At 37.4% G+C, this 265,000-nt stretch overlaps 2 protein-coding genes across 2 annotated transcripts; both read left to right on the top strand.

The window, feature by feature from the left end:
• The first annotated feature begins 81,742 nt into the window (after positions 1-81,742).
• Positions 81,743-124,795, top strand: ADAM8 (ADAM metallopeptidase domain 8). The gene is made up of 25 exons (XM_053692158.1): positions 81,743-81,794; positions 84,504-84,607; positions 92,357-92,433; positions 94,409-94,487; positions 98,767-98,843; positions 101,221-101,407; positions 102,904-102,969; positions 103,071-103,139; positions 104,063-104,232; positions 104,772-104,853; positions 104,955-105,103; positions 105,238-105,415; positions 105,917-106,006; positions 106,711-106,906; positions 107,143-107,245; positions 108,093-108,276; positions 108,416-108,493; positions 109,043-109,127; positions 110,429-110,546; positions 114,510-114,699; positions 115,036-115,098; positions 118,029-118,106; positions 120,119-120,166; positions 121,563-121,649; positions 122,713-124,795. Exons 1-25 carry the CDS (start codon positions 81,752-81,754, stop codon positions 122,746-122,748), a joined length of 2,637 nt encoding a protein of 878 aa, XP_053548133.1. The 5' UTR covers positions 81,743-81,751; the 3' UTR covers positions 122,749-124,795.
• Positions 124,796-133,167: 8,372 nt separating this feature from the next.
• LOC128640400 (sperm flagellar protein 1-like) lies at positions 133,168-227,594 on the top strand. The gene is made up of 7 exons (XM_053692891.1): positions 133,168-133,279; positions 134,945-135,056; positions 143,770-143,932; positions 146,028-146,070; positions 173,752-173,836; positions 223,366-223,468; positions 226,982-227,594. The coding sequence occupies exons 1-7, from the start codon at positions 133,168-133,170 to the stop codon at positions 227,072-227,074; spliced, it is 711 nt and encodes a 236-aa protein (XP_053548866.1). The 3' UTR covers positions 227,075-227,594.
• The last annotated feature ends 37,406 nt before the right edge of the window (positions 227,595-265,000 follow it).

Genomic DNA, 265,000 nt, shown 5'->3' with positions numbered 1-265,000 from the left:
AATGTATACAAAGCATCCATATCTTACATGGGGACAAATCAGTCCCGCTGTTCCGGGTTGCGCTCGTATTACAAGTTAAATTATGTGCGTAAGTGTAAATCCGACGCATGCAAAACAAATATCGCAACCTTGTTAACTTCTCCCATAGAAGTCAATGGAGAGTGAAAATTTAAAAAAAAAACCCTAACACCCATACTCACGAACTAACCCTACCGTGTGTATTCAAGAGCACTAAACCCGACATGAAATATTAATATATCATATTCCAATGTTCTTCACATAGCAGAATATGTTCTCTTTATTCATAAATACACATATACTGTATATATATATATATATATATATATATATATATATATATATATATATATATATATATATATATATATATATATATATATATACCTATCTATTCCTAGCATTAAAGGGACAGTCAAGTCCAAAAAAAACATTCATGTTTCAAATAGGGCATATAATTTTAAACAACTTTCCAATTTACTTTCATCACCAATTTTGCTTTGTTCGCTTGGTCTTCTTAGTTGAAAGCTAAACCTAGGAAGGCTCATGTGATCATTTCTAAGCCCTTGAAGGCCGCCTCTCATCACATGCTTTTTTATTTGCTTTTCACAACAGGGGAGAGCTAGTTCATGTAAACCATATAGATAACATTGTGATCATGCCCGTGGCTTGTGGCAGACACTGCACTAATTGGCTAAAGTAAAAGTCAATAGATAATAAATAAAATGTCATGTGATCAGGGGGCTGTCAGAAGATGCTTAGATACAAGGTAATCACAGAGGTAAAAAGTGTATTAATATAATAGTACTGGTTATGCAAAACTGGGGAATGGGTAATAAAGGGATTATCTATCTTTTTAAATAACAAAAATTCTGGTGTTGACTGTCCCTTTAATGCACTACTGCACATTTACATGAACACATGGCTCAAAAGCCCCCAACCTAATGGCCTACCCAACCAAAATATATTGTATATTCTGTGAGTATTTCACCATTAGAATGATCAAATACTCATCAAATGTAATATTATTAAATGGAATGTTGTACATTTCATGTTCCCTGTGTATGTGTTTGTACAACAAATATAACATTTTATTTACAAACAAATGCTACATTTCTCTACAACAAAGCTATGATTCCATTTAAACCAATATAAACATGTTAGTATTTTATTATTTTTAAATGTTGATTCCCATAGACTTGCAGTAAAGCTTATGAGACTCAAAATTTGAAAGTCAATTTAACAATTTCTAATTTATTCTTTATAAATTGAAAGTAACATAATAAAATCTAATATTCATTTGTTAAAAAAAAAGTAAATCAAACATTCAACATCCACTGATAGCATGAGTGTTGCCCAATGTTGTGTCCATAAAATATATAGGATCTACTATTATCTTGATTTATGCTCTCTTGCCATCAATGTTTAGAATGTTACTAACCCCAAAGACTTGTGAAACAAAAGCTTGTGTGCAGAAGTTTTCATAGCAGGATCAGAATTCAGTCCCATTTAAAGATAAAAAAAACAAATAACATCTTTCTTATCAGGTAGACTGATTACTTACTGATGAGAGAAAAACAGATCTTCAGTGAATCAGCCCAGTCAGGCTACTTTGAATTAACCTGATAAGTATAAACAATGTCACATAGAGATTATAGGAAGAAGCCATTAGAGTTGTATAATCAACAAAGATGCTCTAATACACTAAACAGGCTTTTGTAGAGCGTGTTCAAATCAATGGTCCCCAAACATGATGCATTTCAAAGTTACATAGTAGATGAGGTTAAAAGGAAACAGAGGACCATTTAGTTCAACCTACACAGATCCTACCTGATTTACCATTTGTTTGGGGGGCTACCTTCTTGGAGGAATGGAGGAGTGGATTTGAAGTGTCCCCTATTCTCCCAGAAGGTAGCCCCCCCAAACAAGTGGTATCCCTAGATGCCTCATCAAATTGTAGACAACATACTAAAAGGGCGATTTGATCCCCTGGGCCCTACTTGATCAACACCCCTTTTAAGAAGTGGCGCTAAGTTCCAGGAGCCCAGATAAGTCGGCAAGGTTTTGCCGGCCCTCCAGCATTTACCTAATTTCCTTGACAAAATATGCACAATAAGGTAAAAGGTGCAGTTTTGTATTTTAATTGATTTGATTAAATCAGTAAATCAGAATGTTTGAATCAATTTAAATGTGGCACATGTTGTTTTGTTTTACAGCAGACAAAAAGTCCCAGTTTTTTACTACACTTTTCAACTTAAAGGGACATGAAACCCAAAATATTCTTTCATAATTCAGATTGAAATGAAAAAAAAAAGTTTCCAATTGACTTATATGTAGGCTGACCATATTGCCACTTTAAAAAGGGACACATATGAAAAATACATATGTCAGGGCTGTTTAAAGAAATTATTTGGGATAATGTTCCATTATGAGAACCCTGACTTATGTATTTTTCATATTTGTCCCTTTTTAAAGCGGCTATATGGTCAGCCTACTTATATGACCAAATTTGCTTTGTTCTCATGTTATTCTTTGACAAAGCGATACCGAGATCGGTAGCGTGCACATGACGGGAAATAGTGCTGCCATCTAGTGCTCTTGCTAATGTATAACATTGTTGCAAAACTGCTGCCATATAGTGCTGCAGACACGTGCACGCTCCTGAACTTACTTTCCTGCTTTTCAACAAAGGATAACAATAAAATAAAGAAAATTTGATAATAGAAGTAAATTGGAAAGTTGTTTAAATTGTATGTTCTATCTGATTAATGGAAAAAAAATACTTTGGGTTGCACGTCTCTTTAACCCCTTAACCCAAATGGATGTATAAATACGTCATGTGGTACGAAGCTCATTGTATCGCATAACATAAATATATATACACATCCGTGCTGAAGGAAGCTTCAGGCACCTGCCGGCATATGGAACTGGAGCATGATTGGTGCTCCAGTTTCATATTGGGGCGGATGCCAGATCGTTACGGTGGTGATACTGTGTGTGTCCCTGTCTGTAACGATCATCTGCTGGTGCCGGCGGCGGGAGGTGTGGGAGGCAGATGGGTAGTCCAGTAGCGGAAGAGGGGGGAAGGAGGTAGAGGGAGTGCGATGGGCTCTACACTAAAAATATTAAAAAAATAAAAATAAAGAGAGAGGGAGGAATGGAGAGCCACAACACAGAAAAAAATGTGGAGTGGGGGCCCTAGCTAACGATCACCAGAGGGGGAGGTGGGAGGACAACTACACTACAGAAAAAATAAAATATATATATATATGTATTAATAGGTACTGGCAGACAACTTAGTGGGATGAGGAGGGTTAGAGAGCAATTGGGGGATCAGGGAGGTGGGAGATTTCTACACTGCACAAAAAAAATATATATATATAAGAAGAAGAGAAAAAAAAAACTAGACTACATACTGGCAGACACAGGGGTTGGGAGGGTTCGCTCCCACTCCCTGATCCCTACAGCTAAAATTAACCTTACAAGCTACCTGATTCTAATGACCAAAAAACAATGTCAAAGCCATACATGTCTCCTATTTCTGAACAAAGGGGATCCCAGAGAAACTTTTACAATAATTTGTGTCATGAGGCACAAGCGGTATGAAAATAATTTCAGTGAGAAACCCAAAGTTTGTGATAAGTTAACTTTTTTTTTTTTATATGACCGCATTTGGAGGTAAAATGGTGGCATGAAATATACCAAAATGGGCCTAGATTAGGGTTGTCACCTCAGCCATGTTTACCTGGACACTTATGAGTTACACATGCTGCGGGGTGTTCAGGGAGGAACATGTATTGTGCTGTTCATCAGCACTATTCATGTGATGTCCAGAGGCACAATACATGCCCCCCCCTGCTTACCCTGCAGCATGTGTAACTCATACGTGTCCAGGAAAAGATGGCTGAGGTGGCCACCCTAGCCTAGATCAATACCTTGGGTTGTCTACTTAAAACAAAATGTATATATAGTTTTGACAGGTAAATAAAAAAAACAAGGCTCTATTTAAATGGAGTGATAGCAAAAATACTTAAATCTCTCTGTTTTTTGGGCAAGTTCTTTTCTGAAATTTCCAGTAGGGAAGGGGTTAACTGCAAGAGGTTATTGCTGGAGCTGACGCACAGATGCATATTGTATTTTTATTTTATTTTAATTACAAACTGCTGTGTTACAGGATTTTGAGAAGAGTGGACGGCAGATCAGTTCAGGGAATTTGAAAAAGGGTGATTGATGTTTGTACTGAAATAACCCACGGCATGTGTCACAGCTCTCTCCTTTAGTGAATCAGAGCTGATAATGGTTTATTTAATTAGTAGAGACTAGATACTGACAAATAGGAATTTAATACAATTAGAAAGGTTCTGACCCAAGATATAACTAGTTTCACATCTGACCAATTTATTTTTACAGCAATGTTTAACTAAATGATAACTATATGAAATGGATTCTGTTGTACTCATTATAAACACACAGAATAACACAGAATAGAGTAATTAAAGGGACATTCCAGCCCAAATTGTAATCCACATGAAGCATTTCAGTTTTGAATAGAAGCATTTTTTGTAATATAAATGCATTAGCTAAAATGCTTCTAATAAAAGCTTTAGCTGTTTCAAAAGTGTATTTAAGTATGCACCGTGCACCAGCATTTTAAAACAGCACTTGCTCAGAGAGCCTAAAGTGTTTTTGTTCCATCTGGTAATGACTCAGTTTGTTAATTGCTGACATGATACAAGTCCACTGGCGCTCTAAGCAGCTGCTGTATTTAAAATGCTGAGAATATCTAGCTATGCTGAGAATATCTAGCTATGCTTCATATGCGCATGCAGACGGAAAATGTTAACACTAAAACAGTGATAACTTTTACTAGAAGCATTTTAGCCAGTATATGTATATTGTAAAGATGTTTCTATTCAAAGATGTAATTCATCTATGTGCATTTACATTTTGACCAATGAATTTCTAATGGCCTGTTTAAATAGGCTTATCTTCCAGGGAGAGCAGACCTTGTCTTATCTCTCTCTAAATACACAGCTATTTATCTTATTTCTTTCAGCATACACTAAGCTCAATATTTAGAGATTGCAATTGAAAATAGACATTTTTAGTGTCTATCTCTCCCATCCCCAATGGGAGTGTGGGTTCTCCTTCTGTCTTTTGTATACATATATTTTCTATAGTTAGTACAACAGTATTATCATTTCCAGTACAAGTGGCAGTTTTAAAAGGCAAAATCTTTTATTTTCAATGGCAAAATAAAGATAAATAAGCTATTTGTAAAAATGTAATACATAACCTTAAAGGGACACTCAAGTCAAAATTAAACTTTCATGATTCAGATAGAGCATGTGATTTTAAACAACTTTCCAATTTACTTCCATTAACAAAATGTGCACAGTCTTTTAATATTTACACTTTTTGAGTCCACAGTTCCTACTGAGCATGTGCAAGAATTTACAGAATATACATGTATGCATTTGTGATTGGCTGATGGCTGTCACATGATACAGGAGGAGTGGAAATAGACATAACTGAAAAATTTCAGAAAAAAATCTACTGCTCATTTGAAGTTCATACTAAGTGCTTTTGCATTGTTTTGTTATCATGCATCTGTTGATTATGCAAATCTACTGTATTTATACAAACTTATAAAATGGATCTTTTTTGAACACATTAACGAGTAGAAAATTTTACAGAACACTGTCCCTTTAACTTACCTCCATGTGCCACAACTCCGGTATTGCCCCTGGTACGTAGATTGCCCAACTGCCCTCTTGTGCAGCTCACTAGCTCCAACCTATGTATGTATGTATCTATTCACATTTGTATGCATGTATGTATGTATCTATTCACGTATGTGTGTGTATGTATGTATGCCTGCATGTACGTATGTGTTTGTGAATGTATGAATGCATGCATTTATGTATTATATATGTATGCATGTATGTACGTATTATGTAGGTATGTGTGTAGGCATGTATCAGTATGTGTGTGTGTATGTATGTATGCATGTATGTGTGTATGTATGCATGTATGTATTATGTATGTATTATGTATACATGTATGGATTATGTATGTATGTATTATGTATGCATGTATGTATCAGTGTGTGCGTGTGAATGTATGCATGTATGTATTATGTATGCATGTATGTATGCATGTATGTATTATGTATGCATGTATGTATGCATGTATGCATGTATGTATGCATGTATTATGTATGTATGCATGTATGTATTATGTATACATGTATGCATGTATGTATGCATTATGTATGTATATATGTTTGTATGTATTATGTATGTATTATGTATGCATGTATCAGTGTGTGTATGTATGTATTATGTATGCATGTATGTATGTATTATGTATGCATGTATGTATGTATTATGTATGTATTATGTATGCATGTATGTATGTATTATGTATGCATGTATATATGTTTGTATGTATTATGTATGTATTATGTATGCATGTATCAGTGTGTGTATGTATGTATTATGTATGCATGTATGTATGTATTATGTATGCATGTATGTATGTATGCATGTATGTATGTATTATGCATGTATGTATGTATTATGTATGCATGTATGTATGTATGTATGTATTATGTATGCATGTATGTATGTATTATGTATGTATGTATTATGTATGCATGTATGTATGTATGTATGTATTATGTATGCATGTATGTATGTATTATGTATGTATGTATGTATTATGTATGCATGTATGTATGTATTATGTATGTATGTATTATGTATGTATGTATGTATGTATTATGTATGCATGTATGTATGTATTATGTATGCATGTATGTATGTATTATGTATGCATGTATGTATGTATTATGTATGCATGTATGTATGTATTATGTATGTATGTATTATGTATGTATGTATTATGTATGCATGTATGTATGTATGTATGTATTATGTATGCATGTATGTATGTATTATGTATGCATGTATGTATGTATGTATTATGTATGTATGTATGTATGTATTATGTATGCATGTATGTATGTATTATGTATGCATGTATGTATGTATGCATGTATGTATGTATTATGTATGCATGTATGTATGTATTATGTATGTATGTATTATGTATGCATGTATGTATGTATGTATGTATTATGTATGCATGTATGTATGTATTATGTATGCATGTATGGATGTATTATGTATGCATGTATCAGTGTGTGTATGTATGCATGTATGCATTATGTATATATGTAGGTATATGCAATGAACTATCTGCATGGCTCCTATGCTGGCACGGGTGTAAAGACTGCCCACCTGCCCTCTTGTGCCACTCGCCATTCCAATCTATGTATTTACTAACTTGCTTTTTATACGTAATACTACTTATACCACAGTGTGCCAGGGGCTCCAGTGCTGCCTTTGATGTCTATACTGCCCTCGCGCCCACTGGCGCTGCTCGCTGTTCACTATATTTTTTTTATAATGTTTTTATTGAGGAAAAAGGATGCATAAATATTATATAGTAAATTCAATACAGCAAATAATCATGTCACATCTGATTATAGTTGTACAATAGTATTAAAAGTCCTCCTTTTTCAGTCCCCTAAAACAGTAATACAGGTCTCTCTTGTTCCAGTGCTTAAATAAGATCAAGGGGGTTAATATTCACAACATAACAAACAGCATCATGTGTAAAGAAAATAATATGAAACTACTCGTTTCTAGAAAGTTGAAATAGATGCATGTGTCAGAACTGGTTACTATGCCTACACACATCTCACAGAAGCAAACAGTTATTATCTATAATCATGTAAAAAAAATGTATAGCTAGGTAAAACAAAGACATAATTATTTCCCTGGTCATATTAACTATGTTGGATGTCCTAAATGACTATAATTGTACCCTCTTAACAAGTTGTTATACATCATACTCTGGTTAGGAATATATGGTACATACCCTGATGTACAGAATATGTAACACACTATTTAAAACCTTCATTTAAGGCTTAGTTCTTGTTATCACCTTTATATGGTTGATACTTGGCTCCCCAGCCCCAGCCCCGCCCGTAGACCACTGAGGCGGAAACAACATTACTAACACTTTTCTTTCAAGAACTGAAGCTACATGCTAAGTATAAATCCCTTTTTCAAGTGTAAAATGATGTCACCCTAGGGGCCACCCACTAAACCCCAAAACATGCAAAATTATAAAAGGGCATTAATTCAGTTACTGAGCCTATTTTAAGCTATTAGTATGTATATAATTCTAGAACCTATTTGTACTTTATATAATGTTACAACAGGAGTGCTTGAAGCCAAGTGGTACAAAATTTAGAAAAGTAGGGAGGTGCTGATATATAAAATGACACTAGTATCGTTTAAACACACAGGCTCTTTATAAGAAAAGCGCGTAATAGAAAAACAATTAAGCTAAATTAAGCGTTAAGGTGTCTCAACAATGTTCCATTTTATACTGTATATCAGGGCTCCATTTATCTGGGTAAAGAGATATGTCCAGCTGCAATTGCAAAGTCTCAAATGTTATATATGGGGTGATATCTGTAAGCATAATGAGCCGGCAGTCCCCTTTACTCTCCTGGATGGGCCTTTTCTCCAAACCGAGCCTTTCAAGCATTGATGCAATGAGGGTTGAAGTATTGAGCTTCATAGCATATTTCATAGAATATTTTGGAGCTATTGCGTGGCTTGTTCTGTCGACTTGCTTGTGCTTAGACAGCAAATCAACATGCTGAATCAAGTTGGCATTTTGATGCATTTCGATCGTTGGTGGACTGATCTTCATCCGAGGCAACTTCATTCGAGGTGAGACCCGTGAAGGTGTTGCCGTGCCAGTATTGATCTCTTTGCTCGCCAGCAGGGAGGGAACCGCGGGAGCGCCCTTTGCCATGGCTCCGTCCTCCATAGATATCGCCTTTGCATCTTCTAGTTTGCTCCCTGAGTTGGGCTGTTGAATTTGCAGCTTCATTGGAAAGTCCCATGGGGCCCTCTGTATTAGGTTGTTAAAGCGATGTTCTATCTTTACCAAGATGTCGTCCAAGCGGGATAGATAGCTAGATTCTTTCTCAGCAGCCATATTTGTTGCGCAGTGGAAAATATCTTAGTATCCTTAGATTTTCTATATCAAAAAGAGCCTGCTTACTTTGTAGATCTGTGAGATTGTGGGAAAAAAACCTTTCTGTTCTGATGTGTCCAGTCCGGACAGGTAAACTCGGAAGACCGAGGGGGGAAGCACTGCCTGTCTTGAGCTGCAACTCCAGGCCTTTACTGCCCAATCTTGTGTTCCAGCTTCAAAAATACAGCGACTGGCTTAGATTGTATTATTCTATCTGTAAGTCCAGTAGTACTGGTCACTTTATATGCTCGTTCACTGTGCTAGTTATCCTACACCAGCGGATTGCTGGATATTCAGCAGGAGCACTAAGAAGATGCGACCATTCACAGTCGCTGCTCGGACACGCCCCCCCATTTGTACATTTTTTATATACATATTACTGTATAACTGTATTTTCTCTGCACCCAAGTTAATATATAACTGTCTGAGGAAGGGGTGTTTAACTCAGAAACATCACAATAAAGGTGTGATTATAATAAAATCCAGACTTTAATTTGCACCAGTGCAGCATATTTTTGTATTTTTACACAATTTGAGTTAACTGGGAGGACCATGCTGACTTGGTGATGTTCTTGTTTTATGGAATATGTTTGCTGTCAAAAAGACAAGTGTGTGTGATTCTTTATCATTATATCAGGGTTCCATTTATCTGGGTAAAGAGATATGTCCAGCTGCAACTGCAAAGTCTCAAATGTTATATATGGGGTGATATCTGTAAGCATAATGACCCGGGATTCCCCTTTGCTCTCCTGGATGGGCCTTTCCTCCAAATCGAGACTTTCAAGCATCGATGCAACAAGGGTTGAATTATTGAGCTTCATAGAATATTTTGGAGCTATTGCGTGGCTTGTTCTGTCGACTTGCTTGTGCTTAGACAGCAAATCAACATGCTGAATCAAGTTGGCATTTTGATGCATTTCGATCGTTGGTGGACTGATCTTCATCCGAGGCAACTTCATTCGAGGTGAGACCTGTGAAGGTGTTGCCGTGCCAGTATTGATCTCTTTGCTGCCCAGCAGGGAGGGAACCACAGGACCTCCCTTTGCCACGGCTCCGTCCTCCATAGATATCGCTTTTGCATCTGGTTTGCTCCCTGTGTTGGGCTGTTGAATTGGCAGCTTCATTGGAAAGTCCCATGGGGCCCTCTGTATTAGGTTGTTAAAGCGATATTCTATCTTTTCCAAGATGTTGTCCAAGCGGGATAGATAGCTAGATTCTTTCTCGGCAGCCATATTTGTTGCGCAGTGGAAAATATCTTAGTATCCTTAGATTTTCTATATTAAAAAGAGCCTGCTTACTTTGTAGATCTGTGAGATTGTAAAAAAAAAAACTTTCTGTCCTGATGTGTCCAGTCCTGACAGGTAAACTCGGGAGACCGAGGGGGGAAGCGCTGCCTGTCTTGAGCTGCAACTCCAGGCCTTTACTGCCCAATCTTGTGTTCCGGCTTCAAAAATACAGCGACTAATCTTTTTTTGGAAACACAATACAATTTTTTTCTTTCGGAAGTACAATTTTTTTTTTAAATGGAATTACACTTCCAGCATGTGTCAAAACACTGTCAAACATAAATCCTAGTTCCCATTTTGCTAAAGGACTTGTGATGTCGCAACAGTCTGTTTTGCTTTCAATTCCACGTCGGGAAATCGCTGACAAAATCAATATTTCTTAGTATATTATTGTAAAACATAAAATATGTTATATACATTATTGAATGTTCATGTAATAAATTCTATATAGGAGAATCTACTAGAACTCTTAGAGAAAGGATCAGATAACATCTTTCCTGTATAGATAGAGGCAATTTAGATACTGTCCTATATACCCATTTTAGGGAAATGTATGCCAATAATGTAAACGATTTGAAATTTTGGGGAGTGATGAAATTAATACGATGAGCGGATCTATATTGAAGATAAGAAGGCGCCTTCTTATCTTCAATATAGATCCGCTCATCGTACCCCAAACATTTGGAAGAGCTGCCGTTTATTGGACTCCATTGGACTTTTTATCCGATATTTGCTTCCGTGAGCGCACCTTTACAGGGAGTCCATCAAACCCTGAAACCTATGAAATTAATACCTAATTGGAGAGGAGGGGATAAGGAACAATATTTACTAAAAATGGAGGCAGAACTCATATATCAAATGGATACTCTTTACGCTTCGGGATTAAATTCAGAACTGGACATTACACCATTTCTGTAGGTAAAAGGATTATCTGACAGGAAGGCTACATCCAAATAAGCATCCAATTATTAATGTAGACTATATAACTCTAGATCAGGATTACCTCTTAAGTTTTAGTAGCTAGCAAGGTATAAGATATATTTGTCGCTTTAGACTTCCACACCTAATATAATATATACTCCTTCTGAGTAGTAATTTAAGAAGGTTTATTGGAATAACTTGATACATAATAGAGATTTATTATTTCTGTTAATAAACATATAGTTGTTTAGGGCTAAAGGTTTAACAAATTGTTATATGTTCTAAAATAGTGCTGTAGATATATATCTTACAGATGATATAATATTTTGATTGTTGCATTCTTATTTTTATTTTATATTTGTATATAAAACTAAAAAATATGTTAATGCGTCATATATATATTGCACCTATGAACATCATCTAATGATATCAGCTATACTGTGAAGTAGGATATTTGAGAGCTTTGTGTATAATATTGTATCGAAAGACAATGAGGCATTACCAACTTTATAAAACATTTTAACAAAAAAATCCACCTTAAAAGCAAATTATAACCACCAATCAAAATAAAGAGAGGGCTATTTAAAACTGTCTTCTGAATATGGCGGAATACAAGTCTTGATAAAGCCCAGTCCAGGGCGAAATGCGTAGACTCTTTTTACTGAGCAGGCATCCCCCTGCCATTATTCTCAAGATCTTCTGCACCGTACCACAATTTTAAACTGTAGCGCTACAGTAATTGTTTCACCAGATTGACAGAACTGTCAAAAGTGACGGAATCTAAGTCACGTGAAGGACACGCTGAAAACCGAAGTCAGGTGATACTTACGCAGCACACAGACACCTCAGGTATCCTGTTATAGGAAGCCTCTCCAAAGAGAAGTAAGGGGAAAGGTATTAAGTCTTATTATAATATCCTTAGAGGGTAGACCTACGTATCCCTATATAGGTAGTGCCTGATACCCAAGTATTGTTTATTCAGGAAAATAAGGAGAGAACACAGAAGGTTTTTGTGGCATACTTAGCATAATAGACTTAATTTATCAAATGAGGAATGGATAGGGAGGACTGATATAACAAATAAAAAATAATAAATAAAATATAACTTTTATTGGTCAAATTTAATATATAAAATAGAACAAACAAATGCATATATTACACAGAGAGATGATATGGAGATGCCAAAAAACCTATATTATAAATATCAGTGTGATATAATTTCGCTAATTGTCTGTGGTGGGATGTAAGTAGTATATGATTTGCCTATAGATGTATATGCAAGATTCGAAAATCAGGCAGTCTGTTGTTTATCAAATTCCTGGGTACAATATTTTTTTTAATTTTTTTTATATCTTTTATTTTAAGGTCAGAAATGAAAAACAAAATACGAGCTTACAGGCAATATACAAAATAAAAAAGCAAGGTTATATATATCTTGACAATAACAATAGTAGTAAGCATCTAAATATTTGTCAATTCTTAAGGCATTGCTGACACATTTTCTCTACATTAAATCCTAAAATACACCAAAAAAAGGGGAGAAAAAAAAAAAAGGGAATAGGGGTGTCCCCTCCACTCCATCGTCCGAATGTCCTATACACATCTCCGTCTCCTCCCCCAGCCTCCGTTCCACCCTCTACGATAAATTATTAATACCATGCTACTGGAAATATATCACGTAAAATTAAACCTTCGAAGTATGCAGACTTCTGGAATGACTTAGTAAGTATATATTGTGTAGAAAGGGGGTAAGTCTTTATGATTTTTAACCATTTGTTAAAAAAAATCTTGTATTTGCTTATCGCGTGTACTGCATACATTATATTGCTCAAACATAATCTGTGCTTTAACCGCTTGTAGGAATAAACTAAAAGGGGGAGATTTGTTACTTTTCCAGTTTTTCAAAATCAAATTCCTTACTATTAAAATAATAGTATTAACTAAATTATGAGATACTGCATCCGATACCAAAAACACTATGGTCTTTGGATCGAAAAATAAGTACTCCTTTGTATTCTTATTTAACCAATGATTTACTTTACGCCATAATTGGTTTATTTTCGGGCAAAACTAAAAGCAATGGAGTAAGTTCGCTGCAGGGAATTGACATTTATAGCACTGGCCTTGCGGTTCTGAGGACCAACAGGCGAGTCTTTTAGGTGAAATATATGCATTATTAAGAAATTTTAAATGAGATTCCTTCCAGGAGGAGGGAAGGAGAGCATCGCTCACCCACTTAATACTTTTACTGATTGTTTCACCATCCATTTCATCAAAGTGTTTAGTCCAATATGATAGACACTGTTCCATAATTAACTGACCTTGTTTTGCAAGCAAGATTTTGTAAAGTAACGAAATTGAATGATTCCCCTGACTGTATAGGTTAATATAATCGCAGAGTCTGTCATATTTCCCCGACCAGGGCCCCAACTTCCTGGGTACAATATTAATGTTATAAAATATAACAGGACCCCACCATAGTGATATTCAAATTCCAACTCTATATATAAAAAGAAAAATTATTAAATTTATCTGACTAGCGGTCAGATTCCAAAATATCTCATGTGTATTAAAAAAAATGATGAATGGTAACCTCAGGTATCCTCCTAGACGCGGACAGAGCCGCTGAGAGGAACCGCAGATACGAGTAACACGCTGTATACGCCACCAGCTGTCCTCCTGGATGTGGATAATACCGGTGAAAGGCACAGAAAAAACTGATTACGGAACAAACAGCCTTACCCATTCGGTCAGAGGAATAAAGGTACCTTGCCAATATTGGCTGATGTTTGAAGTTATATGAACTCAGTATTGGGACATTAACTCCATTTTTTCCTATGAAACATATTGCCTCATCTGGTCCGCAAATACTAACTGGGACTTTATTATTCACCAGTTACATTTATTTATCCTTATTTCTATACTGCACTAGTTGAGAAATTGTATTGAAATTTCAATATTTATATCCTATAATCTCCAAGAGATTTTATAAAGCTGGGTTTTATACTGACATTGTTGATCATTGTTTTATTTTTCATAACAGGAGACGTCCTGATTTTTTAAGATTTTTCAGACTGATCATATTATACATTTTTGTAATTTTGCCACTATATGGAACATATGTATTAAATTATATCCGTGCATTTAGCACTCCTCTTTTTTCTTTATTAGAGCTATGCACTTTAGACACTGCACAAAATAACATTGGGTTTTAAACAGTCTAAATAGTTCTATTTTTTCATACACGTAAAGTGTATATCAGCAATTAAAGGGACAGTAAAGTCAAAATTAAACTTTCGCAATTCAGAAAGAGCATGCAATTTGAAACAAGTCTCCAATGTATTTCTTTTATCAAATGTTCTTTGTTCTCTTGGTATCCTTTGCTGAAATGCATACCTATGCAGGCTCGGAAGCAGCAATGCATTACAGAGGGCTAGTTGGTGATTGGTGCTGTCAGGAGCACAGATCTATTATATTAAAATCAATTATATACCAAAAACTATCAGCCTAACCTGCAAACAATTTACTGTAATATGTTCTTTGCTAGAATGTTATCCTTTTTGTTAGAGTCCCATAGATTAAATAATCCAGATGTAAATATAGCAGGGCTGTTTAAAGAAATGTTTTGAATCAGTTCCATTAAAAGAGCCCTGAGATATGTATTTTTCATATGTGTCCCTTTTTAAAGCCGCAATATGGTCATCCTACCCATAAGTCCTGCAATGAACTGACTAAGCCCAGACAAAAATAAACGTTATTAGTTCAGATAGATAAAGCATGCAATTTTAAGACACTTTTTAAATTTATTTTAACAAATTTACTTCATTCTCTTTGTATCTGCTGTTGAAAAGCATATGTAGCTAGGCTCAGGAGCAGCAATGCTCTACAGGGAGCTAGCTGCTGAATGGTGTCTGCACACATGTGTCTCTTGTCATTGGCTCATCTGATATGTTCAGCTAGATTCCAGTAGTGTATTGTGGCTCTGGTGTTGACTTTATGTGTTTAACTCCTTTGCATGGTTATATATAGTGCAATAATACAATGTTCTAATACATTAGATTTTCTTTCTTTTTTTCCCACAACTCAGAATTTATTACATTAAAACATAATTAAAATAGGAAGGTTAAACAGAGTATTCTGCCAAGCAATTATTTGTATTACTTTATTCTGTGATATTTTTAAATCATATTATGTAACATTGTTTTTATATACATATATATGTGTGTATATATACTGTATATATATATAAATATATATATATATGTCTTTATTTGGTTATATACAAGAGTTAGGCAACATTAAATACATTAACAACTTAAAACCAAAAGAAATCTGCTCAGGTTCAACCTAAATAAAAGATCTCAACAAATTCTCTATCTCTGTTCTTTTAAAGTAAACGTAGGGGTATTACTATTCTTCCTTTTCTGTTCATGACCATCTTGCAAAACAGAGGTTAATTAATCTCAACATTCTGCTTCAGGGAATAAACTATAGAGGGTGCAAGGACTATTCAAGCAGAAAGATTGGGATAAAGGGAAAGACAGATAAGAGAGAAATGGATTCCATCCGGTTATCCATGCTCCCAGAGATATGGTTATTAGTTATGGTGATTATATGGCCCACGGAGGTGATCTCGGATCAGGGATATCCACTTGTGAGGATTTGAATTGGTTCCAGTAAAATTGTGCACTATGGAAATAATCCATCTTTTATCTCTTAAAAAACAACATGTACTCTGCAACGTCAGCTGCTTCAGAGCTCTTGCGGGGAAGGGTTGCACATGCAAATTTTCTTTCCGCTATTTAACTACAATCTTTGCCACCTCTGATTTAGTGGAAAGAAATCACCCCAAACTCACTCGCTCACGGTGATTGACAGGCCCTTCTCCAATTCTTCTTCAACCAATCGCACGAGGGATGTGGGTGGCCTTAGACACTCACTTGTACATGTAATGGTACCTATAGGAAGAGGACAAACAGGGTCCACTGCCCGTATGCTGCAAGGCCGTGTGGACAAGTTCTCAAGTTGAGCACCTTGTCTGCACGCACATTAATACATGCGCCCCAAGGATAATGCAGCTAAAAGATATTTTATTACATCGTATTGTAAATGAAACTCTGGCGTTCGTTATTTTGCTCATGTTAATTATCACAAATCTTGTTGTTTTTTTTTTAAAGAGAGCAAATTACTCTCTTTAGAGACCTAAATAATGCTTCATCTGAGAATTATAACCAAAATGAATGTAATAATAGGGAGCTGATCACCTTGCTAATCTATTCCATAGGGCAGATTAATAAAAGGGTGAATGCCCCTGTTGTCTGCAGGCCTCCCTCGTGTGTGTCTGCAGTTGATAAACCTGTGGGCTGATCTGACCAGGGTGACTGACAAGCCCTTTCCTCATGTTATTGTTTGCACGACAGCAGGGGGCAGCATTTCACAAGCAAATGATAAGTATGGACAGCAAATGCCATCCAGGGAATCATAAATCTGCCCTGTAGTATAGCACATGAATTATAGATATTTGTTGTGCTAGAGCAGGGGTAGGGAACCTATGACACATAACAAATGTACTGCCACTCTACAGCTTGTTGTCACTGGCTAAAATTGTAGTGCTTACTAAATTAGTTTTCTTAATAATAGTTACTATATATCAACATTTAAAACATTATTTTATTATTCATATACAGAATACAATTTAAAAATTTTAAAAATTGGAAAGTTGTTGAAAATTGTGTGGTCTATCTGAATCATGAAAGGAAACAAAATGGGTTGCTTGTCTCTTTAATTTCCCTTTACAATTTAAAGGACCAATCAACACAGTAGATTTGCATAATTAACAAATGCAAGATAACAAGACAATGCAATAGCACTTAGTCTGAACTTCAAATGAGTAGTAGATTTTTTTTCTGACAATTTTAAAAGTTTTGTCTATTTCCACTCCCCCTGTACCATGTGACAGCCATCAGCCAATCACAAATGCATATACGTATATTCTGTGAATTCTTACACATGCTCAGTAGGAGCTGGTGACTCAAAAAGTGTAAATATAAAAAGACTGTGCACTTTTTTTTAATGGAAGTAAATTGGAAAGTTGTTTAAAATTGCATGCTCTATCTGAATAATGAAAGTTTGATTTTGACTTGAGTGTCCCTATAAAAGGATAGCATTGAATTTTCCAAAATGCAGAAAAAGGGTTGATAAGTGTAGACCTTAAGGAAAATGTGGTTAAGACAATATACAGATGGTATTTAACACCCACAAGAACAGCTCATATGAACAAACAAGGAAGCACCTTATGTTACAGAGGATGCGGTGAAATAGGTACATATAGGCACATGTGGTGGGACTGCAAGGAAGTGGCAGGGATATGGAAGCAACTCTCTTCTTTCCTTAGTCGACTCTTAAATGAAGATATAGATCTTACAATCCAACATGCTCTCCTACATATTCATATGGGTAGACTCAACAAACATATCAATACATTTATAAGAATACTGTGTACAATTACGAGGATCTGCATAGCCAGACACTGGAAGATAGGTAGCCCAACCTGGACAGAAATTTACAATAAAATCCAATATACATACAATATGTACGAATTAGCAGCACATACCCTAGATAACAGAGAGGTAGTCCAAATGGTATGGTACTATTGGATAACTAAATCAGAATAGGAGACATAAGACTAGTATGAGGAACAGGCTTAGATGGCTTACATAGAGATAAATCTTTTATTAACTTTATACACATACAACATAGCTTAAAGTATGATGTGTCGTCACACCCCCCCCTGTCCCCCCCCCCTACCCCCACCCCACCCCTTGTTAATTGTTATACCTTACCCTTTCATTGATGTGAGGTAACTACAACTGAAATCAAACAGTAACTTGGAAAATGGATAGAACTCCATTGTACGTTTTAACTTAGTGCATCAAAAGACTTTATGAGAAATAATCAAAAGCAAACACTTTTTATTTATAGTCGTTGTTTGATATGCAAGAAGATTTATAGATAATACATCATCATAGTTTACGGACTGCGGAGTAATGGTTCGAGCATGCCTCTGTTATGTTAACCAAATTATCAAGTGTATGTAATTAAGGTTTTGTAAGCCTGATCCCCGTAGATCCTGAAGATAGTGATGAATACGGTGGAAGGTATGTCTATCAATGTTTATGTTATTTTTTCCACTTCTTTTTGCAAAATAATAAAAAATATTCAAACATAAAAGGATAGCATTAGAATTCAAAATAATTTTTTAGTAGATTGCCCATCAAGTTGGACACACACTTGACACTATGGGGCATATGTATCAAGCTCCGAATGGAGCTTGATGCCCCGTGTTTCTGGCGAGCCTGCAGACTCGCCAGAAACAGCAGTTATGAAGTAGCGGTCACAAAGACCGCTGCTCCATAACCTGTCCGCCTGCTCTGAGCAGGCGGACACACATCGCCACAATACAACCCGATCGAGTACGATCGGGTTGATTGACACCCCCTGCTGGCGGCCCATTGGCCGCGAGTCTGCAGGGGGCGGTGTTGCATCAGCAGCTCTTGTGAGCTGCTGGTGCAATGCTGAATACGGCGAGCGTATTGCTCACCGTATTCAGCGAGGTCTGGCGGACCTGTTCCGCACTGTCGGATCAGGTCCGCCAGACCTTGATAACTAGAGGCCTATAAGTATAACATTGTTTCAGACATTGATGCAAGAACTGTCACTGCTGCTATATAATGTTTAAGACACTCCTGAGACTACCACAGTATGCTCTGATGGAATAGAACTAAGTTTTTGCAAAGGATACAAAAAGAAAGAGCCCCATTTGATAGTGGAAATAAATTAGATATTTTTATTTATTGTACACTCTATTTGAATCATGAAAATGTTTACTTCCATGTCACTTTAAATTACATATTCATCATTTTAAGATATTGATTGGATAGAAATCCTACGCTGTGAACTATTTATGTGTCTATTTCTTGTGGTTTGTTTGTTTTTTTTTGCTCCAGAGTGTGATACTTTTAGTTTAACAGCTTCATTTACCGCCATCTTCATTTATTTAGCCTCTCAGCCAAATTGTCCTTTAAAAACACAGCAAGTAGTCTGAGCCTACACTGCAGGGTGACAGTCAGAGTAAATAATGACCCACGCATCAAACTGTAGCTTACTATACTGCATTTTTATGTATCAGTCATGGTGATAAAAAATGTTAATTGGAGCTATGAGGTTAATTACAATAATGGAGATTACAAAAACCATCTCCTGCAGGTAACACCGTAGCATTGATTCCACTAAATTGTAATCCGTTACTTCCTGATCAGACAGAAAGTCAATCCCTTGTCACCGTGCAGGGTTCTTATCTATTAATTTGCATGTGGCAGACAACTTACTGATGTAGCATTGAAAAAATGTATTATTAAATTACATTTACTCTGGGGATCATGTAAGTTTTACTCAAGTAATGCTTTAAAAGAATCTATCTAACAAAGATACACTTTCCTAAAGTGAGGGTAAACTCTCCCCTTTTTAAAAACAGATCCAGAATGTTAGTGATATTTTAGATGGCGTTTAATTCATCAGTTGTAATGAAGTTGCGCTGTAACTTACTTTTTAATATATCAATGAAATTCTGATTCCCTGCGCTCCGCCGCCGACTTCTAAAGTCACATTTTCTGTGATTTAAGAATTTGAATGGTTCTCCAATCAGTGCTCTCCCCACATGGCACTGTTTGTTGCAGCTAGAGTGCTGATTGGAGAACATCTCAAACCTTTAGCTTACAGAAAAATGTACTTTTGAAGTGGGCGGCGGAGCACGGGGTATTTGAATTTTATATCTATATTTAAAAAGTAAGTTAAAACTCAACTTCATTACAACCAATGAATAAAACACAATCTAAAATATTACTAATATTTTGGATCTGATTTTAAAAGGGGGAGAGTATGTATGTATGTATGTATGTGTATATATATATATATATATATCCACACAATTTTGAAGATCAATAAAAAGCATATTTAAAAGGACAGTAAAGTCAAAATTAAACTTTCATGATTCCGTCAGAATATGTAATTTTAACCAACTATCTAACTTGCTTCTATTATCAAATTTGCTTTGTTCTCTTGGAATCCTACGTGGCTGCACATTTATTCCTTTCATTACTGGATCACCAAATGTGTTCAGCTACCTCCCAGTACTGCATTGTTGCTCTAGAGTAGTGATGGTGAACTGTGACACTCCAGAGGTTTCAGAACTACATTTCCCATGATGCTTAGACACTCTGAAGTCCAGTCGATCATCATGGGAAATGTAGTTCTGAAACATCTGGAGAGCCAAGGATCGACATCACTGCTCTAGAGCAACAATGCAGTACATGGAGGTAGCTGAACACATTTGGTGCGGCTCAACAAAGGATACTAAAGGAAATTTGATAATAAAGGTCAATTGAAAATTTGTTTAAAACTACCTGTTCTATCTGGATCATGAAAGTTTAAAGGATGTTAAATACAGAAGAAATGCTACAGAAAAAGTTCGGAAGGGTGAGGGAGGGATGGGACACTGCACTACAGAAAAATGGGGAATCAGTGCACTACAGAAAATAAATAAATAAAAAATATACAACCGCAAACTGGGTACTGGCAGACAGTTGCCAGTATCTAAGATGGCGGACATCACTGGGAGGGATGAGGGTTGTAGAGTTGTTGGGGGGGGGGGCAGGGAGGTGGGAGGGTGAGGGGGAATCATACACCACAGAAAATACATAAATAAAATTAATTTATAAAAATAAAAAAAATAAAACAACCCTAGAATGCCTGCCAGTACCTAAGATCTTGGTGAATGAGTGTGGTTGGAGGGATCAGAGAGGTAGGTATTATCACATGGGAGTGTAATCTTTACACTAGAATACTACAACCTTGGCCAGCTAACTAATTACCCCTTCACTGTCAGGAATTTCAGAAGTGTGATGCCCAGCTGCAATTAACAAACTTCTAATAAGCAAAAATCAATGGCAAAGCCACGCATGTCTGCTATTTCTAAACAAAGGGGATCCCAGAGAAGATTTTACATCCATTTGTGTTCTAACTGCACAAGCAGTATGTAAATCATTTCAGTGAGAAACACAAAGTTTGTGAAAAAGTTAACGTTTTTTTTTATATGATCGCATTTGGCGGCTAAACAGTGGCATGAAATACATAAAAAAGGGGTCTAGATCAATACCGAGGGTTGTCTACTAAATATATATAGAGAGAGTTTTGATAGGTAAATAAAAAAAAAACAAGTCTCTAATTCTGTCACTGGTATTTTGGGGTTTTCTCTGAATTTCCCGGCAGTGAAGAGGTTAATTGTAGGGCATGTATGTATCTGGGTGTATGAGTGTAAAATGTCTCATTTTACAATGTAAGTGTAATTTTTAACCCCCAGTGGCTACTTAAATTACTAACCTCCTACAGCTGCCTATAGCCAAGGGCAGTTTTTCTTGAATGGGGTCGTGGGCCGTACAGCCATATTGTCCATCTAATTGCAGAGAGCAGAGCATGCTCTTTCCTAGTGTAGGAGTTTCATAGAGAGAATCATGAGTGAGAGCACAAATTATTTCTCAGTTATATGATTTATACAAAAGTTTCAAATCTTGACCACACATATATAAGGACAGATAAATACTACATATAAAGTAAGTGTTTAACCACTTTGTAAATTGATAGAAGTGAGTTTTTTTTTTTTTTAATCTATTTTAAACGTTAAAGGGACATTAAAAGTTTGAGATTGTGATATACAATATTTAAATACATGGGGGGGATACAAACGTTGCTATATACTTTGTCCCTTTTTCCTGCAATTAACTCTGAAATCGGTGCTTTTTTTCAATGCTACTGAGTTTCTATAAAGTAATAAAAGAGTGTGCAAACTAGGTTGTGTGGAAACCCTGATAGATAGTTACTTTAACAATCGTATATTCCACAGCCCTGTTTGCATACTCTCTTTTATTGCAGGTTTTATTTTTGTCCCTAACTGTCCTCAGCAGAAGAGAGAAATAAGGAAGAAAACCTAGATAACAACTTGTGGTGCCCATTAGAAACTAAACTGTTACACTTATATTTTTAATATTTAAACATCAAATATTTTTTATCTAAAAAAAATATATATGTACTTACTTTTCTCAGGCTAATATTTTGCTTTGGATACATAAGACACACACACACATAGCAATTAGTTATTTATTATTTCCCTTTAAATCTCCTAACCAGTAAACTATATTTTTCCAACCCCATATACATACATATGAGCTTGCGCACACATATTCACCCACATACACACATACATACATATGCACACGCACACACATGCATATACACACACACACTTGTACATATGCACAAATACACATACATGCATACATATACACATACATACACATACTCATACACATGCTCACAAACACACATACATATGCACACACTTATACATATGCACAAATACACATACATGCATACATATACACATACATACACATACTCACACAGATGCTCACAAAAACACATAAATATACACATACATACACATACTCACACACATGCTCACAAACACACATACATACACATACTCACACACATACTCACACACATACATATGCACATGTACACACACACACACACACATATGCACACGCACACACATGCATATACACACACACACTTAAACATATGCACAAATACACATACACGGATACATATACACATACATACACATACTTACACACATGCTCACAAACACACATACATATGAAAACATACACAGACACACAGACATATACATACACTTGCACACACACACATACACACACATGCACTCACATTACGCACACATACACACACACACATATAGACACACATACTCACACATACACATACTCACACATACAAACGCTCACACTCACACACATATATGTACACATACATTGTAATAACAGGTTGTGCACTATTCTAAACTCAGGACCACAATATGGTTAGTGCACCTTGTGCTATTAATAGCGCTCTGCTTGTAAAAGTGAATTATAGTGCTATAAATAAAATTAAATTAAATATATAACAATTTAAGGAAAACAAGCAAAATGTAAAGCCTAGTGAACGTTAAATAACGCAAAGGGGATACAAATACAAATAAATAACTAAATAAACAAATACATAACAAGGGAAAGCAAATAAGTAATTAAAATATAACATTATTAAAAAAAAAAAATACAAATTAAACATGTGTGTTGTAACATATTAATTACAAATTAAAGGGACATTCCTTCTTGAAATAAATATTAGTAGAGTGTCTGAGTGATATATTTCCAGCAGGCTGCAGCTGCCCTTAAATGAAAGATGCCTTACACAGGTGAATATAAAAATGTCTAATTGTCACATAGAAAATGACATGTATTTACATAAAAAATATCCACAAATGTGCCTGTCATCTGCTGTAAGATCAAAGCAACTGTTTCCTGTCACTATAATATCACAATGTGATTATTAACTATATATGTATATTGATATACTGTAGATATATATGGTAAATTCATAATATATAAATATTAAAACAGTGATCAAGATAAAATAAAAAAATAAAAAAACACTAAGGGGCCGATTTATCAATGTCTGTCCAACATGATAGCTGTAGCGTATCGTGTCCGACAGACATCGCTGAATGCCGACAGCAAATGCTGTCTGCATTTAACATTGCACAAGCAGTTATGGTGGACTGCTTGTGCAATGCCGCCCCCTGCAGATTCGCGGCCAATCGTATAAGATCGGGCGGATTGATGTCCGCAGCCATTCGGCCCTTGATAAATCGTCCCCTAAGTGTTAAAGTAAACGAATTATTTAAATAAAGAGATAAGAAACCCAAAACATTTTGTGAGTCAGACAGAGCATTCACTTTTTAAAAAGATTCCAATTGACTTCTATTATCACATTTGCTTTGTTCCCTTGATATTCAGTGTTGAGGAGATACCTGGAGCACTACAGAAAATAGTGCCAAAATATAGTGCTCCAGAAATGGGCTGGCTCCTGCTTTTCAACAAAAGATACAAAGCGAACAAAGAAAACTGACAATAGAAGTAAATTAGAAAGTTGTTTAAAATGGCAAACTCTATCTGAATTACCAAAGAAAGATTTTGAGTTTCATATCTCTTAAAGTAGTACAACATAAAATTCTACTACTTTACTATGTAGAATTAGCACATTATGGGCTAGATTACAAGTGGAGCGCTAAATATCGCTTGCATGCAAGTGATATATTGCTTGTGAAATATCGTTTGCCTCGTTCTGATACCGTCAGAGACGGCATCAGAACCTCGCACAGCAAAGAGGGGAAGTAGCGCAGCGATGGCCAGCATTTTTAAATATATTTGTATATACATATATATGTATGTGTTAATATGTGTATTAACACAGTTCCCATAGACCGCAATGTAAAGGCTCTTTTCAGTGCCGTTTTTTTTCTAACACCCCACTCCCACCAACTTTAAAGCCCCAAAACTTCCTGAGTGCAGTTTTTTTAATTAAAAACATAATAATAATAATAATGGTACCTTTTTTTAAATAAAAATGATAATGCCCTCTATTTTGAGGGCATTTTGGGCACTTTTAGAACATTGACCCGAGATAGGATCTGTGGTTAATTTTCAGATGTTGTAATGGCTGGTTAATTATCGCGCTCCTGCAAACGGGGACATTTGCCTGTTTTTTTGCACGATAAATTAGTGCTCCACTTGTAATCTAGCCCTATATTTCTATGAGAATTCTGGCAAGTTGCAAGCTGACTTCCATAGAAAGTAATGAATCTTTCTGCAATTCAGATCATCACTGGGAAGAGCGAATATGACAGGGAACCCCTAACACAAAAAAGAAATATACAAATAAAATGACACTGCTTTCCTTGCATTTGCTTCTAGTTTTGCAGGCATGATATGGTTAAATAATTTGATGACAACCTGAAGAAAACTTCTTATGCGTTCAGTCCACTCGAAAGACTCATTGTACCTTAGAAAAACCCTTGAATATTAATACCCTGATTACGATTTCAAAAACTACATTGTTCATTTTATACAATTTTTTTACTGTTTACATTAAATATGTTGTTTTTTTTTTCTGTGAATGTTAAAAAGGAATTTTACAATTTAATGTTAATTTGCATTTTGCTGTAATCTTTGAAAACAAATTTCTATGTGTACTAATAATACAATTTTTTATGTGGAATTCTACTACAATTTTTACTACGTATATTCAATATTCTTTTAAAATACTTATTTTTATTGAGGAGTATACTTTATGTAGGTCTCTTTCCTCATAAAGAAATGTGGGTTTAAAGCCCTTTGCGAGATACACAGCTATCAAGGTAAAATTCGCCTTTAGAGAGTTGTATGAAGAACCTTATAAAGCTAACGGATCGTTTTAGAAAATCGCGCCTAAACACCAACTTTTAGCTAATCAGCCCTAAGTATAGAGAAAAATAAATACATATATAAAAATGTAAAGTACACATAGTGGTATTCTTAGTATGTATGAGTTATTCTTCCTTGCACAGCAACACTTTACATATTTTTAAAATAATCCCTATAGGATGTATTATGTTCATCTGTTGGAATCCATCAATAGTTGTAAGATTCTAGCTACCAACATTTCTCTAGGTCTTGTGTTCCAGTGTATATGTTGTAACAGTTCTTATAGTATCAATATTTTTACTTTATAGTCTATAATATCTTAAACAAGATTTAAGGGAATGTGTCATCCATTTCACTATCAAGGCTTGACACATGATTGCTCCAAGCTTTTCCAACTAGCTTTACCTCTTAAACTCAACATTACTGATATATGAGTCAGCTATAAGTAGAAAGAAAACTATTTTTCTGAGTTGGGGATTTATATCTTGCTTTCCTAATGATAGAATGTATGTTGTTACAAACTAAATATAGACATATGAGAAACAGATCAAAAGATCTGTCCTAAAATATATTAACTCAGCCATAATCATTATAGTTTATACATTTGAAATGTGTCTGCAGAACTTTTTAGTACAGTTTGAGCTGTAAATTTTGGTTTTCGGCGTTCGATTTTTAAAAAATGTTTGTAGGTCACTTTATTTACAGATTAACTCTGTGTGTGGAACATAGCATTCATCACTAGACTTTACAGTGGGAAAATGATGGATTCATATTTGATGTGCTTTGCTAGAAGACTTTGGAATGCTTTTCTAATATCCTTTAAAGGGACATTAAACACTAAATACATGCTAGATAGAATGATGCATTCAAAGGAAAGATTAGTCCATGACTAACATGTAGATGTATCTTTAAAGTTTCATTAGTTGTTTAAAAAGTGACAAAATAAATGTAAAGTTTTAGTGTCTATAAAACACTGGGAGCTGCCATGTTGTAACTTGTGTTACCTTCTCTGCTGTGGCCAATTAGGGTCAGTTATAAATAGGTCACTAGAGTGTGCAGCCAATGGCTGTGTGGAATGTAACAGTGTTCTGCACTTCCATTTCTAACAGGAACTGAAAAGCTCACAATTTCAGAATGGAATTACAGGCAAAGAGGACAAAATAAATAATGAAAGTATATTGCAGAGTTGTTTTATTATATACAATGTATCCTTTTATATTACCATCTCAAAGTGTTTAATGTCCCTTTAATATACAATATTTTTTTGGGGGACACATTGATTTAAGATATTTCTTTTGATTATGGAAACTATTGTTATATGGTAATAACCAAGTGTGATAACTGCACCATGAGATGTATGCACCAATATTGAGTCATCTTTCTACAGCATTGTACTCGAAAAAGGTAATATACAATTTTAAACAACTTTCCAATTTACTTCTATTATTTAATTTACTCCATGATGTTAGTATCCTTTGTTGGAGGAGCATAAAATGGACTGCTGGGAGCTAGCTGAAACTCAATAACAAGAGACATATATGTGCAGCCACCAATCAGCACATACAATAAAGAAATAAATTGGAAAGTTATTTAAAATTGCATGCTCTATCTGAAGCATGAAAAAAATATTTTGGGTTTCATGTCCCTTTAACTGTAGTTCACTTTTCTCAATATAGCCTCTTTATTATATTTCATTTATAAATATCTGACTGTAACACTGTACAAAACTGTATACTTATCATGTAAACAGTATAATAATATACATTATATTCAATATATCACACCCCCCAATAGCTTCCTGCGAGCCCTAGGGACTGAGCAAGGACACATTTAAAAGCTTATTTGGAAAACAGAAGATTTTTAAGTGGTCATCACAGGTCATCATTGTAGTTAGAAAACATTTGCAAAGTAGTAGGTGAAGACAAATATTGTGGTGTTAGGAGTATTTAGGACCAATCTCCCTCTGAGACTTGCTCACTGCTTTTCTGCCTGTTGGGCTAAGTGAGAAGCAAGAGGCTACAAGTGTATCAGGTGACTAATTGTAACAGAGAAGGACAAAACTCCGAAGATCCATCGACACCTCCTATGCAATCTCCTCATAGTTTATGCTGCATTACGGTTGCAGACAGGAATTAGACTACAAAGAAACCTGATTTGACCTCAACATGAGTTAGCATCTCTGTTTATTTTTGTTTGTTCTTTCATTCTGTAAAATTAGAACCTTGCTGACTTTTTCTAAACAACTGAAGAAAGCTGAATTGACAGATTAGTGGTACAAATTTTGTTTCTGATGAGGTTAATCACAGTGCCAACTTTGTGTGACCTTAGATTCCAAACACTCTATGCTTCATTTTTATTAATTTATTTATTTATGTATGCATGCATGCATGTATGTATGTGTGTATGTATTTATGTATGCATGCATGGATGTGTGTATGTATTTATTTATTTATGCATGGATGTGTGTATGTATTTATTTATTTATGCATGCATGGATTTGTGTATGTATTTATGCATGCATGGATGTGTGTATGTATTTATTTATGCATGCATGGATGTGTGTATGTATTTATTTATGCATGCATGGATGGGTGTATGTATTTATTTATGTATGCATGTATGTATGTATGTGTGTATGTATTTATTTATGCATGCATGGATGTGTGTATGTATTTATTTATGCATGCATGGATGTGTGTATGTATTTATTTATTTATGCATGCATGGATTTGTGTATGTATTTATGCATGCATGGATGTGTGTATGTATTTATTTATGCATGCATGGATGTGTGTATGTATTTATTTATGCATGCATGGATGTGTGTATGTATTTATTTATGTATGCATGTATGTATGTGTGTATGTATTTATTTATGCATGCATGGATGTGTGTATGTATTTATATATGTATGCATGTATGTGTGTATGTATTTATTTATGATAAAATATGTCCTGAAAGACAAAAAGAAAAAAGAGGCGCTCTTGGTGCAGCAAGTTCCAATATATGACAACCAAACGTTCGTGATCTAGATGATATACTCACAAACAAATGTGCACATGCAGTGCAATAGTAGGCGGACCGAAACTTCAGAGACGTTCAGCTGACTCCTCAATGGTGACTCTGCCAAACGATGCTGACACTCAGATAGTGGTAGCAATGATCCGGTTCACTGTGAAGCCTCCGTGGTAAGCTGCAGTGATCAGCTAGGGTGGAAATCCACAAACTGCTATGGATAGTCACAAATTCACAAGAGCAAGGAAGAGTAGTAAAAAGTTCTGTTTATTAAAAACACTTAAAAGTTGCCGAACGGCTCTGAAGTTTCGGTCCGCCTACTATTGCACTGCATATGCACATTTGTTTGTGAGTATATCATCTAGATCACGAACGTTTGGTTGTCATATATTGGAACTTGCTGCACCAAGAGCGCCTCTTTTTTCTTTTTGTCTTTCAGGACATATTCTATCTATTGCATACAACTTGGAGAGAGCTGCTCACCATCGGATTGATGAACTTTTCATTTCTAATGCCTATATTGGTTTGAACACCTACTAGAGGGACTTTATCTATGTTTTTAAGTTCACCCATTTCCTCCTTGGAAAATATATGATTATATGATAATTATATATACTTTATCTATAATATAATACTGAGTATATTAAGATTGAAATCAGTATCTCTATATTAACATCTTTATTTGCGATTGGTTATTTGGCGCACCTCTGTTATTTTTGGTTAACACAGCAGTTGTACTGTGATCAAACCACACCTGTATTTATTTATGCATGCATGGATGTGTGTATGTATTTATGTATGTATGTGTGTATGTATTTATTTATGCATGCATGGATGTGTGTATGTATTTATTTATGTATGCATGTATGTATGTGTGTATGTATTTATTTATGCATGCATGGATGTGTGTATGTATTTATTTATGTATGCATGTATGTATGTGTGTATGTATTTATTTATTTATGCATGCATGGATGTGTGTATGTATTTATTTATGTATGCATGTATCTATGTGTGTATGTATTTATTTATTTATGCATGGATGTGTGTATGTATTTATTTATGTATGCATGTATGTATGTGTGTATGTATTTATTTATGTATGCATGTATTTATGTGTGTATGTATTTATTTATGCATGCATGGATGTGTGTATGTATTTATTTATGCATGCATGGATGTGTGTATGTATTTATTTATGCATGCATGGATGTGTGTATGTATTTATTTATGCATGCATGCATGTGTGTATGTATTTATTTATTCATGCATGGATGTGAGTATGTATTTATTTATGTAAGCATGTATGTATTTATTTCTGCATGTGTGTATGTGTTTATGTATGTGTGTATTTCTTTATTTATGCATGCATTTATTTATGTATGTATTATGTATTTATTTATGTATTCATTCATACAGGACTTACAGGACTTCTCCAGACTGGCTCCCATCTTGTGGAACTCTCTGCCTCGCTCCACAAGACTCTCTTCTAGTTTTAAAAGCTTCAAGTGCTCCCTAAAGACTCTACTGTTCAGGGATGCATACAACCTACGCTAACCCTTCCTAATACCAGTTCCTCTCCTCCACTGCAATCCCCTGAACCCTCTTAGCATGTAAGCCTAAAAGTCCAGCTGTTTGTAGATCACCTTCTTAAGAGCTGACTACAACAGTGCAACTCTTGGCAGGGCCCTCTACCCTATAATTGTTTTGTTGTACTCCCCCTTTGTTTATAGCGCTGCGGAATCTGTTGGCGCTCTACAAATAACCGATAATAATAATAATAATGTATGCATCTATTTATTTATTTTTTTGAAAATAATTTTTTTATTGAAGTTTAAGCATATAACATCTAAACAAACACTCGCCTTAAGGCAAAAGTTACAACAGAGAGAATAATACATTGTCTATAGAAAGGCATTATTGGGAAAGCAATATGCACATACAGCAAGATAAAATACATTTCAAGTCTGGTTATGAAGATAGACAATATCTTAGGCGAGATAAGATAGAACTTCTTTTTATATTACAACGTATGAACTCCACATTCTAGTAAAATATTACCTAAAACCAAAATATCAGCCTGTGGAGGGTTAACATAAATACCAGCCACTCTTGGGCCGTGATATATAGGGGGGAGGGGGATATTCAGCGGGTAAGCACCGCTATATGCATAGGAAAAGGGGTGGGGGGGGCGGAGCCATATATAAGTGTAAGATTGTGAGAGTCATATATAAATACTCCGTCGATGTATGCCACAATTAAAAGCACTCATATGAGTATGTTATCTTTGCTTCAGCATAGAGTGTTTTTGGACCTGTTTATAAACTAGCTAAATTGTCAAACACCCGGTCATTTGGAGTCTAAGACATAAAAATGAACATATCACGTATATAGTATAACCTATACACTCCTCAACTGGGGTAGTTAGGGTTATAACGATTGGACATTTAAACTAGATTGTTTAACACCTAGACATCTAAAGTAGTAAGCAGCTTAGTCATATATCTTCAATAATGTGATATAGCCGGTATACTAAAAATAACTAATAACAGGGAGGGTTAATATTAAACCAAACTGCCTGCTGATCTAGTAAGGAAAGAAAAGTCACCCATATAGCAGAGCATTATAACAAACTAAAACCTCAGTCTGAAGTATTCAAACGTATGGGCCCTCATTAGGTTATAGTAGGTCAGATTGAGCAAAAATGGGGGACAGTATCCTAGTAATAGCCAGGCATTAGTAAAAGATCAGTATTGTAAAGCTTCAAGTATTTGTGGGTATTGCAGATATATATATTAGTAAAAATACAGACAGTCACACCAAGTCTAGGGAGTCCCCTTGCACAAATAACAATGTATAAAAATAATATAAGTAAATGTATGAGCATGTTATTTCTGCTTCAGCACGGGGTGTCTATAAACCTGAATATAAACATATAAACTAGTTAGATTGTCAAGGACGTGGTCACGACTAAGACATGCATATGAGTACATCACTTATATAAAGAGCATAGTGAGTAGTAATTTGTAACAAAAGCTAAGGGTAGCCTTTAAAAGAGCATATGTATGTAGATCAAGTGCCAAGGGCATCTAAAGGGCTATTATAAACATCTATGCTAAAAATATAAATTTTTCAATGTAGGCGGAATGGAATATAGAATAATTACTTTTAAACCAAGGGGAGCCTAATTTGATATATCTTAGATGTATAGTTAGATAGTATACATAGTAAATGGAGTCTTGTGCTCAGCAATTTGGGAGCGAAGTACCACCTATAGGCATACTCCAGAACAGCAAGACACATAGCTTATGGCCAGAGAAAACCACTGGGATAGAAGTTAGCTAAACTTAAAACACAAAACAGATTAACTTACATGTAAAGGGGAACAGAAGTTTGTCCCAATGTGAGAATATGCAATAAAACAGTGTAAGAGGATAGCAGTCCTTCAGGCTCAATACATTTTCTAGGGTTTTTTAGACACTACCTGAGTTGTATAGAACAAGTCAATAAAAGCTAGCAATGTAGGCTAACTACAGGGAATCATAAATATCAGCCTCAATAGTTTTACAGACCTTATATCTTTTTTTGTATGTAATGTAACAGGTAATTATCTAAGTGCCTATTAGTTCTAGAAGGGGATCATTAAATAAAGTATTCACATGTTTTTTTAATTAGTAATAAAATAGTAATATTGTCTCAGATACAACATATGAGACAAAAGGATAAGATGCAATACTCTATTATCTATAAGTTGGACACCATTCAGTATTATATACTTAAGAAGACTACTATGCCTATGTGATTATGTTGTTTTCTATATTCTCACATACATAAGATGACTTGAAGGGTTTAGTGTCTAAGCGCAAATTTTCCAGCTCGCACTGGAATAGTGCAACATATCAAGGAGAAGTGTCTCTGCAATAATATTTATAAGAATTGTCTCTATGTAGATAGGAGATCTTAACAAGCCTTGGAACAGGGAGAAGTGCATAATCACCATGAGGGTATACTTAGAAAAGTCCTATAGGGCAGTACAGACCTTCCTCGCATGAAGGGTATTAACCTGAGTCTATCCAATGCCCATTCTGTGGGAGCCGATGTTTAAAAGGATAGCACACGAGCCTGACAGCTGCTCAGAGGGGTCAGCGTTGTTAGGGAGAGGGTTAACGAAGTAGCCTGATCTCCGTTGAGCTGGAATGAGGTGATTGATGTAGGAGCCAAATCGCGTTTCAGAACCACCTTGCGCAGCTTTTCTCCGCTCAGCTCCCGGTTCAGCTGAGAGCTGCACTGGATCAATGGGCTTTGTGAGATCGGCAAGGTACAGATCATGTGGCTCCATATCGTGAGTGTCCCCATTTACCAGTGTCATCCTTTTTCTCAATTGCCAAGTAGCAGCGGGGTATATACTTGTAGGGGATAGTGTCCCCCCATTTAACTCAAACACCTTTGGCAATAATGATGTCTGTTGTGTACGTGCGGTGCGGCAGTACTGCTCTGATAGAATCTCCCATACCTTATGATCGGCCGCATGATTGTTCACCTCCACACCTCTGGCTTCTGCTGCTCTCAGTGTTCTCAGCTGAGGAGGTGTTCGTTCGCCGCATGGGCTGCCAGAAAAAGCGCTCCCCTCTGTCAGAATGTAGATCACTGCAGGTGGCCTGCATTTCGTCGCCATATGGTGAGGCCGTGAGCGGCTCGTAGTTTGCTGCACATTTAGTTTACTTCTCTGATGGGTCTCAGATTTTTCAGACAGCTTTGTCCGGGTGAGGAGAGGGAGCTGACTTTGGGATCTAGCGGGCATTAACGAGGGTTTTGGTCCATCTATGGAGAGTCCTGGTATTGTACCGCCATCTTGCATGCCATGTGAGGTGGAGACAGTGTTGGATAATTGCGCCAGAAGTAAGCTCAGTTCTGAGTAGTGGTCTTCCAAAAGCTCACAGATGGTCTCTTCAAAGTGGTGCAGAGCGGCATCCATGGCCATGTCGCAGTTATTGTAGGGAATATGCTTTGTAGTAGCAATATGGAGTCGAGATCATATAATCACAGCAGGCGTTATAGGCCAAAACAATTAAGGTTGCTTAAAAAGCTTCAAAATCAGAAAATAGTGGGTTTTTGCTCCGGAGGATATTCCAAAATATAGTTATCTCCTATCACTAGAGTTTTCAGCGTGTAGCTTACTATAAAGTTAGTTAAATACCCATTATTGAAAAGTTTAAACTAGAGAGCTCCCAGCACACACGTCTGTTCCCTTTGCTGGCAAGCTCCGCCCCCCGCATCTATTTATTTTATCATTTTGATAATATAAAGCAAATTGTTCACGTGCCTTTGTTTTGTTTTTTTAATATGTAAAACGGCAAACAATCCATCCACAACTATATGAAAATGAAAACATTTTTGTAAGCTACTTAAGACTATAGCCAATTTAACAACTTCTGTGTTTAGCTTCTGCTCCTGTATTTGCATGATAGATTTTTTTATTCTAGCTTAACACAGTTTATGCTAAATAATATTTTTGCAATCAATCTTACAAATAAATAACAGCTTCAAATGAATGTCATGATACCCTTGTTGAAAACCACTGGTTTAAAAATGTCAAATAAGCTGCATCTATGTGTGCATATGTATGTATGAGCACATAATCACGTATTTATGCATTGGCACAAGAGATATGTGCTAAGAAAATACGTTTTTTGGGGGGGTGATAAATGTTGATCTATTAGGGACTTAAAGGGACATAAAACCCAAAATTTTCTTTCATGATTCAGATAGAGAATACAATTTTAAACAACTTTCCAATTTATTTATATTATTTAATTTGCTTCCTTCTCTTGTTATCCTTTGCTGAAAGGTTTATCTAGACAAGATCAGGACAGCAGAGAACCTAGGTTCTAGCTGTTGATTGGGTGGCTGCATATTATATTGATTGTGATTGGCTCACCCATGTGTTCAGTTAGAAACCATTAGTGCATTGCTACTCCTTCAACAAATGATACCAAGAGAATGAAACAAATTAGATAATAGAAGTAAATTAGAAAGTTGTTTAAAATTGTATTCTCTATCTGAATCATGAAATAAAAAAATTGTGTTTTATGACCCTTTAACAGTACAGACTTTGCTTCCTTCATGTACTCCTCAATACATTGTTTCCTCTGACTGTACAATGGATGTCTAAGCTGGCAGAGGGGAATTAAAGGGACACTCAAGTCTAAATTAAACTTCAATGATTCAGATAGAGCAGCAATTTTAAACAATTTTCCAAATGACTTCCATTAACAAAATGTGCACAGTCTTTTTATATTTGCACATGCTCCTACTGAGCATGTGCGAGAATTCACAGAATATATGTATATGCATTTGTGATTGGCTGATAACTGTCACATGATACAGTAGGAGTGGAAATAGACATAACTTTGAAATTAGTCAGAAAAAAATCTACTTCTCATTTGAAATTCAGACTAAGTGCTATTGCATTGTCTTTTGGTGATTATGCAAATGTACTGTATTTACTGTATTATTCTTGGCATTATGGGTAATAGCATAAGTAACACCATTTACCTCCACCCAGATCCTTTCCCGGACAGAAGAGAACAAGCAAAAGTGCATTTGATACAAATGTAGGTATCCCAACCAACGTAAGTAGTGATCAACAGAAGCCTGATCTCAAAGTGAGTAATAGTATTTGTGAGTATCTGGTTGAAATGGTGTAAACCTCTGCTCTGCGTGTGTTTCTGAGGCAGTTGGGTTAAACTCATTACTTGTTAATGCCAATATTGGGGTCGATCCGATAAAAATCGTCGCCCGCAAAAGCTGGTTTGGTATCCTATATACGGCGTAACCTAGAAGTTACGCATGTATATTTCTGCCGTCGCCCGTAGTTTTTTGGGCCATAGGCAGGTATACCAAACCCACGCAGTTTGGTATCCATTATACAGCGTAAGGACTTACGTGGCGAAAATGGAGAAATCTTACTCCATTTTCACCTCGCCACAAAAAGCAGCCGTAAGAAGCCTTACGCTGACTATTGGAGCCCCGTAACTCCCTAAACTGGCTGCTAAATAAACCTAACATCTAATGCATGCGCAATGTCTATCTACCTGTCAACCGCGATCTGCTAAATAAAACCTAACGCATGCGCAATGTCTATCTCCCTGTCAACCGCGATCTGCTAAATAAAACCTAACACCTAACGCATGCGCAATGTCTATCTCCCTGTCAACCGCGATCCCCCGCCGCAATCCCTAATAAAGTATTTAACCCCTAAATCGCCGCCATCTACATAAACTAACCCCCTACTGTGAGCCCCTAAAACCGCCACCATCTAACTGATCTATCCCCTACTGTGAACCCCTAAAACCGCCACCATCTAACTGATCTATCCCCTATTGTGAACCCCTAAAACCGCCACCATCTAACTGATCTATCCCCTACTGTGAACCCCTAAAACCGCCACCATCTAACTGATCTATCCCCTAATGTGAACCCCTTACACCGCCGCCATCTACCTTATCTATCCCCTAATCTGACCCCTTACACCGCCGCCACCTATATAAAAATGATTAACCCCATAATCTAACCCCCCTATACCGCCACCAGCTATATTAAAATTATTAACCCCTAATTTAATCTACCTACCCCACCGCCAGCTATATTATCTATATTAACCCTAAGTATATTATAGTTAATATAGTTATTACATTATATATATTAACTATATTAACCCTAATTATATTAGGGTTAATATAGTTAATATAGTTACTATAGTATTTATATTAACTCTATCTAACCCTAACACCCCTAACTAAATTCTTATTAAATAAATCTAATTCATATTATAAACTAAAATATTCCTATTTAAATCTAAATACTTACCTATAAAATAAACCCTAAGATAGCTACAATATAATAATAATTACATTGTAGCTATGTTAGGGTTTATATTTATTTTACAGGTAAATTGTTAATTACTTATTATTATGAACTATTTAATAGCTACCTAGTTAAAATAATTACCCAATTACCTGTAAAATAAATTCTAACCTAAGTTACAAATACACCTACACTATCAATAAATTAAATAAACTACAAATATCTATCTAAAAATACAATTAAATAAACTAAACTAAATTACAAAAAAAAAACACTAAATTACAAAAAATAAAAAAAAGATTACAAGATTTTTAAGCTAATTACACCTGTTCTAAGCCCCCTAATAAAATAATAAAGCCCCCCAAAATAAAAAAAAATCCCTACCCTATTCTAAATTAAAAAAAAGTTCAAAGCTCTTTTACCTTACCAGCCCTTAAAAGGGCCTTTTGTGGGGGCATGCCCCAAAGAAAACTGCTCTTTTGCCTGAAAAAAAAAAACACAATACCACCCCCCAACATTACAACCCACCACCCACATACCCCTAATCTAACCCAAACCCCCCTTAAATAAACCTAACACTACCCCCCTGAAGATTTCCCTACCTTATCTTCACCACGCCAGGCCGAACTCCTCATCCGATCCGGGCGATGTCTATCCAAGCGGCAAAGAAGAGGTCTTCATCCCAGCGATGTCTTTATCCAAGCGGCAGCAAAGTCTTCTTCCATCGGGCAGCATCTTCCATCAAGCGGCATCTTGAATCTTCTCTCCAGATTGAGCTTGTGTTCTATTGGCTGTTCCGATCAGCCAATAAAATGCGAGCTCAATCTGATTGGCTGATTGGTTCAGCCAATCGGATTGAACTTGAATCTGATTGGCTGATTCAATCAGCCAATCAGATTTTTCTACCTTAATTCTGATTGGCTGATAGAATCCTATCAGCCAATCGGAATTCGACGGACGCCATCTTGGATGACGTCATTTAAAGGTACCTCATTCGTCGTTCAGTCGTCGGCCGGGATGGATGCTCCGCGTCGGTGGAGAGAAGATTCAAGATGCCGCTTGATGGAAGATGCTGCCCGATGGAAGAAGACTTTGCTGCCGCTTGGATAAAGACATCGCTGGGATGAAGACCTCTTCTTTGCCACTTGGATAGACATCGCCCGGATTGGATGAGGAGTTCGGCCTGGCGTGGTGAAGATAAGGTAGGGAGATCTTCAGGAGGGTAGTGTTAGGTTTATTTAAGGGGGGTTTGGGTTAGATTAGGGGTATGTGGGTGGTGGGTTGTAATGTTGGGGGGTGGTATTGGGGGCTTAGAATAGGTGTAATTAGCTTAAAAATCTTGTAATCTTTTTTTTATTTTTTGTAATTTAGTGTTTGTTTGTTTTTGTAATTTAGTTTAGTTTATTTAATTGTATTTTTAGATAGATATTTGTAGTTTATATAATTTATTGATAGTGTAGGTGTATTTGTAACTTAGGTTAGGATTTATTTTACAGGTAATTGGGTAATTATTTTAACTAGGTAGCTATTAAATAGTTAATAACTATTTAATAGCTATTATACCTAGTTAAAATAATTAACAATTTACCTGTAAAATAAATATAAACCCTAACATAGCTACAATGTAATTATTATTATATTGTAGCTATCTTAGGGTTTATTTTATAGGTAAGTATTTAGATTTAAATAGGAATATTTTAATTAATAATATTAATATTAGATTTATCTTAATAAGAGTTTAGTTAGGATGTTAGAGTTAGATAGGGTTATTATACTTAATATATATATATATTATAATAACGATATTAACTATATTAACCCTAATATAATTAGGGTTAATATAGTTAATATATATAATATAATAACTATATTAACTATATTAACCCTAATATAATTAGGGTTAATATAGTTAATATAGCTGGCGGCGGTGTAGGGGGATTAGATTAGGGGTTAATACATTTATTATAGGTGGCCGCGGTGTAGGGGGATGTAGATTGTAGGCAAAAGAGCAGTTTACTTTGTGACAAAGCCCCGCCAAAAGCCCTTTTAAGGGCTGGCAAAAGAGCTGAATTATTTGGGGCATGCCCCGCAAAAAGCCCTTTTAAGGACTGGCAAAAGAGCTGTTACTTTGGGACAATGCCACGCAAAAAGCCCTTTTCAGGGCTATTTGTAGGGTTAGACTTAGGTTTAGTGGTAGGGATAGTTTAGTATTTTAGGGGTTAAATAATTTAATATAGATGGCGGCAGGGTAGGGGGATTAGATTAGGGGTTAATAATTTTAAAATAGATAGCGGCGGGGTAGGGGCTCACTTTAGGGGGTTATAGATTTAATATAGCTGGCGGCGGTTTAGGGGTTAATAACTTTATTAGGTAGCGGCGGGCTCCGGGAGCAGCGGTTTAGGGGTTAATACATATTTTATTGTTAGGATAGTGAGGGGGGATAGCGGATAGAGGGTGCGGGTGATTTAGACTTTAGTCAGGTTTTGTAGGCGCCGGCAGTTTCTAACGTGCCGTAAGTCACTGGCGACACCAGAAATTTGTACTTGCGTAGATTTCTGGACATCGCTGGTTTCTCCGACTTACGGCACGTTAGCATCTGACGGCGCCGTATATGGGATAGCTCGAGTTGCGAGCTGAAACTGCGGGCGACGCGGGTTCCCTCGCTTGCGCCGCAAACTACGCCGTTTATCGGATCGCGCCCATTGAGATCAAATCCATGCTGTGTGTGTTACTGGTAATAAGGGTATTCATTCCCTGCAGTGTGTGTTACTGGCAATCAGGGTGTTAATTCCCTGCAGTGTGTGTTACTGGCAATAAGGGTGTAAATTCCCTGCAGTGTGTGTTACTGGCAATAAGGGTGTTAATTCCCTGCAGTGTGTGTTACTGGCAATAAGGGTGTTAATTCCCTGCAGTGTGTGTTACTGGCAATCAGGGTGTTAATTCCCTGCAGTGTGTGTTACTGGCAATAAGGGTGTAAATTCCCTGCAGTGTGTTACTGGCAATAAGGGTGTTAATTCCCTGCAGTGTGTGTTACTGGCAATAAGGGTGTTAATTCCCTGCAGTGTGTGTTACTGGCAATAAGGGTGTTAATTCCCTGCAGTGTGTGTTACTGGCAATAAGAAGCTAAGAAAGCTCTGAATCAGTTACTGGAGATATGGAGGTTATTAAGGGGCAAGTGAGGTAGTGAAATAACTATAAGCAGGGTCGGCTCAACAATAGGACCTAGGCAGCTCTTAAAGGGACAGTCTACACCTTAGTCATCTTAAAGTCTTACTTTAGATTAAGCTATAAATAGCCTCCTGCACCCTTTCTATATCATGCATCAGTAACAGAAAAAACCTATTTCATTGACGAAAGGGACAGTGAACACATTGAGATTCTGATATAAAATGCTTAAATGCGCATATTGAAACAGCTTTGCAATTTCACATTCATTATTTATTTTGCGCTCTTTTCTTGTAATTTAAAAAGAAAGTCTTGTTAAAATTAAAGGATTCAGATAGGGCATGCAATTTTAAACAGCAAGTTGTGGGTAGAATATGAAAAACTATTGCAGTAAACAAGGTGTTAATATTTGCAAGTGATGTTTAGACTTGAATCTTCTGGAAGACTGAAAAAAAAATATCTATAAAATATTTACTTTCCTTTGTCATTTTAACACCAACTAAAAAAGAGAAGGAAACAAGATTAAGTTATTACAAAAAATTCTGAAGAACTCAAAATGCTAATGTAAATTATGTATAATAGGAACAAATATATTACCGCAAATGTTTTTTTTTAATTATTATTATTATTATTTCTTTCATGTAATTGGCAAGAGTCCATGAGCTAGTGACGTATGGGATATACAATCCTACCAGGAGGGGCAAAGTTTCCCAAACCTCAAAATGCCTATAAATACACCTCTCACCACACCCACAATTCAGTTTTACAAACGTTGCCTCCTATGGAGGTGGTGAAGTAGGTTTGTGCTAGATTTCTATGTTGATATGCACTTCTCAGCATGTTGAAGCCCGGTTCCTCTCAGAGTACAGTGAATGTCAGAGGGATGTGAAGGGAGTATCAGCTATTGAATACAATGGTCTTCCTAATGGGGATCTATTTCATAGGTTCTCTGTTATCGATCGTAGAGATTCATCTCCTACCTCTCTTTTCAGATCGACGATATACTCTTATATACCATTACCTCTACTGATTCTCGTTTCAGTACTGGTTTGGCTATCTGCTATATGTGGATGGGTGTCTTTTGGTAAGTATGTTTCATTTACTTAAGACACTCTCAGCTATGGTTTGGCACTTTATATATAAAGTTCTAAATATATGTTTGTACTTATATTTGCCATGATTCAAGTTTATCAGTATATTTCCTTTTTGCAGACTGTCAGTTTCATATCTGGGAAATGTTGTTTTTTTAAAAAAAAAAAAATCTTACCTGAGGTTTTCAAATTGACTCTTTCTAAATTACGGCTGTATTAGGCTCGCGAGAGCGCAAAATGCTATAATTTATTGCGTCATTCTTGGTGCGAAATATTACGTTAGTTGGCGCAAATTCATAATTTCTGTTGTCTTAGTTGGCACCGAGTCTTTTCACAAGGTTGCGTCATCTATGACGCTCGAGTTTCGTTCCGGAAGTTTTTGGCGCCAAAAAATGTTTTTCAGTGTGTGGTGCGTCATACTTGGCGCTAAACATTTTTTCATTATTTAAGACCTCATTCCTTTTGCCTCTGGTCTTTTTTTCTATGTCAGAGGCTTATTCTGTTTGCATTTTTTCCCATTCCTGAAACTGTCATATAAGGAAATTGATAATTTTGCTTTATATGTTGTTTTTTCTTTTACATACTGCAAGATGTCTCAATCTGATCCTGTCTCAGAATCTACTACTGGAATCCTGCTGCCTGATATTGGTTCCACCAAAGCTAAGTGAATTTGTTGTAAACTTGTGGTAACTGTTCCTCCAGCTGTAGTTTGTAATAGTTGTCATGATAAACTTTTACATGCAGAGAATGTTTCCATCAGTAGTAGTTCATTACATGTTGCTGGTCCATCAACATTTAATGCTCAGGATATTCCTGTAAATTTAAGAGAATTTATTTCTGATTCCATTCAGAAGGCTTTGTCTGCCATTCCGCCTTCTAATAAACGTAAAAGGTCTTTTAAAACTTCTCATAGAGTTGATGAATTTTTTAATGACCGACAACATACTGATTTATCTATCTCTGATGAGGATCTGTCTGATTCAGAGGATCCTGCCTCAGATATTGACACTGACAAATCCTCTTATTTATTTAAAATAGAGTATATTCATTCTTTATTAAAAGAACTGTTGATTGCATTAGATATGGAGGAGACTAGCCCTCTTGATACTAAAATTAGTAAACGTTTAAATTCGATTTATAAACCTCATGTAGTTATTCCAGAGGTTTTTCCAGTTCCTGATGCTATTTCAGATATGATTTCTAAGGAATGGAATAAACTGGGTACTTCTTTTACTCCTTCTTCAAGGTTTAAAAAATTGTATCCTTTGCCTACTGATAGATTGGAGTTTTGGGAAAAGATCCCCAAAGTTGATGGGGCCATCTCTACTCTTGCTAAACGTACAACTATTCATACGGAAGATAGTACTTCATTTAAGGATCCTTTAGATCAGTGATTTTCAACCTTTTTTTTGCCGTGGCACACTTTTTTACGTAAAAAAATCCTGCGGCACACCACCATCCCTAAATTTTACAAAATCACACATTGTAGCCTAATACAGTATATATATATATATATATATATATATATATATATATATATATATATAAGTTTGTAGGAATAAGCACTCACTGGTCTTCTGCCATCCGTGATATAAATTCTTTATTAAACTGTGACATTTCGGGACTAACAGCGTCCCTTCCTCTGTTAGTCCCGAAACGTCACTGTTTAATAAAGAATTTATATTACGGATGGCAGAAGACCAGTGAGTGCTTATGCCTACAAACTTATATTCCTTACACAATAGCACCCTGGCAGTTTTTGGTCGTTGGTGTGAGTGCACACACCCTACTTGGCATATATATATATATATATATATATATATACACACACACACACACACTGTACTGTGCTGTCATGCCATGCCTCCTACAAACTATACATCACATATTGACATTCATTCACAAACAATCATAATGATTGGATGCCTGATGAGCCTGTCACATACCTCCCAATATTTCAAAATTTGAAAGAGGGACACCCCCGCACTGTTGTCAGTCTGCTGAGGCACACCTGAGGATCTCTCACAGCACTCTAGTGTGCCACGGCACACTGGTTGAAAAACACTGCTTTAGATAGGAAGCTTGAATCTTATCTAAGAAAAGCTTATTTATGTTCAGGCCATCTTCTTAGGCCGGATATTTCTTTGACTGATGTTGCAGTTGCTTCAACTTTTTGGTTGGAAACTTTAGCGCAACAAGTATCAGATCATAATGTATATAGCATTGTTAAATTAATTCAACATGCTAATAATTTAATTTGTGATGCCATTTTTGATGTCATCAGAACTGATGTTAGATAATTTCAACTGTTACTGGGGGGAAGGGAGCTTTTTTGCCTCAGGATAAAAAAAGGGTAAATTTAAAGATTCTAACCATTTTCGTTCCTTTCGACAGAATAAGGAACAGAAACCTAGTCCTTCCCCTAAGGAATCTGTCTCCAATTGGAAGCCTTCCTCAATCTGGAATAAATCCAAGCCTTTTAAGAGATCTAAACCAGCCCCCAAGTCCGCATGAAGGTGCGGCCCTCATTCCAGCTCAGCTGGTAGGGGGCAAGATTAAAATTTTTCAAGGATGTTTGGATAAATTCAGTCCAAAATCATTGGATTCAGAACATTGTCTCTCAGGGGTACAGAATAGGTTTCAGAGTAAGACCGCCTGTGAGAAGTTTCTTTCTCTCACGCATTCCAGTGAACCCAGAGAAAGCGTAGGCTTTCCTGAAAGGTGTTTCAGACCTAAAGTTATCTGGGGTAATCGTGCCAGTTCCTTTTCAGGAACAGGGTCTGGGGTTATATTCAAATCTGTTCATTGTTCCAAAGAAAGAAAATTCATTCAGACCAGTTCTGGATCTAAAAGTTTTGAATCGTTATGTAAGAGTACAAAAATTCAAGATGGTGACTATAAGGACTATTCTGCCTTTTGTTCAGCAAGGGCATTATATGTCCACAACAGACTTACAGGATGCATATCTTCATATTCCGATTCATCCAGATCACTATCAGTTCCTGAGATTCTCCTTTCTAGACAAGCATTACCAATTTGTTGCTCTTCCTTTTGGCCTAGCGACAGCTCCAAGGATCTTTTCAAAGGTTCTCGGTGCCCTACTCTCTGTAATCAGAGAGCTGGGTATTGCGGTGTTTCTTTATTTGGACAATATCTTGGTACTTGCTCAGTCTTTACGTTCTGCAGAATCTCACACAAATCAACTAGTGTTGTTTCTTCAAAGACATGGTTGGAGGATTGGGGTTTGGAAATCTCAAGAGGCGAGATTACCAATCAATATTTTGGCGCTCCGTGCGATTCTCAGAGCTCTTCAGTTTTGGCCTCTATTGAAGAGAGAGCCGTTTATTTGTTTTCAGACAGACAATGTCACAACTGTGGCGTATGTCAATCATCAGGGTGGGACTCACAGTCCTCAAGCTATGAAAGAAGTATCCCGGATACTTGTGTGGGCAGAATCCAGCTCCTGTCTAATTTCTGCGGTCCATATCCCAGGTATAGACAATTGGGAAGTGGATTATCTCAATCGTCAAGCTTTACATACGGGAGAGTGGTCTCTTCACCCAGATGTGTTTTTTTCAAATTGTTCAGATGTGGGGGCTTCCAGAAATAGATCTGATGGCATCTCATCTAAACAAGAAACTTCCCAGGTACCTGTCCAGGTCCAGGGATCCTCAGGCGGAAGCAGTGGATGCATTGACACTTCCTTGGAGTTATCAACCTGCCTATATTTTTCCGCCTCTAGTTCTTCTTCCAAGAGTGATTTCCAAGATCATTATGGAGCAATCATGTGTACTGCTGGTAGCTTCAGCATGGGCTCACAGGTTCTAGTATGCGGATCTTGTTCGGATGTCCAGTTGCCAACCCTGGCCACTTACACTAAGGCCAGACCTTCTATCTCAAGTTCCGTTTTTCCATCAGGATCTCAAATCATTAAATTTGAAGGTATGGAAATTGAACGCTTAGTGCTTAGTCATAGAGGTTTCTCTGACTCAGTGATTAATACTATGTTGCAGGCTCGTAAATCTGTTTCTAGAAAGATTTATTATCACGTTTGGAAGACTTACATTTCATGGTGTTCTTCTCATAAATTCTCTTGGCATTCTTTTAGAATTCCTAGAATTTTACAGTTTCTTCAGGATGGTTTAGATAAGGGTTTGTCTGCGAGTTCCTTGAAAGGACAAATCTCTGCTCTTTCTGTTTTATTTCACAGAAAAATTGCTAAACTCCCTGATATTCATTGTTTTGTACAGGCTTTGGTTTGTATCAAGCCTGTCATTAAATCAATCTCTCCTCCTTGGAGTCTTAATTTGGTTTTGAAGGCTTTACAGGCTCCTCCGTTTGAGCCTATGCATTCTTTGGACATTAAATTGCTTTCTTGGAAAGTGTTGTTTCTTTTGGCCATCTCTTCTGCTAGAAGAGTTTCTGAATTATCTGCTCTTTCTTGTGAGTCTCCTTTTCTGATTTTTCATCAGGATAAGGCAGTTTTGCAGACTTCATTTAAATTCTTACCTAAGGTTGTGAATTCCAACAACATTAGTAGGGAAATTGTTGTCCCTTCTTTGTGTCCACATCCTAAGAATTCTTTGGAAAGATCTTTACATTCTTTGGATGTGGTGAGAGCTTTGAAATATTATGTTGAAGCTACTAAAGATTTCAGGAAAACTTCTAGTCTATTTGTTATCTTTTCTGGTTCTAGGAAAGGTCAGAAGGCTTCTGCCATTTCTTTGGCATCTTGGTTAAAGCTTTTGATTTATCATGCTTATTTGGAGTCAGGTAAATCCCCGCCTCAGAGGATTACAGCTCATTCTACTAGGTCTGGGCTTTTAAGAATGAAGCTTCAGTTGATCAGATTTGCAAAGCAGCAACTTGGACTTCTTTGCATACATTTACTAAGTTCTACCATTTTTATGTTTTTTCTTCTTCAGAAGCAGTTTTTGGTAGAAAAGTTATTCAGGCAGCTGTTTCAGTTTGATTCTTCTGCTTATAATTTCAGTTTTTTTCTTTTCCTTTATAAGATTAAAATTTATAATTTGGGTTGTGGAATAATTCTTTCAGCGGAATTGGCTGTCTTTTTATTTTTTATCCCTCCCTCTCTAGTGACTCTTGCGTGGAGTTCCACATCTTGGGTATTGCTATCCCATACGTCACTAGCTCATGGACTCTTGCCAATTACATGAAAGAAAACATAATTTATGTAAGAATTTACCTGATAAATTAATTTCTTTCATATTGGCAAGAGTCCATGAGGCCCACCCTTTTTGTGGTGGTTATGAATTTTTTGTATAAAGCACAATTATTCCAATTCCTTTGTTTATGTATTTGCTCCTTTCATATCACCCCACTTCTTGGCTATTCGTTAAACTGAATTGTGGGTGTGATGAGGGGTGTATTTATAGGCATTTTGAGGTTTGGGAAACTTTGCCCCTCCTGGTAGGAATGTATATCCCATACGTCACTAGCTCATGGACTCTTGCCAATATGAAAGAAATGAATTTATCAGGTAAGTTCTTAAATAAATTTTGTTTTTTACCCTCTCTTTTTATACTTTTTTAAAAAAAATATTTTGTTGAAACACATAACATAAGAAAATAGACAATTGAATTAAAGAATATATGCAAAAATCATTAAAGGGATACAAAGGTCAAAATTTAATGTGTATAAATTAATTTCAATTTGAAATAGAAGCATTTTTGCAATATTCTTCCGTTGGCAAATGTTTCTAGTAAAAGTTATTAGTGTTTTTCTGTGGCATACGCGCATATGCTGTGAGGGCCCGTGCACAAGTATTCAAGCACAGAGAGCTGAAGATGGTGTGTATTGTTTCTGTGAAGACATCATTTGTGTCCTACAAGCCCCCACTGACTCTCTAAGAAGGTAGGTGTTTGAATACTTGTGTGGGAGGGATATGTGCTTATGCCCCAGAAACACAATAATAACTTTTACTAGAAGCATTTTTTCTAAATGATGCATATTGTAAAAACGCTTCTATTTCACATTGAAAATGCATCTATGCACATTTAAATTTTGTCCTTTCTATCCCTTTAAAGGGACAGTAAACCTAGCAAATAATGTTATATAATTCTGCACATAGTGCAGAATTATATAACATTAGCTTAGCGCCAGCTTTCTCAAGCAAAGGGTTAGAGAGATATTTTACTACGAAAACAGAAAGCCGCTCCTGGCTCTACTGAGTGGGTCTGTTTCTTTCTCCTAAGCGCATCGCGGGCACGCTGTCTAATCACAGCGCGCCCGATCGCGCTATTAAACTCAATGTAGCTCGCTCCCGCTACCAGACCATTTTAACAAAGCCGCTTATAACATAAATTCCAGCAGCTGTACGTGCAACAACAAATCAAAGCATCAAGTCATATTCCATATATATACAGTATATACTTACAATAAATTATACCCTGTAACCAGATATTATTTCAATAAATCATAATAAAAGTACTAATCCATACTCTGAGTGTAATTACGCTGACTTTAGGATTGCTATGTCCTGTCAAAAAACGATCCCCTTATTAGTCCCTAAATAGCAACCACGCCTTCAGAACCAATTAATACCCCTTTCTGAGTCCATCCCGTCCTCCAGCCTGAGCCTCTTTCCTCCTGTCCCTCCTTGCCTCTTCCCCTTGCTAAATAAATAATGTAAGGTACAAAAAAAGAGAAAAAAAACCCCACTCTCTCTCCCCCTTCTTCCTCTTTACTCCCCGACCCCAACTTTATTTCCAGCTATACCATATCCTATACACATATTTTAAGCCAGCCAATACTCAGGAAATTCTCCTGTTAGTACTGACAAAAAAAAATCTGTTCTTTTGAATGAGGCAGTTATTTGTATTTGGATATTTTCTGGATATGTCAATATTACCTTAAGCCATATTGAAAAAAATCTTTTAACTGCTGTCTTATATATCGGGCAAGATTACATATGTGGCGTCACCGGCGACGCAAGTTTTTACGAGGTTTTGGTATCACATATAGGGCAGGATTACATATGCGGTTTTTATGCGGTTTTGGTATCACATATACAGCGCTGCATATAAATGCGGCACGTATATTTCACCCGTCGCCCGCAATTTTTACTCTCATAAGCTAACATAGAACCGCATCGCAAATCGGTATCACATATTCGGCGAAAGGACTTACATGATTCAGATAGGGCATGCAATTTTAAACAACTTTCCAATTTACTTCTATTATCTAATTTGCTCAATTCTTTAGATATTCTGTGTTGAAGAAATAGCAATGCACATGTGTGAGCCAATCACACAAGGCCTCTATGTGTAGCAACCAATCAGCAGCTACTGAGCATATCTAGATATTCTTTTCAGCAAGTGATATCAAGAGAATGAAGCAAATTAGATAAAAGAAGTAAATTAGAAAGTTGTTTAAAATGACATGCTCTTTCTAAATCACGAAAGCAAAAAAATTGGGTTTCATGTCCCTTTAAGTTAAGGTTCTCAAATACTCAGCGCAAGTCTTGCTGCACCTGCCCATGTGTGGAGAGGTGAAAATGTAGTAAAATGTTTCCATTTTCGCCAGGTAAGTCCTTGCGCCGAATATGTGATACCAATTTGCGACGCGGTTCTATGTTAGCTTATGAGAGTAAAAATTGCGTGTTAACCCCCTGAAAATAGTAACTAACATCTAACGCATGCATAATATTTATCTACCTGTGAACTGTCATCCCCCCACCACAATAACTAATACACTATTTGAATCCCTAATCCGCCAACCCCACATCGCAAAACATCTAATTAACCTATTAACCCCTAATCCGCCAACCCCCCATAACGCTATATACCTATTAAAGTGATTAACCCCTAAACCGCCATCAACCCACAATGCAATATACCTTAATAAACTATTAACCCCTAATCCGCCATTCACCCATATCGCAAAGTACCTATTACAACTATTAACCCCTAAACCGCCATCCCCCACCAACGCAATAAACTTAATTAGCCTATTAACCCCTAATCCCCCATTAACCCACATCGCAACAAACCTAATTAATCTATTAACCCTAATCCGCCAAACCCCCACAATGAAAATAACTAATTAAATTACTAAGCCCCCTAACCTAACACCCCCTAAATTAACTTCAATTACCTAAATAAAAAAAAATAAGTTACAATTAAAATAAAAAAGCTACTACTACTTAAAAACAAAACAAAACTAAGATTAAATTAAGATTACAAAAATAAAAAAGTCTAACATTACATAAAATAATAAACCAAATTATCAAAAATAAAAAAGTTAAACCTAATCCCTATGAAAATAAAAAAGCCCCCCCAAAATAAAAACACCCCCTAATCTAATGCTAAACTACCAATAGCCCTTAAAAGGGCCTTTTGTAGGGCATTGCCCTAGGTTAAACAGCTTTTTACTTAAAAAAATACTAAGCCCCCCTCTAACAGTAAAACCTCCCACCCTCCAAACCCCCCAAAATAAAAAAACTAACACAAAAAATCCTAAACTACCCATTGCCCCTATTATTATTATTATTATCGGTTATTTGTAGAGCGCCAACAGATTCCGCAGCGCTATAAACAAAGGGGGAGTACAACAAAACAATTATAGGGTAGAGGGCACTGCCAAGAGTTGCACTGTTGTACTCAGCTCTTAAGAAGGTGATCTACAAACAGCTGGACTCTTAGGCTTACATGCTAAGAGGGTTCAGGGGATTGCAGTGGAGGAGAGGAACTGGTAATAGGAAAGGTCAGCGTAGGTTGTATGCGTCCCTGAACAGTAGAGTCTTTAGGGAGCACTTGAAGCTTTTAAAACTAGAAGAGAGTCTTGTGGAGCGAGGCAGAGAGTTCCACAAGATGGAAGCCAGTCTGGAGAAGTCCTGTAAACGGGAGTGTGATGAGGTGACAAGAGAGGAGGAGAGTAGGAGGTCATGAGCAGAGCGAAGGGGACGGGAGGGAGAGTATCTGGAGACAAGGTCTGAGATGTAGGGGGGAGCAGTGCAGTTGAGGGCTTTGTATGTAAGAGTGAGAGTTTTGTGTTTGATCCTAGAGGCAAGAGGAAGCCAGTGAAGGGATTGGCAGAGAGGCGCAGCAGATGAAGAGCGACGTGTAAGGAAGATGAGTCTGGCAGAGGCATTCATTATGGATTGTAAAGGAGCTAGGCGGCAGGTGGGGAGACCAGAGAGGACAGAGTTGCAGTAATCAAGGCGGGAAAGAATGAGAGAGTGGATTAAAATCTTAGTTGTGTCTTGTGTAAGGAAGGGTCTAATTTTAGAGATGTTTTTAAGGTGGCAGTGGCAGGCTGTAGCCAAGGACTGAATGTGAGGAGTGAAGGAAAGATCTGAGTCAAATGTGACCCCGAGACATCGGGCATGCGGGGTAGGGGTGATGATGGAGTTGTCGACAGTTATAGAGATATTGGGGGTGGAGATTTTGGAAGAAGGGGGGAAAATGAGGAGCTCAGTTTTGGAGAGATTTAGCTTGAGGTAGTGAGAGGACATCCAGGAAGAGATGTGAGAAAGACAGTTAGTGACACGGGTTAGCAAGGAAGGAGATAGTTCTGGTGCAGAGAAGTAGATTTGGGTGTCATCGGCATACAAATTATATTGGAAACCGTGGGACTTAATAAGGGAACCTAGTGATGACGTATAGATTGAGAAGAGAAGGGGACCGAGGACAGAGCCTTGCGGTACTCCAACAGAAAGTGGTGACGGGGCAGAGGAGGCCCCAGAGAAGGCTACACTGAAGGTACGGTTTGACAGGTAGGAAGAGAGCCACGAAAGGGCTGTGTCACAGATGCCGAAGGATTGGAGGGTTTGGAGCAAAAGAGGGTGGTCGACAGTGTCAAAGGCTGCGGACAGATCAAGGAGGATAAGCAGAGAGAAGTGGCCTTTTGATTTAGCTGTAAGTAGGTCGTTGGTGACCTTAACAATAGCTGTCTCTGTGGAGTGATAGGGACGAAATCCAGATTGCAGCGGGTCAAGAAGGGAGTTTAACGTAAGGAAATGGGATAGGCGTGCATATACTAGTTTTTCGAGAAGCTTTGAAGCAAGAGGGAGGAGGGAAATTGGGCGGTAGTTGTATGGGGAGGTAGGATCAAGGGAAGGTTTTTTGAAGATAGGTGTGACCAGTGCATGTTTCATTGATGAGGGAAATGTACCAGTGCTGAGGGAGAGGTTGAAAATGTGTGTTAGTATAGGGGTAAGGGTAGCAGAGAGAGAGGGGAGCAGCTGTGAGGGGATAGGGTCAAGGGGACAGGTAGTGAGGCGAGAGCGCAGTATAAGTGCTGAAACTTCGTCCTCAGTAACAGGGGAGAATGAACTAAGTTTCAGGTTATGAGGGTTGTGGTTGAGTGAGAGTATTTGAGGGGGGGAGAGAATTGAATTGTGTTGAGAGCTGATTTCATGTCTGATGGAATCAATTTTGTTAATGAAGTGACTGGCAAAGTCTTGAGCTGACAGAGAAGTTGTATTAGGAAGTGGGGGAGGGCGGAGGAGAGTATTGAAAGTGGAGAACAGACTTTTGGGTTTGAAGAAAGATTAGAGATAAGAGTAGAGAAGTAGTGTTGCTTGTGGAGATTAAGGGCAGAGTAGTAGGAGTTCAAGATGAATTTGTAATGAAGAAAATCAGCTGAACTCCGTGATTTTCTCCAATGTCGTTCAGCAGTACGGGAACATCTGCGTAGGTACCGTGTCAGAGGAGTATGCCAGGGCTGGGGATGAGTGTGTGATTTCCTAGCAGTGGTAAGAGGGGCGAGATTGTCAAGGACGGATATAAGGGTGGAATTATAGTGGCAGATAGATTGTTCAGGGCAGGAAAAGGAAGAGAAGGATGAGAGGAGCTGTTGAAGGGAATTAGCAAGTTGTTGCTGATCTAAAGACCTAATGCTTCTGTGAAGTTTGGTGTGAGGAGTAGAAGGTGGGAGAGTTGTAGGAAGGGATGATATGTTGCAGGTAAGGAGATGGTGGTCAGAAAGAGGAAAAGGGGAGTTTGAGAAGTTTGAGAGAGTGCATCGATAGCTAAAGATCAGGTCAAGGGGGTGACCGTCTTTGTGAGTGGGAGAATCAGTCCATTGTGACAGACCGAAAGAGGAAGTGAGTTGCAGAAGTTGTTTAGCAGATGAGGCAGTGGGATTGTTAAGGGGGATGTTGAAGTCGCCAAGAATGAGGGCAGGGGTGTCTGAGGAAAGGAAATAAGGAAGCCAGGCAGCAAAGTGATCTAAAAATTGAGTTGGGGAGCCAGGGGGGCGGTATATGACTGCAACACGTATAGAGAGGGGAGAGAATAACCGAATCATGTGTGCTTCAAATGAAGAAAATGTGAGTGAAGAGAAGGGCTGAATTTGTTGGAAGGTGCACCGAGAGGAAAGTAAAATACCGACACCACCTCCTTGTCTATTGCCAGACCTAGGAGTGTGGCTGAAATGGAGACCCCCATGTGACAGTGCAGCAGTGGATGCTGTGTCTGAAGTAGAGTGCCAGGTTTCTGTAAGAGCCAGAAGGTTAAGAGAGTGGGAGATAAAGAGATCATGGATAGAAGTTAACTTGTTGCAAACAGAGCGAGAGTTCCAGAGTGCACAAGTGAAGGGGGAGGGGTTTTTAGATGTAAGAGGAATGCGATTAAGGTTACCAGAGTTTAGTTTATGAAGTCTATTGAAAGGCACACAAGGATGTGAAAGGTTAGGAGGTTGTGAGGGACCAGGATTAGGGGAGATGTCGCCAGCAGCTAGTATGAGCAAGAGGGAGAGTGACATGAGATGAGAAGCAGATTTGCAGTAATGAGACTGTTGTTTAACTGAATGGGCATTGGCCTTAAAAGGGCATTCAGCTCTTTTACTGCCCTTAAAAGGGCATTCAGCTCTTTTTCAAATGCCCATTAAAACCCTAATCTAAAAAAAAATTTTTTTTAAATAAGCCTAAATCTAACCCCCAGATAGGTACTCACGGTTCCTGAAGTCCGGTGGTGAGGTCTTCTTCCATGCAGCGATAGCTTCTATCTTCTTCCAGGTAGAGGCCAGCGTGGAGCGGAGCGCGGAACTGAAGACCAGCAACGGCAGAAATGAAGACCGGCGATCGCGCCGCATATGAAGCTTGCGCCGCATATGTAATCTCGCCCATCATGTTCGGCTCATATTGTTCTAAATTAATCTGAAATAAAACTTTCTTTTTAAATTCTAGGGGCGAGATTACATATGCGGCGCAAGCTTCAGCTCAACTGCCGAAACCAGTGCTGCACGTAATTTCACCTCGCACATCGGGGTATCACATACGGCGCCGGCAGTTCATAAAGTGCCTTAAGTCGGATAAACTAGCGATGTCCAGAAATGTGTGTAAATACAAATTTCTGGAGTCCCCAGTGACTTACGGGACTTTAGAAACTGCAGGTGCCTAAGAAAATTTTAAAAAAAGTAAAATCTTCCGTAAAAGTCTAACCTGCCGTCCAAAAATAAACCTGACACATAAAACCCCTATATCCGCCATCAAACCCACATCGGAACTAATAATAAAAGTATTAACCTCTAAACCGACAACCCCCCACAACGCAATATGCCTAATTAAAATATTAACCCCTAATCCGCCATTCACCCATTTGCTATATAAGTCCTTGCGCTGAATATGTGATACCGATTTGTGATGCAGTTCTATGTTAGCTTATGGGAGTAAAAATTGCTGGCGACACATTTATATGCGGCGCTGTATATGTGATAGCAAAACCGCATAAACACAGCATATGTAATCTTGTCCTCTGTTTTTATAATTTTACTCAGCAGAAAGATGATTGTAAATAAATGGATCTCTAAAAGAACCCCTTAATCACAACATTTATAAAAGAAACATTTAATCATATGTTAATGGGGAAAATGAATAACTTCAAGGTCTTTAGATGTACTAAAAACATAATGTACCCGTTTTGTCATTCTAACTATAAAATGAGTGCTGTATTAAGGGTATAATTTCCTAACTTTGATTAATTGGTTGGAATCAGATGATGTTCAGCTATGACAAAGGGAAGACATTTTAGGGTTTTTTTTAGTTTAGATTTTTTTTATGTAAATTCATGTAAGCTGGTTATTTGACTATTTGTTAAAGGGACAGTCAACACCGAAATTGTTATTGTTTAAAAAGATAGATAACACCTTTACTACTCATTACCCAGTTTTGCACAACCAACATTGATATATTAATATACTTTATAATATTTAAACCTCTAAATTTCTGTCTGTTTTTAAGCCACTACAGACAGCCTCTTATCACATGCTTTTTTATTAGCTTTTCACAACAAGAGACTGCTAATACAAGTAGGCAATATAGATAACATTGTGCTCTCTCCCGTGGAGTTGTGGCTGACAATGCACTAATTGGCTAAAATACAAGTCAATAGATAATAAATAAATGTCATGTGATCAGGGGGCTATCAAAAGTGCCTTAAATACAAGGTAATCACATAGGTATAAAGTTTTAATATAACCATGTTGGTTATGCAAAACTGGAGAATGGGTAATAAAGGGATTATCTATCTTTTTAAATAATAAACATTTTGGAGTTGACTGTACCTTTAATTTAGTTTTTTGCAATTGTTAATTATTATTTTTTTGTTTTATTTTTTGTAATGTTGAAAGTTTGAAAATTAATAAAAAAGTAAAATGGAAAAAATAAAAATAAATAAGTAGTGTCTCTGCTTGTTATTACCACTAAATTACCACTATAAACGGAAGCCTCCTCACTCTAGTAGTAAATGTAACATAATATTAAAGCTATTTATATATCAAAAACAAGGAAATACACAGTCCATAACCTCAGAGTGTAAATCTTCTTACAGTTATATGGATTGCCCATTAGTATAAAATAACCTTAAATATGTGAACAGTTTCTATTTATGGGAGTCTTGGGTCCTGGTTCAGCAGAAAACAGTCCAAAATGTACATTAAACTTAAAGGGACACTGAACCCAAATTTTTTCTTTCATGATTCCGATAGAGCATGAGATTTTAAGCAACTTTCTAATTTACTCCTATTGTCAATTATTCTTTGTTCTCTTGCTATCTTTATTTTAAAAGCAGGAATGTAAATCTTAGCAGCCAGCCCATTTTAGGTTCAGCCCCATGGATAGCCCTTGCTTATTGAAGGCTTACATTTACCCACCAATAAGCAAGCATAACCCAGGTTCTCAACCAAAAATGGGCCGGCTCCTATGCATCACATTCCTGTTTTTAAATATAGCAAGAGAACGAAGAAAATTTGATAATAGGAGTAAATTAGAAAGTTACTTAAAATTGCATACTCTGGCCCATATTTATCAAGCTCCGTATGGAGCTTGCAGGGCCGTGTTTCTGGCGAGTCTTCAGACTCGCCAGAAACACAAGTTATGAAGCAGCGGTCTTTTGAGCTGCTGGTGCAATGTTAAATGCGGAGAGCGTATTGCTCTCCGCATTTAGCGAGGTCTTGCGGACCTGATCCTCACTGTCGGATCAGGTCCGCAAGACCTTTGATAAATAGAGGCCTCTATATGAATCATGAAAGAAACAATTTTGGTTTAGTGTCCCTTTAACTATATAAAATGTTCAGCCACCAATCGGCACCCAGGTGCTAAGCCTAGCTAGCTATTCTTTTTTAACAAAGGATACCTAAATAATGAAGCAAATTAGATAATATAAGTAAATTGGAATGTTGTTTAAAATGTATGCTTTGTCTGAATCACGAAGAAAAAAAAGGGTTTCCTGTCCCTTTAACATTTAAAATAAATTAATATCTTTCATGTAATTGGCAAGAGTCTATGAGCTAGTGATGTATGGGATATACAATCCTACCAGGAGGGGAAAGTTTCCAAAACCTCAAAATGCCTATAAATACACCCCTCACCACACCCACAATTCAGTTTTACAAACTTTGCCTCCTATGGAGGAGGTGAAGTAAGTTTGTGCTAAGATTTCTACGTTGATATGTGCTTCTCAGCATTTTGAAGCCTGATTCCTCTCAGAGTACAGTGAATGTCACAGGGATGTGAAGGGAGTATCACCTATTGAATGCAATGGTTTTTCTCACGGGGGATCTATTTTTATAGGTTCTCTGTTATCGGTCGTAGAGATTCATCTCCTACCTCCCTTTTCAGATCGACAATATACTCTCATATTCCATTACCTCTACTGATAACCGTTTCAGTACGGGTTTGGCTATCTGCTATAGGTGGGTGGGTGTCTTTTGGTAAGTATGTTTTCATTACTTAAGACACTCTCAGCTATAGTTTGGCACTTTATGTATTGTACTTATATTTGCCATGATTCAGGTTTCAGTATATTTCCTTTTGCAGACGGTTTCATATCTGGGAAATGCATTTTTTAGGAAAATGTATTTCTTACCTGGGGTATAGTCTTTTTTCAATTGACTGTCATTTTAAATTCGCAAGCAGAATTAGGCTTGCGAGGGCGCAAAATGCCAAACTATATTGCGTCATTTTTGACGCAAGATTTTTTTGGCGCGGTTACGTTCGATGACGCAAATTAGTCATTTCCGATGTCTTTGCTGATGCCGAGTCCTTTCACAAGGTTGCATCTACAATGACGCGAGTGTGTCATTTCCGGATGTTGTTAGCGCCGAAAAATTTCTTTGTTTGTTTGTGCGTCATACTTGGCGCCAAATATTTTCATTATTTTAAATCCCATTCCTATATGCCTCTTGCCTTTTTTCTCTATCAGAGGGCTATGCTGTTTGCATTTTTTTCCCATTCCGGAAACTGCGATATAAGGAAATTGATAATTTTGCTTTATATGTTGTTTTTTTCTCTTACATTTGCAAGATGTCTCAATCTGATCCTGTCTCAGAAATCACTGTTGGAATCCTGCTGCTTGATAACAGTTCTACCAAAGTACATTTGTTGTAATCTTGTAGAGATTATATCTCCAGCTGTGGTTTGTAATAAATTGTCATGATAAACTTTTACATGCAGAGAATTAGTCTATCAGTAATAATACATTGCCTGTTGTTGTTCCTTCAACATCTAATGTACAAGATATACCTGTGAATTTATAAGAATTTATTGCTGATTCTATTCAGAAGGCTTTGTCTGCCATCCCGCCTTCATCACAAAGTTGATGAAATTTCAAATGACCGACAACATACTGAATTATCCTCCTCTGATGAGGATCTATATGATTCAGAAGATCCTTCCTCAGATATTGACACTGACAAATCTACTTATTTATTTTAAATGGAGTACATTTGTTCTTTGTTGAAGAAGTGTTGATTATATTGGATATTGAGGAGACTAGTCCTCTTGATATTAAAACTAGTAAACATTTAAATTCTGTTTATAACCCTCCTGTGGTTATTCCAGAGGTTTTTCCAGTTCCTGATGCTATTTCTGATATGATTTCTAAGGAATGGAATAGGCCTGGTACTTATTTTATTCCTTCTTTAAAGGGCCACTAAACCCAAAATCTTTCTTTCATGATTCAGATAGAGAATAGAAATTTAAACAACATTACAATTTACTTCCATAATTTATTTTGCTTTATTTTTTAAATATCCTTATTTGAAGAAAAAGCAATGCACATGGTGAGCCAATCACATGATGCTTCTATGTGCAGCAACCAATCAGCAGCTAGTGAGCATATCTAGATATGCTTTTCATCAAAGATTATCAAGAGAATAAAACAAATTAGATAATATAAGTAAATTAGAAAGATGTTTAAAATTGCATTCTCTTTCGAAATCATAAAAGAAAAAATGTGGCTGGAATGTCCCTTTAAGGTTTAAAAAATTGTATCCTTTGCCAGCAGTTAGATTGGAGTTTTGGGAAAAGATCCCCAAAGTTGATGGGGCTATCTCTACTCTTGCTAAACGTACTACTATTCCTACGGAAGATAGTACTTCTTTTAAAAATCCTTTAGATAGGAAACTTGAATCTTATCTAAGGAAAGCTTATTTATTTGCAGGTCTTCTTCTTAGGCCTGCAATTCATTTGGCTGATGTTGCAGTTGCTTCAACTTTTTGGTTGGAAACTTTAGCGCAACAAGTATCGGATCATGATTTGTCTAGCATTGTTAGCTTGATTCAACATGCTAATAATTTCATTTGTGATGCCATTTTTTTATATCATCAAAATGTATGTTTTATCTATGACTTTGTGGCTTAAATCTTGGAATGCTGATATGACTTCTAAGTCCAGATTGCTATCTCTTTCTTTCCAAGGTAATAAATTATTTGGTTCACAGTTGGATTCAATAATTTCAACTGTCACTGGGGGGAAGGGAGTTTTTTGCCTCAGGATAAAGATCTAAGGGTAAATCTAAAGCTTCTAACCATTTTTCTTCTTAAATAAGGAACAGAAACCTAATTCTTCCCCCAAGGAATCTGTTTCCAATTGGAAGCCTTCTTCAAATTGGAATAAATTCAAGCCATTGTCCACATGAAGTCAGCCCCCAAGTCCACATGAAGATGCAGCCCTTATTCCATCTTAGCTGGTAGGGGGCAGATTAAGATTTTTCAAAGATGTTTGGATCAATTCGGTCCAAAATCATTTGATTCAGAATATTGTCTCTCAGGGGTACAGAATAGAATTCAGAGTAAGACCGCCTGTAAGAAGATTTTTTTCTCTCATGCATTCCAGCAAACCCAGTAAAGACTCAGGCTTTCCTGAAGTGTGTTTCAGACCTGGAGTTTTCTGGGGTAATCATGCCAGTTCCGTTTCAGGAACAGGGTCTGGGGTTTTATTCAACTCTATTCATTGTCCCAAAGAAAGAAAATTCAATCAGACCAGTTTTGGATCTAAAAATTTTGAATCGATATGTAAGAGTACCAACTTTCAAAATGGTGACTATAAGGTCTATTCTGCCTTTTGTTCAGCAAGGGCATTATATGCCCACAATAGACTTACAGGATGCATATCTTCATATTCTGATTCATCTAGATCGCTATCATTTCCTGAGATTCTCTTTTCTAGACAAGCATTACCAATTTGTTGCTCTTCCTTTTTGGCCTAGTGACAGCTCTAAGAATCTTTTCAAAGGTTCTCGGTGTCCTACTCGCTGTTATCAGAGAGCGGGGTGTTGCAGTGTTTCCTTATTTGGACAATATCTTGGTACTTGTTCAGTCTTTATGTTCTGCAGAATCTCACACAAATCAACTACTGTTGTTTCTTCGAAGACATGGTTGGAGGATCAATTTACCAAAAAGTTCTTTGATTCCTCAGACAAGGGTAACCTTTTTTAGGTTTCCAGATAGATTCAGTGTCCATGACTTTATCTCTAACAGGCAAGAGACTTTGAAATTGGTTGCAGCCTGTCGGATCCTTCAGTCTCAGTCATTCCCTTCAGTAGCTATGTGCATGGAAGTTTTAGGTCTCATGACTGCAGCATCGGACGTGATCCCCTTTGCTCGTTTTCATATGAGACCTCTCCAGCTTTGTATGCTGAACCAATGGTGTAGGGATTATACAAGGATATCACAATTAAAATCCTTAACGGGACAGTCAAGTATAAATTAAACTTTCATTATTCAGATAGGACTTTTAATTTTAATCAACTTTCCAATTTACTTTTATCAACAAATTTGCTTTTTTCTCTTGGTATTCTGAATTTAAACTAAGCATAGGTAGGCTCATATGCTAATTTCTAAGCCTTTGAGGGCTGCCTCTTATCACAGGCTTTTTAAATCTCTTTTCAACACAAAGAGACAGAAAGTACACGTGGGCTATATAGATAACACTGTGTTCAGGCACAGAAAGTTATTTAAGATCTAGCACAATACAATGCTAAATTTAAGACAATAGATAATAAACAGTCACAGTCATGTGATCAGGGGGCTGAAAGAAGGTTCCTAGATACAAGGTAATCACAAAGGTAAAAAGTACATTAATATAACTGTGTTGGTTATGCAAAACTGGGGAATGAGTAATAAAGGGATTATCTATCTTTTAAAACAATAACAATTCTATGGTTGACTGTCCCTTTAAATCCCAATGTTTGACTTTCTCTGACTTGGTGGTTAGATCACCATCGTATAATTCTAAGGGCCTCTTTTTTGTTCATCCAACCTGGACTGTGATCAGAACAGATGCGAGTCTTTCAGGTTGGGGAGCTGTTTGGGGATCGAAAGAGAGAGAACAGCACTCTTTTCTCTGTGAAGGGGCATAGTGTGCAAAAAGAACTGGCACCCTGAGGAATTCAATAAAAATGAACATCCATGGAAGTTATTCCAGCTTCTGTTCTATCTCATAGAGTGCTGTTCTCTCTCTTTCAATTTTTATGCAAATTACTCTTGGGTCACCCTAAGAGTAATGGGGAAACAAGACGTGGACTCCATGCACACTTGCCGTTAGAGAGATACAACTGCACCTCACTGATGAGGCCCAAATGATTGTCTGGGGTTGTTGCTTCCCTTGTTCAGAGAAGAATTGCCTGGTATTTCGGCGCTAGACTGTCATTGGGCAGGGTCAGACTGATATGCTTCAGGTTATTTTTTCTCTGTGAAGGGGCATAGTGTGCAAAAAGAACTGGCACCCTGAGGAATTCAATAAAAATTAACATGCATGGAAGTTATTCCAGCTTCTGTTCTATCTCATGGAGTGCTGTTCTCTCTCTTTCGATTTTTATGCAAATTACTCTTGGGTCACCCTATGTGGTATTCTGAGCTTCGTATTTAAGTAAACAAGTATTTGCACATTGGTTATAAAGGTTAGCTCTAAAATTAGAGCTTGTTGCTCTTTTTTGTAGTAATCAGAAAACAACTTCTATGTAGCCTGATTAAACAATATGAGACATTTAATATATGATGAATTTGTATATTAACAACTGACTTAAGTGTTAATAAATATAAGGAATATTTAATATAATATATATCTTATGTTCAAGATATATATATATAACCGGAGGCCACAGATGAAAAAGAAATACTGACAAGCTCAGAATCTGAATTGGTAGAAACAAATGATTCTTCTTACTTCACGCAATCACACACAGCCTAAAATATTTACAAGTTCAGACATTCCACAGACATACAATGTTTGTTCATATTGGATGTTGCAGGTAATAGGAGATGCCCAATAATTCAGTATGGTAACAAAAACAAGCAGGTAAGAAGTTTAAAGGCTTTAGCATTGTTCGTATACGTTACCACCTTGAGGACCGTGATATTTCTGTTACCGCATTGGAAGATCCGTGTTTGGAGAGGCAGCGTGTGTGAATGCGGCTTACTTCCGGGTAGCGGTGAAAAAGTAGATCCGGCCGTTGAATGATCCAAAGTCGGTAATGACAAAGTAACGATTTGAGCATAAGAGATTCAAGACGCAGCTAGAGTAAACAAAGTAAACCACCTTGCACAGGATACAAGCAATAGGAGACCTGAGATAAGGAAAGCTACACCAGAGTAGCTAAGACTTCAATAATCAGGCAGTAAATGAGTGTTACAGGTAGTCCTTATATAGGGTGGAGACCAAATAGGAGGGGTTATAGTTAAAGGTATACCACATCTCCCCCCCTTCAAGGAAGCACCCCAGGGGTTTCCAAACTAGGTTTCTCAGGATAGCGGCGATGAAAATTTCGTAGAAGACGGGGAGTGCGAAGATCAGAATGAAGCTGCCAAGAGTTATCCTCCGAACCATAACCTTTCCATTTCACAAGATACTCTAACCTCTTCCTATGGATCCTAGAATCCAATACAGCTTCAACTTCATACTCCTCTCGATCATCAACGAGTATTGGAGGTGGTCGAGACAAGGAGAGAGACTGAGGTGCAGGAAGATATGGCTTTAACAGAGAGACATGAAAAGAGGGGTGAATCTTAAAATCCTGGGGAAGCTCTAATCTCACAGCATTGAGGTTGATTATTTTAGAAATCTTAAAAGGACCCAAATATTGATTTGCTAACTTTTTGCTAGGAACTGACAGTTTGAGATTCTTTGTCGAGAGTAGTACCAAATCTCCAATCTGATAAGCCGGGCTAGCAGTGTGATGGGTATCATATAACCTTTTTTGATAATCTTTAGCTTCCGAAAGATGTTTTTTCAGGATGTTAAGTCTTTCTTGTAGGGTAGTTGCGAAATCCAATGCTGAGGGAGAGTTCACTTGTTGAGAGGACAATGAAATAGTAGTAGGATGATATCCATAAGTAACGAAGAATGGGGATAGTTTAGTAGATGTAGAAGTAGTATTGTTATAACAGAATTCAGCCAAAGGTAAATAGGATGACCAGTCATCCTGCAGATGAGATATATAACAACGAAGATATTGCTCAAGGGTTTGGTTGAGTCGTTCTGTAAGGCCATTTGTCTGAGGGTGAAAAGCAGTCGAGTATCTAGAATCAATTTTGATTAACTTACATAGGGATCTCCAAAAATTAGAGGTAAACTGTGTACCACGATCAGTTATTATAACTTTGGGCAGTCCATGTAAACGAACTATGTTGTCTAGGAAAACGTGAGCTGTAGTGAAAGCTGTAGGGAGACCTTTTAGGGGAATGTAATGAGCCAGTCTTGTTAAATGATCAATGACAACTAAAATAGTATTGTAATGGTGGGATTCAGGTAACTCGACAATAAAGTCCATTGATATGGTACTCCAGGGTTTGTCAGGAATAGGCAGAGGAGATAAAAGACCTGATGGTCTTTTGTGTGTTAACTTGTTTCTGGCACAGGTATCACAATGTTTTACATAGTTTGTAATATAGGTATCCATGAGTGGCCACCAATAATTTCTCCTGGTTAGGTCTATAGTTTTAGAAATACCTGGATGGCCTGCTAGTGTCCCGTCATGGGTTTGTTTAAGAATAGAAGATCTAATTTGTTTGGGGATATATAGTTTAGAATTATGATAGAAAAGACCAGTCTTGGAATCTTTTTGACAGTCTATTCCATGTGGTGGTTCATGTTTTAATTCTTTTAAGATCTCCTCTTCTAAAGGTGTTAATAAACCTATAATTTTTTCTTTTGGAATGATTTGGTAAATTTGATTATGAGTGTCTTGTTCATGTAATCTAGAGAGGGCATCGGCTTTGGTATTTAAATGTCCTGGTCTGTAGGTTAAGAGAAAATCGAAACGATCAAAAAATATAGACCATCTTGCTTGTCTTGCAGACAAGGTCTTACTTGTTTTTAGAAATTCAAGATTTTTATGGTCAGTATAAATCTTAAAAGGTAGCTTAGAACCTTCTAATAAATGTCTCCAATGATCTAGAGCACGTTTTATAGCTAGAAGTTCTTTATCTCCTATGCTATAGTTTTTCTCAGCACTAGTTAACATTTTTGAATAGAAAGCAATAGGATGAATCTCAGTCTTGTTTTTATCTTGTTGTGATAAAACTGCACCGATACCTGAGTCGGATGCATCTACTTCAAGGATAAATTCTGAATCAAAATCTGGCATAACTAGAATGGGAGCTGTAGTAAAATTTTCTTTCAATTTATTAAAGGCAAGACTAGCGGATTCGGTCCACTTAAATCTTTGTTTTTCACTAGTGAGTGTTGTTAATGGTTTAACGATTGAAGAGAAATTTTTTATAAACTTCCTATAAAAATTCGCAAAACCAATGAATCGTTGTACAGATTTTGTGGAAGTAGGAGTAGGCCAATTTAGAATTGCTGATACCTTCTCCGGATCCATTTGAATTTTGTTGGGACTGATGATGTAACCCAAGAATTTTATTTCTGTGACATGAAAGGAACATTTTTCCAGTTTAGCATATAGTTTGTGTTCTTTTAAACGAGTTAATACCCAGCGTACATGTTTTTCATGCTCTTGAGGTGTTCTAGAATAAATTAATATGTCGTCAAGGTATATTATGACACAAACGTCTATCAGGTCACGAAAGATCTCATTTATAAAAAACTGAAAAGTTGCCGGAGCATTACTCAGACCAAAAGGCATTACATTATATTGGAAAAGGCCATATCTGGTCCTGAATGCCGTTTTCCATTCGTGACCTTCTTTAATTCTAATCAAATTATAAGCTCCCTTTAAATCTAATTTGGTGTAAATAGTTGCACCAGTTAGACGTTCCAAAAGTTCAGGTATTAAAGGTAACGGGTATCTGTTTTTTATTGTGATGTTATTTAAAGCTCTATAATCAATAATAGGTCTTATGGTACCATCCTTGTTTCTTACTAGAAACATACCTGCAGCTGCAGGGGATGTGGAGTGTGAAATAAATCCCTTACGTAAATTTTCGTCTAAGTAGTTTCTTATATACTGGAGTTCCTCTTGAGAGAGGGGATAGATCTTACCATGAGGGATTTTGGAACCAGGTATTATATCGATAGGACAGTCAAACTCCCTATGAGGTGGAAGGTTTTCTGCCTCTTTTAAATTAAATACATCTGCCAAATCCTGATAACACGAGGGTAAACCAATATCAAGTGACGCTATGGTTTGATGTGGATAACAAGTTTGGGAACAAAAAGCAGAATCTAATGTTACCTTATTTGAAACCCAATTTATGTGAGGGTTGTGTTTCTTCAACCAAGGATAGCCTAGGATGAGAGTATGCTGATGAATGGTTATGAGATCAAAAGATAAATATTCAGTGTGTCCCTGCAATGATGTTACAAGCAGGGGAATAGTATGATGTGTAATAGGTCCTTGTTCTATTAATGAACCATCTATCAGCTTAATAGATACAGGATTTTGTTTACAAATAGTAGGTATTCGATTTTTATTTACATAAGTGGAATCAATGTAATTTCCGGATGCTCCTGAATCAATTAATGCCTTGGTTTGGATATTTTTCTGGTCCCACTGTAAAGAAATAGACAAAGTCATGTGTGTATCATTAGCTATGCTGTAAATAAAGTCACTGGTTTTTTTCTTACCATTCTTTTGTTTTTTCAACAAAGGACAAGTAGATACTACATGTTCTTTTTGAGCACAATATAAACAGAGATTTTCCAACCTCCTTCTAATTTTTTCCTCTGGTGGCAGAGGTCCTCTAAGTACACCAATCTCCATAGGGGTAGCACTGCCATGAGCTTTGTCATGACTTGTTGTGACTTGGTAAGGTCTTCTATATGAGGTATCATTAGAGGCCTTTTCTGCCCTCCTTTCTCTCAAACGACGATCTAAAGATGTACTTAATTTAATAAGACCATCAAGGGTATCTGGGATCTCAAGACGTGAAAGTTCATCTTTGAGTGTTTCAGATAAACCTAAACGATATTGATTTTTCAAACTGATTTCATTCCACTGAGAGTCCTCTGCCCACATCTGAAACTCAGTGGTATAATCCTCCACATTTCTCTTACCTTGTTTTAAAGACCTCAATCTCATTTCAGCATTTATTTGAGAATTTGAGTCTTGATATAGACTAGTTAAAGCAGAAAAAAAATCTTGTAATGAATCCAGGATATTGTTATTGTTTTCAAAAAACCTATTAGCCCAAGTCCTGGGTTCACCTTGTAGGAAAGATATTGTGGTACAAACTTTAATCCGCTCAGTATGATAAGTCTTAGGTCTAAGAGAAAATAATAAATTACAGGCATTCTTAAATTCCCTGAACTCAGAACGTTTCCCTGAAAAAGGTTGTGGATAATTAATATGAGGTTCAGGTGGGTCATGATGCTTTTGTGTAACAAAATCTTTAACTATAGTTTTCAGTGCAGCATTTTCAGTCTGCACTTCTGTCACAGCTCTTGCTAAATAATCAAGTTTAAGGTAAACATTATTAAACTCCTTTTTTATTTCATTAGGATCCATAATGTTTAATTAATTCAAAATTCGGTTTTTTTTTTTGGGCCTGATTATTATGTGGTATTCTGAGCTTCGTATTTAAGTAAACAAGTATTTGCACATTGGTTATAAAGGTTAGCTCTAAAATTAGAGCTTGTTGCTCTTTTTTGTAGTAATCAGAAAACAACTTCTATGTAGCCTGATTAAACAATATGAGACATTTAATATATGATGAATTTGTATATTAACAACTGACTTAAGTGTTAATAAATATAAGGAATATTTAATATAATATATATCTTATGTTCAAGATATATATATATAACCGGAGGCCACAGATGAAAAAGAAATACTGACAAGCTCAGAATCTGAATTGGTAGAAACAAATGATTCTTCTTACTTCACGCAATCACACACAGCCTAAAATATTTACAAGTTCAGACATTCCACAGACATACAATGTTTGTTCATATTGGATGTTGCAGGTAATAGGAGATGCCCAATAATTCAGTATGGTAACAAAAACAAGCAGGTAAGAAGTTTAAAGGCTTTAGCATTGTTCGTATACGTTACCACCTTGAGGACCGTGATATTTCTGTTACCGCATTGGAAGATCCGTGTTTGGAGAGGCAGCGTGTGTGAATGCGGCTTACTTCCGGGTAGCGGTGAAAAAGTAGATCCGGCCGTTGAATGATCCAAAGTCGGTAATGACAAAGTAACGATTTGAGCATAAGAGATTCAAGACGCAGCTAGAGTAAACAAAGTAAACCACCTTGCACAGGATACAAGCAATAGGAGACCTGAGATAAGGAAAGCTACACCAGAGTAGCTAAGACTTCAATAATCAGGCAGTAAATGAGTGTTACAGGTAGTCCTTATATAGGGTGGAGACCAAATAGGAGGGGTTATAGTTAAAGGTATACCACACCCTAAGAGTAATGGGGAAACCAGACGTGGACTCCATGCACACTTGCCCTTAGAGAGATACAACTGCACCTCACTGACGAGGCCCATAGGAGGCCGAAACGATCGTCTGGGGTTGTTGCTTCCCTTGTTCAGAGAAGAATTACCTGGTATTTTGGCGCTGGACTGTCATTGGACAGGGTCAGACTGATATGCTTCAGGATATTTTTTCTCTGTGAAGGGGCATAGTGTGCAAAAAGAACTGGCACCCTGAGGAATTCAATAAAAATGAATATGCATGGAAGTTATTCCAGCTTCTGTTCTATCTCATGGAGTGCTGTTCTCTCTCTTTCGAGCTGTTTGGGGATCTCTGACAGCATAAGGGGTTGGAAATCTCAAGATCCAGGTCCAGGGATCCTCAGACAGAAGCAGTGGATGCGTTGACACTTCCTTGGTGTTATCAACCGGCTTATATTTTCCCGCCTCTGGTTCTTCTTCTAAGAGTGATCCTAAAAATCATCATGGAGCAATTGTTTGTGCTGCTGGTGGCTCCAGCATGGCCTCACAGGTTTTGGTATGCGGATCTTGTTTGGATGTCCAGTTGCCAACCTTGGCTACTTCCATTAAGGCCAGACCTTCTAGCTCAAGGTCCGTTTTTTTTCCATCAGGATCTCAAATCATTAAATTTAAAGGTATGGAAATTGAACGCTTAGTGCTTAGTCATAGAGGTTTTTCTGACTCCATGATTAATACTATGTTGCAGGCTCGTAAATCTGTTTATAGAAAGATTTATTATTGAGTTTGGAAGACTTACATTTCATGGTGTTCTTCTCATAAATTCTCTTGGCATTCTTTTAGAATTCCTAGAATTTTACAGTTTCTTCAGGATGGTTTGGATAAAGGTTTGTCTGCAAGTTATTTGAAAGGACAAATCTCTACTCTTTCTGTTTTATTTCCCAGAAAGATTGCTAAACTTCCTGATATTCATTGTTTTATGCAGTCTTTGGTTCGTATAAAGCCTGTCATTAAATCAATCTCTCCTCCTTGGAGTCTTAATTTGGTTTTGAATGCTTTACAGGCTCCGTTTAAACTACTTTCTTGGAAAGTGTTGTTTCTTTTGGCCATCTCTTCTGCTAGAAGAGTTTCTGAATTATCCGCTCTCTCTTGTGATTCTCCTTTTCTAATTGTTTAATCAGGATAAGGCAGTTTTGCGGATTTCATCTAAATTCTTACCTAAGGTTGTGAATTCTAACAACATTAATAGAGAAATTGTTGTTCCTTCCTTGTGTCCTAATCCTAAGAATTCTTTGGAGAGATCTTTACATTCTTTGGATGTGGTGAGAGCTCTGAAATATTATGTTGAAGCTACTAAAGATTTCAGGAAGACTTCTATTCTATGTGTTATCTTTTCTGGTTCTAGGAAAGGTCAGAAGGTTTCTGCCGTTTCTTTGGTTTCGTGGTTAAAGCTTTTGATTCATCAAGCCTATTTTGGAGTCGGGTCAAGCCCCGCCTCAGAGAATTACAGCTCATTCTACTAGATCAGTTTCCACTTCCTGGGCTTTTACGAATGAAGCTTCAGTTGATCATATTTACAAAGCTGCTACTTGGTCTTCTTTGCATTCCTTTTTTTAAATTCTACCATTTTTATGTATTTGCTTCTTCGGAAGCAGTTTTTGGTAGAAAAGTTCTTCAGGCAGCTGTTTCAGTTTGATTCTTCTGCTTTTGATTTAAGTTTTTTCCTTTCATTTATGAGAATAAACTTATATTTTGGGTTGTGGATTAATTTTTTTCAGTGGAAAATGGCTGTTTTTATTTTTATCCCTCCCTCTCTAGTGACTCTTGCATGGAGTTCCACATCTTGGGTATTGCTATCCCATACGTCACTTTCTCATGGACTCTTGCCAATTACATGAAAGAAAACATAATTTATGTAAGAACTTACCTGATAAATTCATTTCTTTCATATTGGCAAGAGTCCATGAGGCCCACCCTTTTTTTATGGTGGTTATGATTTTTTTGTATAAAGCACAATTATTTCCAAATTCCTTTGTTAATGCTTTATTACTCCTTTCTTTATCAACCCCACTACTTGGCTATTTGTTAAACTGAATTGTGGGTGTGGTGAGCGGTGTATTTATAAGCATTTTGAGGTTTGGGAAACTTTGCCCCTCCTGGTAGGATTGTATATCCCATACGTCACTAGCTCATGGACTCTTGCCAATATGAAAGAAATGAATTTATCAGGTAAGTATATATTATGTTTTTTAACTCCTTAATTGTTTACTTTTAGAATTGTATGTACTTTTTTCTTTTGCTTTCTCTGATAACATCTAGATCATCTGTGCTAAATTGGTGTGTGATAGAGTTGAGACAGATATATCAGATGCAGGAAGGTGGTATCATAAATAATGGGGGTAGTTTACAATCTTGCTGCTAATTCAGTCTGAAAATATCTCTACCTGTGGCTGTGCATCAACAGTTGCCCAGTAAATATAACAGTCATCTACTATTACCAAAGTCTTTTAATTTATTCACACCTTTGATATATATCAGAAATCTTTTCATAGTATCTAGATCTTCTATGCTATGAGTTAGAAAAGGAAAGGTGTGTTCCGGGCAATATCCCAATACAAACCCACAGCACTAAAATAAAGGATGCAGTGGTTAAATATGCAGGCTTTTGTCATACTGACACCACTATTAACTCCTAGACTGACAGCAATCCTGAAGAACCCTTGATTTCCCAAGGTTCCAAAAGTATAGTAACATAAATTTTTCTTTAGTGATTCATATAGTGTATGAAAATGTTAAAAAAATACAATGTATTTTTATATTCAATATCTTTTGTTTAATGCAAGTAGGTAGGCTCAGGAGCATATGCATGTGTATGAAGCACTATATGACAGAAGTTTGCAATAATGCTTTTTCACAGTGCTAGATCACAGCAGTGTTTGTACAAACTGCTGCCATATAGTCAACCTGCAGCCATATGCACTCTAACTACATAGGTATGCTCTTCAACAAAAAATGTTTAAAAGGCTACAATGAGGCTGTTGTCTCTACAGGATGTCAAATATAGCTTGATGTCATAAATCATCTAGAGTAATATGAGCTGGTTCACTATTCAGTGAATAGATCAACAGGGAGTAAGGTTTGCCCATGCTCAGGAAAGGAAGAATGCAACTTAAGTTACTAACATGTCTGCTATCTCCTTGAGGGCAGTGACTACACTGAGAATTTCTAAGTGTTAATTTTTTAAGAAATCTGACAAGCTGTTTTTCTTTGTTGTTGTTTTACACAATCTGTTTCTTTTTATGTTTCTTTTGATTTAACATTTTTGTTTTTACTAAAGCAGTACTGTTTCATATCCCTTTAAGACTATCTAGCCTCCAACACTATCCTTCCCTAAGCCCCCCCTGCAAACAGTATTTCCCTAGAGTTTCCCCACCTACAACCCTGCCCCCCCCCCCCACACCAAATTATAATATGTATGACATATAGTACTAATGGGTGGGTTCAATGCACAAGATCATCAATACATCAGGGAAAATATCTCTTCTTGGATCTGTACTCCCCCATACATTACTTTCTAACCCATGACAATTACATTTATTAGAGATTTCCATGCATGACTTTTTCGCCTGCACACACATTTCATCTCTAACCCATACCTAACTCATTTAATACACTAGAATATTATAGTACTTTAAGGAAATATTGTCATGTGCGTGTATAAATGTTATGTTACAAGCACTGGGCATATGCCTAATATATTCATTTGATACAGTTTAATCCTTTCACATTTTTCACCTTCCTTTTCTAGCTAATGTCATTTAAGAAAGCCAATGGAATACATGCAAATTGGGTCAGTTGCTTTTAATAGAAATATTAATTGATGGTAGGCTCCAATCAGATTTCCCAAGCAACATCCCCCTCCTTTACCTTTTCAGTACCAGGAAGAGCAAATGGCAGATGCTGAACCTTCCTGGCAAAACTAGAGTTAAGTGGTAGTTAATCCTGTCACAGTATTTGGGTCTTAACCAGTTTATGGAGTGTCATTATATAGAACAATAGGCAGGCAGTGGCCAATTGACACCAATTGATGGCAGCGTGGCAGTGTGGTTTTGTGTAGGATGAATTAGATCAAAGACATTGTGAGCAGAGTGTCAATTACAGATCTGTTATCTAAGTGGGGTAGAGCGCACATCAGAACACTCTGTAACTGTCTCATGCTAGGCCATGTGTAGCCCACAGGCAGTAAGCTGGAGGACAGAAGAAGGGAGTCTAAGACTTCCCCCATCATTCATCTAACACATGCTGTGCCAGTGATAGACAGAATATAGACAAGGAGATCTCATTAGTGTGTTGTCAGTCAATAATTATTTAACAATTAAATCAGTGCAATGTATTCATATGTATCCTTAGAAAGGTATAACATGATTACACATATACAAAAAGGTTTGCCTCATTGTGCCTTCCATTAAGAGATCTCCTATTTGATTAATTTTTTTCTTCTAAAGGGACATTGAAAATAGTGAGATTGTAATATAATATATTTAATTATATGTAGCAAAAAACTTATGCAATATATATATATTATTTATTTTGTCCCCTTTTATTGTGTAAAAGTAAAGACTCTAGGGCCGGCTCAACACTGCTATATTCTACACAGTCATTGGTTGCACTCTCTAGTGTCCGATTTATAACGGTCTCTAATTGACCTCAGCAGAAAATGAAACCTAGGTTAAAACATGGCAGCACTGATTGCTTTAAAGTTATTTAAAATTGCATACTCTATCTGAACCATGGATTTCATGACCTTTTCAAGTGATTTTGATACTAATAGGCAATGTATGTTTGTGCATAACTCATCCCTATGGACAGCTGTTTGGGCTAAAAGGTGAAAGTTGTCATTTTTTAATTTGTGGAATAAATATTCCATTTGAAATTCTTACTGCCATTTTTCAAACATTAACATTTGAATATCAAACAACAATATAATATAGAACATTAATATTCACATCTTAAATTTGAATAATAACACTGAAGCCTGTGAAAGTCATTATTTGATATAGGAATATTAAAATGTTACATCTGTGAATGGGATATTACATTTAATATTTGAGTATTGTTTAATAATCAAATGTTACAACAGATGTTATGCTTCTTAAAAAAAAACAAAGAAACATGTTTGATTCTTGTCCATATTTTATGATCAGAATGTGCAGGTATTTCCAATTATGTTGAGACAAAAATATTTTTCTGAAAAACAAAAGTTTAAGTGAAATGATACAAACAGAAAATGTATACTACATGGACACCTACATGAATTGTATGCACCTGTTAGCAATGGGTATGGCTGAAACACCTGAATTTAAAAGATATCAGGTGTTTCAGCCATATCCATTGCTAACGGGTGCTTAAAATTCAGCACATACCCATGAAATCTCCATAGACAAACATTGGAAGTACTTATATCATACTGAAGAGCTCAGTGATTTTAAATGTGGCACTGTCACATGATGCCACCCTTGCCACAAGTCAATTTGTGAAATGTATGCCCTATACTAGATCTGCCCTGGACTGGTCAACTGTATGTGCTGTTATTGTGAAGCTGAACTGTCCAGAAGCAACAACAGCCCAGTCACAAAGTGATAGACCGCAGACTCACAGAGCGAGGCCGCTGAGTGCAGCAGTGCAGAGCCCGTAAATAAATCAACTATCTTGTGTTACATCACTCACTACAAAGTTCCATACTGCTTCTGGAAGAAACTTCAGCACAGAAACTGTGTGCCAGGAGCTTCATGAATTGCGTTTCCATGGCTGAGCTCTCAAAAGCTTCACAGAAACATGCGCAATGCCAATCATCAGATGGAGTGATGTAAAAACACGCCACAACTGGACTCTGCGGCCGTGGAAGCGTGTTCTCTGGGGCGATGAATCACAATTCCCTATCTGGCAGTCTGATGGAAGAATCTGGGTGTGGCAAATACCAGGAAAATGCTACCTATTGGAAGGAATTGTAACTAAAGATTGGTGCAGGAGGGATAATGGTCTGGTGTTAGGGTTTGGACTAGACACCTTAGTTTTAGTGAAGGGTCATCTTAATGCTACAGCATACAAAAACTGTTTAGATAATTGGATGTTTCAACATTGTGGCAACAGTTTGGGGAAGGCCTTTTCCTGTTCCAGCATGACTGTGCACCTGTACACAAAATGGGTTCATGAAGACATGGTTTGATGAGTTTGGTGTGTAGAAACTCAAGTGCTCTGCACAGGGCCCTGACCTCAACCTCACTGAACACAATTACAACGCAAAGTGCAAGTCAATGCATGACCTCACAAATGTTCTTTTGGTTGAATGGGATCAAATGTATGCAGACACACTCCAAAATCTTGTGGAAAGCCTTTTCAGAAGAGTGTTATAGCTGCAATATGGGGGGCGGGGTGCAACTCCATATTAATGCCCATGGTTAGGGAATGGAATACCCAACAAGCTCATAAAGTGTGATGGTTAGGAATCCTACATTTACCGCACTATTGGAGGGGAATGACACACCTAAATGCAAAAGAAGATATTTTGTTGAGAAATATCAATTAGGGAGAAAAAAAACTGTTAGATGCATCACAGAAAATGATTTTAATGTCCCTTTAATGGATGGACTGGACTGACAAGTTTGCACCACATACAATGTAAGTCACTTAGGAACTAATGACAAATAAACCCTTAATTCAGGTGTTTATCTTTTGATAGCACGCAGTATGTTCATACCTCCCAGTGTTACACTGTCACAGTCCAGGTAAAATTAAGGACAGTTGTGGGTTTGGTTTAGAAAGACTGAAACACAGTATATAGTGTAAAAATAAAGAGATTTAGTAAAGCTGAGGCTGAGAATTTTTTTTTTTACAAAAAAGAGAATCACCAGAGCAAGGGGTTATGGTCTTTAAAAAGTGACAAAGTCAAAACTAAACTTTAATGATTCAGACAGAGCATGAATTGTAAGGCCTTTTTTAAATTCACTTATATAATCATTTTTTATTTAGTTGTCTTTGTATTTTTTGTTAAAAAGATAAGTATATGTGCATCTCCTCTGCAGCAGAAAGGCTGTACTGGAAGCTAACTGGTGATTGGTGGCTACACACAAATGTCTCTTGTCATTTGTTCAGCTAGCTCCCAGTAGTGCCTTGCTGCTTTGGTCCCTTGCAAGTCTTGATGGTTCCATGCATATATTACAAAAATGCACAATAAAATTCTAATTCTAAAAATCTTACCTAACGATTAATTGAACCGTTCACACAAAACACAAAAATACTTTGGAAAAAAATGTAGTGTTAAAGTGCATCAAAAATCATGACAAATCTGTCTACCAAAATCGTATTTTATCAAAAACGTAAAATTTGTATGTAATTTACACAGGAATAAATCATATTAAACATGCACAGCGTAAATCGTGATTTAAGTACACTGGATGTGCAAAAATAACTTATAAGTACAAAATACAAAGCGTAATTGTTGTTTTTTTGTAAAATGAGCTGAACATGGTTGCTCCATTTATGTATATGAAATTGTCTCTCAAATGCCAGCGTAAATCTGTAAAGATTTTCGCACTACAGATCTCCTTGCAAACTAAAAAATGGCAAGCTTTTATCAAAACACTCAAAATACTAATAGAAAAATGCACGCATATGAAAATATAGGCGACTGTAAGATGCTATGCGCAGAAAGCAGCGTAATGTGATTTATACTGGCTGCAGGGTTTAGTTTTTAAAGCGTGCCCCCTGCTCACTGCTAGCTTCTCTCCACGGAGTGAACTGTCCCTTCCCAGCGAGCTTCATTACTGTCAATAGGAGACATTTTGCCCCTTTTTTACAAAAATTCCACCAGGGCAGCCCTTGCGATGGTCTGTGAGAGAAACCACGCCTGATCTGGCGAAGTTTAGCTCATCGTGCCCCAAAAGAGCAAAGCTAATTTAATAACAAATGTTAATTGGAAAATGATTTATAATTGCATGCTCTGTCTATGTCATGAAAGTTTGAATTTGATTTGACTGTTTAATGAGATACTCAGTTCTCATGGTAAAAATTGCCATTAAAACAATCTCTGTGGGGCCTTCTAATACTGACAAGGTATCTCCCTGAATCGCACCAGCTCAGAGAGCTATAGAGAATTGGGCCAAGGGTGAGACTAAGCTTTGGTGAGGACAACACAAGAAAGGCGATATAGAAAAGCAGAACTCTCAGGAACCAACATTTTCTTAGCAACACTGGCTAATTGTTTGGAAAAATCAACATACAAAGGTCATAAAATTATTTTTAAAGGGACAGTAAATTATAGATCATTTAAAAAGGACATAATATGCAGGGCACATATAGCACCTATAGGTGTTTTTATTTTAACAGCTAATACTTACCTCCTTCCATAGAGGGGACGGTACAGCTACGTAAGTGAACAAAAAAAAAAACACATTTGAAGACAGGTTACCATCTACTTGGAACAAGGCATTCTATGGTATAACAGAATATAGTATAAACAAATGTTATCACTTCCCTTCAGGTGTTCGCTGCCAGCCCCGGATTTACCAAGCCTTTAAATGGAAATGTATGTAGCAAACTGTACCACTTTAAGGGACATGCAACTGTCCACATCCTCTGCAGATAAGATTCTCCAAATTTTGATCACCTCAAAAACAACATTTCTGAAGCTGCACCTGATGACGTCCTGTGGATTTTAAATAAAGGCTGATTTTTTACCTCCATCTTGTGAGTATACCCTGAATTTGCGACACCAAATTCTCTGGAAAGTGCTGTACCATTGTGAGCTTTTGTTTTTGAGGTTATGAAAATTTGGAGAATCTTATCTGCAGAGGACGTGGACAGTTGCAAGTCCCTTTAAGTGGTACAGCACCGCCAAAGTTTGCTACATACATAGAACAAGGCATTAGCTGCTAAAAATAAAAACATTTGTTTTCAAAATCGTCTTTTACAGGTACTTTCTGTGAACTGCATTTGTTCATATATGGTGCTTATCTAAACTTTACTGTACCTCTAATTAATGGGACATTAGACAATATTGGCAAGTGTGGAGCTGTGTGAATGGTTTGCCCTGGGTGCCCAACAAGAGGGTGCATCAAGAGTGGACTAACAGGTGTCTGGTTAGGGGGTTCTCAGGCCCAACCCAATAATATGGGAGCCACTGCCTGCAATAGAAACATTAGTTTCTCATTCAGATCTTACAGTGAATATCCAAACATGGTCACCAATGTTGTTCCGTTACAATTACACAAATTCACATTGGCACAGGTAACTGGCGGCCGTCATTTTTACCAGTACTATCGATTCCAGGTGTCAAATGACCCAGGTGGTTCTCCAATGTTAAATAAAGATACTAGCCCAGAGGGAAAAGTTACTAGTCCACTCAATGTTAAAGATAGGGAAAACAAAGTCTCCCGCTGCAATTTCTAAATCGTCCAGGAGCACACTAAATGAACGCTAGATACAATGATGCATTCAAAGAAAAGTTTAGTCTGAGAATAACCTGTAGAAATATTTTTTAAAGTTTCAAAAAATATGGGAGCTGCCATGTTGTAACTTAGGTCTCCTCTGTTGTGGCCAATTAGAGACAGTTATATAAATAGGTTCCCAGAGTGTACAGCCAATGGCTGTGGGGAATATAACAGTGTTCTGCACTTTAATTTCTAACAGGAACTGTCTGAAATGCTCACAATTTCAGAATGGAATTACAGAAAAAGGGGACAAAATAAATAATAAAAATATATTGTAGAGTATATATATATATATATATATATATATATATATATATATATATATATATATATATATATATATATATATATATATATATATATATATATATATATCATCTCAAATGCCTTCCAAATGACTTGTATTTCAGAGTATTAAATGTATAGGAAATAGTTTATTGGTGTTTATTTTTGTACTTGAAATAGTTGTTTTTGCTCATTAAACCCATCGTCTATTGTTTTCAAGGACATGCCCATGAATGGGCTGAGCATGCAGGTAAAGTAGACCTGCTCATGTAATGTCTGTCTAAACACACAGCCTAATAGGTATTAAAATGCTAATTATGGCTGGGAGTCCAAAGAGCACACCCAGCTTTTTTTCATACAAAATCTCTCTTTCTCATTACCCCAAGGGAAATTAATCGTGTTGTTAAGGTCTATTTACTTAGAGAGAATTTATATGTATTCATATTTTCAGTGCAGGTAGTGGTTTTAAAGGGCAAAAGTAGGTATATCAAATAACAAAATAAAGGCAAATTAGTTATTTGAAAACAAAAGCTATTTGCAACAATTAAATACACTCCAGTGAGTAAAATTTATCATTCTGGCCCTAATTAAAGGGGAGGAAATTTTAGAATACAATGTCACTTTAGTCTGTAAAATATAAACTCAGCAGTCTAATATTTGGCTAAAAGAGATCTGTTAATAAATAGTGACACACACACACACACAAGAACAAACTTTAAACACCCTTATTAAGAAGCAGCCATCTTATATTGCTTGAATGTCCCTTGAAAACAAAGTTATTTATTTAGTTCTGACACATAATAAAACCATTTACAGTATATTACTAAAAGGGATCATAATGGTATATTTTACGTTCCAAACCTTAATTACAAGAATTGCATTACTCCTCCTCAGTTGTTATTTTTGTGAAATAGATAAAAATCAGTCTATTCTTGTTTTTTATTACACACCCTTTGCATTGTGCATTGAGTCAGCAATGCCTAATTGTTTTATTCATGTATATAATGTCACTAAGACCAAATACTAAAACTTAAACCCCCACTTCAAAAGTAGCAACAACAGTTTATTCTTAGTAACAAAAATACGTAAGTTTTGTTTGAGAAGTGCAGCTGGTCAAGAAAAAATAGGCTTAGTAATCTAATATAGTTTGTGAGGGGAAATTAAATGTCTTCCTAATGGAATTGGGAGGCTGTAGAGTTACCAGACTCCCCCCAGGCGGGTGAGTCACTGTAGCTTTCCTGTACAATATTCATCTGCCTACATTGTATTGCCAATGACTTTCTCTTATTTCCCTTTGCTTATTTATTTATTTTCTTCTATTTATTTCACTCTCTCATTACTATCTTTTTTGGCACTTTTTCATTTGTGATGGATTCTCTGCCAGTTACGTATCTAGGGTAGAGATGCTACCTTTAACTCATGCCAAACCCGAACACTCTTGCGCTGTGCACACTATGTATACGAGCTCACTCTAACACACTAGCACACAGTCACACACACACACATACTTTCACTCACACTCTTTCTCTCTCTCACACACTAGCACACATTCACACGCATACTCTCATGCACACTGTTTCTCTCACACAGACTCTAACACACTAGCACACAGTAACACATACTCTCATGCACACTCTTTCTCTCTCTCGCACACACTCTAACACACTAGCACACACTCACACACACAAACTCTCACACACAATTTAACACAATAGTACACACATACTCTCTCTCACACACACTCTTTCTCTCTGTCACACACACACTCTAATGCACTAGAACACACACACACCGGGTTTTTACTTCAGGTAATTCACGCCAGGAAAAGGGGAAGCCGTGAAGACGGGGGTAAGTGGCTAAGAATGAGCACCGCTAAGTATTCGTATTAACATTGATGTATCATTGAGAGGTTTTCTGTTCCTCTAGGAACTTTTCTGTGTTTAACACACACACATACTCTCTCACACACACACTTTCTCTCTCTCACACACACACACTCTAACACACTAGCACACACAAACACACACACTCTCTCACACAATCTCTCTCTCAGACACATTCACACACACACAAAGGCACTAACACTCTCACACACTAACACACACACACTCTCACACACACACAAATACACTCCCTCTTACACCAACAGACTCACACACACACAGATAGACATAAACACTGACACACACACTCTCACACACATAGACACACTCCCACACATAGGCACACACAATCTCACACACAAAGACACACTCTCACACAAAAACACACACGCAAGAAAGAAATAACTGTAGGCATTTGCAATATGCTGCAAACAAACAATGTCACCTTTTTTGGCTGTGGCTGTTTCCCACCAAACACAGACATTTGGATGTCCGGGTCTGACTCAGCTTCAAACCCGAATACATAAATGAAAACCCGAAATGTCCGGGTCATTCCCAGACAGGTGACAACCCTAATCTAGGGTAAAGGGTGTTACAAGTAAGGGGGCATTGTATACGGAATCTTCCTGTTGATTTGAATCCTACACCCCTATTTACCTTTGTCCATAGTTGAGAGGATGACGTAATGTAAAACATTTGCAAATTCAAAGGGACAGAAATCTGTGATGGGAATATGCTATAATGTGTTAATTAGAACACTAGAACACACTCACACACACACATACTCTCTCACACACACACTTTCTCTCTCTCACACACACACACTCTAACACACTAGCACACACGAACACACACACTCTCTCACACAATCTCTCTCTCAGACACATTCACACACACACACAACGGCACTAACACTCTCACACACACTCTCACACACTAACACACACACACTCTCACACACACACAAATACACTCCCTCTTACACCAACAGACTCACACACACACACACAGAAAGACATAAACACTGACACACACACTCTCACACACATAGACACACTCCCACACATAGGCACACACTATGCATATATCTATGTGTTTAACCCCCACAAAGTGGTTAAAAACAAAGCTGAATACAGCTACAAAATGGCAATGCCTTAGTGGTCTAAAGATAAACACTGCTGGTGGGCCAATCAGGAGTGACATTTAGGGGTCGATTTATCAAGCTGCAGTGGACAGGGGCACACATACGAGCCCCTGTATTCTGCAGCTCGCCTCTGGTGGGCTCGATTCCACTGCCGGAATTTAGCATTGCACACGAGCGCTATTTTGCACTTGTGTGCAATCCCGCCCCCTGCCCACGCACAGCCAATCACACGCGGGCAGGAGCTGTCAATCTCCCTGATCGGACGAGACCGGGGACATTGAAATTGAAAGGTTAGGCAAGCAGCGGTCTGATGACCGCTGCTTCATTAATACGGACTGTAGGTTCTCTTGTGAGGTGAAGGGGTTGATAAATCGACCCCATAGTGTAACTGGCAATCAGTGGCTGTGTTCAGCTCTGGAACAGAAGAAGATATTGCTGCTCTTCGCCTGTTTTTTCTTTTCCTTTGAGAACTGTTATGCTTCAGTTATTATTGAGGTACAAAGTACCCCTAAATGCCCTAGCAATGACATCTAGTATCCCCAAATCTGTGTGCAGCTGCATATAAGACTATACCTTAGTCAGTTTTCATATATAGCAACCTGTAGTTTTACTGACTTGTTTCCTGAATAAGCAAATGCAACAAGTTAGCTATGTGCAGACAACATCTCATTCCACGTTTCTGTTTAGTTGACAGTTTCATAAAATATTTTGCTGTGTGTCAAAGTTTATGATATATTAATGCCATGATAAACAGATCTCTTCTGTGCTGATTAAACGCAGAAGTCCTCAAAAATGTTTAATTATGCTTATTAATAGAAAAACCTTGAAATGTACTCATTTATTTTTACAGCCTTTCCTGTACATTAAAGGGATATGAAACCCCAAAATGTTCTTTAGTGATACAGACAGAGCATACCAATTTTTATTAAATTTGCTTCGTTTCCATGATAGTCTGTTGTTGAAGAGATACCTAGGTAGGCATCTGGAGCACTACATGTCAGGAAACAGTGCTGCCCTCTAGTGCTCTTGGAAATTAATATTATTATTGCAAAAGTGCAATATATTATACCTTAACTCTGCAACATTTTACACAGTGATTGATTGATCAATGCATGAACCCATTTCTACACCTGACTGGTCACAGCAAAGGAGATAACATGACCTTTCAAAGAAAAAAAATTAATTGCATCAGTTCTAAAACATTTATTTCAAATGCAGCTATTTAGCAATGCAGTTTATAATTGCTGATATATAACGAGTTTATATAAAAATATAACTTTAAAGGAACGTAAAACGTTCAAAAAGAAAATGCTATAATTTATGAATATTGTATTATTGCACTATTGCCTGCAAAATTTTAAACACATAGTTAAAGTTGGGTCCAGTGCAGCAATGCTCAAACTAGGACCTACCTGAACACATATGGTGAGCCAATAACAAGAACTACATATATATATATATATATATATATATATATATATATATATATATATATATATATACATATATACGTAGCCACCAATCACCATCTAGATCATAGCAGTCCATTGCTGTTTTTTAGCCTACCTAAGCAGTAAATTTGATAACAGAAGTACACTGAAAAGGCTCTTAAAAATCTTAAAATCTAAATTATGAAAGTTTATTTTAGCTTTCATGTGCCTTTAATTGCCCTTTTAGAATGGATCTGTATCACCATATAATATGATGGTTGCATTTGACTACTGTATTATTGGTTGTTATGAGATCACCTGAAAGATGCCAGTAATTTGTTTTACAAGCTGAAGTAATTGAAGTATGTAATCCATATTCAGTAAATAGTTCATGTAGCTGGTAAATGGTAAAGTTACAGTTGGCAAATGACTTTATCCCTACTACATCTCTCCAATCTCAGAATTTTAATGATGGTCCCTCCCTAGGAAATGGTTTATTAGACACTCACTATATTGTGTCACGTGATGCCAGCACTTCTGTCAACCCATATCAAATATACAGAAATAAAAAATCATATAGACAAAAAAATAAAAAATAAAGTAGTATTTGTGTAATCCTGGAAAATCATGTAGAATGTAAGGTGACCCATATATGTCATTTAACAAACTAAATGTTTATTACACTGTTAAAAACAGTACAATAGTTTAGTTAACCCCATCTCATCAATTCCCAGTCTGTTTTTTGTTTTTTTTCTCTCCTCATCCTGTTACCTCACCCCCACACCCCTGTTGCCCCATTCATCTTGCACACACAAGCCCCTTACTGAAACTGCACATGCAACACACATGATGAATCAGCTCTCAGCAGAGAGGAACTAAGGTTGCAGATTTCTCATTTCCTCACCAAAAAAAAGAAGAATGAATCAAAGGGAAGGAGGCGGGGCCATGATGACGTAGCCCTCCTAGATCCAGTTACAGTGCTGTCATTAGCATAACTTATAATATGTAAATGAGGCTGGGATATAGCCTGAGAGTGGAGGGGGACTGTGTGGGATAAGCAGAACAATTTGGCAGCATGTTGTGTATCATCTCTCTCCTGGCTCTGCTGCCTGTACTTGGTAAGTTCCGAGACCGTCTAACTATTTGCAGCAGAGAACATATGGGATTTTTTATTTATTAATAAATTGTAATATATATATATACACACACACAAATTCATATATATATTCTTCCAAGCATTATTATATATTCCAATACATTTTAAAATGATATCAGTGGTACTTAGTTATAAAACATCAGTGGGACAATGGCAGCTTTAGTGTGAAGATTCTTATTTTTTGTTGTGATTTTGCATATAATTGCTTATTGTATAGGGTTTTTAGTAATGTTGTATGTATTATTAGTAACATATAATTACTTATTTTATAGGGGTTTTAGTAATGTTGTATGCATTATTAGTTACATATAATTACTTATTGTATAGGGTTTTTAGTAATGTTGTATGCATTATTAGTTACATATAATTACTTATTGTATACTGTTTTTAGTAATGTATGCATTATTAGTTACATATAATTACTTATTGTATAGGGTTTTTAGTAATGTTGTATGCATTATTAGTTACATATAATTACTTATTGTATAGGGTTTTTAGTAATGTATGCATTATTAGTTACATATAATTACTTGTTGTATAGGGTTTTAATAATGTTGTATGCATTATTAGTTACATATAATTACTTATGGTATAGGATTTTTAGTAATGTATGCATTATTAGTTACATATAATTACTTGTTGTATAGGGTTTTTAGTAATGTTGTATGCATTATTAGTTACATAGTATCTGGATAGATAATAATCGTGTTTGCAGCAAACTATCGTTTTACTTTTCTACTGTACAAAACTATGCACTGTTATTATTGCACATTTATATTAATGTTTGTATTATAATTATTAATAATAAAGCAATAATACATTATAGAGAGGCTTCATTACCCTTTGTGCAGATTATTAATTGCTTTATTATTAAATGCATTGCTCTTATTGCACATTGATATTAAGGTTATTATTAATAATAAGGCATTATAGAGTATTAGGCTGTATTACCTTTTGTGCAGATTATTAATTGCTTTATTATTAAATGCACTGTTCTTATTGCACATTGATAATAAGGTTATTATTAATAATAATGCATTATATAGAGTTAGGCTTGATTACCTTTTGTGCAGATTATTAATTGCTTTATTATTAAATGCACTGTTCTTATTGCACATTGATAATAAGGTTATTATTAATAATAATGCATTATATAGAGTTAGGCTGTATTACCTTTTGTGCAGATTATTAATTGCTTTATTATTAAATGCACTGTTATTATTGCACATTGATATTAAGGTTATTATTAATAATAATGCATTATATAGAGTTAGGCTGGATTACCTTTTGTGCATCTTATTAATTGCTTTGTTATTGTTGTGGTTACATTTATCAGTAATTATTGAACAAGCTATATGTTCTGCATCTCTGTATAGCAATAATAACAGACTAGCAGTGACAAAATGATGCACAAGACTGTGAGGCTCTGCTAGTGAGAGTACAATTATAGGGTTAATAAGACATAATAGAGCTGATAATAGTGGGGATGTGAGGGGCTGCTTCCTGTATGAATTACAAGCATATGTTTTGTATTTGGACTCATTTGACACTTACAGCATTACGGTGGGAAAATATAAACTGTGGGATATGTGAATATGCAGCATTGGGTGAGATCACAGAAATGCACTGAATTAGCTGTAAATGAGTGAAATAGCACTTTACAGTCTTTTCTATTCTGATTCTATTATCTGTTTTGTTTGTTTTCCAGTATCATTTTTGTTCTCACTCATTTTCTTCTGTCTACCTTTGTTTCATTGTCTTCCTTGCTATTCATTTATAATGTTATCCCTTTTTGCCATTCCCAATTAATTATTGTTGTGTCAAGGTGACTTGTAATTTAAATAGTGTTTAAATAAACACAACCGCTGAGCACCACTCCCTCAGGGGTTAATTAAAGACACATTTCCGGGAGCTGAATAGTGTATAGAAAAGGACTGACAGCAGAATGTTACTGGTAAAATAAAGTGAAGCAAATCTTCCCAGAAATTAAGATTTTAAACTGTAATAACACTCTAAATTATGTTAACACTCAGTAATGGTCCAGTTTATATATATATATATATATATATATATATATATATATATATATATATATATATATGTGTGTGTGTGTGTATATATATATATTTAAATGTATGTGTGTATATATATATATATATATATATATATATATATATATATATATATATATATATATATATATATATATATATATATATATACTGTATATATATACAGAGTATATGTATCTGTGCATACATTATTGTTTTAACCATTGGTAGAATAATGATCAAGGAAGGTTTATTTCTGCTACCCACTTACTCGGATGCTATTGTATCCTGCATAAAATAAATCTGATACATTGAATGGTCTACTAGATAATAGTATAATTATTATTACCCCATGACTGAAAGTTACAAGGTCTTCTGTGGACACAATCTTTAGATGAGATTGCAGCTGGTTGGCATTTCATTTAGAATAAAAAGCATCTGGAAAAGTATTGTCTTTAGTCCTGTGATTTAATTTACTGTGTGTATTTAAAAAGGTGTGTGGTGCTTTAAGATGACAGTTGTTCCAGACTTTTGTAAATAATTGTCTTTTAAACAGACTCTGCTCACACTCCTTGTAAGGTGCTTAGACTCATGATAGGCTGTATTTTTGCTTCCAACAGAGTGTTCAGAAGTGGCAAATCTTGCCCATGTGGAGAAATATGAGACAGTGTTTCCCCGCAGACTGCATTCAGACATATCTAAGAGGGACCTGCATTTACCAAAGGTAATTATCATCTTCATTAACCCTCTAAATGCCAGAAACGATGGCAGGGCATTGTATACCACTCTGGTAGACAAGAAGTTAAAAGCAGTAATAACCAGTCTGCTTCTCATACACACATGCCTCTTGTGTATAAAAGTACAATATATTGTAATGTGTTTGGATTCAATGGACATTAAAGGGACAACATACTATAAAATGTTCTCTTTAAAGGGGCATGGAACCCAATTTTCTTCTTTCTTGGTTTAAAAAGAGCATGCAATTTTAAACAACTTTCCAATTTACTTCTATTATCTATTTTGCGTCATTCTCTTGATAGCCTTATTTGAAAAGCATATCTAAATAGGATCAGTAGCAGCTGATTGGTGGCTCCATGTAGATGCCTTGTGTGATTGGCTCACCCATGTGCATTGCTATTTCTTCAAGCAAATGAGATAATATAAGTAAATTGAAATGTTGTTTAAAATTGTATTCTCTATCTGAATCATTAGAGAAAAAAATTGGGTTTCTTGTCCCTTAAATGTTTTCCCAGTGATCTATTTTACCAAATAGCTTCTTTAGCTTTATTTTTTCATTTGAAATAACTGATTTTGCCTGTTGTATCCCCACATATACTTAACATTTCAATACTTAAGTATTGGCTATGAACTGCATTGCAAAATAGATGCATATTTAAAACTGTAACTTTACATTGTTTTGCCCACCAGTGGCACAACAATTAAATGCCTTTTGAGTACATCTTATATCTTCTGTTGTAGCCAGTTAGGAGCATATATAAATTATCCACAGTACTGTAAGCAATCACTGTATAGCATTTTGTAGTGTCAAGGTTCTAAATAATGCAGCATGCACTCTGTCCTCTCTGGGGCATTGGGAAAAAACACAATATTCAGAAGTACACTACTGGAAAAGCAGGCAAACTTAAAGGGACAGTACACCAATTTTACTATTCTGCATGTAACAGACACTACTATAAAGTAGAATATGCACATATACTGATCTAAAAATCCAGTATAAAACCTTTAAAAAAACTTACTTAGAAGCTCCCAGTTTAGCACTGTTGATTAGGTTAGGCTGGGACACCGGCTGAAAGGGTCTGAGAGCAGATACACCCCTTTTCTGCAAATGAAAAGACCCATTATACAATCAGGAGCAAGCTGGAGTCTGTATACATCAGTACACATCTAAAACTATGGGGCTTGGTTAGGAGTCTGAAAATCAGCACAATGTTATTTAAAAATAAGCAAAACTATACATTGTTACAAAACACTCCCAGATGGGCTATAAAAAAGGGTCAAATACAAAACATTCATGCAAAGAAAAACACAAAACATTATTATTTATTATTCCAGTGACGTTGTTGTATTTTGTAGTCTACAGTAGGTTTTAATTGTGTTACAGTAATGTCAAATTTAAACTTTCATGGTTCTGATAGAGCATTTTTCAATTTACTTCAATTATTAAAGGGACACTAAAGTCAAACTGAAGATTTCATGATTCAGATAGAACATGTAGTTTTAACAGATTTTCCAATTTATTTCCATTACCTAATCGTGCACAGTGTTTTTATATGCATACTTTCTGAGTCTCCTCTCCAGCTCCTACAGTGTACATATATGAGTCTGTAATTTGCTGATGACTGTCACATGATACTGGGGAAGGGTGGGCACATTTAAATAAATGTTGAATTTGCCAGAAAAATTGTCATATTTCTTCTAAGTGCAGTGGAATATAATTATAAACAAATGATAATTAAATTCAGTCCTAGAAACTTCAGTTCCTAATTTAAGATGTATAATGGTTTATGCAAATTTATACTAATGAGCATGACAAGTATTTTTCCCCAAAAAGGTGGTAGCCCTAGTTCTATCTAAACCCTGAAAGTTTAAATTTTTTTTTACTTTCATGTCCCTTTAAACTTAAAATGTAAATTCCTAGAAAAGGTCCCTTTAAACATAAGCATCTTCAACTTAGTCTTTTTTTTCAGGTAAATAAGGGCTCTTTCATACAAATTATTTGAGATGAAAGTCCTTTTACATTATGTAATCAATTCAATATTGTTTACTTTGGACATCTATACTGCGCAGCATAAAATGCTCATGTCTCATTTTCCCCCATAAGTGTCAGAGCTATTTTTTTCAATATTGTGTCATATATAGATTTACTTGCGTAATCTAGCAATGCTGTGCAGTTCTGTATAATGATGTCATTATATTAGCGCTGCGGAATCTGTTGGCGCTCTACAAATAACCGATAATAATAATAATAAATAATGTCAGACACTATAGAACAGATCTTAATTTATTTGTAACCTCTGACCTATTTTTAGAACATAAAGCAAAGTCAATTTATTATCATTAATGTGGTTACATTGATCTATGAAGACACTTTGGTGCTGAGACAACATCTAAAATGTGCAGGGCCTGGGAGATATCTGACTCCAGCAATAACAGTGAAAATTAAAGATGCCTGACCCCTGTAACAGAACCTATAAACTATTCTCAGAAGCCAAAGTGCAACCACTCTTCATTCTCAGCCCGCTCTCACCACCCTCTCTCATATATGAAGCTGTTTTTCATGTCAGATGAAAGTTTCCTGATAAGCTGTGTTCCCTGGGACCCTGACTCAAGCAGGGGAGTGGGGGTACAGAGTATATATCTGTGTGTGGGACAGGCAGAGATAATATAAACAGTCTGGTCACTAAATGCACTTACTCATTCCTAAAACAGCTATACAATTTTTTCTTTTTTATGAAATCACCTATAATGTTTTAACTAGTCATTAATTAGTGTTGTAAAATGTGAGAACCTTGGATTATCTTTTTCTATACATAAAACCCAATTAAAAGAGAACAGCAATTCCTAATTTTCCTTCCCAATTTATTGTATCCATTTTTGAATTTAAAAGGTTAGAATAAATGTTGACTATCTAGCAATCGTAGCTTCTGGTTCTATTCGATTTGAAGATCACATTATGTAACTCACAAAGGGGTTCAACATAGGTAAAGGGCCATTATAGTGAGAGAGAAAAAATGGATGTTCTAATTTATTAAACACATAGTTAAAGTACCATGCAGGAGCTACAGAGAAATGCTTGTCCAGAGCAGAAACTGCTGCTGAGCCAATCAGCATCACTAGTCGCACAATCCAGCGGTGCAACTAGATCTGCTGATTGGGCCAGCAGCAGTTTTTGACTGGGAGCATCAGTTCTCTGCAGGTGTTAAAGGGACATGCCACCCACATTTTTTCTTTTATGATTTAGAAAGAGAATGCAATTTTAAACATCTTTCTAATTTACTTATATTATCTAATTTGTTTTATTCTCTTGATATTCTTTGATGAAAAGCATATCTAGATATGCTCAGTAGCTGCTGATTGGTTGCTGCACATAGAAGCTTCGTGTGATTGGCTCACCATGTGCATTACTTTTTCTTCAACTAAGGATATTTAAAAAATGAAGCAAAATAAATAATAGAAGTAAATTGTAATGTTGTTTAAATTTCTATTCTCTATCTGAATCATGAAAGAAAGATTTTGGGTTTAGTGTCCCTTTAAATATATTCAGTTGTGTAGTTGATAGTAAAAAATTAATTATATTGGTTTTCATGATAATAAACTTAACTACGGAACTACACTATACAGCTAAACATGGCTGGTGATTAGTAAGTATGCACATACTACGCCACCCCTGAATGGCTTATTAGTTGTGTTTAGCTCCAAACTAGCAGGGCAGAAGCATTGCCTTTGCAGAGCAGACTTAAAGGGACACTGAACCCAATTTTTTTCTTTCGTGATTCAGATAGAGCATGACATTTTAAGCAACTTTCTAATTTACTCCTATTATCAAATTTTCTTTATTCTCTTGGTATCTGTATTTGAAATGCAAGAATGTAAGTTTAGATGCCGGCCCATTTTTGGTGAACAACCTAGGTTGTCCTTGCTGATTGGTGGATAAATTCATCCACCAATCAAAAAGTGCTGTCCAGAGTCTGAACCAAGAAAAAAGCTTAGAAGCCTTCTTTTTCAAATAGGGATAGCAAGAGAACGAAGAAAAATTGATAATAAGAGTAAATTAGAAAGTTGCTTAAAATTGCATGCTCTATCTGAATCATGAAAGAAAAAAAAAATGGGTTCACTGTCCCTTTAACTATTCGTTTAACTGCTTCAGAGGGGTTAAATCCATAGTTTTCTTCAAGCAGTACAGAAATTAGAGCATTTAAAGGGCTATTATATGAAAAAACAGTAGTGGAGGGTCAATAGTCATACAATTATATGTTCTATAGAATTAGAGCATGTCATTTTTCACCTATTATGGCCATTTTAAAGATAAAGAGGCTGTGTCTACATTTTTTACCATATGTTTTGTAAATGGTAATATATACATTTTATTTTGTATTTAGTATTTTTAACATGGACTAAATTATAATTATTATTTGTTTAAAAAAAGTCTGGTTTTATAGGTTATACAATATTGCGGCATGACAATATATATCTGTGGATTTGTGCATAAACACAAAATTAGAATGTGGGTGAGATGTGCAGTCCTGGATTATTTAGTCTGCTGTGGTCTATTTGTCTCATCTCCTGTGGTCCAGCGCTTTTTCCTGATGGTAATTCTCATGTCATTGATCAAAACCAGTCCTGCTAACCCACACTAGGGAGGGACAGTCTGCTGAAGAGCTGGGTTTCAGGAATAAAAGTTACCTCTGCATAATTTCTCAGTGTGTGACCTGATCTAAGTTTTTTTTTTTTTTTTTGTGGCAAGAAAGTGATGACAAAACCCACTTTGAAGTAATAAAGCAATTTACCAGCTGTAGGAATTCACTTCTGTCCTTGAGCCACTTAACCACTTGTCTGCCAAAGTGATGCAGTTGGATTTATCAGTCAAATGGTTAAAGGGAGTTTAACACCTAAACTTTTTTTTTTTCAATTTGATCTTCTGCATTTGGGACACAAAACATTATCTCCCACCCAGAAGAGATTGGGTGGAACATAAACAGTGCAGATGTTAGGAGTGAACAGAAGTGTACTATTGGATTAGTAATTCCTATCCTTTTAACAGCATAGCATGGTTATTTCAGAAGTTAAAGGGTCATTGACGTAATTTTTATGCATGCATTTACCAGCAATTAAAGGGACAGTCAACTCCAGAATTTGTATTGTTTAAAAAGATAGATAATCCCTTTATAACCTATTCACCAGTTTTGCACAGCCAACACTGTTATATTAATACACTTTTTACATCTGTGATTACCTTGTATCTAAGACTCTGCAGACTGCCGCATTATTACAGTTCTTTTGACAGATTTGCATTTTAGCCAATCAGTGCTGACTCATAATTAAATCCACAGGAGTGAGCACAATGTTATCTATATGACACACATGAACTAGTTCTATCCAATTGAAAAACTGGCAAAATGAGGGCTTACAAATTAGCATATGAGATTACCTAGGTTTAGCTTTCAATGAAGAATACCAAGAGAACAAAGCAAATTTGATGATAAAAGTAAATTGGAAAGTTGTTTAAAATTGCATGCCCTATCTGAATCATGAAAGTTCATTTTGACTAGACTGTTAAAAAAGTATGTGTTCTTGGGGTATGAAACAAAAGTGTTGTGTTAATATCCTGGATTTTTTCCAGAAACACACACCATGATCTCATTGCTTAATTCCTCAAAAATATAGCACATTATTAAAATATTTCTTTGCAGTCTTCCAATTAATTAAAAAAACAGAGTCTGAGTTATATTAGAACAGATACATATCTTTATTGCTGCAATTGTTTTTGAATGGTTAAACTCCAATCTTCACTTTCCTTATTTTGAGGAGCCTAGAGATAACAGGCACCCACTGTCATTAACTTAAAAAGTTAAAAAATATCCATTGTTTGGCAACAATAAAAATGATAAGATAATACACTGCAAAATAGAGGCATTAAATGTAGCAGGGTTAGGCTTGCAAAGCCTTGTCACCTGCTCTTTCAGTTTTCAGGACTGGAAAAATCCACAATGTTCAGACTTAAAGGGATAGTAAAGTAATTAAATGATTCAGATAGAGCATGCAGTTTTTAGAAACTTTCCAATTTAAATGATCAAATTGCGCACAGTATTTTTGTTTGCACACTTTCTGAATACCAGCTACTAAAGAGCATGTGCAAGAGTTTGCAGTGTATACTTATATGAGTCTGTGATTGGCTGATGGCTGTCACCTGACACTAGGGGCTGGCAAATTGAAGTACTTTTTGAAGTTTGTCAGAAAAAAGCTGCTGCTCATTTAAAATGCAGAGTCTTTTTAGTATGCACTTTTTGATTATGTAATTCAACTGTATTTATTGCTCCTTTAAATAACAGGAAAATTGGTTAAAATAAAGAATAAAAGTATACTGCAAAACTGTTTTACTGTTTATGCATTTTATATTACTGCCCCTTTAAGCAAGTAAATATACTTTGTGACTTTATGTTAGAGGGCTGATTAACCTCATAGCAGCCAGGGAGGGAAGGGATACAACAAGGTCCTTCTTGCAGACCAGAGGTTTAAAGGGATATGAAACCCAAATAAAAAAAATTGTTATTCAGATAGAGTACGTGATTTTAAACAGCTTTCTAATTTATGTCTATTATCAATATTTTTTGTTCTCTTGGTATTGTTTGTTAAAAGCAGGGGCATACGCTTAGGTGCTGGCCCATTTCTGGAGTGCTATATGGCTGCAGTTTTGCAAGAATAATATTTATTTGGAAGAGCACTAGAGGGCAGCACTATTTCCTGCCATGTAGTGCACCGGATACCTACCTGGGTATCTCTTCAACACAGAAAATTATGGGAATGAAGCAAATGTGATAATAGAAGTAAATTGGAAACTTTCTCAAAATGGTATAATCTGTCTAATTCACTAATGAAAAATGTTGGGTTTCATATCCTTTTAGGGTTGTATTACAGCCAGAGGACACACTGTAATGTTATGTATGGGCCACACATTATCCTACACATTATCCTACCAATCAATAATCAAGGGATGGTCTTCATGCACCAACATTTAGAGATTTGCCCCACACCAATGGCCAGCCAGGCCCTGACAATGCTCAGAATGATTTCTCTTCCTTGTTTGCCCTCCTGGGGTGCTTGGGTTGAACAACATTCCATTAAACTGAGCCATCCTCTCTAAATAGTTTATTGATCCTCCCAGCAATTTTAGTCCAATCTGGGGAATATTGTTAGGAGTAAATTGAAAGGAAATGGTTTAATTTACTTTACTGTGTCCCTATTTATTTTACCTGCTTTTACTTAAATTTACCTTTGATTTTTTTTTGCACTCCAGTCCAGAAAGGCTGGGGTTCTTTCAGTATACTTCATAACCTGACCCTACAGCATATACTGTATATATATGTTCCTATTCCTAACTGTGCACAATAAAAGAGATAAAATAAAAAGCCCTCAATATGTTTTATTTTAAGGGTTGTGCCTCTGAACAGCAAAAATAGGCAAGATTTGCTAACAAATGGAAATTTTAAATGCTTGTAAAACATCCATTTCATATGCAAATTGTCTGCAACGCAGTGCTTAGTTGCTGATTTATATTATGCATAGATATAATGACTTTAATGTCTCTGAGTAAAGTAGTTTAAGGCGTCAAATTGCCTTTAAATAATGCAGGAGGTTAATCTAGATATTGCTTTAGCTGCACTTTTCTCTAATATGCTTACTTCTAAAGTTCTGAGAAAACTGGAAAATAAATACATTGTTTTTGTCTCTACAGAATCTATATCCAGAAAGGGTCCATTATGCACTTAGTATTGGAGGCAAGAATTACACACTTCAGCTGCTAAAAAACAGGTAATATGCCTTTAAGGCAAGGAAGGTGGCTCACCAGAGTGGAGAGCTTTAGATCAATGGGTCCGTATAGAGAACAATTGAAAATTAACATTTTAATGCCACTGGGAGAATGATTACAACTGATGCCTAAGTAGAAATTTTGATGTGCAAAAGCAACTATTTCAAATGACAAAAGAAAGGTAAATTAACTATTCCTTAAAGGGACACTGAGCCCAAAATTTTTCTTTTGTGATTCAGATAGAGCATGTAATTTTAAGCAACTTTCTAATTTACTCCTATTATCAAATTATCTTAATTCTCTTGGTATCTTTATTTGAAATGCAAAAATGATGCCGGCCCATTTTTGGTGAACACACTGGGTTGTTGTTGCTGATTGGTGGATAAATTCATCCACCAATAAACAAATGCTTTCCATGGTTCTGAACCAAAAAATAGCCTAGATGCCTTCTTTTTCAAATAAAGAAAGCAAGAGAACGAAGAAAAAGTGATAATAGGGATAAATTAGAAAGTTGCTTAAATTTGCATGCTCTATCTGAATCACAAAATAAAAAAATTGGGTTCAGTGTCCCTTTAACCATGTAATATACTTTAGCAAGTAAAATGGAGCATTCAGAACACATTAAAGTGGAGAAAATATTACAGTTTGTTGCCCCTTTAAGAACAGTAATGCAAACATTACATGCACCAGTAGATGGGGTGGGTGGTGGCAAATATATGTGATTCTTCTCACTACTTGATATGTATTTTGTATAATGGGCTAGCGTGGGTTACTTTATGTAACATAGTTACAGACAGTAGATTGGTAATACAGGATGTATTTACAGTTTTACAGCTGGTTATCTTCCAGTAACTACTTCTATATAATAGTTTTTATAGCAGTTTATGCACACTATTAACTCCCCCCTCAGGAATTTTGCTTTTTCTCTAAACTTTAAGGGACTAATTGAGAATGGGTTAATTAACAGACACTTCTCTTTAATGGGATGAGGTGTCTGCTGGGGATTTTCTGTGTGGATAATTAATCACTGATCATGTGACTCTCCTTTAACCTTTCTACTGGTTGGATTTGCAATGTATAAATCATAGACTATCAATGCATTGTGTACTCTCTGCAATGCAGTGTAAATTAGGCACTCCCTGACCTGGAGGGAATAACATTTTGAAGAATTACTCAGGGAGCAAAATCTATTCCTCTTTATTCTACTGTGCTGAGCCAGCTCCCATTTATTCATGAATATATTTAAAAGAACATAAAATCCATTGCTATTTCTTCAACAAAGGATACCATAAGAATGAAGCAAATGAAATAATAAAAGTAAAGTTGTTTAAAATTGTATTGTCTACATGAAAGAAAAATTGGGTTTTATGTCCCTTTAATTATTTTTTCTCACTTTCCCTTTCCCTGGAATTTATTTCTGAAAATTGTTTTTGTTTCAGATAGGTTAATAGTGAATTCTGCAGGATTTAGAACTAGGATCCTGAAACCTGCTGCAGTGCACAGGGATTGCTGTATCTTTGCTAAAGCTCATTTATATATGTCCCCTATTGACCACATCAAGGGAGATATAATAATCAAAAAGTCTTCCAAAGGGTATATCCCTGGACTGCAAAACAATGCAAATTTCACTAACAAAGAGACAGTTTTAAATGTTAAATGTTTTAAAACATTTAATTTGTATGCAAATCTTTTGAATTGCAGTATCATATATTTAAAAATGACCAAACTTTAAAGTTTTTAATATTAGCTCCATACAACTGTATCAGAGTTGCCTTCATTGTCATTACATTTAAAAAAAAAAAATTAAAAAAAAAAAGGATAAAATAATTTGTAGCTATCTTGATTCTCCTCTTACAATGTTGCATTTTTTTCCAATAGTGATTACATTCTGTCCATATTAGTCTACATTGCTTGTAAAACAGAACAACAAACTCTCAATAGAAGAAATTAGGCATTAATACACTATTCTTCTTTCAGACAGCTGCTGGTTAAGAATTACACAGTCACATATTATCTGGAGAATGGGAAAGAGGTGACAGAAACTCCAGATGTGCAGGTAAGTGACTGTTAAACTCTTGTGATGCTGAGACAAATTCTATAGCACTGTACACCACCCACATATATCAGGCTTCTGATTCATCCTGAAATTACCAGTATGGCAAATACAGTTTATATACCAGTGTCACTGAACTGTTCTTCTAAATATCTTGTAAACATGTTTTATTAAGGATCAGGGCTTGACAAATCTTATGACCCAGAGATTGATGGCTCTAAGATAGGTTCCATTCTTCAAACAAAATGCCCTATTTTTTAGAGGGTTTTTTTTTTTTTTTTTTTCACGTTCTTTCTTTTACAATTTGTTTAAACCCTGGAGAAGGGGGTTCATATATAGTGAAAGTTGAGTATCTATGCCACTACAGAAAAAGTTGGTGGTCAAACAGGGATACACGTGTATGCTCCAATCATTGGCCCGAATGGGCGTGTTCCTGGGAAAGCAGATTTAGAGGATTTGAGGAATTGTAGTTTTCCACTCCCTCTAGAGGAGCTGTAGTTAATTTCATGGAATGCAAAACACTGACCCCCCTACATTTTGCACAGTGATAGGTTGATATGTACAGGAACTAATTTTTATCTAATTCTAATTGGCTACAGCAAAGGAGATAAGATGAACAACATCCAAGAGGCTTTATAAGGGTTTGTCCTGGGACTGCAAAACAAGGGGACATTTTGCTTTTAAAAAAACCTTATTTTGTATACAGATCTTTTACAATGCAAAGAATCATTTATGCTGCATAAATAAAGTGTTTTAAGAAAATACTGTATTTCCTTTTTATACTAGAATGTACCATTCTCCACGCTATGCAGAAAATGTTATCTCTAGTATCCGTTACAGAAGCGTAACGTTAGAATTTAATCCCATGTGTCTGTGTTTGGAGCAGCTGGAGCAAAATGTAATTCTTTCTGTGGTTAATCGATTAGTGAAGCACAGTTTTTCTACAAACTTCATTATTTTCAGTTTCTAACCATGTAAGAATATTTTTTTTTAGATTCTTATCACCTTATATACTCCCAAGTCAGAAGACACAGTAAAAAATCCCACAATTTTCCTGTTCGTCTTAATTTTATTTTCACTGTCTGATATCTAGTGACATTGCACTGCATCCTCCCCCTTAGCACAAATAGTGTTGCCAGGTGTCCAGTATTCAACCGGACGGTCCAGTATTTTAACAGGTTGTCCAGTAATATCTTCGCAAAAATGCTGGACACATAAATGCCCAGTTCAGTTGTTTTTTGTTTCTGAGTGTTGGTTAAATGTAAAACACCTCCTATGCCTCAAAGCATTACAAATATGGAGCCGAAAGGTTTGACAGGCCGTCAAGGGGATCAAATCACTATTGTTTATGTGTGTGTTACTGGCAGCCAAAGATGTAAAATTATTGATTTGTATGTTACTCACAGCCAAGGAGTGCAATGACTGCACCGTTGTGAAGGATATACATATTAGGATTATGAGTGATAGCTAAGGTACAGCTTTGGAGGGGGAGGATTGTATAATCCCATTTACCATAGTGCCCAGTAACCTACACATTATTTGTATGGAAGACAGCTGTCAACCCTATGCATAATGGCTGCTCCCCTTTACTTTTTCCACCACCACTCAGTCAATGGCTTCCCCAGCTCCACCCAATCCTGTGACATGCCTTGTAACGCCTACTGCAAACTTGGTCCCACCCCGCACATAGCTCTCCCACTCAGAAAACGCTGGAAAACCTCCATAGTCCCCCACCCCCAAAATTACCAACTGCTGGTAACCATTTGAATAAAAATATTTCATCCTTCTGTAAATTCACACTTGAGAAATTCCAATGTGCCCACCCATCAAATGTTTAAGCAAAGTGATGGTAAATCCTAGCGTTTCTGAAACGCTAGGATTTACCATTGGAACAAATAAAGGAGACTTTTATTCATGAAGTATAAAATACTTTATGCTGAAAGCTCCTTTATTTATTTCAAGCGATCGCCTTCACTGAGCTGCTAAGGCAGCCCACTGGCAGAACGCTATTTTCGCTATCTGTCATATTGCGGCGCCAAGCTGGATTTCCCGCAATGCTATGCTATTTCCAGAAAAATGTCACCTCTTTGCCAGATAGCGAAAATAGTGTTCCTCCGGTGGGCAGCCTTAGCAGCTCAGTGAAGGCAATCGCTTGAAACAAATAACCGAGCTTTCAGGATGAAGTATTTTATACTTCATGACTGAAAGTTCCAGTGGTAAATCCTAGCATTTCAAAAACGCTAGGATTTACCATCACTTTTTAAAGTACAGTAAAACAAATATAACAATGCACTATTACGTATATTTTTTGCCTGTTTTTACTGTAATTTACCTATGAAAATTGAGTTTGTTTCTTTCTCCCCAATATAGAAGCTGGGATATTAAACACCTTTTACTTTTGTGTACAAATTGGGCTTTGTCTCACGCTCCCTAGAGAGCTAAAAAGCAAAATCTGTAACCCAGGGTTCAAAAATGCTATTTGATTTGCAGCATTTGCAGTTTAAAGAATTTCCTTTTTTTTGGCTTCTTTAGGGAGCGTGGGACAAGCACAATTTTTTACACAAGAGCAAAAGATGTTTAATCTCCTTTTTAAATATGTTGCAGTTTTCCTGAGCCAACAAGATGCAGGAGCTTATTTAAATCTGCATGTGAGGGTTTCCTCAGGGTATGTCTGGTCTTCTCTAAATGACAAAACCCTGCAAATATGACAATAATAACTGTTCATACAACATGTACTTTATGCATATCTTTGTGCAGTACTTAAAGGGATATGAAACCCAAAATTTTTCTTTCATGATTTGGACAGAATATACAATTTTAAACAACTTTCCAATTTACTTATATTACAATATTTGCTTCATGCTCTCGTTATCCTTTGCTGAAGGAACAGCATTGCACTACTAGCAGCTAGCTGAACACATCTAGTTAGCCAATCACAAGAGACAAATGTGTGCAGGCACCAATAAGCAGCTAGCTCCCACTAGTGTATGATATGTGCATATTCTTCTTCAACAAGGGATACCTAGAGAACGAAGCACATTTGAAAAAATAAGTTAATTTAAAAGTGTCTTATAATTACATGCTCTGCCTGAATCGTGCAAGTTTAGTTTTGACGTTCCTATCACTTTAAGTGATTTGCCTTATGCATTCTTAATGTTTGCTGGCACCTTGTCACGATCTTGACAGTATTTTCTTTCATTTTGCAGCACTGAGCATCCTTCTGCTGTTTTCTCCTCAATCTGTCTCCTGGAAGGCAGGGAGAGGCCTCTATGGCTCAGTTCTCACAACTCGTGGCTCAGTAGAAATGTTTTTGTCTCAGAAGAACCAGCTGTCCTTAAAATGTTATGTTTTCCATCTGTTCTGCACAACACTCTCTATATCCACCTTGTGCTACAAAAGGAACAATATACAGAGCTGTCTTAGAAACAATAAATATATTTACCTGCATTAACTGAACATAATCTGAGCTGAACACTTAAAGGGACATGAAACCCAAAATGTTTCTTCCATTATTGAGAAAGGTTTCCAATTTACTTTTATTATCAAATTTTCTTCGTTCTCATGTTATTCTTTGTTGAAGAGATACGTGACAGGAAATAGTGTTTCTATTTAGTGCTCTTGCTAATGTATAACATTGTTGTACAGCTGCTGCCATAAAGTGCTGCGGACATGTGCACTCTCCTGAGCTTATACATCCCTTCTTTTCAACAAAGGATAACAAGAAATTGAATACAATTTGATAGTAGAAGTAAATTAGAAAGTTGTTTAAGATTGTATGCTCTATCTGAATCATGAAATAAATATTTAGGGTTTTATGTCCCTTTAAGAAACAGGGATGTAAAAATGATATCAAGACAATCAACCACCATAAAATTACTGTGCTCATTAACGGATGTAATATTACTTAATCTATACCCAAATATTCTGAGATATGTTTCCATCTCATGCATCCCCAAATAATAATTATGCAGTTCCTGCTAATTCTCTGACTTAATTCCTTCTGATGTTCATTGAGTTTTACCAGGAAGTACCTATCAACCAATGAGAATTAGTAGGCGGTGCACAACGGATACAGCTGTATTAGTTTCAATTTAAATTGAAACAGCTAATACTTCACATTTTTAATTAAAACAATAAAGAGATATTGCAGGTATAGATGCTGCTTTTTATATGGATGACATATGTTTTTTTAGTACAGTGTCCCTTTAAAGGAATTTAAACCATAACTATTTCTGTTTTTATGTCAAAATGTTTCAGCGTTTGGTTTCTTTTTTATTGCCAGGATCACTGCTTTTATCATGGACACTTAGAAGCTATCAGAAACTCCTCAGCCAGCATCAGCACTTGCAAAGGAATAAGGTATGCGCATCTGTTTGATTGTAATAGTACTGGACCTTTACTTAAAGGGACAGTATACACCAATTTTCATATAACTGCATGTAATAGACACTACTATAAAGAATAATATGCATAGATACTGATATAAAAATCCAGTATAAAACCGTTTAAAAACTTACTTAGAAGCTCCCAGTTTAGTTCTGTTGAAAAGGTTAGCTGGAACACCCACTGAAAGTGGTTGTATAGCAAAAAAGCAGACACTCCCCCTCTCCCTTCCTCTGCATATGAAAAGACTCTTTACACAAACAACCTAGAGTAGGTATACATCAGTATACTTTAAAACTTCGGGGCTTAGTTAGGAGTCTGAAAATCAGTGCAATGTTATTTAAAAATAAGCAAAACTATACTTTTGTTTTTAAAAAACTAAACTGTATACGCTATATAAATAAATCATCTACAAAACATTTATGCAAAGAAAAATCTAGTGTATAATGTCCCTTTATAGTCTTTATCAATTCTCTACTAAGCTGTTTTGTTTGAAAATGTCTAAATACAATTAAATCTCCTATGGTTTGCTTGTTATTGTTTTGTTTTGCATTATTTGTGTTAATGGAGTGTTTAGAGTTGAACATTATTTCTGATGCGTTGCTTGTTCTTGCAAATATGTTAACTGTCCCCATTCATCAGGGATTGTCTAAAATAAATACATTTTGTATCCTTTTTTTAACATTCTGTTTAGATCTATGAAAGTATTTTATAAAAATCTGGAACAAAAAAAAAATCAATGTATAAAAAGCTAGTGTGTGATTCAAGAGATTAAATCTCTAGGAGATACTAAATGATTAACCAAAATGTCTTCTTTAAATGTTGTGTGTGATCTCATTCTTTAAAATTAACTTATGTAGCAATTTTTTAATAACTAGTTGAGCAATATATATCTATTGATCATATCAGTGTCAGTTTGACCACATCAGATAATATCAGGTGTAATGTGTTGCTAGGCAATTTGTATACACTAAGAGGAAGTCACATCCTTTTTTCTAGTTATTAACTCTTATTCTGGAAACTTAATAATAACATCCAGGAAATGAGTTGACGGATGTAATTTCTCATATTGTGCATTTCCTTCCCTGAGTCTCTCCCCCCTCCCCAGCCTGCACACAGTCATTGTTAGATAAAGATCTAGATTTATAAAAAGTCAAGCATAGATCTTCAAATACTGATACTAATGCTATAATATAGTTACTTACGTACATATAAAATGTCTATTGCCTGCAGCAATTTCACAAAAACGTTTAGACCTAAATATATTGAAATCTGGAATACAAAAAGTATTAGTTTACTATAAGGCTTTAAACCAATTTTAATAGTGAGTAAATTAAAGGGATATGAAACCCCAAAAAATATTTTGTGACTCAGAATGAGTATACTATTTTTAAAAAGTTTCCAACTTCTATTATCAAATTTGCTTTGTTCCAATTATATTATGTGTTGAAGAGATACCTAGGTAGGCATCTGGTGCACTACATAGCAAGAAATAGTGCTGCCCTCTAGTGTTCTTGCAAATGAATGACATTCTAACAAAACTGCTGCCATATAGTACTTCAGAAATGGTCCGGCTCCTAAGCATACGTTCCTGCTTTTCAACAAAAGATACCAAGAGAACAAAGAAAAAATGATAATAGAAGGAACTTAGAAAGTTGTTTAAAATTGCAGGCTCTATCTGAATCATGAAAGGAAAAAAAATGGGTTTCATTATATTTTGTGTGGAATATTTACCTTTCTATTTAGCTAGCTGCCTCAATATACAAAACAAATATACATATACAGAGCACTTATAGGGTTAAATATATGCATTTTTAATATTTAAACACGTGAACTAATATTTTAGGCTTTCTCAAAAAATGGAAAAACAGTGAGATTAGAAATGTACAAAATTGCTCAAATATTTTACATTCAAACCTAAAAGGACAGTAAAGTCAAAATTAAACTTTGATGATTCAGATAGAACATACAATTTTAAATAACTTTCCAATTTACTTCTAGTATCTAATTTACTTTGTTCTATTGTATCCTTTGTTGAAAATCATACCTAGGTAGGAGCAGCAATGCACTACTGGGAGCTAGCTGCTGGTTGGTGGCTGCACATATATGCTTCTTGTCACTGGAGCACCTGACGTGTTCAGCTAGCTCCCAGTAGTGCATTGCTGTCCTTCAACAAAGGATACCAAGAGAATAAATCAAAGAAGTAAATTTAAAAGTTGTTTAAAAGGGTTTGCTCTATCAGAATCATGAAAAGAATTGTGTTTCACATCCCTTTAAGTATAGAGATAAAAGAAAAAAGGATAAGAATGTTTTTCCCAGGATGCAAAATAATGAGAACATATCCTCTTTCAAGTGGCTTTCTGCAGATTGATGGACAGATGTATTTGATAGAACCTCTGCCAGGAGCGAGTGAGGAGGAGGCACATGCTGTGTATAGGCACGAGCACCTCAGGATGAAGAGAGGAACCTGTCAGGATAACAGCAGCACAGTATATGACTATGGACCTAAGATGGCAGCAGTGATGAACCCACAGCCTTGGGTGAGCAGATGAGATTTTGTCAAATTACTAATGAGTGACTATAAAATGTCTCACAATAATACATTAGAGCTGATGAGAAATCAGTCCATAAGGCCAAGTTCTATACAGACTTCCTGTTAGCTTCACCATCAAAAAAACTGTTTTAACCCCTAGACGCCGTTAGGACGTTCCATGCCCCCCTACAGCATTGGGCTTTAAAGGAACAGTAAAAAGTTTCATGATTCAGATAGGGCTTGTAATTTAAACAACTTTCCAATTTACTTTTATCATCAAATTTGCTTTGCTGTCTTGGCATTCTTAGTTAAAAGCTGAACCTAGGTTTGCTTATATGCTAATTTCTAAGCCCATAAAGTTTGCCTCTTATCTGAATGCATTTGACAGTTTTTCACAGCTAGAGGGCGTTAGTTCACGTGTTCCATATAGATAATAAGTCAGTACTTATTGCCTGAAAGGCAAGTCTGTCAAAAGATCTGAAATAAGGGTGCAGTTTGCAGAAGCTTAGGTACAAGGTAATCACAGAGGTAAAAGGTGTATTAATATAACAGTATTGATTATGCAAAAGACTGTTTACTGTCCCTTTAACGCTGTTAGGAATGCATGGAACATCCTACCTTTTTTGGCGTCCTACTGCCTCCTCCTTTAACGCTACAACAAAACGTATTGGGGGTGTGCCTACCATCGTAGGCCATCCCCTATGATCTGATCCCAGCCTTGAAATCCCGTGATCCCAACAACGATCGCGTGATTTTGGTTTTCAAGCAAGATTTTACATCAGAACGTCGTTCCAATGTCAAACACTTGGCCCCGGCATGAAGGGGTTAACGGGACTCATGGTTCAGATTGAGCATGTCATGGAGACTTTACAATGTACTTCTATTATCAAGTTTACTTTATTCTCTTGGTTTCCTTTGTTGAAAATTATATCTAGGTAAGCTCGGGAGCAGCAATGCACTACTATGAGCTAGCTGCTGTTTTGTGGCTACACACATATGCCTCTTGTCATTAGCTCACTAGATATGTTCAGCTGACTCTCATTAGTGCATTGCTGCTCTGGAGCTGACTTTACATATGTGTTTAACACCTTTGCAGGGTTTAAAAACATAGTTATATGCGAGCAACAGTACTATAATAAACTGTTATAATACATTTTCTTTTTGCACATTTATTTAGCTTTAACACAACTTGTTAGATTTTTATAAATGTTTATAAGGTGCTCTTTCATATGTATGATTTATATTTTTAAAGTTTACTGTTCACTTAAAGGGATATTAAAACTAAACATTTTCTTTTGTGATTCAGAGCATAACATTTAAAAAACAAATCCACTTTTGCTAATATTTTGTCACATTTTTTTATATAATGTAGATTTTATGATTGTCCCCAAGTAGCAAATTTAACATAACACAAAATTACATATTCCCATAAATAAAGGCTTCAACTGTTCCTTTATATTTATCTGAATTTACCTTTTCACATCAAATGTGTATCTCCTACAGAAATCTGCTCCCTTGAAGAAGGGTGCTAAATATGTGGAACTGTTCCTGGTAGTGGATAACACAGAGGTAAGTGAGTCACTCTACTGACCCCCCTCCCCCCCCCCCCCCCCCCACCAAGACATCATGATGAGCAGTTTGTGACATAATTTGTTCTCATATCTCTGCAGTACCGTAAATACAAAGATATGGCGACAGTCCAACATCGGATGAAAGAGATTGTCAATCATGTGGACAAGGTGAGGAAGTCATATCATATCATGTCAGGGTTATAGGAAGCATTAGTGAAGGGTGTCAGGTTACAGAAGATGAAACTGTTATTTTCTGAGCGCTGACATAAGGGTGAATCAGTCTGAGAGAAGAAAGCTTAGTTACAAAGATATGATAAATCTATGATGTATACAGTATTAAAGGGATATTAATATTAAAGGGACATAACACCCACATTTTTTCTTTCATGATTTAGAAAGAGAATGCGATTTTAAACATCTTTCTAATTTACTTATATTATCTAATTTGTTTTATTGTCTTGATATTCTTTGCTGAAAAGCATATCTAGATATGCTCAGCAGCTGCTGATTGGTTGCTGCACATAGAAGCCTTGTGTGATTGGCTCACCATGTGCATTGCTTTTTCTTCAACTAAGGATATCTAAAAAATTAAGCAAAATAAATAATAGAAGTAAATTGTAATGTTGTTTAAATTTCTATTCTCTATCTGAATCACGAAAGAAAGATTTTGGGTTTAGTGGCCCTTTAATGAAGCAACATTGTAATATACATTCATTATTTATTTTGCTTGCAATGGAATATACAAGTTATTTATTTTGGTTGCTTTTGCTGTAAGCTACTATGTTTTGCTTTAAAAATTGTGCTTCTTCTACGCTTCATAGAGAGGCGAGAAGTCAAATTTGGTATGCAATAAAACTAGCTACATACAGCTTATGGATTGCTTTGAGCAGTGCTCAAATACACTTACAACTAGCTCTACTTGGCCACAATCATTGTTAAGATACATGAATAATATATTTGTTATTAATTGTAAGGTGATTACATTATGTAAGTTAGAAAATAAGTTTCTTAATGTTTAATTTCTGGTTAATTATTTGAGTTCTGGACATGTTCAACGCAGCATCACTGATTCTCACTCTTCTTAACAATAGCTCTACCGTTCTCTAAATTTCCGTATTGCTCTGATTGGCATGGAAGTCTGGACCTACCGTGACAAAATCATTGTTAGTCCCAATGCAGGAATCACCCTTGACAACTTTCTAAACTGGCGCAAGAACGATTTACTGCGACAGCGTCGTCACGATAACGCTCAACTCATTACGTAAGTGAAGAGTTCTGCAGTGATGTTCTTACTACAAATGTAAAATGCAACAGTATAAATCAATCCTGATTCTCTGTAAGATATTTATTTTGAAAGCAAAATTATTTAGATCTGTTAAAGGGATACTAAACCCAATTTTTTCTTTCGTGATTCTTTCTAATTTGCTCCTATTATCAATTTTTCTTCGTTCTCTTGCTATCTTTATTTTTTTTAAAAAGCAGGAATGTAAAGCTTAGGAGCTGGACCATTTTAGGTTCAGCGCCCTAGATGGCCCTTGCTTATTGGTGGCTACATTTAGCCACCAATAATCAAGCATAAGCCAGGTTCTGAGCCAAAAATGGGCCGGCTCCTAGTCCTAAGCTTTACATTGCTACTTTTTTAAATACAGATAGCAAGAGAACAAAGGCAAAGTGATAACAGGAGTAAATTAGAAAGTTGCTTAAAATTGCCCACTTTATCTGAATCATTAAAGAAAAAAATAGGTTTAGTATCCCTTTAATTATTCTGACCGTAACCTTAAGGCTTTCTTATTTCCATAGTGGAGTGGACTTTGAAGGCACTACAGTGGGATTGGCCACAAAACTGGCAATGTGTACGGGCGATTCTGGTGCTGTGAACCAGGTGAGTGTGACCATAACCATAAACCATTACATTGCCGAAGCAGACAAATTGGTTTTAAAAACAAATTAAGTTATTATATTTGTGGGGTTTTTGTTATCTAGGATCACAGTATTAACCCTATGGGTGCTGCCTCCACCATGGCACATGAGATGGGACACAACCTTGGCATGTCACATGATGAGGATGTAGTAGGGTGCACCTGTGATGAAAGTCGTGAAAGGGGGGGCTGCGTCATGTCAAAGAGTGTGGGGTGAGTATGGAGAGGAATTTCAATATAATACACATTATACATGATTACAACTGGATATACATTTTTTAAAATGGCCTCTGTGTCTGTAAATATACATTCTTACAAAAAGTATGTTTGTGTCACTCACTTTGCAGCATGGTCTACCCTAAAATCTTCAGCAGCTGTAGCCAGAAGGACTTACAAACCTTCCTCAGTGAGGCAAGTCCAAGTTGTTTGCTCAACACCCCAGATAGTGACCAGCTCTTTGGAGGACCTGTGTGTGGAAATCAGTTTGTGGAAAGTGGAGAAGAATGCGACTGTGGGACACCTGAGGTAACATTTACGCACAGTACTTGCAGACACACGCACGCACAATCGCACATATACTTGTGTTCATTTGTTCGTTTACATGGGAAACTGATATATGCTGCTGTCTAGTATGTGAACAACCATACTTTGAGACGTATACCACAGAATGTCTGTATTTCCAAATGATTTATTTGTTGTTATTATTATATAGTTATCTAGCTATAACTTAGCAACAGAAGGTGGATATAAGTTAATAAAATATATAAACGTATATAAATATACCAAGAGGACTAGCAAGAAGTTAGGATTCTCCCTGTATTAAACATTTAGTGGACTACTGGACTAGTAACTTTTTCTGATATATTAATAGTTTTTCAGGAGAGGGCCATAAGATTTTAAGTCTTTGGACTGCTAAAAGTCTGCTCATGTACTAAATAAATCGGTCACAGTAACATATCTATAGATACCAGTTCACATAGATCTGTACAACAGGTATCCTTACAGTGTATTTTTATCTTTATACAGGAATGCAATAATCCGTGCTGTAATGCTACTTCCTGTCAGCTGAAAGAGGGTGCAGAGTGTGCGCAGGGAGAGTGCTGTCAGCAATGCAAGGTACAGTGTGAATTGTGAGATATTGGAAGATAAAAGGACTTCTAAATACAGTAGAATTGAATAACTGACAAATATATAATAATTAGACAATAGAAGCGGTAGAATATTTTCTGGCAAATTGCAAAGTTAATCTAATCTTCCACTCCCTGTGTCATGTGACAGCCATCAGCCAATCACAAAATACATTTAAGTACACATTTACACATGCTCAGTAGGAGCCGAAGCATCAGAAAGTGTGCATATACAAAGAATGTGCACTTTGGTACTATAGAAATATATTGGAAAGTTTTTTAAATTTAATTTTTTTTCATGTAAATGGCAAGAGTCCATGAGCTAGTGACTTATGGGATATACATTCCTACCAGGAGGGGGCAAAGTTTCCCAAACCGCAAATACCTATAAATACACCTCCCACCACACATATACTTCCTATGGAGGTGGTGAAGTAAGTTTGTTCTTGATTTTTATGATTTCTTCTATGATAAGCACTTCTAAGCATTCTGAAGCCCAATCCTCTCAGAGTACAGTGTTTTTCAGAGGGACGTGAAAAGAGTATTTTTTATCTGAATCATGAAACTTTAATTTTGACATTAGTGGCTGTTTAATAGCACTTTCATTGACTAACATATAATGTGTTATTACCAAGTAACCTGGGGCTGTCAGTCAGTCAAGACAATTAACACCCTGATATCTCTCATTGCTAGATCCGTCCTGTGGGAGAGATGTGTCGTAAGCAGAAAGGAGACTGTGACCTACCAGAGTATTGTACTGGGACTTTGGCACAATGCCCCGAGGATGCCTTCCAAGAGAATGGCGCTTCCTGTGGATCTGGCAGAGGCTACTGTTATAATGGGGAATGCCCATCCCTTAATCAGCAGTGCAAGACACTCTGGGGCTCAGGTAAAGCTATTCCTGTCTATATTTAAACCCTAAAGAACCATCAGAGGTGATGTAATATTGTTCAGACGTTTTTATAAAAATGACAAATCCAACCAATAAAGTATCTCTTGTTATTATATAGTTCCTTTTTTTCTGTATGTACAGTAAGCTGCACCTTGTGTAAGTGTTTAGATCATAGATGTGAGTTGTAAGCTAAATACTAAATGCCTAACGCCAAATCATGTCTCTACTTTCAGATGCCCAGGTTGGTCCAGATATCTGCTTTGACAGCAATGTTCAAGGCAATGAGCATCTTCACTGTAAAAAGACAAATCGTGTTTACAAAGGCTGCAGAAGCAAGTATGTTACTGGATTAGAAAAGTCTAGATCATCCCATATGTCTGACCATTTGCAGTATAATAAATAAATTCAATACCCAATCAATTATCTCCAGGCATATCTATCTAACGTAGAGTTTCAGATTATGAATAAAATAACAATACTTATAGCGAAATCATATAGCTTATTCACAAGAAATTATAAACAAAATTTAAAAAATGTGTTCAGTTTTAGATGTTTAATTTTTAACATATAATTATTTAATTTAGACTGTAATTGCTGAGTTAAAGAGACACTTAGATAAAGTAATTTTTTGGGAGATGCAATACTTGCTGCTTGTTGGCAGGATACGACCTGTCAGCCAATCAGGAGTCGCACATCCTTATCAATCACCAGTGTTGTCCTTTGTGGCGATTAAACACAATTAGTTATCTCAGTTCAGTACTGTAAAAATGACACACTCTAAATAATTAGTGCATGTAACGTTTGCATCAAAATATCCTTTTAAATAATGTACTCATAGTTCAATTGTATAGGTTTATAGCTCAATACAGTAGAATTACATAATTAACAAGTTCATAATAAAAAGACAATGCAATAGCACTTAGTAAAAAAAAAAAAAAATTCTGACCAATTTATTTTTTCTCCCATTTTCTGGCCTCCTGTATCAAGTGACAGTCATCAGCCAATCACAGACTAGTATATGTATAATCTGTGAGCTTCTTCACATGCTCACTAGGATCTTGTTCCCCAGAAAGTGTGCATATAAAAAGACTGTGCAAAATTTGATAATGGAAGTAAGTTTGATTTCTGCGCTTATTCCACAGCCATAGACAGATAACTGATGTCCTCTATATATTTTTGAAAGGGATGTGAAGTGTGGGACTTTACACTGCGTTAAGGGAAAAGATTTTCCAATCACCCGTAAGAAATATGTCATTATGTTGAACAAGGGACTGGAGTGTAAAGTGGCAGAACTGGCAGAGGAGGAAAGTGGAATGTCCGATAATCCTGGGATAGTTGCAGCTGGTACCAAATGTGGAAAGGGCATGGTAAATAATTGCTATCAAATAGTAATACAACTGGTGCCTTAAAATGTCGCAGTAATTACAATGATACAATAAATCTTTTTTATTTTGCCTTTTTGTAATATTTTCATTCACCAATTACAACTCATGTTTTATCTTTTAGGTCTGTTTTGATGGAGAATGCCAGGACTTGTCTGTATATGGTGAAAAGAATTGTTCAGCAAAATGCAATAACAGAGGGGTAAGTTATTTTTACTTATGATTTTATGCTTTAGAATTACAATATCTTAAAAAGTAACTACATTTATGGGGGTGGATTAATGTTTGTAGCATAATCTATTTATTTTATATTGTGATCTTATGAAAGTATCTGTTATATAAAGAGAATGCCAGTCAGCCTATGCTGTGCACTGCTCAACCAGTAAGAGATTTTACTGTGTGGCTAGCGCTGCTGATTGGATAAGAAGCCGTTTCTACTTAGGACCTGTAGTGCACTGCGGGTCCCAAGCAATACTTTTACTATGTGTTTAAACACAAAGTATTAAAGGGGTCACTAGTCTTAAAATAACATACTCTAGCAAATTACAGCATGCCATTTTTTTTTTACTATAATGGCTCTCTATGGCACCAGTGTTTGCAAAAATGTATAACATTGCTAAAAAAAAAAAAAAAAAAAAAAAAAAACAACATTGTTGCCACAGATTACCAAAGGTGTTTGGCAATTTGTTTTTGACAGTAGGATGATGTAAAATTCTTGGAAATTCTGATTGCATTCTGTTGACTCCTGTAGGTCTGCAACCACAAACGTCAGTGCCATTGTGATCCTGGGTGGGCTCCACCATATTGTAACCGAAAATTCACAGAAATTTCTGCAGGTGAATATATATATTATGGCAAGATACTAATTAACTAATACTAATTAACAAGATGCTAATTAACCCCTTCTTGTCCAGCCTTCCCTTACCCTGTTTATCTTACTATTTTTAAGGGTTAGCACCACGGATTATCATATCCCTTATTCCTATATATAAATTATCACAGTGCCAAGACTCCCCTTTTTCTTTGTACAAGATACTCACTTCAGTCTCCATGATATGTAGCACCATTCTTGCCTCATCTTTGCAATATTCAGTGCTGGTTCATTATATGTGGGTTTGGTTCTACTTTTTCTCTATGGAGCATTCAGCCATTATAGTGTAACTTAAAGGGACAGTAAACATCTTGCCATTTTTATATAAAATCTTTAGTTATGCATAGTATAATAACTTTGCAGTATATTTTCAATAATTATTTTGCCCTCCTTTTTCATGTACTTTAGCTCAGAAACTAAAGGCTAACTCTGCTACATATTGCTCACTAATTCACTCAGATAGCAACTGCAAAACAATGCATGTTATACTAACTTTATGACAGGCAATCTCTGAGCGTGTAAAATACATGTGTATGCATGTTTAATAAATATTGTGTTTTTATTCAACTACATGCTCAGAGATTGACTTTCTGTAACATTGTGGAGATTGAGTGGTCTTAAAAATAAATACAGTAAAAAGGATGTTCATTTAAAAATGTTTAGACCTGGCTGATATGTAATTCTATAGCAACAAAACAGAAATGTGTTGTAATTAAAAGGTGTTTTTAAAAGCTTATTTATGTCACAAACTGTTCAGAGAAAATTATGCACTTTCAGACTGCAGTATAAAAATGTATAAATATATATATTCAAAAGCTTTGCATATACTTCCATTACCTATTTTGTTCTGTTTTCCTGTGGTTTAAGAAAATTGTGGTCTTTCTTTCCAGTTCCTGTATGTATTCCACAAAGGCATTGGGTGCACGCTCTAATAATCCATTCATATCTGTTCCTAACTGGCCACAGCAGAGAAGGAAACTGAGATTAAAACATAGCTGCAACAATTGCTATATGAACACTAAAACATATATTTTTTGAATATTTAAACTAATATAATAATATTAATAATAATAATAAAAGATCTTCAGATTTAATTCTCAGGCTTATCGTTTGATTTGAATACATCAGTCTAACTAGCATTCATTTAGTGTTTAATGTCCAATTTATGGCTAAATGTCTTTTTAAACGTATTGCTATATTTGTTTTTGTTTTAAACTTTTTAATAAAATAAGTGGTTAACAACTGAACCTATGTCTTATTCTACAGGTGAAAACAAAGGCGTTCTTATTGTTGGGGTGTTGGTGGCAGTTTCTCTGTTTGCAGTTTTGGTTGTTGGGGGAATACTTCTCTACAAATGGCGACAGAGGAAATATCCACAGAAGAGGTGAGTAAGCCCTTGACTAGAACACTACATGGCAGCAAACACTGCTGCCATCTCGTGCTCATGAAAATGTATAACATTCTTGCAAAACATACATGCTCCTGAACCTACCTACCTGGAAAGTTTTTTTTTGTTTGTTTGTTTTTTAAATTGTATGCTCTATATAAATCACAAAATAATGCTTTTGGGTTTCATGTCCCAAAAGGGACAATATACAACAAATTTAATATAACTGCATGTGATAGACACTACTATAAAGAAGAATATGCACAGATACTGATATAAACATCCAGTATAAAAACTTAGAAGCTCCCAGTTTAGCACTGTTGATGAGGTTAGTCTGGGACACCCACTGGAAGGGGCTGGGAAAACATGAAGAGCAGATACTTCCCCCTTTCCGCCTCCCTGCATTGGAAAAGACAGATAACATAAACAGGAGCTGGCAGGAGTCTGTAAACATATGTATACATCTGACACTGTGTGGGCTTGGTTAGGAGCCTGAAAATCAGCACTATGTTGCTAAAAAATAAGCAAAACTATATTTTTTTTACAAAACCACTATCAGATGGGCTATATAAATGGATCATCTACAAAACATTTATGCAAATGTACAATGTCGCTTTAAATAAACTACCTGGGTAGAGATTCTCATACAGGTTCCTAGAAAAATAATTTCCTATTGATGGTGATGTCTTTGACTTTCTATTTTCTGGCATTGGGGGTCCCATGTAATAACCTTGGGGCTCTATTATTATTATTTTTTTTCAATGCATTAAAAATGTGGAATTCACAAGCACCAAAAGGGAGACGCTTGATCCAAACAGCTCACAGCTTTCATGCTATTTACCTGTAAGGTTCTCATCATTTTTGTGTATCATATTACAAGCATCAGTTTCCTACTACTGATTATTGATTGGATCTGTTAGAACAATAAGTAGATCATTACTGGCCTTACTCATCAGATCAAGTTGGCTGAGTCATTTCATTTCCTTAGCTGCTCCTTTCTCAGTTTTGTGCTAAAACATTCTTGGAAGCTGATACATTATATATCTCAAGAAGCCAGCGGTACTTTGGTTGCCTTCCAAGCTGAGAACAGCGTCTATCTGTGTCTAGAAAGTTTATGAGTGTATTATTCATCGGTTCTTATGTAGACTGAAAAATATGACTTGTGAAATCACATTGGATATAGTGTGATTACAAAACCATACTTTTGTTTTAATTCCTTTGAAATACGACTGCAGACAGAATACTGATACTGTGCATTTTTTTCTAATTAGGGGCAGTAAAGTATTTTTGTTGTTGCTGCAATTAAAAGAAGCATTTTATAAATGTAGTATAATTATAAAAGCTGCTTAGCTTATTTAAAAAAAAAAATGCCTTAAAGGGACAGTCTACACCAGAATTTGTATTGTTTAAAAAGATAGATAATCCCTTTATTACCCATTCCCCAGTTTTGCATAACCAACACGTTTTAAATTAATATACTTTTTACCTCTGTGATTACCTTGTATCTGAGTCTCTGCAGACTGCCCCTTTATCGCAGTGCTTTTGACAGACTTGCAGATTAGCCAACCAGTGCAGACCCCTAAATAACTCAACGGGAGTGAGCACAATGTTATCTATATGACACACACGAACTAGTACTGTCTAACTTTGAAAAACTTTCAAAATGCTCTGAGCTAGGAGGCGGTTTTCATCGGTTTAGAAATCAGTTTGTGGCTACCTAGGTTTAGCTTTTCAAAAATACAAACAAGGGGACAAAGCAAATTTGATGATAAAAGTAAATTAGAAAGTTGTTTACAATTGCAGATACTATCTGAATCATGAAAGTTTAATTTTGACTAGACTGTCCCTTTAAAGGATAATGTTTACATAATGTCTATAGTATTTTTGTTTGGGTGGGGAAAGGAAAAACTTCTGAAACCAAACATAAGAATGGGTTCATCACTTGAAACTTTCATTCATGCATATGAAAGAGCAATATTTAATTATATTCACACATTTATTTGCAGGAAAAGGGTTAAGTTAAAGCTGTTTAACAATGGTTTTAAAATTAATAGGAAGTGCATGTTTTTTGTTAAAGGGACATTATACACCAATTTTCATATAACTGCATGTAATAGACACTACTATAAAGAATAATAAGCACAGATACTGATCTAAAAATCCAGTATAAAACCTTTTAAAATCTTACTTAGAAGCTCTCAATTTAGCACTGTTGATGAGGTTAGGCTGGGACACCCACTGAAAGGGGCTAGGAAAGTAGGAAGAGCAGACCCCCCCCTCCCTTGCATATGAAATGACAGATTATACCGAGAGGAGCTAGCAAGAGTCTGTAGACATCAGTATACATCTAAAACGTTGGGGCTTGGTTAGCAGTATGAAAATCAGCACAATGTTATTTAACAATAAGCAAAACTACATTTAAAAAAAAAAAAAAAAAAAAAAAACCCAGATGGGCTATATCAATGGATAATCTACTAAACATTTATGCAAAGAAAAATCTAGTGTACAATGTCCCTTTAAACTTCATTCCTAAGAACACCTCTCTAATGGCTGATAAGGACAGCTCGCACAACTATATTGATGGACAATGTTTTCAATACACCCTGTATTTTTTATTGTTAAAAAAAATGGATACATTTTAAAATAACCTATTTTAGATTCAACAAATTGTAATTTAATTACCCTTTAAGTGGTGCATAAAAAATATAGAGCACGGTCAGTTTGCTGACAAGAGGCATTTGCAGTGCATTCACCATCACATAATTTTATTACATTTGCATTTCTTCAGAAAGCAGAACCACTGATTATATTAGCATTAGCTAAACTAAAGAATATTAATAGCATAACATCCCTTTTTCTTTGCAACTGTTACTTCCTGCAGATGTGCAAGACCATTTCCTGCTGAATAGACAGTGGGTTTAATGGTTTTGATGCAGCTGTGTGTATTGTATTATTGATTTATCACTGATTTTAGTCATAGAGAAATGGGAACTTCTTATGCTAAAAAGAGTGACTCATTCTGTTCTGTACATTTCAAATCAAGCTCACATCTCTAAATACTTTTAGTGTGCATTTAAAGGGACATCAAAGTTGAAATATTGCATTCTCTAATTCATTTAAGCATCTAATGTTTAATACTATTGACCCTTTACTAGTGAGTTTAACGCCTGAAAAGTCAGTGGTGCAACTAGCGAAGCTGATTGCATCAGTGGAGGTTTCTATTCCGGACCAGCAGTGCTCTGCGAGTCACGGGTGGCACTTATACATAAAATAATGGTATAGTAGTTTAAATCTGCTGGGTTTGCTTAAAAAAACCCCGTTATGTGTGGGTTTTTCACTGAAAACTAGCCTACAGCGGGGCTTTAATAATGTGAGAAGCATCTAAAAATTCAAAAACAGCTCAGCAGTTAAGGGGTTTAACACTTTTGCTTTGTGTAAAAATTGTGTTTTTCCCACCCTCCTTTGAAAGGCCTAAAATCAGTCTGGGTTTTCAAAATGCTGCAAATTGCTTCAATCAGCTATTGATTTGCAGCATCTGTAGGCTTTAGAATATGCTTTTTGACCTCTTTAGGGAGCATGGGACAAGCTCAGTTTTACACAAAAACAATGTATGTTTTGTAATGTTCTGTTAATCAATGCATTGAATATGGTCTGGATACATTATATTTTAAGCATTTTGTTAGCAAAATTTGCATTGTATTGCAGTCCATGGACATACCCCTTGAAAAGGTTTTAGATATTTTTGGCAAAACTCTCATTCGTGTTTGTAAGATTTTTAAAAACCTTTTTTTTTTTTTTTAACATTGAAAACTTGTTACATTCATTGCATGTCCCTTATAAGGATCATTAGGTAAAATGACAGCCAATTACTTTCATTTGCTATATTGCTGTTAATACAGTTTGCTGTAGAGCCTTACTTTGCCTCTGTGTTGTGACCGATGTAACTGTTTACATTTCCAGGACTGTTACTCAGAACAACGGCTCTGGGTTGTCAAATCCTCTATTCCAAGACAGTATGAACAAACCATTCATCAAAAAAGATTCCCAGAACCACTTAATTGGGCGTCCCCAGCTAATCGCAAGCACCACCAACCTCCAGGACTCCAGGTCTGCTTTCATCACTATAATCCCCAGTGAGGAGACGGAACAGGTGAGATGTCTAGGGATGGCAGAGTCACTCTACAGAGACTGGCTGTGCAGTACACTGTCATGCTGCATTTATGTCCCTCTAAAGATACATTGTACTTATGTTTTATTTGTTAATAAATAAAAAAGACAGCATCAAAAACAGCTGTGCAACCAGAACAGTACGTTACCTTTGGGGGGGGGGGGGATAAGCACATAGCATTGACAGGTCAATAGTGATAAAATAACAAACCCAAATACATCTTTCATTTTAGGGAATTGCAGATACTGTATAGATTGTATGAACCTAGCTCATTATTGCATTGCTTGCTTAAATTAACAGTTTTCTCTTCTCCTGTAGGTTCCCTCCTTCTTTGCAAACCCGCCCCAGAAGTCCCCTATAACCATTCCCAGATCGCCACAGGTACCTTGTCCTCATTAGCGTACATTTTAAGTCATAAACATATAAGAGCAGTTTAAGTAGGGTTCTAAGGCACTACTATAAAGAAGAATATGCACAGATACTGATCTAAAAATTCAGTATAAAACATTTTAAAACCGTACTTAAAAGCTCCCAGTTTAGCACTGTTGATGATGTTAGGCTGGGACACCCAGTGAAAGGGGCTGGGAAAGCAGAAAGTGCAGACACTCCCCCCTTCCTTGCATATGAAAAAGACAGATTACACAAACAATAGCAGCAAAAATCTATATCTGATACTTTGGAGCTTGGTTAGGAGTCTGAAAATCAGCACAGTGTTATTAAAAAATAGGCAAAACTATACATTGTTAGAAAAACACTTCCAGATAGCCTATAGAATCGCATCATCTACAAAACATTTATACAAAGAAAATCTAGTATATAATGTCCCTTTTTATGGTTTCTTTTCTCTTAGTAGAGAGTATATAGTTTTGTGTTTGCAATATAAAATGCTGCAATATACACTGCTTAATTATTTTATCCCCATTTTATGTAGTTTTAACTTTGAAAATTGTGAGTTTTCCAACTCCTTTTAGCAGTGGACGTGTAGACTCCAGACCTGTTAAAGTGTATTTAATTGTTTATAAAGAGCTACTTTACCTATATTTCAGCATTTGAATTAGCTGATTTTACCTGTGGTATCCCTGCCTATACTGAAAGCTTCTATACTTAAGTATTGGCTATAGAAAAGCTATGTAAACGTAGACAGCAGAAGAAATTACACTCCCAGGGGGAGGTAGGAGAGATATGTAATACAATGTTAATTTTCAATTGTTCTCTCTAAGTATTGGGATTTGGTATACAGAAAGAGACAATATAAATAAGGATGTTTGTGTGAACAAAAAGTGATAATATAAGGAGATCTGATTTCCGGTTTCAAAAAACAAAAACGGCTATTTCATATAAAAAATAAACCTAAAAAACTATTTCTCATACATTATATACTCTGCAGCTGGTTTGACAAACACATTAAGGGAAAAACAAATTTACAGTACACTGTCCCTTTAAAACTGCTATATTCCACACAGCCATTGGTCGCACACTTATGTGACCCATTTATAACTGTCCTTGACTGGTATCAGCTGAGAAGGAAATCTAGGTTACAACATGGCAGTGCCCATTGCTATACAGATACTAAAACTTTACACTTATTGTTTCAATATTAAAACAACTATATTTAAAAATATATATACATCTGCATATTTTTCTTAGGCTACTCTTTATTTTGATCATTTTCTCTAGCATTTATTTAGTGTTTATTGTCCCTTTTAAGTTTTCTTTAAGATATATGAACAGTATATTCATCATTTTTGTTTTTAAAATGTGAATTGTTTTTCAGCAAAGGCATGCACCCCCCCCTTAACCCCTTCACTACGGACACTACCTGGACTTTCAGAGAAGAATTTGTCCAAAATAGCAGAGAATTTTTAGCATTTTTGCTATCAATCCATTTAAACAGAAATAGAGCCTGTTTATTTTTTATTTTTTTTATTTACCTGTCAAAACTATATATATATTTTTTAAGTAGACAATCCAATATATTGATCTTGGCCCATTTTGGTATATTTCATGCCATCATTTCACTGCCATCGCATAAACAAAATCCCTATCTGATCGCTCCCAAACAGCTCTCTTCCTTCCCTCCCCCACTGGTCACCACCATCTTAGGTACTGGCAGACAGTCTGCCAAGGTTAAGTTTTATGGAAAAAAAAAAAAGTCTTTCTATTTTCTGTAGTGCAGTGGTCCCCTCACCTCCAGTGATCGTTGGTTAGTGACCCCCTACCCCACATTTGTATCTGTAGTGTAGCTCTCCATCCCTCCCTCCTTCTCCCGTTATTTTGTTTCTGTAGTGTAGGGCCATCCCACTCCCTCCCTCCACTGCTGGACATATATATATACGTTGTGCGGTAGAATAAGCAAAGTATCGCACAACGTATATATATATATATATATATACACGTCGCATTGGCTAAAGGGGTTGAAAAAGCCTATTAAATTATGTTTATTTCATCTCTTATAAATGAGCCCCTGCATTGATCAACCAATCACAGTGTTGCAGGTTTAAAATACTGAATCCTTCATAAACATTTCATGGGGTTTACATTTTAAAGGACCAGTCAACACAGTAGATTTGCATAATCAACAAATACAAGATAACAAGACAATGCAATAGCACTTAGTCTGAACTTCAAATGAATAGTAGATTTTTTTCTGACAATTTTAAAAGTTATGTCTATTTCCACTCCCCCTGTACCATGTTACAGTCATCAGCCAATCACAAATGCATAAACGTACCATGTGACAGCCATCAGCCAATCACAAATGCATATATGCTTATTCTTGCACATGCTCAGTAGGAGCTGGTGACAAAGTTTAAATCTAAAAAGAATGTGCACTTTTTTTTAATGGAAGGTAATTGGAAAGTTGTTTAAAATTGCATGCTCTATCTGAAAAATGAAAGTTTAATTTTGACTTGAGTGTCCCTTTAAGTTTAGTGCTCCTTTAATACTTGTTTGTTTGTATATTGGAATAGGACCAGGTTACAATGAATAGCAAGTGTCTGCGGAAATAAATTAGCACTTATTAAAGAATCCTTTGAAATGCAAAACCATAAACTAACACTCACTGAAGAGGAATGTGATGCGGTTAACCCACTCTATTGGTGTTCAGGGACATGGTGCATATGTGTAAAACAACTAAAACTCCCCCCCCCCCCTTGTACAGGAACATAAAGAAGAAACAAAAATACAATTAATAATAAAGAACAAAAAATGATTTAATGTCCCTTTAATCCATATATTCAAGTGCAGCTTTAAAATGAAAGATGCGCATAAATAGGTGTCCTAACCCCTCGGCTTTCATTGCTGTTTTGTAGGTGACAAAACCAAGAGTTGTACCACCAGGACCTCCAGTCATGTCGTCACCATCACATGCCAGATCAGGATACCCACAGGTAAGTTAAAGGTGTATTATTGAGTTTAGTTATAGGTAGATTTGTACATTGGGATACTTTGTTAGTATCTGAATGCGGAAGAAGGCGGCTGCTTGCGGCATTAGGCTCTTTTCAAAGATGGATTTCTCATTGTGAAAGTGCCACACGCTAAAATCTGGATACAGTGTTGCACATTGACAAGAAGAAATCCGGCTCTGAAAAGAGATGAATGTCGCGAGCAGCTGCCGCCTTCCGTATTTGGATACTAACAAAGTATCCCAATGTATATATCTAGTTATAGGTTGGGCTAAAATTAAATTAAAGGGCTGGGGGAAAAAATGGTATATCAAAACATCACATTATTTTCTAGCAAACTGTCTCATACCTTCTTTTTCATTTTAAAGGACAAGTTAATACAGTACATTTGCATAATCAACACATAGACGACAAACAGACAATGCAATACCACTTTGTCTGAACTTCAAATTAGTAGTAGATTTTTTTTTCTGACACATTTCAAAGTTATATCTGTTTCCACTCCATTTGTATCATGTGACAGCTATCAGCCAATCACAAATGCATATATTCTGTGAATCCTGCACATGCTCAGTAGGAGCTGGTGATTTAAAAATTGTAAATATAAAAAGACTGTGCACATTTTGTTAATGGAAGTAAATTTGAAAATAGTTTAAAATTGCTGCTCTATCTGAATCATGAACGTTTTTAATTTTGACTTGAGTGTCCTTAAGTTTTAAAAGAATCAATTTACCATCCCTATAGCAGCTCTATAGCATCTGTTAGTAGCTTGTCGCTTTATGCACACTGGTCATAAACAGTAGAGCTATATGGCAGAAGGTAAAGGTTATTTTTATTTTATTATTATTATTTAAACAGTCAGTAAGAAATTAAAGGGATGCGAAGGTCAAATTAAACTTTCATTGCAGTTTTAAAGGACTTTTCAATTTACTCTACTGAAATTTACTTTGTTTTCTTGGTATCCTTTATTGAAAGGCATAACTAGTTAGGCTCAGGAGCAGCCTGAACTACTGGGAGCTAGCTGCTTATTGGTGATTATGCACATATGCCTCATGTCATTGACTCACCAGATGTGTTTAGCTAGCTCCCAGTAATAAATTTCTGTTCTGGAGCTGAGATTATCTCTATTTAACCCCTTTGCTGGAGTTACATATTTATATGCAAGCATTAGCACAATAATAAAAAGAGTATTTTCGTTTTGCACTGTTATCTTTTTAAGGTGCTTTACTGATATACAGTAAATCATTTTAGTTTTACTTCATAAAGAAACATTAAAGTCAAAATTAAACTATCATTATTTAGATAGAGCATGCCGTTTTTAACAACTTGTCAATTCACTTCCATTGTGAAAATGTGCACAATCCTTTTATATGCAAACTTTCTAAGGCTCCTGCTTCCACTGAGCATGTGCAAAAATTCAAATGATATACATATTTAGCATTTTGTAATTGGCTGATGGTTGTCACATGATGCAGACTTAAAGTAAAGTGAACAAACTTTGAAATTTGTCAGAAACAAATCTACTACTAATTTAAAATTCAGACTTAGGGCTAGATTTATTATAGCTGAGGCGTACTGTACGCCTCAGCTTGCCTGTGGCGGGGCGAAATTACCCGCAGGTATTTGGCATTGCACACAAGCGCAATTTTGCGCTTGCGTGCAATCCCGCCCCCTGCCCGCGGATAGCCAGTCACGCGCGGGGAGGAGCTGTCAATCTCCTCGGTCGGACTCGACCGAGGAGATTGAATTTCGCCAGTTTAGAGGTGGCGAACAGCTTAGGGAAGCAGCAGTCTTGTGACCGCTGCTTGATAAATCACGGCGAGCAAGTTCTAGTGAGAACTTGCTGCCGTAGGGGCTTCATAAATCTAGCCCTTAGTGCTTTTACATTTATTTATAATGCATTATTGATTGTAATTCTACAGTATTTAATATTATATCATATATTTTTTTACATTTCTTCTGTTTGGTGATATTTCTGTTTTACTTTTCATTTTCAGAAACCAAGTCCTCCGAGCAAACCACTGCCAGCACTGAAAGCTAAGCCGGTAATGAGTTGTGTTTTTTTTTTTTTTTTTTTTTTTTAATCAAACACAACCTACACAAAACAATATTCATAAGTCACAGATACTTCCTGCATTCTCTTAAAGGGACACCAAACACAAAAAATGTCTTTCATGATTCAGGTAGAGAATACAATTTTAAATAACATTCCAATATATTTCTTTTATCTAATTTGCTCCGTTCTTTAGATATCCTTTGTTGAAGAAATAGCAATGCACATGGGTGAGCCAATCACATGAGGCACCTATGTGCATCTACCAATCAGCAGCTACTGAGCATATCTAGATATGCTTTTCAGCAAAGAATATCAAGAAAATGAAGCAAATTACATACTAGAAGTAAATTAGAAAGTCTTTTAAAATTACAGGCTCTTCCTAAACCATGAAAGAAAAAAATTGTGTTTCATGTCCTTTTAATATATATATTATCTATATATTTTAATTCCAAGTATTCAAAATGTAGAAGCACATGTGGCATGCCTAATACACAGTATTGCCTAATATACAGTATTGCCTAATACACACAGTGTTGCCTAATACACAGTATTGCCTAATACACAGAAAAAGGCAAAGTCTTTAGCAGTTTGTTGATTTCATCTCCTAATACACAAATGTAAAAGACAGACACTTCCCACATCCTTTAATGGGAGACTCCAAAGAAAGGTCTGTTATTTAATTTACACTTCTTGTTTCCTTCTCTTAAACAGTCCTAAGACTAGGGATGGGCAGATGCTTTTGGTTTATTTTTTGTTAATTAAAAAACTTTATTCAAAGTAACATTAAAACCAAAATGTTCTTTCCTTATTCAGATAGAGCAAAAACGTTCTTTATTCTCTTGGTATCATTTGTTGAAAACCATACATAGGTAGGCTCAGAAGCAGCAGTGCACTACTGACAGCAAGCTGCTGATTGGTAGCTGCAAATATATTCTTCTTGTCATTGGGCCACTTGATGTTTTCAGCTAGCTAACAGTTGTGCATGATTGTTGTGCATGATTGTTTCTTCAACAAAGGATACCAAGAGAATGAATCACATTTGATTTTTTAAAAAAAAGTAAATTTGTTTAAAAAATGATGCTGTATCTGAATTATGAAAAGAGAAAAATGTTGGGTTTAATTTCCCTTTATTGTAACAGATATAAAAACTGAATATTCTATTGAAATTGAATATTCTATATTTAAATCCTCATTCAAATTTGGTACTCTAATGTCAGAACAAACTCAGCCTACAACTCAGATGTTTTGACATCCATTTTTCATCTGCCTAACACATCAGTTACACACATATACTGGGGCACTCAAATATTTCTGTACATTACTTCCATACACACACATTCAAAATGTTACTGTTAATAAAGTTTTTCTTTTTTTTTTGGTTACAGGAAATAAAACAGAAACCAAGTACATTAGCTCCTCCTACACCACCCATAAAACCATCAGGGTTTAGAAAGAACCCTGTTCCTATACAGGTAAGCAAATCCTTGGGGTAAAAAAACTAAAAGAGACAGACTTTTTTTTTCTTCTTAATATGGATTCTCAGTTTTCAAAGCAAAGGCTTTAAAGGGATAATGTACTGCAAAAATGGTTTCCCCTTAATGTATTTACAATTACTTGTTATACCAGCAGCAAAGAATACAATGTATGAGAATGTTCTTTTAGGTTAATTTTTATATATGAAATAGATTTGTTCTTTTACACCACAGCCCATTAAAATCAATTGAGCTTACAGGGAAATCATGTCTTATTGTATCATTTTATATACACACAAATACTTCATTACCTCTCTCATACCTCCCACTTGAAGTGTAATTTATTGTCTGCTGTGTTTACAGAGCTTTATGGATACTAAAGGCAAAAACAGCTATTTCAAATAACAAAATAATGGTAAATTAGCTATTTGTAAACAATTTAATACACTTCAGCAGGTAAAAGGGATAATTGGGAACACATTAAAGGGTAGAATTTTTTACAGTACACTTTCCCTTTAAAGTGACACACTAGTACAAATGGCACAACATTGGTTACAATATTTTAACAAGAGTGGTACCATCTACATGCCCATCTCAAGGGAATACAAAGCCACTGATTGGTGCATACACCACACTTACCGATCAGCTGAATATATAATTTGTAATCAACTTTAGACAGTGCTAAGTTTTTAAAGTTTATATTTTGCATCCCCTGTGTGCCTCTAATCACGTTTTGTAATCTATGCTGTGGATTTAAAATACAACTGTGATGTTCCTTTTAATGATACTATTTTTGATCTGTGGATGTTAGTGTAGTGCAGATTTTCCCACCTTTAATCCTCACGACCCACAAAAAGGACAGATTTTTAGTATAACCTTGAATGAGAAAATATATGATAAATCAATTACTGAAGAGATCATTAAATGTCCTGTGCATTAAACTTGCATTATAAAAATCTAGACTGTTGGACTATAGTGTATCTTATATTTTTTAATTCATTCATTGCTCTTGAGAAATTAAATAATTCTACTAACTCCTAACTTGAAATCTTCCTCTTTTTAGAAGGTTGCCTTGAGGCCGCCTGTCCTGCAGAGATGACCTTTGCCACACAGTATGGCCTGCCTTTGACAACCCAAAAATTGAGATGACCTGCACAATACTTCTCACTATCTGGGTGCTTATTGTTGTGCCATCTTCTCTGCTGCTGTTGCACGGGAGGTGCCTTATTGCAGATGATAGAGAGCTCTTCAAGGATAAATCAAACTTAAAGATCATCTTGGTTGAAAGGACAATGTTCCGATGATGGAATACCAGTGTACTAAAGTACTGCGGAAGAGGAGAAAATGACTGAAAAATGTATTCTTTATTTCCTACAATTTAATACATTCCAAAAAGTTACGTGATCACAAAGCAGTTTTCAACCCAGTATCTCTAGAAGTGTTTGGATAGTTTTATTCTGAGTGTGACCTGATAACTAAAGAAACCAGGATTAAGCATCATCAAAAAAGGAGAATACTGAGGATGGGGGGGAAAAAAATGGGCTGAGTTTAACACAATACTAACTCTCCTGTGTGTTTTTCTGGTACCTAAAAGACCCCAGAATTAAGCATAGTTTGGGGTACAGTGTCATCGAAAAGGAGCATACTGGGAATGGAAAAAAGATTTGGAGTTAAACTTGATACTAAACCTCCTGTGTGTCCATATAATATTTTATTTCAGAGTATTGTGGTTTTATGATCTTGCACTACTAAATTAAGGTCAATAAGCGATAAGGATTCGAAATCTGTGTTTGTGCTGTTTTTGTATAAGAAAAGTATTTTACACTCTTTTATTTGCACTGCGATAAATGACTCAACCTCATATCCTAGAAAAAAAAAAAGGGATTACATGTGTAGTTTTTATCAAAACTAGTTTACTTTTATCTGCACATTTTATATTAATAATTTGTTGTAAAAGAACTGGACAGAAACAAGTTACTGGACTAATCTACAAAGCTTTGGAAACCTAAAGCATTTTTACACAAATAACAAATTGTTAATAATTTGCTAATGAAAAAAAAGATACAATAACGATACAAACTGTTCTGTATGATATAACTTTGCATTTTAGCATAAGCATGCCCACAATTTCAGTTAGACTGGTTGCTTTATCAACAGGATTACTTCTCCATATGTTGTATTATTATTTTATGCTATATTATTTCAGGTACAATTTTAATGCATATTGATGTTTACTGCACTGATAGAGGTTTATATTTATGTACAATAAGTGGGAACTGTTTTACTTCTAAAGTACAATTCCAAATTCAGTATAATTTATATACTTCTAGCTGTTACTAAGCCTGTAGTTTATTCAGTCAAATATTCTCATGTTTTCAGGGAAGAGATAGACATCTCAAAAATAATTGCTGGCTCTTCGGATGACTGGAAATTTTTTTTTACTGACTTAAGATTACAGCGTGAAAGAGACGTCTTATAATTAATTTCACATGCTAGGCCTTAAAAATATATAATTATTTGCACAAAACTACCATGCTAAATAAAGTCATAAGACCACTTCTGACTCACAAGCAGTATCATAGCTTTGGATTTTAACCCAGCCACTGCAAGAGGAGAGTTCTAGCACATTTCTCTCAAACTGAGAACTAGTTAACTCCTTGGTTACTGGAGATGACTTTGTTGCATTGCTATGCAATGTATCACAACCCTTTTTGGAACAAAGAAGGGTTAACAATCCAACCTAAACAAAGAGGTGCTTATTTTTTTTTCTATGATATCACAGTTTCCAGTTTCTTCTCCCCCAGTAACTATGAAGTTTTGTGTCAATACCCATCACTGAAAGGGTTAACTTATTAACATGCACACATACCCTTTTCAGCTGGGGTGGAGACACATTTTTTATTTTTCTGTACATGCTGCATTTATGTATATTTATATAACTGAACCATTTCTGGTATGAGAGATCCCTCACTGCATTGAAGAGCAGTGAATTGCAGGGATTCTTTACAGACGGAAAAGCTTAAATTATGTGAACTCATTGTCTAAGTAATAGACTGTTGCGTGTCTTTCAGGAAGCCACGTATATCAGTTTTTTTATTGTAATTATGTGATCTTTTATAATAAAATGTATTATTACTTTTGCTAAATATTCTGTGTTTATTTATACATGTACATGTGAATATATAGTTATCCTCTGTAAACTGAAGTTATAAAACAAAACATTTGAGCTTCCTGGATAGGTTATTCATGGTGGGCTAAGAGATAATTAAAGGGACAGTCTTACACCAGAATTGTTTTTGTTTAAAAAGATAGATATTTCCTTTATTACCCATTCCCCAGTTTTGCACAACCAACACAGTTACATTAATACACTTTTTACCTCAGTGATTACCTTGTATCTAAGCCTCTGTAGACTGCCCCCTTATTTTAGATCTTTTGACAGACTTGCATTTTAGCCAATCAGTGCTGACTCCTAGGTAACGCCATGTGTGTGAGCACAGTGTTGTTTATATGGCCCACATGAACTAGCAGTCTCTTGTTGTAAAAAGCTAATAAAAAAGCATGTGATAAGAGGCTGTCTCTAGTGGCTTGGAACCAGGCAGAAATTTAGAGATTTCAATGTTAAAAAATATATTAATATAACAATGTTGGTTGCGGAAAGCTGGGGAATGGGTAATAAAGGCGTCATCTATCTTTTTAAACAATAACAATTTCAGTGTATAATGTCTCCTTAAAGTAAATAAGGACAATTTTTACCTTAGCTCTCTTTAAATGGACATGAAACCCAATTATATTTTTCTTTTGTGATTTAAAAGGACAGTCAACACCAGAATTGTTTTTGTTTTAAAAGATAGATAATCCCTTTATTACCCATTCCCCAGTTTTGCATAACCAACACTGTTATATTAATATACTTTTTACCTCTGTGATTACCTTGTATCTAAGCATCTTCTGACAGCCCCCTGGTTACATGACATTTTATTTTTTATCTATTGACTTTCATTTTAGCCAATTAGTGCAGTGTCTGCCACAATCCACGGGCGTGATCACAATGTTATCTTTATGGCTTACATGAACTAGCTCTCCCTGTTGTGAAAAGCAAATAAAAAAGCATGTGATCAGAGGCGATCTTCAAGGGCTTAGAAATTATCATATGAGCCTTCCTAGGTTTAGCTTTCCACTAAGAGAACAAAGCAAAATTGGTGCTAAAAGTAAATTGGAAAGTTGTTTAAAATGAAATGCCCTATTTGAAACATGAAAGTTTCTTTGGGACTTGACTATCCCTTTAAATAGAGCATACCATTTTAAGCAACATTCCAATTTACTTCTGTTATCAAATTTAATTTATTATCTGGGTATTCTTTGCTGAAAGCACTACTGGAAGCTAGTTGAAAATATCTGGTGAGCCAATAACAAGAGGCATATATGTGCATCCACCAATCAGCAGCTAGCTCCCAGTAATGCATTGCTGCTCCTGAGCCGGCCTAGGTATGCTTTTCAACCAAGGATACACAGAGAACGAAGCAAATTAGACAAGAAAATTAACTGGAAAGATGTTTATAATTGTATACTCTATCTGAATAATGAAAGACAAGTTTTGGGCTTGATGTCCCTTTAAATCATGTAACATTTACTGTTACTTTAAACAACCCAGTGAAAATTACTTGTTCTTAGTCAGAAATAAAATAAACCTCAAGCTTGTTGACCATAATCTAAGAACTAAAATATATTAATATTAAAGGGACCTATTGTTCAGAATTCTGTTTCAAATTATTTAAGGTTGTGAATATATGGGTCTTCTAGCTCATTGGCTGATACTGACAACTCCCACATAAAAGTTTTTTCTTTGTGTGTGTGTTTTTTTAAAATAAACAAAGAACTGTAATGTATTTGAAAACATTTTATTTTATATGGAGCAGAAAAACATATTTTCTGCCTAAACCACAAACTTTTCCAAAGCTGTCAAGTCACTATAGTAAGTTGTAACACTATTTGAACACTCTTTGTCATGAGATGCAGGACATATGCAGGACACAGCAATGATGGTACAACTCTATTTTATTACAGAGCATAGCAATACACATCCAGACAGGTTGATTGTACTAAACTAACTGCGACACAGACACCGGACCTAAGCCCCGCCCACCAGCTAGTGACATCACATCCTGCTATCATCACATCTTCCCCTTTTTCAAAGGCAAAGCATACATTCACATATATTAAACAACAAGGTACACCAACAGGGTATACACAACATTTTGTTTTAGAACATTATAAAAAACAGATAGATTAGAAAACATGAACAAACAAATTACATCCTGACTTGGACATCGGGGTAGACTACCCTAGTCCACAGTGACCATGGGATTATTCTGCCCATACTTCCGGTCACTGTTCTAGCTAAAGTCAGTCCCTGTATCGGGCCGGAAGCCTCACCACTCTTCCGCTTGATGTAACTTTGCATGAATTGTCCTCTGATACAGAAGATGGTGAACAAGAGTCTGCTGGAGGCAAAGATATATCCCCGCTATGATCTTGCTGAGGGGAAGGCACCTCTCTTAGAACAGGAGATCCCACCGGCGGTGGTACTGAGGTATCCGGTTCCAGACTCTCAGGTACAGGCTGAAGATGTCTTCGGTTACGGCGTGTAACCGTCCCTCCCTCTGTAAGGACTGTGTAAGACCTTGGTTCTGGAGAGCGGCCCACTACCGTAGCAGGCGTCTTCCATTTCTTCTCATCATCCAGTTTAATTCTGACACTTTGGCCCGCTTTCAGTTCCTGTAAAGGCCTGACAGAATGTCTCCTGTCGTAGAAGAAACGATAACCCTTTTTGGCCTCTTCATCCCTCCTAAGGACTTCGTCCCGAGGAACAGGGCCAGGCGGCTTGAAGACACCCACTGAGGGTAAAGTGGTGCGAATCTGGCGTCCTAGCATCAGCTGTGCCGGGCTAAACCCGGTAGCTTGAATGGGCGTCGCCCTGTATGACAAGAGGGCTAGGTACGGTTCAGATTGCTTTAGGATGAATTTTGTTGTTTGAACTGCCCTTTCAGCCATTCCGTTGGCCTGCGGATAATGTGGACTTGACGTGGAATGTACAAAATCATATTCTCTGCTGAAGGCACTGAACTCTGTAGAAGCGAACTGCATGCCATTATCACTCACCAGCTCCATTGGAATGCCCCAGCGGGCGAACAAGCTCTTCAGGCGAATGATAACGGCCTGACTTGTGATATCATTCAGGGGTGCTATTTCCAAATACCTGGAATAGTAGTCGATAACAACAAGAAACTTTTTCCCGTGCATTTCGCACAAATCAGCAGCTATTTTCTGCCACGGCCCCGCAGGCAGCGGAGTAGACATTAAGGGCTCCCTTCTCTGAGTAGGCCGGCGTTCCCGGCAAAAGGCACATTTAGACACGTGATTTGCAATGTCGGAGCTGATCCCAGGCCACCACACAGCTGTAGCTGCTCTTTCTCTGCACTTTGTAATGCCTAAGTGGCCATCATGAATCCTGTTTAACATCTCCTTCCTCATGCTGACAGGAATTACAATACGGTCTTGGAACAGCACCAACCCCTCCAGCTCCGTGAGCTGCGACCTCTCTGGCTGGTAAGCATTTAAAGACATCCAGGCTGCCCGGCTCTCGGGCCAGCCATCTCTTATGTACCTTATAACTTCTTGCAGATCTGTGTCCAAATATGTCTCTTTCTTTATCTCTTCCAGTTTCCTTGAAGAAATGGACTTAGAGGCCAGAACTGAATCAACATACACTTTTACATCCGATTCTGTAGAGGATTCTTCAGCAGCAGCCAGCGGGAGCCTGGACAGTGTATCTGCCACAACCAGCTGCTTCCCCGGCACATGCACTGCCTGAACATTGAACCTGAGCAGTCTCATTAAAAGTCTCTGGCATCTCAAGGGTGTTTTGTCGATGTCATAAGAATTGATAAGAGGGACTAGCGGTTTGTGGTCAGTTTCCAGACTAAATTTCTCCAAACCCACTAGATAACGCTGAAAGCGCTCACAGGCCCAAACTGCAGCCAGGCACTCCTTCTCAATTTGAGCGTATTTTGACTCCGCAGCCGTCAGTGTGCGGGAACAGTAGGCGATGGGCTGTAGTTTGTTGTCATTCAGCTGCAGGAGTGCAGCCCCCAACCCATAACTGCTTGCATCAGCACTAACCACAGTCTTTTTTGAAGGGTCGTAGAACCCCAGCACTGGGGCAGACCCCAGCAGGGACTTAGCATGCAGGAACGCTTTTTCTTGTGAGGGTCCCCAGACCCAGGCAACATCTTTCTTAAGCAACTCTGTGATAGGGTGCAAAACTGTAGATAAATCTGGAAGAAACTTGCCCACGTAATTTACTAGGCCCAATATCTGTCTCAGCTCATGTACATCAGAAGGGCTTTTCATCTGTTCGATAGCCCGAATTTTCTCGGGGTCCGGCTTGATGCCATCCCCGTTGATGATATGCCCAAAGTAGCATAATTCAGTTTTCCTAAAATGACATTTTTCTTTATTCAGCTTCAGCCCAGACTCTTTGATAGCCTGCAGCACACAACTCAAACGCTGATCATGCTCCTCCACTGTAGACCCATACACTAGAATGTCGTCCATGACGACTGCTGTGCCCACGTGGCCACTCAGGAGAGAACTCATTTCCCTCTGAAAGATCTCAGGAGCGGAGGATATCCCAAAGGGAAGTCTGCAGAAACAGAACCGACCTACCGGAGTGATAAAGGTAGTCAGTTTGCGGCACTTTGGATCCAGGGGGATCTGCCAAAAGCCGCTAGAAGCGTCTAATGTGGAAAAGAACTTCGCCCCAGCCAACTTCGGGGCTATATCTTCCAGTGTCGGCAGCACAAATCTCTCCCTCTTCACTGCCTCATTCAACCTTTTCAGGTCCACACAGATGCGCACCTTTCCGTTTTTCTTTGCAACTGGAACAATGGGGGCACACCAATCAGTTGCTTCAACAACCTCTTCAATAACCCCCATAGACTTCATGCGCATGAGCTCTTTCTCCACTTGAGGCATGAGCGGGAACGGAATTCTACGAGGAGTAGAAATACTGTACGGGACTGCGTCACTTTTAAGTGCTATACGGACAGGTTTGCAGCTCAGTAGGCCCAACTCGCCAAACATATCTTCAGAGATCTCATTCACTCTGGCCACGAGGCCCAAGTCACAGGCTGCTTTTCTGCTCAATAAACTGTTAACACACTGACCTCGGATCACATGCACCCACATGGTGAACTTCCTTTGTTTGTACTCACAGCTGGCAAGAAATTTCCCCACACAATCAATGCGGCCACCAGGACTATGAACATTTGTAGTAACCTTCGCCAGCTGGGGCTGTCGAGGCAGTCTCATAAATTCAGCAAAAGAAATTACAGTGATATCTGCTCCTGTGTCAATCTTAAAATCAACATTGGCTCCCATTACAGTAAAGGTAACTTTCCAATCTTCCTCTGAGCTTGTCCGTTCCACAACAGACCCCACAAAAGACACTTCCTGACCCTCCTGGTCACTGTCCACCTGCATCTCCTTAATGTATTCAGTTTTACACACCACTTCAAAATGGCCTATTCTGTTACATTTTCTGCATCTTTTATCTCTGGCCGGGCATATAGCACTCTGATCATGAGCCCGGTAGCACCGTGTGCATCGGCCATGTTGCGCCCATCCACTTCTAGGCCTTTCCAGTACTTTAGATCTACCGCTCACACTGTGCCTTTCACTAGCAATTTTCCTAGACTGTTGTACTTCATCCACAATACTCTCAGACCTCAGATCAGCACTTTGCTTTTTCACCAGTTCACTCTGGCGGGCCATCCTAATAGCCCCGTCTAATGTTAAATCAGGCTCTAACTGCAGCTTCAGGGAGACTTCAGCATCTGCAATTCCAATAACTATTCTGTCTCTGATTTGCTCTTCTTTAGCAACACCAAACTCACAGAATTCAGCTAATTCATACAGGCTGCGCAAAAATGACTCCACAGATTCTCCCACACGCTGATTACGTTTGTGAAAACAAGCTCTCTCATGAATCACATTTCTTTTGGGCACAAAGTGGGCACTGAGTTTATCCATAACTATATCAAAGTTAACTTCTTCCCCTTCTTGGAAAGTAAAAGCATTGAACACTGGCTCTACATCTTTCCCCATAGAGTATAAAAGAGAATTAACTTGTACTTCACCACTCTCCTTGTTCAGTTTGGATGCAATCCTGAAGCGCTGAAACCGCTGACGCCATGTGGGCCAAGCTGCAGGCTGAGAAAAGTCAAAAGGCTCAGGTGGGGTAAACTTTGACATCGTCATCAGAAACAGAAGCGTAGTCCAGAACTTCTGACACCATGTCATGAGATGCAGGACATATGCAGGACACAGCAATGATGGTACAACTCTATTTTATTACAGAGCATAGCAATACACATCCAGACAGGTTGATTGTACTAAACTAACTGCGACACAGACACCGGACCTAAGCCCCGCCCACCAGCTAGTGACATCACATCCTGCTATCATCACACTCTTCTTTAGATTATACCGTGAGGAAGCATTCTCACACTAACAAAAAGGAAAGGAGATAAATCTAGACACTAAGCTAAATGAGATCACAGTGACAGGCAACCAGTATCATCCAAAGAGCCTTTTATGAAGACCACAAACACTATATGGGCTGCACTGTATTTTAACCCTTATATAGTGCCCACACCAAAAGTTAATATATATGTAAGGTGGGTTAGGGTAAACTGTGTACTGGTGTTTCATGTGGTAAAATACGAAATATATGTTGTGAAACAAAAGAAGGACCAGGGGTCAATTCCAGCGGGAACGCATGGGAACAGAGTTCCTGCACTATTTTTGCAAGAGGAATTAAGTTCCCTCTGGACAGAGAACAGAAACACTTCAGTAAACACTGCTCCTGCTGGTGGGAGGAGCTGGAGCACAGTCTGGTTAGAGGGATAGTGATATCCTCTAGTAATGGGCAGTAACACTTCCTATAATACACTAAATGGAAGCCTGTCAGCGGTCCTGCTGCGTGATCACCCCGCACTGTGTGGAGCACATGGTGATTATATTTCTGTGTGGCTTGCTCTTGCGTCATTTAGCTCCCCTCAGCAGAAATAGGACTATTGCACCATTAGTGGGTGTCCGAGGAGGCGTCTCATGCCCAAAGGCAACCATTCAACCCTTAATTGGATTTAATTTGCTTTCATTAACCAAAGTGTATAGATTATAAACATACAAATACAGTGTGTGTGTAGTTATAAAACAAAATTAATTGTGAGTGGGAGGGGGTAGAAGTCTTGGGGAGTTCCCACACTTTTTTTTTTTGTAGGACTTGACCCCTGAGTAGGACAATGGGCATTAATTTCTGCTATGTAAGGAGGGGTCTGAAATCTCAAAATTTGACAATTGTATTCTTATTTTAAAACAATTGGCAATTACTGCTTAAATTTCAGTAAAAAAACTGCAGCAGGATGAAAACAAATATCTTTAAAGTGTATAAAACCCCAATTTTTTCTTTTATGATTCAGATAGCACAGACAATTTTAAGCAACTTTACAATTTACTCATATTATCAATGTTTCCTCTTTCCCTTGGTATCTTTATTTGAAAAAAGCAGGAATGTAAGCTTAGGAGCAGGCCCATTTTTTTATTCAGCACCCTGGATAGCGCTTGCTGTTTGGTGGCTACATAAGCAAGCACTACCCAGGTGCTGAGCAAAAAATGGACTGTCTCCTAAGCTTACATTCCTGCTTTTTCAAATAAAGATACCAAGAGAATTAAGAACATTTGATAATATGAGTAAATTAGAAAGTTGCTGAAAATTGCTGCTCTATATGAATCATAAAAAAAAAGTTTGGGTTTCATATCCCTTTAAGTAAAAATAATATTCTACTAAGGCTAAAATATGAATGAAAGGAATGCTGAAGCTTTTGAGCTATTGCATCATCAGATTTGCAAAGCAGCACAGCCTATAAAATATATATAAAAGATATTGAACAGGGTGCACATTTATTTACAATAGTACAATAAATAAAATAGATGTCTGGTTGCCAGGTCCTGCCTTGGGGTGGTCACATTTTCTCACACTATTAGCTTGTAGCATTATTGTGAGCTTTTGCAGTTGCTCGAATAAAAGTAATAACATCACTGAAAGAAAAACTGTTCCTTGTTATATTGTTTGTTCAAAACTTTCAACTTAGTTATACGACAAAAAACAGTTTTTTCTGTACAATAAATCACATATTGCAGTCGCAGATAAAACAGCCAATACTGTTAAAGTCCACAAATATAAAGTGTCAGCCTCACATCATTAAAAAGCAGAAAAACGCAAGTGAAGCATGTTTGTCCCTTGGTGCCACCTGTAGTTGAGGTTATTGGTGGTAGTCACTAGGTAACGGGCGATCTCTATAGCAACGGCGAACAACAGCATCAATAGACTGAGGACTGATTTTTTTTAAAAATGGAGATTTAATAAAAAACAATTAATAGACAAATTAATAGGATGGACGCACAACAATTGAACGAAGAACAGCTGCAAGAGTTGTATGCTTGGATAGACCAGGTGCCTTTAAGTCGGCCTAAAAAGAATATCACTCGGGACTTCAGTGATGGAGGTAGTGGGGAGTTACATTATGGGGGTGATCAGATCTTTTATATGAAAAATACAGATTGCAAGGTTCCAAGCTTCCTTGGTGTGAACGTTCCTTTCGAAAGCAGCCCTGTATCATGTATTTATTATAAGAACTACCTTAAAGGAGAACTGTCCCAGTGGATGCACAGTTGAATAGTTGCTTAAAGATTAATAAGATTCTAGTTAAATATTTGACTTTGTATATTGCTGTGGTATTTTACATTCTGGAATGTAATAATTAAAATAATTTAAAATCAATTCATTTTGAGAGTGGATGTATTTAATAAAAATAAGACATAATTTATAGACCAAGAAAAAAAACATGTCCACACTCCTCAGAGAATACTACACTATAGATTAGTAAAGTCATGTTATTAAAAAAAATACAAAAATCAGATTTAACCAATGCATATTTAAAGGTCTGCAGCAGTTCTGTGCTGGACACATCTGATGATAAGTAGCTACCTGCATATGCCACTCCTGATTAGCTCTTTGGCCATATCCTGTTCAGTAGCGTAAATGCTTTTAGTCTAGTAAAACCTAAAATTTTTCTTTCATGATTCAGATACAGCAAACAGTTTTAAACAGCCTTTCATTTTGCTTCCATTACCTAATTTTATTCATTCTCTAGGTATTCTTTGTTGAAAAGCATACATAGGTAGGCTCAGAAACAGCATACTACTACTGGGAGCTATCTGCTGATTGGTGGCTGCCCATACATGACTCGACATTGGCTCACTGGATGTGTTCAGCTAGCTCCCAGCAGTGCAATCCTGCGCCTTCATCCAAGGATAACAAAATCATTTAAAAAAATTGATAATAGAAGAAATGTGAAATTTGTTTAAAATTGTATGCTTTATCTAAATCATGAAAGAAAAAAAAATGTTGTATATCCTATGAATTACAGTAATTATAAGAATCTCTTGTTAAGTGAAGAGGTGGAGACAAAAGTCGGTGGTTCTGCCTGCTTCAAGTAGTTCCCCACTGTCATAATAAGAATGTTGTGAGAATGTTAGTGTCGTTGTATATGCATTTAATTATTTTTTATATGTACACTAGTCCTAAAGCCCGTTCACACGGGCCGTGTCTCTCTCTCTCTCTCTCTCTCTCTCTCTCTCTCTCTCTCTCTCTCTCTCTTTCTCTCTCTCTCTCTCTCTCTCTCTCTCTCGCCGGTCCTCGCGCTGCTTTGTTTCACCCCTGCGATCAGCTGTGCTGCCGGGTCCTCGTGCTGCTGTCGGGTGGGTGCGCGTGCGATCAGCTGCAAGAGTTTGTCTGAACTGCGCATGACGGCTTCAGACAAACTCTTGTCTTTTATAATATAGGATTGTTAAAAAAATATATAAATGTTTTCAAACAGCAGAAGCACAGGTTGTACTTTGTACTTTTTGTTCACATGTTTAGGTTTATACACATATGATAAGGGCTAAATCATTTCAAACCAATTGAATAGATGCACACTTCCGCCAGAATGATACTATATTGATTGTGATCAAGCCATATATTTCAGATTTATACAATACTCACAGCACTCCACCAAACATCAGTTAGCAAAAGTAACTTAGTTTCCAGCATCATATTGTATTGTTGTTACTGACTTTCATTTTGCTGCCCCAGTTACACTATTCTAATGTATTTGCTACCTTTTTAGTACTTGTCGCAGAGGTTGTAAAGCACTACATCCCCAAGATTGTGGAAATCCACAACTACATCCCAGCTAATTCAACCCAACAGAAGATCAGCAACTGGGGAACACTAAACAGGTAAACTCTTTGGCCAAGATCATATGGTGTGGGCAGAGGTGTAACTAGAAACCACAGGGCCCAGGTGCAAGAATCTAAGAAGGGCCCCCCCCCCCTCCAAAAAAGGTGAATTTAATCCTTTTTTTTTTTTTTTTTTTTTAACATTTAACACAGAAAAAAAAAAATGTGAATCAGATTACATGTCTGCAAAAGGAGGTACCCTGTGCCCACAGTCTGTGAGATGGTCTGACCCCCTATTACTGTATATAGTGACACTGTTTAACCCACCAGTACTGTATATAGTGAGTTAGTGACACAGTCTGTAATCTGCCGGTGAGATGGCTGGCCTGACCCTACCCGCCCAGTACTTTATAAAGTGACCACAGTAGTCAGTGACATGGTCCAGCCCCCCTTACTGTATATAGTGGTACTGTATAGTGACACTGTTTACCCCCTGCCCCCCTATGCTGTAGTAACAAGGTCTGTAATTTGCTGGTTCCACAAACATATACAAACACACACATACATGCATAAATACACACACAGTCACATACATACATACACACACACACACATAAACACCAATGGGTAAAACAGAAACACTAACCCCTCTAGTCATGTGACACTCACATGATATCAGTGCAGGCAGTGGTAGGTTAACGTTTTTTTTTTAAGCTGGGCCCCCACCCTCAGGGGCCCAGTCGCACCTGCGACCTCTGCACCCCCTGTAGTTTCGCCCCTGGGTGTGGGTATGATGTTAGCTGGTTCTTTAATTATCTTTAATAAAAAACATAGGATTGATGTGCATCACAAGCCATTTTCATTATGTGCATCGAGGTCTGTGTGTTCATGGTGAGCCGTTTTTGCCATAGAGGAGGATCACTAAATAGAAATCGTTTTCAGTGATCTCCTTCACTACAGGCTGGGGATCATTAGCTGCTTGGTAGGCAGTGATTTCTGCACAAAACCCCTCAATCTCAGCTCCCTTAGCAGCTACAGGCAAACAAGAGCCCTCATTTGAAAGAGAAATGCACCAAGCCCCTGCCCCGCCCCCCAAATAAAAAAAAAATGTTTAAAAACACCCAAAATGGGGTTTTACCAGGCAGGGGAACTTTAGAAACACATTACTTATTTTTTTTTTTATAGAACCCCAGTAAAATATATTTTATAGAGTACAAGGGGTCGATTTACTATGCCCCGAATGGGGCCAACTCGCCCTATTTCTGCACGGAAACAGGAGTTAAGAAGCAGCAGTCTTAAGACCGCTGCTCCTTTACTGGATCCGCCTCCTCTGAGCGGCATAGAGCAATCAACCCGATCAAATACGATCGGTTGATTGACACCCCCTGCTAGCGGCAGATTGGCCGCAAATCTGCAGGGGGCGGCATTGCACAAGCAGTTCACTTGAATTGCTTGTGCAATGCTGAATGCCCACAGCGTATGCTGTCTGCATTCAGCCATGTCTGGCGGGCATGATACGCTACAGTTTATCATGTCCGCCAGACTTTGATAATTCGGCCCCTATGTCTCTTTATTAAAAAAAAAAATGTACTTTTTGTCTGAATGGCTAGGTGATCTCTGGTAACAGGTATCACCTAGGAGAAAAAAAAATGTGCTTTTATTTCTACTCTGGGACATAGGGGGGCCTCTAGTTTTATTACAACCCCCAAAAGCCTGTATGGGCCCCTCTTTCAAATTTGTATACCCTTAAATAACAGTTTATTAAGCTGACCACAGTAGTGACTGATGTCTCCTGGCTATTTGCAATATTACTTACTACAATCTTTACAAAATATACTTTTTAACATCTTTACTTGCAGGCTTCTCACATGTAACAAAATATAAATGTAATAATGACATCATCTAAACCTGCTGGACCTGCTGACAAAAAAACAACATATATCTTGTGTAGGTCTCTCACTGAAATATGACTTACACAATTGTTGAAATTTAAGCAGCAAAAAAAGTGTAAAATCAGCTTCACACTGGGGTGTAAAAAATGCTTAGTAGTGACAGGTTTAAGCTATATGTAAACACCACCATGATATTAATAAATAATTTTGCACATATATAGGCAATGTTGCTTAAAGGGACATGAAACTCAAAATTTTTCTTTCATGATTCAGATAGAACAGCGATTTTAAACAACTTTCTAATTTACTTCAATTTTTTTTCATTCTCTTGGTATCTTTGTTAAAAAGCAGGGGCATACGCTTAGGAGCGGGCCCATTTCTGGAGCACTATATGACAGCAGTTTTGCAAGAATGTTATCCATTTGCAAGAGCACTAGATGGCAGCGCTATTTCCTGCCATATAGTGCTCCAAATGCCTACCTAGGCGCTCTACAAATAACCAATATTAATAATAATAATAATAATAATAATAATAATAGGTATCTCTGAATCAAAGAATATCAGTGGAACAAAGCAAAATTTATAACAGAAGTAAACTTTTTTAAAATGATAGGCTCTGTCTGAATCACAAAATACGTTTTTGGGTTTCATATCCCTTTAAAGAGACATTATACGCATATGCTAAATCACTTGAAACTGATGCAGTATAACTGTAAAAAGCTGACAGGAAAATATCACCTGAGCATCTCTATGTAAAAAAGGAAGATATTTTACTTCAACATTTCCTAAGCTCACCAGAGTAAGTGTTCTGTAAAAAGTTATCTTTCCGTTACTGCCCAACTGCAGATTTAAAAAAAAAAAAAGGAAGAAAAGAACAACAGTCAATCAGCATCAGCAGTGCTGAGGTCATGCACTGTTTTACTGTGATCTCATTAGATTTTATAGTAAACTTCCTTAAACTGAATAGGGAAATAACATGAGGCACGCTCCCTTGCAGGTCCCAGGACAGGCATACTGATTGGCAGCCCAAAGTCCTTTACAATGGGATGTGAATACTTAGGACATTTTGAGGTAAAATATCTTTCTTTTTTACATAGCGAGCTGATATTTTCTAGTCAGCTTTTTACAGCTATGCTGCATCACATTCAAGCGTTTCAACATTTGGGTATCATGTCCCTTTAATACACAGGGGGGTTTCAGCACCACTGCCGAGACTACATGTGAACAAGATATCTAGGCTACAGTCCATGATTTTTCCTTAACAATGTCCTCAAGAAGGAGACAGTTTCCAGTACAGTTACAATTTTTACAATTTTCCATAAGAGAATGTTTTATGAAATTTATTTCAAGTGCCTCATATGAGACATTGAGCTAGATGTTGAGTATTAATGAATCCTAACCTCATCACTGCATTACATTTCAATAATAACAAATACATCATTTCTTCTATAAAACTGGTAACTATTGGGTTACATTTAATATATATCTGAGTTATTCATATATTTCAAATGACTGTTATTATACTGCTGCATCACATATACAAGGGGGAAACGGAGAATAAATGAGGGTTATAATGTCTGCATTAAACTAATTCACCCACAGAAGTACCTGCTTCTACAAAACATAACACTATAGCTTGTCACAATAAGTTATTGTTCTCAATATTAACAATTAATGATAAACATAGTATTATTTATAGATTAATGAAACCAGAAATACCAATATTGCATGGATGATATTCTTAGAATAAAAAATAGACCAAAAAAATACGTATTTCTCATTGAGCAGTAGGAGGGAAGACATGAGGGAAATTGGCTTCTAGTGTGGGGTTTGCGTATAGGGGCATGACAGGTAGCTGGAGGGAAAAAAAAGCAGATATAACAAGTCCAGGATAAGGATATATCATGGAGAGGGACAGACAATGACTGATTAACCTCATCTGTTGGCATAATGTGATGTAGTCTGTAGATTTGGTTCCATGCTTGAAGTTGGGATCTCAGTATTGGTGCTGGAGGCCCTCTGAGCTTAAGAACACGCCACCTTTTTTCCCTTTAGGCTGTGAGCCTCCATTTGGATTTAGTGATGGAGGGCAACATGTCCGAATGACTTCTGTCTACTACACAGCTCTCTCATCATCTGCTTCTGCACTTAGAGACTTCAATGGGTGAATCTGTTCATAGCAGACATTTCAGTCTTCATTTCTTCTCTTTTTCTAATTAGTCCTTGTGGTGCAGCCTGTAGGGGTCTTCTTTAGAGATATTGGTGAGAGTGGAGTTGGAGGCCTAAACTGCAGGGGGGCCTTGAGGCGCAGCTGCTGGTGAGGTGGTTTGGGGGGAAGCAGGTCTGAAACAAAGGTTCTTCACCCAGAGGGAGCAAAGCATAACCACTACTGGATAATAGGGGATACATTGTGCACTGATTGAGGGACAGGTAGCCAATCCTGCAGTCCTCTTCCAGGAGTGACAAAAATAATCCCTCATGGGAGGGCCAATTAAAGAAAATGTTCCTCCCCTTTCATGCTCCTCGTGTAGGGCCTCTTAGTCATGCTCTTCCTCTTGTGATGCTGTAGGAAACATTTTAAGAAAATAAAATGAAGTAATAAGCATACAATACAATGACATCAAAGAAACATAAACACCAGAAACAAGTAACATGTTTACATTTATCACAATGCCAGATATCAATGGGATTTTAATGAAATTGCACAATGTCTATTTAAAGGGACACTGAACTTAAATTTTTTCTTTCGGGATTCAGATAGAGCATGCAATTTTAAGCAACTTTCTAATTTACTGCTATTATCAAATCTTCTTAATTCTCTTGGTATCTTTATTTGAAATGCAAGAATGTAAGTTTAAATGCCGGCCCATTTTTGGTGAACAAGCTGGGTTGTTCTTGCTGATTGGTGGATAAATTCATCCACCAATGAACAAGTGCTTTCCAGGGTTCTGAACTAAACAAATAGCTTTAATGCCTTCTATTTCAAATAAAGATAGCAAGAGAACGAAGAAAAAATGATAATAGGAGTAAATTAGAAAGTTGCTTAAAATTGCATGCTCTATCTGAATCATGATAGAAAAATTTGGGTTCAGTGTCACCTTTTAACTAATAAACCATGTTTTTTAAAATAAAAAGGTTGGACACTGCCAGTTATTAGCTGGGGATGCAGCAAAGCTTTTTTCATTCAGAATTTCTAACGTCATGACGTGTTTTGTCTGAACATGATCTGTTTATGCTAATTAAATTCCAGCAAATCCATTTCTACATAATCACAGCTTTCCACAATGTAATCCGATTGCTGTTTCTTAGCAATATATGTGCATCCATTTTATTCCTATTCCAAATGTATTAGTTGCCAGACGCCATGCAGCGAAGAAGCAAATAATTCATTTTGTCAGTGCTTGACTCATGCTTGCTAACATAAGTTGATTAATTTGGGAATGTGACATGTAATGGATGTCTGGTAAATGGGAAGTGTATTGAATCTTCCTTATCATCCATAATAATGCAAACTCATTAAATTTACGTTTTTTGTTTTCTTTTGCATTTACTAAGCTCGCAATAACTACCTTCAAACATTATGGGCTAGTTTACAAGTGGAGAGCTAAATTATTGCGCTCTAGTAAACGGGCAAATTTGCCAGTTTGCGGGTGCGAGATAATTAACCAGCCATTACAAGTGGCTAGTTATTGCTACCACGAGCTTGTGGTAGCAATTAGTGCTCAGAAAATTAGTCAGAAATCCGATCTCTCGTTAATTTTCTAAAAGTGCCTTAAATGCCAGCAAAATAGAGGGCGTTATAGTTTTTTTTTTTTTTTTTTTTTAAAGCTTTTTCTTTTAAATACAAAAACAACTAGGCAGTTTTTGGGGTCTAAAGTTGGTGGGTGTGGGGTGTTAGAAGAAAAAAAACTGGCACTGAAAAGTGCCTTTACTTTGCAGTCTATAACTGTGTGTTTCCAGTAAAAATATATGTATGTGACTATATACATATATATTTATGTGTTAATATGTGTATATACACATATTAACACATAAATATATATGTATATAAGCATATACACATATTAACACATAAATATATATGTATATAAGCATATACACATAGTAACACATAAATATATATGTATATAAGCATATACACATAGTAACACATAAATATATATGTATATAAGCATATACACATATTAACACATAAATATATATGTATATAAGCATATACACATATTAACACATAAATATATATGTATATAAGCATATACACATAGTAACACATAAATATATATGTATATAAGCATATACACATAGTAACACATAAATATATATGTATATAAGCATATACACATAGTAACACATAAATATATAGGTATATAAGCATATACACATATTAACACATAAATATATATGTATATAAGCATATACACATAGTAACATAAATATATATGTATATAAGCATATACACATAGTAACACATAAATATATATGTATATAAGCATATACACATAGTAACACATAAATATATATGTATATAAGCATATACACATAGTAACACATAAATATATATGTATATAAGCATATACACATATTGACACATAAATATATATGTATATAAGCATATACACATATTGACACATAAATATATATGTATATAAGCATATACATATATATTTTAAAATGCTGCAATCGCTGTGCTACTTACCCTGTTCGCTGCGCTTAAGTTCTGATGCATATTTGCAATATACTTGTATAAGCATAAATTCTACTAGCAAAAGCTCTTACTGTCTCAGAGGCATACTTATATATGCTATAGTGCCCAGTGCACCTCCAAATAAATCTGATGAGAGAGACGGTGGTTGCTGGTATGTTATTGAGTCTTCCCTTACATGAAAACACACAAGTGATGTCTCTCTGAGCAAAACAGGTCCCATTAAAATTCATGGTTAGAAAGATCAAAAACTTACCTGTAATGTCCTGTACAAACTGAAAAGTAACGTTAATGCATTATTTTATCAAATAAAAGTCCCTCTGCCCTTACTTACCTTACTTATCCTCTTACCTCTTGGCCACTGGTATTTCTATACTTATAGATGCAGAGAGCTACAGCCAATCAGAAGCTATAACTCTCTGCCAATTGAGATTGAAGGCGCATGCTTACGCCGCCTTCTCTCCCTTTCATCCTCTGCAAGACCCACCTGAAAACAGTCACTATCGCTTCACACTCACTATTTTCAGCAATAGCAGAAGGCATTAGTTGTGAGAATCGCACATAATGAATAATGAAGATTTTGCAGATTATGTTTTCATTGTAGAAAAAAAAGTTTAAAAAATCTATTATAAGTGAATTATTCATGATGTTTTTATTATTCAATAGGGATGATTCTCGCAACTGATGCCTTCTGTAATTATGGAAACGAGTCTGATGCGGTAGTGACTCGCTGTTTTCAGCAGGATGGTATATCTTGCAGATCTCCTGAGACCTTATATTTGAGAAAAGGACGAGGAAAGCATGTGTGAGTCAGTACCTGTGTGAGGGTTATAGCAGTCTGTGCCTCCAAAGAAGCTGAAGTGGACCCTGCTACAGAGTGATTACCTGATTTTTGTCTGTTCCTAATTGGTCACAACAAAGTAGATAAGATAAATATACAGAAGCAAGTGCAGCAGTAGCAATTTTGCTTTTATGGGACGGGTGGTACGTAATCTAATTGGATGTATCGTCTGCCCACTATTCGAGAGGGTAGCCAGGCAGTTTTGATCCGTTGTTGTATTTAGGTTTTATGCTGCCCTAGGCAATGAAAAATCTGCTGACCCCCTGACCCCCTTGAACAATTTGAGCTCAATTTCATTTGCTTCATATACTTATAGCAACCAAAGTCCATGGAGGGGTCATGCAAACGCACAAGATATTTACAGACTATTCATTTGTAATAAAATGAATGAACAAAACATTTGGAATGGAAGCCATTATGGCTCAGAATAACACATCAACATGCCCTCTCTCCTTAAAGGGATAGTAAACTCAAAATTAAACTTTCATGATTCAGAGAGGGCATACAATTTTAAACAACTTTCAAATTTACTTTTATCATCAAATTTGCTTTGTTCTCTTGTCATTCTTAGTTGAAAGCTAAACCTAGGTAGGCTCATATGCTAATTTCTAAACCCTTGAAGATCACCTCTCATCTGAATGCAGATGACAGGTTTTTCACAGCTAGAGGGCATAAGTTCATGTGTTTCATATAGATAACGTGCTCATGCACGTGAAGTTATTTCAGCACTAATTGCTTGAAATGCAAATCTATCAAAAGATCTGAGATAAGGAGGCAGTCTGCAGAGGCTTAGATACAAGGTAATTACAGAGGTAAAAAGTATATTAAAGGACCAGTCAACACATTAGATTTGCATAATCAACAAATGCAAGATAACAAGACAATGCAATAGCACTTAGTCTGAACTTCAAATGAGTAGTAGATTTTTTTATAACAAATTTCAAAGTTATGTATATTTCCACTCCCCTTGTACCATGTGATAGCAATCAGCCAATCACAAATGCATATACGTATAGTCTGTGAATTCTTGCACATGCTCAGTAGGATCTGGTGACTCAAAAATTGTAAATATAAAAGACTGTGCACTTTTTTTTAATTGAAGTAAATTGGAAAGTTGTTTAAAATGTCTGCTCTATCTGAATCATGAAAATTTAATAAAACCTGAGTGTCCCTTTAATATAACAGTGTTGGTTATGCAAAACTGGGGAATGGTAAATAAAGGGATTTATATTTTTAAACATTAACATTTTTGGTATTTACTATCCCTTTAACTCTAGCTGTCAAAGACACAGTTGCTCTAAACCAAAATACAGACTGACTCTTCTCATTAAATTATAGAAAAGTATTTTCGAAGTTGAATTTCCACATCTCAGATGACATTGTCCGCAAGGCTATTTCCAATACCCCTGGAGTGATTGAGCCTGTTCTTTACACTCTGCGGCAGAAGATCGTTGGAAAGCTGCAAGATAACCCTCAGGAGAGAGTCACACAGCAAGCCAAGGTTTGCCTATGTACTTACACGAATGACTGAAATTCATGTGGGATTTGTATCAATGTTTAAAGGGACACTGAACCCAAATTTTTTCTTTCGGGATTCAGATAGAGCATGACATTTTAAGCAACTTTCTAATTTACTCCTATTATCAAATTTTGTTTATTCTCTTGGTATCTTTATTTGAAATGCAAGAATGTAAGTTTAGATGCCGGCCCATTTTTGGTGAACAACCTGGGTTTTCCTTGCTGATTGGTGGATAAATTCATCCACCAATAAAAAAGTGCTGTCCAGAGTTCTGAACAAAAAAAAAAAACCTTAGATACCTTCTTTTTCAAATAAAGATAGCAAGTGAACGAAGAAAAAATGATAATAGGAGTAAATTAGAAAGTTGCTTAAAATTGCTTCTCTATCTGAGTCACAAAAGAAAAAAATTGGGTTCAGTGTCCCTTTAATGTGTCAATCAATATGGGATCAGTGTTCTTATGTATTGGTTATTGTATTCTTAGTAAACCCATGTATTATAACTGAATCATGTGATTCTGATAGAGGCTTAAAGGGACAGTGAACACAAAGAGATTGTAATATCACATGTTAAATTATGTGTAGTAAAACTTTGCATTATACTTTCATTGTTTATTTTCACCCCTTTTCCTGTAATTTAAAAGGACAGTAAAAAAAGGACAATACAGTCAAAATTAAACATAAATGGATAGGACATACCAATTCCAACAACTTTCCAGTTTAATTTTATTATACATTTTGCTTAGTTCTCTTGCTATCCTTTGTTAAAGAGTAATCTTAGGTGAGCCCAGGAGCGTGCACGTATATTTAGCCATATGGCAGCAGTGTTTGTATCATTATTTACAGATGTAAAATATATAGTAGCAATCACTGCTGCCATTGAATATTAATGACACATGCACGCTCCTAAGCTCCTATCAGCCTATCTGCATTTACAAAGGATACCAAGAGAATAAAGCAAATACCATAATAGAAGTAAATTGGAAAGTTGTGTAAATTTGCATGCTCTATTTGAATCATGTGCATTTCATTTTGACTTTTTTGGTCCCTTTAACTATGAAAATTAAGATATTTTAAATTCTGAGAACTGGAAGTGCACATGGCAGTCCTAACCCTGCTACATATCTGTTCCTAATTAGCTTCAGCAAAAACAATAAGATAGGAAACTGCAATACATAGGGTATTTTGCTAACAAAATAATATTGGCTAAACGTGTCTATTCCAGTAACAGTCTGGATTGGCTCTTCCATGTAAATTACAGTGAGTGATGGGTGGAGCTTGGATGTTGAAAAACAATTGCAGCAAATAAGTTGATAATGCCAGTATGGTTATTGCAAAACTTCAGATAATATTGTTATTATATAGGCCTAGATTACAAGTGGAGTGCTATTAATAGCGCAGGGTGTGTACAATCTGGTAATACAAGTTCATGCAAAAACAGAATTACCAGAGAATGTTTAGTGCGGCCAACATCTCCTTAGTGCACCCTATACTTTCAATCGATAGCTCGCTTGCACTAAACACCGCTCAAATGTGAGTCTGTGTGATCTATGGGCAGGGCTAAGGGAAATTCTGCAAATAGGGACAGTAGGACAGAGCTCATATTTAGGGACAGTCCCTCTCAAATAGGGACAATTAGGTCTGCATATCTTTAGCACAGTATGTGTGACTTTGTTACAAACCTTAGGGTCAATCACAATCATTTAAAAAGTTTATCTAATGATTTTTCTATAAAACTCACCGTTAAAGTATATAGAGATTTTTGTAGATACATCATTTGATAAGTTTTTATACATTACAGTGATTGACCCTATTGTTGCAGACACCTCTGCTGTGTAGTGCACTCCTAAGCCTACTTCTATAGGCCTTCACAGAAAGAAGATGCACTTCAACAAAGGATACCAACACAAAGAGAAACATTTAATAACAGAAACAAATTGGATTTATTTTTTATTGTGCAATGGGTCTGAATCATGAAAATTTAATTTTGACTTCCAAATCTCTTTAATTAATTCATATTATAATAACTGCTTTCCTTTTATCAGTAAATCCTAATGCACAAATGTTTTTTCCTTTGTAGGAGTCTGAATATTACAGCACTAAAACTGCTCAACCAATTTATGGTAAGAATAATTCAAGTAGCCAAAACTCCTTGTTCCAGAAATGAATACATATGTTTGCTTATCTGAATGTTTAGATGAAGTGCTATGATGCAGGGACATGTTTATCGTTCTGCTGACTAAGCCGCTTCTGGTTCCGTATATACATTTGCCAGTAAATGCTGTTAACCCTCCCTTTTCCCACTTAGCTTTCATATTTGAAATACCTCATAGATGTAGTCACTAACGTTAGAGTGAGTGTGATAAGATGCATAGTAACGTGAAGAGATACTGTGCACGATAAAGATATGTGAAATGTTTATTCTACTAATCATACAAGGAGAACAGTTATATCCACTTACAATTAATGGATTTATTGGATTTGGATCAATTTCAAAGGGATGGTCAATTCAAAATGAACCCCTTAACGACCACGACATACCTTGTACGTTTCTGATCATTAAAGGGACATTGTAGACTTCTTTGCATAAATGTTTTGTAGATGATCCATTTCTATAGCCCATCTGGAGTGTTTTTGTAACAATGTATAGTTTTGCTTATTTTTTAATAACATTGTGCTGATTTTCAGACTCCTAACCAAGCCCCACAGTGTCAGATGTATACATGCGTTTACAGACTACTGATGGCTCCTGTTTATGTTATCTGTCTTTTCATATTCGGGAAGGAGACAGGGGAGAGTGTCTGCTCTTATTATTTTCCCAGCATTTTCACTGTTTGTCCCAGACTAACCTCATCAACAGAGCTAAACTGGGAGCTTTTATGTACATTTTTAAACAGTTCTATAATGGATTTTTAGATCAGTATCTGTGCATATTCTTCTTTATAGTAGTATAGAAGTGTCAGCTACAAGCAGTTGTATGAACATTGGTGTATACTGTCCCTTTAAGGTTTTTTTTGGCTATAATTGTGCTGGTCTTGCTGCCAGTTTTTTAAATGCACACTTTCTGAGGCACCAGCTCCTACTAAGCATGTGTAAGTATCACAGGATACATATATGCAATATGTGATTGGCTGATGGTTGTCACATGATGCAATAGGAAGCAAAATGTAAGTAACTTGTACATTTGTCAGAAAAAAAAATCTACTACTCTTTTGATATTTAAACTAAGTGCTTTTGCATTGTCATTTTATTATACATCTATTGATTATGCAATTCTGCTGTGTTTTATGGTCCTTTAATAAGATCTTATGTTAAAATAAGGGTGTAAGATTAATGAAGGAGCACAATGCTTTGCAAATAACAAGGTGCAGGGGTAGAGTTGCCAGGTGTTATGTCCAGTATTTCAGCTGTCCTGTGAAAACTGGATACTTTATTGATGAAATGGTTATTCTAGTATAAAAAAGAGTGATCTATGTTTTTATAAAATTTTATTTATAAACAAATTCCTTTATTTTACTATGCACCCATCCTGCTCATGCTGAGGATATGGCCAGTGATTGGTGCAAACGCACGTATTCCTGCCTCTCATTTGCTCATCATCTGCTTCTATAGCTATTGCTGGAGTTGCACACGAGCACACGAGTTTAAAAAAAAAACAAACCAAAATGCTCTAATGAAATACAGGTGAAAAACCCTTTATCCAAACTGCATTGGACCGGAAAAGGTTTGGATTTTGGAATATTTGTATCTGTAAAATGGGGCAGTTGTGAGAGGGGATGTGACCAACTGTAAACCGCAATATCTTATGTCATTTAGACCTGGGGTCGCCAACCTTTCGGACCTCAGGGACCACTAAACTCACAATTTTGAATCCCGTGGACCACTAACATGATTTTTTTTAAAAGGTACAAACCTCTATCATGTGTGTGTGTGTGTATATATGTACACACACACATAGTACATAACTAGTATAACCATAGCTAAGTATACATTATATATATATATATATATATATACACACACACATAGTACATAACTAGTATAATCATAGCTAAGTATACATTATATATATATATACACACACACACACACACACACTGTACATAACTAGTATAACCATAGCTAAGTTTACATTATGTATATATTTACACATTTTGAAGAATTATTTTTTGCAATTAACTAATTGAATGACAGAACTGAGAGAATACTTCTAAATGACAGATGAAGGGTGAGTGCCAACTTTTGAGCTGGAAATAGAGAGGCAGAAAGTGGGGAAAAAATAATAAAGTTTAAAAGGACCACAAGACTTCCAAGTTACCTCCCCAGTTAGGAATTATTCAAAACTACTTATGGTCATGGACAGACATTGGAGTCATAAATTAAGTTTATATCAGAAAGCTCTCAAAATGGATGTGAGCTAACCACAACTGATATTTCTGGCAATTACAATAATACTGGTGGGATATGGCTGATCTGCTGGATGGCAATTACTGGAATTCAGGTGGAAGAAAATTATTAGAATGAAAAATAATTAATATTTAATAAAAAAAAAAGAATATGGAGGGGAGGAAGACAAACAGTGATGTAAGTCCATCTGAAAGAATTAGGAAAACTACTACAAAGAGACAGGTAAAGGGAAGAAAATAAATTAAATTTAGGATTTTTTTTTTAAGATTTTCTTTTTTTATATACTTTAATTCCACTATTTCAAGCCAAGACTATACCAACCTCTGCTGGCTTTAGAGTGGAAGCATTTTGCTCTGAGCAGCGCGCCGGGCAAGAGGAGTTAAAAATACAATCCAGCTGCGCAAGTTGCGCAGTACTACGCAACGTGAGTAGGGAGATAGTAGTTTAACTCCTCCTCCATCTGTTTCCCTGATGTCCAGCCAGACCCTGTAGGGAGATGGAGATGAATTCCTGCTTGATGGTGTCAAGGACCACCAACATCTTCTTGTGGACCACCAGTGGTCCACGGACCACTGGTTGGCGACCGCTGATTTAGACAATATTTACATCTCATAATACAGCTTATACATGTAACCTAAAGGTAGTTTTATATTATTTTTAATAACTTTGTATACATAGTACTCTCAAAAAGATAGTACAGTACTGGTAATATTTGTTGTTTTAAATAAATATAGACTATTATTTGCATTTTAGATCACAATAACCAAACCAAAGACACAGCAGAGAAGATTGTGACTTAAAGGTGTCAAAAAAGTAAATTTTAATTATTTTATTTAAAAAAAATATTAATTAAAAAGTTTGGATTTCAGAATAAGTTTAGATTTTGGAATTCTGTATTTGGAGATTTGTACCTGTAAAACATTTTATTTATATAATACAACACATTGATGATAAAGGCTTCAGGAACATGGGTCTAAAGGAGATCTCAAGTAGGCATACATCTCAAAGGGTTTGATCTGAGGACCATTGAGGGCATACATAATATCTAACAGGGGGTGCAGACAATCTGATCTTATCTGAGGTCCAGTTGTGGGCACATGGCTATAGGACCTGCACAATCTCACCAACCACTTTACCTCATAATCAACAGGTTTTCCAGTATTTTTGTGGCGTACAAAAGACAACCGCGGGTACTGGAGAGTGTTTTCAAGTGAAGTTAGCAGTGTATATTAATAGATCGTACAATAAAACTATTGTGATCATTTTGCAGTTATTATAAATCTGAAAGATTTAATTGTGTGGTTGACTTTAAATTACATAAAAATGGTAAACTAGATGAAGCGAGTACTTAGTATAATGTGTTGTTTTATAAATTAAATACATTTTAAATATAACTTACATTGAGTAATAGGCTTGATGCTAATCAGAAGACTTTTAAAGGGCCAGTAAAACCACAAAATAATGTTATATAATTCTGCACATAGTGCAGAATTATATAACATCATCTTAGCGCCATCTTTCTACCTTAAAGAATTTCAGTGAAAAATTGCTACGAAAGTTACTTTTACAGTACGCCGCTCCTGGCTCTACTGAGGGGGTCTGTTTGTTTTCCCTAAGCGCATCGGGCACGCTGTCTATTCACAGCCGGCCCGATCGCGTAATTAAACTCAATGTAACCCTCTCTGGTCTGGTAGCAGAAGCGAGTCACATTGAGTTTAATGGCGCGATCGGGCTGGCTGTGAATAGACAGCGTGCCCGATGCGCTTAGGGAAAACATACAGACCCCCTCAGTAGAGCCAGGAGCGGCGTACTGTAAAAGTAACTTTCGTATTAATTTTTCACTGAAGGTAGAAAGATGGTGCTAAGCTGATGTTATATAATTCTGCACTATGTGTAGAATTATATAACATTATTTTGTGGTTTTACTGGCCCTTTAAGTCAATATAAATGTTCTAACATTTAGTGGAAATTAATATCTGAATACAAATACACTGTCCTTGTTTGACTGACAATAACACAATACGTTTATTATTAAACACTTGCCAGTGAAAATAGATCTAAATATTTTGTAGATTAGAGGGTGTCCGGTCTTTTTAAATAGGGGACGACTGCAATTTATTATCACTTGCCAGGCTGGTGGACAAATTTTAGAAGTATTATTAACATCAGTACATTTAAAAAAAGCTTCCGTCTTGTTGATATGAAATATTAAATAAAGGATTAAAATTCAGTAGTCGCTGTTTTACCACATTGCAATTCATTTATTTGTCTTTGTGTCTTAAACCATTTCTGATTAGATTTTCTAATTTTAAACAACTTTCTAATTTACTTCTATTATCAAATTTTCTTCGTTCTCTTGGTACCTTCTGTTGAAAAGCACTGACTTAAGCTTAGGAGACTGACTATTTCTCGAGCACTATATGGCATTAGTTTTGCTAGAATGTTATCCATTTGCTAGAACACTAGATGGCAACACTATTTCCTGCCATGTAGTGCTACAGATGCCTACCTAGGTATCTCTTCAACAAAGAATTTCATGAAAACAAAGCAAATTTGCTAATAGAAGTAAATTGAAAATATTAAATTCCATCCCCCACCCTGGTGACCATTGAGGGGTGGGGGAGGGAAGGGAGCTGTTTAAGAGGTATCAGGAAGGAATCAGGGGTTGGAAAGTGTCAGGTGGGAGGGTAATCTCTACACTGAAGCTAAAATTAACCCTACAAGCTACCTAATTAACCCCTTCACTGCTGGGTGTGGTGTGGTGCACAGCTGCATTTAGCGGCCTTCTAATTACCAAAAAGCAATGCCAAAGCCATATATGTCTGCTATTTCTGAACAAAGGGGACCCCAGAGAAGCATTTACAACCATTTGTGCCATAATTGCACAAGTTGTTTGTAAATAATTTCAGTGAGAAACCTAAAGTTAACAATTTTTTTTTATTTGATCGCATTTGGTGGTGAAATGGTGGCATGAAATATACCAAAATGGGCCTAGATCAATACTTTGGCTTGTCTACTAAAAATATATATATATGTGAAGGGTTATTAAGGGATTCCTGACAGATATCATTATTCAATGTAACTTTCGCAAATTTTTTGGGGAAAAAATGGTTTGGAAATAGCAAAGAACATGTAAACATTATCCTCCTTGACCTGTCTGCAGCCTTTGACACTGTTGACCACCCTCTTCTGCTCCAAACCCTCCAATTCTTCGGCATCTGTGACACAGCTCTCTTGTGGTTCTCTTCCTATCTGACTAACCGTACATTTAGTGTAGCCTTCTCCGGAGCATCCTCTGCCCCGTTACCACTTTCTGTTGGGGTACCTCAATCCTCTCTCCTTGGTCCCCTTCTCTTTTCAATCTACACGTCGTCACTAGGTTCCTTAATAAAGTCCCATGGGTTTCAATACCATTTGTATGCCGATGACACCCAAATCTACCTCTCTGCACCAGACCTACCTCCTTCCTTACTAACCCGTGTCACTAACTGTCTTTCTCACATCTCATCTTGGATGTCCTCTCACTACCTTAAGCTAAATCTCTCCAAAACTGAACTCCTTATTTTTCCCCCTTCTTCCAATGTCTACACCCCCAAAATTTCTATAACTGTTGATAATTCCATCATTACCCCTACCCCGCACACCCAATGTCTTGGGGTCACACTTGACTCAGATCTTTTCTTCACTCCTCACATTCAGTCCTTGGCAAAAGCCTGCCGCTTCCACCTTAAAAACATTGCTAAAATTAGACATTTCCTTACGTAAGATACAACCAAGATTTTAATCCACTCTCTCATCCTTTCCCGCCTCGACTACTGCAATTCCGTCCTCTCTGGTCTACCTAGCTGCCGCATAGCTCCTTTACAATCCATTATGAATGCCTCTGCCAGGCTCATCTTCCTTACTCGTCGCTCTTCATCTGCTGCACCTCTCTGCCAATCCCTTCACTGGCTTCCTCTTGCCTCTAGGATTAAACATAAAATCCTCACCCTGACATATAAATCTCTCAACTGCACTGCTCCCCCCTACATCTCAGAACTTGTCTCTAGATACTCTCCCTCCCGTCCCCTTCGATCAGCTCAGGATCTCCTCCTCTCCTCCTCTCTTGTTACTTCCTCACATTCCCGTTTACAGGACTTCTCCAGACTGGCCCCCATCTTGTGGAATTCCCTGCCTCGCTCCATAAGACTCTCCCCTAGTTTTAACAGCTTCAAGCACTCCCTAAAAACTTTACTATTCAGGGATGCATACAACCAATACTAACCTTTCCTAACGCCATTGCTTTCCCCTTGAACCCCTTAGATTGTAAGCCTATGGGCCCAGCTGTTTACTGATCGCTTCATAAGAGCCAACTACAACAGTGAAACTCTCGGCAGGGCCCTCTACCCACTTGACCCCTACAAAAGCTATCCTATACACCGACTATGTTTACAGGGCTGCGGAATCTGTTGGCGCTCTACAAATACCTGATAATAATAATAATAATGTAAACATTGAGTATTTCTAAACTCAGGGCTAAATTTAGAAACGATTTAGCATGGGAGCTTTTTGGTGGTTGTAGATGCATAAGAGATTTTGGGGGTCAAAGTTAGAAAAACTTCATCTTATTTTATCATTTTTTTATAGTAAATTATATGATATGGTGAAAATAATGGTATCTTTAGAAAGTCCATTTAATGGCGAGAAAAACAGAAACACTGCAGAAATGTAAAAAAAAGCCCTGGTCCTTAACGGTAATAAAATTTAAAAATGGTCTGGTCATTAAGGACTTAAGACACTTTTAAATTCACTTTTATTTTCAAATGTGCTTTGTTTTCTTTGTATCCCTTGTTGTAAAAGAATATACACATATCCTTAGCTAGTGGGAGCTAGCTGCTGATTGGTGCCTGCACACATTTGTCTATTGTGATTGGCTAACTAGATGTGTTCAGCTAACTGCCAGTAGTGCAATGCTGTTCCTTCAGCAAAGGATAACAAGAGAATAAAGCAAACTTGATAATAGAAGCAAATTGGAAAGTTGTTTAAAATTGTATGTTCTATCCAAATCATTAAAGAAAATGTTGGGGTTTCCTGTCCGTTTAATATGCTTATTTTGTTATATTTTAAAATTTTACTCCATATTTTATATTTTACAGTCAATTAATAGGATATATCCAGTAAATCTACAGATCAACAATTAAACCCTTTCTACTATTAACAGTTATTCAATTGCGTGTAATCGCTCTAGTAATTAGTGGTTCCAGAAACCTTATTATGAGGTTAAACACTCCTGGGTGGAGTCTCAGGTATTTCATGTGTAAGAGGAGATGTAGCTACAGATGTTCCATGGGCAGAACCAGGGAAGGGGGAGATGTAGCTACAGATATTCCATGGGCAGAACCAGGGCAGGGGGAGATGTAGCTACAGATGTTCCATGGGTAGAACCAGGGCAGGGGGAGATGCAGCTACAGGTGTTCCATGGGCAGAACCAGGGTAGGGGGAGATGCAGCTACTGATGTTCCATGGGTAGAACCAGGGCAGGGGGAGATGCAGCTACAGGTGTTCCATGGGCAGAACCAGGGTAGGGGGAGATGTAGCTACAGATGTTCCATGGGTAGAACCAGGGCAGGGGGAGGTGCAGCTACAGGTGTTCCATGGGCAGAACCAGGGCAGGGGGAGATGCAGCTACAGATGTTCCATGGGTAGAACCAGGGTAGGGGGAGATGTAGCTACAGATGTTCCATGGGCAGAACCAGGGCAGGGGGAGATGTAGCTACAGATGTTCTATGGGCAGAACCAGGGTAGGGGGAGATGTATCTACAGATGTTCCATGGGCAGAACCGGGGCAGGGGGAGATGTATCTACAGGTTTTCCATGGGCAGAACCAGGGCAGGGGGAGATGCAGCTACAGGTGTTCCATGGGCAGAACCAGGGCAGGGGGAGATGTAGCTACAGGTGTTCCATGGGCAGAACCGGGGCAGGGGGAGATGTAGCTACAGGTGTTCCATGGGCAGAACCGGGGCAGGGGGAGATGTAGCTACAGGTGTTCCATGGGCAGAACCGGGGCAGGGGGAGATGCAGCTACAGGTGTTCTATGGGCAGAACCAGGGCAGGGGGAGATGCAGCTACAGGTGTTCCATGGGTAGAACCAGGGTAGGGGGAGATGTAGCTACAGATGTTCCATGAGCAGAACCAGGGCAGGGGAGATGTAGCTACAGGTGTTCCATGGGCAGAACCAGGGCAGGGGAAGATGTAGCTACAGGTGTTCTGAGGGCAGAACCAGGGCAGGGGGAGATGTAGCTACAGATGTTCCATGGGTAGAACCAGGGTAGGGGGAGATGTAGCTACAGGTGTTCCATGGGCAGAACCAGGGCAGGGGGAGATGTATCTACAGATGTTCCATGGGCAGAACCAGGGCAGGGGGAGATGCAGCTACAGGTGTTTTATGGGCAGAACCAGGGCAGGGGGAGATGTAGCTACAGGTGTTTCATGGGTAGAACCAGGGCAGGGGGAAATGCAGCTACAAGTGTTCTATGGGCAGAACCAGGGCAGGTGGAAATGTAACTACAGGTGTTCCATGGGTAGAACCAGGGCAGGGGAAGATGCAGCTACAGGTGTTAAATGGGCAGAACCAGGGCAGGGGGAGATGTAGCTACAGATGTTCCATGGGCAGAACCAGGGCAGGGGGAGATGTAAATACAGATGTTCCATGGGCAGAACCAGGGCAGGGGGAGATATAGCTACAGGTGTTCCATGGGTAGAACCAGGGCAGGGGGAGATGCAGCTACAGGTGTTCCATTGGTAGAACCAGGGTAGGGGGAGATGTAGCTACAGATGTTCCATGGGCAGAACCAGGGCAGGGGGAGATGTAGCTACAGATGTTCCATGGACCATGGGTAGAACCAGGGTAGGGGGAGATGCAGCTACAGGTGTTCCATGGGTAGAACCAGGTTAGGGGGAGATGTAGCTACAGGTGTTCCATGGGCAGAACCAGGGCAGGGGGAGATGTAGCTACAGGTGTTCCATGGGTAGAACCAGGGCAGGGGGAGATGCAGCTACATATGTTCCATGGGTAGAACCAGGGCAGGGGGAGATGCAGCTACAGATGCTCCATGGGTAGAACCAGGGCAGGGGGAGATGCAGCTATAGGTGTTCCATGGGTAGAACCAGGGCAGGGGAAGATGCAGCTATAGGTGTTCCATGGGCAGAACCAGGGCAGGGGGAGATGTAGCTACAGATGTTCCATGGGCAGAACCAGGGCAGGGGGAGATGTAAATACAGATGTTCCATGGGCATAACCAGGGCAGGGGGAGATATAGCTACAGGTGTTCCATGGGTAGAACCAGGGCAGGGGGAGATGCAGCTACAGGTGTTCCATGGGTAGAACCAGGGCAGGGGGAGATGCAGCTACAGGTGTTCCATGGGTAGAACCAGGGTAGGGGGAGATGTAGCTACAGATGTTCCATGGGCAGAACCAGGGCAGGGGGAGATGTAGCTACAGATGTTCCATGGGTAGAACTAGGGTAGGGGGAGATGCAGCTACAGGTGTTCCATGGGTAGAACCAGGTTAGGGGGAGAGGTAGCTACAGGTGTTCCATGGGCAGAACCAGGGCAGGGGGAGATGTAGCTACAGGTGTTCCATGGGTAGAACCAGGGCAGGGGGAGATGCAGCTACATATGTTCATGGGTAGAACCAGGGCAGGGGGAGATGCAGCTACAGATGTTCCATGGGTAGAACCAGGGCAGGGGGAGATGCAGCTATAGGTGTTCTATGGGTAGAACCAGGGCAGGGGGATATGTAGCTACAGATGTTCCATGGGCAGAACCAGGGCAGGGGGAGATGTAGCTACAGGTGTTCCATGGGCAGAGCCAGGGCAGGGGGAGATGTAACTACAGGTGTTCCATGGGCAGAACCAGGGCAGGGGGAGATGCAGCTACAGGTGTTCCATGGGTAGAACCAGGGCAGCGGGAGATGCAGCTACAGGTGTTCCATGGGTAGAACCAGAGCAGGGGGAGATGTAGCTACAGATGTTCCATGGGCAGGACCAGGGCAGGGGGGAGATACAGCTACAGGTGTTCCATGGGTAGAACCAGGGCAGCGGGAGATGCAGCTACAGGTGTTCCATGGGCAGAACCAGGGCAGGGGCAGATGTAGCTACAGATGTTCCATGGGCAGAACCAGGGCAGGGGGAGATGTAGCTACAGATGTTCCATGGACAGAACCAGGGCAGGGGGAGATGTAGCTGCAGGTGTTCTGAGGGCAGATTAGGTGGTTATGCAGACTGTGGTTAAGCAGTTCTGGGGCATGGCCTGTCTAAAAGGGTAGGGGCAGAAAGTATACATTTTAGCTTTTTGACCTCCTACTCAACCCAAGTAGGCGTGAACAATAGAATATTGGTGGTGCCTTGCATCTCTTCCCCCTAGAACCCCCTAGTGCAGCAGAGTTGCCCCCCGACATGACCCCCATATCCCCTTATTCTTGGTCAGCTATGATAATCTTTAGTGCACCAGAGCTGATCCCAGAGCAGATCCATACCCTCCTTATTTTATGACAGCTCAAATAACACCAGTGCTGCAGAGCATACCCCATATCTTTTTAACACTCATCTTATTTGTTACAAGCTATAGATAACCCTAGTACAGCAGTGAGGACCTCAGACTAGACTCTCGTCTATCCATTCATTTATTTTGCCAGAAGTAATGTCCTCACGGAAGTAACTCAAACCTTATCTATATACCATTATAGCGACATAAAAAAAAGGGCTCTAAAATATTAAGAGCATTTTATTATTGCGTTACTGCAATGGGGGTTAAACATATAGTCAGCTCCAGAACAGCAATGCACTACTGGGAGCTAGCTGAGCACATCGGGGGAGCCATTGACAAGAGGCATATGTGTAAAGCCACCAATCAGCAGCTAGTTAGTATATTAGTGCTCCTGAGCCTACCTAGGCATGCTTTTCAACAAAGGATACCTAGAGAATGAAATCAATTTGATAAATAGAAGTAAATTGAAAGGCCTCTTAAAATGTCATGCTTAATCTGAATCATGAAAGTTACATTTTGACTTTCATAACCGTTTAATACATTTTTCTATCAACAGCAGTGCAGCACTACAAACAATATACATTTTGTGCCCTTTAATGACCTTGTGCAGCTGAGCAGACCACAGAACAGTACTGTGACGCCATGTATTTATTTATTTATTTCCCAGCTCTTATGATTCACTACACAAAGCAGACTGCAGCTCAGACCCATGTTTGCTTCACTGCTGCCAACTATAATGACTCCCACTACAGTAGATCAGATCCCAGACTATACCCACTCGCTCTAACATCCTAACTCCAGCAGGTAACAGTTAGTTGCAGCCATTCAAAGAAGCAAGGTAATAGTTCTCTTAGGTGTACACAGTGCAGCATGCAGTTTTTATCTAGTTGTCCCTTGTTATTATGTGATCTAGTTGTCCCTTGTTATTACGTGATCTAGCTGTCCCTTGTTATTACATGATCTAGTTGTCCCTTGTTATTATATGATCTAGTTGTCCCTTGTTATTATGTGATCTAGTTGTCCCTTGTTATTACGTGATCTAGTTGTCCCTTGTTATTACGTGATCTAGTTGTCCCTTGTTATTATGTGATCTAGTTGTCCCTTGTTATTACGTGATCTAGTTGTCCCTTGTTATTATTTGATCTAGTTGTCCCTTGTTATTATGTGATCTAGTTGTCCCTTGTTATAACGTGATCTAGCTGTCCCTTGTTATTACGTGATCTAGTTGTCCCTTGTTATTACGTGATCTAGTTGTCCCTTGTTATTACGTGATCTAGTTGTCCCTTGTTATTATTTGATCTAGTTGTCCCTTGTTATTTTGTGATCTAGTTGTCCCTTGTTATTTTATGATCTAGTTGTCCCTTGTTATTATGCGATCTAGTTGTCCCTTGTTATTATATGATCTAGTTGTCCCTTGTTATTATGTGATCTAGTTGTCCCTTGTTATTATGTGATCTAGTTGTCCCTTGTTATTATGTGATCTATATGTCCCTTGTTATTATGTGATCTAGTTGTCCCTTGTTATTATATGATCTAGTTGTCCCTTGTTATTATGTGATCTAGTTGTCCCTTGTTATTATGTGATCTAGTTGTCCCTTGTTATTTTGTGATCTAGTTGTCCCTTGTTATTATGTGATCTAGTTGTCCCTTGTTATTTTGTGATCTAGTTGTCCCTTGTTATTATGTGATTTAGTTGTCCCTTGTTATTATGTGATCTAGTTGTCCCTTGTTATTATGTGATTTAGTTGTCCCTTGTTATTATGTGATCTATATGTCCCTTGTTATTATGTGATCTAGTTGTCCCTTGTTATTATGTGATCTAGTTGTCCCTTGTTATTATATGATCTAGTTGTCCCTTGTTATTATGTGATCTAGTTGTCCCTTGTTATTATGTGATCTAGTTGTCCCTTGTTATTTTGTGATCTAGTTTTCCCTTGTTATTATGTGATCTAGTTGTCCCTTGTTATTATGTGATCTAGTTGTCCCTTGTTATTATGTGATCTAGTTGTCCCTTGTTATTATATGATCTAGTTGTCCCTTGTTATTACGTGATCTAGTTGTCCCTTGTTATTACGTGATCTAGTTGTCCCTTGTTATTACGTGATCTAGTTGTCCCTTGTTATTACGTGATCTAGTTGTACCTTGTTATTACATGATCTAGTTGTCCCTTGTTATTATGTGATCTAGTTGTCCCTTGTTATTATGTGATCTAGTTGTCCCTTGCTATTTTGTGATCTTGTTGTCCCTTGTTATTATATGATCTAGTTGTCTCTTGTTATTATGTGATCTAGTTGTCTCTTGTTATTATGTGATCTAGTTGTCCCTTGTTATTATGTGATCTAGTTGTCCCTTGTTATTATATGATCAGGTCAGAAAGGTCAGCAAATGCAATAGGGTGCAGAATTGGGTTTTTTTTTGTTTTTTTTTAAATATTTTTATTGAGGAAAAAGTAAATGCATATACAAGACAAATTGAGGTTAACATAACAAATACTTAAAGGGACATGAAACCCACATTTTTTCTTTCATGATTTAGGAAGAGAACGCAATTTTAAACATCTTTCTAATTTACTTCTATTATCTAATTTGTTTTATTCTCTTGATATGCTGTAGCTGCTGATTGGTTGCTGCACATAGAAGCCTCGTGTGATTGGCTCACCCATGTGCATTGCTTTTTCTTCGACTAAGGATATCTAAAAAATTAAGCAAAATAAATAATAGACGTAAATTGTAATGTTGTTTAAATTTGTATTCTCTATATGAATCATGAAAGAAATATTTTGGGTTTAGTGGCCCTTTAAGGCATATCTGAATAGGTTTGTACATTTGTGTGGACAGTCCTCAATTTTAAAAATAAAAGATGAGCATTATGTTTCAAAAAGAAACTTGACATATGCTTTTAAGGAATACATCAAGGAGCAATATGAACAAGAAAAAGAAAAACAAGGATACACTCATAGACAAAAAGCATGGTAAGCAATAGCCATAAGGCAGCGAAACAAGCTTTATTATGTATGAATAATATGATGAAATATGCAAGTATGGCTTATTGGGTTTAAAACTTTAAACTCAACTTGTAGGTGACGCTGATCAGTCTTGCTGAGCTAGGTAGGGAAGATAAGGTCACCACTATGATAAAATGTAAGTGTTACGAATAAAAGAATAGTAAGGGTTGCGGTATAGGCGAGATAAATCGCGTAGGTATTCCTCCTAATCTAGGAGGCTTATTATGTGGTGGGGGGGAGGTGATTATTTAGGTGTGGTGGGTAGCGACATATTATATCCATGTATAAAGTCTCATGGGCATATGAGTTACCAGGGGAAAAGTAGAGATAAGCTGATTGCACATTAGACTGATATTACACCTGGTACAGTGAAGCTGTAAGTTCTGTGCTCTCAGAGGCGACACGGTTTATGTAGCTCCTTTAAGATGTTGTGAGTAATTAGACCATAAATAATAACAGTAGTGCAGGACCAGCCTGCGCTAGAAGCATATCAATGTCTGTGAAGTAAAGCTATGCATCACAGTATACCGATGGTACACCATATCACACACACAAAAAACACAGAACAACAACCAGAATAAACCTTAAAGGGACACTGAACCCAATTTTTTTATTTTGTGATTCAGATAGAGCATGTAATTTTAAGCAACTTTCTAATGGCTCTCAGTAAAATACATCTGAACTAAACCAAAAATAGCATATAACTTTGCAGGAAAAAGTAAGTGTACTACATTTTGTTTAACATATTTTGCTATACAACATATCTCTCATTACATACTTGTGAACTGAACCAAAAAATAGCACAGGGTCCATATAACTCTACAGAAAAAAAGTAAATGTACTACACTTTGTTTTAGCCTATGCCAGATCTAACCCGTTTTTGTGTGGGCTCTAGTGACAACAGTGTTCCTCTAACATTATGCAGTGTAAAACAATTTGATTTCCTTACTATCCTTTGGACCAACTTTTTGACAGAGTATGGAACACCATCAAGAAGAGACTGTCCGTTCTCTATGGGTCTGCTGAGGTGAAGCGGTAGCACACTATAAGCGGAGAAGACTATAGGCAAAAGAGGTAAAGCACTATCCATCTCCACTAAGTCCGACTGCTGTTTCTTCAATTCGTGTGAGCGCTCAAAAGTATGGTCCTCCAGACTGACCCCCGGGCACTACGGTGCGGCTGAGGGAGAGGTGCTCACCTGCTTACTTTCTGAGGTAAAACTCTTTTATATTTACAATATAAAACGTTTGCTGGCATGTTTAAACGTTTTTATATATACTTTGGTGACAAAACTTTATTGGGGCCTAGTTTTTTTCCACATGGCTGGCTTAAATTTGCCTAGAAACAGTTCCCTGAGGCTTTCCACTGTGTTACTATGAGTGGGAGGGGCCTAGTTTAGTGCTTTTTTGTGCATTAACTATTACAGACTGAGACATCCAGGAGTTCCCTGAATGCTACAGGACATCTCTAAAGGGCTTTTAGGCTTCCAAAATCGTTTGTTGGGGAAGGTAAGCCCACAGCAAGGCTGTGGCAGTTTGGTGTGACTGTTAAAAAACGTCAATATCGTTTTTTGATCCGGTTTTTGAACTAAGGGGTTAATCATCCATTTGCAAGTGGGTGCAATGCTCTGTTAGCTTATTATACACACTGTAAAATTTTTGTTTGATTTACTGCCTTTTTTCACTGTTTTTCAAATTCTGACAAAATTTGTTTCTCTTAAAGGCACAGTACCGTTTTTTATATTTGCTTGTTAACTTGATTTAAAGTGTTTTCCAAGCTTGCTAGTCTCATTGCTAGTCTGTATAAACATGTCTGACATAGAGGAAACTCCTTGTTCATTATGTTTAAAAGCCATGGCGGAACCCCCCTCTTAGAATGTGTACCAAATGTACTGATTTCACTTTAAAGGGACATTAAACCTATATTTTTTCTTTCATGACTCAGATAGAGTATACAATTTTAAACAACTTTCTAATTTACTTCTATTATCTAATTTGCTTCATTCTCTTGATATTCTTTCCCGAAAAGCATATCTAGATAGGCTCAGTAGCTTCTGATTGGTGGCTGCACATAGATGCCTCATGTGATTGGCTCACCAATGTCCACTGCTATTTCTTTAACAAAGGATTTCTAAAGATTTCAGCAAATTAGATAATAGAAGTAAATTGGAATGTTGTTTAAAATTGTATTCTCTATCTGAATCATTAAAGAAACATTTTGGGTTTAATGGCCCTTTAAGCAATAAAGATCATATTCTGTCTTTAAAAATTTTATCACCAGAGGAATCTGTTGAGGGGGAAGTTATGCCGACTAACTCTCCCCACGTGTCAGATCCTTTAACTCCCGCTCAAGGGACTCACGCTCAAATGGCGCCAAGTACATCCAGGGCGCCCATAGCGTTTACTTTACAAGACATGGCGGCAGTCATGGATAATACACTGTCAGCGGTATTAGCCAGACTACCTGTAGTTAGAGGAAAGCGAGATAGCTCTGGAGTTAGACGAAATACAGAGCATACTGACGCTTTAAGAACTATGTCTGATACTGCCTCACAATAGGCAGAAGCTGAAGAAGGAGAGCTTCTTTCTGTGGGTGATATTTCTGACTCAGGGAAGATGATGCAACCTGATTCTGATATTTCTACATTTAAATTTAAGCTTGAACACCTCCGCGTGTTACTCAGGGAGGTTTTAGCTGCTCTGAATGACTGTGATACAATTGCAGTGCCAGAGAAATTGTGTAGACTGGATAAATACTATGAAGTGCCGGTGTGTACTGATGTTTTTCCAATACCTAAAAGGTTTACAGAAATTATTACTAAGGAATGGGATAGACCAGGTGTGCCGTTCTCTCCCCCTCCTGTTTTTAGAAAAATGTTTCCAATAGACGCCACCACACGGGACTTATGGCAGACAGTTCCTAAGGTGGAGGGAGCAGTTTCTACTCTAGCAAAGCGTACTACTATCCCTGTCGAGGACAGTTGTGCTTTCTTAGATCCAATGGATAAAAAGTTAGAGGGTTACCTTAAGAAAATGTTTATTCAACAAGGTTTTATCCTACAGCCCCTTGCATGCATTGCGCCTGTTACTGCTGGTGCGGCGTTCTGGTTTGAGTCTCTGGAAGAGACTTTACAGGTAGCGACTCCATTGGATGAAATACTTGACAAGCTTAGAGCACTTAAGCTATCCAATTCTTTTGTTTCTGATGCCATTGTTCATTTGACTAAACTAACGGCTAAGAATTCTGGGTTTGCTATCCAGGCGCACAGAGCGCTATGGCTTAAATCATGGTCAGCTGACGTTACTTCAAAATCGAAGCTGCTTAACATTCCCTTCAAGGGGCAGACCCTATTCGGGCCTGGTTTGAAGGAGATTATTGCTGATATCACTGGAGGAAAGGGTCATGCCCTTCCTCAGGATAGGTCCAAACCAAAAAGGCTTCGGCAACCTCTCTTTCTTTTGGCTAAGAAGCATAATCCGCTTAGCCTATGAGACTGCTGGCCAGCAGCCTCCAGAAAGGATTACAGCTCATTCTACTAGAGCTGTGGCTTCCACATGGGCCTTTAAAAATGAGGCTTCTGTTGAACAGATTTGCAAGGCGGCGACTTGGTCTTCGCTTCATACTTTTTCAAAATTCTACAAATTTGATACTTTTGCTTCTTCGGAGGCTATTTTTGGGAGAAAGGTTTTACAGGCAGTGGTACCTTCCGTTTAAGTACCTGCCTTGTCCCTCCCTTCATCCGTGTACTTTAGCTTTGGTATTGGTATCCCACAAGTAATGGATGATCCGTGGACTGGATACACCTTACAAGAGAAAACATAATTTATGCTTACCTGATAAATTTATTTCTCTTGTGGTGTATCCAGTTCACGGCCCGCCCTGTCATTTTAAGGCAGGTATTTTTTAATTTTAAACTACAGTCACCACTGCACCCTATGGTTTCTCCTTTCTCTGCTTGTTTTCGGTCGAATGACTGGATATGGTAGTGAGGGGAGGAGCTGTATAGACAGCTCTGCTGTGGGTGTCCTATTGCAACTTCCTGTTGGGAATGAGAATATCCCACAAGTAATGGATGATCCGTGGACTGGATACACCACAAGAGAAATAAATTTATCAGGTAAGCATAAATTATGTTTTTGCCACACAAGGCTGTTAAGTAAAAGCATGTAAGTTAAAGGGTAACATTTTAGTTTAAACCCAGTATCAGTTGTGTACTTTTGGTCAGTGTTCATTAGTTTAAAGGGACATGATAGACACATGTTGAATTAATTCAAAATGATGCAGCATATCTGTAAAAAGCTGAGTAGAATATATTGCATGAAAATCTGTATGTACAAAAGGAAGATATTTTACCTCAAAATTTCCTCAGTAGCCAAATCCCATTGTAAAGGAACTTTAAACATCCAATCAGGAAGCTTGTCCTGGGACTTGCAAGGGAGCGTACATTTAGTTTGTGCAGACTCAGTCACTTTATCTCCCTCCTCAGTAAAGGAGATTGTGAACTCAGCACTGATTAAACTGATTAGCTTTTGGGGTTTTTCACCATGCAGATTACATTGAAAAGAGTAGCTTTGGATCACAGAGTAATTACTCTAGTGAGCTGAAGACATTTTGAAGTAAAATATCTTTTTTTTTTTTTTACATAGAGATGTTAATGTGATATTTACTTGCCAGCTTTTTACAGTTATGTTGAGTCACTTTCAAGTGATTTAGCATATAGGTATCATCATCATTTAATAGTGCATCCTACTAATGTTTAATGAGCATTAACAGGTACTACCTATCAGCCAATGAGCACAAAGCTCATTGGCTGATAGGTAGGTAGGTCTCCTCTACTACCCTTTTAATCTAACCCTATCAATTATGGTCTCCAAGCTAAGGCCCAGGCAATATCTGACCCTTCCCCTCAATTAGATCATTTTTGTATCTGGACTATAGTGGTATTTTGCAGCCCTTTCACTGGATCTGCAGAAAAAAAGGTAAACATGCCCTAAGAAAATAATCTGACTCTAACAGCAATCACTTCACTAGTTTATCTGACTTGTTTTGTTATTAATGGCATCCAGATTATTGCATTTGCATCATGTCTAGCCAGCCATAAAAACAAATTTATTGTAAAATAGCTGATAACAACGAGAGAGCAACAAAAGCACCTAGAAAATAAATCTGTATAAGTAATACACTTACAGAACTTTAAAGGGATATGAAACTCACTTTTTTTCATTCATGATTCAGATAGAGCAAGCAATTTTAAGCAACTTTATTTTTACTCCTATTATCATTTTTTCTTTGTTCTCTTGTATGCTTAAGAGTCAGCCCATTTTTGGTTCAGCTCCTAGGTAGCGCTTGCTGATTAGTGGCTACTTTTAGCCAGGGTGCTGGGGGGTAAGATAGAGCTTTTGGGGAGTATTGTTTGACTCCACCTACCATTGTGCCAAGTCACTTACATGCTGTCCAGTATTATTATGGCGGAAAGCTGGCAACCCTAGGTAGCGGGGTCCAGTGATATCATGTGTCATGTCCCACGCCGTCATTAGTGCTCCACTTGTAATCTAGTCTATAATTGGGAACACATTAAGTCGAGAACAATTTACAGTACAATATTGCTTCAGTTAGTTCAACTGTACACAAAAAGATTTTGCCTGGATTGACCAACTATACACAAGGTTTGGTTATCTATAAACAATTTATTTTTTCATATAACTAATACTGAATATGTAATTCCTACAAATTACATTGCAGATTAAAAAGTAACCACTACTGACATAGAAGGGGCACTATTATATTTCTCATAGCAGCTGTGTTCTCTGTATAACCTAGTTTCCTGCTGACGTTCCCACACAAGACTTCCTGAGCAAATAACATGCCCATAAATCTTCATCTGCCCACTGGACACCTAGAAGCTTAACCTCTTTCCTTCGATGTCTCGAAACCATTTATCTCAAACTTCCTCCTCCCGGTCTTTTCAGAGATAAGCAGCTGACCCTACAATTATTTGTTACTGGCCATTTAATAACTCACTAATGGTTAGAAAAACAATTAAATTAGCTGTAAATAGCCAACACCTTATTTTATTGGAAAACGATTTTATCCTCAAGACAAATCCTAATTATTATCCAGCTATGCTGACAAAGAACCAAAGTGTCACAGTTGTGAACAGTCACAGTTTCCTGTGACAAAGCCCCAAGCTATAAACCATTTTCTCCCTCTTGCTGTGGCTTCTTAAAGGGACATAAAAATTCAAAAAGAAAAAGCTGATGTGTTAGTGCATTTTATTCTTACATTGCTGATTGTATATAACTATGGCCTCAAAGGTTGATATCTTTTCGGCTCTTTATTAGGCCGAAAAGGCAACTTTTTGATTTGACTCAATCACAATAGAGAATTTTAAAAGGGCATTTTGGACATCTTTGCAACAATTTTGAGGCTATTTTCAAACAGTCTATATTACCTTACTCATGTGCAAAACACTCTGAAGATGTTATAAATATTGTAAAAAAAAACAATACTTGTCAAAGAATTAACTCCTTGCGCCAACTGGACGTAGGTACTACGTCATACAGAACTTTGCCCAGCGTACTGTGTTGATGTAGTACCTACGTCCAGCATAGAAGAGCATGTTGTGGTCGCCGTTTTCAACTTAGACAGCGCAAAATGCAGCTGGGGGCAGAAGGCATCAGTGTTCCTTTACCATATGAAGTCATACCATATGAAGCCAGATGGCTGATCATTACAGAGAGTGACAATGTCTGTGTCACTCTCTGTAGCAATCCTCCGCTGGTGCCTATGGGAGGCGTCGGAGGGAAGGAGGGAGGCAGGTGGGCAGCTGCCAGTAACAAATATGGCGGTGAGCATTGAGAGGGGGGCTAGAGGGGGGGATCAGGGAGGTGGGAGGGATCTACACTACAGAAATGTAAAACAATCTATATGTATATTTAAAAATGTAAAATAAAAGCCCTATACTGCATACTAACAGACTGTCTGCCACTACCTAAGATGGCGGTGACCAGTGGGAGGGATCAGGGGGTGGGAGGTGTCAGTTGGAAGGGTAATCCCTACAATATATTAACTTTACAAGCTAGCTGATTAACCTCTTCACTGCCGGGAATTTCAGAAGTGTGGAGCGCAGCTGCAATTAACGGCCTTCTAAATGCCAAAAACCAATGGCAAAGACATGCATGTATTTCTGAACAAAGGGGATCCCAGAGAAGCTTTTACAACCATTTTGTCTTAAGACTGCAGTAGTTGTGTGTAAATAATTTCAGCGAGAAACCCAAAGTTTGTGAAAAAAGTAAAAATGTTTTTATTTGATCGTATTTGGCGTTCAAATAGTGGCATCAAATACAAACCTCATGTTGTGTACTTTAAAAATATTTATAATTTTCATAGGTAAATCTAAAAAACAAACACCTAGTTTACGAGTTTTGCGTTAGAAGCTGTGCGGTGCTAATGAGCAGTTTTTGCTCACCGCTCACTTACAGACAGCGCTGGTATTATGGGTTTTTACAAACCCGGCGTTAACTGCAAAAAAGTTATCGTAGAGCAAAATTTTGCTCCACATCCCACCTCAATACCAGCGCTGCTTACGTTAGCGGTGAGCTGGCTAAACGTGCTGGAAAAAACCCTAACACCTGCAAAAAAGCAGCGTAAAGCTCGTAACGCAGCCCCATTGATTCCTATGGGGAAAATACATTTATGTCTACACCTAACACCCTAACATGAACCCCGAGTCTAAACACCCCTAATCTTACACTTATTAACCCCTAATCTGCCGCCCCCGACATCGCTGACACCTACATTATATTATTAACCCCTAATCTGCCGCACCGGACACCGCCGCCACCTACATTATACTTATGAACCCCTAATCTGCTGCCCCCAACACCGCCGCCACCTACATTATACTTATGAACCCCTAATCTGCCACCCCCAATGTCGCCGCAACCTAACTATATTTATTAACCCCTAATCTCTAGCCCCCAACGTCGCCACCACTATAATAAAGTTATTAACCCCTAAACCTAAGTCTAACCCTAACCCTAACCCCCTAACGTAAATATAATTTAAATAAATCTAAATAAAATTACGACAATTAACTAAATCATTCCTATTTAAAACTAAATACTTACCTATAAAATAAACCCTAAGATAGCTACAATATAACTAATAGTTACATTGTAGCTAGCTTAGGGTTTATTTTTATTTTACAGGCAACTTTGTATTTATTTTAACTAGGTACAATAGTTATTAAATAGTTATTAACTATTTAATAACTACCTGGTTAAAATAAAGACAAATTTATCTGTAAAATAAAACCTAACCTAAGTTACAGTTTTACCTAACACTACACTACAATTAAATTAATTACCTAAATTAAATACAATTCATTACAATTCATTACAATTAAGTAAAATTATCTAAAGTACAAAAAAACAACAACACTAAATTACAGAAAATAATAAACAAATTACAAGATTTTTAAACTAATTACACCTAATCTAATCCCCCTAACAAAATAAAAAAAGCCCCCCCAAAATAAAAAAAGCCCTACCCTACACTTAATTACAAATAGCCCTTAAAAGGGCCTTTTGCGGGGCATTGCCCCAAAGTAATCAGCCCCTTTACCTGAAAAAAAAAAATTACAATTCCCCCCCAACATTAAAACCCACCACCCACACAACCAACCCTACTCTAAAACCCACCCAATCCCCCCTTAAAAAAACCTAACACTAACCCCCTGAAGATCACCTTACCGGGAGACGTCTTCACCCAACCGGGCCGAAGTCCTCAACGAAGCCGGGAGAAGTCTTCATCCAAGCCGAGTGAAGTGGTCCTCTAGACGGGCAGAAGTCTTCATCCAGACGGCATCTTCTATCTTCATCCATCCGGCGCGGAGCGGGTCCATCTTCAAGACATCCAACGCAGAGCATCCTCTTCTGACGACGGCTAAACACAGAATTAAAGTTCCTTTAAATGACGTCATCCAAGATGGCGTCCCTTCAATTTCGATTTGCTGATAGAATTCTCTCAGCCAATCGGAATTAAGGTAGAAAAAATCCTATTGGCTGATGCAATCAGCCAATAGGATTGAACTGGCATTCTATTGGCTGATTGGAACATCTTCAAGACATCCGACGCGGAGTATCCTCTTCTGACGGTGGCTAAACACAGAATGAAGGTTCCTTTAAATGACGTCATCCAAGATGGCGTCCCTTCAATTTCGATTGGCTGATAGAATTCTCTCAGCAAATCGGAATTAAGGTAGAAAAAATCCTATTGGCTGATGCAATCAGCCAATAGGATTGAACTGGCATTCTATTGGCTGATTGGAACAGCCAATAGAATACCAGCTCAATCCTATTGGCTGATTGGATCAGCCAATAGGATTGAACTTCAATCCTATTGGCTGATTGCATCAGCCAATAGGATTTTTTCTACCTTAATTTCAATTGGCTGATATTCTATACTGAATTCTATCTTCCAATCGGAATTGAAGGGACGCCATCTTGGCTGACGTCATTTAAACGAACCTTCATTCTGTGTTTAGCCATCGGAAGAAGAGGATGCTCCGCGTCGGATGTCTTGAAGATGGACCCGCTCCGCGCCGGATGGATGAAGATAGAAGATGCCGTCTGGATGAAGACTTCTCCCGGCTTCGTTGAGGACTTCGGCCCGGTTGGGTGAAGACGTCTCTCGGTAAGGTGATCTTCAGGGGGTTAGTGTTAGGTTTTTTTTTAAGGGGGATTGGGTGGGTTTTAGAGTAGGGTTGGTTGTGTGGGTGGTGGGTTTTAATGTTGGGGGGGGGATTGTAATTTATTTTTTTTCAGGTAAAAAAGCTAAATACTTTGGGGCAATGCCCCGCAAAAGGCCCTTTTAAGGGCTATTTGTAATTTAGTGTAGGGTAGGGCTTTTTTTTATTTTGGGGGGGCTTTTTTATTTTTTTAGGGGGATTAGATTAGGTGTAATTAGTTTAAAAATCTTGTAATTTCTTTATTATTTTCTGTAATTTAGTGTTTGTTTTTTTGTACTTTAGATAATTTTATTTAATTGTAATTATTTGTATTTAATTTTGGTACTTAATTTAATTGTAGTGTAGTGTTAGGTGTAATTGTAACTTAGGTTAGGTTTTATTGTACAGGTAAATTTGTCTTTATTTTAACTAGGTAGTTATTAAATAGTTAATAACTATTTAATAACTATTGTACCTAGTTAAAATAAATACAAAGTTGCCTGTAAAATAAAAATAAACCCTAAGCTAGCTACAATGTAACTATTAGTTATATTGTAGCTAGCTTAGGGTTTATTTTATAGGTAAGTATTTAGTTTTAAATAGGAATTATTTAGTTAATTGTAGTAATTTTATTTAGATTTATTTAAATTATATTTAAGTTAGGGGGGGTTAGGGTTAGGGTTAGACTTAGGTTTAGAGGTTAATAACTTTATTATAGTGGCGGCGACGTTGGGGGCGGCAGATTAGGGGTTAATAAATGTAGGTAAGTGGCGGCGATGTTAGGGCCGGCAGATTAGGGGTTAATAATATTTAAATAGTGTTTGTGATGCGGGAGTGCGGCGGTTTAGGGGTTAATATATTTATTATAGTAGCGGCGATGTCCGGTTCGGCAGATTAGGGGTTAAAAATTTATTTTAGTGTTTGCGATGCGGGAGGGCCTCGGTTTAGGGGTTAATAGGTAGTTTACATAGAAACATAGATATTGACGGCAGATAAGAGCCATAGGCCCAGCAAGTCTGCCCGACCTTACCTAACAGTATAAACTTATCTAGTTCGTAGGATAGCCTTATGCTTGTCCCATGCATTTTTAAAGTCCCCCACAGTGTTTGTTGCTACTCCCTCTTGAGGAAGTTACCTCTTGATTTATGGGTGTTAGTGTACTTTTTAGCACTTTAGTTAAGAGTTTTATGCTACGGCGTTGTAGTGTAAAACTCTTAACTACTGACTTTTAAATGCGGTACCAGGCTTGACAGGAGAGGGTGTACCGCTTACTTTTGGTCAGACTCGTAATACCGCCGCTATGCAAGTCCCATTGAAAATATAGGATACGCAATTGAAGTAAGTGGATTTGCGGTATTTCCGAGTCTGCCGAAAAAAGTGAGCGGTACACTTGTACCTTCAAGACTCGTAATACCAGCGGGCGTTAAAAAGCAGCGTTGGGACCGGCCAACGCTGCTTTTTAAGCCTAACGCAAGACTCGTAATCTAGCCGAAAGGCTCTATTTCTGTTTAAACTGAGTGATATCAAAAATGCTAAAAACCCTGGTTATGAAGACACCAGTACTGTTAGTGATAAATAATATACAATAGTGCAAGTAAAATAAAATCAAACCCTAAAATAAAAATTAAAAACACATTTGTAGATAATGGGGTCCTAAAGTGACTATTGAAGTATGTCCATCATGCCAAAATACATATGGCATTCATATGGTTAATCAGTGGTGAGGATGGATTCTTATTACAATAGGTTAATGTCACACATGTAAATGAGTATTTCCTTTACACAGTAAACAAAGGGTTCACTTGAATAGATCTTTACTGTAACCTTAAGGGGTGTAAATGGACTATTGTATCTGTCAGTTTCTAGTGACTGCCCAGTCTCTCTTTAGAAAACAGGTACTTAAAGGGACGGTGTACTGTACTTGTTATACCAGCAGCAGAAAATAAAATGTATGAGCTGCCTTTGAGCTTTGAAACCACAACCCATTAAAATGGATTGAGCTTGCAAGGAAATCAGATTTCCTTATTTTATCACTTTCTGTATGCACACATACTTCTTTATATTATCTCTGCCTGAATATTAAATCCTAATACTCAGAGAGAACAGTTAATAACATTTTATTACTTATTTTTCCTATCTCCCACTGGGAGTGTAATTTCTTTTGTTGGCTTTGCTTGCACAGATTTTCTTTAGCCTATACTTAAAGGGACAGTCTAGTGAAAATTAAACTTTCATGATTCAGATAGGACATGTAATTTTAAACAACTTTCCAATTCACTTTTATCATCAAATTTGATTTGTTCTCTTTGTATTCTTTGTTGAAAGCTAAACCTAGGTAGGCTCATATGCTAATTTCTAAGACCTTGAAGGCCGCTCCTTATTTCAATGCATTTGGCAGTTTTCACAGCTAGAGGGCGTTAGTTCATGTGTGCCATACAGATAACATTGTGACCACGCCCTTGGAGTTATGACTGAGAGGGCACTGATTGGCTAAATGCAAGTCTGTCAAAAGAACTGAAATTAGGGGCAGTCTGCAGAGGCTTAGATACAAGGTAATCACAGAGGTAAAAAGTATATTTACTGTGTTGGTTATGCAAAACTGGGGAATGGGTAATAACAGGATTATCTATCTTTTTAAACAATAAAAATTCTGGAGTAGACTGTCCCTTTAAGCATAGGAACATTCAGTATAGGTAGGGAAATCACAGACAAAAAGCATCTATTTAAAATACCAAAATAAAGGTAAATTTGCTATTTCTAAATAATTGAATACACTCCAGCAGGTAAAATGAATCATTGGGAACAAATTAAAGGAGAGAACAACTTTTCAGAAGTTTTTATGTTGAAATCATTGTGATCACCCGACAAACTTGACGACTAATTCAGGTGGAAAGCAAAAAGCCATTTTAGGAACAAATCGCTGATAGATTGTGATCGACGTCTTAGTGTGTAAATGGACAATAAACAGATTGTAATTACAAGACATTTATGTTGTGTTGCTATAGAACAGTTGGCTAACCTTGGCACCCCAGACATTTTGAAACTATGTTTCCCATGATGCTTAGGCACTCTGCAGTCTAGTTGAGCATCATGGGAAATGTAGTTTTGAAACATCAGGGGTGACAAGGTTAGCCATCACTGCTATAGAATAACATATCAGCAAAGTTTAAACATTTTTACAACAAATTAACATCTAGTTTACTGCAATTGTTTTTTAATAGCCAAACTCCACCCACCACTTCCCTAATTTGAAGGAGAAAATCCGAGCTTGAGTCACAGTCAAATTATTGAATTGTTTTGAAATTGTTACAGGAAACATATCTGGCAGGGTTTGCAGTGTGCATTTTGAAATCAAATAATTAGAAAATCCACAGTTCTCTTAGGTAAATTACATAAAAGGGGCAAAATAAATAATGACATTTTATTGGAGAGTTGTTTCATTATAACTAAACATTTTATAGAAAAATCTCAAGGTATTTATTGTCCCTTTTACCTCTGCAAAGGGGTAAAACACATAGTTAAATTCAGGTCCAGAGGAGCAATTCATTACTGGAAGCTAGCTGGTGAGGTAATGACAAGAGGCATAGGTGTGTACCAACCAATCAGCAGCTAGCTTTCAGTAGTTCATTAATACGTTTGACCCTACCTAGGTATGTTTGGCAATTAAGAATACCAAGATAACTAAGTCAATTTGATAAGTGTCTTATTTTTTTATTTTAAATGTAAATGTATCAGCTGTGTACTCCTTACTATCCTCATAGGCTAATAGGCACTGTCTACTAATGTAGCATCTATCATTGTTCAAAATAAATGTTATTATTCTTCTGTTCAGTTAAATAGAATCTATAATACATTTTTCTGTTTTATTCTTGAGGGGTGATCATGTATTTTAACATTTTTCAAGAAATTGTTCTGAAGTTTAGGCTGTCACAGTCTAATTTCATATATTAACAGAAATAAAGGCAGCATTGCTACTATACAAATGATCTGCCACTCCTGACTAGTGCACTCAAGGGCTTAGCGACAAGGGATGGCAGCCAACCATTTAACCCCTTCTGTTCCTTAATGATATTAGTGCCATCTGTAATGTAATTACCCATTTATACTTTCAATTTGATGACAGATGCTCTTTTCCAGGCTCTGCTGCAGCTCTTCCTCCTACACAAGTGAAGGCAAATTATCATCCAGATTCCACTGGAATGACCCAGACTCACACCCGAAGGTATTATTAAAACAGCAGATTAATTATTATACTGCCAGTGATGTTTACTACATATCTATCGATCAATCAGTCTATCTATCTATCTATCTATCTATCTATCTGTTATGTATCTCGTACTATCTATCTATCTATCTATCTATCTATCTATCTATCTATCTAGCTATCTATCTGTTATGTATCTCCTTCTATCTATCTATCTATCTATCTATCTATCTATCTATCTATCTATCTATCTATCTGTTATGTATCTCGTTCTATCTATCTATCTATCTATCTATCTATCTAGCTATCTATCTGTTATGTATCTCCTATCTATCTATCTATCTATCTATCTATCTGTTATGTATCTCTTTCTATTTAATTGTCTATCTATCATCTGATATATATCTATCATCTTTCTATCTCTCTGTCTGTCTGTCTGTCTGTCTGTCTGTCTGTCTGTCTGTCTGCCTGTCTCTATCTATCTATCTATCTATCTGTTATGTATCTCTTTCTATTTAATTATCTATCTATCATCTGATATATATCTATCTATCATCTATCTATCTCTCTGTCTGTCTGCCTGTCTCTATCTATCTATCTATCTATCTATCTATCTATCTGTTATGTATCTCTTTCTATTTAATTGTCTATCTATCATCTGATTTATATCTATCTATCATCTATCTATCTCTCTGTCTGTTTGCCTGTCTCTATCTATCTATCATCTATCTAACTGCCATATATATTTATCTGTCTGTCTGTCTATCTATCTATCTATCTATCTATCTATCTATCTGTTATGTATCTTTATCTATATATCTATCTATTTGTCTATCTCTCTCTATATATATCTGTTATCTATCGATCTAACATCTATCTATCTAACATCTGACCATTATAATTTGTAACATTAGCGCTGCTGATTGGATCAGCAGCAGTTTCCTCTCGGTACTTTAACTGTGGGTTTAAGCCCTTTGCAGGGGTTAAGCACAGCTTTGCTGTGTCACTAGTGATACAATTACTTGCTCTTACACTTTAGAGAGTTTTTATTTTATCACTTTAATAGCCCTTTAATTTCTCTACACCAGTGAGGGCCATCTTCCTAACACCTAGGGGCGCCAGATCAATAGTTTAGAAGCCTTAAGGGACGCATATTAATTCATGGATACTGAACATATAAATAATATATTTCCTAAAAATGTCTAGGGTTGCTGCAGGGTACCCTGTTTCTCCTGTTCTCCCCTTGAGGACTCATTTGAGTTTGCCCATTGACCACAAGTCCCCAAAGCTTATATATTTAGTTCCATTTATTCCTGGGACCAGAAAAACTATGGCACACAGTTCTACCTTTTCCCTGGGGCCACAACAACTAGTGAAAATGGGTAACCCTGGTCTACATATTTAATTACTATAATATAAAAGGCAACAAAACATTTTTTTGAACCAACCTTGCCAGCTTTGAAATTGTGAGCTTAATACATAAGTCTTTTTCTCTCTAAAACCTTAAGCATTGCCAGAGAACACATTGTTCCACCTCCTTACTAGTACTGTGAGATATTTTACATAAGAAAGGCTACATGTATAATTCAACTATTTAAATTTATTTTCCTACCCACTGTATTTGCAAATAAAATATAAAGGGCCAGATTACAAGTGAAGTACAAACGTTTGCGTGCAAGCGATATCTGGGTTTTGAGATTATTTGCGCGCAGGTTAAATTGCACTTGTATTACGAGTTGAAAGTGAACGCAATCGCGTGAGTGCAATTGCAATTTACGCTAGAATGTTTACTGTGACCTCAGAGCTCTGTTTAACTGTTTTGCAAAACAAAAAAGTGTCACAAAACACATCAAAAATATATTACAAGAAATTAGCTCTCTATCCTGATGATTTGACGCTCTTCATCACAGACCCAGAAGATTCTCTTACCGCATTGTTTGACCTCCTGGACAGGTTCGGAAACATTTCCTATTACAAGCTAAATCTTGGTAAAACAGAAGCCTACCCCCTAAACTTATCCGAATCATCTCTACACTCCCTCAGGAGAAAATATAAATTCCAATGGTCTATATTTGGCCTAAAGCACCTAGGAGTGTTCCTTTCCCATGATATTGGAACAGTTTTATCTAAAAACTTTAATGCCCTACTATCGCAACTCCAAGGGGACCTGTGCTCCAGACTTCTTTGCTGCAACGACCAATCCTCGCTGGAGGACTAGGCCTCCCGAACATAAGGCTTTACTATGAAGCCGCCCTTTTATCCCACATCTCAGAGTGGAATGTAAAATGAGATGGTCCTCCCTGGACAGAACTTGAGCAGGCGTCTTTGCCGGCTCATATGGCCTTATTGGACCTTATCTGGATTCCATCCCATTGTGCCTCGAATATTCCGATCAACAACAAGATCGTCTTGCACTGCAGGAACTCCTGGTTGTGTCTCCAGCATAATGTCATGGTCTTACCGCACCCTTCACCATGTCATTCTATATCAGGCCTTTTGTATGGCCTCCCATTAGCGGGTCCCGCAGTACGGCAGGCTTTTTCTCCACTCAGAGTGGCCGACCTTTTCTCAGGGGGGAATCCAGTGTCAACCAGTGACCTGGCTAATACCCATGCCATCCAGCCCAGATTCAGATTTGACCTGTTAAGACTACTTTCTATACTAAAATCTTGGGGATTTCTGGAATCCCCACCTAGACCATTGACGCCATGGGAGTCCCGACTATCCGCAGGTACCCAACATATCTCCCCCTTGTCCTCCCATTACCAGATCCTTCTTAATGCTTCGAAGCTGTCCAAAACTAGACAGATGACGGAGTGGGAAAGAGACTGGAGCGTAGACTTAACCGCAGAGGACTGGACGGATGGAATCTTACATACCAAAATGTCGATTCACTGCATGACACTGTACAAATTATTCTACAAACTCTTGACCAGGTGGCATTATGTGCCTTCAAAGTTACATAAAACGTGTCCGGACTGCTCCCCCCTCTGCTGGAGAGGATGTCAGATGGTGGGCGATCCTCACCATATCTGGTGGGCCTGTCCTGCCATTGCACCCCTGTGGAATAGATTGAGGGCCCTGTGCTACCGACTAGGGCTGGAGGTGTCCTTGCCCCTGGAGACAGCTCTGATCCATGCTGGCCTCCGGTCCCTCTCTGTGCCCAGGCGCTTACTGCTGATAACGATTCTAATGGCGGAAAAATTACTGATTGCACGAAATTGGAAGAAACCTAACCCTCCCAGTTGGCAAGCCTTAATCCAACTTATCTCCTACTTCAGATCCATGGAGAGTTATGTATATAATTCACGCCAACAAACAGATCTGTACGCCTTGCTATGGGAGCCATGGGACTCACTTGGAGAGGGCAAAATTATTTCTCTGTAGAGTATCCCTGATTTAGGCTGATGACAATATTGACAGGGAGGGGACTGTACAATATCCCCCCTCCTTGCGGCTGACGCGCTCGGAGTCCCCACCAGCCCCCCCCCTTTTTTTTTCCTCTTATTTCTCACCTCCCTTCCCCCTCTTCCTCCTAATCCTACTACCCCACAGGATTTCCCAATGGAACAACCAATATACAGACTCTTAATTACCCCCAGGGCCTTCTGGGCTCATTTGGGACTTATGCACAATATATTAAGCTTACTGATTGAGTCTCTGTGCCTAGACTTTTTCACAAAAACTATATTTCTAACAGACGTTAGCTAAAATGTAAAACTAGAGGTTTACAACTTCTTAAGATGTACTGTTTTTGTTCTGACTCTTGCTCATTGTAAAAATTGTTTTGAATCTTGAAGGACAAATGTTTTTCTTCTCTTGTATTCATACATCTTTAGAAATACCATATGTATGTTGTACTTAGAATTTCACCTCAATAAAAATTATTTGGGAAAAAAAATATATATTACAAAGTACAGTTACACTCATTATAACACCATCTTATAACAATTATATAAAGAAATATTGCACAAAAAAGTTATAAGGGCTCAAAGATGTGAGGTCTCAGGTGCTAGAAAAAAAAATACTTCAAAGAGCTTTAACATAGTGATACATACATATACATGTCTAAAGATGTAGATGTATGTACAGTATATATATATATATATATATATATATATATATATATATGTGTGTGTACATATGTATTTGTGTATTTATGTATTTACAGATATATATACACATAAATACATATGTGCACACACACACATATATGTAAATATACAGTATATATATATATATATATATATATATATATATATGTGTGTGTCTGCAATGGAGCCCTTTGCAGTTAGGTAGATGAAAATATATGTCAGCCTTACGCATATTAGTATATGCGATTGGGTATGCACATATTAGAATATGCGATCGGGTATGCGCATATGAGAACATGCGATCAGGTTTGCACACAAGTAGGGTGTTAGTTTTTCCCCCCACTTTTTTTCTTCATTGTCTTGTACAGGGGAAGAGGTTATCGTTTGCGCGATAGTCTAATTGCGCTAGAAGTAAGCTGTTTGCGCTCAACATGTTAGCGCAAGAGCGAAAACTTTTTACTTTCAACTCATAAAACCAGCGCAACCTGACGGGCGCAAAAGTTTACTTCTAGCACAATTAGCGCTAAATAGTGCTCCACTTGTAATCTGGCCCAAAGTAAATTAACATTGCCTTTCATTAATTAGAAAAAAATTTGCAATGAAAATATGAATTTTATTCAATTTATAATAAGATATATATATTTTTAGTTTGTGAATACTGTAGGAAGGAAACACAATTTTATATAGTGCCTTGGTGAGGTTAAATAAAAAAAGTTTTTTTAAAAAGTAAGATATTGTTCACTTCTTCTAGAAATATGGTGAACAGCGTATTTCTTCCCCTCAAACTTCGGTTTGGGGCTTTGGGGCTTTTCGATTTGGGGCTTTATTACAAGTAAATCGGTAGTTTAAGCATATGAATAGCTATTTTAAAGAAAAGAACATATTCCCCTATGTGAAATATTTACAGTAAATAAAAGGGCTCCAATGCACACACACACACACATATATATATATATATATATATATATATATATATATATACAGTATATATATATGTATATAGGTGTGTACACATGTATTTATATGTGTATATATATATATATACAGTATATATATATATATGTATATAGGTGTGTACACATGTATTTATATGTGTATATATGTCAGTAAATACATAAATACCCATATAAATGCATAAATACATATGTACACACATATAAACACACACATATATATATATATATATACATACATACAGTATATATATATGTATATAGGTGTGTACACATGTATTTATATGTGTATATATGTCAGTAAATACATAAATACCCATATAAATGCATAAATACATATGTACACACATATAAACACACACACATATATATACAGTATATATATATGTATATAGGTGTGTACACATGTATTTATATGTGTGTATATATATATATATATATATATATATATACAGTATATATATATGTATATAGGTGTGTACACATGTATTTATATGTGTATATATGTCAGTAAATACATAAATACCCATATAAATGCATAAATACATATGTACACACATATAAACACACACATATATATATATATATACAGTATATATATATATATGTATATAGGTGTGTACACATGTATTTATATGTGTATATATGTCAGTAAATACATAAATACCCATATAAATGCATAAATACATATGTACACACATATAAACACACACACACATACATATATATATATACAGTACATACATACATATTTAGACATTGATATGTATGTTTCTCTTTGATAAAGCCCTTTGCAGACCTTTTTTTTTCTGAGACCTCATATCTTTGAGCCCTTATAAGTTTTTTTTTAATCATTTTTATTAGATAGTGTTATTATGAGTGTAAATGACTTTTAAATGTATTTTTAATGTGTTTTGTGACACTTTTTTGACTCACGTAACAGTTAACCAGAGCTCTGAAGTAGCAGTAATCATTCTGGCGAAAATCACTATTGCCTTCGCACGTTTGCATTTATTTTTAACTTGTAATACGGCCGCATTTAACTTGTGTGCAAACAGCCTCGAAAACCCGATATTGCTTGCGCTCCAAAGATAGCGCTCCACTCTTGAGCTAGCCCTTGGTGAAGCTGCTTTCTTTTATGCAAGCTTTTTTTAATCTGCCTTGTTGTCAATCCCTTTAATATTATAAAGGGTCTTTTGGTATAGAGGGAAATATTACTCAAATACGGTAGATTACGAGTTTTGCGTTAACAGGGGTGCGGTGCTAACTAGCAGTTTATGCTCACCGCTCACTTACAGACAGCGCTGGTATTACGGGTTTTTACAAACCCGGGGTTAACCGCAAAAAAGTGAGCGTAGAGCAAAATTTTGCTCCACATCTCACCTCAATACCAGCGCTGCTTACGTTAGCGGTGAGCTGGCTGAACGTGCTCGTGCATGATTTCCCCATAGGAATCAATGGGGGAGAGCCGGCTGAAAAAAAAACTAACACCTGCAAAAAAGCAGCGTAAAGCTCGTAACGCAGCCCCATTGATTCCCATGGGGAAAGAAAATTTATGTCTACACCTAACACCCTAACATGAACCACGAGTCTAAACACCCCTAATCTTACACTTATTAACCCCTAATCTGCTGCCCCCGACATCGCCGACACCTACATTATATTATTAACCCCTAATCTGCTGCTCCGGACACCGCCGCCACTATAATAAATATATTAACCCCTAAACCGCCGCACTCCCGCAACGCAAACACTAGTTAAATATTATTAACCCCTAATCTTCCGTCCCTAACATCTCCGACACCTACCTACATTTATTAACCCCTAATCTGCCGCACCAATGTCGCCGTAACTATAATAAACATATTAACCCCTAAATCTAAGTCTAACCCTAACACCCCGTAACTTTAATATAATTTAAATAAATCGAAATAAAATTACAATTATTACCTAAATTATTCCTATTTAAAACGAAATACTTACCTGTAAAATAAACCCTAAGCTAGCTACAATATAACTAATAGTTACATTGTATCTATCTTAGGGTTTATTTTATTTTACAGGCAAGTTTGTATTCATTTTAGCTAGGTAGAATAGTTACTAAATAGTTATTAACTATTTAATAACTACCTAGTTAAAATAAATACAAAAGTACCTGTAAAATAAAACCTAACCTAAGTTACAATTACACCTAACACTACACTATAATTAAATAAATTAAATACAATTAAATAAAATTATCTAAAGTACAAAAACAAACAAACACTAAATTACAGAAAATAATAAACAAATTACAAGAATTTTAAACTAATTACACCCAATCTAATCCCCCTAACAAAATAAAAAAGCCCCCCAAAATAAAAAATAGACCTACCCTACACTAAATTACAAATAGCCCTTAAAAGGGCCTTTTGCGTGGCATTGCCCCAAAGTAATCAGCTCTTTTACCTGTAAAAAAAATTACAAATCCCCCCCCAACATTAAAACCCACCACCCACACAACCAACCCTACTCTAAAACCCACCCAATCCCCCCTTAAAAAAAACTAACACTAACCCCTTGAAGATCACCTTACCGGGAGACGTCTTCACCCAACCGGGCCGAAGTCCTCAACGAACCCGGGAGAAGTCTTCATCCAAGCCGGGCGAAGTGGTCCTCCAGACAGGCAGAAGTCTTCATCCAGACAGCATCTTCTATCTTCATCCATCCGGCGTGGAGCTGGTCCATCTTCAAGACATCCGACGCGGAGCATCCTCTTCCTTCCGACGGCTAACACTGAATGAAGGTTCCTTTAAATGACGTCATCCAAGATGGCGTCCCTTCAATTCCGATTGGCTGATAGAATTCTCTCAGCCAATCGGAATTAAGGTAGAAAAAATCCTATTGGCTGATGCAATCAGCCAATAGGATTGAAGTTCAATCCTATTGGCTGATCCAATCAGCCAAGAGGATTGAGCTGGCATTCTATTGGCTGTTCCAATTACAGCGCTGCGGAATCTGTTGGCGCTCTACAAATACCTGATAATAATAATACAATGTAACTATTAGTTATATTATAGCTTGCTTAGGGTTTATTTTATAGGTAAGTATTTAGTTTTAAATAGGAATTATTTAGGTAATAATAGTAATTTTATTTCGATTCATTTAAATTATATTAAAGTTACGGGGTGTTAGGGTTAGACTTAGATTTAGGGGTTAATAAATTTAATATAGTGGCGGCGACGTTGGGGGCGGCAGATTAGGGGTTAATAAATGTAGGTAGGTTGCGGCGATGTTAGGAACGGCAGATTAGAGGTTAATAAAATTTAACTAATGTTTGCAAGGCGGGAGTGCGGCGGTTTAGGGGTTAATATATTTATTATAGTGGCGGCGATGTCTGGTTCGGCAGATTAGGGGTTAAAAATTTTATTTTAGTGTTTGCGATGTGGGGGGGGGGTCTCGGTTTAAGGGTTAATAGGTAGTTTATGGGTGTTAGTGTACTTTTTAGCACTTTAGTTTTATGCTACGGCGTTGTAGTGTAAAACTCTTAACTACTGACTTTAAAATGCGGTATCAGTCTTGACAGGAGAGGGTGTACCGCTCACTTTTTGTCAGACTCGTAATACCGGCGGTATGCAAGTCCCATTGAAAAAATAGGATACGCAATTGATGTAAGTGGATTTGCGGTATTTCCAAGTCTGGCCAAAAAAGTGAGCGGTACACCTTTACCTGCAAGACTCGTAACACCAGCGGGCGTTAAAAAGCAGCATTAGGACCGGCCAACGCTGCTTTTTAACCCTAACGCAAAACTCGTAATCTAGCCGATAGTTTCTATTACCCAGATATTTTGTATCTTGTAAATAAAAGAGCAGCAGTTAAAAATTTTAAATATTTATTTTTTTATGCATGAAAAATCTGTTTAAATTTAAAGTGAAACAAAAAGAAAGTTAATGCTTTTGTACAACTGAGTCGTAGGACTGGCTGAAAAAGTTGCTTTCTCCAACATAGGTGTGTCCGGTCCACGGCGTCATCCTTACTTGTGGGATATTCTCTTCCCCAACAGGAAATGGCAAAGAGCCCAGCAAAGCTGGTCACATGATCCCTCCTAGGCTCCGCCTACCCCAGTCATTCTCTTTGCCGTTGCACAGGCAACATCTCCACGGAGATGGTTAAGAGTTTTTTGGTGTTTAAATGTAGTTTTTATTCTTCAATCAAGAGTTTGTTATTTTAAAATAGTGCTGGTATGTACTATTTACTCTGAAACAGAAAAGAGATGAAGATTTCTGTTTGTAAGAGGAAAATGATTTTAGCAACCGTTACTAAAATCGATGGCTGTTTCCACACAGGACTGTTGAGATGAATTAACTTCAGTTGGGGGAAACAGTGGGCAGACTTTGCTGCTTGAGGTATGACACATTTCTAACAAGACTTGGTAATGCTGGAAGCTGTCATTTTCCCTATGGGAACCGGTAAGCCATTTTCTTAGTTTAGTATAAGAATAAAGGGCTTCACAAGGGCTTTAAAGACTGGTAGACATTTTTCTGGGCTAAAACGATTACTTTATAAGTATATTTAGTGGATTATAACTATAAATAGTTCTTTTAATCTTGGGGATGTATTAAAAAAACGGCAGGCACTGTATTGGACACCTTTTTCACTGGGGGCCTTTTCTAGTCATAGGCAGAGCCTCATTTTCGCGCCACTAATGCGCAGTTGTTTTTGGAAAGCAAGGCATGCAGATGCATGTGTGAGGAGCTAAGAACCACTGAAAAAGCTTATTGAAGGCGTCATTTGGTATCGTATTCCCCTCTGGGCTTGGTTGGGTCTCAGCAAAGCAGATACCAGGGACTGTATAGGGGTTAAATGTAAAAACGGCTCCGGTTCCGTTATTTTAAGAGTTAAAGCTTTCAAATTTGGTGTGCAATACTTTTATTGCTCTGTTTTAGATACTGAAGAGCATGAGGACGCTGATGATAATGGTTCTGACATACCCTCACACCAATCTGAAGGGGCCAGGAGGGAGGTTTTGTCTGAGGGAGAAATTTCAGATTCAGGGAAAATTTCTCAACAAGCTGAACCTGATGTTATTACTTTTAAATTTAAATTAGAACATCTCCGCGCTCTGCTTAAGGAGGTGTTATCTACTCTGGATGATTGTGACAATTTGGTCATTCCAGAGAAATTATGTAAGATGGACAAGTTCCTAGAGGTCCCGGTGCCCCCCGATGCTTTTCCTATACCCAAGCGGGTGGCGGACATTGTAAATAAGGAATGGGAAAGGCCCGGCATACCTTTTGTTCCTCCCCCTATATTTAAGAAATTATTTCCTATGGTCGACCCCAGAAAGGACTTATGGCAGACAGTCCCCAAGGTCGAGGGGGCGGTTTCTACTCTAAACAAACGCACTACTATCCCTATAGAAGATAGTTGTGCTTTCAAAGATCCTATGGATAAAAAATTAGAGGGTTTGCTTAAAAAGATGTTTGTTCAGCAAGGTTACCTTCTACAACCAATTTCATGCATTGTTCCTGTCACTACAGCAGCGTGTTTCTGGTTCGAAGAACTAGAAAAGTCGCTCAATAAAGAATCTTCGTATGAGGAGGTTATGGACAGAGTTCAAGCACTTAAATTGGCTAACTCTTTTATCTTAGACGCCACTTTGCAATTAGCTAGATTAGCGGCGAAAAATTCAGGTTTTGCTATTGTGGCGTGCAGAGCGCTTTGGCTAAAGTCTTGGTCAGCGGATGTGTCCTCCAAGAACAAATTGCTTAACATCCCTTTCAAGGGTAAAACGCTGTTTGGCCCTGACTTGAAAGAGATTATTTCAGACATCACTGGGGGAAAGGGCCACGCCCTTCCTCAGGATAGGTCTTTTAAGGCTAAAAATAAGCCAAATTTTCGTCCCTTTCGCAGAAACGGACCAGCCTCAAATTCTACATCCTCTAAGCAAGAGGGTAATAGTTCTCAAACCAAACCAGCCTGGAGACCGATGCAAGGCTGGAACAAGGGTAAGCAGGCCAAGAAACCTGCCACTGCTACTAAAACAGCATGAAGTGTTGGCCCCCGATCCGGGACCGGATCTGGTGGGGGGCAGACTCTCTCTCTTTGCTCAGGCTTGGGCAAGAGATGTTCAGGATCCTTGGGCGCTAGAAATAGTTTATCAAGGTTATCTCCTGGAATTCAAGGAACTACCCCCAAGTGGGAGGTTCCACAGGTCTCAATTGTCTTCAAACCAAATAAAAAGACAGGCATTCTTACATTGTGTAGAAGACCTGTTAAGAATGGGAGTGATTCATCCTGTTCCATTAGGAGAACAAGGGATGGGGTTTTACTCCAATCTGTTCATAGTTCCCAAAAAAGAAGGAACATTCAGACCAATTTTAGATCTCAAGATTCTAAACAAATTTCTCAGGGTTCCATCGTTCAAAATGGAAACCATTCGAACAATTCTTCCTACCATCCAGGAAGGTCAATTCATGACCACGGTGGATTTAAAGGATGCGTATCTACATATTCCTATCCACAAGGAACATCATCGGTTCCTAAGGTTCGCCTTTCTGGACAAGCATTACCAGTTTGTGGCACTTCCATTCGGATTAGCCACTGCTCCAAGGATTTTCACAAAGGTACTAGGGTCCCTTCTAGCGGTGCTAAGACCAAGGGGCATTGCAGTAGTACCTTACTTGGACGACATACTGATTCAAGCGTCGTCTCTGTCAAAAGCAAAGGCTCATACGGACATTGTCCTAGCCTTTCTCAGATCTCACGGGTGGAAAGTGAACATAGAAAAAAGTTCTCTGTCCCCGTCAACAGGAGTTCCCTTCTTGGGAACAATAATAGACTCCTTAGAAATGAAGATTTTTCTGACAGAGGCCAGAAAATCAAAACTTCTAAGCTCTTGTCAAGTACTTCATTCTGTTCTTCTTCCTTCCATAGCGCAGTGCATGGAAGTAATAGGTTTGATGGTTGCGGCAATGGACATAGTTCCTTTTGCATGAATTTATCTAAGACCATTACAACTGTGCATGCTCAGACAGTGGAATGGGGATTATACAGACTTGTCTCCGACGATCCAAGTAGATCAAAGAACCAGAGATTCACTCCGTTGGTGGCTGAACCTGGACAACCTGTCACAGGGAATGAGCTTCCGCAGACCAGAGTGGGTCATTGTCACGACCGACGCCAGTCTGGTGGGCTGGGGCGCGGTCTGGGAACCCCTGAAAGCTCAGGGTCTATGGTCTCGGGAAGAATCTCTTCTCCCGATAAACATTCTGGAACTGCGAGCGATATTCAATGCTCTCAGAGCTTGGCCTCAACTAGCAAAGGCCAAATTCATAAGGTTTCAATCAGACAACATGACGACTGTTGCATATATCAACCATCAGGGGGGAACAAGGAGTTCCCTGGCGATGGAGGAAGTGACCAAAATAATTCAATGGGCGGAGAATCACTCCTGCCACTTGTCTGCAATCCACATCCCAGGAGTGGAAAATTGGGAAGCGGATTTTCTGAGTCGTCAGACATTCCATCCGGGGGAGTGGGAACTCCATCCGGAAATCTTTGCCCAAATAACTCAATTATGGGGCATTCCAGACATGGACCTGATGGCGTCTCGTCAGAACTTCAAGGTTCCTTGCTACGGGTCCAGATCCAGGGATCCCAAGGCGACTCTAGTAGATGCACTGATAGCGCCTTGGACCTTCAACCTAGCTTATGTATTCCCACCGTTTCCTCTCATCCCCAGGCTGGTAGCCAGGATCAATCAGGAGAGGGCTTCTGTGATCTTGATAGCTCCTGCGTGGCCACGCAGAACTTGGTATGCAGACCTGGTGAATATGTCATCGGCTCCACCATGGAAGCTACCTTTGAGACAGGACCTTCTTGTTCAAGGTCCATTCGAACATCCGAATCTGGCTTCACTCCAACTGACTGCTTGGAGATTGAACGCTTGATTTTATCAAAGCGTGGGTTTTCAGATTCTGTCATTGATACTCTTGTCCAGGCTAGAAAGCCTGTAACTAGGAAAATTTACCATAAAATATGGAAAAAATATATCTGTTGGTGTGAATCTAAAGGATTCCCATGGAACAAGATAAAAATTCCTAAGATTCTATCCTTTCTACAAGAGGGTTTGGAGAAAGGATTATCTGCAAGTTCTTTGAAGGGACAGATTTCTGCTTTATCTGTTTTACTTCACAAAAAACTGGCGGCTGTGCCAGATGTTCAAGCTTTTGTTCAGGCTCTGGTTAGAATCAAGCCTGTTTACAAACCTTTGACTCCTCCTTGGAGTCTCAATTTAGTTCTTTCAGTTCTTCAAGGGGTTCCGTTTGAACCCTTACATTCCGTAGATATTAAGTTACTATCTTGGAAAGTTTTGTTTTTGGTTGCAATTTCTTCTGCTAGAAGAGTTTCAGAGTTATCTGCTCTGCAGTGTTCTCCTCCTTATCTGGTGTTCCATGCAGATAAGGTGGTTTTGCGTACTAAACCTGGTTTTCTTCCGAAAGTTGTTTCTAACAGAAACATTAACCAGGAGATAGTTGTGCCTTCTTTGTGTCCGAATCCAGTTTCAAAGAAGGAACGTTTGTTACACAATTTGGATGTAGTTCGTGCTCTAAAATTCTATTTAGAGGCTACAAAGGATTTCAGACAAACATCTTCTTTGTTTGTTGTTTATTCTGGTAAAAGGAGAGGTCAAAAAGCAACTTCTACCTCTCTCTCTTTTTGGCTTAAAAGCATCATCCGATTGGCTTATGAGACTGCCGGACGGCAGCCTCCTGAAAGAATCACAGCTCACTCCACTAGGGCTGTGGCTTCCACATGGGCCTTCAAGAACGAGGCTTCACTTGGTCTTCACTGCACACTTTTACCAAATTTTCCAAATTTGATACTTTTGCTTCTTCTGAGGCTATTTTTGGGAGAAAGGTTTTGCAAGCCGTGGTGCCTTCCATCTAGGTGACCTGATTTGCTCCCTCCCATCATCCGTGTCCTAAAGCTTTGGTATTGGTTCCCACAAGTAAGGATGACGCCGTGGACCGGACACACCTATGTTGGAGAAAACAGAATTTATGCTTACCTGATAAATTACTTTCTCCAACGGTGTGTCCGGTCCACGGCCCGCCCTGGTTTTTTTAATCAGGTCTGATGAATTATTTTCTCTAACTACAGTCACCACGGTATCATATGATTTCTCCTATGCATATTCCTCCTTTACGTCGGTCGAATGACTGGGGTAGGCGGAGCCTAGGAGGGATCATGTGACCAGCTTTGTTGGGCTCTTTGCCATTTCCTGTGGGGAAGAGAATATCCCACAAGTAAGGATGACGCCGTGGACCGGACACACCGTTGGAGAAAGTAATTTATCAGGTAAGCATAAATTCTGTTTTATTCATTAGAAGAACATCCAATACAAATAAAATAAAAGCACTTTAATGTAATTCTGAAAAAAAATTCTTTTAGATAATGCAGAGAATTTTTTTGATTTTTATGGGCCAAATTCTATAAAGCTTTTCTGGGTTTTTGAGATTTTATAAGAAAAATTGTAACAAAATTGTTCTGCACAAGTCATATTATATGAAAAACATCGGTATTGAAATTGTGCAGAAAAGAAACGATTTAAGGTGCCTGGTAGAAATTATAATACTACACTGCGCATGCATAATACGAAACTGAAAGCTTATTATTTTTCTTAGTGTAATAATTAGTTTCCATAAATAAAAAGAGAGAAGCGCTCAACCTGGGTACGAACAATAGCATAATAGCTTGTTCTATCACTAGTTACCACCCAAGGAGCAGCCTCTTTCTATTCAACATGTGCCTTTCACAGAGAAGAACTTTCCTTTAGTATATCAGTCTGATCCTGACTAAACAGTGCAGTTTAGAAATACCAGGTAATCCCTCTCTGAACGTGAGAAACGGCAAAACCTGAGACATATGTTTTGGCCTCGTCAGTGAGGTGCAGCCATATCCCTTTAGGCACACTGAGCAATGAGTCCATGTCTAGCTACCCGTATCACCCTTAGGGAGACTTCCCTCAGGGTCGTAATTTGCATAAATAAAAAGAGAGAAGCGATCAACCTGGTACCGAGCAATAACATAATAGCTTGTTCTATGGCTAGTTACCATCCAAGGAGCAGCCTCTTTTTCCTTAACATGTGCCTTTCAATGAGAAGAACTTTACTGTAGTAAATCAGTCTGATCCTGACTAAACAGTGCAGTCCAGTCCCGAAATACCAGGCAATCCCTCTACCTAAGTAAAATAAAGGTGCAAGACTCCTTGCTCAGTGTGCTTAGAGGAATATGACTACACCTCACTGATGAGGCCCAATGAAGGCTGAAACAATTGACTGTAATAGGCGGGATCAGACTGATATACTACAGGAAAGCTCTACTCTGTGAAAAGCATAACTTGACTAAAAAGAAGCACAAATACCAAAATATGGGCTAGATTACGAGTGAAGCAGTAGTTTGCACTCACGTTCAAGCATTAAAGCTGCTATAAGTAATTTTTGCTCTCAGAGTTTCATGCTCGTATTACGCTCTCTCATGTTCGTAACATTACTGTAAAAAATACACTTTGAGAAGTTGTGAATGCAAAATTGCATTGCCCCATAGACTTCAATGGAGCTGAAAAAGTAAAAAAATACCTAGCACCCACAAGTCGCACAAACAGGATTGCGGTTATTTAAAAGCGTAACATAAGAAGATAATATTGCATCTCTCATAATCTAATGTTCTGTGCATAGCAGAATATGTTTTATTTATTTTTAAAGATATATTTAAAGTGAAGGTAAACTTTGATGAATGAAAGCCCTTTTTAAAAAAAAAAATACTATTAAAAACAGGGGCACTTTCATTCATCAAAGTTTAGAAAGCAGCCGTTTTGTTTAAAAACTTACCTTTCTTCTTTTCACAGCCGGAGCAGCTTCCCCCACCCGAAGATCCTTTCTTCACACGTCAGCAATGACTAATCCGGCTTCCTCCAATCATGGCTTTCCCTCCAGGGGAGTCATTGCCTGAGGCCATGGCCTCTATTTATTAAAGGTCTGTCGTACCTAATTCGACTGTGCGGATCAGGTCCGCCAGACCTCGCTGAATAGAGAGAGCGATACGCTCTCCATATTCAGCATTGCACCAGCAGCTCACAAGAGCTGCTGGTGCATCGCCGCCCCCTGCTGACTCGCGGCCAATTGGCCGCCAGCAGGGGGGTGTCAATCAACCTGATCATACTCGATCGGGTTGAATTGCGGCGATGTCTGTCCGCCTGCTCAGAGCAGGCGGACAGGTTATGGAGCAGCGGTCTTTAGACCACTGCTTCATAACTGGTGTTTCTGGCGAGTCTGAAGACTCGCCAGAAACACGGGCCGTCAAGCTTCGAAAGGTAGGCCCCACGCCTTGATTGGAGAAAACTGGATTAGTCATTGCTGACGTGTGAAGAGAGGATCTCTGGGTGGGGGAAGCTGCTCGCGACTGTGAAAAGAAGAAAGGTAAGTTTTTAAACAAAACGGCTGCTTTCTAAACTTTCTAAACTAAACTAGACCTATTTAAGGCTTGGTTCTTAAAGAGACATACATATGATAAATACCTGTAGGAAAAGATGAATGCAAAAAACATGTATAGACTTTACAAATCTCACAAATCTTTTGTTTAAAAAATGTATTTCTTTCCTAAAATTCACAGTGCTGCTTTTGTAGGCTTATTGGGAATTTTGTCTTATTTATTATTACAGAATCATATGCAGATATAAAATAGGCATTGTCATACATATAATTGTACATGCCATTTACATTATGTAAATAATTTCTAAATAAAAGTCTTGTTTTGAAGATTTAAGTTAAATCTTCATGACTTGATAATATATGAAAGATTTGTAAAGTCTATACATGTATTTTTTGCATTCGTCTTTTCCTTCAGGTATTTATCATATGTATGTCTTTTTTTTTTTTTTTTACATTTAATATTTTTATTGAACGTAAAGAAGTTTACAGGCATAAATTGCATGGTACAGTCATCAATACAAATATTTATAACATATCTGAAAGTATGTAATGCACCAAAAGCAAAAAATAAATAAAAATAAAATGACTTTCCCCTTCAGTTTCTCCGCTCTTCATGTCGTGTTAGATCACTCTTGGATCTTAGATTTGTAAATAATATTATGTAGGAGTTTAACAAAAAGCAGTAACATAAAATACACCGAAAAATGGCATCTCTAAAGATAACAATGCTGAATAGGTTTTACATTTTAAAGGTAGAAGATGCAAAGGTCCTAACCGGGCACTCACTCGTTAAGTATAAACATTAACACAAAAACAATTAAGCATGAACCATAGGGTTTTAAGAAGAGAGATGTCAACCCTTAATTGGTAATAAGACTTAAGCTGCTTAGTATGAGAAAGTTTAGGCAGTGTTTCAATACAGCTATGAATGTTCAGATTTACTTTTATAACATCTCCAAAAGGGTAGTATGCGACAATTTAAGGCTAAGAGAACAGTTTGGGTAGCAATGTTCCATCACTGATGTGTTCTATAATTTATTTATTGGATGGGTGTTGCAAATAACTATGTGTTTGGGAACTTTCAGAGGTTTGTTAGGGAAAGGAAATTAGTTATTCTAGCGCTCTGAGGGAGATATGTCCGCCATGCATATGGAGACAACGGTACTTCATTTTTAGGGACCCTTATTTTGTCTTTATGCTATAGGATGTCTCCCTAGGGCCCCCCCCCCCCCCCACTAAACCCCACAGAAAACATGCAAATATATTTAAGGGCACTATGAAAGTAGTAGTTTCTACCAAGCAAGATTGAGAAAAAATTAAATCTACAAGGCGCTATTTAGGGTGTAGTGGTACGGTGAGTTGAGAAAAAAAAACATAGTATAGTGTAAGCAAGGACAGAGGTTTGATTAACATAGATTTCACCAGACTGAACATATTTAGTCAGTAGGCCATTTTAGTAATAAGACATTAAAGGATCCTCTGTATCAAACTAAAAGTATTATTAGTAGTGTGGACTCATAGTTTACCCTTAAAATTATGACATTGTGAGATATAAAATAGAAACAAGCATTTTGTAACTATAGGTGTGTCGTGAGTGAGCTCGTCTCAGGTGCAGTAATAAAGAGGTCCAGACCAGATATTTATCAAACAAGGGCTCACCTCAGAAGAGGTAATCTTTATTACACTGTTGCAACAGTGTCCCAGCACAAAAAACAGCAACGCAAGACTAACACATTTTCATATACATGCATTTTTATACTATTACAGTTCCTTACAAAGCAGAGAGCTAATTGGCTGATAATGATTGGCCAATAAATCTTACATGATTAGTGGTTACTAGGAAAGGGGGAAAAAAAACAGGTCCTCTATGTTAAAATTTGGGAGATATGTTTTCTTGGAATGTGACCAGAGGCTAGCTGGCTAATTGGATTGAGAAGTTGATACTGCACAGAGAAGCCTTGGATTTTACCTTGAGTTTCAGATATTTAGAAAACTTTGTATGGGAGAAGCCATAACTTTAAGATGTACTGATATATACTTTTTAGGCTAAAAGTAAGTTGTTAAAGATACATCATTTATTAGGTCAGGAGTGAATTGCTGGAAAATACAGAAGTAATATATCTGCAGTTTCAGAGAAGAGTTCAGTAAAAGAAAAGGAAAAGTTTGGTTAAACATATAAAATAATGAAAATAGAATAAGCAGCTCATAACATTTCCCCCCTTTGATCGCAAACGTCAAAGTGCCGCGATCACAAAAAGTAAATGTGACTCATGGCGGTTTGACAATCACAATGCTATTAGTACATGGGTGCTCGCATCCAAGATGGTTCACAGGACTACAAGAGGGTAAGCAAAAACAAGGTAGGAGTGAAGTTATTAGGTAGTAGGCAATTCCGCTATTACCGGACGCTAGTCGCCATCGGGTGGAGTAGACAACTACCTAAACATTCCTATGCTGTAAATGTGTGTGTGGCATGACATATGTGTGTGGCGTGACATAGTGCAGAAACATCCCCTCCCAGATTTATTAACAACAATTAACAATCCCCATCATTCTTGCAGAGTTGATGGCGAATAGTGGGTTGTCAGGCAGTATCATGGCATGTTTGGGAGGTGAAGGAATTCTGCACCTGTGAAGGAAATATAGAGAGTGTAAGTATAAGGTAATGCAATATGAAAGCAAAATAAAACAATACAGAAAGACAATGAAGAAATAGAAACCACCAGGGAGGGAAAAAGGAGTGGGTTATGGGTATACAGGCTACGACCGGGGTGGCCATCAAGGTAGATGATGGTCCATGGTCTCTCCGTGGCCAGTTTCCCAATGTAGGAAAGTTCTAGACGATCCCAGGGACGTAGTGCATCCTGCATAGGGATAAGACAGGGAATTTTAGGGCACAGCTGGTGGGTAGGCAATAACATTGTAAGATCAAGAGGTCAAAAGAGACATAGAGTAGGAGAGAAGTAGGTGAACTCAGAAGAAATCAGGGTCAAGAGAGATCTCAACATGGTGGGGAGATTCAAAACGGATAGAGGGAAACAAGTATTTGGGAGAAGAATGAGACACAGTGAAAACATTCTTGCATGTAGAGATTAAACCAGGTACACATTGTATACATCAACACATCAGGATAAGGCATACTATAATAACAATGTCATACAGAAAAAGGTAGCGTAACCATCCCAAATTAGGTAGCCAATCAAAGAGATGGTCAAAAATACCTCCAAGGCCAAATTTGTCATCAATCACATCTTGGACATCCTGGGATAGGGACCTAATAACTGTGAGATGGTGACTCAAATTAAGTGATTGATCAGTAACATAGGTACAACATTCTTTTCTCACAAGACTACACCCCCCCCCTCCCCTCCCCTCCTTGGGAAGCCAGGAGGTAATCAAGGGCCATCCTATTCTGCAATGCTAGTTGTCTAAGCTGCTTCAACTCTTGGGCCACACTCTGAACAACTCCTGCACTCTCATTCATGAAGGTCTGTAGTGTCACAGATAACATGATGATGTCCTGATGATTCAGGTAGACACCAATGGCCGGGAGGATAGCTCGACCAGTTGAATCTCCAGCATACTGTTGGACAAGGAAGGCAGCAAGCTTCCAGATTCACGTTTATTGCGAATTGGGCCCAAGGGCAGCGTGGGGACAACACGGATGGCTGGGGTTACCACACCCAGGAAGCAGATGGCTGTATAGTTACCAGGGAGGACTGACACCGCTGTCTGTCCACATATCCAATACAACCCAGGGGGTGGTCTGCTGAGGAAAGATTGTACAAGGGATGGGGAAACAAAAGTACAATTGGGGCCCTGGAGGAAACAAAAAAGTGCAGTGAGATTATGATTCACAGTTAGGATCATACCAGAGGAATTTACCAGCCGGAAATGAGTGCCATTACTGGAGATTACATACTCACATAGGGAGGCACCCAACCGCACCATACCTTGGCCAATTTCCCTGCAGATAGTACCATATGAGGTGCCTCCCAAAGAGATAAAATTACCTGATAGGTTGAACAATGGTGTACCTGGAGGAATTAAAGTAGACAAATCAAAGGTAAACAAATCAACATTAATACCCATAAGAGGAATGCCCCCCTTATGATGAGTGGCAATGTGAGCACAAATATAACAATTGCCCTCTGTGTGATTGGCTATAGTTTGGAGTAGGACAACATGTGAGTTTAGTCCCCATTCACCTAAAGAATAGTTCTCTGTGGACAATTGGGCATTAGGTAAATTATCATTATGGGGGAAAGAATCATGGGGGTAAATAGGGGTTGTGGCAATTGTAGTTACAGGGGAACGTCAAGCAAGAAGGGGTCACTTTCATTTCTCAGCTACCCACTTCATAATTTTCAAACCACATTCACTAGTGGGGCTATGCAAATAGACTTGTTAACAAACCCCTTAGGACCTTTAAATACGAACTTTGAGTATAATTACTTGTTGAGGGCAGCTAGTAGTAGGAGGAAAAACTGCCACAGATACAAGGTTACCAGAACAAGAGTATTTAGTAAAGGGGTTAGGACAAGCACACTGACCAGAAGACACATATTGGGAAATAGAGTAAGAGAGCATGGTCAAAAGTGTGACACAAAACAAAGGAGACATATTGAGGGGTGTTACTCAAGATATCAACAGAGGAGTGAGACAATGAAAATAAGAGTTAGAAAGACAGATCTTTCAGTTTCACTCATTCAGCTAGTGAGATTTCACTATTTCTGGTTAGTCTGAGTTTCAAACCCAGAAGGGTCTGAATTATCCAATCGTCGTCAGGGGTCTTGGTTACCCCTTCTTCAGAGGCCTTGGCTGCCCCAGCTTCTTCTTTCTTTGGCTTGTTGCAGACTGCTTCTTTGTCTGGGCTGTATCTTTTACACCTGGAGTAGTGGATCCAAGAGTCGACCTCAGCAACTTTGATAGCTTTTGGAGTAGTCGGCAAAACCAGGAAGGGACCTTTCCAGAGAGGCTGCAGTGGCTTTTTTTGATAGGTCTGGACTAAAATGAAGTCACCTGACTGGAAGGGATGTGCAGTCATGTCCAATGGCAAAGACTGAGAGAGAGAGACATGTCTGTGGAGAGAATGTCTGCAGTTGCAAAAGATAAGCAGTTAGTTATACATCACCTACTGCAAGGTCAGGCAGGTGTAAAGTGTTGGCACTATACAAAGGAGGTGGCCTACCAAACAATAGTTCATATGGTGAGAGCTTGAGGGTCCCCCTATGGTTTGTGTGAGTCCCATACAGTGCTAGGGGCAAAGCATCTACCCATTTAAGGCTTGCTTGAGAACAAATTTTAGCAATAGTTTGTTTTAGGGTCTGGTTCTTTCTTTCCACTTGGCCTGATCTTTCTGGATGCCAAGGGGTATGGAGATGCCAAGTAAAGCCTAAGGCTAATGTCAGTTGCTGAATAATATTACTTGTGAAATGTGTTCCTCTGTTAGATTCAATTAATCTGGGAGGCCAAACCTGGGTATGAGTTCTTTTAGCATTCACTTGGCAACTTCTTGGACTTTCACAGTTCTTGTAGGAAAGGCCTCGACCCATCCAGTAAGTTGGTCCACTATCACAAGTAAATGTTTGAAACCCCTACAGGGAGGTATGTCAGAAAAGTCAATTTGTAAACGTTCAAAAGGTTGAAATGCCCATGGGCGTCCACCTGGTGGGCCTTTAGGTTCCCCCCTTGGATTGAATTGAGCACGTCTCACAATTCAATACAACCCATTTTGCAGCTTGATGGGGGGGGGGGGGGCAAACCACTGTCTGATAAGGGTTTCAGCAAGTTGTGCGGTACCTCAGTGTGTTTGGTTATGCAGAAAGGATAGCATAAGAGAGAGGTGTGGTTGAGGTAGAGCAGGGCATCCATCTGGAGTGGACCAGATACCAAAAGTCACAGGTAACACCAAGAATAGTCCAGAGGTGAACAGTTTGTTCAGGAAGAGAAGTGTAAAGAGAGACAATGTAGTGTAAATGGCAGAGAAGCTGCATGCTAAGCAATTTGATCAGCATAACTATTACAAAGTGAAATGGGTTCCTGTGAGTGGGTGTGTGCTTTGCAATGCATGACAGAGATGGAAGTGGGTAAATGGATTGAGTCAAGGAATGCAGAAACTTGTGGTGCATTGGAAATTTGGGTACCAGCAGAAGTTATAAAACCCCTTAATTTCCATAATTGACCAGTGGCGTGTACAATCCCAAAGGCATATTTACTATCAGTGTAAATGTTTACTGACCTGTCCTTTGAGGGCTGACAAGCAAGTGTGAGTGCATGTAGCTCAGCCGCTTGGGCACTGTAGTGAGATGGGAGGGGCTCGGCCTCTATAACAGAATCTGTCATGACTACAGCAGAAACATTCACCATCCTCAAACTTCCATCACAGAACAGTGTCCAATCCAGGCTAGGTAGAGGCACATCAGAGAGGCTATCCCTTAGTTTGGAGGAAAAGAGAGATACAGATAAACAGTCATAGTGTGGGGTACTATCATCAGGCAGAGGTAACAAAGTTGCTGGGTTGAGAGAGGTACAGTGGATGCTAGTGATATTAGAAGGTACAAGAAGCAATGTCTCATACCCAGTGAGACGTTGGCTTTAAAAAAAAAATGTTGTGTATTTGTCTGACTGAGTAAGAGGTGTACTGCGTGTGGCACATAAATGTGTAAAGAATGTCCCTGTACAAGCTCCTTTCCTCTATTTTGGCATTTGAAATAGCTGATTACTATAGGTATACCCACCTATAGTAAAAGTTTTATACTGGAGTCTCATCTATCAATCAGCCTAAGTAAACAAGCCAGTAATAAGAAACCACACTCACAGGGGTGCAGGATAGTTAAAGGGACAGTTTACCCAAATTAAGAATAATTTTCAATTGAAACTGCTTGACATAGTTAAATATACTAGTGCTGAGCATACAATAAACCTTATTTTCTTTCGCTGTAAATGTTTTTTTTTTTTAAATCTCAGATTTTATATCAGTTTGCCTATACCCCTTTAAATATTTTTTTTCCCTGCCTTCTGTGCATAGCACTTGCTCCACCCCCTGACTCGGTGTTGAGCAGTGAGCAGTTTTTTTTTAGAGCTTGAGTACATTCAGGTCAGTGATATCTCTCAGTTTGCAACTTATTTGAAGAGGAAAAAAAAACCGTTTGCAACATGCAATTCCACTCCTGTATTAGAACAGACTTTTACACAGACCTGTATGTATTCAACTCAGAAGTCAAATCCACATCGGCATGAAGCCTCAATCAGCTGGAAAGAAAATGTAACTCTTTTTTTTCACTGCTAGTCTCACGGATTTTATATTATACTGAATATATATACAAGGAAAGGTCTGCACAAGGTGATTATGTAAGCAAACTATTGTAAAACAAACTAAAGTAAAAATATAGAAAATCATCTAGGTCTTATGCAATTATTATGCTCCCAGAGACAGGACCAGTAAACACAGCAGATTTGCATAATCAACAAATGCAAGATAACAAGACAATACAATAGCATTTAGTCTGAATTTCAAATGAGTAGTAGATTATTTTCTAACACATTTCTAAGTTATGTATATTTCCACTCCCCCTGAACTATGTGATAGCAATCAGCCAATCACAAATGCATATACGTATAGTCTGAGTTCTTGCACATGCTCAGTAGGAGCTGGTGACTAAAAAAAAAGTGTAAATATAAAAGACTGTGCACATTATTTTTAATGGAAGTAAATTGGAAAGTTGTTTAAAATTGCATGCTGTATCTGAATCATGAAAATTTTTATAAAACCTGAGTGTCCCTTTAAATGTAAAGTGTGGGGAGTGATATTTAAATTTATATTGTTAGCTGCCGATTATTTTTTATACTATGCAGCTTGTATAACAAGTCATTGAAAATACATTAATATAAAAACAATTTTACAGTGTACTGTCCCCATAAGGGCTGACCATTTATCATATTACATATTCAACCTTATTGTCTTATTTACCATCAAAACTCCACCTCCCCACTGCATCACAACCTGCATATACTTAAATATTTATTGCAAAAGAAACAGACCCAAATACATACATCTAATGACACACAGTCCATAATACAGCAAAGAAGCAAACTCCAATGGCAAACAAGACAAGTTTTTTTTACCTTATTATCTTTTCCACAAACATACTTAACCCATTAATCATATACAAGAAAAACTCTCATATTTACTAGAGCGTGACAAAAATGACACACACAATCGCACTTTCCTTAGTTACTTCACTTGCATATATTTTATATGCCTCAAACAGATGGAAACACATTAAATCTCTTATCAGCCCATACATAAAACAAATATCACTTAAAACTAAAAAAAAATGCTATTATTGGCGCACAAAATTAAGAGCATACATATGACTTTAAAACCAAGTTACAGCAATTACAAGCAAATCATTACGTCATCAAATTTCTTAGCTAAGAATTCCTGATACATACACACACACAGCTCCAGCCTGCATCAAACATCAAGGCCAGCTTTCTTTTGCAGCAATCGTACACAGAATTCATATGAACTCGCATACCTCAAATATTTCACTCCCAGCATTTATTCTAAAGCAATGTTAACATACATGAAACTTTTAGTAATACAGAAAACACATTTTCATTTGGGTTTTGACGTCAGCAACCCTACTATTCTCAAACAGATAATAGTAGTCCATCTGGTCAGGGCATATATCAACCAGAAGATTGCAGAGGGCAATTAATTTAGGGAGCTCAAAGGACCCAAATCTCGGCCACCTTAATTCAGGATCAAGGCTGAGAGTATAGGAAACTCAGAGCTCTGTGCACAAAGTATAGTCTATTTTTTTTTATAACCAAGCAGTACTGAGTTTTCCCTAATTTGCATATACTTTAACAAGGGGAGAGTCTTTGTCTACTTTAGACAACCGGGATCCCATTATTATATCCCTGTTCCTTAAAGTGAATGTAAATTTTGATGACAAAGTGCCCAGTCTACAAAAATTAGACCAAAAACAGGGGCACTTTAACTCCTCAAAATCCACACCTCACTTTAATCCCTAATCAAGTCCCTGCAGTTACCGGACGGACACTTCCTCAACGTCCCTGCCTAGCGGGAGAGATTAGCACTATAGTCAATCAAGTCCCTGCAGTTACCGGACGGACACTACCTCAACGTCCCTGCTTAGCGGGAGAGATTAGCACTATAGTCTCAAATCACAATATGTCTTGGATCACTATTTCTGCCTCTGTAAAATCCCTACCACCTGAAACTTTATTTTATAGTGGGCTGGCACCCTAATGGTGTTTAACTGCCAGACAGATGTCCCACTGAATTTAATAGTGATCCAGTATATAAAACAAAAACAGGGTAAAAGACCCACAACATATATTACACGTACATGAACACAAAAGACAAGAAGACACTCACAGACTGGTCCAAGGGGTAGATTGTGTCCGTTGTTTGTGGTCTGTTCCTCAGGACGTACTCCCTTATCGCCCCCCCGGGACTCCCTGGCCAACAAGACAAAACCTCCCACAGGTAAGCTATAGACCTGAATCAGATGGGTGCGCGCAGATGTTGGTTCCCAGCCAGGGAGGCACGGAAAGGTCGACCTGAAGCACGTCCCACCAGAGTCGCCAAGTTACTGTCGTGAGTGAGCTCGTCTCAGGTGCAGTAATAAAGAGGTCCAGACCAGATATTTATCAAACAAGGGCTCACCTCAGAAGAGGTAATCTTTATTACACTGTTGCAACAGTGTCCCAGCACAAAAAACAGCAACGCAAGAGTAACACATTTTCATATACATGCATTTTTATACTATTACAGTTCCTTACAAAGCAGAGAGCTAATTGGCTGATAATGATTGGCCAATAAATCTTACATGATTTGTGGTTACTAGGAAAGGGGGAAAAAAAACAGGTCCTCTATGTTAAAATTTGGGAGATATGTTTTCTTGGAATGTGACCAGAGGCTAGCTGGCTAATTGGATTGAGAAGTTGATACTGCACAGAGAAGCCTTGGATTTTACCTTGAGTTTCAGATATTTAGAAAACTTTGTATGGGAGAAGCCATAACTTTAAGATGTACTGATATATACTTTTTAGGCTAAAAGTAAGTTGTTAAAGATACATCATTTATTAGGTCAGGAGTGAATTGCTGGAAAATACAGAAGTAATATATCTGAAGTTTCAGAGAAGAGTTCAGTAAAAGAAAAGGAAAAGTTTGGTTAAACATATAAAATAATGAAAATAGAATAAGCAGCTCATAACAGGTGAAACATGGCCAAACAACCCAAAATATCTTTATATCTCTCCCTCGGTGACTAATAAGCCCTATGTGCTAAGGGAGAGCTTACACTAAACTTCTGGTTCCAGGCATAAACTGCAGGAGTGTGAACATCGTCCCAATGTCCCAGTTTTGGCCACCAATGCCTTGAAAGTGGTGCCTAGGTAGTGATGTTAAAGTTCTTGTACAACCTTCCACTATCAGCTTTTCAGATCGGAGCGTATCAGCAGGATCCAGCCAGGATAATTGCCCAGGTATATGTGGTTTATGAAAGCCAGATGGACTGAAACTCTTTTTGTTGTTTAGAGCAGCACGGCAGTCCCCCCCAAGCTCCCGCCCTGGTACTAATTTGATTGTGATACCTTCTGGTGACGGTAAATCCTGTGCTTTATTGGTTGTAGTCAGCTCTGCTTCAGCGACGTTGGGGTTCAAGTCAGATTCAGACAGCTTCTTGGCCTTTATATCAGCAGCATCACCACAGCAAAAGCCGCCCACCTTCTTGAGTCCTGCCGTGCAGTTAGTCGATTGCAAAGTAAATGGCAAAAGCCTCACTGTGCGTGAAGGCGCCGCTGCAAGGTTGAAAACCCCTGGTAAGTCCGGCATTGTGTCTACTTTGTTGGCTGCAGTGGAATGGTGAAGCTTTTGCCGCTTTTGATAAATATGTATGAGAAAATCCCATGGGGCTCTGGCAATCAAGCTCTGGAAACAGCGATCCAGTTTTTCCATGCTGCTGTCACAACCAGCGTGCAGGCCTATTTCCTGTTCAGCATCCATTTTACGGGGTAGCAATGAAAGGATTTTAAATAATATCTTCTTTTATTCAAGCGCTGAGAAGTTAATATGGTTCGGCAGAAGAGTGTATATTTCGGGCTGAAGTAGTGAGTACCCAATTAGGGCAAGTACCCTCGATTTCTCAAGGGGGGTGGCATTGCCTATGTATGAGCCGCCGCTCTAGGCCTCCTGCATCAGATGCCGGGCTCAAACTTCACAAATACAGCACAAATTTCTTTAAATTTCAAGTGCTGTTAGGTAGTCTGCCCTCATAAACAGATAGGTATAATTTTGTGCTGTAGGATCTCTCCTGTCCCCGGCGCATTTCAAGTGAAAAGAGCTCAGAGAAAATGCGACCATGTAAGATCGCGGTTCGGACACGCCCCCCATATGTATGTCTTTTTAAGAACCAAACCTTAAATAGGTCTATGGACAGGTTCACAGATAAGCAGTGAACAAGTGCGCAACCGCACGAAACGCGTCTGAGTGTGAGCCTGTCTATACTACCTGTTGGATTTTAGATGTGCTGATCGTCTGGCTGATCGTGTTGTTTTTAATTGCCATAATAAAGTTGTTAGATTTTATCAGCTTTTATGTGGTTTGTCCATCTGCCCATGCACAGTGTGCTACTTCAATGGACTTTTGCTATAAAATATAGCCTTGAGACGCTATACAACACCATGGATGGCTAGACCATTATGGCACTGACAAATGAGGCTAGTATGCAACTTGGGAAATGGAGGCCTGCATTGAAATAAGCATGGACATAACTGCTAGGGGTTTTTGGGTGATCCAGTTGCTGCTATCATTAACAGATATTCTTTGTGTCTTCATATATAAATAAACAAACATATTTATTGCAGATATGTGCAGAACATCTGACCATTTAATAGTTTTAGGTTAAACACGACCGCTTCAGGGGACTTCTGTGTTATTTTAACTAGCTCTCTACTTGTTGACGATTATATTTTTTAATTCAGTATTTGACACTTTCTCAATTTATTTACGCTACCGCATTCCTGGCATCTAGCCAGGGCGGCAGTTAGGATTAACCTGTAGGGCTTATACTTTATTACAGAACCTGTTCGGATTTGACTTATAGGGCGAACTTCAGCACTAATAGTTAATACTCTCTATACTATAGTTTACGAGTGCATCTTAATTCGCGTCTAAGTATTCTAAATATATTGGGACATTATTGTTGGTAGTACCCAAACAGTGTGTGCTACGACACATTACCTTTTTACTTTTAACCCTGTACTTTGGTTTTTATTCAAAACGCCATTATACTTAGCATCTAATACAAATTAGATACATTGTAGATGTTCAATTTATGTTATTCGACACATTAGGTTGAGGCGATCCACACCATAACGGTTCTACTTTATCTACCTATCAGTGTATAAACTGCTTCTGTCAAAAAGTATCTCTCTATACCGACTTTATTCATGCAACTAGTATTGTAGTATTTTTATCTCCATTTTTAACTCCATTTAGGGCAGCAAACCCCAATTTCAGTGCTGTCTGTTTTAATAGTAGAATCAATAAAATTTACATTTTATAAGTCTACATATATCATTTATTTGAATTCCATTTTGTTCTTGTGCCTATAGACATTTCCTTTTACCTATTCTCGTGGGTTATTTTATTTTCTGCTTACATACAAACCCAGAACAAAAAGAGTGGTGTCTTACAGAGGAATAATATATTGTAATACTACAAATGTAAAGTGTTTTTTCACTATAGGCAAGTTGTTTCGCCCTAGTTGGGGCTCTTCAGTATGATGTAGGTGCTATGTTATTAGACTCAAGCATTGATTTTAGGTTTATGGCTATATGCCAGTTTTGCTGATGATAACATTAATTTTTGTAAACACACTTACAAAGCGTTAAATTAATGCTTGAGCAGAACAGCAGCACCAACCATAGACAGCCTGTTTGGCCCGTTTGGGGCTCATCCCTCCATTGTATTAATCTTAGCAAGAAACAAATATACTTATCTGTGCAGAATTGCAACACTTATAATTCAAAATCCATTTCAATATAATGGGCAGCCCTATAGCAAAAGGTGGAATACTCGAGGACATCAGCATCAACCATAATGACTTGAGTGAGAAAGAGTCCCAAAGTAGCGAAACAGGCTGCCTATGGTTGATGCTGTGTTATTTAAGCCTCATGTATTTCACAGTTTGCTACACTACTGATTTAAATGGACAGGAGCATAAGGGGTGCCATATTAAAAATGCATTTTTAATTAGTAATACACTCTGTGGGATAATTTGTATATTCTATCCATTGTATATATATTTCTTGCTGAACTAATTAAATGGAGGTTTTATCTCACTCTATTGATAATAATACATTTATTTGGTACAATGGGAGTCCCTGCTTTAAAGGATTTCCATGGGTGTAAGTGCATAACCTGTTCCAAGGAGCTTACAATCTAGTGTTTCAGTGATTTGCTCAAATAGCTTACAATATTGTATTTAAGGAGAACTTACCTCTGGGTACTTACAGTGTAGAAAAATAAAAGAAATCCCTGATGTAAGACTGCATTCAGCATGTGACATTACACTAGTCCCTCTGAAATCTTCAATCTTCCTGTCACTGCCATAGAGTATTCTAGTCTTCGTTATACTGCTTGCCAGATATGAATCAGTCTATGTACATTTTGTAAGGATTTTTTCATCCAATGCAAGAAGATAGGTGCATCACACACTGTACCTTATAATACAGTATTTTTTTTCTGTTTCTAATCTGAGGTATAAAATACAGGACGATCCCATGATGTATCAAATCTTGTGCTTTACTAGGACTCTCTGCTTAAAAAATACATCAGTAGTTCTTGTCCCACGGTGACTGCAGACATTCAAGTTTAATGTCACAAACATGGTAGTCCTTGTTCCAGGGTGCTGCAGTTCTCAGATAAAATTGTAAACCAGCTGCAAGGTGCTTATAACCTAGTAGTATTATTGGTGTCCCTATGTCAAGGCATTGCATTGAGGATATAAGCGCAAACATATTAATCATATCATTGTATTTACTTCGCCAAGATCCTTAACATTATTACCTTATACAGATGTGTGCAGTGAAAGTGGAATTAAGCCATTCAATTTGATTTAATATCAGTTTATTAAAGTTATAGCAGTGTAAGTGTAATTATGCTTTATTATTCACAGAGATGTTCTAGTGTCACAGAGATTATTTGTGTATCTTATATCAATATGCATTGAAAAGTACAGAAAGCTTTAAACATACAGAACCAAATTAAAGCTAAAGATGTTTATGAAATGGGAAAGTAAAGTAAAAGAATGAAAGAAATGTGAGAAATTATCTGACCTCACTGCACATTTCTGTAGGCTCTTGGAGCAGGATCTGTATTTACAATCTAGTGTGGTAATGAGATGTCTTGCTCAAAGAGCTTACAGACTTGTTAATCTAATAAAATCTTACCTTAAATACTTACAGTTTAGTAATCTAAAGATCCTTGAAGGACATCTGCCAACGCGTATACTGCAGGCCAGATGCACATCAGTCTGATCTGAATTTATTTCACATCGCCAATTGTCTCTTCTTCATCCAGGTCAAGCAAAAAAACAGCTGCATCAAATGCTGCACCTTACTGTACAGTGTTTATTGAGGGTCCCAGTTGCAGCGTGAGGACATCTGCCATCAACACGTATACTGCTGGCCAGATGCGCATCAGTCTGATCTGAATTTATTTCAGATCGCCAGTTGTCTTTTCTTCATCTGGGTCAAGCATAGCAAACAGCTGCATTAGATGCTGCACCTTACAGTACAGTGTTTAATGAGGGTCCCAGTTGCAGCTTGAGGACATCTGCCATCAACGCATATACTGCTGGCCAGATGCACATCACTCTGATCTGAATATGTTTCAGATCGTCAGTTGTCTTTTCTTCATCCGTGTCAAGCAGAACAAACAGCTGCATCAGATGCTGCACCTTACAGTACAATATTTAATGAGGGTCCCAGCATCAGTGAGTTTGCAGCATGAGGACATCTGCCATCAGCGCGTATACTGCTGGCCAGATGCGCATCAATCTGATCTGAATTTATTTCAGATCGCCAGTTGCCTTTTCTTCATCCAGGTCAAGCAGAACAAACAGCTGCATCAGATGCTGCACCTTACAGCACCAGTGAGTTTGCAACATATAAATTGCAGACCCATGCCGTGGGGTTTATATTCTAGGACTGTACTAGAAGTCCTTGCTTTAGAGCATTTGCAGACTAATGATGCATTAATTCTTACCATCATTAAAGCTGGTTTAATGCATTTACTGCCAGCTGCAAGTCTTATAAAGATATGTAGAGGAAACAAAGAAAGGCATCATTGTGTCCTGCAGTTATGGCTATAATACTTATAATACTATAATATATTTAAAATAATTATTTTAAAAATTAAAATATTTATTCAATTATATATATTTTTAAATAAAGGTGTGTAGATAATATTGATTATTATTATTTATTGCCCATAGGAAGCTACAAAGTTTAAGCTATTACTTCTGTCATTTATCTGTATTATTTTACAATGTATATAAAGAAGACTTAGTATTATTCAGTTACTGAGTTGGGGTGATCATGGTAACACTACCTGTAGTAATTGGTGTTCATACCTGCAGCTCCCACCGGATGCCATTTGCATTGTGTTGGAGGTAGTCACTGTTCTTCATACCAGCACATATTCAGAGCTATGGTTGTAAAGCACTAGCTTTACTGTAATGTGCTAGCTGTTAAATAAAAATATTAGATAACTAATATTTATATGTCAGTGATTACTATAGCTCAGCAGAATCAGTCTGGCAACTCTAGTAAAGTGAGCAGCAGTTATGAGGATGATGGCTTTGTGTTGTCAGTTGGTTTTGTGACATAACTGCTGCATCACATAAACCACTTCCTTAAGACTGTCACCATAACAACCAGGCATCACATTATACCATGACTTTCAGTTTAGACATAAGTTATGTTATTAGTGTAGCTTTAACATAAGATTTTTAATTATGCATAATAAAACAACTTTGTAATATATTCATTATATGTTTGCCCCTTTTCATGTAATTTAGCTCAGAAAATGGTACATTGAGTTGGAACTGCATCCTGCTGACTTTTCAGAGCTAATTCTGCATCAAATATACTTTTCTAATTGACTTTAATAAATAACAACTGCAAAACAATTCACTTTATACTAACTTAATGGCAATGAGTCACTTTGTTGTCTGCCGACTGCAACTTATTTGGCTCCTCCAAATAATTTGAGTGTTGGGTGCAGTTTTTCTATTGAAAACCAATTTCAGTAAACAGGATTTTATTTTGTTAAACAAATGTTTACACTTGGCTGATATGTTATTCTATAGGACAGTAACATAAATGTCTTGTAATTACAAGGTGTTTACTGTCCCTTTAAGTTCTAACACAACTCCTATTATAAATCATGAGTTTCCAGTGCTTTTATTTTGGGAATAGATTATTAAAATGACATGAACTGCTTTGGTCTGGTAATATCTACAGAGCTATGGCTGAGCCTCAGGATCATGTCATGTGATTACCTCTGGGGTTACCAGCCATACTAATTAGCATATGTAATTGTGCAGTGTAGCTAAGAAACTACAGGTGCTAGGTCTGTCATTATTTAATAGTAGAGTCCCCACATTCAGAAGCCTTTATGTCTGTATCAATTTTATATTAATTATAGTTGATCTCAACCATACAAATAGGGTGTCCAGTATTTTAGCAGGCTGTCCAGTACAATCTGTACAAAACGTAAAGACCCCTGTCAGATAACTGTAAAGAGCCTTCTAGGCCTTTATGCATTAGAAATATGTGCACAGTGCATTTTCTATTATATGTGTTACAGGCAACCATGGAGGTGTTCAATCATTGCTGGGTGTTTACTTCTGGCAGCGAAGGGGCTTACATCACTACTACGTACATGTGTTACTGGCAACCAAGGAGTGAAAAATATATGTGGTGGGATCAAGGGTGGGGCCTAAGGTTGAGCTTTTGTGGGGACATTGTGTGCACCCAGCTACGTCCCGTGTCTGGTATTTTTATGGAGCACAGCTGGCAACTCTAGCTGCACACAGGTGGTAAATCACCATAAAACTGGCTAACAATGTTATTGAGCTGGTTGTTCGTTCCTGTGAGTGCGTTTCTCTCTGTATGTATTAAATCTCCCTAAGGGAAAAAAAGAGGCCACTAGACTGTGTTCCTTTTTCAGAGAGGAATTGCCTGGTATTTTGGCGCTGAACGGACTGTAATAGGTGGAATCAGACAGATATACTACTCTGTGAAAAGCATTACTGGGCTAAAAAGAAGCTACACCCAGGTGGTAAATTGCCATAAAACAGGCTTACAATGTTATTGAGCTGGTTGTTTGTTCCTATGAGTGTGCTTCTCTCTGTGTATAATATTTAGTTTCCTGGGCTGAGCAGGGCATACCTTAAAGGGGCAGTGTACACCAATTTTTATATACCTGCATGTAATAGACAATACTATAAAGAAGAATATGCACAGATACTGATGTAAAAATCCAGTGTAAAACCATTTAAAAACGTACTTAGAAGCTCCCAGTTTAGCACTGTTGATGAGGTTAGGTTGGGACACCCAGTGAAAGGGGCTGGGAAAACAAGAACAGCAGACGCCCCCCCCCCCCCCGCTGGAAAAACAAGAACAGCAGGCGCCCCCCCTTCCCTGCATATGAAAAGACAGATAACATAAAAACGAGCCAACAGGAGTCTGAAAAAAACGCGTGTATACATCTGACCCTGTGGGGCTTGGTTATGAGTCTGAAAATCATCACAATGTTATTAAAAACTAAACATTGTTACAAAAACACTACCAAATAGGCTATATAAATGGATCATCTACAAAACATTTATGCAAAGAAAAATCAAGTGTACAATGTCCATTTAAATTTGTCTCCCAGGTGTCCTATAACCAGATCTTGCTGTTTTTTTCTTGCAAAGTAAAAGGTAGTGAGATTGTGTCAAAATACGCATTACCCTAATGGAAAAATATCTACCAAAATAGAGACCATTGCAATATACTAGATCCTGCCAGCAGAGTTATCTGATTTGTATTGGCTTCAGCTCTTTGATCCATGCTAACATTACTCTCTCCTTTCCAGCAAACTCCATTACATTCTGTTGGAGATATTTTGCTACTCACAGGGACAACCCCCTATTTTTATAGAATTATCGCAGCCCTTGCAAGTGTTTGGGGTTTTTTTCACGGCTGACCCAGAAAAGTTTTTAGAATTGCCCCCATGATTAAACAGTCTAGTGAAAATTAAACTTTCCAATTTACTTTTATCATTAAATTTGCTATATTCTCTTATATTCTTTGTTGAAAGCCAAACCTAGGTAGGATCATATGCTAATTTCTAAGCCCCATTATTAAAGGGACAGTCTAATCCAAATTAAACTTTCATGATTCAGATAGGGCATGCAATTTTAAACAACTTTCCAATTTACGTTTATCATTAAATTTGCTTTGTTCCCTTGGTTTTCTTTGTTGAAAGCTAAACCTAGGTAGGCTCATATGCTAATTTCTAAGCCCTAGAAGGCCACCTCTTATCTCAGTGCAGTATGACAGTTTTTCACAGCTAGACAGCACTAGTTCATGTGTGTCATCTAGACAACATTGTGCCTATTCCCGTGGAATTACCTAGGAGTCAGAACTGATTGACTAAAATGCAAGTCTGTCAAAGAAACTGAAATAAGAGGGCTGTCTGCAGAGGCTTAGATACAAGGTAATGATAGAGTCAAAAAGTGTATTAATATAACATTGTTGATTATGCTGAACTGTGGAATGGGTAATAAAGGGATTAGCTATCTTTTTAAGCAATAACAAAGTTGTAATGTGTGTGTTTTCTTTGTGTGATTATGAGACCATTGGAACACGGGGTGGATGCACCAAGTGTTATTCTGTACTCCCTGTTTTTTCTGATGCTAGTGGTTTGTAGATTCTAAAGGGCATAGCCTGCGCTTCCATTCCCAGTGCTTCTTCACAAGACTTGGTTATAAGGGACAGGATGTAAGGTCAGGATTAACTTGTTTTCTTATACTGAGTTTTCCCAAGCATTTCTCCCTAGTGTTCTTCATAAAATTTTGCTATAGACTTAGTCTAAAAATAGCAAATTTTAAATTATGCACAAACAGAATATTTTTTTTTCTAGTGAACATTTTTATAATAATATTAAAGCTGGTTAGATTATTAATTTAATCTTTTCCACAGAGAACACTTAAACATTAAAGGAAGGCTATACAGAAGTATATATTCAAAGCAAAGCCTGAGAATTATATGCACATGACAAAAACTGGTCCTCATGCAGATCACAACTTACCTTTTTACTTCAGCCTGCTTTTAGGCAGACAAGCAAGTCTTCTGACTTGTCTAGATTTGTAAATGAACTACACAATGGGGCCTATTTATGATGGTGCAAACGGACATGATCCGATATAGCGGATCATGTCCGCTGCACATCGATAAATGCCGACAGCATACGCTCTTGGCATTTATAATTGCACCAGCAGTTCTTATGACCTGCTGGTTCAATACCACCCCCTGCAGATTCGCGGGTGCTAGCAGGGCTGTCAATCAACCCGATCGTATTCAATTGGGTTGATTTCTGTTGATTTCTGTTTGCCGCCTCAGAGCAGGCGGACAGGTTGTGGAGCAGCAGTCTTTAAATAAATATGCCCCAATGAGTTATTTTCTCTACATTTTGTGCTTAGTGGAGGATTTTAAACTAACTTTTCAAATCCCCATAATTTTAATTATTGTTGTATATATATATAAAAAATGCCTGTATAGTAAGGCGATCACTGTGGCAACACTGATTACCTTGCAAGAAAAAAGTACTATTATTTATATACTGTAACAAAGGGGCCTGTCTAGTCTATATTACAACCCCCAAATGGTATGTGGGTGTGCCTGGTGGTATGTGGGTGTGTCTGGTGGTAAGTGGGTGGGTCTGCTGGTATGTGGATGTGCCTGGTGGTATGTGGGTGTGTCTTCTGGTATGTGTGTGTGCCTGGTGGTATGTGGGTGTGCCTGGTGGTATATGGGTGTGTCTGCTGGTATTGTTGGTTTGTCTGGTGGTATGTTGGTGTATCTGGTAGTATGTGGGTGTGTTTGCTGGTATGTAGGTGTGCCTGGTGGTATGTGGTTGTGTCTTCTGGTATGTGAGTGTGTCTTCTGGTATGTGAGTGTGCCTGGTGGTATGTGGGTGTGTCTGGTGGTATGTGGGTGTGTCTGCTGGTATGTGGGTGTGTCTGCTGGTATTGTTGGTTTGTCTGGTGGTATGTTGGTGTATCTGGTAGTATGTGGGTGTGTTTGCTGGTATGTAGGTGTGCCTGGTGGTATGTGGTTGTGTCTTCTGGTATGTGAGTGTGTCTTCTGGTATGTGAGTGTGCCTGGTGGTATGTGGGTGTGTCTGGTGGTATGTGGGTGTGTCTGCTGGTATGTGGGTGTGTCTGCTGGTATTGTTGGTTTGTCTGGTGGTATGTAGGTGTGCCTGGTGGTATGTGGTTGTGTCTTCTGGTATGTGAGTGTGTCTTCTGGTATGTGAGTGTGCCTGGTGGTATGTGGGTGTGTTTGCTGGTATATGGGAGTACCTGGTGGTATGTGGGTGTGCCTGGTGGTATGTGGGAGTGCCTGGTGGTATGTGGGTGTGTCTGGTGGTATGTGGGTGTGCCTGATAGTATGTGGGTATGTCTGCTGGTATGTGGGTGTGCCTGGTGGTATGTGGGCATGTCCGGGGGTATTTAGGCATGTTCGGTGGTATGTTGGTGTGTCTGGACAGTTTATGGGCAGGGGCTTAGTGAAATTCTGCAAATAGGAAGAACATATAGCTGTCTTAGATAGCTTAAAATAAAAAGAAACCGCCCCTCTCAGATAGGGACAATAAATAGCAAAACTATTTATTTGCTGTAATTAGCAAAGTTGTATTTCTCTTGTTAAGTGTAGTCAGTCCACGGGTCATCCATTACTTATGGAATATATCTCTTCCTAACAGGAAGCTGCAAGAGGATCACCCAAGCAGAGCTGCTATATAGCTCCTCCCCTCACATGTCATATTCAGTCATTCTCTTGCAGCCTAACTAAAGATAGGTGGCTGTGAGAGGTCTGTGGTGTTTTTTAACTTAGTTTATTTCTTCAATCAAAAGTTTGTTATTTTAAATGGCACCGGAGTGTGCTGTTTATTCTCAGGCAGCATTAGAAGAAGAATCTGCCTGCGTTTTCTATGATCTTAGCAGCTGTAACTAAGATCCACTGGCTGTTCTCATCTGAGGAGTGAGGTAACTTCAGAGAAGGGGAATAGCATGCAGGGCCCCCCTGCAAATGAGGTATGTGCAGTAATTATTTTTCTGAGGAATGGAATTGACTGAGAAAATACTGCTGATACCAATGTAAAGTAAGTTCAGCCTTAAATGCAGTGATAGCGACTGGTATTAGGCTGATGAGTGTGTGTACACTGAATGTATTTTTCTAAGGAATGGAATTGACTCTGAAAATACTGTTAATACTGAAATAATGTATGAGCCTTAACTGCAGTAAAAGCGACTGGTAGCAGGCTTATTAATAACAATTCATAACTTTTCAAATGTATGTTTAAAACGTTTACTGTCATGTTAATCGTTTTTTGTGAGGTACTTGGTGATAAAACTTATTGGGGCATGATTTTTACCACATGGCCATCTTTGTTTTCTGCATAGAAACAGTTTTCTGAGCTTCCCCACTGTTGTAATATGAGTGGGAGGGGCCTATTTTAGCGCTTTTTTGCGCAGTAAAAATTCAGTCACAATCTGTCTACTTCATCCTCCATGATCCAGATCGTCTCTAGAGAGCTCAGGGGTCTTCAAAATTCATTTTGAGGGAGGTAATCAGTCACAGCAGACCTGTGACAGTGTGTTTTGACTGTGAGAAAAACGTTAATTATTAAATTGTTATCCGTTTTTGGGTATTAAGGGGTTAATCATCCATTTGCTGGTGGGTGCAATCCTTTGCTAACTTAATACATTTACTGTGAAAAATTGGTTGCTATAACTATTTTGGTTCATTGTTATTTCAACTGTGACAGCTTTTTGTGCTTCTTAAAGGCACAGTAGCGTTTTTTATATTGCTTGTAAATTTATTTAGAAAAGTATTTCCAAGCTTGCTAGTCTCATTGCTAGTCTGTTTAAACATGTCTGACACAGATGAATCTCTTTGTTCACTATGTTTAAAGGCCAATGTGGAGCCCAATAGAAATTTGTGTACTAATTGCATTGATGCTACTTTAAATAAAAGTCAATCTTTACATGTAAAGAAATTATCACCAGACAACGAGGGGGAAGTTATGCCGACTAACTCTCCTCACGTGTCAGTACCTTCGCCTCCCGCTCAGGAGGTGCGTGATTTTGTGGCGCCAAGTACATCAGGGAGGCCCTTACAAATCACTTTGCAAGACATGGCTACTGTTATGACAGAAGTATTATCTAAATTGCCAGAATTAAGAGGCAAGCGCGATAGCTCTGGGTTAAGGACAGAGCGCGCGGATGAGGTGAGAGCCATGTCAGATACTGCGTCACAGTTTGCAGAACGTGAAGACGGAGAGCTTCATTCTGTGGGTGACGGATCTGATCCAGGGAGACTGGATTCAGAGATTTCTAATTTTAAATTTAAGCTTGAGAACCTCCGCATATTGCTAGGGGAGGTATTAGCGGCTCTGAATGATTGTAACACGGTTGCAATTCCAGAAAAATTATGTAGGTTGGATAGATACTATGCGGTACCGGTGTGTACTGACGTGTTTCCTATACCTAAAAGGCTTACAGAGATTATTAGCAAGGAGTGGGATAGACCTGGTGTGCCTTTTTCCCCTCCTCCCATATTTAGGAAAATGTTTCCTATAGACGCCACCACACGAGACTTATGGCAGACGGTCCCTAAGGTGGAGGGAGCAGTTTCTACTTTAGCTAAGCGTACCACTATCCCGGTGGAGGATAGTTGTGCCTTTTCAGATCCAATGGATAAGAAATTAGAGGGTTACCTTAAGAAAATGTTTGTTCAACAAGGTTTTATCTTACAGCCCCTTGCATGCATTGCGCCTGTCACTGCTGCGGCGGCATTCTGGTTTGAGTCTCTGGAAGAGGCCATTCGCACAGCTCCATTGGATGAAATTATGAACAAGCTTAAAGCACTTAAGTTAGCTAACGCATTTGTTTCTGATGCCGTCGTACATTTAACCAAACTTACGGCTAAGAACTCCGGATTCGCCATCCAAGCGCGCAGAGCGCTATGGCTTAAATCCTGGTCAGCTGACGTGACTTCTAAATCTAAATTGCTTAATATTCCTTTCAAAGGGCAGACCTTATTAGGGCCCGGCTTGAAAGAAATTATAGCTGACATTACGGGAGGTAAGGGCCATGCTCTACCTCAGGACAGGGCCAAATCAAAGGCCAAACAGTCTAATTTTCGTGCCTTTCGTAACTTCAAGGCAGGAGCAGCATCAACTTCCTCCGCTCCAAAACAGGAAGGAGCTGTTGCTCGTTACAGGCAGGGCTGGAAAGTTAACCAGTCCTGGAACAAGGGCAAGCAGGCCAAGAAACCTGCTGCTGCCCCCAAGACAGCATGAAGAGAAGGCCCCCTATCCGGAAACGGATCTAGTGGGGGGCAGACTTTCTCTCTTCGCCCAGACTTGGGCAAGAGATGTCCAGGATCCCTGGGCGTTGGAGATCATATCTCAGGGATATCTCCTGGACTTCAAAACTTCTCCTCCACGAGGGAGATTTCATCTTTCAAGGTTATCGGCAAACCAAATAAAGAAAGAGGTGTTTCTACGCTGTGTACAAGACCTCTTACTAATGGGGGTGATCCACCCAGTTCCGCGGACGGAACACGGGCAGGGATTCTATTCAAATCTATTTGTGGTTCCCAAGAAAGAGGGAACCTTCAGACCAATCTTGGACTTAAAAATCCTAAACAAATTTCTAAGAGTTCCATCATTCAAAATGGAAACTATTCAAACCATCCTTCCCATGATCCAAGAGGGTCAGTACATGACCACAGTGGACTTAAAGGATGCCTACCTTCACATACCGATTCACAAGGATCATTATCGGTACCTAAGATTTGCTTTCCTAGACAGGCATTACCAGTTTGTAGCTCTTCCCTTCGGATTAGCTACGGCTCCAAGAATCTTTACAAAAGTTCTGGGCTCACTTCTGGCGGTACTAAGACCGCGAGGCATAGCGGTGACTCCGTACCTAGACGACATTCTGATACAAGCGTCAAGTTTTCAAACTGCCAAGTCTCATACAGAGAGAGTTCTGGCATTTCTGAGGTCGCATGGGTGGAAGGTGAACGTGGAAAAGAGTTCTCTATTACCACTTACAAGAGTTCCCTTCCTAGGGACTCTTATAGATTCTGTAGAGATGAAAATTTACCTGACAGAGGCCAGGTTATTAAAACTTCTAAATGCTTGCCGTGTCCTTCATTCTATTCCACACCCGTCAGTAGCTCAGTGCATGAAAGTAATCGGCTTAATGGTAGCAGCAATGGACATAGTACCATTTGCGCGCCTGCATCTCAGACCACTGCAATTGTGCATGCTAAGTCAGTGGAACGGGGATTACTCAGATTTGTCCCCCCTACTAAATCTGGATCAAGAGACCAGAGATTCTCTTCTATGGTGGCTTTCTCGGCCACATCTGTCCAAGGGGATGACCTTTCGCAGGCCAGATTGGATGATTGTAACAACAGACGCCAGCCTTCTAGGCTGGGGCGCAGTCTGGAACTCCCTGAAAGCTCAGGGATTATGGACTCAGGAGGAGAAACTCCTCCCAATAAATATTCTGGAATTAAGAGCAATATTCAATGCTCTCCTAGCTTGGCCTCAGTTAGCAACTCTGAGGTTCATCAGATTTCAGTCGGACCACATCACGACTGTGGCTTACATCAACCATCAAGGGGGAACCAGAAGTTCCCTAGCGATGTTGGAAGTCTCAAAGATAATTCGCTGGGCAGAGTCTCACTCTTGCCACCTGTCAGCGATTTACATCCCAGGTGTGGAGAACTGGGAGGCGGATTTTCTAAGTCACCAGACTTTTCATCCGGGGGAGTGGGAACTTCATCCGGAGGTCTTTGCTCAACTGATTCATCGTTGGGGCAAACCAGATCTGGATCTCATGGCGTCTCGTCAGAACGCCAAGCTTCCTCGTTACGGATCCAGGTCCAGGGACCCGGGAGCGGTGCTGATAGATGCTCTGACAGCCCCTTGGGTCTTCAACATGGCTTATGTGTTTCCACCATTCCCGATGCTTCCTCGTTTGATTGCCAAGATCAAACAGGAGAGAGCTTCGGTGATTCTGATAGCGCCTGCGTAGCCACGCAGGACCTGGTATGCAGACCTAGTGGACATGTCGTCCTGTCCACCGTGGTCTCTGCCTCTGAGACAGGACCTTCTAATTCAGGGTCCTTTCAACCATCCAAATCTAATTTCTCTGAGGCTGACTGCATGGAGATTGAACGCTTGATTCTATCAAAGCGTGGCTTCTCGGAGTCGGTTATTGATACCTTAATACAGGCTAGGAAGCCTGTTACCAGAAAAATTTACCATAAGATATGGCGTAAATATTTATATTGGTGCGAATCCAAGAGTTACTCATGGAGTAAGGTTAGGATTCCTAGGATATTGTCCTTTCTACAAGAGGGTTTAGAAAAGGGCTTATCTGCTAGTTCATTAAAGGGACAGATTTCTGCTCTGTCTATTCTTCTACACAAACGTCTGGCTGAAGTTCCAGACGTTCAGGCTTTTTGTCAGGCTTTAACTAGGATTAAGCCTGTGTTTAAGACTGTTGCTCCGCCGTGGAGCTTAAACTTAGTTCTTAATGTTCTTCAAGGCGTTCCATTTGAACCCCTTCATTCCACTGATATCAAGCTGTTTTCCTGGAAGGTTTTGTTTTTGATGGCTATTTCCTCGGCTCGAAGAGTCTCTGAGTTATCTGCCTTACATTGTGATTCTCCTTATCTGATTTTTCATTCAGACAAGGTAGTTCTGCGTACTAAACCTGGGTTCTTACCTAAGGTAGTTACTAACAGGAATATCAATCAAGAGATTGTTGTTCCATCACTGTGTCCTAACCCTTCTTCAAAGAAGGAACGACTTTTGCATAATCTGGACGTAGTCCGTGCCCTGAAATTCTATTTGCAGGCAACTAAAGATTTTCGTCAAACTTCTTCCCTGTTTGTCGTTTACTCTGGACAGAGAAGAGGTCAAAAGGCTTCGGCTACCTCTCTCTCTTTTTGGCTTCGTAGCATAATACGTTTAGCCTATGAGACTGCTGGACAGCAGCCTCCTGTAAGGATTACAGCTCATTCTACTAGAGCTGTGGCTTCCACCTGGGCCTTTAAAAATGAGGCCTCTGTTGAACAGATTTGCAAGGCTGCGACTTGGTCTTCGCTTCACACCTTTTCAAAATTTTACAAATTTGACACTTTTGCTTCTTCGGAGGCTATTTTTGGGAGAAAGGTACTTCAGGCAGTGGTTCCTTCCGTTTAATGTTCCTGCCTTGTCCCTCCCTTCATCCGTGTACTTTAGCTTTGGTATTGGTATTCCATAAGTAATGGATGACCCGTGGACTGACTACACTTAACAAGAGAAAACATAATTTATGCTTACCTGATAAATTTATTTCTCTTGTAGTGTATTCAGTCCACGGCCCGCCCTGTCTTTAAGGCAGATCTAAATTTTAATTAAACTCCAGTCACCACTGCACCCTATGGTTTCTCCTTTCTCGTCTGCTTTGGTCGAATGACTGAATATGACATGTGAGGGGAGGAGCTATATAGCAGCTCTGCTGTGTGATCCTCTTGCAGCTTCCTGTTAGGAAGAGATATATTCCATAAGTAATGGATGACCCGTGGACTGACTACACTACAAGAGAAATAAATTTATCAGGTAAGCATAAATTATGTTTTTTAGGTTTATTACAGATCTAACAAATCTTAGTTTATTTGTATAACTTCCTTTGTCTATATATTGTACCCTCCGTACAGCACCATGGAATCTACTGACACATTAAAAATAAAGATAATATAAATATGTTAGACGTGACATTTTTGTACAAACATTGAATTCTAAGTATAGCTTGTCTAGGTTTACAGCAAATATACTATCTTTCAGTTATAGTGTATTACTTTATTATTGGAAAGTTCTGAATATCTGCTGGTGGCAATTTGTATTTTTTACAACTCACTGTTTGTATTCAGTATCTTGTGCAGTCGTAGACTGAACATTTACTGGCAGCTGGTCATGCTCTCATGTCATCCGCAGGCAGTTTGTTTGCTTACTTTCACCTCCCCACTACAGACCACTGGGTAACTTCAGGCTACATTCTCACCATGAGCCAGAGCAATAGATTAAAGGGACATAAAACACAACTTTTTTTTTTTGTGATTCAGATAGAGGCCTCTAGTTATGAAAGTCTGGCGGACCTGATCCGCCAGTGCGGATCAAGTCCGCCAGACTTCGCTGAATACGGCGAGCAATATGCTCGCCGTATTCATAATTGCAACAGCAGCTCACAAGAGCTGCTGGTGCAACGCCGCCCCCTGCAGACTCGCGGCCAATAGACCGCCAGCAGGGGGGTGTCAATCAACCCGATCGTACTCGATCGGGTTGTATTGTTGCGATGTCTGTCCGCCTGCTCAGAGCAGGCGGACAGGTTATGGAGCAGCGGCCTTTGTGACCGCTGCTTCATAACTGCTCGCCAGAAACACGGGGCATCAAGCTCCATACGGAGCTTGATACATATGCCCCATTGAATACAATTTTAAACAACTTTCCAATTTCCTTCATTCGTTAGATATCCTTTGTTGATGAAATAACAATGCACATGGTAGAGCCAATCACACAAGGCATCTATGTGCAGCCACCAATAAGCAGCTACTGGGCCAATTTAGATATTCTTTTCAACAAAGTGTATTAAGAGAATAAATCAAATTAGATAATAGAAGTAAATTGGAAAGTTGCTTAAAATTGTATGTTCTTTCTAAATCATGAATGACAAAATTTGAGTTTCATGTCCCTTTAATGCAAAGGTATTTCTTACTATTGGTTCAATGTGGTATCCATATGTCCAAAAAGGCAAGAAAAACACTACTATTACCACTACTACATCAACATTTTACAAGCAGTGCAGGATATATGTATATATATATATATATATATATATATATATATATGTATGTATATGTATGTATGTATGTATGTATGTATGTTTGTTTGTTTGTTTGTCACATGATTACTCGCCGTTTCCAAAAACATTCAAAGGTGGCAAAGATTTCCCTTTTTACTGTGTATTTCATATCTTTGATATGTGTTTAACTAAAGGGATCATATTTAAAGGGACATTAAACGGCTGTGCACAACTACAAAAGAATAATAACTACTCACAATGTTATCGCATTTTGTGCTATTCCTGCAGCTCTTTTCAAATCAGTTTTAATAGCTAAAAAATGCCAGATACTGAAGCTCCGCATCTTTATACACGTACGCATTCTCACAGCCTGTTGTTCCCTTTTTACAGCTGAATTATTTTATTGGAGTTTGTGACACATCAACAATAATATAGAGCAATGCAGCCACTTAGTTAAGAACTAAGTATAGGTCCAAAATGTTGTTTGTTACAAGCCTGGGGACCAGAGGCGTAACTAGAAACCACAGGGCCCAGGTGCAAGAATCTAAGAAGGGCCCCCACCCCCCCAAAAAAAGTGAATTTGATACATATCTTTTTTTGTTTTTTTACATTTAACACAGAAAAAAAATGTGAATCAGATTACGTCTACAAAAGGAGGTACCCTGTGCCCACAGTCTGTGAGATGGTCTGACCCCCTAGTACTGTATATAGTGACACTGTTTAACCCACCAGTACTGTATATAGTGAGTTAGTGACACAATCTGTCGGTGAGATGGCTGGCCTGACCCTACCTGCCCCCGTACTTTATAAAGTGACCACAGTAGTCTGTGACATGGTCCAGCCCCCCCATACTGTATATAGTGGTACTGTATAGTGACACTGTTTACCTGCTGGTTCCACAAACATACACACACACACATGCATGCATAAATACACACACAGTCACATACATACACACACACACATACATGTATAAATACACACACAGTCACATACATACACACATACACACACATACATGCATAAATACACACACAGTCACATACATACACACACACACACACATACATGCATAAATACACACACAGTCACATACATACACACACACACATACATGCATAAATACACACACAGTCACATACATACACACACACACATACATGCATAAATACACACACAGTCACATACATACACACACACACATACATGCATAAATACACACACAGTCACATACATACACACACACACATACATGCATAAATACACACACAGTCACATACATACACACACACATACATGCATAAATACACACACACATACATGCATAAATACACACATACATGCATAAATACACACACAGTCACATACATACATACACACATACATACACATACACATAAACACCAATGGGTAAAACAGAAACACACACCCCTGTAGTCAGAGACACTAGTGAAGCATCATGTCACACTCACATGATATCAGTGCAGGCAGTGGCAGGTCAACGTTTTTTATTGTAAAAAAAATATATTATTTTTTACACTGGGCCCCCACCCTTGGGGGCCCAGTCGCAATTGCGACCTCTGCACCCCCTGTAGTTTCGCCACTGCTGGTGACCCTGATGATGAATAAAGGTCCTTTTCTCTTGTTAGGTGTATCCAGTCCACGGATCATCCATTACTTGTGGGATATTCTCCTTCCCAACAGGAAGTTGCAAGAGGATCACCCACAGCAAAGCTGCTATATAGCTCCTCCCCTAACTGCCATATCCAGTCATTCTCTTGCAAGCTCTCAACATAGCTGGAGGTAGTTAGAGGAAAGTGGTAAAAAATATTTGATACTTTTGCTTCTTCGGAGGCTATTTTTGGGAGAAAGGTTCTACAGGCAGTGGTCCCTTTCCGTTTAAGTACCTGCCTTGTCCCTCCCTTCATCCGTGTACTTTAGCTTTGGTATTGGTATCCCACAAGTAATGGATGATCCGTGGACTGGATACACCTAACAAGAGAAAACATAATTTATGCTTACCTGATAAATTTATTTCTCTTGTGGTGTATCCAGTCCACGGTCTGCCCTGTCCTTTTAAGGCAGGTCTAAATTTTAAACTACAGTCACCACTGCACCCTATGGTTTCTCCTTTCTCTGCTAGTTTCGGTCGAATGACTGGATATGGCAGTTAGGGGAGGAGCTATATAGCAGCTTTGCTGTGGGTGATCCTCTTGCAACTTCCTGTTGGGAAGGAGAATATCCCACAAGTAATGGATGATCCGTGGACTGGATACACCACAAGAGAAATAAATTTATCAGGTAAGCATAAATTATGTTTTTAAGAAAGAAGGTGGTACGAGCAGTATTTCTTTGATATAAATACAACCCTAGCATGTGCACAATACCAGCATGTGCTCACTTATATCTGTGATTTTTTTTAAATATAAGATTGCCAGGAACCCTGCAAGGGATAATTTCAGTGTGGCCCCTCCTTTTGAAAGTTTTAACACCCATATTTTAAATTATGTGAATTATGGAGAAAAACTTTCAGTTTATTAATAATAATTACTAGAGGAGACAGAACAAAACATTCACTGAAAAATAGAAAAGTTACGGCTAGATTACGAGTTGTGCATTAGGGTAAAAAAGCAGCGTTAAGAGGTCCTAACGCTGCTTTTTTACGCCCGTATGGTATTACGAGTCTTGAAGGTTTAGGGTCACCGCACACTTCTTTGGCCTTACCGCAAAACGACTTACGTAAACTTCGTAAAGTCTTTTTTCTATGGGACTTCCATAGCGCCGGTATTACGAGTCTGTCCTGGGAGGCCAAAAAGTGAGCGGTACACCCTACCCCGTCAAGAGTCCTAACGCATTTAAAAGTCAGTAGTTAAGAGTTTTATGGTACAACGCCGTAACATAAAACTCATAACTAAAGTGCTAAAAAGTACACTAACAACCATAAACTACCTATTAACCCCTAAACCGAGGCCACCCGCATCACAAACACTAAAATAAAATTTTAGTTAATAACTATTTAATAACTATTCTACCTAGTTAAAATAAATACAAACTTGCCTGTAAAATAAAAATAAACCCTAAGCTAGATACAATGCAACTATTAGTTACATTGTAGCTAGCTTAGGGTTTATTTTATAGGTAAGTATTTAGTTTTAAATAGGAATTATTTAGTTAATGATAGTAATTTTATTTAGATTTATTTTAATTATATTTAAGTTAGGGGGTGTTAGGGTTAGGGTTAGACTTAGATTTAGGGGTTAATACATTTAGTATAGTGGCGGCGACATTGGGGGCAGCAGATTAGGGGTTAATAAGTGTAGGTAGGTTGCGGCAACATTGGGGGCAGCAGATTAGGGGTTAATAAATATAATGTAGGTGTCGGCGATGTTGGGGGCAGCAGATTAGGGGTTCATAACTATAATGTAGGTGGCGGCGGTGTCCGGAGCGGCAGATTAAGGGTTAATAAATATAATGTAGGTGGCGACAATGTCGGGGGTGTTAGATTAGGGGTTAATAAGTGTAAGATTAGGGGTGTTTAGACTCGGGGTTCATGTTAGGGTGTTAGGTGTAAACATACATTTTATTTCCCCATAGGAATCAATGGGGCTGCATTAGGGAGTTTTACTCTGCTTTTTTGCAGGTGTTAGACTTTTTCTCAGCTGGCTCTCCCCGTTGATTCCTATGGGGAAATCGTGCACGAGCACGTACGACCAGCTCACCGCTGATTTAAGCAGCGCTGGTATTGGAGTACGGTAAGGAGCAAAATTTTGCTCAACGCTCACTTCTTGCCTTTTAATGACGGGTTTGTAAAAACTCGTAATACCAACGCTGCAGGTAAGTGAGCGGTGAGGGAAAACTGCTCGTTAGCACCGCATAGCCTCTAACGCACAACTCGTAATCTAGCCGTTAATTTGTAGATTGTAAGCTCTTCAGAGCAGGACCCTCTCCCTCCTCCATTCTTTTGTTTTGTTTAATGAATCCATATTTCTGTATTTCTATTCTTACAATGACTCAGTGTCATTACATAGACATATATCCAGTACTACAAATAAATTATAATAATATTAAAGGGATATGAAACACCAAAAAAATATTTTGTGATTCAAACAGGGCATACAATTTAAAAAAAAGTTTCCAATTAACTTCCATTAACAAATGTGCTTTGTTCTCATGTTTTCCTTTGTTGAAGAGATACGTAAGTGTCAGGAGCACTACATGGCAGGAAATAGTGCTGCCATCTAGTGCTCTTGCAAAAGGATAACATTGTTGCAAAACTGCTGCCATATAGTGATTAGGACACGTGCACATTCCTGAGCTTACCTCCCTTTTCAACAAAAGATGCAAAGAGAACAAAGAACTTTTGATAATAGAAGTAAATTGGAAAGTTGTTTAAAACGTCATGCTCTATCTAAATCATGAAAGATAAAAATGCGGGTTTCGTGTCCCTTTAATGATAAAAATCACATTCTTTAAAAAAAATCTTTTGAATAAACCGCAGCCAGTCTAATTCTGTAGAAACACAGAAAAAACACCAGCCATGTTTTTTTCTTGACCTTGATTGCTCCTCAGCATTCTACACATCGTTTTGTTTAGTCAGCAAAGCATCTGCCTCAGAGGTCAAACCAAAGTACTGGATGAGATCTGTAGCAGCGGAGCACTGGTGAGAGGTCACAGCACGGCCCTGATGATTTGTATAAACCATCTGTGTTTTTATCATCGTTGTGTCCATTTAAAGTAGGAAGCAGCTCTGATAATACAACATTATGTGACATTGTCTTACAGGCTGGACAGCAACTCGCAGCCGTTTGCACATCTGGACCCCAGGGTGCGCTTACTGTTGGAGGAAAAAGAGCAAGCATTGTTGGCGCTCCAGGAAACTGTTCAAGTGAGTGAAAGCACGATTGGGAACGCTCTGAGAAACATTTTGCCTGAAGTAGAAGAATGTAATCTAAACTCCCAGTGCGGCTCTGCAATCCTTTTTGCTTTCATGACAAGAGAAAGAAGAGGACAGTAACACATTTGTATATATACTTTCAGTATAGTTCATCAGTTAAGGGACATAAAACAAGTTGGGATCGAGACAAAATATAATAATACTTTAATTACTTTACCTGCAAATTTATACTGCAGGAAAATCAAATTGTGAGCTAAAAGTGGCATTAAAGTGATGGTGAACGCTCCTCTTTATAAAATCAGACCCGGAATGTTAGTGATATTTTAGATGGAGTTTAATTCAACAGTTGTAACAAAGTTGCGCTATAGCTTACATTTTAATATAGATATAAAATTCAAATTCCCTGTGCTCCGCCGCCCACTTCAAAAATAAATTTGTTTTCTGTGAGTTAAAAGTTTGAATTGTTGTCCAATCAGCCCTCTCCCCATATGGCACTTTTGTTGTAGCTAGAGTGCTGACTGGAGAACAATTCAAACCTTTAGCTCACAGAAAAATTGACTTTTGAAGTGGGCAGCGGAACGCGTGGTATTATCATTTGAAATCTATATTAAAAAGTAAGTTATAGCACATCTTTACAACTGATTAATTAAACTTCATCTAAAATATCACTAATATTCCTGGATCTGATTTAAAGATAGTTTTTTTATTTATGCATTATACATTATTCACTGTTGCAACAGATCTGCTTACAAAATAAATTTTTAAAGGACAGACTGAAAGAGATTTTTTTTTTTTTTTAAAGAGCACTGTACTAAAATGTTTTATACATTGTAATATACCCCATAGGCACCCTGAGGGCTGGGCAGCTGTATATGCCAGAAACAAATCTTGGTCATCTATGTTTCTTTTTTGTAGCTCTGATTACCTATTAGGGAGTGCATGATCAGATAAAGGCATATTATTTTTAATCTCCATAGAAACAAATTAGCACCTCAAATTAAATTTAGATTTTCTGCTGTACCAAATCAAGGCTATAAATCAGTGGAAAGAACAATGTATAACTAGTTTAATAATCCCTTTAACCAACCGCTAAATACCGCTAAATTTAAATATCGCTACCCTGTTTATGTTCACATTCGCTTTTATGGGGCAGTTCCCTTCTTAACGCAGCACATAAGCAGATGGTGCAGGAAGCGAGTCGGCACTTTGTAAAATTTGATGTGGAATGTGATTTGTAGCCACAACAGGAAAACAAGTAGAAATCTGTCAGTTACATCCAGTGATTCATATCCTATTAAATGCATCTGAAGTTAAATATAAGCAAATTTAACTGTAGACATATTCCTGCGGCAACAGTTCCTCTGTAGGGCACCCACCAGCTCCAAAAGAATCTTACTCCATGTAAAATATAATGTTCGTAAGTGCGATTTATACTCCCGCTAGAGTACGAGTGGAGCGCAATATTGTGCATAAGAAAGCGTGATATTTGCCTTCCACTCTGTAATACTAGTACACGTAAATGTGCGCTGGTATTACAAGTGAGGCGCAATTGCCCAGAAGCCTTGCACTCACAAGAGCGTGCTTCCATAGGCTTCAATGAGAGCCTTGTTCTTTTGCTGATAGAGATGGCGAACCACCTAGCGCACCGTAGGGGGCAATTTGCGCAGCATTGGGTAGCAATAAATAAATATATATTTATAGGAATATATACATTTATATTTATGTGTTTTTATATGTGAATATAGACATATTAACACCTAAATATGTAGGTATATAAGCATATACATATATATTTATAGTGAAAACACAGTCCCCTATTGACTTCAATGTAAAGGCACTTCCAGTGCCATTTTTTTTTCTAACACCCCACATACCCTCACTTGAACCTCTAATAACTGCTTCATGCATTTTTTTAAAAATACATAAAAATAAAGATGCTCATATGTTTATTTCATGATACTCTACTGTCCTCTTTATTAAGGTGGCAATTGGGGCAATTTTTTTTCATTAACCAGAGATCTGATCACCGGTTAATGAATTTGAGAGCAAAGTGAAACCGCGAGCTTGCGAGAGCATTAACCAGCCACTTGTAATGGCTGGTTATTTAACATGCGCCCGTAAACAGGCACACGTTAAGATAGCGCTCCACTCGTAAACTGGCCCTATATGCGCACAGCTTTTTTTTTTTTTATCACCCACATTACTTAGCTCTGGTAGACTCCTTACACATTTATTGAACACATAGGTAGGCGCAATTTTAAATTTTTCACCCAACTGTTCAGATTCTGTCAATTGTCCTTTGTACACTTTTCATATCAGCATCGCTAAGTTCACACTTTGCTTTATAATGAATTTGTGGGATTCTACCATAAACTTGCTAGATTTCACCATTATCTTCTAAGGTTTCTTAGTAAACTTAATTGTACTAAGCAGGAAAAGAGAGTGACTGTGCATGCACATGCCAGATGCACGCTCCCTTGCAATTTCCAGGACAGTCATCCCAACTAGTTGCTTAAACCCCCTTTACAACAGGATGTGGTTACTATTGAAATGCAGTAATACAGTATTTTAGAATTAATGGTTATTCATAGCTAGATGTCTAATGTTCTGCTTCGGAGAGTGATAGTTTAGATTATTAGTATCTGCTAATTACAGTAGATGTCTTCAGCAGACATGCACCCACACAAGCACCTAGGAGATAAGTTCTGCACAAAATAAAACAAGACCCGTTGTTGCTGTACAGCTTTTATGGTGGGGGCAGGGTAGGATGTATGTTTATGCTTATTTTCAGATAAGACTTTGCTGATTTGATCTTTAATGCAAGTGATCTGCAATGTTTAACAGACACCTTGTGGCAGCAGAATTAACCTTGGATAGAATCTAAACATAAATGATTCTACATAAAGAAAGAAAAGGGAACAAAACAGATGTTTCTCATCTATCCTCCCTTCATCGCTCTGATAGTTTGTGAAAAACAACCACTAAATTGCAATATTGTTAACATGTAACTACAACATCAAGGTAACAATAAGCTACAACTCCCAGAGTCCAAAGCTCAGCACGGCTAACCACAAAAGAGAAAGCAGACTGGCTAGGTTTAAATATACAACACATCCATATGATTAGAAGAAAGTTGTACTTAGAACATGATTTTTTTTTTTCTCATAGTATTTGGCACTGTAGACGACTCAGCTGCCACACATGGTTATATTTTTGCTTTGTGGCAAGACAAATAATGTTTGTGCATAAAAAAACATAATTCCAGCTCTTTGTTTAAAAATGTGGTTCAATCCTAAAGCATTGGCCTGATTTTTCTCACCGATACCATGTGGAAATGGTTAAGTGTGCCAGAGACAGATGTCTTGACAGCGAAAATTACTGCTGAGATTGTTATTTAGAATCATGTATACAATAGGCAATTTGCTGTGATATAGTCCCTGTAACATATTAGCATAATTCCATATAGTGACTGGATTTTATAGGGTTTCTTTTTTCCCATGGCAGATACTACAGATGAAGGTTCAACGTCTGGAGCATTTGGTTCAGCTTAAGGACTTGAGAATTGAAGATTTAACAAGGCACTTAAGAAAAAAATGACAGATGATAATATACACCAAAAATAGGCATAAAAAGACACTATTCTAAAAGACTTACCAGGATAATACCAAAAAAACAAGACACAAGTATTTTGTTTGGGAGAAGTTCATTGGATTTATGAGCTGGAAAAACTAATTGGAGCCCATATCCAATGCTGCCACTGACACATAAGACCTTTGTTCAATCCAGCCAAATAATTTACTGTTGTAGGACTGTCTGGTAGATGATTGTCTTCAGCATTCTGAGAGAGCTGGGGACACTTGTTCCATATAGAGTTTTAGGATGGATGTTACACTACATACATTAATTTACTCTTATGTTAGGCAATAAGGGTCTAAAAAAATCTGGTTATGGGTATAAGCACTGTGAGTAGTAAATGAAACTAATTATACTAGAGTAGCTGCAGAACAAGATTTGTAGAATGAAAAAGCAATAAACCATAAGGTATATACTTACTAAAAAAAAAGCAGAAAAACTGAGCACGGGTGAAAACAAAGCAAGCAAAACATTTATTAAGACAATCAGGCCCATTTATCAAAGGGGTTGCGGACCTGATCCAACACTGCGGATCAGGTCCGCAAGACCTCGCTAAATGCGGAGAGCAATACGCTCTCCGCATTTAACATTACACCAGCAGCTCACAAGAGCTGCTGGTACAACGCCGCCCCCTGCTGACTCGCGGCCAATCGGCCTCCAGCAGGGAGGTGTCAATCAACCCGATCGTACTCGATCAGGTTGATTTCCGGCGATGTCTGTCCGCCTGCTCAGAGCAGGCGGACAGGGTTATGGAGCAGCGGTCTTTAGACCGCTGCTTCATAAGTTGTGTTTCTGGCGAGTCTGAAGACTCGCCAGAAACACGGCCCTTCAAGCTCCGTACGGAGCTTGATAAATGGGCCTGATGGATTTGATACAATACAAAAATAGTAAAACTACATGCAGAAAATTAGGTGGTTAGACGTTTTTCAGCTCACGCCTTCATCTGTGACCTGTACTATATTTACTAAAACCTTAAAAAGGAAAAAACAATGTGAAAGCCACATTTGTTTCTTCTAGTGAGATCTATGTGGAGTTTTATAGAAAAAAGATTGAAAACAAAAAATAAAATAAAGACTTATTAACATTCCCTATCTCATGCTCCATATGTATTATAGCTAGTGGTTCCTATGCTGGAGAAAACCAAGGCAGGGATAAAAAAAACACAATTTCTGCTCCTCACATGCCCTTTAAACATAATTTGTGCTCCTCACATGCCTTTTAAATATGATTTGTGCTCCTCACATTCCCTTCAAACCCAATTAGTGCTCCTCACATACTCTTCAAACATGATTTATGCTCCTCACATGCTGTCTAAACTTGATTTGTGTTACTCACATGCTGTTTAAACTCGATTTGTGTTCCTCACTTGCCCTACAAACACGATTTGTGCTCCTCACATGCCCTTCAAATATGATTTGTGCTCCTCACATACCCTTCAAACACGATTTGTGTTTCTCACATGCCCTTCAAATATAATTTGTACTCCTCACATGCCATTCAAACAGAATTTGTGCTCCTTACATGCCATTCAAACACAATTTGTGCTCCTTATACATGCCCTTCACACACGATTTGTGCTCCTTACAGGCCATTCAAACACGATTTATTCTCCTCACATACCCTACAAACACAATTTGTGCTCCTCAAATGCCCTTCAAACACAATTTGTGCTCCTCAAATGCCCTTCAAACACAATTTGTGCTCCTCAAATGCCCTTCAAACACAATTTGTGCTCCTCAAATACCCTTCAAACACGATTTGTGCTCCTCACATGCCCTTCAAACACGATTTGTGCTCTTCACATGCCCTTAAAACACGATTTGTGCTCTTCACATCCCCTTCAAACACAATTTTTGCTCCTCACATGCCTTTTAAACTCAATTTGTGCTTCTCACATGCTCTTCTAAAATGATTTGTGCCCCTCACATGCCCTTTACACTTGATCTGTGCTCTTTACATGCCCTTTACACTTGATCTGAGCTCTTTACATACCCTACAGAGTCTCCATTTAGTAAGAGATCCTTGTTACTTTTATTACTAATTTGTTACATAACATTTTATGTTTAGATGTGTAGGTATGTCTTGTGTTCCATTTGAATATAAGCACACACATTTCTTTGAAATTTTGAATCCAAATGTTTATTTGTATATTTGTTTATTTATTTTATGCTTATATATCATTTGTTTGTGTTACATTATTTTTGTTGTTTCCTGTTACCAAACACTGAAAGCTCAGTTGTGAACATTCCTTTATCAGAGAAACAGAACCAATGCCAACTTCATGCCAAAATTTAATTGGTAAAACTCCCCTCTCCTTCCTGCCACAGCCCACTACTTGTGTCTTCTTATCTTATACACATCCTGAAGCCTTTATCAAGTGTGTTTAACCCAATTGGTAAAGTTCTCACCAGCTTCGAGCCTTGTAGCTCCCAAGCAGGATATGGCTAATGATTCCCTGGGTGTGTGACTGATGCTGTGTCCTGTTTGAATTAGAACATGCCATTTCTTCCATTGCAATGTCCCCTTTAATGCGCACAGCAATGTCAGATTGTTTTTTACATTTCTTGTTGTATATACTCTAGCATACACTAGCAGATGTTTCCACTTTCCTTTTACTGTGAATTCAAAGTAATAAACAAGTACAAATATGGAAAGGAGAGTGTATAAATTAAATACTGTAATATGTACATTATCCATATAATATTTAACCACACCAAAAATAATAAAGCTCTTATCATCTCGTAAAAGAGCAATATCCTTCTATAACTTCACACTTTAAAAAAATATTTATCTTATAGACCAAAAAAAATTGTAAAAACGATCTGTTTTTGTACGTCTACATCTTGACTTTTTATAAATAATTAATTATATTACATTATTATAATACGCAATAGCATAATCTATGCTATTGCGTATCATGGGCTAGATTACGAGTGGTTTTTGCGGCCGTTTGCGCCCAAGTTAAATTCTGCCTGTATTGCAAAAAGTAAATGCGAACGCGTGACAGCAATCATGATTTACACTAGAATGATTACCGTGACTTCAGAGCTCTAGTTAACTGTTACGCAAGTCAAAAAAGTGTCCTAAAACTCATAAAAATACATTACAAAGTACAGTTACACTCATAATAACACTATCTAATAAAAATGATTTTAAAAAAAATGCATAAAAGATATAAGGGGGCCTATTTATCATTGCTTCAATCTTGGTGCATTCGTTGGTGTCAATACACTCTCCAGACATCGACAGACATCACTGACGCGAATCTACATACGACGGCCATATTTATGAAAAAGTCTGTCAAAAAGCTGTGCGTTAAGTACGGCGCGATGAACATCAACATCAACATCATCAATGTCGCGGTTATTCTGTTTTTTCCCAACTTTATTTATACCATTTCATTACCGTCCATGAACAAGCACATTTCTCTAAATAAAATATTTTATTTTCCTTCAGTTAATGTCCAAGAAATAGCTTGATTTATACCTCAACAAACAATATCTCATAGAAAGTTATTTTTATGTTTATTAGTTATACAAAAAAATCTGTTATATGATATTTTCACATAAATGAATGTGTATTTTTATTTCTAGAAATCATGATATGCCTATCTCATTTATGTTTTGTTTTTAAATCAGTAATAATGCTATAATTTGTACATATATCTTTGCACATACTTGTGTATGTATATATATAGATAGATAGATAGATAGATAGATAGATACTGTATATATGTTATGTCTGAAATCTTTTGCAAACATATTTACATGTCCCTAAATTCCTTTTTTGGTTCTAAACAATGTTGTCTTTCATATCTGTAATCAGGGTATCATTTGTATTTATTTTCAATCAATGGTTATTTTAAGAGCAGGCCCCAGTTTTCTCTCTGTACCTTTGTAACCCTTCTTGATAGCAGTCTAGTTTTAAACACCACCTCTACACAGGTGTTAATAAAATGGGCTGGCATATACGATGACATTTCTTAATGAAAATAAAAATCAAGAGAAGGAAGAAAAACACTGAAAATAGCATGACAGTAAGTAATGAGCTGATTTTATTTTCTGCTGTATCTGATTCATAACAGTTTGTTAGGTTGACTATCCCTTTGAGCTATCAAACATCATTCGATTATTAAAATCATTGTTATAAATATTAAACTGTGTGGCCTAATGTCATCATCAATGTTTATCTTTAATACTAATGACTCAAGTATAAAGCAATTTGATTCGTTAGTGATAGTATAAAATGTATATTTCAATCAGATTGGCTGATGTCAATAATCATGTGATTATGCATTTACCAATATGTTGTGGAAAACTCTACTATTTTGTGACTTCTTTATGAGTTTAATTATTGCATCAAATATGACGCAATAAGGAAACCTCTGAACAACTAAGTTGCAACATATTTGGTGCGAAGTAGAGAGTGAAGTATTCAAATTATTTTTATTATTGTACATACATACTTTTGTAAATATGTATTTATGTGTATATATATATATATATATATATATATATATATATATACTGTATGTATATGTATGTAAATATATATATATATATGTATCTTTATACATGTAAATATTTATGTATCTATGTGTATATATATATATATATATATATATATATATATGTGTAAATATATATGTATATATATGTGTGTAAATATATACTGTATGTATATATATATATATATTATTCTTTTCATATATTTTTTAAAAAAATATGTTATTTCTGATCTTAAAGGGACATTAAACTCATATCAGAAATATTATTATGAAGATTTAGAAGACCATCTCAAGCAACATTACAACCTTTGTACTTTTATTATTCCTCAGATATCCTTTTTAGTAGAAATAGCAATGCACATGTGCAATCCAATCATATGAGTCATCTATGTGCAGTCATCAATCAGCAGCTACATAGTTTATCTGCATTAGAAAGTAGATTAAAATTTCATGCTCTACCATGAAATAAAATATGTGGGTTCAGTGTCATTGAAATATACATAATTTATAAGTATAATACACAATATAATAAATGATACTTACAGGCCCTAATGAGCGATTGTAGCGCCCTGTAGTGCTCCTTTTCGCACCGTCTAAGGTCCTAAAAACCTCCGGAGACTATGATGATGCGACCTTCTCACACCCGAGATGCGATACATTTGTCTCAACATTCCATAGACGATCTTGTCACGATCGTCATGTGCGACTCCACATACTCCTCCAATTCTCTTCGGGAGGTACTTGTCCATCCCGTATATGAGACAGACAAGTTCTCCCTCAGAGAATGGAGGTGGGCACACCATGATCGTCTATGAAATGTTGTGGGGGAAAAAATGTTATCTGCGACACTAATGACACCATTTTTTAGCAATCTGATTGGTTATAGTGATTAAAAAAAGTATTGTAATTTTTGATTTGCTGATTATTGTGAGTAAAAAAAGCATTGTAAGTTTTGATTTGATGTTTTCATTGATCATGTGATAATGTCCTTAATGTCAAACATGGAAAATAATCTAATAATATCTGTGTCATATATCCTAGTATAAAGCAATGTCAATGCTTGAGTAAAATATTTTTAGATTTTTATCTCTTTATCTACTAGTGCACCAAATATGGAGCAATAATATTGCCCCCATGCTTTGTAATGAGAGACAAAGTTGTAACAATCCATAAGTAATAATGTATTGTTCATTTTTATACCTATATCTACTAGTGCACCAAATGTGGAGCAATAATATTGTTTGATTTAGAAAAAGTATACAATTATAATAGTTTCTCATTTACTTTTTTATGTAATATGCTTCATTTGCTTGCAGCATCGAACATAAGCTTTCTGTGTTTTCAGACTCCCATTGATTTCTAGACATGTGTGATTCGATTCGGTCCGAATCGAAATTCGGACAAATTTGTCAAATTCGGAGATTCGAATCGATTTGAATTTCCGAATTGCGGTAGTGCCGAATCTACCGAATAAATCTGAATCGATTAAAATTTATTCGGTATACAGTACATAATACTAGTGTAATACATAGCACATCCCACCTAACACTTACCGAAATTCAGAATTTCCGAATCGAACCGGATCGAACCGAATCCAGCCGAATTTTTTCGAATCTGAAAGAATCTGAATGAATCCGAAACAAATTCATTTGATTTTTTCCGAATTCGAATCGATCCGAACCGAAATTCGAATCGATCCGAACCGAAACAAATTTTCGAAGCTGCACAAGTCTATGATTTCTATGGCATCCTCAAGGGTGACGGTTTGAAAACTAGGTACGCTGCGTCGGAATAGACACGCGTGTACCTGTTAAATGTTTGATAAATTGAGAAAAGCGTCAAATAGAGTCGAATGTGAATTTGAAACATCTGTAATGACGCAAGCATTGATCTGTGTCAGATTGAGATCGCGGGAGCGTATATTTCATCACACATTTCAACATTTGACAATCTTGGTGCTTTGTTAACTACGGCGGATCAATCTTGCATCAAATACGATGCAGGATTCTAGTGTATTATCAGTTGACGCTTTAATAATTATCCCCCATGGACTCAAAGATATGAAATGGGCCAAAAGTTCTTTTATATAGGGATCCATAGGAACACGTATAAATATATTATTGTATAGAAATATATATGCATGTATTTCTATACATATGTATTTATAGACATTGATACACATATAAATACAGATTTACATATGTTTAGAAATACATACATATCTCATTGCAGCTGGTAGTTATTTATTTTGTTCTAAACAAGGCTCTATTAAAGTCTATGGGGGAATCCGATCCTGCCTTTGCAACTTCGCAAAGTCTTTTTTCTATGCGAGGATGCAACCGCCAGAGCACAGAATTTTTACTTGCAGCCTGTAATAAGTGCTCAACTAGGCGCACAATGGTAAAAAAATACATTGAACGCAGATAAAGCACTTGCGGGAGTGCAAATTTGAGCTCCACTTGTAATCTTGCCCCATTTATTCTAAAGCATTTTTTTTTAATCAAACAGCTTAAGCTCTTTGGACATTTTTTTAACTTCTAAGTATCAATTCCTGTGTAGTAGTAATATTATATTTATAAACCATGTTACAGATTTATACTCCTTTCCCTCATGTTTATTATATATTTTATGATTCCAATAACCTACCCTATTCCAGAATTTCTTAACTTAAGGACATTGCCAAGAACAATGTAATATGTCAGTTTTTGGAAATCTGCATTTATAATATTTAATCTGATCACCTTCCTTTTTCCATTTAGAGCTCACTCTGGGAGTTAAATAAAACTGATGGATTAACTGTACATTTTGTTCTTTATAGGACGCTTCTTTGCGTTCTCTACTCATATTACACTTTGTGTTATTATCTGTTCATTCACAGTACAAACGTTTAAAGAATTTCATTTTTGACTGGTATTATTTATATGTATCACACCTTTTATTTTAAAAGATTTAAATAAATGTGTTATTTGGAAGAATTCTTGCAAAAAGCATAATATTACTTTTTTGAGTGTGTTCCAATCCCAGTTCATTTCATATAGGTTCTTACTAGCATCTTTTAATTGCTTTATTTTCCATATCAATCAATAGAAGCAAGAAAATCCAACCTGAATCCTTCCAAGCTTTACATGGTGTATTTGTTTAACCTTCACTAAATTTTGCATTACCAAAAATAAAATAAGGAAACACAGAAAATTTGATAGTAAATAATTACAAATGTTATGTTATGTGACAACTGGCTTCCTTGGTACATTTATACATTTTATATATTGCCAGATTTGTATGCGAAATTACCTTTTTTATTTATTTAATTTTAATGTCAAAAAGGATAAAAAAAACTATAAAAGAGACTGAGAAGAGGAGAAAAGAAAAAAATAGAAAAAGAAAACAAAATGTAAGTTTTTGTTAAAAGTATGTTCCATTGAAATCAAACAAGTAAGGTGGTAGAAAAAATGAACTAGTCGAACAAGGACAAAAAACAAAAACAACTAGCCAAGAAAGACAAATAAAAAAACACTTATTCAACCACTTTTTTCCTCTTTTTTTCTTTCATCTTAAAGGGACATAATACTTATATGCTAAATCACTTGAAAATGATGCAGCAGAACTGTAAAAAGCTGACATGAAAATATCACCTGAACATCTCTGCGTAAAAAGGAAGATATTTTACCTTAAAATGTATTCAGCTCAAGAGTGTAAGTGCTGTGTAAACAGTTATAATTCAGTTGCTGTAAAGCTGCAAGTTGAAAAAAAAGGAAAATCTATAGCCAATCAGCATCAGCAGTGCTGAGGTAATGCCTTTGCCTTTGTTATGATCTCATGAGTTTTCACTGAAGTCTCATGAGATTTCACAGAACTTACTTAAACTGAATAGGAAAATAACGTGACTGTGCCTGCACATGACAGATGCATACTCCCTAGCTTGTCCTAGGACAAGTCTCTTTATAGTAAGGTATGAATTCTTAGGAAATTTGAGGTAAAATATCTTCCTTTTTACATAGAGATGTTCACGTGATATTTTCTACTCAGCTTTTTACAGTTATACTGCATCACTTTCATGTGCTTCAACATTTGAGTAGCAAGTCCCTTTAAGATAAATCATCATCTTTTCTATTTATTCCTCTGTTGATCAATATTCCCTTCATAAACTTATTTTCCCCATTGCACCTTATAAACAATTTGTACTTTTGAGCTTAAATTCAAGTTAAGTATCAAAACCAGGTACACTGGGCACCACTTGCTATCTTATTAGCATTCCCACATCTTTTTATCCTCCAACTATTCCTCTGTTTCACCCCAAATAAAATAAATTATAAATCAATATATGTGTTTGCCATTTTTTTTACCATAAATCAGTTATTGGGACATTCTCCTTTTTTATGACTTGTCTGTTAACTTTTTAGCACAATTTAAAATAACTTTTATTTTTTATCCCATTTTTGTGGGCTATTTAATAGCAAAGTATGAAGATCAAATTCTATTTCTGTTTTGATAACTTTATTAATTTTTATCACTAATTCATTTGCAGAAACTATAAAACTTTGGACAAGCCCACCATATGTGACTAATTGTGCCACACCCTCTCCAACATGTAGTACTGGCATTGGAATACATTTTCTTTCTCCGACAGGGTGTCATATACCACCGGTCAATATTTTAGTGTAAATTTCACACATAGTCATGGATAGCGAAGATTTAGCAGTATATTTGAAAATGCTTTCCTAATCTTCCCTGTTTAGGTTACACTCTAATTGTATTTCCCATGATTTAGTATAGTTGGGAAATACATTTCTTTCAGAAATTATAATCATTTTGCACATTAAAGTGAATGCTTCCCAATACTTTGATTCAACAATAATTTTTTTAAATGAATAAGTTCCCTCATCCCGCTCCTACGTCATCCTATATAATAACTTGATTGCGTGAAGTTAAACCAGTTATTTATTCTTGGCCTCTTGTAGTAAATAGCTAGACTTTGTTATTTTGTTGAATATAAAATCTGTTGGGTAAAGAAATAGGTAATGATTGTAGTAAATACAGTATTATACTATTATTTATAATAACATTTATTTTTCTTATGTTTTTCCAAGATGATAGGCCTATTGAAATACTTTTTTGTAAGGTTTTATAATTCAATTTAAACATCTCTTCCTTGGCCTGTGCTAATTTAATAACCAACTATTTTAAATTTTCTATCTACTTCCACATAAATTGACAGATATTTTAATCAGTTTAATTTATTGTTCCGTAACCCCTAACATTTAACAGTTCAGATTTATTTTAAATCATTTGGAAAATTGTTATTTCTCTATAAATATCCTGTTCTCTCCATATTGTTTTATATATATTGATTTATAAGGAGATGTGATGGTTAATAAAATATAATCTGCATTTTCCTCATCATTTCCCTTACTTAGGCTACTTACTACTTAGTTCAAGTTGACCTGTGCAGATACAATGTACAAAAGTATATATCAGGCATATGTACTCCCTTGTTTGAATTAATTGTCCCCTCAGTGCTCTATATTTATATTCCCAATATATCTTTGACCAATAGAGATGTATCACAACATTGATTTCTATGCTCCTAGACTGTGATATGCTGACTCGGGTGGATGGGGTGCTGTCTGCGGCCGAGACAGCATCTTGTCTATAAGATAGAATGTACAATTAGATTTCACTATACTATAGCACTAGGTATCAGACTCTGGTCTTCAGCTGAGCACTTAGGGAATCAGCAAACCTACAGCCTATAATGTCCCCAAAGTTCACTTTTACCTTTTAGAGCCGATGATTCATATCTCTTTTTATTGGGGTTTGCTGATATAATTTACCCCTACTCATAGAAATGGCAACTACTGTGTATATACTCCCCTATGTGTAAATACTACCTAGACTATATAGCTCGGTAGGCTCTGGTGCAGCAGACAATTCATTATTATACTTAATGGGGCTATCTACTAACAATAATATTTCTCTTTACGCATAGAAATGTAAACTATGATATATGCATTCAAGCTTAGTCTGGGCTCCAATATATCCTAGGTATAGCTACCACTCATAAGCGTGCCATAATTATATTTCCCTCCGTGTAAATATTAGTCAGGCAATACAGTATTTTTTTTTTTCTTTTCTAAGGTCCTTGAGTGACTCCCGTAAGATGCAGGCTAACTTTTCCTATATTAATTATTAACTACTTATTGACTTCACCTTAACTGATTTCCAGTAACTAATAACATCCCTATAGTCCAATGCCTATTATAATATACTATAAAACCGAGGTTTCTCATTGAGATCCACAAGTGGTCTCCTATTTTCACAATTACCTTCTTTTGCTTTATTATTTTTTGTTATTCTGGAGGTCCAAGAGTGACCTTTTGCATCATTTAGAAGGTTTCTAGGTGATTGGCATTCTATCTATATATGGTTCACATGGCACATTTCTAGTTAGCTTTTCTTCCTTATTTATCTTATTGTTGGTACCTTCTGTGAAACTGAAACTTTTCTCATATGACATGTGAATCTACTTTTTGTTTGTGATTTTGTATGCCTTTAAAGAACCTCAAATAAATTATTATAAAAAAAAAAAAATATATATATATAATCTGCATATAAGATCAGTTTATATGGCCCTTTGAAAAAGCCTTGGCGGTGAAACGCCTCAGGGCGTCTATGTTTGTTTGTCTGTTGTGTATCTATTTTTTTTTTTTTTTTTTTTTTTAATGTAAATCCATTTTAATTTATTTTTAAGAGGTGTGGATAATCAAATTTGTAGTCATAGAAACAGAATTTGACAGTAGATAAGAACCAAAATGGCCATCAAGTCTACCCATATTACATGTAACTTATTATTATTTTTTTTTTTATAAATATTTTTATTGAGGTTTGCCAGGCGATACATAAAAAATAGACATGTTCCATCACAATATGTATACATGAGTACACTCAAAAGAAAGAGCAATAAATTAAATCAGTTATGCAATAAACAATGATGAGGTACAATAAATATGGAGCTGTAAGAACCATAGCGCCTTATCTCAGAGCCCTTCAACTGACAAAAGGGCCACTTTTGGACCCCATTAACCATTAGAAAGCTGAAATAAGAGGAAGGTATTTGAAATGTAGGGGGCCACTTTTGGGTCCCAATTTGTGGTCGAACCTCTTTTTAAATTTATATAGATGATACAGTCAATATAACACAAACGCATAAGTAAACCTTAGTAACTTGATGTATCATACACCCAAATACATACGGAAACAACTAGTTAATGCTAATAGATCTATTGATATGTGGGACTAACCATGTTAACCTTGGTAAAATAAATTGTCATCTTAGATAGTCAATAATAACACTGTCGGTTTAGGATTATATTTTGAAGGGTATGTGCTAAGGTCTACTAAGTGGGTAGACAGTTAGTGAAACAATACAACATCCTATCAGTGGACCCTCTAAACCAGTTACTAACCCTAACAGGTTACCCTGTGGACATTGAGACAAAGATATTGTACTATACAGGGAGGTGATGAACACAAAATAAAGAACAGTGAGCAGAGACAATGCATATAACATACAGGCGCCATAACATGAAACTTGGTTAGCTTATAAAAGTTGCTGTAGACAAGATGTATATATGTCCATATTTCAGTGGATATTAGGTAGTCATAAGCTATCAAAGGTATCTCAGACATAATGTCTAAAATAAAATTTAACCACTTTCCTCTAGAAGTAAATAGAAAGTGGCTGCCTGTTAACTCAACCTACTGTTATGTCCTCCCCAGGGGTCAGGTTCATCAACCAGGGCTCAGCAATAAGTTCTTGTAGCGACCGGGTGGTCGTATCTGCAGCGTGTTATATTAGCCCTGGGTCCCAGATTACTCTCTTTAGCCCACTCCAACCTTTATTGGCCACCGTGGAAACAGAAGTTGGGGCAGCTGCACTAGAGATACATACCGACTGTAAGAGTCTCTATCGAATCTCGATCTCCTCAGGCCTGAAACTACGTGAGCCATCCAAAATTGACTGCGGATCTCCGTATACTTAACAGGCTTTCTGTACAGACCTACATGATTGCCCGCATTACTCCCCTCATGGGACCAACTGGAGTCATAAACAGATTTTGGCATGGAGCCGATCAGTACGAGCGGCATAGAACTCTGTAGCCTCTGCATTTTCCACTGCATGCTGACTTCTCTCTGTGGCCGCACCAGGATCTCTGCAAGGTCGGGGCTATGGGTTGCTCCGGTATGTGAGGATTGGTGCATAAGTAATGGGCTATAGAGCTCTGGCACCTGATCCGTCTTGACACCGTTCCTCTCTAGACCCTGCAAGCCTGTATCCGCTTCAAATCTGCTGTCTCCTTTATTGTCACGGCCAAACAGCTCACTAGTAGGTGTTCCCTGGGTTAGGGGTTTCATTCCCTCCGTTATAACTTTGCGCATCTGAAATTCGAACTGATCCAGCAAAGTCTGCAGTGCTTGATATATCTCTGCCATAGCTGGATTCAGTTTTGCTGCTCTCTTTAAAACAATAATAGGTGGCAGGTAGTTCCATATAGTTGTATACACTACGTTTCCATATAGCAAGACAGCTCATACGGCTGTTACTCCTGACATATCAGGACTTAGGGAGGGTAAATGAGGAGTCAGGTCTATTGCTAGGCCTCCGCTGCGCACCTCACTTAAACCGGTCTGCCTGGCTGAAATTCAAAGTCCAAAAACATATGTGTCCGTTCTCTGTATATTAAACTATAAAACCATTACAGTTTACAGCTTGAGTCATATGCTTGTGAAGCGTTAGGCAACGGTTCCTTCAGCTCCAGAATTCAGCCTAAGTGAAAAGCAGCCATCTTGGTCGGTGTTCGGACCCGCCCCACTTGTGTATCTATTTTAATAGCTAAATGGGAACATTATAACTATATTATTTAAAGGGGAAATGGTTCTAGTCAGCGTAAATCACTCTGGATTGTGATCGCATCAGAGTATAATTAATTATTCGGCTAAAATATAGTAGCAAGGGTTCTTAAACCCATACTGGCTTACCATAACGCTTTTACTTTGAATATAAGCATGCTGTAATCGGTCACTTTACTCAATAAAACACCTTCTAGTTAAATTTCACATTTCACTGTTTTGCAATAGCCCAAGTGTTTCTATAAATTGGGTTGAGCATTATCAGGGTAATATTTAACCCTATGCTTACTACCAAAAACGCTTAATCTATTTACACGGTGCTATAAAAACATCGCAAATGTGAAATCGTATATATCTCTTTCCCTCCGGATTATTTTTCAGAAATTCCCATTTATGTGTTTTTATCACATCACTTATTTTTCGACTTTGAATAAAAGTTAAGATTTAACCAGAGAGCATTAATACTATCACATTACAAAAACGTCTGTGAGTGCAATATGTGTATACTTTCTTTTCAGTTCTCAAACTGAAAAACCCTGTTTACTATATGGAATACCCTCCCACTGCACCTCAGACAATTCTCTTCCCTCACAAAGTTCAGAAAGGACCTCAAGACCTGGCTCTTCGACTGTACTGCATCCCTATCTCCCTGCCACACTCAGCAGTCCTTAGCGCCTTGAGACCCTCACGCAGGGGCGTATTTAGGTTTTGTGCTGCCCTAGGCACTCAAAATTCTGCTGCCCCCCCACCCCACCCCAGGTTTAAGGACTTTTTTTAGACCTAATATTTTTGGGGCAGGGTGTAAAAAATTTAAAAAATGTCTTTTTAAGTAGATGTTCACCAGGGCTTACATTCACTCTGGTCACACACACACACACACATATATATATATATATATATATATATATATATATATATATATATATATATTTATTAAGACATTATTTTGCAAGTCAGATGATTAAAGTGTTTATATCAGAAAAAAATATCCTTCACTGTATGATAGTTTGTCAGTAGGTAGTTGTTTAACCTTAAACATCTTCTTTAGTGATTGACAGTTATTTAAGCAAAATATCTGCTTGGATAAATATGTAATGAATATACAAACTGGCCTTTAAAAGTACTTAAAAAATACAACAGTAGTTATGATAGTTTTAGGAATTGTATCCTAGGGGATAAAGTCACATGATACAATCATAATAAAGTATATACTTGTATTGTTTCTGAATGTATTAAATACATACAACATATTTTCAGTTGTGTTTTAAGTCACATAGTTGTATAGATTCAGCAATAAATATGGTACTTATTCTTTGCATGTATGACAGATAGACAAACAGTAAATGTACAAGTAATTAGTGACTAATCCGTTTAAGTATTTTAATGCCTAATGAAGATGTATTGAAGGGAGAAAGGCATATACTGTTTCGCAGTGGTCACGTTGTAGTGCACACTGCACTGTGTATGTAGTCTGTGTGAGTCTCAATCACGAGGTGGAGCCAGGAAGAATACTGCATTCCCTCTCAGTCCAGACCAGGCTGCGCAAGTGAGCTCCGCCTCCACTGTCACCACGTCATATGCACCCACATACAATCACATAGGATAGCAATAGCCAGGCCAGCCATTTAAGTAATTAGTAATTGGTTGATTTAGCCACCCGGCCCTGAGTTCAGTAGAGTGGCCCTAGGGACTCAAAATTCTGCTGCCCCTTAAAAATCTGCTGCCCTAGGCACCGGCCTTGTTGGCCTATGCCTTAATACGCCCCTGCCCTCACGGTTTGCGCTCTACAAATACCAGATAGATAGATAAATAGATACTAACTGTATTTTTTTATTCCTTGTATACTTCAATATTTGCAATGCCCTAACAGCTTTATCTCTTGCTTCCCTTCTGCCCACAAAGCCTACTTCTCCTTTATGTATTAGTTCTAAAAATACTCTATTTAATCTAGTAGGTAAAATCTTTGGAAAACATTAATATCATTATTTAATAAAGAAATTGTTCTGTAAACTCCTAGACTTTCATTTTTTTCTTCTCCTTTGGTAACACTATGATGTTAGCTTTTAACATCTCTTTTGAACAAATCCTTTCTTCACTTGCACAAATAAACAGCTTTAAAAACTTCTTGGAATAGTCTATGGCAGGGGTCAGCAATCTTGGCTCTCCAGTTGTTTTAGAACTACATTTCCCATGATGCTTAAGTGTCTTTAAGCTGCCTAAGCATCATGGGACATAAAGTTCTAAAACATCTGGAGAGCCAAGGTTGCTCCAGTTGTTTTAGAACTACATGTCCCATGATGCTTAAGTGTCTTTAAGCTGCCTAAGCATCATGGGAAATAAAGTTCTAAAACATCTGGAGAGCCAAGGTTGCTGAACCCTGGTTTATAGCATTTAATTGTAAAGCCATCATGTCCAGGTGCTTTACCTATTGCTAGTTCTTTGATAGCACTAATTATTTTTTTTAAAGAAAATGATTAATTGTCCATGAGGATAAGAAATTCTCAAAAAGTTCCAGTTGCTGTGTTTTCTAATCAATGTTTCAAATTGTTGCCCCAAAGTTTTCCAGCAAAACTTGATGTCACGAAAAGTGTCTAATTAGCTCTAATTATTTTCTCTTATTCAATAGGTTTTTCTATGGCGTCTTTCTGCTCTTTATTAATCATAGGTAAATTCAAATAGTTTAAATAAGTTTTAATTATATTATTCAAGCCCTGCTGTTTAAATATTTTTCCGTTTTAAGTTATAGAAAGTTTCATAATATCTTCTAAATATCTCCGCTATTTGATCACCGACATAAATATTTTTCCCTCCAGTCTTTGTATTGAGTAAATATACAATTTCAGCAGTTTTTATTTTACTTTTTCAGCTTTTTAATAGCTCTTGCCAACATATTACTTGCTTAATTTCTCCCTTCATAAATTCAAGATCTTGACTTCTTTTTTGTAATCTTGATTTAAATAGAATTTGAATTCTTCTTTTGCTTTAGATCACTAAAACATTCTTTATTCCTAATATTATCTACATGTTCTTTTTCCAGTTGAGAATTTTTTTTTCAAAGCTCTTATTTTTTCTTTTTACATACTATAACAATTATTATTTTTTGTTTTTGTTTTTTATATTATCATCTGACAACACATTTGTGTACATTCTATAAGGAATAATTTATTTGGAAATATTGTTTAATCATATCTTATTTTATTTTATTTATTACATCATTATCTATAAGAAATAATCTAACCGCCATATTTAGATGTTTGTTTAGATTTTAATGAGATCAGATTTCTATTATTGCATGGTCATAGTGGGTAATGTGGTGGAATTGAAATCTAGTTGTTAAGCATATACTAGATACATCTAATAAAATATAATTAGTTCTTGTATATTGCTTATGTGTGGTGGAGTAAATAGTATATTTCCTATTATCCAACTTAAGGATTCTTCATATATTATACATCATTGAGTTGTTCAATAGTTAATTAACCTTTACTTTTGGTGAAATAGAAGATTTCCCAGAGGAGCAAGGGGTGTGAACACACCTATTATTAATGTCCCTTTATAACATCCAATATTCTCTCAGTTATATATATATATATATATATATTTTAAATAGTGATTTTGTTTGGGGCATATACATACACTAAAAATTGCTGTTATGTTTACATTTAATAAACCTACTAGGTTCATGTATCTCAAGGAGCTGTCTTTATCCTCTCTTATTTCTTGCAAGGGGATTCCTAATGATAATACACACACCATTTATCTTTTGTGTAAAAAATAAACTCTATCATATTTATAATTAACGAGTCTGGGTTCTTAACACTTTTAAAATTTGTCTATTCATATAATATTATTTATATTTTTAATGTATCACTCTCTTTTAGAAGATTACGTCTTTTTTTTTCAATTGTATTCACACCATTTATATTAATCGACAACATATTTATATTTTTCCCTCCCATTTTAGCAATCTTACCAAATTTCCCCCAACTCTTATATTTTGTGTAATTACCTTAATTTAAGTGATGTAATCCCAGTCTCATTTCATGCCCAGTGCCTGACCTTGGTCCAATTTATTTTGATGAGTAAGGAATTCCTCTTTACGGTGCATTATATAAAAGAAAACATTAATATATAATTTTATGTTATAATTATACAAGATATTCCTTACATACATTCCACATAGTCAAATAACAAAAATAGACATATGTAGCATAAGACAAGACCAAATTAGAAAAAAATATGGTAATCTTAGTTTTTGAATGGGGGGGGGGGGGTGCATAAAAAAAACAAAGAAAAAAAACCCATCCTCTGGTAGCCCTATCTAGATTTATTTAAATATTTGCAAACTCCCTCAATTCTCCTCTTAAACTCCGCTTCTTCTACTTTCCTTCTTCCTTAAAGGGACACTGAACCCAAATGTTTTCTTTCATGATTCAGATAGAGCATGCAATTTTAAGCAACTTTCTAATTTACTTCTATTATCATTTCTTCTTTGTTCTCTTGCTATTTTTATTTGAAAAAGAAGGCATCTAAGCTAAGGAGCCTGCAAATTATTGGTTCAGACCCATGGACAGCACTTGTTTATTGGTGCTGTCAATCAGCAAGGACAACCTAGATTGTTCACCAAAAATGGGCCGGCATCTAAACTTACATTCTTGCTTTTCAAATAAACATACCAAGAGAATGAAGAAAATTTGATAATAGGAGTAAATTAGATAGTTGCTTAAAATTGCATCCTCTATCTGAATCACGAAAGAAAAAAATTGGGTTCAGTGTCCATTAATTATTGAGTCTGATGGCAAATGTCAAACTATTTCAAAGTTTGAGGAAAGAGGAGAACAGAAAATAAATAAAAAATGAGAAAAAAAAAACAAAAGTGTGTAAAAAATTAAGCACTGAATTGTACCATCTTACTGGTCGCACTGAGCTTCAGCTCCTTGAGCCTTCTCCACAATTTAATACTTTTCTCCAAAAGATCTGACAGTATTCAACCCCAAATAGTGGAGAGGCTTGTCTGTTGGCGACCTGACCTGAGAAATAGGGCTCTGGATTGGATTGTGGCTAATTTGCCTTCAGTACCGACTATTCATTTTAGGCCTTCCCCTACCACTGAAGCCTCTACATCATCCCCAAACCTAGCTGTGTCCTAAGTACACTCAATATCTTAAGTGGGAACCCGCTACTCTCACAATATAGCAGTAAGCAGGGAATTTCTCTTTAAAACAGCACTACTCTGCTACACCAGAGAGATGGAGGCTCTGGACAAGTGGGAGCGTACAGTGATTCAGGCAATACATGACAGCTACCGAAGCTTAGAGAGGGAGCTCTGCCAGCTCCTCATATCTCCATGGCATGCAAAGGGAACCCGCCTCACAACCCTAAACCGACCAGCAATGGATTATGAGGGTGATCTCAAGTCCGACTCATCTGGTTTGCAAAGCACAACAAAGGCCTTAAAGAAGGCTTCCCATGCTGTACCATGTGGTAGTGCAGCAACGGAGGAGCGACCACAAGTAGACGCTCCACCCAGCCCCTCTTCGGGTCTTAAAACAGGGGACGTGATGATTTCCCTATCTAACGACCTTGTCTCCATACCCGCTCCGGTGGACTTACCTTCCAGAACAGGTACGCTGAGTCCAACTTCTCAAGGCATTCAGATTTCACTACCCAGAGTTGCGCCAGCCTCGGCCTTGCCTTCGGTTAGTGGAGGTACAGAGGGAGGAGTGGATGAGCTCACTGCTCGGGACCTGCAGATCGGGTAAGCCCTGATGAAACAGATATGCTGGGCTGATACTGTGACCGCAGGGAGGCTGGCGATTTTTCATTCCTCTGATCTGCAATATGTGGAACACACATCAGACGAGCCTGGGAGCTGTGAGGACTGCTCTTCTCAGGGGTGATGGCACTGTTCTCGGTCGCACCAACGGGGCCAGGACCAGCACTTCCCAGATGACCAAATTTTGAAAACAGGGGTAGGTTAGGTATTTCCCTTCTTGAACTGATCCTCTAACTTGTGACTCTGAACTCACTGTTTAGATTAAGGTGGCTGATAATATGCACCTAGACCTACCATGTTAACCGAAACATATTAGAGACTCAAACTTAACACAGCAAAAGATCCGGATTTTATTGATATGGTCCACAAGTTTATAAAGGATCATAAGATCTAATGTCTAGATGGCCAGTTACATTTTGCTTTTTCTCTACCCCACAATCCTAGTTTTAAAAAAAATGTCTTAAACCAATCTGTCTACTTTTAGTCTACTTGGGGAAGTATTGTTGTATAATAGTTCCTAGCATAGTCCCAGAGCTAATAGTCCATGAGCGCTTCATTGTAGAAGACATATAACAATGTTTCCTTGAGAAATCCAAAACTATATATCGCTATGCTCAGGTGTGGTAGTGTATCTAAACTATATCCTGTTCTGTTCACTAAGTCCCACCTTGTTATCATATCTTACATCACATAACCAATTTTATATCCTACAAGTTGGATCTCCCTACAAAGATACAAATCATACCTAATTCCACTAAGGCCCAAAAGTGGCCATTTCACATGCTATACCTCTACTTAGAAGCATAAGTGTTATTAGGTCCAATAGTGGCATATAGTGTTTTAGAGGATTCTATCACACTATTAAAATGAAGAAAAAAAAATGACGTACATATATCTATGCACAGTTAATAGCGCCGAATATGGCTTTCCCCTTTCATGTTTGATTTTTCAATGTTGACTTTCATACAGGTATTTTTTTTTTTTCAGAGATGGTCTATATTTGTGTTCTTATTATGCTATGGTATGATGTAATTTTTGTTCAGGTGACTGCCGTCATTATGTATAGATGTATATTTCTTTCTGTTATTACCTTTGCAATCCTCATAAATAAAAATGATTAAAAAAATAAATAAATAACCAGGCCGCTGGGGGCAATTAAGTGTAGAGGAGAAAAATAAATAAAGAAGAGTATGAGAAATATAAAAATATCAGGCCCCAAAGGACATTTGTGTCACAATCGCTAAGATTAAAAACTAAAAACTATATTAACCTTAAAATCCCCCCCAAAAAATTAGTTTCCTCTCAAAATTGCTTTATAGAATCTTGATTTCACAATCCCCTTTTCTCTTGTTAAGTGTATCCAGTCCACGGATCATCCATTACTTATGGGATATTAACTCCTCCCCAACAGGAAGTGCAAGAGGATTCACCCAGCAGAGCTGCTATATAGCTCCTCCCCTAACTGCCATTACCAGTCATTCTCTTGCACCCAACGAATAGATAGGATGTGTGAGAGGACTGTGGTGATTATACTTAGTTTCATACCTTCAATCAAAAGTTTGTTATTTTATAATAGCACCGGAGTGTATTATTCCTTCTCTGGTAGAATTTGAAGAAGAATCTACCTGAGTTTTTCTATGATTTTAGCCGGAGTAGTTAAGATCATATTGCTGTTTCTCGGCCATCTGAGGAGAGGTAAACTTCAGATCAGGGGACAGCGGGCAGATTAATCTGCAAAGAGGTATGTAGCAGCTTATTATTTTCTGACAATGGAATTGATGAGAAAATTCTGCCATACCGATATAATGTAAACTCAGCCTTAAATGCAGTAGCAGCAACTGGTATCAGGCTGTCATGTATGTATATTTTACACTTCAGTATTCTGGGGAATGGCACTTCACTGGAATTATACTGTATGCATAAAACTTTAGCCTAATTTGCAGGGACTAGCAACAGGCTTTTTAATAACACTCAATTTATTAATGTTAAACGTTTTTTGCTGGCATGTAAAATCGTTTAATTTTCTGAGGTACTGGGTGAAAAAATGTTTTGGGCACTATTTTTTTCCACTTGGCAGTCGTTTTATTTAATTTATGACAGTTTACTGATCTCTCTCACTGTTATGTGTGAGGGGGAGGGGCCTTTTTTGGTGCTTTTGCTACGCATCAAAAAATTCAGTCAGAAGTTTATTGTCTTCCCTGCATGATCCGGTTCATCTCTACAGAACTCAGGGGTCTTCAAAACTTGTTTTGAGGGAGGTAATCACTCACAGCAGAGCTGTGAGATTGTAGTTGACTGTGATAAAAAAAACCTTTATTTCTGTATTTTTTTTTTTTTTTTTTCTGCTATCAGGGTTAGTTATCCTTTGCTAATGGGAGCAATCCTTTGCTAAAATTGTGTTTTTTACAAAGATTTGATGCTATAACTTTTCAGTTTATTAATTTTCAACTGTCATAACTTTTTCTGTGCTTCTTATAGGCACAGTACGTTTTCATATTATAGTAAATTACTTGAAAAGTATTTCCAAGTTGCTAGTTTATTTGCTAGTGTGTTAAACATGTCTGATTCAGAGGAAGATATCTGTGCTATATGTGCTAAAGCCAAAGTGGAGCCCAATAGAAATTTATGTACTAACTGTATTGATGCTACTTTAAATAAAAGTCAATCTGTACAAATTGAACATATTTCACCAAACAACGAGGGGAGAGTTATGCCGACTAACTCGCCTCACGTGTCAGTACCTGCATCTCCCGCTCGGGAGGTGCGTGATATTGTAGCGCCGAGTACATCTGGGCGGCCATTACAAATCACATTACAGGATATGGCTACTGTTATGACTGAAGTTTTGGCTAAATTACCAGAACTAAGAGGTAAGCGTGATCACTCTGGGGTGAGAACAGAGTGCGCTGATAATATTAGGGCCATGTCAGACACTGCGTCACAATTTGCAGAACATGAGGACGGAGAGCTTCATTCTGCGGGTGACGGTTCTGATCCAAACAAACTGGATTCAGATATTTCAAATTTTAAATTTAAGCTGGAAAACCTCCGTGTATTACTAGGGGAGGTGTTAGCGGCTCTGAATGATTGTAACACAGTTGCAATACCAGAGAAAATGTGTAAGTTGGATAAATATTTTGCGGTACCGGCGAGTACTGACGTTTTTCCTATACCTAAGAGACTTACTGAAATTGTTACTAAGGAGTGGGATAGACCCGGTGTGCCGTTCTCACCCCCTCCGATATTTAGAAAGATGTTTCCAATAGACGCCACCACACGGGACTTATGGCAAACGGTCCCTAAGGTGGAGGGAGCAGTTTCTACTTTATCTAAGCGTACCACTATCCCGGTGGAGGATAGCTGTGCCTTTTCAGATCCAATGGATAAAAAGTTAGAGGGTTACCTTAAGAAAATGTTTGTTCAACAAGGTTTTATATTGCAACCTCTTGCATGCATTGCGCCTGTCACGGCTGCAGCAGCATTTTGGTTTGAGTCTCTGGAAGAGACACTTGAATCAGCTCCATTAGATGAGATTACACACAAGCTTAAAGCCCTTAAGTTAGCTAACTCATTTATTTCAGATGCCGTAGTACATTTAACTAAACTTACGGCTAAGAATTCCGGATTCGCCATTCAGGCACGCAGAGCACTGTGGCTAAAATCCTGGTCAGCTGACGTTACTTCTAAATCTAAATTGCTTAATATACCTTTCAAAGGGCAGACCTTATTCGGGCCCGGGTTGAAAGAAATTATCGCTGACATTACAGGAGGTAAAGGCCATGCCCTGCCTCAAGACAGAGCCAAACCTAAGGCTAGACAGTCTAATTTTCGTTCCTTTCGTAATTTCAAAGCAGGAGCAGCATCAACTTCCTCTGCACCAAAACAGGAAGGAGCTGTTGCTCGCTACAGACAAGGCTGGAGACCTAACCAGTCCTGGAACAAGGGCAAGCAGGCCAGGAAACCTGCTGCTGCCCCTAAGACAGCATGAATCGAGGGCCCCCGATCCGGGAACGGATCTAGTGGGGGGCAGACTTTCTCTCTTGCCCAAGCCTGGGCGAAGAGATGTCCAGGATCCCTGGGCGTTAGAGATCATATCTCAGGGATACCTTCTAGACTTCAAATTCTCTCCCCCAAGAGGGAGATTTCATCTGTCAAGGTTGTCAACAAACCAAATAAAGAAAGAGGCGTTTCTACGCTGCGTACAAGATCTTTTATTAATGGGAGTGATCCATCCGGTTCCGCGGTCGGAACAAGGACAAGGGTTTTACTCAAATCTGTTTGTGGTTCCCAAAAAAGAGGGAACTTTCAGGCCAATTTTGGATTTAAAGATCCTAAACAAATTCCTAAGAGTTCCATCGTTCAAAATGGAAACTATTCGGACAATTTTACCCATGATCCAAAAGGGTCAGTACATGACCACAGTGGATTTAAAGGATGCTTACCTTCACATACCGATTCACAAAGATCATTACCGGTATCTAAGGTTTGCCTTTCTAGACAGGCATTACCAGTTTGTAGCTCTTCCATTCGGATTGGCTACGGCTCCGAGAATCTTCACAAAGGTTCTGGGTGCTCTTCTGGCGGTACTAAGACCACGAGGAATTGCGGTAGCTCCGTACCTAGACGACATTCTGATACAAGCTTCAAGCTTTCAAACTGCCAAGTCTCATACAGAGTTAGTACTGGCATTTCTAAGGTCGCATGGATGGAAGGTGAACGAAAAGAAGAGTTCTCTCTTTCCACTCACAAGAGTTCCCTTCTTGGGGACTCTTATAGATTCTGTAGAAATGAAGATTTACCTGACAGAAGACAGGTTAACAAAGCTTCAAAATGCATGCCGTGTCCTTCATTCCATTCAACACCCGTCAGTAGCTCAATGCATGGAGGTGATCGGCTTAATGGTAGCAGCAATGGACATAGTACCCTTTGCACGTCTACATCTCAGACCGCTGCAATTGTGCATGCTAAGTCAGTGGAATGGGGATTACTCAGACTTGTCCCCTACTCTGAATCTGGATCAAGAGACCAGAAATTCTCTTCTATGGTGGCTTTCTCGGCCACATCTGTCCAGGGGGATGCCATTCAGCAGGCCGGACTGGACAATTGTAACAACAGACGCCAGCCTACTAGGTTGGGGCGCTGTCTGGAATTCTCTGAAGGCTCAGGGACAATGGAATCAGGAGGAGAGTCTCCTACCAATAAACATTCTGGAATTGAGAGCAGTTCTCAATGCCCTTCTGGCTTGGCCCCAGTTAACAACTCGGGGGTTCATCAGGTTTCAGTCGGACAACATCACGACTGTAGCTTACATCAACCATCAGGGAGGGACAAGAAGCTCCCTAGCAATGATGGAAGTATCAAAGATAATTCGCTGGGCAGAGTCTCACTCTTGCCACCTGTCAGCAATCCACATCCCGGGAGTGGAGAACTGGGAGGCGGATTTCTTAAGTCGTCAGACTTTTCATCCGGGGGAGTGGGAACTTCATCCGGAGGTCTTTGCCCAAATACTTCGACGTTGGGGCAAACCAGAGATAGATCTCATGGCGTCTCGACAGAACGCCAAGCTTCCTCGTTACGGGTCCAGATCCAGGGATCCGGGAGCGGTTCTGATAGATGCTTTGACAGCACCTTGGACCTTCGGGATGGCTTATGTGTTTCCACCCTTCCCGATGCTTCCTCGATTGATTGCCAGAATCAAACAGGAGAGAGCATCAGTGATTCTAATAGCGCCTGCATGGCCACGCAGGACTTGGTATGCAGATCTAGTGGACATGTCATCCTGTCCACCTTGGTCGCTACCTCTGAAACAGGACCTTCTGATCCAGGGTCCCTTCAAACATCAAAATCTAATTTCTCTGAAGCTGCCTGCTTGGAAATTGAACGCTTGATTTTATCAAAACGTGGTTTTTCTGAGTCAGTTATTGATACCTTAATACAGGCTAGGAAGCCTGTTACCAGAAAGATTTACCATAAGATATGGCGCAAATACTTATATTGGTGCGAATCCAAGAGTTACTCATGGAGTAAGGTTAGGATTCCGAGGATATTGTCTTTTCTACAAGAAGGTTTAGAAAAGGGTTTATCCGCTAGTTCCTTAAAGGGACAGATTTCAGCTCTGTCCATTCTTTTACACAAACGTCTGTCAGAAGTTCCGGACGTTCAAGCTTTTTGTCAGGCTTTAGCTAGGATCAAGCCTGTGTTTAAAACTGTTGCTCCACCATGGAGTTTGAACTTAGTTCTTAATGTTTTACAGGGGGTTCCGTTTGAACCCCTTCATTCCATTGATATCAAGTTGTTATCTTGGAAAGTTCTGTTTTTAATGGCGATTTCCTCGGCTCGAAGAGTCTCTGAGTTATCTGCCTTACATTGTGATTCTCCTTATCTGATTTTTCATTCAGACAAGGTAGTTCTGCGTACTAAACCTGGGTTCCTACCTAAGGTGGTCACTAACAGGAATATCAATCAAGAGATTGTGGTTCCATCTTTGTGTCCTAATCCTTCTTCGAAAAAGGAACGTCTGCTACACAATCTAGATGTAGTCCGTGCCCTGAAATTTTATCTACAGGCAACTAAGGATTTTCGACAAACGTCTTCCCTGTTTGTCGTTTATTCTGGTCAGAGGAGAGGTCAAAAAGCTTCGGCTACCTCTCTCTCCTTTTGGCTTCGTAGCATAATACGGTTAGCCTATGAGACTGCTGGACAGCAGCCTCCTGAAAGAATTACAGCACATTCTACTAGAGCTGTGGCTTCCACTTGGGCCTTTAAGAATGAGGCTTCTGTTGAACAGATTTGCAAGGCTGCAACTTGGTCTTCTCTTCATACTTTTTCCAAATTTTACAAATTTGACACTTTTGCTTCTTCGGAGGCTGTTTTTGGGAGAAAGGTTCTTCAGGCAGTGGTTCCTTCCGTATAAAGAGCCTGCCTGTCCCTCCCGTCATCCGTGTACTTTAGCTTTGGTATTGGTATCCCATAAGTAATGGATGATCCGTGGACTGGATACACTTAACAAGAGAAAACATAATTTATGCTTACCTGATAAATTTATTTCTCTTCTAGTGTATCCAGTCCACGGCCCGCCCTGTCACTTTAAGGCAGGTAATTTTTCCATTAAACTACAGTCACCACTGTACCCTATGGTTTTCCTTTCTCTGCATGTTTTCGGTCGAATGACTGGTAATGGCAGTTAGGGGAGGAGCTATATAGCAGCTCTGCTGGGTGAATCCTCTTGCACTTCCTGTTGGGGAGGAGTTAATATCCCATAAGTAATGGATGATCCGTGGACTGGATACACTACAAGAGAAATAAATTTATCAGGTAAGCATAAATTATGTTTTGTTTCCGCCTGTCTTGGACCATTTCTGATTCTCTACCGTAATTCCAGCTTTGGAATTCCATGTCTTTCCTTCCTTTTGCCCTCTTGGATCCTCAAAGGAGATGCTAAGTTTTTTCTCAAGAGTTTTTACATCTTCTTCTTCTTTACATCTTAGTGTTCTTCAATTTGTTTTTATTAATCATTAAAGTAAAAGCGAAACTGCATTTATACTTGAAATTATAGACTTGGAGGGTATTAGTAATATTTTTAATCGGTTTTCTCCTCTGCAATGTTTCCGGACTCACATCTGAATATACTTGTAGTGTCATATCTTTGAATTTTATTTGAAGCATACATTTCACCCTATTAAAAAAATCATTTTCTTTAATGATCTATGCGCTCTTTCCAGGAATATTTTAGATTAAAAAGTGTTATTAAAAATGGATGTAAAGATGTTTTGAAAACATGATTTAAGATCTTTATTTTCTATTTGTTCAGAGATGCACCTAATCCTCATTTTCCTTTTACTTCTATTATCCATGTCTTCCACTTCTACTTCACCATCTTGAATTTGCACATTTTTTTGTATGAGGAATTATATGATTTTTTTAAAAAATACTTTTTTTATTGAGCACAGAAAAATTGACATACAAAGCATACTTTGAGACATCGGATGAGAATGTGGAAATATTTTTAATTAGAGTGGGCCCACCAAACTTCTTTGAATATCTTCAATATCTTGCAAAGAGAAATAATTATAGTCAAGAATTAAATCTAACACAATTTATGGTAATCCCAGGTTTCTTTTTACCTCTTAAGAAGTGCTTCACATTTGTCTTGATTTGTATTATATCTGTTTTTTCAATAACAATGGAATAGAATGCAATGTACAATGTAGGAAACAGTATTATTTTAATAATTTTAACTTATACAGTTAATTAAATTGATCTTTAATCTTTTTTTTTAATTGAATCTTTATTGGATAGAATCAAGTATAAAAACAAACAAGAAATAAGAAGAAGTGCAGGCTAATAAGGCAGTAATTAGTCCCTGTAGTACTGAACACTGAACATAAATATTGATTACTCCACGAACAAGGATGAGTTGGCTAAGTTAACAAAATCATGCCTGTAACATATTCAACTCAGGTGCAGGTTGCAACTTGATCTATCAACCCTTTTAATAATATTGATTGTCCATGAGGAAAGTGTTATGGAGGACGCCATCTTCCATTGAGTATACTTAGCAGATCTTCTAGTGTTGTCTCTTATTTGCAGTGTTTGAATGGTTTTAGTAAAATTAAGTAAAACAAATTGTGTACCAACATCATTTTCATTTAATAGGCATGACAGCAGCTTTAAAGGGTCATAGTTATAGGCATAGAAGGGAAAATGAAAAGGTGGTGAAGAAAGAGGTAGAGTAGTAGGGGACCACATCCATCTAATAGCTTGCCAGGGCAAATATGTTGCTATGTCTGAGCGAGAAGGAATTTTTATAAATCCTCTAGTTAAATTTACATGTAGCAGTGGATCCCTTTGTGCAGATTGCAGAGGTTGTTCCTAAAAGAATTTTACATCCAGAAAGTCGGCCATTTTATATATTTTAGGTAACAATATTCTTTTAGAGATAATAATTCCGAAGGTCTTTCAATCGTAAATAATTTTATTTACCAGCATATAATTGAAGTCATGCTATTCATTTATTTAGGATCCAATGATCTAAAGGTCTCTGGGCTGGTGAGATAATTTAAGAAAGCTCGCCAGTACTGCTATTTCCCTAGCGCAATGATATAAAGCAACTTTTTCCCATGAAAACAGGGTGCCTCTCTCAAGAGCGTATACTGCATTTTCGTATGAGAAGGAGATGCGGACATTACAAAAGTACACAATGAAAATCGTATTTTAAAAATCATACTAAATGAATAACTGAACCATTCACTCAAATATACTCAGAAAAAAATTACACAGGAATAGGTAGTATTAAATATGCATAGCATAAATCGTCATTTTAGTGCACTTGATGTGCAAAAATCATATGGAAATTCATACTTATGTACAAAATACAAAGCATAATTGTTGGTTTTGTATCTCAATATAAGCTGAACATGGGCATCCCATCAGCATGTATGAAATTGTCTCTCAAATCCAAGCATAATTAGCTAAACATTGCCACCCTACAGATCTCACTGCTTTTTCTCCTAAAAATAAAATATGGCGAGGTTGTGACAAAACATGTATAATACTTAATACCCTAAAAGAAAAACACATACATAGAAAAATAGAGGCGATTGTAAGATGCTATATGCAGAAACCAGCGCAATGTGATTTTTTTTTTATGCAGGATTTCATTTTTAAAGTTTGTCCCCTGCTCAGTGCTAAGCAAAGTTTCCCTTTCCAGCAAGCTCCATTAGTTTCTGTTGAAGACATTTTGCCACTTGCAGGAACTGCCCCTTTTTAAAGATAATTCCACGAGGGCAGCCCCTGCGAGGGTCGGTGTGCAAAACCGTGTCTGAGCCGGCGAAGTTTAGATCATCAGGCTCTTGATGTTATTTTGATACCCAGATAAATAAAAAAATCTTATATCTATAACATGAATTATTACAGTATTCTTTGTTTCATTTATTCACAAAAGCTCCAATTTCATTTTATTAACTTTGCATTCTGAAAATGAACCAAAATAACCTCTCAAATTCTAAATATTATTATGAAAACTTGTTTTAGATTGTTTTTCTACTAAATAACTAAACTGTTATCTGTTCTCACAATATTTTATACAATTCAGCTGTTCCATTCTAACTTGGATAATCTCCTTTTCAATTATCCTTACTTGTAGGAATTTTATCTAAAAAATGTGGGTTTTTATTTATATAGGTTCATAGCAAGATCTGAATAAATATCTTTGTAATAATAGACTATTCAGTACTTTAATCTGTTAATATATTATTATTATTATTATTATTATTATTTCTTTATATGTTATTTTTTATATCAGATGAGGATTTATTTAGTTCTGGACAAATTTTGCAATTACTTTTCCCTAAATAACATAACAATACAAATTATATATATATATATTTATATCTGCTTGAACCTATTGTAGCAATAGAAAGGTGTCACATTCTAATTCTTTGTATTATTTTAATTGTTCAAATGTACATTAATTGAATTTTGTAAATTGCAAAGGAAAAAATCTCTATCATTCGTAACATAAGCTGTCAATTTTTCTCTAAGAAAATGTAAAAAATTTTAAATTAATAATTAAAGTGAAGGTAAAGTTATTTACTATTGAGGGCAACCGAGTGTATATCCTATGAACCTTAATCTAGTCGCTAGGTTATTTTATCAATAACTCCCATATTTTATCATTTTTTTTAAATTTTAAATTCCCTACCGTTTTGGTTCCTAACTCCTCCCAAGCCCTTCTTCCGTGTTAAAGTTGTGAACGCGCATATGAGAGACGTGGAGAGCGGGTGGGACCGCTCTCCAAGTCTCTCATATGCGCATTCACGATTAAAAAATTCAGTTGCGCATGCGTTACTCTAGTGGGTTATGCGCTCCTCGAGTTTGGTTTTCCACTGCGCATGCGATAATCGGCGAGCCTGCTTCAAGTGTGAAACGGGAGCGTGCATTTGCGGATGAAGTCCGCTGACAGCCGCCTAACGGCCAGAATATCAATTGGCCAAATAAAAAACATGACTTACTGTGATTGATTTTTTTTTTTTTTCGGGCTGAATTTAGGGAACGCGTGTAACAAACTTTAGAAAGGTAATAACTGTATTTTTAATAAAAAATATAAAAAATTATGAATGAAACTTATATTTAATTTGCACACATAATGCTATAGTTTATAGTGATTAGGCTAACTTTAGCTTCACTTTAAGTACCATAGGAAACATAAATTATTCTGCTTTGTATAACTTTCTCGTAATGTAAGTGTTAGGGGTCCTTTTCAGGGCTGGATACACCTTATCACTAGTCAGTATTCTGAGCTTCATCTGGAGCAGAGTATTTCACCTGGACGCGATCTCGGAGAACAGAAATCAGACAAACAACGTATTAAGTCTAATAACTGTTCTGTTGATTGACAGCTTGCACTACGGTTGTATAGCATACATTGCATACATTGTAAATTGACACAGAGGGTCTTCATACACGCCCCCTTATTGTAACAATCAGTGGAAGGTTACAAAGTTTTAGACAGATTGTTTATGTGAAAGACAAGAAACCGTGGAGCTTCATCCTTGGTACAAAAATAAGAAAGTATGTGGTGAGACCATGTTTATGCTAGCAGGTGCGTAGTTAAGCTTAGCAACCAGATAAAGATGTTTTTCTCTAATAGCAGATGTCAGGCGACTAACGGCTAGATTACGAGTTTTGCGGTAAGAGCTGCTCGGTAATAACTTGCAAGTTATTGTCACCGCTCACTTCCCTACAGCGCTGGTATTACAGGTTTGCAAAAACCCGGCGTTAGCAGGCAAAAAGTGAGCGTAGAGCAAAATTGAGCTCCATACCGCACTCCAATACCAGCGCTGATACCAGCGCTGATTGGCTGATTGGAACAGCCAATAGAATGCGAGCTTAATCCTATTGGCTGATTGGATCAGCCAATAGGATGAAAGCTCAATCCTATTGGCTGATTGCAACAGCCAATATGATTTTTTCAACCTTAATTCCAATTGGCTGATAGAAATCTATCAGCCAATCGGAATCTAAGGGACGCCATCTTGGATGATGTCATTTAAAGGGAAACCTCATTCGGAAGAAGACGTCGATTGAAGAGGATGCTCCGTGCCGGATGTCTTGAAGATGGAGCCGCTCCACGCCGGATGGATGAAGATAGAAGATGCCGTCTGGATGAAGACTTCTGCCTGGTTGGATGAAGACTTCTGCCGCTTCGTTGATGACTTCTGCCGGCTTCGTTGAGGATGGATGTCAGGTCTTCAAAAACTGTAACTGGATCTTCGGGGGTTAGTGTTAGGCTTTTTTAAGGGTTTATTGGGTGGGTTTTATTTTTAGATTAGGGTTTTGGGCGGAAAAAGAGCTAAAAGTCATTTTAAGGGCAATGCCCATCCAAATGCCCTTTTCAGGGCAATGGGGAGCTTAGGTTTTTTAGGTAGGATTTTATTTGGGAGTTGGTTGTGTTTGTGGTGGGTTTTACTGTGGGGGGTGTTTGTATTTTTTTTACAGGTAAAAGAGCTGATTTCTTTGGGGCAATGCCCCGCAAAAGGCCCTTTTAAGGGCTATTGGTAGTTTAGTTTAGGCTAGGGTTTTTTATTTTTGGGGGGGGCTTTTTTATTTTGATAGGGCTATTAGATTAAGTGTAATTAGTTTAAATATCTGATAATTTCTTTTTTTTATTTTGTGTAATTTAGTGGGGTTTTTTTGTAATTTAGTTAATAGTATTTAATTTATGTAATTGAGTTAATTGTAGTGTACGGTTAGGTGTTAGTGTAAGACAGGTTAGGTTTTATTTTACAGGTAAATTTGTATTTATTTTAGCTAGGTAGGTAGTAAATAGTTAATAACTATTTAATAACTATTCTACCTAGTTAAAATAAATAAAAACTTAGCTGTGAAATAAAAATAAAACCTAAGCTAGATACAATGTAACTATTAGTTATATAGTAGCTAGCTTAGGGTTTATTTTACTGGTAAGTATTTAGTTTTAAATAGGATTTATTTAGTTATTAATAGTAGGTTTTATCTAGATTTATTTTAATTACATTAAAGTTAGTGGGTGTTAGGGTTAGAGTTAGACTTAGGGTTAGGTTTAGGGGTAAATAAATTTAGTATAGCGACAGATTAGGGGTTAATAAATGTAGGTAGGTGACGGCGATATTAGGGGCGGCAGAATAGTGGTTAATAATATTTAACTAGTGTTTGTGATGTGGGAGTGCAGCGTTTTAGGGGTTTATATGTTTATTATAGTGGCGGCGATGTCGGGAGCAGCAGATTAGGGGTTAATCATTTTATTTTAGTGTTTGCGATGTGGGAGGGCCTCGGTTTAGGGGTTAATATGTAGTTTATGGGTGTTAGTGTACTTTTTAGCACTTTAGTTATGAGTTTTATGTTACAGTTTTGTAGCGTAAAACTCATAACTACTGACATTCAGTTTACATTTACAGTATGGATCTTGGCGGTATAGGGTGTACCGCTCACTTTTTGGCCTCCCAGGCAGACTCTTAATACCGGTGCTATAGAAGTCCCATTGAAAAAGGACTTTTTGAAAGCTGCGGTAATTACATTGCGTTACGGCCAAAAAAGTGTGTGGGGCCCCTAAACCTGCAAGACTCGTAATACCAGCAGTAGTGAAAAAGAGCCTTAACGCTGCTTTTTCACTCATACCGCAAAACTCGTAATCTAGCCGTAAGTTTTTTAACATAACATCAGGTCAGTATTAGTTCAGGATGGCTGAATAGATACAAGATGGAGGAGTAGAGGCAAGATGGAGGCAGGTTGGTTATATATTCTTACAGTAAGTATTACATCTATATAGTGAGTCATCAATCTCACTGACATAAATGTCACTTGTCTGGACATTCTAAACTTTTCACCTATGGGAGAAGCATGGAAGGCCAGTAGATATGATGTTATAGAGAATGCCATTCTCACGTCCAACACCATTCTCTTCCCACAGAAAGCCAGCCCATATGTTATTAATTTTAAGTAAAAGCTGTGAATATAGATTTCTTTTTTCTAATATGACAACTCTCTCCAGGTTCATAATTCAGTCATAAACCAACTTAAGCAATTACAAACTAAAAGAGATGTCAAGCTGTAAAAGCAGCAATCTGTAACCTAACATTCAGAGCCTCTAAGTCTAAAGCAACAATAACGTTATCATGGGGTTGATCACAATCTTTCTGACGATTGATTTTCTGCCTTAAAAAGGAACGTTTTGTTTCGACGCAATAAAAAGAGTGAATTTTCTACTGTTTCTCTCAGCCACAAGTGCGTTTTTGACTCTGCGAGAAAAGCCCTATTTTTAAAATGGATCAATTTTTTTCTTGGCAAACACAATCCATTTTCTTGATACTTGTCAACAGGTTTTCAAGACGATTTTACACTTATCGAAGTTGACACCTAAAGGCAATTGATAAAGTGCTGAACTGGCCTTTTTGACATCTTTGTAATTATACCAAGACAATTTGTAATAATGCTATTATGTTGACATGTGCAAGACACTCTGAAATGGCCACAGATTATATTTTAGAGGTGTATTTGCTTACATGGTCTAGATCAGTGTTATTTAAACTTTTTATCCCAAGACCCAGTGCCATAATACCACATACCTTTGCAACCCTAGTTTTATGCTTGGTCTTAAAATTTCTCAAATAATAGTCCAACTTGAAAGTGTTGTAAAAGGTAATAACACACACTTTCATACAACACTAATCACACCTACTCTCATACAACACACACACCACACACACTCTCATACAACACACACCACACACACTCTCATACAACACACACAGCACACACACTCTCATACAACACACACAAAACACACACTCTCATACAACACACACACACACACCACACACTCGCATACAACACACGCACCACACACACTCTCATACAACACACACACCACACACTTTCATTCAGTACACACACACACTCTCATACAACACACACACCACACACACTCTCATACAATACACACACTCTCATACGATACACACACACCCCACACACTCGCATACAACACACACACACCACACACACTCTCACAACACACACACACCACACACTCTCATACAATACACACACACCACACACACTCGCATACAACACACACACCACACACACTCTCATACAACACACACACAAACCACACACACTCTCATACAACACACACACCACACACTCTCATACAAAACACACACCACACACACTCTCACACAACACACACACCACACGCACTCTCATACAACACACCAAACATACACTCATACAACACACACACCACACACACTCTCATACAACACACACACACACCACACACTCTCATACAACACACACTCTCATACAACACACCACACCCCACACTCTCATACAACACAAATGCACACAACACACACTCTCATACAACACACACACCACACACAATCTCATACAACACACACACCACACACACTCTCACACAACACACACACCACACACACTCTCATACAACACACACTCTCATACAACACACACACCACACACACTCGCATACAGCACACACACCCTCATACAACACACACTCTCATACAACACACACACACCACACACTCTCATACAATACACACACACCACACACACTCTCATACAACACACACACAAACCACACACACTCTCATACAATACACACACACCACACACACTCTCATACAACACACACACAAACCACACACACTCTCATACAACACACACACCACACACTCTCACACAACACACACACCACACGCACTCTCATACAACACACACACCAAACATACTCTCATACAACACACACCACACACACTCTCATACAACACACACACACACCACACACTCTCATACAACACCCCACACTCTCATACAACACACACACTACACACACTCTCATACAACACAGACACACACCACACACTCTCATACAACACAAACACACCACACACTCTAATAAAACACACAAACACTACACTCACTCTCATACAACAAACACACTATGCACATTTTCATACATCACACACTCTCATACAATACACTTCACACACACACTTATATAACACACACACACACCACACACTCTCCTACAACACACACATTCTCCTACAACACACACCACACACTCTCATATAATACACTCACAATTCATGACCCTGTAAACAAATGTAGCCACCAATCAGCAAGCGCTACCCAGGGTGCTTTACCAAAAATGGGCCGGCTCCTAAGCGTACATTTCTGCTTTTCAAATAAAGATGACCAATAAATTATGTCATTGATTATTGCCTTCATTGTTAAGATACTCAGGACATGATGATCAAAACTCCACCGGGCAAGATTTGAAAAATCTTGTTGACACAGGGGCAGCCTTCATAAAATTATCTAAAAAAAGGGTCTGTCCCTATGAGTGGCGAGACGTCTCCTAAACAATGTAATGGAGCTTGCTGGAAAAATAACTTTTCTAGGCAGAGCAAAGTTAGCAGGAAGCCGGGGGTCGCACTTTATAAATTAAATCCTGTAATCCTATTACACTGCTTTTAGTGTATAGTAGCTTACAATTGTGTCTATTTTTGTATATGTATGTGTTTTTTCTTTTAGGGTAATGTGTTGCTATTTTGACACAATCTCGCCACATTTAAGTTTGCAAGAAAAAAAACAGAGAGATCTGCCGGAGGAAAATGTTTAGATAATACACCAGACCTGGAGGAGAAATTTCAGCTACAACCATGCCAGCCCCTGTTCAGCCCACTAGCAGAGGACTGTATTATAGATACAAATTTCACAGTGTATGTGCAGTATAGTTTTATTACAATTTCTACTGTGCAACTTAAACTGTTTTTTTTTCCCTGTATAATTTCAATATGAATTTAAATTTTTCCATGAAATACAATTTTTGCAGAACAATTTTGCTACAATTTTAATACGATGAAACAATACAATTTTTCACTGCATATTTTGATTTAGATTTTTCATGTATTCCTTTTAAATTACAATTTCTGTAATGTATGCGTCACCTTCACATACTTAAAAGCAGGGAGCACCCCTTTGCAAGACACTGTGCTTTACAGAAATAGGACAGGGGCTTATAGTACTGACGAGATTTCTTAGAAAATCTCACAAGCCCAGAGAACTTTAGAACATTGGGCCCTTAGGGCCAGATGATTTAAAGCTCTCCACTCAGGCGAGATGAACAACGAATAAAAATTCGGATGAAATTTGGGTGATTCGGAGATTCGAATGTATCCGAATCTCTGAATCACCCTAGTAATGAACCGTAACTAATCCGAATAAATTTGTAACAAAACATCCAAATTAATTCAGATTAATTTGTTTTATTCGAATGGCCATGGCGCAATAGTCTGACTCTCTGGACTAATCACTATTCCTTTGCCGTTCCATATTTATTATTAATAGAATAGAGATATATAACAATTAAATATAGTGAGATAGAACAGTGAAATAATTCCTTTTGTGTTGGTTGGAACCATCCAAATCAATGTAACTTAACATAACAAATGAATCCAAACATAACGAACTTCCGAATGCATCCGAAATGAAAGACTTCTATAACGAATCAATCCGAAGCTAAAAAAAAAATTCAGACGTGCACAGGTCTACTAACTTCACTGAGAGTCAGTATTTAGTTAGGGGTAAGATATCTTTCCCATTAGAACTTAAAGGGACACTGAACCCAAATTTTTTTCTTTCATGATTCAAATAGAGCATGCAATTTTAAGCAACTTTCTAATTTACTCCTATTATCAATTTTTCTTCGTTCTCTTGCTATCTTTATTTGAAAAGAAGACATCTAAGCTAAGGAGCCAGACAATTTTTGGTTCAGTACACTGGACAGCACTTGTTTATTGGTGGGTGCATTTATCCACCAATCAGCAAGAACAACCCAGGTTGTTCACCAAAAATGGGCCGGCAGCTAAACTTACATTCTTGCTTTTCAAATAAAGATACCAAGAGAATGAACAAAATTTGATAATAGAAATAAATTAGAAAGTTGCTTAAAATTGCACGCTCTATCTAAATCACGAAAGAAAAAAATTTGGGTTCAGTGTCCCTTTAATTATGAAGCTAAAGGAACATGAAACCAAAAATGGTTCTTTCATAAATCAACAAGATCATAAAATTTTAAAACTTTCCAATTTATATCTATTTTCAAATTTGCTTCATTCTCTTGGCATTATTTGTTGAAATAGTAAAAATGCACCACTGGGATCTAGCTGAACAAATTTGGTTAACCAATTAAAAGAGGCATATAAATGTGCAGCCACCAGTCGCCAGCTAGTTCCCAGTAGTGTATTGCTGCTTCTGAGCCTACCTAGGTATGCTTTCCAACAAAGGATACCAAGAAAATGAAGCATGTTAGATGATAGAAATACATTGGAAAGATGTTTAAAATGGTATATTATATCTGAATCACAAAATAAAACTCTTACTTTACTGTGGTTAATTAACTGTATATAGGGCTTGATGTAATATATATATATATATATATATATATATATATATATTACATGTGTGTGTGTGTTTGTGTGTTTTTTTATATACATATATATACATATATATATATATATATATATATATATATATATATATATACACACATATAGACACTAGTATTTCTAAACTAACAGCACCAAAGATATAATAATCAACATGTCCTCTCTTTCCTGCCCCTCAC

The sequence above is a fragment of the Bombina bombina genome, chromosome 9, assembly GCF_027579735.1.
Source record: "Bombina bombina isolate aBomBom1 chromosome 9, aBomBom1.pri, whole genome shotgun sequence".
In the NCBI taxonomy this organism is placed as follows: Eukaryota; Metazoa; Chordata; class Amphibia; order Anura; family Bombinatoridae; genus Bombina; species Bombina bombina.
Note: the sequence above shows the minus strand (reverse complement) of the source record. Positions and strands in the feature narration are given on the sequence as shown.

Bases quoted from the DNA above. Each gene is read 5' to 3' on its own strand.
- LOC128640400 (XM_053692891.1), top strand. From the start codon at position 133,168: ATGGACGCACAACAATTGAACGAAGAACAGCTGCAAGAGTTGTATGCT. The intron at 133,280-134,944 runs GTAGTGGGGAGT...CTACCTTTTTAG, and splicing joins TCGGGACTTCAGTGATGGAG to TACTTGTCGCAGAGGTTGTA. The intron at 223,469-226,981 runs GTGAGTGAAAGC...TTCCCATGGCAG, and splicing joins CGCTCCAGGAAACTGTTCAA to ATACTACAGATGAAGGTTCA.
- ADAM8 (XM_053692158.1), top strand. From the start codon at position 81,752: ATGTTGTGTATCATCTCTCTCCTGGCTCTGCTGCCTGTACTTG. The intron at 94,488-98,766 runs GTAAGTGACTGT...TTTTATTGCCAG, and splicing joins CAGAAACTCCAGATGTGCAG to GATCACTGCTTTTATCATGG. The intron at 107,246-108,092 runs GTATGTTACTGG...TATTTTTGAAAG, and splicing joins TACAAAGGCTGCAGAAGCAA to GGATGTGAAGTGTGGGACTT.